Source organism: Haemaphysalis longicornis, unplaced genomic scaffold, assembly GCF_048455015.1.
Source record: "Haemaphysalis longicornis isolate Haplotype H1 unplaced genomic scaffold, Haemaphysalis longicornis Haplotype H1 scaffold_2, whole genome shotgun sequence".
In the NCBI taxonomy this organism is placed as follows: Eukaryota; Metazoa; Arthropoda; class Arachnida; order Ixodida; family Ixodidae; genus Haemaphysalis; species Haemaphysalis longicornis.
In genome coordinates, this window is record NW_027526295.1 from 152872471 (window position 1) to 153160828 (window position 288358).

The window sequence follows — 288358 nt, forward strand, 5'->3', positions numbered from 1 at the left end:
CTTCCCTACCACCTCAACACCCTTCAAAAAGGGTGTTCCTAATTTCAACACCCTTTTTCCCAGAAGGGTGTGAAGCTACAAATTAGGGTGTTCGAAACTAAGAAAAAGGGCGTAAAGAAAAAAAAGGGTGTAAGAAAAGACCGCCAACGAAGAAAAAAGGTGGAGAGACCTCCAATTTTGGAGGCATTTTGTACCTGTTTACACGGGTGGACTGAATATTCTCTACAAGCGGGCGGGGGGGTTGTACCTCACGATGTTTACAGCAATATGAATTGGCATAATTTATTACCAGTGAAGCTCTTTAATCTTCAGAAGGTAGTTTCGGTGGCATTAGCAAAAAAATACAAAGAAAAAGAACTGGGGCACCTGTAAAGGGTGCACCACCGCAGATAGGGTATTATAGCAGTGAAGTCGGCTTTCGAGCTTGTTAGAGTGCGAGCACAAGGGGCGTATGCGTATCCGCACCTCTTACTGTACCATTTCAAAGGTACTAGTCTTTTTTGGGTTCTAAAAGGTAAAAAAATTCGCGCAGCTTGCAATAGTGGTGCAAGGCTGGAGAAACAGCAACGCTGCGGGCCGACCTACCTTGTTTCCCTCTTGGATCTCCTGGAAATGGGGAGGGGGGGAAGGGGGGCACACTGAAACAGCCTTGTGAAATCTGGTTAAATTTGGCCTCATCCCTGAGCGGTCATCCTGGCTTAGCAAGAACATTGTAAAGTTTAGCAAACATAACAAAACTTAGCAACACCGGAAGAAACTAGGTCGACCCCCAGCTCCTCTGTTCTTTTTTTTTTGGCAACTGAACACCTATTTCACACCGTTTCAACAACCTACAGAAAGCCAAGCGTGTTGCAGTTGGTAAACATCCTTTTCGCCACACGACTACGGTCTTCTTAATTTTGAAGGTTCAAATTGGTGTTTCACGTGCCAAAGCTAAACTTGGGGCATGAGGTGCACCGCATATGGAAACGAGCGATCATTGCATACGAGCAATTATTTTTTTTTGCATTTGGAAATTTCTTGCGAATAGAGGAGTATATGAGGGGATGTCTTCTTCTTTACAGTGCTGTTATGCATCCGAACATGGGCTTATTCAATGAACAGCTGAACACCTTTTCCACACCCTTTCAACACCCTAAGAAAAACCAAGGGTGTTCAAGTTGATCAACACCCTTTTTTTCAAACAAAAAGGGCGTAGAGCTAGGAAAAGGGTGTTGAGACTCAAGAAAAAGGGTGTAAAGGCCTCCCAACACCCTTTTTCCACCTATGCTACACCCTTTTTCGCTAAAAGGGTGTTAAAAAGTTTAGTGTGTGTGACCGAGTCGTCCGCTCTCGACGGGCATGCCTAGGGAATAATGCCGCGGGCAGCGGTGTGAGTCGCATCTTTTCTTGGGAAGCAGGCAAACTCAGGAATTCACACTGTTTGGTAATGTACTTATATTCCAAGAAAATTTGGGCTACAGTATGCGTTTTCCGTGGCAAAGCGCTGAAGCAAAGCATCATTCGGTTTTGTTTTGTTTACGCCGAAGCAATCCCCCCTGCGCTCACAGATGCGACGAAGAGCAGAAACATCCGGGGTAATTTTTCTTTTTGGCGTTTTTTTTTTTGACGTCACGGGCTTTCGTGACGTCGAATCTCCACCGATGGACTGAGGGCCTGGAATATGAGCTTCTCGTGTGGGAGTGATTCGAACGGGGGAACATCTAAGAGTAGTGCGTCGAAACGAAACAAAAACGGGAACCAAAAAACAACACCACCAAAAAATCCCCCAATATTCAGCCCACATTGTGGGGCTAAGTCAACAGTGCAACACCACATGTGGGAGCTGCCCCTCTGACCCCCCCACCACAACTTTCCCTGACTACTGGACGGAAGCCGTGGTGGCGGCCCCTTAGGCTAGAGGTGCCAATAAAAGTTTTCATCTCTGCAAGGACTCCACAGTCGTGCAGGACATTCGACACCTCCTGTGGGACTGTGGGGGCCTTCGTGAACTCCGAGCCCGACACGCCCAACAGGAGCCATCATACGAAGAGTGGACTACACCCATGGATCCTAGTCATGCCAAGGAGACATTGCTTTCCCTTTGGGAGTTCTCCAAAGAGTCAGGCGCAGCCCCAAGAATTTAGGGCCTAGAGGAGCCCTGCACCTCCTTCCAAACACCCCCCCCTTCTAAGGCCACGGGCCACCCATTTTCTTAATAAAAATTTATACGTATACATACTGTGATGATGTCAGGGTTCGGGTGTTTTTACCAATGAGGCGACGCACACGTGACAAGCAATGAACGAGTGGCAACACGGTTCTCGAGAAACCAGACACATTTATAAACGGGCTCAAAAACTCAAGACGCAGAGAACGCAGCAAAGGGAGCGACAATATACGCACACTCTCCAAAAAAAGCTTAATGGAGTGGTCCTGGTACTAAGAGCAATAGTTCTAGTACCCGCTAAAAGTCGCTATTAGGAACAAAAAAGAACTAGCTCACAGTTCTTCAGGCGCGTCGTATAGGCGCATCCATTGTAGGAACGTAAACTTGCCCGACGGCTTCGCGTTCTGGAGTGTCCAGTGGCCGTGGCGTAGCGTTCGGGTCTTTTTGACGCCGCTGCCTTGCCTGGCAGGAGCGGTAGGTCCACCATGGACTGTAGTGGCCCCGATGACTCGGTGCGAGTCGAGGCTCCCCGGCGCAAGGCACGGGTGCCTCGATCTGTGGTTAGAGCAGGTGGTCCACCCGACAACGTGGCGGCCCCGTAGGAGGGAACGATGCCCAGGCTACCCGGCGCAAAGCTCGGGTGCCTGGAGATAGACGAGTGTCCGGCCCTATATACAGCGCGGGCCTCGCTGTGCCGGCAGAGTTGGCGAGGTCCCAGCGCTGCTGCATGGTCGTCGCCCTCGGGTGAATGTCGCCTCCCTCACCACTTACAGGGAGGTTACAGATTACTACCGCCTCTCCCGCAACACGCTGCCCCCGACTCACCCATCCCTAACCCCCCTCGGAGGAACGGCTGTGGCACCTCCTCCAAACGGAATCGCTCCCCAACCGAGCCCTCCTTCATCACATTTACCCATCCGCCTACCCGTCTCCGCTCTGCCCACAGTGTGGCGCTAAATCCACAGTGCAACACCCCATGTGGGCCTGCCCCTATGACCCCCAGCCCACCATAACTTCCCCTGACCACTGGACGGAGGCCCTGGGCCGCTCGGACGAAGATTCCCAGCGCCCACTGGTCACCCGAGCACAAGCCGTGGTGGCGGCCCTTCGAGCAGCCATGGCGGCCCCTTAGGCCGGTGGTGTCAATAAAAGTTTATATATATATATATATATATATATATATATATATATATATATATATATATATAGTGCCATCCCTACTATAATAAATTTATTCATTCATTTATTCATATATATATCTCTCTCTATCGCCTGTCTGGGGGCACCCAAACTCCAGCCGGTCTTGCGTTCCTTGTTCTAACGTCTTCCCCGGCTTGCACGCACTTCTGGCACACTCTGCCCTTCTGGCACATACCCGCGTGCAGGTGATTGTCCTAGTTTTTCCCTAGCCTTCGCCTCCTTCTTCTCCCTCTTCTTTACTCTTCACAGGTACCTGGCGTCTTAATACACATACATACATACATACATACATACACCCGGCGTCAAAATAAGCCGGGGCACGCGAGCGCGTGGCAAAATGCATCGCCGCGGCATCTGACGTTACACATCTGGTGTCGAGACACCGATGTGCGCGTGCGCGTCCAACCACGCTCGCTAGCCTGTCTTTTCATTCGTTTCAAACGGCAACGCTTGTCACTATCAGCGCTTGGCGCCAGGGGCCACTTTCTTTGGGCAACCCCTCTTGCTCGCACACGCTTCAGCGGCCGAGGGCGATGGTGAAGATGGGTTGCTCGCTCTGCGCTGCTCTGACAAAGGATACATGGAAACGGGACTGCTATCTTAGTTTTAAATACTGCATTCTTTTTTACAGGAAAGATGTCTATGGCTAGGATCCAGCAGATCGTCTCCGGTAATAGAGCAATGTAGACAAGAATGTAGACAAGATGTAGGCAAGAACTGCGTCTTCGGCCGGGTTCAAGTGGTGTCGCAATTGTTGTAATATCTTTAAGTAATGACGTCATTTGACGTCTCAGCCAACCAAACTGTGTGAAACGCCGTTTTTTTACATCCATAGCGCACGATACGGCTGTTACGTATTTAGTCTGAACATAGCATTAAGCGAACGCATATCATTGTCGCGTTTTCTCCAAGCGTCGAGCGCCTCGTGCGGGCACAGCATACTGCCCCTTCCCTTCCCTTCCCCCACCGCACACTTTCGCTGGCTCGCACAACCACGGCGAACCTACTCCCCTCCCAATTTCGCGACAGTCTCTCCCTTTGCTTTCCTTCACTCGTCGGTCTTCCCATCGTTCGCTCGGTCACGACGACGCCGACGCGGCTGAGCCCAGAGAAGGGCGCCAAAGGGCTGTTCCCTAAAATGTCTTCCCAGCAATTCATGTGTGTTAGGAGGTGAAGCAGACATTAAGGGGATCGTTGTAAGCTTGATCTTTGTAAGATGGCTTTACCACATCGACTGTTGAACAGTGAATCAAGTCAATCTTCGGAGGGAATACCATCACAGAAAGTGGCTCTAACGCTTGTTTCATTGAAACTATTCCGAAACAAATTATATGACAATTAGCCGCTAAGACCAATCTAACACAAAGCCAGGTTTTATATTTTTCAAAATTGCATAGTTCACAGTGAAATTGTAACTATTGTGTAATTCTCGTCCGTTGACAGTACATATGGGATTCTACGGGAGGTAAACGGACAGACCCATGTTTGTCCACCGGAAGAAAACGCTAGTTAATCAAAAGTTAATTCCGTCAATTAACCAGGAACTATGCTGAATCTCAAATTGCAAACAAACGTGTTTTGATTTGTGCACCCCTTGAACCCAGTCAAAGCTCACGTTGAGGCTCGGCACCGCAGCTTTCATGGTCATTCTTCTTCACAGAGTGGAATGGCACTGAATTTTTTGTTAATTTTTTGTCAAACCCACGACCACGCCGAACTCTTCTACTGTTTCCCCTTCTTTAACTGTTTCAGAACGTGTGCAAGGTGAAGCCTCATCACACCTTCATAAAATATATTATTTCTCGCTTCAGTTCGTATTCTGTTTGTGTGCTCATTATTAGTTAACAACCAATTGCATTTTTTACGAAAAAAATATTAAAACTCGTTCCACCGATTGTGATTGATATCTACTGAAACAGCGCGGAGCCGCAGTTACGACCGTTTTCTCCAATACATGGCAATCTCTCTCCGTAGATTGCGTTATAATGACAACAAACTAATTCTCCAACGTTTACAACTTGACTACCTAATTACGACAAGTAAAAGAAACTCGGCACAGCAGTATAATCGTCCTATCAGCATAGTTTCATAGAACTTGTTTTTGGATACATTTAATAAGACATGAGTTAAAGCCGTTTTCTTTAATCATACTCCCTCCGTAGATTTCCATGCTTCGCTGCGCAACAGGCAGTGTCGGAAGGCCAGCTTACAAAGACCAAGCTTCCGCCGGTCTTCATAAAGTCGGCTTTACCTGTAAACACAAACGCTTTGCTGGGAACTCCGGAGGGAGCGTAAAACGATACAAGGACAGGCTGTAGTCAAGCCCAGCCCAAGAACAGCGTCGCTGTTAGAAATATCGAAACGGGAGAGCATATGTGGGACACGATTTTGTCACCGCGAGACGGGCAAGATTAGTTATCTGTCATAGCAGGGCAGGGCGAGCAACGCATCTTCCCTCTCACCCTCGGCCGCTGAAGCGTGTACGAGCAAAACATGCTGAGCAAAGAAAGTGACCCCTGGCGCCAAGCTCGGAATGTGATCAGCGCTACCGTTTGAAGCGAAGTAAAAGACAGGCTAGCGAGCGCGGTTGGACGCGCACGCGCGCATCGATGTCTCGACACCAGAAGTGCAACGTCAGATGTCGCGGCAATGCATTTTGCCACGCGCTCGCGTGCCCCGGCTTATTTTGACGCCGGGTGTACAGAGATCTCTCTTCCCGCGTGATCACCACGTGCATCTGGCGCGAGGCAGACATCGCGGCCTCATGTATTTATTAAGTTAGTTGTAGTTGTTTGCTTATTAATTTTATTATTAAAATCAGGGTGTCGAACCGGAACCGAACCGAACCGAAATCCGGAACTGAACCGGTATTTTTGCCGGAACTGTACCCGAACCAGAACCGTTATTTTTTGAGCACGCTGAACCCGAACCGGAACTGAACCGAAAAAAGAAATAACGGTTACCAGTTCATGCCGAAACTGTTCGACCCTCCGTTGTTGATATTGCAGAGTCAATGAAATTCAGGCCTTTTTTTCTTTCACGTACAATCAACTTCGTACCCGCTCGCGCACTTTCCCCTCCAGACAATTCAGCACTATCACGCTCTATGTAACAAAAGGGGAAATGAATGAGCACCAATGTAGAAATGGTCTGTTGCTGCTGGAAGCGCTAGCGTAGTGCAAGCCGAAACGAAATGTCATTCTCGGCAGCTTGCAGGGGATATAAAACGACTTCGCCCTTCCCTAGCTGCGACGTTATTGGAGCAATCAGGCTGCAGGAGTGCTCCACTGCGCAACAGCGAAAGCCCACACCTGATGTGTGCAAACTTTTTGCATTTCGTAATTTGTTTAAAAGGTCCGACACCTGCAAATCGTTAATACTTGACAAGTGTGACCGCACGAGCTGCTCAGTGGCTGAGCCGTTTGCTGCTGGTGCAATTTTGTCTCTTTCAGATCTGCTTTTTTTCGAAGGTGAACTTGTACTGACTGCCCAACTCGCTACATTACTTCTACTGCTACTCGTTCCGCAGGGGAGTACTGCTGTGGACGAAGAAAGAGCGTCTACCCAAAAAAGTCCCATCTCATGCTCCGCGCGTCAAATTTCCCTTTCATTTTGTAACAGCATAATCTGTTATAAGATTCTGCAATGTAGCACACAGAACGATGGCCGGGAGTCAGGCGGTACGATGACATACTGATTGTAATGCACACATCCGGTATAGCTATCGCAAAAGGAATTGCAGTGGTCAGAGCAATAATGCAGTGACTGAGCGTTAACTAAAGCTTACTTTTAACAAAAGTGTGGCTAACAAATTCGATAAGGTGACATCTAACAAATTATTCAAGGTGACCAAATAATCTAATTCATTGGTAGTATTTATGTGCCTGTTGTAGGACTTTTCTGTTTTGTTACAAATATAAAAAATATGCGCCATTGATATTAAGCGCTTGTATTTGAACGCGCCAGTACGCAGGCCTATATTAAGGCTTCGAGGTTAGCGGGATGCGCGATTCCATAGCGACTATTGCGATTTCAACAAAAAGAAAAGGGCACAAAATATATCCCACCGTCATATCTCTTGGCGGTGGCTTTATGAATAGTCACTAGGACAACATGAAGTCTGGGCGAGAAAGTAGGTGGTGAATGGTCGCCACTTCATTTGTTTTTCTATATCTCGTAATTGTTTAAAGTTTGTTTTGCAATTGCGCCACTGCCCTTGGGGAGCAGCAGCATTTTGAATTTTGTTTGTATTTCGATTTGACTGTCGTTTTAGACTACTGAGCGTTTTTTTTTTTTAAATTTCAGGGATAATACCACTCAACCGGTTCGGTACGTGATTTTGTCGAACCAGAACTGAACCGGAACGAAATGATTTCCCCTGAACCAGAACCGTAACCGAACCGGTATTTTTTCGGTTCGACACACTGATTAGCCCTAAGACGTCGTAGTAGGGTGGTGTGATAAATGAATAAACACGAATATTGTGAAACACGACATAACCATAAAGAAGGCAAAAAAAAAAGCATGTTTGCCGTGCACTGCAGCTACGCAATTAGCAGCGAAAACAGCTACAAGTCATGTTGCACTTGTAGAAAAGTGGTGCCAAAGCACAGCGGAAAACGTTTCATAAGGGGCGGAATGAACAGCGCCGGGAAAGGCATTCCTATCTTTAACAGTCTTTCGAAAAACACACTTAGTATGTAAGCTGAAGGTACTGATGTGGTCCTATTCTACCTCCTATCATACAATCTATTTTAAGATTAAACACAGGAGTTTTGTAGTGTTTCATGAGACAGAGAGATTCAAAATTGTAGCAGTAATATCACAAATATATGATTTAATAACAAAGGGCACAGCCGGATTTAGAATTGCCTCAAATTTATTCATAAGAATTTTTGTCGGCGGGTACCAGACCAAGGCGGCATACTCAAGAATGGAGAGTACGCTCTCATCACGCTGGTTTTGTGGAAGCTTGGAGAGTTTAGACCTAAAATTGTATACTTCACCCCAATGGGGCACCCCAGAACAAATAGCGCTCGAGGAGTTTTCACTTACGACAGCGCCTCAAAACTTTTCCATCAGACCTGGGCGTCAGGGCAGCCGGCATGTAGTTTCTGGGTACCAAGGTGGAAACTTGGAGCGATCTTTTGCAGCTGGGCCATCAAAAGGGCACGACAAGGACTAGGAAACTCTTTAGAACTGAATGACTTTCTTGGACTGTGGCAGAATCACGCTGACGCGGCGCAATAGGGACAAAGGTTCCTAATTTTTTTTATCTGACTCGGGATTGGTTGAGGTTCTACAACCTTGAGATCCTCAGATTTTTCTGCTTGAGCTGCAAATTTTTTCTACGCTCGTTATTGATCTTATTGTCTTCAATTATTCATTGTTGCTGAGTAATTTCTACCCTTTCCTTTATTTTTTCGGCCTCACTATGTTCACCCCCATCTGTAGTAGCGAGCCCAGCCGTTTGTGAGGCTAGCCTCTTCAGTATTCATTAAAGCTTTCTCTCTCTCTCTCTCTCTCTCTCTCTCTCTCTCTCTCTCTCTCTCTCTAGGTGTCCTCGAATATTTTTGTGTGCAGTTGAGCTATTTAGCGGATATTTGTACAAAAATATCATAAGCGTCACTTATTTTTTAATACTATTTCATAATTATCAATGCTTTTTAACATAATTTCATAAATTTCGGTTTTTCTTGCGTGCAAACGCGAACGTTATGAACCCGTTACGGACCATTTTTTTTTCGTTCCGGAGCTGAACCGGACCGAAACGTTTATTTATGAAACGAAACAGAAACCGGAACAAGAAACATTTTTTTCCAACACCTTGTTTGGGAGATTATTGGGGACCTGACATCACGCCACGTCATCTTGACTTGCATCCCGTCGTGGCAGGAATTAGTCGGAGTTCCGTAAAAGCATGGACATACTCATAACCTCAAGCCGTGCCAGTTGCGCCTCGGCGCCCGAATCACGGCGTTGTCATCTGCTGGAGTCCGGGTGCTGAGTGTGGCTACAGCTTCCCTGCCCCAAATCGCCGTTTTTGATGCAATACTTCAATGAAAATTCATTTTTTCACGTTTTTTTGTGTGTGTTTTAGGACGCTTATGAGTCTGTAAATTACCGTTGAGCTGTGTACCACGAGAAGTTAGTTTTGAACATGTCAGGGTAACGTAGTCATGGAAAAATCAAATGCGCACACGAAAATATGAACAAGATTACGGAAAAAAAACTGTATGTGAAGGCACGCTATTGGTGTATTTGGGAAGAACCTATATTCTTCATTTCCTTGGCGGCAAGACGTGGAGAACGCCCATGAAATCAATGTTGAAGCTGTACAATGCACTATTCTTGGGCTCCCTAAGGTACAGCTGCTGCCTGTAATTTCAGGTAAATGCCGCACAAATATTCAGGAACTGCAAGGAATGGAAGCGCAGGCCCTCCTAACAATTGGCCTACCACGGTGCACGTCAACAGCTCCAACCATTGCTGTGGCCCGTGATCACCCTTTGCCCACCTACGTGACAATTGATACACTCAGGGCGCATTTTAGGCACTTAACCAGACTGCCTGATCATCACCTTGCGAGTATGCCATCGGAACGCCCCCATGCATCTTTCGCAATGGTTGTAGCTGCCCACATCACTAGCATGTCATCCAACTATACGCCTGTGACGAGGCCGCTGCTCCCACTTTGGTGCACGATGCACCCACGAGCATGCCTTAGTATTCCAGGCTTAACGAAGAAGCGAGATTGTCCAACGCTAGCACTACAGCAGCTAACTCTCATCTATCTACACGAGCGATAGTGACCGCACCCATATTTACACCGATGGCTCGGTAACAACCTCTGGTTCTGCCGGCGCCGTGGTTATACCACGATTGTCGATGACCCCAGAATTCAAGATAGGCCATCCAACAACTTACACGGCTACAGAACTTACCGCCATCCGTTGCGCCCTTCACACCATTCAGCAAGCCTCATGCCGAAGGTCCATGGGCGATCTTCTGTGACTCCAAGCCTGCGCTTCAATCGCTCCAGTTAGCCCTGTGCCGTGGACCTCATGAACAGCTGCTGGCCGAGATAAGACTACTGTATGACCATGCTGCTCAAGCGGGTCATGACATTGCCTACCAGTGGCTTCCCAGTCCCTGCGGCATTGTGGGCAATGAAAGTGCAGACGCTGCCGCATGCTTGGCACAGCAAAAGACGGAGACCATATCTATTCCATTATCCAGGACGGACGCCGCTAGGACTCTCCGCAAATTTGCCCGGGAGACCACGATAGCCAAATGAGGGCTACCCGAGAGTTCACGAGCTCTCGTATTCATGCCCTGGACCGCATCTCCACCGTCCTCTTCGGTTAGGCCTCCCACGGACTGATGCAACCGTTCTTTGCCGTCTCTGGCTTGGAGTCACCTTCACAAATGCTTGCTCCCATTTGATTGGAATGGCAGACAGTGAGGCGTGTGAAGTCTGTGACACACCGGAGACCATATGCCATGTTCTATGCGAATGTCCACGTTTTTTACCGGCAAGAAGGCAACTCTCCTCAGCTTCACGGAAGCTCTATTCTCGGCGGTCGTTCTCCGAGGAGAAAATCCTGGGCCACTGGCCTTCACCGTCATCTACGCACAAGGCGACAAAAGCCCTCTTGTGCTTCCTAAAAGCAACGAACTTGCAAAGAAGACCCTAGTACAAAAGACAACTCTCTATGAAGTCAATGAACTCTATCGTCTATAGTGTAGTAACGCTGGCCATACCTCTTATCGCTCTGTCCTTACTTTCTCTTCTTTTACTGTTTTCATCTTTTTTTCCCATTGTTCCCCTTCCCCACATGTAGGATAGCAAACTAGGCCACAGCCTGGCCGAAATTCCATTCTTTCCTTTACCTTTATTCCTTCCTTCCTTCCACATTTTCCAACATTAATTTTTTTAATTGAGCCACGCGTCATTTTGACTTGCTTGGAAAGAAATCGCGCTATTTATGTGTTCTAGTTCATATTTGCGTTTTTGCGTTTCATTTGTTCATGACTGTGCGTTGTTTTGACGAGCTTATTGTGAAGAACAATGCCCAAACGCAGCCTAATAGGCGTTGCAACGGCGTCAGCTTTTATTTAAGTGCGCAAGCACTAGTCCACCTCAAGGTGCGCGCACGCGCCTGCGCATCTGGAAGAAATCTGGTTCAAATAAACCCATTCCGCATTTCCTTTTTTTTTTGCGATGCTATACACGGCCGGGCATCGGTTTCTATGCATGACATTCGTCATAGGCCACGCAGGTGCAACTACGTCACGATTGAAGTGGATGCCAAATGCATATCATGCTCATCTCAGAATTCCGTCCTCTGATGACTAAAGGTGCGCCCAGAGCGTGCGTCATTGGGAACGCGGCTGCGCAGCCAATGGGGAGGAGGAGCACGTGAGGGCACGTGAAGCTAACAGGTGAACTTCAATAACGGAGAACAGTGATCTTTGGGAAATAGTGGCATGTGGTGTGGCCGGTATATGCCTGTCGAAGTAATTCGCATAAAGTACATCTACGTCGATTAATTAAATCTCCGATTTCTGCAGCAGCTAAGCGCGGTCTACCACGCAAATGCACCAACAATGCCGACGCACAGAAGGCGAAGAATGAAGCGGGGAGAGCGGAGAAATAAAGCAAGAACACGAAGGAAGAGACACAAACGCGACGAAACAGTAAAGTAGTCTTTGATACGTAAAGCCATAATGCTGTCGCACATAAGCACGTAAGTGTCCCGAAGATTTTGTTTTGCAATTGGCTTTCGTGAACCGGTTCGGTAGGTTACATTGTCGAACCGGAACTGAACCGGAACGAAGTGAATCCACTTCTACGAGAACCAGAGTCTAGCCGGTATCTTTTTTTTTTAATTCGTTATCCTGGGAAGTTATTTGTATTTTTTTTCTCAGTGTAGGAATACTTTAGAAAGGAGCAACCTCATACCATTCTTTCGTTTAGTTAGTTTTCTTAGTAGTGCATGCTTAGTTGGAGTTGCCCCTTGAGGTCAGCTCTGGTCCTCTTTAAGTCTGCGCTAAATATATGCCTGGACAAGATCCACAGGGCACACACAGAGTTCATGGTGCCTCGTACATACAGGAACGCTATACGTCTTCCTGATCGCGGTCAACGCGCGGGCTTGCCAGCAAGAGTAATCAGACGCCTGCGTGGGAACATTTCCGCATTTTGCATTTGCTTTCAAGAAAAAAAGAAAAAAAAAAGGCCTAGCGCGATATGCACTTCACTGAGAGTGGTGAACGAACGATAACGAAGGCACCACTCGCAGTGTCAGCCGTAATTCTTGAGCTCCTTCTTCTTCAGTTTCTTCTCCGAGACCACAACATATTCCGTGGTCAAGGCGCAGCGACCGCAAAGGAAACCGGTTCGCCAAACGTTCGACGTCTCACGGCCGCCAATACATCCGCCTGAGGCTCGCGATCTACAGAGAACTATAGGGGAGGTAGCAGTGGATGCAGCCAGCGCATAATCTCAATCCAACGTACTTTTATGTTTCCCCAGAAATTTATTATGGGGGCGACCTTTGCCTCGTTTCGCACCGGTTCGCTCTTTTGTTCAATCGGTGAAGTAACCCCCCGTGCATCATTGCTGAATGCACGCTGTGCGATTAATATTTAAGAGGTTGTGAAACAGGTGCGAATGACACCTATCGCGAACGGCTTCGGTATCGGACAAAGGGGTCACAGAAAACGTGTCTGCGCAGTCTTACACTGCATCTCTGGGAACGTCTCAGTCCACAGTCGTCGAAGTAGGAACAAAGGCAATGATACCCCCCCCCCTCCTTTCGTCTTTTCAACTATGTAAAACTTCCCACAAACCATAATTGGGAACCTGGAAAGCAACAAAAAAATTACACCATCTTCCCGTGGGGAACCCTGATGAGGATGCGAAGCATCGTGGCGGTTCCGTGTGGTTCCATTGTGTTGCCGTTATGTTGAGTGATCTGGTTTTTACTAGCGCCAGAGGGAATTCCGCGTCCGGGTCCACACCGGTGGCAAAGGCACGCAAGTGCTGTTTTGTTACAGTGAGTAGGCGGTGGTTCTCGAGGCGCCGAAACTCGTCCATCATGTTCTTGTCGATGTTGTCTCTGTGGTAGAATCGGTAGTCTCCGTCAGCTTTGGTGAGGTAAAGGTTGTTGACATTGGTGCACCGGCTGAAAGCAATGTACACGCCCTCCTTTTCGCAGCTTTGTCTTCTCGTTCTTCTTCTTCCTCGGCGGTTCCCCTACGGGAAGATGACGACGGTGGTTGAACGCGAACCTATCTCGTGATGGATTCTTTGGTTGGCCAATCCCTAGGGGCATCCTGCCACAATCAGCATCAGAGGTGCTGCGGACGGGGCTGGTTGAGCTGCAAGGCGCGTGGCGCTTCCCGCCACAGCTTTCCCACGGGAAATTCAGCATCCCCCTCTAAAGTTTTCAGTTCGTCGTTTCCGTTTACGTTCAGCTTCGCGTGCCTTCGTTGTATCAGTAGCTTCTTGACGTAGTTTGAATGAGTCAAGGATATAAGGCGCGTTCGTAGCACTTGCTCCTGTCCCGGATTTGTAGCGTAGTTTTTTTTCTTTATTGCCTGCTTTGGCACATACAGAACACAGACATTCATTCACAGACAGCCGTCAACCTGACTTTGGTTGACGTCATGTGTTTAAAAGTCCCTTAGGTGTACCAACGATTCCATGTCTGCAAGACATTCGGGCGGATTCGACACATATTTTTGATTTTCCACGTATTCACTCATTGCCTCTCTAAAATACTGTCTCGCGCTTCGCGCATCGATGTCAGAGTACCTTGCGGCCATTCTTGCTTTCCAAATAGAGCTCAATCCAACAAGCATGATCAGGTCGTAAGGCATACCATCCTCGCTTTCAACAGGCAAGTACCGTATGCCTTGGGCATCCACAGGCAGATCCTTTTTCAGAGTTCGTTGGAGCACATCCCACAGGAACACAGCATACCAACAATCTGTAGTGGCAAGAGCACCGCGTACCTCCCGTTGCGGCCAGAGAGTCGTGGGATCGAAACCGGGCGCCGCTAACTATTTCTTTTTTTTTATATAGTGTAGTATCGCGGAGCTGTGGGTGTAAGGAGGAGAGTTGCGCATGCACAGTGAGCGTGTGGACGGCGCCGCCATCAACGACGGAGGACCAGGCGAGCCTAAAAAATGCTCCGCATTAAAAAAAAAAAAAAAACGGAACCATAGCTGCATTTCTGTATCTGACCGCTGCGAAAAAAGCCCGTGTATCCAACAAAACGGAACGAGTGTGGATTTTCTGCAGCTCCCCATGTAGACTTCTGGTGTCAACATAAGTGTGCACGCATCAGAAAACACATGGAACATTCTACGTATATGCAAACTTCCATAGTACAGATAGTCACGCCGGCAAAATATAAAGATAGCGCTAAAACAAAAACAAAAAGAACGTAATAGTTAACGTTACGTAGCGGCACAAGATTAAATACATGGACTCACACCATCCACAATTCGGAGACTCGCATATGCAGCTTTATTGAAATGACTCTCAAATACCTCAGACATATGGTGCTGTATAATTTGTAGTTTGAGTTTCTGCCACAGTAGGTTCAAGGAAACGAGTTAAAGTGGATTGTTGCGCGAAATATTTTTGCTAACACGGATAAGACGCACCAGAACATGCAACTATACGTACGCTGGCATGTATACAGTTACATGAACAACCAAGTACAGCTTTGAAACCATCTCCATTATTCTAAACTGCTTTTTTCATCGGCACTTCGAATGCGAGGGGAACCATTCGTGTAAAATCGTAGCTGCCGTTGTGCGCTCTACCAAGCCCAGGTCCATGGATATGTCGAATAAGAGAAGGCTAAAAAACAAATTAAGTAAACGTATAGATGCTTTCGTGAAATTCGTCACGCGCATCTACGTCCAAAAAAGTTCGCATGTTAAGTACGCGTTTATCAACACATGAACGCATTAAAAAAAATATCAAGCGACATTTTTCAAACCCATCCAACGAACACTCATCGTAGTTTCAGCAGCTTCTCTTAAAGTTTTGCTGAGTAGTTGTATTTTCAAAAATCTGCCTCTAGAAACCTGAATCTTCGGCTCTTGAAGCCGTATATCCCGGGTGTCGCAATGTATGCACACAAACATTTCACCGCAATTCCGCACATACAACGGACATCAAATTCGCTTCGTGGAACCTAAACGGCACAGGGCAGTTTACACGGAAGACTTTCGCTTCTACAAGCACCGTGAAGTCGCGTCGCCGGTCTTCTTCCCACTAAGCTGTCCGCCAACTGCTGGATTATGCCCGTTTTGCCCTGACCGGGATTTAAAACTGAATATATGAAATGCACTAATGAGTTGCCAGCGCCTTTGGGACGTTGTGCCGTCAAATCATGCTCTTCGGGGGCCCTCAGCCCCACAGAACAGTTTCTCCATTGGTGGATCATTCGCGCCTTCTCTCTCACACACATATCACACATATTCACTTCAAGGAGGCGATGCGCACACTAGCGCGCACTCCTCTCTTTCTCCTCGTAAGTGGGCTCGCGCGTTTCCGTCTTTTTAATTTAAAGCAAAGCTTTCTACCTCTACCAGCCAACGGTTTCATCATGCCGTGCGCCACAAGAAACTCCCAACGTGGCTGGGGAGGGGGAGGGCGCTTTTCGGAGGTTTCCATAAGCAGCCGGGAAAGGAGGAAAATACTCTCAAACCAGTTCTCTCGGCGGCCGAACAGTGTTGCCTGTGCGCGCTGGGCTGTTAACATCGCTCGGCGCTGTATGCTCCGCTGCGTATACAAGGGGTATTTCGCACCGCGTGCTTAGTTTTTGCGGAACTTTCAACTGTTTTAGCCAATGCTGCGATGCCGTTCAAGGCGCAAACGTCACTTGGTCAGCACTGCGCGGTGGTGGGTTATTGAACAACCAGAGAAAGCGAGAAACAGTCGCTGACAGCACGCATGTGCACGACACTGCCTGGAGAAAATGCAGTGCGGTTGCGGCGTGTTTTTGCTGCATCGCTTCCCAACACACACCGAGTTGAGATATTGGTGCATGCCGCTGATAAACCGCAACGACTTTGTACCAACGACCAACTCCAGGGTTTGTTGGGTGCACTTGGACGGCAAGCAGACGGAGCAAAATCCATTTATCACACGCAAAGCTGCGACAGGGAACGGAACCCCCTGAAATGTTAGAAGCAACTTTATCGTTTACCATACAGCATTGATTGATTGGTTGATTGATTAATTGATTCATTATGGTGTTTAACACCCCGACGCTTCTGGGTGATGAGGCGCGCCGTAGTGGAGGGCTCCGGGTTAATTTTGACCACCTGAGGATCTTTCACGAGCGCCGATACAATACAACATTACAATAACTTCTGGTTCCTTGTAGTCAATTTAAAATACCATATATTGTTTAGTCATTACAGCCGATTGGCATTAAACAATACCCTTTTCATCGAATCTAACCTTTAAAATCACGGCGTTTTGTTTACTTTTTTTCAGGCCAACGCATTACACTGCCAAACGATATGAAAGGATAACTTTCTCCTTCGCACACTGCTGGTCGATAGCAGGATAAGCAGGCAGCCCAATGTGGAAACGAAGCTCGAGATACGCGTGAACGCTGCATTTGGAAAATAGCTCAACCTGTTCACAACGCGGTCAAAGTAAAAGCTTCTAATCCTTTTGCGTTGTCACGGAATCTAATTACAATTACAAAACAGTTACTGCTGGTCGCGTAAAGCATTTGTGGTGCAAGCAGCGGTTTCACAAAGGTGGGCTCCGAGCGACAGGCCACATGCGCTGCGCAGAGTTAGGTCAATCATATTCACGATCATGATCAACCAGAATTAACTCGCCCGAACGTCGACCCTTCTGCTCAACCTTCGAATAGTAATTTGTCTGGTTGTGCAGTCGCGTTATTTTTCCGCCCAGGTAATTTCGTTTCGTCAGTAACCGTCTTAAGTAAGATTATATTACATTGTAATGTCAACAAGGTAGCAATCGCCTCGTCGAAAGTCCATCGCGAGCACGGATCACCGTGACCCACATATGCTGTGCGCGCTTCGCATTCGACGTCCGCGCTTCCGTAAACATGACTAATCGGTGAACATAACGAGCACGGTGGCATTGAAAACACGTATTTACTCCCCGATATCGATTTCTATGTCAGTCGGTGCCATACCGATACGTTTGCATCACGGAACTGCGGAGCACCACCGGCACCACCACTACACTGCTACTGCTGCTCGCAACAGCCGGGAGCGGCATTTTCCGCTCTGGCAGCAAATGAAGACCTAAAATCCGTCCGCAGATGATGAAAACAAAACAGAACACACACACACAAGCACTGCAACCGCTAACTTAACGCCAAACCACTACGGTTCACTTGGTAATGCACGGGTACCGAGCAGACGCACGGAAAGAACGGAGCACTTAACAGCCCAGCGCGGAAGTTTCGGCGGTCGCTTCATAGACGGCGCTAGCGTCTGGTCAGAAAAAGCAAATGGCGGCGCCCATCTCTAGCAAGGAAAATGGTGTATAGGATAAAGAGGAGCGCCGACTTCACTCTCTCCGACGGGTCCTTAATCATGGCCTCGGAGATCACACCGCGCGCGTTTTGAGTGCGCGGGGTGATGGCGCTATTACCAAGTGCAGATGGCGCTAACCCAGCTTTCGCCGCGCGCCGGAACCTGCTCACTCCGGCGGGCGCGACGGCGGGACCCCTTCCATCGGCTTATTCGTCTGCTTTACCGACGGTTGTTCTGGGCCTGTTTTGGCGCAGCTTCACGTTCATTGCGCGCTTCCTTCGCACGGCTTGATTAAACTGTTTGAAAGCACCTCCTGGGTAACCCGGACCCGATGGAATTAGGTGGTCGTAGGGCAAAGATACGTTAAAGGAGTACTGACGGCAAATTTTGATACCTAAAACATGATATTGTCGCGAAGCCCCCGTTCCGTTTGCTTTTTTCAATTTTTTAGCATCCCGCTTCGGCCACCGAGGCCCAGCTTTTCTAAGAAACGCAGGCGGAGTGTGTGTGTCGGCCCGTCGGCCGACCGGGAGACGACGGCTGTTGGGGGAAGCGAACCCTCGCCTCGGCTTGTGTTACCGCGGCCGCGGCGTTCCATTCCCCCTGTGGCGTGTGCGCTGCTCGCCTTCGGGCTCCGTGTTCTTCGGACGACCTTCCCTTTTCCCCTGTTTACTTTAGTGTGTTTTGTCTAACTACTTGCTCTACGCCCGTAATTCTCCAGGCGCGCGTTTTCGAGTCGAAACCTTGTGTCTGTGTTGTTGGTCCTTTTCACTTTGCCGGGAACATGTCTGATTGGAGCTTAGAAGCGTCTTCCTGATTGGCTGCGGGTGTGCCTAAGACTTGCTCCCGATAGTCCTCACACGCTAGGATGCGCTTTTTCCCCCAATGCGTCCCCCCAAAGCAAATATAACGCGGCCCCTCTGGCGGGAGAGGGCGAGCAACACCAGGAGAGCCGCTTGCTGCCGATCGTCGGGGCCAGACGCCGGGAGCCCTTCGCCCGCCAACCATGTTTCGTTAAGTACTCTGAATCTTTTGACTGCCTTTTTCATCTATGTAATAAGTGTAATTGTTTCAAGTTTGTATGTGCTAAATGTCATCAATGTCATCCGTAAAGTAAACAAGTTAACCTTAAAACTTCTTCGACGTCTCGACTTCTTCCTTCCGATCTTCATGCTACTGTAGCGGCAGTATTTAACCAAAATACTACGTTACAAAAGTGGTGATAGGTGCGGGGTACCGAAGACCCCCTCTACCATCATGGGCTCCCCCCACTCATCGATCATCGTCCTGCTCTTCATCTTCGAGTTGTTCTTCTTGACCGGGCAAGAATCTTCAGTTTTCTCGCCATCCGTCCGGTCACCGTCATGGGCGGCAAAGGCAAGCGAAGACATCGTCAAGAGTGAGAATGACTTTTCGACTTCGCGGCCGTCACCGCGCTATCAGCCCGAGGCAAGCCGGGCCCGTCGTGCTCGGCACCCGCTCCTTCGAAGAAGAGCCCCCGGGCCAGACGCCGACCGACCGTCCCCGCGACGGCCCATCTCCATCACGGCGGCGAGCTTCCAGCGCATGCAGTAAGGTGAGAGATTTTCGCCTCTCGGCGCCCCGCATGGCTGTGGGCCTGTAGGCTTTTCTTCTCCGTGTATCCGGGGCGCCCACTGATTGGTTGTCTTTGGTTCATTTCCTTTGCCAGCACCAGCCTGCTTATTGTAACTAGCCGCTGTTAGTGCTGAGGCAAAAATTTATGAGCGTGCAGCCGCTTTATCGTGGGGTATGTGGGCTCTTCGCGCGGGAGTTGGACAGCTTTGTAGTCAGAATCTTAACGGCACAGGCGTTCGGTTCTCCCGGCGAAGGAGCCCCGAAGAAGACCCCCACGCGCCTTTGAAAAGGCTGATTTTTGCGCAGATCTCGCTATATTAGAGACTGCTGATATCCGTTTCCTCGGCTCCTTTCCACCGAAGTTAGGTTTTGTCTTGAAGCAAATACGGCAGCCACTTCGGGGTTGGGGGTCTGAGGGAAACGAGGAGTTGAGATGTTTACGCTGCACGCCGCTGCTCGAAGTACAAACAAAGACACCAGCAGGGGTGCCCGGGATGCCGCGGACGGGGAGAGCTCGCGGGTATGCAGCTCTGCGAATGCGTCGGGTGGGCGAAGGTTTCTCACCACCATACCTCGGCAAAGTTGGCGCGGCTCACTCAAACTCACTCACAATTTTTTTTTTTCGAATCACCACTCACTCAAACTCAGACTCAATGCTGAGCAGCACATCTGCGCTCACTCAAACTCAAACTCACATTGAGCTCAAAACTCAGAACTCACTCGGACTCAAAACTCGAAATGTACTCAGAACTCAAAATGTACTCAAACTCAAAATGTAATCAAAACTCAAAATGTACTCAAACTCAAAATGTACTCAAACTCAATTTGGACTCAAAACTCAAAATGTACTCAAAACTCAAAATGGACTCAAAACTCAAAATGTACTCAAACTCAAAATGGACTCAAAACTCAAAATGGACTCAAAACTCAAAATGTACTCAAACTCAAAGTGAACTCAAACTCAAAATGGACTCAAAACTCAAAATGTACTCAAACTCAAAATGAACTCAAAACTCAAAATGTACTCAAAACTCAAAATGAACTCAAACTCAAAATGGACTCAAAACTCAAAATGTACTCAAACTCAAAATGTACTCAAACCTCAAAATGTACTCAAAACTCAAAATGTACTCAAACTCAAAATGTACTCAAAACTCAAAATGTACTCAAAACTCAAAATGAACTCAGAACTCAAAATGGGCTGAGAACTCAAAATGAATTCAGAACTCACATGGCCTCACAGAGATTGAGACAGGCAGAGAGTGAGAGTGAGAGTTTGAGAGTGTGAGATTGAGAGTGTGAGAGTGAGAGTGAGAGTGAGAGTGTGAGTGTGAGTGAGAGTGAGAGTGAGAGTGAGAGTGAGAGTGAGAGTGTGAGTGAGAGTGAGAGTGAGAGTGAGAGTGAGAGTGTGAGTGAGAGTGAGAGTGAGAGTGTGACTGAGTGAGAGTGAGAGTGAGAGTGTGAGTGTGAGTGTGAGTGAGAGTGAGAGTGAGAGTGCGAGTGAGAGTGAGAGTGCGAGTGCGAGTGCGAGTGCGAGCGAGAGCGAGAGTGCGAGTGCGAGTGAGAGAGTGAGAGTGAGAGAGTGTGAGTGTGAGTGAGAGTGTGAGTGAGAGTGAGAGTGAGAGTGAGAGTGTGAGTGTGAGTGTGAGTGAGAGTGTGAGTGTGAGTGAGAGTGAGAGTGAGAGTGAGAGTGTGTACCTTTTGCTGTATACCTTTTGCGATATCCTCATAATTATAACCAGAAAGCATTTTCATATTTGTGCCACGTGACCCCCTTGACGAGACCTTTAATTTGATACCCCACACACCCTAGCAGGGTCATATGGAATTCATACCAGTCAAACTAACCATGACTCATGACTGTAACCAGGACGCATTATTTAGGTGTCCGACATGATTCCCCTAACTGGAACCTTCAATTTGACGCCCCACATGCTTCAGCGGCCTCACCTTGAATTTAACCCCATCTATGACTCATAATGACCATCTCATGATTCGAACTACGAAGCCTTTTTTTTATTTGTACCACGTGATTCCCCTCTCAGAGACCGTAAATTTGATACCCTACACTCCCTAGCAGGGTCACTTCGAATTTTACCCCAATATAAGACTCGCCATGACAATCTAATGGTTATAACCAGAAAGCATTTTTGTATTTCTCCCACGTGATTCGGCTCATCAAGACCATTGATTTGATACCCATCACATCCTAGCGGAATCAATTTGAACGTTAAACCAATCAATGACCAACCATGACTATCTCATGATATAGCCCTACCACATTTTTCCCCCACGTGATTTTCCTTATCGGAACCTTCAATTTTATACCCCGGACACCCAGTGGCATCATTGTGAATTTTAACCTAATTTACGACCCATTTTGACTATGTCATGATAATAATCAGGAAGCACGTGATTACCCTCATCGAGACCTTTAATTTGATACGCCCTAGCGTCATGAACCTGAATTTTAACCGAATCTTTGATTTACCATGACTGCGTCATGATATATCCATATCTCATGTTCGTCCCGAATGATTCCCCACATCGAGACCTTGAATTTGACTCCCCACATGCCCTCGTAGCGTCATTTTGAATTTTAACCCAATCTATGACTCATTATGACTGCCTGATGACTACAATCAGGAAGCATTTTTTTTATTTACCCCGCGTGATTCCGTTAATCCGTACCTTTCATTTGATACCTTACACGCCTTAGCCTCATCAGTTTCACTTTTCACCCAATCTAATGTGGTCATTATTCTGTCTTAAGGGGCGCTACCCAGTCAATTCAGCTAATTCATTTGAAACAGTAGAAAGGACAGCCCGCGCCCCCATTTCCCCCTGGCTCTCACCTCTTCCTTTGTGACCCCTAGTATATCAAGCCGTTAACAGTAGCAGGTGAACAACCAGCACGCCAGCGCCGCCGTATGCTTTCCCACCACCCTTTCCCACGCTCTTAGTGGATCCGTCAGGAGGAAAAGTTAAGACAACCCTTTTTTATGACCTCACCAGTCAATTATCACTCACGCGCCCAGCCGCGAAAATTAGGTATACAGCAAGTGCTTATGGCCATAAAAATTCAACAAGAAACTAAAAAAAATCAGACACCACCTCCCTCCCAACCGATCATGCAGATCGCGATTGGTGCCATACCCGCAGGTAACTTGAATTCCGAGCCCACAGTGACGCATGAAACTTAACAGCCAACCATAGCTGCCTGCTAGGCTACTCATATGTACTCAAACTCAGAACTCAAAATGTACTCAAAACTCAATATGTAATCAAACTCAAAATGTGCTCAAACTCAAAATGTACTCAGAACTCAAAATGGACTCAGAACTCAAAATGGACTCAAACTCAAAATGGACTCAAACTCAAAATGTACTCAGAACTCAAAATGAGCTCAAACTCAAATTGTACTCAGAACTCAAAATGAACTCAAACTCAAAATGGACTCAAACTCAAAATGTACTCAGAACTCAAAATGGACTCAAACTCAAAGTGTACTCAGAACTCAAAATGGACTCAAACTCAAAATGTACTCAGAACTCAAAATGGACTCAAACTCAAATTGTACTCAGAACTCAAAATGGACTCAAACTCAAAATGTACTCAGAACTCAAAATGGACTCAAACTCAAAATGTACTCAGAACTCAAAATGGACTCAAACTCAAAATGTACTCAGAACTCAAAATGGACTCAAACTCAATCGGACTCAAACTCAGTCGTGATCACTCGGCTCAAACTCACTCAAGCTCAAACTCACCATGCCACACTAGCCTCGCGCTCACTCAAACTCAAACTCACGCGTGAGTTTGAGTCCAAATGAGTCTGAGTGAGTGGACTCATGAGTGAGTTTGCCGACCTCTGCTCACCACTGCTGATATTCGGCAGTCTCTGTTCTTATTTTGTTAGCATGTAGGGTCGCCGATACGTATACTTTTAAAGTCTTGTGTGCAAATATTTCATCATGTTTTATCTTTATCATTCCTACCGCTCGTGTTCATGTAAAGTATGCATGAATGTTTGCTCGGTTTATTTTTGTTTGTTTGCTAGTTTTCACCGGCGAGAAGCGAGTGAAATGTTCTTAAAAACTTCGCCAGGTGCCAACCTTTATTTTGTGTCATACTTCGTATGCGTGACCGGCAAGTTTTGACATTTGTAGCTTTTATGTTGAGATGGTTGGCAGTTTTTCTCGGAAGTCATTTTTTTAGCCCATTTTGTTGTGTTGGTGTCTAGTAGTTTTCTTGCAACTCGTTTTCGTAGCCGTTCCTTTGTGTTGTTTGCTAAGGTTTGAACAAGCGTTTCCATTTACTTTGAGTGCGTATTTCTCATATAGGAGGAATAGGGCTGTTTGAGAAAGAGCAGAGTCGAATCCAGAAATGTTGTGTCGAGTAAAGTGCCCAACAGTGGCTGAAGTGCGCAGATTTCCACTTGTGCGTGAGTTCCATACAGCGAGCCCTTGTATATAATTTTTTTTCTGTTTCATAGTGCCTTCTTATGAAAGGTTTGTAATTCTATCCCGTAGGGCACTGAGTACTTCGTGGCGATCGCTGAGTGGCGACCGCTGAGACTGCGTTTCTGTTTTCTTATTCGCTGATTACTTTTCGTTGGCCAGCGAGTTACTTTGGGTCATGTTTATGCGATCTGTTATCAAGGACAGATTATTGCTTTCGCGCCATAATCCCCAGAACTGAGTATGCGGACCGGCTAACGGAGCTGGTTTTTCGATCTTTTAGTGTATGAGTTTTAGAGTGTGCGTGCTATTTCTATGTTATTCACGGTGGATGTGTTGTTATTTTCTTAGTGTTGCACGCAAATGAAATGTTTTCGTCTGTACTGGACAAGAGACTGTGCGCGTGTGAAGTGAAGAGCGGAACTCCACTAAGTGATCGCGTGTGCAATGACTGATTCAGCGGAGACAGTTTGTCGACTCCTGTGTTTGAGTCTGTGTTTCTTCTTCTTGAGTTCGTATGCCATGTCATTTGAGTATCACCGTCAGTTTGTGAAAATGTGTTTTTATGGTTTAGACTTTGTGCAAGAGTGAGGGCACTCTTTTTTCCGGAGGGGAAGGTGTCGCGAAGCCCCCGTTCCGTTTGCTTTTTTCAATTTTTTAGCATCCCGCTTCGGCCACCGAGGCCCAGCTTTTCTAAGAAACGCAGGCGGAGTGTGTGTGTCGGCCCGTCGGCCGACCGGGAGACGACGGCTGTTGGGGGAAGCGAACCCTCGCCTCGGCTTGTGTTACCGCGGCCGCGGCGTTCCATTCCCCCTGTGGCGTGTGCGCTGCTCGCCTTCGGGCTCCGTGTTCTTCGGACGACCTTCCCTTTTCCCCTGTTTACTTTAGTGTGTTTTGTCTAACTACTTGCTCTACGCCCGTAATTCTCCAGGCGCGCGTTTTCGAGTCGAAACCTTGTGTCTGTGTTTTTGGTCCTTTTCACTTTGCCGGGAACATGTCTGATTGGAGCTTAGAAGCGTCTTCCTGATTGGCTGCGGGTGTGCCTAAGACTTGCTCCCGATAGTCCGCACACGCTAGGATGCGCTTTTTCCCCCAATGCGTCCCCCCAAAGCAAATATAACGCGGCCCCTCTGGCGGGAGAGGGCGAGCAACACCAGGAGAGCCGCTTGCTGCCGATCGTCGGGGCCAGACGCCGGGAGCCCTTCGCCCGCCAACCATGTTTCGTTAAGTACTCTGAATCTTTTGACTGCCTTTTTCATCTATGTAATAAGTGTAATTGTTTCAAGTTTGTATGTGCTAAATGTCATCAATGTCATCCGTAAAGTAAACAAGTTAACCTTAAAACTTCTTCGACGTCTCGACTTCTTCCTTCCGATCTTCATGCTACAGTAGCGGCAGTATTTAACCAAAATACTACGTTACAATATAATTGGCTTCAGTAGTTTGTACAGATGCCTCACAGAAATTTTTGCAGCGTTCCGAGGCCGGAATCACATCTAAAATCGATTTTGATTGTCCAGGCCGCGAGCTTCCACAAATCGGCAGCACTAGCGCAATCGCTTTCGGCGTGACGAAACATTGGCCTGCGTGTCTGGCCGGTTCAGGGTGACGTCATATAGTCGTTTTCAGAACCGGAAACGATATCCTGCGCTGCTGTTGTCGGTGGTATTCGTTTGGGCAGGAGACGTGGGCGTAGCTGTGTGAGCAATGCTTGTAAACGTTGCGTGTTCGACGTCTTTGCTCTTCAGTTCGTTGCCGGCGCATGGTGTTCGGCACTGGTGCCGAAAACTGCGCGATGTCAACGGGCACCGCGGCGACGCGGCGGGGCGCGTCGCCGAGCTCGCTCAAGTTGTGCTATGGCAAGCTCGCGGTATGCGAAGTACTGCTCGTGGAAGCCTGTCCGAGCAAATCGACGACGACGCCAAGATGCATTATTTTCCACGCGACGACATGCAGCGCTAAAGGTTGACTGAGTTCGTGCGCGCCGGCGGCCGCAAGAACTGTCGCCCAAGCCAGCGGGCTCGGGGTTGCACGGGTCATCTTGGGTGTTGGGAACTTATAGCATCCTCGATTAACCGCACCGGTGCACACCGGGGCACACCGGTGCGCCTTTTCATCCTCGATAAACCGCACCGGTGTGCACCGTCCGTCCTCGATAAACCGGGGTGCACCGTCGCGGGGCAATTTTTGGTTGCACCGCCGCGCACCGAGAGAGTCGACGGTGCGCCGGCGTGCAGTCCCGAGATGCATAGCGGACGATGCCGGCGAAGGAGCTTCCTTCGCCGTCTGCTGCAGCGACGGCGCATCTGTTCTGTGGCATCGCCGCACTCGTGTCAAGGCGGACGGAGCTGTGTATTGTTGCTGACAAGGATGGCGTGCTTGTGAATTCATCGGGCAACGATGCGACAGTCTCCTAACGGGCGGTAACAACGGCCAGTGATTGTAAATGAGGACGCGAACTTTGTGTACTTCAAAGACGGCTGCATGCATTGCCAGAAAGTTGGGGATTGACATTCGTTTCGTTCGATCGAATCATCATGAACTGTTACCGGAGTGCCTAGACGATGAAGACCAACTTGTTTTGCTGTAACGGAAGGGCGGAACAAAACAGGCACTCGCATTATGGCTCAAACGAAGATTAGAAGCAGCTTGTATGTAGCTGTTTAGTGGAAGCGGTGGCGGTACGTTGTTCCGCATGTGTGACGGATTTAAGTTGTGCGTACATATAATCATTGGCCTTCAATAAATACCACTTTCAAATAGCGCTGTGTCTCATTACAGTGCTGTATTGTTACTTGTGAACGTTTTTATGAGTTGATTTCTTAGATTAAGAGATGGCGCCTGGGTAGAACCGCCCCGTTTGTCCTCGATCAACGCTCCGTGCCGGTACGCACCGTCGTGGGGCACTGTGCACCGCGCCGGTTTTGGGGGCAACACCGGTGCGTGTTTATCGAGGACGCTATTAGTATCGTGGCGACTATTTGATCGCTGGTATCTGTACAACTGCGAATGACCATCCCTTACACAACTTTTCACTACACTATCATCCCCTTTTTCGCATATGAAGCTTTATTTTGGCAATAATTTCCGTTCCAGCGATCGGCGACCAAGACATCTGCCGCGGCCTGTTTTGATTCTAGCGCGCAGGTGGCGCCATCTTTCGGCCGCTCGCCGCACCGTGGTGCCGGCAGTGCTGGGTCGGAGCGCCGAACCTCCGCTACCGGTCAGCGTAGGCTTACCATCGCGGCAAATATCTGAACGCCACTTTTAAATTGAGCGCTGATAACAACTCCTAGCACAATTTTCAACACACTAAAATCTACTTTCTCGCATGTGGAGCTCCTTTTTCGTGATCAGATTGATTAGAAGAGTGGCGACAAGCTTTTGCTATCACGGTCTGCGCCGGTTCGAGCCGCAGTGATACTAAAAAACGGACGACGGCGAAGACATCGCCAGCCTAATCGCCTGGCCAAATAGTTGTTCTGTCTGTCGGGTGGCAGTGACTCATCCGAGTCTGACGATTCAGACGACATGTCGACTTCGCGGACGAGTCGCAGACCATGTGAAATCGTAGCAGACGATGCGGCGAACGCATGGAGGAAAGAAAAACGTCCCTGACGTCATGGGTGAGACCGTGACGTAAGGCTGGCCCACTTGCAGGCTGGCCTTCGAACGGCCATTTTCCCGCGCGGCGACCAAATTTGAAATTGGTTGCAATAAACGTGCTATAATTAATTCTGTGTTGGCGGCTGACGGCTCTCGGGTCGATTTTCGTAATTACTGGGCCAATAGGTATTCTTTACAGCATAAAAACTGAAAGCGAGAAATTTCGTGTGAGTACTCCTTTAAGGATTGGTTAGCAGGGCTGGATCAAAACAAAATGCAGAGACCACATACAGACATCTGACCTCTAGAGAAGCGCTGCCTTTTGCGCACTGCTTGCCATGAATGGCACTCCGCTTTCTAAATTGGTGAATACCAATCGGTTGGGTTTTAACGGGTATTACAAAAGGCGAAAGGAGCAACTGGTTCTGATAAATAGCGATTATGAAAGTTCCCTCAGCTTCATCGCAATCGGCATAAATGGAGATCATTAAGCTCACATGCCGAATTGTTTCGGTGTCTGCGTTTGTGTCGCGCGGTGGTGTAGCTCCGAGCCAGCACATCGGGATGGCTAGGTTCCGCTGTCTCACCCTTTGAAAGACGCTCCTCTCCGTTTTCTTTGAGCCGGCGCACGGCCGGGATAGAGCGGTGGCATCCGCCGCTCTAGCCCGGCCGTGGCCGACGCTGTTGCGTTCGGGACGCCGTTCCACGAATCCCAGGTAACGGCTGATAGAATCTATGGTTTCACTCGTTGTAGAGCCACGTGTGTGAATTCAAGTGACGTCACATGGGCAAATTGTTGTGGGTGTTGTTTACAGCTTTGCTTTCCAACCACCTTCACAGCACGGATTGGAGCCAATTTTGTTATCTTTCATTTGGGCGTCGCCGCTCATAGAGTTTCTTAGTAAGTATACTAGAGAGGAAACTGCGCCTCGTAAGCCATGTCGTCGTGGGGGTTCATGGGAAGACTCCCTTTTTGGCTTGGGCTTGGCATGACAATTGGATTCTTAAGCGGTACGATTTGCTTTCTTCACTATGCATTAACCCGTTTACGAGCTACACGGAAGCCGAAATCCTCCTGTTCCTGTGGTAGCCGTGTTCAGTGAAACAGCAGGCAATGCGTGATCGCACCTGACGTTGCTCATGCCGCAGTCGAATGACATATGACTGAGCGGGTTATATGCCGCCGCGAAATTTGTAGCCGACGAAAAAAAGAAACAAAACGTACTTCGACGAAGACAAGATACGGCAGATACGGGAGCTTGTATGCATCCTATCTTGTTATCGTCCACGACTGTTTGACGCCACGTTTTCTTTTTTATTGTTAAACTAGCTGGCGGTCGCGGTGCACCGGTTTACCACAAAGGCAACGTTTCCATAGGCACGCTCAAAAAACTTTCGAAACTCTTCAAATAACTTGTTACTTTAAATAATATGGTAAAATTAATAAAATCACAGTCTCTAATGAGCTACCCCCCAAATATTAACATTGTTCGTAACTACAACCGTGGCCTGCGGAATAGCAGGCACAACCGTTCCGGCTAAAATACGCTTTACTTCTTTTTTCCTTAGTTTTAAAACAGCCCGTTTTTATTTTCCACTTAATTTCACACTATTCTTCGCGTTTTTGTGGCACTTTGTTTAAATTTGCGGTCACTAAAACGTTTCAATCCAAGCCAATGATGAAGCTAAGGCGAGCGCGATGTATAATGGCGGTCCATGACGACACAGACGACCTTGATGTGAGCCGCATAGATGCTAGCGCCAGATTCCTCCCTAGTGTATACTGTAAGAAACTCTATGGCGCCGCTGGTGTTCGGCTGAAGCCGTTGCGAAATGAGTGTCCACGCTGCGCGGATACAGTTCGGCGTTTGTATGCAACTTCTTTTGCTGTGATGGATCGCCTTCCTGACACCTTGCGAAACATTTTCTGTTTATTCAAGTACTGTTCAAGTTTGGTTGTTCGTATCGCGCTGCAACAGAATAGTGGCCATTCGTTCTTTCTCTTGCTGAGAATCGTACCGCACTGAATGCCATGCTACGGGACGTCGTCTGCTCGCGGAAATCAGAAGTTATGAATTCGTTGTCCGCACGATGGCGCTGAACGCAGCACATCAGTGGCGCCAACATTCCGGCGCACGAGGCCCATATACTTCAGTCGTCTTAATTTTTTTCTTATGTGCCTGCTAAGCAGAAGACCATGCACACCATGCGCTCGTGATATGTGCGTATTTCAGTGTTTTGCATGGGCGTAGTAAAACCTAGTGGGTAGTAGAACCGCGCAGACGAAGCTGCTATTACGTCGTATCGTGGGGTAAACAAGCGAACATTTTAGCATTATATAAAAGGAAGATAATATAAGCCCACGCGTATTCACACGTGCATGTAGCCTTCACTGGGGTGGCGATATTGAAGCACACATGAAAATACATATATTACTTTACAGGTGCGCTTTTGGTTTGTGTTAGTTAATTTAGGAGAAGTCTCCTGCCTTAAATTACGTTATGTTGATTTGACTGCCGGTATAATATTTTCACGTGCCTCGATTCTTATTCCCAAAACAAAAACGGGGGTTACCAAATGCATTCAAGAGCTGGAATTTGAACTACCAGACCCAACGTTATTACTAAAACATCTTGGTTCAACATAATTATTTATAGTATTCAGCCATTAATCAACAAACGCATCACCACCTTTGCTTCTCGGCTTCGCTTGCAAGAGTTTACATTCGTTCCTTTATCGAAAATAAAAACGCGCGGATTGTACAGCCTCTGCTGCTTGTGTGTTTAAAGCAGTATAATTGAGCCAAGCCAAGATCGGTTGACGCGTTATGCAGCAATGAATGTAAATAGTATCAGAAAAAAGTGCACGCTTATACGAAAAGCCTACAAAAGCGGCGCCCTGCCAGCAAAGTTCTATCAATTATGGCAGCCTTAATTCAGTAGGGAATAATTTAAGCACCACGCACGCATGGGTGGATCCAAAAGACTTGCGTTTTCTGCGGCAGCTGACACCCATGAGGTGTATAACTTTTTTCATTTATCCGCAGCTTATACAGCTTCAAAAAAGTTGAGAGAAAATGTTAACGCGTGCTTAGCCTATTTTTTCCGGTTACTTATACGGCATAGTCGATTGCTATATTTGGGGCTGCTATTTTCGATTGCTATATTTGCGGCTGCTATTTTCCTTTCGCTTCTGCGAGGCCGCACGGTTGACGCCGGCCGCCGCCGGGGCGACCGGTCCGCCGATCACCGTATCCCGGCTTCGGACAAATTCCGCGCGGCCTCACCCGCGTCTCTGGAAAGACTGATAATGTTGCAAAAAAAAAAAAAAAAATGAATCAGTTTATCAGCGTTCCTTGTAAACTTGAGGTTGGGTTCGCACATTATTTGCAAATGAAGGGATAACGGTGACCTCCTCTCAAAGTATGAATATAATGAGTTGTTCCTCAGCGCGGAATAATTAGTCTGTCCGCGTTCCGGAACAGCGCCGATGTAAGCCTGCTAGGGCCTAGGTTTATGGGGACTGCAATAATTATAGCCATTGAGTACTTCACAATTCCAGCCCAAATAGGCAGAATATGAGGTCGAAGCTTTCTTTTCGCGAAATATGATGTTTAAATATGGCCCTGTGTCTAAAAGTTTCGATATTGTTGCTCCGATCAATTCCAGAGTTGTTTGCTAGTTGCGATGTATCAGCTGCCCCAAGAGGACATCCCACACATCCGGGCATTCTGCATCCGGCTTCAGGGGATCGCCCTATGACTGGACTCTTCTTGAGATAGCCAGAATCTACTGTACGCTCTCATAAGCTGCTTCTCGTCGTTTTACTTCCAGGCCCATTTTCGAAGGGCATGCTAGTTGATGTAGGTCGTGTCCGGTGAAACGAGGTCGGTTTTGATATTTCCATCAAGATTTACAACTACAGCACATTAAAAGGTCCTGAACACCAAGAAAAAACAAAGACACAGAAATGTAAACATGGAGGTGGAGAGCTCTAATGAACTACATGATTCCGGCCAGAGACTCAAGACAATGGAGCTGCAGGCGGGCGCGAGCGAGTGCCCTCTGCGCAAAGGTCACGCGGCCGAGTTTCTGACCGGAAGTCTTCCGAGGCCGCACCAGCCTCGCAAGAAGGCATCTTGGCTGTATTACAGGCACGTACACGCACACGGGCAGGGCGTGTACGCAACTCTTCTTGCATATATCTTCTTCCGAGACGGCAAGGCTCCTCAGACAAGGCAGCACTCGCCCAAAAAGGCTCTCTAGATTACTCCTGCCTCTCGTGGATGACGACTGCCGTCGCTCCCACGAACGTATACGCATGCTTGCCATTGGCGTATACCACTACTTGCGGCTTGCGAGCGCTAAATGCTGATTCCTACGGCGGCACACCCTCGAGGCCACGCAAATCCCGGCGAGATGGCACCGCGGGCGAAGAATAACAAAGGGGAAGAGCGGCGTTCGCGCGTAGGATGACCTGTCTGCACACCTTTTTATTACGGCGAACACCTGCGGCGAGGTCAGGAGCCGTTCCATTCGTGGACCGGTGTCCTTCCAGGAGGAGCAACGTTTCGACGAGTGCGCATGCGGCAGAGGAACAAACAACCGGACCTGGGCTGCTGCTGCTGCTGCTGCTGCTGCTGCTGCTGGAGCACTTCAAGAACCACCATTCCCATTACGTGCGTTGCATGTCTTCTCTATGATTACGATTGTGCCAGCTTGGTTATTGCGTAACGTGCAGTGCTCGCGCTCTTGGGGCATTTCTCCCCCTACCTTCCCCAGTGTTTCTCTGAGTGCTGCTTTACTTTCTCTGTGCCAAAACCGTCGAAGTACTGCTCTTGGAGATGACGTCACTGGGGAGTGATAGCGTATCGGATAATTAGACTCTGTACCGCACCCGGTAGTGAGGCGGCACGACTGCGCGCACACAGAAGGGACGAAACCAGATCTGCGCCGACCATGTGCCTAGAGCCTTACCATGGGCCGGCTTTCCTGTCAGCTTAAACAGTGGGGCCATAGGGGAAAACGAAGTCTATGCGATGGTGTTAAACTTGCTAAATTAACTTGTTAGTTTTAAGTCTGTTGGTACACCGGCAGATGTTCGAGTTAGGCGTGTTTCTAACTACTATATGAAGATTGTGAATACTCTGAATAAGCTGGGATCCTAAGGGGAACGATTCCGAGTTACCGGAGCGCTTGAACACAGATTCATCACAGCGTTGTTTGTGATGACAGCCTCGGCCTTTGTTACGGGCGCTTTTGACAGCTTGTTGGTTTTGGAGGCGTCATGAACCGCGCACCATGGAGTTGAGATTGTGGAAGCAAGTGCTAATCACTGAACGAGTAGTTTACTCATGGACCACTGAGCGACTAAGCAACACGTGTGCGTGCACTAAAACGTAAATAAAAGACGTTGAAGTGGTGAGTGACCTGTAGTCCACTCCGACAATCGTGGGCACTATCGTGAGCTTTACACTTGTACGTCAGCATCACACAAAATTGCTTGCAACAGACATTAGCTAAACGAGAACGGACGCGGATATCACACTTTGCTCATCATTCCTACCGTTCAGTCGTAGCTATCATTGCACTATCAGTGCAATACAGCTACCAGTGCGTTAGCCAAAATTGCGCTAGGACTACCTAGAAAGGTAATCAACTGAAGAGGACAGCAGGTGGCCGTTAACAACAGAGTAAGCGAGCTAAGCGAAATATACCGCTTCTAACAGATACCAGTTTTCTAGGTCAATCTGAAACAGCGTATGGCTTTATTATAGGTACGTGGACAATTTCCGGGAGTTAACTCCATCGAAATGGAACGGTTCCTAAGGAGTGTACTTAATAAGTAACCTTACTCTGTTAAGAGGGACTCACCGGATCACATGCACTCATATGGTACTTTCTAATTCATGACACGTAAGCTTAAAAAGCATCGTGTACCGATACGAAGTGTTTTACAAATTCATAAATTGTTCCCAACGGCTTACCTTGCCTCCTCTAGAAATATATCCCTTTTTTACTGAGAAAAAATAAACAAGAAACGCATTTCGGTTTATCCAGTTTTCACTATGTGGGGGCTATAGTTGTCTAGCAAGCAAGATATTTGTTTTCGTATTTCAGTACAGACGGGACATATCTCTGAAATAAGCAAACTAGGACGTCGTGAAAATTGATATCTGTTTGTAAAGCCTTTCGTGCACGATGGTTTCTAATTCCGTGGGTCATGAAGTAGCTGGTCTCATATGAATGTTAACAGGTGCCACAGTCTCCCTTAGCTTTGCAAGGGCCGAAGTAACGGCATAAAGGTACCTTGGTTCGCCCTCGAATATGCACAGCGCTCCCCAACCAAATTTGGTCACCAGACTGGCAGACCACCTCTCTATGGCGGCGGTCGCATCGGCGCGCATCAATTCAGTGCTCGACATCGCGCAAGATCTCCAGGGGCTTCGGCGCGGCGAATGAATTCTTCAGCGCCTGAAGTGGGCACTGCAGTTCCACTGGTCGGAAGCATGACCCCAATCATTGTCGTGACCTAGAACCACTATATGAGGTAACTAGATGAGTGTAGCTCATTTAGTGGCTCTACCGTGACCCCTGTACCGTGACGAAGAGAGGTGAATACCGTTGTGTCCTAATCGTAGTACCTTACGTTATATATTTACGGATATAGTGGAAGGTAATACGTCGTTCCAGTCCTTGTGGTCGTCGTTTACATACATGAAAATAAATTATATCCGTAATGGTTCTGACCAGTCGCTCCGTTAGACCGTTAGTTTGGGGATGGTACGCAGTAATGTGGCGGTGTTCGGGGAAGTTTAAAACCATGATTTGTACAGTAAGCCCTGGTGTAAATGCGGCACCCCTGTCGCAACTGAATTATCGATACGGAATAGGAAGCCCACACTGCCGATATGCCATGTTCCAGCAAATTTCCTACACACTGGACCTTCCACCGCTAGATCGTCACAACTCCGCGGTATACGAACATTCGAGGGAAAAAAAAGAGAGATTATGACAGGTCATAATCTCCTGGCCGCTCACGTCTCCACAAATGATTGGACTAACCAGAACGTTTTTTTTAAATACTAACGCTTTTATTCTTTCTCCGACTCCCTTTCATGGGCACGCATAGCTTGCTGAGGCGCCAAATCTACGCGATACCGTTCCTGACCAAGCCATAGGTTACTATGAGAGGCAGGACCATGATCCTGCTCCAAATGGTGGATTCCCACGAGAGAACGGGTCAGGCGATGCACGCTGAAATGTGGGTGCTCATTAGGCTCCCAGCTTGTGCATGGTTAGTAGAGCTGGTGCTGGCAGCCCTCGAATGGTCAAGTATGTGTTCGGTTCCTTGCCATTATAAAAGGTCGCACGCTTTGTCGTAACGTGGGTGGCACGCACAAACGCTCTTATGTCCTCGCGTGGCCAGTACAGGCGAGTACCGCGATGTCCATGGACACGGCAGAGACAGGACAGTTTCTGCGGGATGTCAGGACTTCCTGCTGTGCCGTCCCGTTCCGCCCTGTACGCCCTCCCTCCGTCGTACCAGCCGACAACATTGCTTTTACTTCTTTCCCGGAAGTGTAGAGCGGCTCACTTCAGGCGCCCAATACCTTGCACGCGCCGCGAGAGTAACCAACTCGACAAGAACCGGAGGATATCCTGTCACGTTTGTTTATTCTTGCAGAGTCGTAGTGGAACTCCGTCTGCGTTCAGGGCGGGTAAACAACAAAACAGCACCAGAGCCGCGCTCGTCGGATAACAATCAACGTGTGTGCCATGTGTGATGCCGCCGCTGTGAGAGTGACTTAACCATTCATCCCCGACTCACGACTCTCTTCCGCGGCACCTCCCTTCCGCCACAGAACGGGAGGAGGGTCACTCTAGCAGTGATTTTTACTCTCTCTCTTCTTTTTGTAACGGCTAGTGCCGGCCGAGTAATACTTCCTCGTGCTGCAGAGCGCCGCCGCCACCACGGGGGGCGAACAATGAATCCTCGTTCATCGACGCAGCGCCAGACGCACGCATCATTGCGGTCCGGTCGCCGTCGTTGCCACAGGTCCGCACGACCGATGCTTGGCCGCGCACGCTTATGCTGCTGCCTCCGCTTCTTGCACGGCTCGGCGACTATCGGCCGCACAACCAGCCTGACCGGCAGCAGCCGTCTTCAAGGCCTCGCTCTCTATCCGCCCTCCATCTGCGAAAGAGAAGCGAAAAAAATGAGAAAAGAGAAAGGCGCGGGTACGTAACGAGGGGAAAGAAAGCAAAGAAAACCAGCAGATTTCCGAGTGCCGCAAAGAAAGGGGAAGTAAGCGCCAGAAAGCCGGTCTCTCCTGCCCTGGACGACTTTCTTTCGACGGCCGTAATTACCGTTTCGGTTGTGCAGTGCGGCTGGCAGCTGTAGCGCCGGTGCTGCTGGCCGTGTCGGTGGTGGTGGTGGTGGTGGCGGCGGTACGTACAGTGCCAGCGTCACCGGGTATCCCAGTTTGTCGGGCGCATTCTGGCCGAGCAGGTTTCACGCCGTCTCAGCGCAGCGGCCGCCGCCAGGAACCGACAGGGCTTGAGCCGCGCCGCGGCCAGGCCGGGCCGACCGGAACACCGACCGCCCCGTCAACTTAGTCCAGTTGTGTGTGTGTAATACTGTCCCGTGTACTGCTTGTCGCGTCTTCTTCGGGCGATCCCGCTGCATCGGCCTCCACCGCTGAGCGAAGAAGAGTCCTTGTCGGAACAAGTGTATAGCTCCGCCAGTGCGTTCTGTGGCCTCCGGATTCCTCAACGAAGGCCGCGCGGTGGGAGTCCCGATGTGCCTGCGGCGCCGCTGTCTTACGGAAGCGTGGTAGTGGTCGAGTTTTGTGACGCGTCCGATGATGGCACTTCTGATGGATTAGCCCCGTTGAGTGGCGTGCTACGACGGGGAGGATGCGAGAATACGTAAGCTATATGATTCCCTCCATCTCTTATATTGCGACTTTGGCTCGTGGCGTTGATCTCAAAATGTCGAGTGTGTTGAGAGGCGGAAGAAGCGTGATGAGCGAGTACTCGCACAGAATTTTATTTCAAAAGCAATGCCGGAAGCGTTGTCAAATATGTGTGTTGTGGGCGTGCACATGGGCGTGTTCGTCTGCGCCTTCGTCTGTTCCCGCTCCCCCCCCCCCCCCCCCCCTTTTTTTTTTCTTCAATGATCCAACTCTTTCCTATTTCCACGCTTTTGCGTCGGTTTAATCCCGATTGTCTTTCACTCCACAAACCGCATGTGATCCTGCCAGCAGTGCTAGGTCACGTTGCAGAGAAGGAGGCAGAGGCCCGGCAAGTCTAAGGATTTTGACTTTACAGTAAATGGTTTAGCTACTCACTTGCCTGCTTTGGGATATCGTTTTTTACCCTATGAGGATATAAATAAGATAAGATAAGATTAAGTTAACTCCGCCATGTACAGCAATATAATCGTGGGCAAGCCTAAGCCTTCAGTAGGCTTGTGTGGCGACGTCCTGCAGCAGCGACAGTTCACAAACTAATTGCGTACAACGGGCAGTTACAACACGTAAGAGAAAATACAAAACAAGAACACCGAAGGAATGCTTAGAGGAAATACAAATACAAAATATAGGGAAAACAACAAACAAGAAACAAAGGTGCGACAAAATGAGACATTGCTGAGCACTTCAGCTCAGCCGTCCTTAAAAGAAATTGTGGCCGCTCTCAGCTTACTTCGCAAAGTTATCAAAAACAGATCATCTGGAAGCTCATTAAAATATGCCGGTACCTACCGTGATCGTGTGGATCTCCCGTTGTGTGTTTGAATTCTTAATACCACATAACGAGACACATGTCGTAGAGGTAAATATTTCCTGTTACAATCCTTGTAATCACTTTCATAAAAACACTTTAAAATGACACGTTATTCGAATACGTTGTCTTAACTAAGCGATCCTGCTGATTTATAGACACTCATTGATTCATCTCGAGCGACGTTTAGCCTCACTTCGTGCAATATTGTTCAGAATGTTATTAACCCTGCTTTTCCATGTTGAAGAACAATTGAAAAAAAAAAAAAAAAAAACAGCACACGCCATAAAGGAAGAGTACTGCAATACCATAACTTATCATTATTCTCTCACTTAATTGCCCTTTTAACACTAGTTCAGCCACTCACACTCAGTCTTCTTTAAACTACCCTCCTTACCATGCTGCTGGTCCTACTCCGAATCGAACTTTCAGACATAATTCTAGTCGAAGCCCTTTCACACTCCTCACTGAACTTCCCGTCACACTACCCTTCGCCTCCTCCCCCCCTCCCCTCCACCTTCGGAGTTGGCCCCGTATAAGCAGTTTGATGACTTCTTTCGGAGTTCTAGTTGGCACACATTTGAAGAAACCTAGTAGTTATTGCTTTTTCAGTATAAGTTTGCTGTTATAATGCGCTCTCAGTTAACGTACTGCTAGCGCGTTTTTTTTTTTTTGCGTTCCCGTAAAGTACGTGACCTCAGTAGCTTCTAATAGTTTTTCTCGGAAACCTAACCCCTCTAATGTTATTCTAGTAAAAGAAAATTAGCAATAGCGCTGCGAGCACTTCGTTACTTCGTTAACATTGGATATATCTGAAGTGGCCTTTATCCAATGTCAGTGTACCATAATTTGAGGTGATCACACTCCCTCAATGAATAGACTCTAAGCGCACAAAACGTGTTTTTGAGGCGTTGTCGCGAAAATTATGAGGGGAGGTATTCGGGAGGTTGGGGCTGATGAGACCACGAGGCCATTCTATTTTTAATTTGGCAATGTAGCATGTGTCGTACACACTTTAGGGCCGTAATAATCTCACTTAGATTTAAACAACGCAAAAATGAAAGTCTTTCCTGTGCTTTGTCGACTTCTTTTGTTTATTAAAGTTACATAACCACAAGAATGTCACTGCTTGCCCGAATCACCTGTCATCGGGTGTCTACGTCGCAAGATCCTTCGATAACGGCTTGTTATTTTGTGCAGTAAGTGGATTAACAGCATCATTTGATTCCTTATGGCCCGCATCACACGCCAGTACGTTTATCAGCTAAAACAACTATATTAGCATGACCGTAGTTCCAAAGTATGTAACTTCTCAGCAGTAAACAGATAGAAACTCTGAAATTTCACTGGAGTTGGGCGCTATAGCGCCCAATTCAAGTGAAATAGCGGTTCGCTGAGGACTACCGGCTATGGAACCTATTTCCAAAACACAGACTCGTGACGTAACCAATGTCGCCTAACAGGACGTGTTCCGTGAGAAGAAGAGGAAACACACATCTTCTGAACACTTGTTACAATTCCGTCTCCCATCTTCTGCGGAGGCATGCGAGGCGCACCCGCCGCGGTGGCGCAGTGGCTATTAGGCGTTGAGATGGTGAACCCCAGGACGTGGGTTTGATCCCAGCCGCAATGGCCACTTTTTAGACGGAACCGAAAGCCGAAAATGCTCGTGTGTCGAGATTTAAGTGCGCGTTAAAACCATCAGGTGGTCAAAATTAGTCTGTAGACCTCCATTATACGGCGTGCCTCATTGCCCAGGTATAGCTTCGGCCCATAATTTGACCCTCTAAACGGTCATCTGCTTCACTTTGTTCTTGCCATCTAGGTGGGGCCCTCTGTTTTGTACAATAATGAACAAATTGATCGGGCACATGAAAATATAAATATAACACAACGACTCTGTGGCAATTTCTGTCGGAGTATTCGCGCGACTCAGTTCCAATAATGGGTGCGGTGATATATCACTGCTGAGGTAAACCCAAACAACGCCATGGTTACTCACACGAACCAGGACCTTGAACTCTGGGTATCCTTGGGGAATTTCGACGAAAACGTCCAGTCGTTTCATGTGCTTATGGGCGCATGCATGGGGGTTGGCGCAGCTGTTCACCACAACGACGTGGCGCCGTATTTGACCGCACACTACGCGCATGCGCATTGGTCTGAGCGCAACCCTCCTTTGCGTGGCTGTTCCCTTGAGGGGAGAGAGACGGATATTGGGGAATCGCGTTGTGTATGCGGTAGCTGTACACGCAGAGCACGCGCTCGTTCCACTGCACTCGCTGTCGTGATGGCCCGTCTGTATCGGCCTTTGCCAGGATGAATGGCGTCTTTATGTGCACGACGCGTGCTCGTTCGTGGCACTCGCTGTATTAACAGTCCGTATACCTACATCGACGGACGTATACGATGTATGCTGTGGTTGTAATTACAGTGACGGCGCATTTGCACAATTGTGCCGTAGGAGCCATAAGGTGCGCGCGACGCCACCAGCACACATGTTGAGAGATCGCGGTGGTGGCTTCCGTCGCCAAACATATGCGCCAAAGTGCGTTAATGTTTGCCTGGCATGGCAGCCTTGTGGTCCATATCTCTGCCCATTTCTCAGCGACGCTACTGCTTTTGAGCGCAGTTTTCAACGAAGCACGCAAATCATGTTGTGCTAGCGTTTTACTTTTCGATGATATCTGCATATGCTGAAGAGGCTTTGCGCCCTGATACACTCTCTTCTTTCTACAAGCATTCTAACCGTTTACAATTTCTCAAAATTCCGACATGTCCGACATTCAAAAAAAAGTTAGCTTCATTACAGCAAGGGTTCACACCCTCGCACGTTTGTCTTTAACAGACCGCACGAAAAGCAAAAAGATAACAAACGAAGGAGTGCAACTAAGGTTTTCCGGAAAAGTCACAAGCGCACCAAATGCGAACGTGAAGCGGGGAAAATATTCGCTAGTCCACAGTAAAAAATTAGTTGTCAGGGAGTGAGTGAGAGATCTACATTATTTTCTCCGAGCGGTCAAGGAGGAAATTTAAGCCCAGACCAGGAAAACTATAGAGCATACTATGCGGAAAGTTCTTGATATCAAGGAGCCGGCGCGTTTTAAGAAACGTTATATAGGAAGCTGTGCATGGAGCTTCCTTTGCCACACTCCTTGGTTATGCCAGTTAAACACGGTAAGGCGCACAGTTCACCGCGTTTCCTTTATGCTATTTATACCCCTGAAGATGGAGTACCTATTTAGTGTCACTTCTACGACAGAAATAGCACGTCTTAACGGCATGGCAGCGGGATTTTAAGAACACGAGCACCAACGCTGGACGACGAGATTACCCTTGCAGGACAATAGGAGCAGTCCCCATGTAAACCAACATCATGAACCTAAAGCTTCGTGATGATTAGAAACTCGAGCAGCCGATTTAATTACATTTAAGATTTGAGTGCAACGGAATCATACGACAATTAGAATGTATATTCGAAGTGTATTCGAAGCTTAGGAATGCAATTAAAGGCACATACCGGTAATAAAACAACTATAATAAATAATTAAGACAAAAAGAGACGTGTAGGTAAAAGAGTCGTTCCAGATAGGAAACCTTCATTTCGCGTAAGCGTACTTCTCTCATTTCACCCGCCGCGGTGGCTCAGTGGCTAAGGCGTTGCGCTGCTGAGCACGAGATCACGGGTTCAATTCCCGGCCACTTTTCTGATGGAGGCGAAAAGCAAAAACGCCCGTGTGTTCGAGGTTTCCGCGCACGTTAAAGATCCGCAGGTGGTCAAAATTAATCCGGAGCCCTAAACTATGGCGCGCCTCATCACCCGCGTTGCGTCGGCGTGTTAAACCCTACAATGAATTAATCAATCTCTCATTTCTGCCGTTATATTGTTTCCAATAGGTGGCCACGCGAGCCTAAGAATTTACCAGTACTGTCACCTACCACGGTCAAACACTCGTACTTTACCGATCATTCTGTACATCTCACAGCTTCCTAGTAGCTCCTTTGATTGATTGATTGTAGGGTTTAACGCGCCGACGCAACGCAGGCGATGAGGCGCGCCGTAGTGGAGGGCTCCGGATTAATTTTGACCACCTGGGGATCTTTAACGTGCGCCGAAATCTCGCACACACGGGCGTTTTTGCTTTTCGCCACCATCAGAAAAGCGGCCGCCGCAGCCGGGAATCGAACCCGCGACCCTAGTAGCTCCTTTAAAAAATTACTGGTGGATTAACCTGTTAAAATACACTAAGTGCCCTTGCCTGAGAGGAACCGGGGGATCGAGACGGATGACAGAGAGCGTGTAAAAATTAGCTGTTTGAAAGGGCTTATCAGTGAAGGCGTAGCCTGTGTGTGAACTGAATCCCTTAACTCCGACTCGTTCTCAAGGTCTTGCTTAAGACGCGCATCATACTTGCGCCGGACGCTTCAGTTACTTGCTGCACCTGTCTCAGTTGCGAAATACACCAGGCCGGCTGATCCGGTAGGCCTCTACCCCTTAGTCCCGGCTGGTCTCCATATCGCTCGAGGACGATCGGTCTTCCCGAGTATGTAGGCGAGGGTCGACTGGGTCATCCTCTTCGAGGCACTGCGAGCGCACTGCATTACACTGAGCGCTAATGTCGTTCTCTTAAGCATGCGAAGTGCGCGCGATGGCTATCTACCACGTGCGCCGCGATGTGCGCGCTTGTCGCCAAGTAGCGCCAGGAGCATAGCGGTCCACTGCACGCGATCCCCTTCCGTTAACAAGACATACAACGCAAAATTCCAACGTGTGGCGTGCGGTTCGTGGGACTTTGCCAAATAGGCGGTTCTCCAATGATACGTTTTATCTTTCAACGGCAGGTTGTGAACGTGTAAGCTTGAATGATGAGCATTGGTTAATCTCGTAAGCGCAGTGGGGCCTCAATGTTAATAATGGCTACAAAAGTTGTGCGGTCCTATCTCACACACAAAAAGTTAAGTGCAAAAGCAGCATGGGGTCTTACCATGCTGATATCCCGCGTTACAACAGTAATGTGCACGCGGATGTTCACACTGCGTGGGCTGGGTAACTCACGAGCCTTTAACCAAACGCATTGTAGATGAACGAATAATAAGAAGTTGACTATTCATTAATTAATAGTTCGTGTGCCACTTTACTTCGCCAAACGAAGGAAGCCCTCACGAAAATCATCCAAGCCATTTGCGAACAGACAATCCTCTTTAGGCATTTCGTAAAGTGCATCCACTCCTCGTGCTAATAAACACAACAAATCTTGCAAGATAGCGTTTATGATAAGTTGCTTCATAGGAAGACTATAAATCCCCATTTCCGATATTCTAGATCTAGGCCTTTTTTTTTGTTTTGGCTTGCGTCACGGGGTACCGCAACTGGGAGGTTCCCAGAAAATTTTCAAGCTCTTCAATTCTTCGTCTTGTATTATTTACGACTTGGTGTGCCTCGCTATAGGTTGTATTCACTGGCGTAGCACGCATGCGGGCAACCATGTGTGTGCGCCGTAAGTGGTTACGTCGGGCTCTGCAAGATGGCGGTACTTGTCCGTGCTTGATGTTCCAAACTGCCCCCCACCGAACGCAGATGCCTTGACTCCAATGTGAGTGCGGTCAATAAGATCTGTTGACACCCCCCTTGGCAATCGGGTTGAAACTGGGAAGACGACGCATGCCGGTGTCTTTTTTTTGTGCGAGGTGCGGGTGCAGTGGCACAAACCGCGCCATGACTGTGCCGAAGAGGCAGGGACATGGCCGTTGCTAGTGTTACCAAGCGAAGAAATTGACAGCTAAACGTTTTAGTGGGCACCATCAATAGCCTTGCACTAAACTAAGATAATAATTTCTCATTACAGGATAATGTACAGACATACCCGAAATTTTAACAGGCGAGATGTATACGAAAGGGAACCGGGACACGGGCAGGATTTCCCTCGGCTCCTCCTAAATGTACAAATACGCAGAAACACTTGAAAATGGGTGATAGCACTGATAGGGGACTGGGTCTATCTTTAAGTTTCTTACAGGCTTTCGAACACCCGAAGACCCAGCGGTACTACTTTGTTGTTTCCTACAATAAGAGTTCAATCATCTCGGGATACCTTAGCTAGCAAAATGGTGCACACTGAGCTAATGCGCATGCGCAATATGTTCCTATTTGCGCACACAAAATCTTTTTTCTTTGGCCAAGGGGGTCATAGGTTGAACTTCTTTGTATCACATCCTGAGCTTCTTCGGTGATTACGTAACATACGATAACATTTTAATAACTTCAAGTTCGGCTTGTTGGTATATGTTTATCATGGGAAAAGCGCTACTGAAACGAATACCACAAAAGTACAGCACAAAGAGATACCAATTGAAAATTTAATTAAGAAAACGTACTTGTATATACGTGAAACAAATGGTGGTATCACAAATCCAGCTTCGCTATCTAACAAAAGAATTAAATGTGTAACATCAAGGGCAGAAAACTGCATATAATCACAAGGCACGCGTCATAGATACAAAAAAAAAAAATCTAACCGCATTTAAAAAGGCAAGCTCAGTTTCTGATAGCATAACCTGCAGATGGCTGAGACAGCTATTCCCCTTTTTATAAAGCGGAAAACTATATAATGTCAAGCGCTGACAGCTTCGCCTGCTTTTGAACAGTAACCGTGTCACCAAGCTTAGGTCGGCATGTGCCCTATTTGCAGTGGATTGCTAATGCGAGCACGGTGGCCTTTTAGGAGACTCAATGTTTGGGATGGCGGAAATTTAGGCATCTGCCCGTCTGGCTAACGTATTTCTTTTTGCACGTATATGGCCGCTGCGCATTTTGTTGTTACGGGCAAATTGTTACGCGTCGAAGGGTTTTTACGATTTCAATTTTCTGCGTTTGTTACTAACTTGATGCTTTTAACATTAACACTTCCCCTCCCCTCTTTCCCTCCGTTCCGCGCCGAACTTAGGCCCATGAAAGCTGTTGCAGATGCCTACGCCTGGTGAACATCAAGGAAAGAAACCCTGACATAAGTTACAACACGGAACCACCGGCCCGTCAGTTTCCCTATAAATATCGTGAATATTTCCCCTTTCTGAGAGGCCATTTATATAGTCTTTGCATCGTATGCATGTAGTTACTCATTGCTGTTCCCGTTTTAGCAAACTTCCTTATGAAAACAAACAAACAAAAAAACAGTAGAAAACTCCCAGACAAAGCCGGGAAAAAGAATTGAGAAATTTTTGCATTGAAGAAAAAGCACATAATTTCGATCGGATGTTTAACGACCGAGAATCGCTATGTCTATAAAGTACCGCAAAGTCATGGCAAACAGGGTGCTCTGAGATTGATTAGAGAACGTAGAAGATGAAGCATTCCGTGGGTTTGATCACCATCTTAATGTATGTACCCCCATTAGATGCTGTAACATATATACGGGGCATCTGGAGGCTGTTACGATTGAGTCCGCCGCTGGGCTTCGTTTCAATACTCCTCGGCTGTCCGGCGAAGCCTTCACTATGTGCGCCTTTTAGGCAGGCCCTCCCTGTCGGTGACTCACGCTTTCACGCCTCGACAAGCCCTGCAGGATCTCTGGCGCCTATCTATCGAAGCGATCAACATTTGACGGCATGCCGGCGCAACAAGCCCAGACCTGCCCCAAGGACACAGAAGCCCCGCGTCCGCTGGAGAGACCTCCCCTCCCTCCCCTCTCCCGGACTCAGCGTGCGCCGCTACTACCGACTGCTCACGAACTCTGGAAAGAGTGTTGTGTGTGTCTGTGACGTTCGTGGCATGTGCACAATCTAGAGGCTGCCGGAACGACTACCCCGCTGACTGGAGACACTGTACCATCGACTGCGCCTTAATGCAGCGTTTACAAATTCGTTCCTTCATCGTATAGGCCAGACTTCCAACCCATACTGTGACAACTGTGGCTCACCCGAAACCATCGAACATATACTACTAGAGTGCTCTGCTTATGCTGAATCAAGGGCCCGTTTACAGCAAAGAATTGAATGTCTCCAACCTGGACCAATAACACTAAGCTTGATGCTTGGACCATTCCACTCACCATCCTCCCAGCGCAAAGCCCTGTCTGCATTATTTGAGTACCTCGAGGACATTGGCGTCGCTACAACACTGTAGCCATCTCCATAGCGTGTGCAGTCAAGTTTTTTACTCAGCGCCCTTAAACAGGACTCTATTCATTTTTAATTTTTATTCTTTCTTTTTATTCTTATCTTTTGTCTCCTACTCTTCTTCTTCCCCCTTCTTCCTTTGTTTCCTTCTCCCCCCTTCCCCGCAGAGTAGCATGTCAGCGAATTCATGCTGGCAAACCTCTCTGCTTTCTCTGTAATAAAGAGTCTCTCTCTCTCTCTCTAGAGGGAACGTTGTTTTGAACGTTGGCGTTTTCGGGTATAAATAGACCTCGCCCAAGCGCTATAACCCATTCCTGTTTGAGCAGTGAATCGTTGCTGTCACTCTGCTCGAGTCCTATACTGTTACCTCGCCCGTCGGGGCGTTGTTCTTTGGATTCGGCTCACCTCTCGCTATGAAGTAAACAGTTTCGTTAGCCTACGGCTTCTGGACGTCTTCACGGCTGCAACAGCGGCTGGCCGCTCGCTTCACACCACGCTACCAAACGTATGTCGGAGGCGACGGAGCTCGGCTCTGGTCGGCCTTCCCGGTCACAACAAGGCCAAACGAAAGTTGTTTGTTTGGTCCAGAATCAGAGAGAGAGAGAGAGAGAGAGAGAGAGAGAGAGAGAGAGAGAGAGAGAGAGAGAGAGAGAGAGAGAGAGAGAGAGAGAGAAACTCTTTATTAAAGAGGAAAATGCAGAGAGGTTTGCCGACATCAGTTCGCCGGCATGCTACTCTGCGGGAAAAGGAGGAGAGGGAAAAAGGTAGTAGGTGTAGTGAAGAAAAGGAGAGTAGTAGTAGTGAAAAAAAAAAATATGATCCTTCTTCATGCGCAGACTCGTTCCCTGCAAAGCCGGAGTGGGCGGGGGTCCAAATTAAGTTGATCTTGCCTGTCCGGTTTTCGAGGTGGAGACCAGAAATGAGGCTAAAACGGAAGACTAGGCGAGTTGGTACATGTTCATAATAACAGCGCTACCGACACAGACAGAAAGAAGAGGGCACAAACACGGCGCTGACTAACAACTGAGATTTATTGCTAGGCCAGTGGTATTTATACACACATGGGCAAAAACAACAAAAAGGAAATAAGAGAAGGAAACACTAAATTAATTGTCTTGTTTCCAAGCTGATTACAAAATATACTTGTGTTTTGTGTTCATCGTACTTCTTGCCCCGTAGGTAGATTAACTTGCGAATATACGTAAAGTCAGCATGATGCCACGCTCACGCTCTCATATGGTCACGTGTTAATTTAGTGTTTCCTTCTTTTATTTCCTTTTTGTTGTTTTTGCCCATGTGTGTATAAATACCACTGGCCTAAGCAATAAATCTCAGTTGTTAGCCAGCGCCGTGTTTGTGCCCTCTTCTTTCTGTCTGTGTCGGTAGCGCTGTTATTATGAACCGAAATGAGGATTGCGAACGCCTCCCTTGATATGTGTCCTCGTGAGAAATTTAGAATTGCTGATTTGGAGTCGCTGATGATTGTATTGATTTTTGGGGATGCAACCATGGCTAAAGCAATGGCTGCTTCTTCTCCAACCAACGAGTCTCTCGCTCGGATAGAGCAGGAGGCTATGGTGTTACCCTGATTGTTGACTACCGCTATGGCCATTGCCTCGTGACCAGCGTAATCAGCCGCGTCCGCATAGACAACGTTCTCGACTTTCGCAAAGCGTCTTTGCAGGGCACGGGCTCTGGCCTCTCGCCGCTCCTTGTTATGTGTAGGATGCATATTACGCGGGAGCGGAGAGACCTGAATATTTTCCTGTATTGTTGACGGGATCGCGAAACTAGTAGGCGCACTGTGGGGGTGAGCTATACCCAGCGAGTCGAGTATGTGGCGCCCCGTTGTGCTGTAGGTCAGCCGTACGAGTTGCCCTAGCCGTTGAGCCTCGATGAGTTCGTCCAGACTATTTGTCAGGCCCAGGGCCTCAAATTGCTCGGTGGACGTGTTTAGTGGGAGACCGATGGCCCGCTTGTAGGCTCTGCGGAGGAGAGAGTCTATTTTAATTGCCTCTGCCCGCTGTAGCCGGAGGTACGGAGTGGCGTACGTCACCCGACTTATTACAAAGGCCTGTACAAGGCGTAGGAGGTTGGCTTCTTTCATTCCGTGGTTGCGACCAGCTATCCTGGATTGTTTGGTTGTTTGGTGCACAACTTTTTCGAGCGCTAGCAAGGATTCGGAATTGTGTCCATTCGCTTGTATTCGCAGCCCAAGAACGCGAATACTTGAGACGATGGGAATGCGGCTTTACCGACCGAGCGGACGGCCCTTCCGATGCGGAACTCGTCCCAATGTCAGGCAGGGACAGGCTGTTGTCTTACAGTGATATCATCGGTCATTACCGTTTAGGCCGGGCCCGCTTCCCACCCGCGCACCCATCCCTCAGTAAACGGCATTCGGTGGTCTGGCGATTGCTACAGACCCACTCGTACCCAAATCCCCTAGTGTATAGCTATTGCTACCCAGGGCGCTATTCCCCCCAGTGTCATAGATGTCAGGAACGGGCGGACCTGGCGCACATGCTATGGCAGTGTCTGCAGGCGGTCACAAATGGCCGCACAATCACTAACAGTTAGCAGTGCGAGACCGTTCTGCTCAGCTCCAGCCCGGAAGATCAACTCTGGGCCGTCCAGCTGGCTGAGGACGCTGCCAGAGCCCAAGGGCTCACGGCCGACGACTGAGCTACACAGCTGGCAAATTAAATAAAGTTTACTCTCTCTCTCTCTCTCTCTGATCCTTCTTCAGGGTATTGATTTCAAAGGCTCTTGAGATGGAGGAACGACTACAATTTCGTGGACACACCAATGTCCTGGAGGAATTCGAATAGCGGAGATATAACAATGTAAAATTGGGGTGACTGAACAAACTGCAACAGAAATCTGATACTTTGGAACGGCTTGCAGGTTCCTTGATCTCAATGATGAGGATGTCGTCGCCAACTTCGCTACGCCATCAACAGCCACGACAACCAAAGTGCGCTAAACAAATAGGGTTTCGGGTGGCAGAGCAAAAAAGACAATTTTTTTTTCTTCGCTGGTTCGATTCCCGGCCGCGGCGGCCGCTTTTCTGATGGAGGCGAAAAGCAGAAACGCCCACGTGTACGAGATTTCGGCGCACGTTAAAGATCCCCAGGTGGTCAAAATTATTCCGGAGCCCTCCACGTATACGGCGCGCCTCATCGCCTGCGTCACGTCGGCGCGTTAAACCCTACAATCAATCAATCAATCAATCAATCAATCAATCAATCAATCAATCAATCAATCAATCAATCAATCAATCAATCAATCAATCAATCAATCAATCAATCAATCAATCAATCAATCAATCAATCAATCAATCAATCAATCAATCAATCAATTTTTTATTTTCTGCGCTGAAATGTCACCTAATAATCCTCTGCTAAACAATATATAACCAGAGGCCTTAGGTATTGTGGCAGTTTGGGCTGAACCCGCCGAAGCAGCTCAGTGGCTAAGGCGTTGTGCTGCTGAGCCCAAAAACGCCCGATTCGATGGTGGCAGCGGCGGGCGTTTTAGTGACGGAGGAGAAAAACAAAAACGCCCATGTGTCGACATTTCGGTGCATGTTGAGGATCCTCAGGTGGTCTAAATTAATTAGGACCCCTCAACTACGGCACGCCTCTTGGCCCAGATGTAACTTCGGCCGGTAGCTAAGCCCCAAAAATGTAAATTTGAATTAGGGCTGAGCAAACAAGACTGAGCAAAAAGTGTTGTACCTGCCATGTGCACCCATCGCGATGGCACAGAGGCTATGACGTTGCACTGCTGCACTAATGAGGCCGCAGGTTTGATTCGCGAAAGCAGAGGCTCCTATCAAGTAAAGGGAAAATGTAGTAAAACTGAAAATTAAAAGAGATGAACTTTGGAAAGGATTAAGATTAAATAATTTCGAAATCAGTGAAATTCCAAAAATATCAGCATACAAATACACCAGATTTTAAATTTTAATGTAGCCTTTGGAGGGTTCTTCAGGGGATGCGAAACATGTATTAATCGTCGCGTAAAGACACGAGCCATGGGATCGTTAGTATCGTTCGATAAAACAAGGACGTGGGATGCGACTAGCAGTAGTTTATTTTCACGAGCTCCAACTCATGTTGGAACTTCCTTTGATGAACAATGGGATGAGGACACGTGGGAAAGTAGAATGATGTCAAACGAGCCCCCGCCCCTAGCCACGTTAAAACACATGTCCTAGACCACGTGTAAATGCGTTGAACCTTAAACTCGATATCTTAAACTAGGAAAAGAAAGAAAACCATAATGTCAAGCATGCTGTATTCTGAAACGCCAGCAGCGTTTACCCGCTGTACGCTTTATAGTTAGGGTCTGTCAACGTATCAGCAACGTGAAGGACACGTTCATATTACAACAGACTCTCAGATTGGGCACAATTTCTTACGCCTCATTCCCTCGTCCTACAAACATCAAGCTGCCGTTACTGGAATATTCTGCGGGCATGCTAGCTCCTATTTGCTCAATCCTGTCTCTGTGACTTGACGCATTGAAGTGAAATAAGCACAGAAAAAAAGCAAGGTTAACTCCTTTTTTATAAGAATTAATGAGAACCTAAGAATATGATAACAAGTCTATTTATAAATACGAAAACACACCCTGCATACCACGTTTTACGTTAGGGAAGGTGAATCCCCGTTCATGAGCGGGAAAGTGTTGAAACTTGGGCTGGCTGATACCCAACCAAAGTGATGAAAACGGCGCGACGGTCAGGACACAAGAAAGAAGAGACAGAGCAAGTGTTTGTGTCTTCTTTCCATCCCTTCCCTTACTTCTTAATAAAGACTGTTCCTTCCTTCCCTCTTTCTTGCGTCCCCTCCGTTGCACTGTTCTCATCCCTTCGAGCTTGAGGGTTCGTGATTCCGTTCATCATTCTACACCTTCACGCTACCGACGAGGTGGTCCTGATGATTGCTATTGTGATGCGTTGTAACATTCGGCATACGTCACATTGTACGATGAAATCCTCCTCCTCCTCAGGAACGTGTACAGTAGCGGTGTAAGCGACGTTCGCGGGGAACTTCCGGCTCGGCCTACCGTCTTAACAGTATCCAATACATTTTAAAACCCTTAGCTTCTACTCTACCACGCAGCGTATACTCTCCGTAGTAGAGTAGAAACTAAGGCTGCTTAGGCTAAGTCCTTCCACCACAACTTTGACTGGCAGTTCGAATACGAACAGCCGATCAAAGCTGTGGTGGAGGGACTTCGGGACGTGCTACTTATGCGCACATAAATTTTTCGCTTGGACCATGGATACGTCACCTTCTGCTACAAAGACATGTACCACGAGTGGTTTGAACCCACTGGGTTAAGGCGACGCGACGCGGAGCAGACACTGCGCTCATTTATCGTCTTCGTTCTTCATCATGACGGACAGAACCACATTGCCCCTGAAACGCGCCCTTCCCCGCAACGCGTACCAAGAAAACTCCGGGAGACTCGTTTACGCCTCGCGCTAGAGAGCTTCGCGCTTCAAGGACAACAAACTTTTACAGCAAATCTCTATAGCTGTACCCCTCAGCCAGCGGTTTCATCTCCGTTGGCTAAGATTCCCGTATACGTTTATGCACTGCATGCTTCACCCCTCCCCAGGTTTCACGTTAGTGAAGATGGCCCGAGATTTTGGTTCCCTTCAAACCCTCATCAAGCCCCAAATATGGTTTGCTCCTTCGCCAAAATGATGTGGACGCTTCGCTCACATGAAAGGACGGACATCCATACAGGACACGATATTCGTCACACGCAAATGAGCGCAGTCGTTGGATGACTACACCAAATAGATGACTACACCAGCTTGTTGTCCCAAAAATAGCCCCTTACCACACCTTTTCATCCTCGAGGGCAGGTCGGGGAGCTGGTTGATCATAGACGCATAATACGGCGCATAGAAGGAGGGCGAAAAAAAAACAAAACAAAAACAAAGACACGCACCACGTCTATCAACTTTTTTTCGTCCTCGTCCTCTGCGTCGTATTATGCTACCATTCTCTCCCCCACACGCTCGCACGCGTGCACTGAAGAAGTGCCCAACGTATTTGTAGTACCTCTACTTGCTCTCTTCCGTGGTTTAACCAAATTGTGCTTGCTGGTACACTCCCCGAAGTCAATTTTACGCCGGACAAGGAAGGCGACCACAATAACAACAACAAAAAAAGAAATTGTTATTTCCGGTACCAAAAATGTACACAGAAAATTTGTTTTATTTCTTAAGTACACTTCTGCGCACGTTATGGACTGCCTCCATCGGAGTTCTCAGTCCTGTGCGTTGGGTGCCCGCAGTGTAGCGTATCCCATTTCCTGCACACCATTTCCATTGTTCGAAAGCGAGACACGAGTCAGTTACTCCCTGTATTCCTTCAGGTATACACACAAGACCTCGCTCGGAGCGCCGATGCATGCACAACCGGCGCCCGTGTTTAAAGCAGCGACTACCGTAACTTTGCCGGGGCCTGCGGACACGAAGGCACTCTTCAAAAAGCCGCTCTAACGCAGAAAAATTTCGTATTCCTGTTTCTTCCAACTGAACACCCCGTGCTGATCGCAGCGATCTTGATAACCCGATCCCGCAACGGTTAGCGTGCGCCACGAAGCGGCGGTGCGTCCAGCCGTGCCCGCTGCCCGCTTTCCTATGCGGTGCGCACGCGAACGCACGCGCACGGCACAACTCTCCTCCTTGCGAACCCAGATAAGGCCGGAAAAGCGAGCCGACATCCTTGGCAAGCGGAACGAGGAATTAAAGAGACGGCGAGAGGAACGCCGCTAAAAGAGAAGAAAGGAAACCGGACGGCCGAGCGAGCGAGCTGCTTGCATGCAGCCTTTGTAATATCGCGGCGGCTTCGTTAGAGCGAATGCAGGTTGCGCCCGGGGACGACGTAACGAGACGATGCCCTAATTGCTAATCGATTCAGGCGTAACGACGGAGCACAGTTGACATCCAAGGTTGGCCGGAGGGCGTGAGATAAGTTGATGCGCACAGCCTTGTTCTCCCCGTCTCTCTCTTACTCCGATCTCTTTTATTGAGTTGCACCTGTAAAGTGGGCGCTGACAGCAGCGTTATACGGTGAGGGTGGCTTGGACGCTTAGCAGACCTTTGTTCTGACGCTGCCCCGTCCCGCTGTTGGGTTTTGATGTAGAGTTCGCTGTATTTGCTGGCAGTGTAGAGGGAGGTCATGCCGCGCCTAAAGGGAAAGTAGCAATTTCTGACATGGAAACTAGTGCCTTTACTTTCTTAACGGCTTCCACACGCAATCATAAAACAGGAACAGGCTCTGATTGGCGGTGCCGCGAATCGGCACGTCTGCAGGGAAAGCAGGTTTGCCGACGGTCACGTTATGCCACGTTAAACGCAGATCAGTGAAAACGAAGAAAAGTTGAAAAAAGTCAGGGACACTCGTCTCTCATTATATGATCGGACATCCCAGATATAAGGTCGACAGGCATAAGTTTTGGAAAGGAATTGTCTTTTTTGTGGTGTGTACTTGAGGAACTCAAGGATTGGATATTTTTGGAATGATTTATTTGAAGACACTTTGAAGACTTTTGGGCCCTAAGCTATAGAAGTGCGTTCTTGACTTGACTTCCCTTCCCATTTCTAGAGATGGTCGGAAATAATTCACTTCTTGCCGCCGTTTTATGGGCGTTTGTCACTTTCGGGTAAATTCAGACCAAGGTTTTCAGCGATTGCCGTTGGTCCCCTTCGCTATGTTTTCGGACTCGCTTGCGTCACGGTCTTAGCACCTTCCCGAAGCAGATTAGATCGAACATCAGGGTCCACACGAGTGAGCCTTTTTTTGTCAGCCTCCTCTGCAGGAACATCCTGTTGCAAGGCTCCTGTTGCAGTTTTTAACTATGGTACCCTCGTCTATATCATATTATTAGTGCACCGCTGTTTTGTAATAATTAATAAACTTCAACTGAAACTTCAACTGAAAAATTGGCAACGAATCAGTTGCTTTGCTCAGCTTCTTCAGCAACATGAGTCGAATTTCACTTCACCACTCAGGAAGAATGGTACTATCCAGCGGGATTAGGAAAAACGAAAACAGCGCTAATACCCTGAACACCCGTCATAACAAAATGTCCTTGTGAGGGAAGGATCGCCGTCATGGCGTTACCTCCCGGTGGCTCGTGAGGAACTTGTATACACCGGGGACTAGAGATCAACCAAACTTGCTTTTGCTTGACGGTATATGTATACAGGGTAGTCGCTCGTCGTGAATCACTTCTTTGACCAAGGCTGCGCGGAAGAGTTCGGAGATTTTGTTCGGATGGGTTCTCCACTCAATTGTTAGCTGACGGATATAACTGAGGGAACGTGCGTTTTCTGATGAGGGGTCGCGCGGGGAGGATGTTCTCACTATCTTCTGTATATATATACCGTCATGCGAGTGTCAGTCTCGCACCAAGTAAGTTGCTTCCTGTAGAATGGCTCCAGCGAGCTTGGCCGGGTTCAGTTTTGTTAGAGCAAAACCTTATCTGGGTCTAATCACGAGCTTGCAGTCGTCCCCCGACAATAAGGAGGGTTTAATCCCGGGCCTAGTTGAGGACAGAAGCGGCTCAGGCATTGCGATAAGCCGCTGAGGAACGGCTGGTGCGAAGCGAACGACATGGCATTGAGGTCATGGATGCATGTGTCATGTTGATGCTGCGGGCTGACATTGCACACACCGATCTGCGCGAGAGGCGTTGCAACCTTTAGGAGTATAATGGCAAAGGCTGATTGGGGAGCATAAGACACACCACAATTTTCAAACGTCAGTTAGAAATACGTAAAAGTGACTTATGGGAGAATGTTTACGAGCAACAAAGTTCCACATGGCATCAGTTGGTAAATTGGCGTCAAACGAAATGAACCAAAAGCACGCATTCAGCCAGGGTAGGAATAACGAAAACAGGGAATACACCTCCTTGGCCACAAACGAAAACAAAATAAGTACAGGCGAATAAACCAGACTTAAGCAAGATTTAGTCAACGACAAACGCAGATACTCAGCGTTCGATTAAAGTTGTTCTAAAATCTTTCGATTCGCTTAGAAGTCGGTTTCTTATATAGGCAAAGCAGTCACAAATTAGTTAAAAAATTAACTAAGACGTTTAGTAGAATTATTGCACTTTGCTAAACTGCATTTTAATGGCAGGGCTTTTTAAGCTTGAGCATGGTGCGGTGGCGTTATAAAAATACCAAGACAAAAACGGCACCACCTGTGAACGGTACACCATCGCATATAGGTTATTATAAAAGTGAAGTCGGCTTTCACCCTGCTCTATAGTGTTAGCACAAGGCCTTCACCCGGCTCTAGTGTGAGCGCAAGGTGCATATGCGTATGCGCAACCCTCACTATACCATTTTAAAGGTGACAGTCTTCCTTGGGCTACTAAAAAGCCAAAGAACAATTGGCGCAGCTAGCACTAGTGGTACAACACTAGAGAAACAGCGGAACCTGGTGTCGACCTAGCTTCTTACCCCTTGGGATCCGCTGTCAGTGTGGGGGACCGAAGGGAACGGCCTTGTAAAATCCGGCTAAGCTTGGCCTGTCTCCTCAACACTTAGCCAAGTATAGCAAAAGCATCGCAAAATTTAACAAAACTTAGCAAAGCCTAGCAAAACTTGCCAGAACCGGAAGAAGCTATAGGTCGACACCCATCTCCGCTGTTCCTCCAGCGTTCCACCACTAGCGCAAGCTGCGCCAAATTTTTTATTGTGTTTCGGGCAGTAGGAATGTCCATTTTTCCTTTGCTATGTTCTTTTTCCATCTGGCGTAATGTATGGAGTCTATGGAGCGCGTAATGTATGGAGCGCGTGTGCGGCGCCACGCCTATTGAAAGAAAGGCACGAGCTGCCGCTTGCGGCTATTGTGCCTGGCGGAACATTGGACCTGTGAGCAGAATAATACCCAGTTATGCTTGCAGCTGAGCGCTGAAGCGGGTGCCGTAAATCTTCCATGAGATTGAACTTCAGCCAATATGCACGCAATGCCCCTATAGCATTGGGTGGGAAATGCCTACCAGGAATCCTCAAATCCCTCCTCATTTGTATTAGAGCAACCTTGCTGCATCGTTGTGGCGTAGTTTTATCTTGTGTTATACTTTGTAATTGATGCACTCGCGTAAATAACCACTGGAAATATCTGCAAAAGAAAAAAAGTTGTTTCAGATTGTGCGCATTTATTATAAATTTTCCGAAGGGATTTATTATGCCAACGTGGACTTGCCGTAAGTAGTTCTCTCTTTGTTTATAAATACAAAAAAAAAACATGGACGCCATGGTGAGACTGGCCGTGAGTTGTGGGAATAAGTTATCTTACGCTGCCCACAACCTTAACCGTGTAATTCCTGTCTCATATAACGAAGGCGTGGCAACCCTGGCGCAGAATTTGGGAAAGTTTGAGTGGTTTATTTTCCCTTCGGCTTCATATCAGAGAAAAACGTTACCTGCGTTTTTTTTCTTTTGGCAGTTTCACAGCGAATACAAATGTGATGAGGTTCGTGGGCATGGCATGGATAATTGCGTGCGGTTAATGAGGTGCGGTACGGTGTAGAGCTTTATTCATGAATTGTTCCACGTTATTCCGCTGTTGAATAAACTTACGGCTTTAAGCATCGAATGCTTGCTGGGTGGGGTTCGCCCACTAATGCGTTGCAGTAAAGATGACATAAAATGGCCCTCGATATTAGATCCTTACGCTGACGTCATACGCCGCCCGGTGTTTCCCGCGACGTCACTGTGCACGGCCCGGAAGCTAAGCAAAACCAGTTCCAAGGCTACCGAGGCAGGTACGTGCACCACGAGAGCTCTGTAACTCGCGCGACTTTCTCCGCGGGGAAGTACGTCTTCTCCTCAACCTCACGTCATTCGGGCAACAACGTCAGGGAAGCTGCGAGCAGCCTGTCCGACAAGCCAGCGCTGAAAGAATGCCTAACTCTCGGAGTGACAGTTCTGCAGCGTGACCACCATTGCAGATGCCTGAAGACGTCGCTGATATGGTGGTCTCCGTAATAATACACCCGGAACTAAGCACGCAAAATACGGAGAACTGAATTAATGGGAAGGGTGTGCGCACGGAGGAAAGTACGCTTAACGTCGCGCGCTTACGGCCAATCATTTTGCATCGACGAGAGGGGTCAAAGTTTGTTCAACCCACTCATTTGTTAACACCGTAATCTCCGACCTGACCTCAGCTTCCTTTTTTTTTGTTTAATTCATGGAGAAGAAGCAAGGTAGCACATCAATTTCCTTATCATTGTCCAACCGCTCCCCTTTGTCTACCGGCCGGCTGGAGAGACCGACGGAATTCCGGGGCGGAGCGCGAGCTGCAGCCGCCGTGAGGCGAATATTAACCGCTGTGACGAGGTGAATGCATCCGGCATGCTTCCAAATGAGTGCGTTCATACCCAGTTTTAATAAGCCGCTCTTCGCAGTACCAGCAGATGACCTGCGTAGCCGTGGGCGGTCGGCCTTCTTTGCGTTGACGCTCGCGCAGAGACATGCCTCTGTTATTTGCTCGAATTGGTTAGAGAAATTTTCGTTCGAGTCAACCGCTGTTCTCGAATACCAAATGCACAGTCGGCGAGTGCATGGTGATGAGCTTTAACGGATGTCCATAGGAAGACAATGGCAGCGCATACATCAGAACGCTACAAGGAGAGCACATGCTCACATACACACACACAAAAAGAAATAAAATGGACGGAACGAGCAAAGGAATTCGCGCCACCTAGAGGCGTGGAGCATGAATAAATGTTCCGGCCCGCATTTCCATATATGCGCGGACGAAGAAAGCGATATGACGGAGCCGAGAAACTAGAAACGTTTTTAGGGACGTAATGCACAATCATACGCGCATATAAACTCCCACCACTTTCGTCAGTGGCACGTTTCGTGTACACCTGTGATGAATGATGGAGGCTAATCTCAATCACTTTGGTCAAGGAGTGATCGAAGCGTTTTGTCTGTTACAGTTTCTGTCTTCGATTGTGTGTGCATTTCTTTTTGTGAGCGCCTGCAATCTTTATTGCAATTACTCTTTATTATCCTATAGGTGTTCACAAATATGCATTTCTCTTTGTGAGCGCCTGCAATCTTTATTGAAATTACTCTTTATTATCCTATAGGTGTTCACAAATATTTAGGAGCCCTATATTAGCTGTACTATTATGAGCAATATGAAAGGGAACACAGGAGTGCGTGGAAAACACCCTCAGACCCAGCTATTAGTGAAACTCAGCGGCCGCCGTTGGAAACAAAGTGGAAAGAGGGACGCTGTTCTAACAACTGTTCCCATTCCCGCTCTGCGTCTTATCGGCTGTCGGACGGTAACATATTATCGGCGAAATGACGTAAACTGCTGCTTTGTAGGAATGCCAGAGTGGTGGGAGTGCCAACAGTTAATGGAAGAGCGCCCTCCTTTCCCCCTTGGTTTTTCACAGCGCCATCCGATTATCGCTCCGAGTCTGTTTCGAGGCTGTTTGCCACGCGTTCCTGTGTTCCCTTTTATATTGCTCATAATAGTACATTTAGAAACTCGTTTTGTCTCCTTGGTTCTTTGTGCAAGGTCGCAGGTTGTACAGATTATTTTCACCTTGAGTGGGTAACTGGTTGTACACTGTTTGCACCTGTATATTCTCGCTGTAAATTCCTTGTATGTAGTTTCCGTGGCTTTGTCGACCTGCTCAGGGAGCGTTTCCCCCAGGAAATCCAAGTCAGTTCTGGGAAAGTAAAACGCATAGTATCCAGGAACACTGCCATCATCAGCATCATCTTCATTTACGTGCCACCGGCTGTCACCCTGACATCCCGTGCGTCGCGCGACCGTCATCTCTCGTGCCAAGTCACCAGGAACAACTTCGTCGGACTCTCTGCTGGTTGCTCCTTTCGCAAAGCCGGAAGAAATGGGCTGTGCTTCCCCGTGCCTTTGCTTTTCAAGTGGTGGAACATTAGGAGCCGATTCTTTTGGCCAGGCTTTTTCACCAACGTCGCAAAATATGTTGCATCATGTCTTGCCTGTCAGCGTCGCAAACGCGCGAGCTCAGCCCCTGCAGGGATGCAGCCTCTGCCTTGCCCTCCCGCTCCATTCGAAGTCATTCGGCATCGACCTATATATACCTTTGCCTTCAACTTCGATTGGTCATCGCTGGATTGTGACTGCTGTAGATCATTTAACTCGATTCGCAGAGACTGCTCTTCTGCGTACCGGCTCCGCTTCCGAAGTCGCAGATTTTTTTCTGCAAGCCATATTTTTACGTCCCGGACCACCTCGCAGTCTTTTAAGTGACCGAGGATGCACACTCCTCTCAGCAGTCATTGGAGAAGTTCTTCGGGCTGCCCGTACCATCCCCAAGACCAAGTCAAGTTATCATCCTCAGACAAATGGCCTGACAGAACGCTTTTATCGTACTCCGTCTGATATGATTTCTTTCTACATCAACCCCGACCACAGAAATTGGGCCGCCATTGTTCCCTTTGTAACATACGCCTACAACACTGCTGTTCAAAGTACCACTGGAGTTTCACCGTTTTAGGGGCGAAGCTCCTCTTGCTCGGGCCCTGTCCCGTCCCTCGTAGCTGCTGTATACGGCACGGCACATTAATGATGATTGTGGCAGGATCCCTCTAGGGATAGGCCAACCAAAGATTGGCTGAAGAGGTCAAAACGTTCAACGCGTTCGTTGCTACCCAACAAGGAGAAGAGGAAGAAGAAGAGGTTGTCGTTCGTCGCCTGCGAGCTCAAGACACGTACCGGGGGTACACGACACAAGACGCTCTGCAGAAGGCGATGGACAAGGTGGCTAAAATTCCGGCTTTCACACACCGTATTCGCCAACTTACCCATGGAGATTCTCATCGTCCAAAACAATCCCTACATAACCACCACAACATGGACGTCGTCGACGAGTCGAGTCTTCAAATGATGTGCGGGTGAATGTTTCACGCTTTTACCGATAATTATTGGAGCTTCGCCCCTCTCATCATCATTCACTTCGTGGAGATGGCGGAATTTTTTTCCTTGTGCATGGCCGGCATCCCCCATATGTTCTGGACACATCTTTCTTGTCCTGCCCAGTTTCTCCAACAGTTAACATGGCAGATCAATTTATTCCTCGTATCACGCACTGCTGGAACCTCGCGCGATTGAACACTGAGTCCACGTTAAAGATCCCCAGGTGGTCAAAATTAATCAGGAGCCCTCCACTACGGCGCGCCTCATCGCCTGCGTTGCGTCGGCGCGTTAAACCCTACAATCAATCAACACTGAGTCCTGCCAGGATGACCGGAAGTCGTGCTACGACACAGAACGCCGGGACGTCACCTTTTGCTTTCCAAAGTGTTGCTTTTATATGTGTTACTTTCCACATATCTGTGTGAAAAGTCTATGCCCCGCTTCATTTGCCCGTACACAGTACTTCAGCGTACCTCTACACTGAACTACTTAGTTACTCCTACGTGTGGTGTCACTGGCCGTCGGTGCCGTGGCGTTGAGACTGTGCATGTTTCGCGTCTAGAACGCTTTCTTCGCCGATCGCATTACCTCTGACTTACGGCCAGGTTGGCCAGTTCGACCGCCGGGGAAGTTAATGTAAGCGATGTTTTCATTCCGATCGCTACAGTGGTCGTTCCCCCCATTCATAGTATCCAGAAACACTGCCGTCATCAGCATCATCTTCTTTGACGCGCCACCGGCTGTCACCCTGACATCCCGTGCCTCGCGCGACCGTCATCTTCGTCAAACTCTCTGCTGGTTATTCCTTTCGCAATGCCGGAAAGCCGGAAGAAACGGTCTGCCCGGGACTTGTCAAATACTGCATCATGCACACGCTCTGTGTTCAGTGAGGATACGGCCTCTTTCGGCGACGGGCCTCTGACGACGCGCCCTGTCACATTGCTTGAACACAGTGGCCCCATCATCACTGTATACTGAACTTCTGAACTTCATTCGTAAAGTGAAGCTTTTCGTGTTGAAGTGATCACCATGGCTCATCACCATCTGATCATACACCTTCATCCATGCGCTGCGACAAGATGAACTCACAAAACAGTACTAAACTTGGTAAAAGGTGTTAGGAATCACCCTCGCATGCTTGCGTAATATTTGACCTATTTGTTTGGAGCCATTCTTCCGCTTACACCAAGTATGTGTCCCGTGCAGACACGCCTGCACCAGCCATCGGGCTGGCCTTGCAACGTGCGCCGGCGGCCGGGAGCCAGTGGAAGAGCGGCACGGACGGCGTTGAGGCCGAATCTTAGCCATGCGCTTCGGCAAGGGCAGGCTGTTGTTCGGCCGCAGAAGTTCGGCGCCCGGCACTCCAGCGGCTGCCAGGAGGCACTCTAGGAACAAGGCCAGCACCGCGCAGACCAACAAGTGAGTGGACACAATTAAATACAAAGCAGGGGTCGGCATGGCCCCGCACCGTAAATTCCTCGCGATGGGCCCATGGGGGTATACGGAGTCCAGAAGGCAGCCTGAGCCCCAACCTATTACTTCAGGCCGCCTTCATAGCATCTCCGGTGTCTTCCAATACGTACAAGGAAACCCTGAGGCGAATAATAAACGAAATAAATATATAAGGACACATTTGCGCTCATACCATAAGTATACCGCTACCTTCTAAATATTTCGAGTCTATTTCGGGTAATTCGGCTCTGTCACTTTGGACAGGGCCGCTGAATGGAAGAGAGTGGCCGTGGTCTAGGTATCAACGACTACATGTAGTCTTACAAACTAGGCTCCTGACATTGATGATAGTGTTAACACCATGGCTGTCCGAACAAGGCTATCCGAAAGTGAAATCGCTCAGCTACCAATTGTGCTATCGCCGGTATAGCTTTAAACGAGCAGAACGACTAGCTTTGTACTCCATCGTCTGGAAACGGTGAACAAAAAATTTGGCACATTCATGCGAAGATTTGCTGTCTGCGTGAAGGATACAAACAACCAACTTCATAGTTGTGTTTTTTCACAGTCAATTTTCGAGGGCACAGTCTTTATACAATAGCAGTCCCGTATTGGAAATGCGGGATCGTTGTTAGATTTTAGAAGGCTTAAAATAGCAGCTGAATTCTTCCTCTCTGTTGAAAGAATTGTTTGTCAGGACATCAGTGCGCGCGTACTCGGGAGCCCACTTTACGTCACCAAATAAATCTTGACTCGGCCCCTTTCTAAATTAACGCGTCAGAGTGTTTTTTTTTTCTTTGTTGAATAGTTTAAAGTACAATTACAAGTTAATTATTTGTTCCTTGAATTCCTCGCTTTTTAGCGTGTTAGAAAACTTGGGCCATCGTTAAAACTGAACAGAGAAATTAACCATACTTTCACCGTCTTCCGTTCCCCTTCAACGCCCCGAAATGGTAGGAAGGTGCAGTGTGCTCAGACGTACGAGTGGGCACTCTGAGTTCCATTCATCGCTTGTGGTACCCATTTGGCTACGTCCGAAAGCTCCTTCAAATCAGATATGTTACTGAAAACGCAGTGATGTTTGTATTATTTATTACTTGTTTATACTAGCCGTCGCGCCTAAGTAGTCATGATGCTGAACCCAGGGATGCAGCTTCTGCACCCCCCCCCCTCCCCCGATGGAGGGGAGAAGTTAAAAAACGCCCCTGCTTAGATATCTTGGCGTTCTCGAGTGATTTAAATTATTCCGCTGCCCACTAGACGGCGGGTCTCATAGCCCAGATGTAAAACATTTCCTAGACGCGTAAAACCGCCGAAATGGTTTCGTTATTTTACCTTTTGCAATAATTTTCTCAATTTTGTTTTTTTTTTTTCATGCAAAACTGGAAAATAAACATGACGAAAAAAATCACACATCTCCACGCCGTGAACGGTGCCGAGGGTGCGAAGCACTGGGACGCAAGTTGTGTATTGCCTGTGTGATGAGCGTCATCGTCCATGTGTGCTGATGCACTCTGAGATTTAAAGGGACACTGAAGTGATTTGTAAACAATGCGGGATTACGAGCGCAAACTGTAGTCCGGAGTCCCTGGGCCCTGTTTCGACCACTCTGTGCGCGTTCACGCGAATTTATTTAGTAGAAAAATCAATTCGAAAATGCTGTTCTCCTCTCTTTACGCTCGCCCATTTTCTGTGGCGTTTTCGTGTGACGTCAGCAGGAGAGGAGCTGACAATTGGCTGCGCTACTGCACGGCTCGCCGACCTTCCGCGACCGAGTCAGTCGGCCCACCGTTTAGTCCGTCGGCCGCCGACGGGTCGTCGCAATTCGTTCGATCAGTTGAAACTAAGCCACAACACGTTTGAGAATGGAAGAATGGGCCTTTCTTTACTTCGTTAGTTTGTACACTGTATCTAGCTCCAAGTCAAGGTCGCTTCACACAAGCGCTGCACAAGCGCACATGCGACGCTTCGCTGACTGGTACGCCAGTAGGAAAATATAAGGCCTCTTGAAGGGGGAGAAGAGTGAGCGAAGTCAATATAGGTACTAAGGAAATAAAATCAACTGATATTTTTACCGTACAGCGTAAAACTAGGGTGCGGCAAGCACTTTTTTGCGCTGGGCGAACAAGCAGAGAGGTCAGGAGCACGACTACGCATCTGCGAACGCTTTCCCGTCTATGAAATGCAATTGCTAGACGTGAGCTATTGTGGAAACTCGGGGGACGCTTACTGCACGAGCGCAATACAACAAATAGTCACCTAAGCTGCTTTAAATACTAAAACTAAATAAAAATGTAAACTGGTTATACATTATATACCTAATATTTTCCGTTGCCGCAAGCGGCCCTCTGGCCTTTCAATGTTTGCCAGGGCCTCAGTGTGTAACGTGTTTTTTATGAGCAAACTCTGGTACGTTCTTCAGGTACTTCACTGTTCGCGTAAGAACGTACAGGCTCTGCATCGTGTGTTTGCAGTGTTTATATGGGGGTCCACGTGGGAGCAAACGAGCCGGACGAACTTGTTTCGGCGGGTGCGCGTCGGGGGTCTTTCTCTATGGCATTTGTTTTTGCGACAAATTGTCAATCGGTTTTTGTTTCTGCGTGACGTGCATGATCCTTTCTTGCGCACTGTGTGTCAGATGAGGCTAGCTAGGGCGCTACCTGATTTTGTTGTTTCTTCTGCGTTTTTTACTTCTGGTGCACCCAGAGGATATTTTCGGGAGGTGCCCCGCACGGGGCACCTTGAGCAATCTTGGTGACGGTACTGGCGATACCGCGGACCCCGAGCCCCCAAACATACACACAGAACACAAATAAGCCGGAATGGGAGTAAATGGCTTGTGTCATAACTCAGTACCAATTCGGAGTTTTCAAAACTCCTTCCAATGGGAGTTTCGCATTACTCCCATTATTTCGGCAGTTTTTTCAGTAGCATATGGGAGTTTCATTTTACTGCCACTACAATGGGAGTTTCCAGGGGTACCATTGGGAGTGTATTGTTTCCTCCAACTGGGGGTTTTCAGGGGGCGCATTGGGAGCAGTGTTGACCTGCATTCGAGGGTTTTTTTTAGTGTGTGTGTTTTTGTGCGCTTCACATATATGCGCTGCAGTGGAATTTATTACTGCATTTTGGGAGTTCTTAATAAGGGCACAGGCCGCATTTTTATTTTTCGTTGGGGATCACGTAATTTCTAGTCTTTTTCCGCTTCAAACGTTGAATGGCAAAACGTGACAAGTTTGTTTTCTGTACAGTCAATTTATTGCATAAAAATTACATGAATACGATATACGTGTGAACACGTTAATAAGACAATAAAAACACTGAATCAACAAAACACCTACATTGAAAACCCCAGGTATCTTGGTAAGAACTTTATCTACTACAACACTCCTCAACGAAAAAAATTTAAGCCATTTGCAAACAATGAGGTCAGCATGTCGTCGGTGCGCCGTTTGCTTCCACCAGCCTCTCAAATGCTGACGTTGCCGCATCCCCTGGCACGTTCTTCTGGAAGCCACAGCAGCACATTCATTAGAGGGATAGCAAAACGCTTTAAATCTGCGGTAACAAATAAATAAGCATATTGGGCATCTGACCTGAAAAGAAAAAAAAAAAAAGAAACGGCACTGTAAAGACGCTGAACATGTCACTCTTGTGTCCAACTTTCCGTAATGTCTGAATGTTTGTTTAAAGCTACGCAAAATTGCACTTCTGTCCGAGACACCTGCGCTCACTAGTTCGTCAAAACGAAGTGTTCTGCTGTTCAAAAAGGTGCGCAACCCTTGTGGCGACCAACTTCTCAAAATGCTTCCTTTCCCTCTTTTCCTTGCGTGTAGTGTTCTGGGAACGAGCTTCAGGTTTTACCCCCCCCCCCCCCCCCCCGCCCCCGCACTGCCCCTCTCTCCCCTCACCGAAAGTTAAGAAAAAATTTCGGTCGGTGTGACGCCTGCGCCTGCACCCCTTCAAAAGAAAAAAAAAAATAATAAGCAGTCGTCTGTCGACTCTACAGAATGCTCCCTCGAATGGCGTTTGCTGGTTATAGTTACACGCGCCTATCGTACGGAGAGCTCCCACGGGGCCCGACCTTCTCCCTTTCCAGTGAAAGCAACTAATCGCCGGCGGCACGCGGCAGTCACCCTCCTCGTAGCAGGCGCGGCTGGCACTACACCTACTTCTCAAGAAAAGCGGCTGCCCTGCGACATTTGACCGGCCAACTTCACCCTCGCCTGCCAGTAAGCCACAGACACAGCCTAACAAAAACACCTAACAGCCGTCCAGAGTTCGGACAGTTTTCATTCTGCTTGCGAGTGTGAATGAGGGAGTGTTCTGCTCGAGACCCGCGCAAATACGCATTGCTTTCACACCGTTCGGCCTGCCCAATGACGTTCCGGGCATGGTGCCGGCTTTCACGCACAACGCTCACCTCCAGTGGCGGAGAATCGCCCGTGCAGTGGCGCGGGAAACACGTTGAGTTTATTTGACGCTAGAAGGGGCACAAGTCTCCCAAAATGTTGCGTACAATAAAATGCTCTGCATTTAAAAAACGTGAAAATCTTACCTTCAACCACCTCGCAGAGGCACAACCGCATTGTTTTTAACGAGCCACTCTCAGCGATCACTGCATTTAGGCCTCGCGTCGGCTCGCTGAGGGTCGGTGACACGGAGGCGACGTTGCAGTCCGTCGCACGTCACTCCAGGCTGGTTCCACAATGTTCGCAACGAGCTTCGGTTGTTGAGAAGCACTTCACATCCGTTCGTCCGGCCGCAAGTTCACACTGGCAATAAATTTTCGGGGACGCTGGAGCTCACACGACACCAACTGGCAGCCATTTTGTAAGGACGCGTAGAGGAGGAAGGGGTGAAGGAGGAGGAGAAGGAAATGGAGGTGGCGTGGGAGTTTTTAATACTCCCATTAGGACAAACGCAGTAATCACAGCCAGATACTGCGTTTTGTGAAGAGGTACAACCGTGGTTAATGCGCCTATTTACGACGGCTTGTGGCCCCCGGTGTAAACTGGCAGTTTTTCCACCATCATACTACCACACGTGGGAGCAGGCCGCCTGTCGTGAGGAGTTTAAAAGACGTATACCAGCCAAGAAACTCCCATTCAGGCTAACTTGTGTTTTGTGTGTAAGCTGGATCCAACCGTGGCGATGTGTTTATAGGTGGAGGGTTAGAAACCACGAACGGTGGCCGTCGGAGCCCAGGTCAAGCTCCGGCGGATGGGGTCCCTGTCTGTTTACCAGGCAGGGAACTCCGGGACCTCTCAAGCTATTAGGGTAAGGTTTGAGACGAAAGTACCCCCGTCCCCTACTTTTTTCCAATGCTATATGGATAATTCAAACCCCCCCCCCCAAACGTGACCGGCCCCCGAAAAGGGGCCGCACCGAAGTTTCCTTTCCATCCCTTCCAACAATCCACATTCCGAAACCTGACAACTATCCTCGATTCTTGGTTATCGAGGCAGTTGACAAAACAAACCCTGTTTCTTCCATGTCCGTATTCTTGATCACTAAGTTCCTGGAAGGCATCCTCGGAAAATCGTTCGATGCTAAGAAACTCCGTACCGGTGAAGTTCTAGTCAATGTCAAGACGCAGCAACAAGCCACTAACCTCCTGTCGCAAACCTGCATGGCAGATCTGGCCATCAGAGTCACTCCCCATCGTAGCCTCAACAGCTCTCAGGGTGTGATTTCGGAGACTGATTTGTTGAATCAGACCGAAGCTGATCTGTTAGAAGGCCTGAAAGATCAGGGTGTAACTGCAGTGAGGCGTATAACCATCAGACGAGACAAGAAGGAAATCCCCACAAAACATATAATCCTGACTTTCAACCGCTCCACACTTCCTGAATCCATTAAGGCAGGCTTTATCTCGTGCTCCATTCGAGCGTACATCCCGAATCCGCGTCGCTGCTACAAGTGCCAGCGGTTCGGGCATGGTACCAACTCGTGCCGGGGCCAGCCAACCTGCGCTAAATGTGCCCAACACCATCTCACTGATGACTGTTCATCCAATCAACTGCTCTGTGCCAATTGTCAAGGACCTCATGCTGCATATTCGCGAACCTGCGAGCGGTTCAAGCTTGAGAAAAAAATAATAAACATCAAGGTCACGGAAAACATCACCTTCCCAGAGGCGCGAAAGAGGTTCGCCTCTTTCCCCCTGGGGAGGTACGCCGACGCAGCTCGCCGGGGGGCGGAGCGGCGTCTGGTTTCGGCGGGGACCCAGTACCGCGAGTCGGACTTGGTCCCGCCCCCGCCCCCCCCTGGGTTGCCTCTGGCAGCCCAGCCCGCCTCCACACCGCTCGCTGAGCCAGCAGCGGTTGTGGTGGCAACCTCTTCCGTCGGGACCAGTGCCGCTCCCGTCCGTGCCTCCCCATCGTCCAGTGCGTTGGAGGGTGCCATGGACACCACGGGCCCCGGACCGGCTCCCACCACCACCGCACCGCCCGTGCCACTTCTGGTGCCCCCGACACCAGCGGCGGTGGCGGGTCAAACGAAGGGCCCCCGAAGGGGGGCCAAGTCCGGGGGCCCGGTTCGACGGGCACACCCAGGACATCGGACGACGAGATGGACGTCGTGCCGTTCTTGCCTGCAACGCAGCGCAAGGAGCGCCCTCCGTCGTCCAAGCCTACAGATAGGCCACCCAAAAAGCCCAATCCAAGAGTCACAGCCCCGAAAGACGACACATAAACATACACACTCCAGTAGCTCTCACACTAAATAATGGGAAAAGAAAATATTGTTCAATGGAACTGCAGAGGCCTTATGAATAATCTTGACGACGTGTATGAGATTCTGCATACCAATCAGCCAAGTGTAATGTGTGTTCAGGAAACACATTTGAATTCTAAACACACAAATTTCTTGAATAGTTACCTGGTATACAGGAAAGACAGGGATGGCTGCACACACTCTTCTGGCGGTGTGGCCATAATCGTCCGGAAATCCTTAGCATGCCACCCTGTCACCTTGAACACTATCCTTGAGGCTGTGGCAATTCGAACAATAATATTTAATAGGTTGATAACGGTATGCTCCATATACATTCCTCCTGATGTTTCACTTTTAAGCTCTGACTTCGAGGCGCTGGTTGACCAGCTGCCCGAACCATACATCCTGACAGGCGACCTTAATGCTCACAACACTCTTTGGGGCTCTTCTCGCACGGATGCCCGAGGTCGCCTTATAGAGAAATTCCTTACATCTTCAGGAGCATGCCTTTTCAACAATAAACAGCCTACATATCATAACATAGGACACAACTCATACTCATGTCTTGACTTGGCTATTGGCTCCGCAGTTCTTCTCTTTCCTCTTCTCGAGTGGGGTGTGGGAACTGACCCATACGGTAGTGACCACTTCCCCACCTCACTTACATACATAGGTAAAGGCCCATGCAGTCCATCTTCCCATAATAGGTTCAATGAAGCACGAGCTAACTGGAATACATTTACAGAGACATCCAAACTACACCACACATCCATAGGACACCTACACGTAGATGAAGCCGCACAACTCCTCACGGCGCACATCCTCGACGCCGCCGAAAGGTCCATTCCCCACGCCTCTGGTGCCCCGCGCAACCAGCGGAGGCCGTGGTGGAATGAGGACTGTAGGCGGGCGCGAGAGGCCCAGAACAAGGCGTGGGGTATCCTCCGTCGGTACCCCACGTCGGGAAACCTCCTCTTGTTCAAACGGGCCAAGGCGTTAGGAAAACGTGTGCGCCGTGAGGCAAAACGAGAGAGTTGGCGCTCATTCGTAACATCCATAAACTCTTACACTGACTCTCGCAAAGTCTGGACACGAATACGCAAACCAAAAGGACAACAAACACACAGCCTGCCTCTGGTCAGCACTACAGGGGACACACTCGAAGACCAGGCTGACACACTCGCACAACACTTCCAACACGTGTCCAGTTCAGCACACTACACAAACACTTTCCTGAAACATAAAGCCTGTTGTGAAAAGAAGTCCCTACGCGACAGCAAGAAATCACAGACTTCTTACAACTCCCTGTTTTCACTACATGAGCTGAGGGCTGCTCTAAGCACGTGTAAACCCTCAGCTCCAGGCCCAGACAACATCACATACACAATGATACAACACCTGCACGCAGACACACTTCTAACACTCTTACACCTCTATAACAAGATTTGGCTTTTGGGGCACATTCCAAACTCTTGGAAGGAGGCTATAGTTGTAGCTTTCCTGAAGGAGGGAAAGGACCCGTCGTCCCCCTCAAGCTACCGTCCTATAGCCCTGACGAGCTGCCTGTGCAAGCTCTTCGAGAAGATGGTAAATCGCAGGCTCGTGTACTTCCTCCAGTACAACGGTCTTCTCGAGAGCTGCCAGGCAGGCTTTAGGGTGGGGCGATCGACGAACGATCAACTGGTAGCTCTTGACTCGTATATCAAGGATGCCTTCGCGCATAAGCAGTATTGTTTAACCGTCTTTTTCGACCTTGAAAAGGCAAACGACACCGCTTGGCGTTATGGGATCCTTAGGGACCTCAAGTCATTCGGTGTATCGGGTAACATGTTAAACACTCTTGTTAGTTACTTGTCAGACAGAACGTTTCGAGTAAGAGTTGGTTGTGCACTCTCAAACGTTTACGTGCAAGAAAATGGCGTGCCACAGGGTGGCGTGTTGAGCTGCACTCTCTTCATAGTAAAAATGAACTCTCTTGGTAAGGCACTGCCACCTACAATCTCTTATTCCATGTATGTAGATGACGTGCAGATATCCTATAAATCATGCAATCTGTCAATCTGCGAACGTCAAGTCCAGCTTGGTGTAAAGAAACTTGCCAGCTGGGCAGACAAGAATGGTTTTAAATTAAATCCTGTAAAAAGCTCCTGCGTTGTGTTCTCCAGGAAGCGCGGGGTCCATATGGACCCAGACATTACTCTTAATGGCGTGTCGCTTCCTGTGAACAAGGAGCACAAGTTATTAGGTGTTGTGTTTGACCAGAAACTCACATTCATTCCACACATCAAGGAACTTAAACATAAATGTTTGAAAACAATGAATATACTTAAGGTTCTCTCCCATCAATCGTATGGTTCCGACAAAGAACTCCTACTACGGCTCTATACTGCTTTGGTTGGGTCTCGTTTAGACTATGGCAGTGTGGTATATGGGTCGGCGACTAAAACAGCATTGCGAATGCTTGACCCAGTGCTACACTTGGGGCTTCGTCTCGCCTCGGGTGCTTTTCGCACTAGCCCTGTCGAGAGTTTGTATGTCGAGTGTGATAAGTGGAGCCTTGAGAACCAACGAACGTACATGGACTTGCTATATGCTTTTAAAATTTCATCACTGAATAATCATCCTTTTTATACTGTCTTTAACGATACATCAACATCTCTGCTCTTTGCAAATCGCCCATCCATTCCTCTGCCCTTTTCACTTAAAGTGAGAGAGCGAGCCTCGGATTTCAGTGCTTCGTTTTTAGATGTGTACAGGTCATCCTTTTCTAACAGTTTACCGCCTTGGCAAGTTCGCCCTGTGTCGTGCGACCTTTCTTTTATGAGACTTGACAAAAATCGTGTACCACGAGCTGCAATACTGCAGCACTTTCTGTCTTTGCAGTTTAAATACACATGTGCAGAATTTTATAGTGACGCTTCTAAAACCTCCAGTATGGTGTCGTGCGCTGCTCATGGTCCTAATTTCAATGCAGCCAGAACCATGAACATGCACACATCAATTTTTTCAGCAGAAGCGTATGGAATTTTACTGATTGTACGACACATCCTTGAAAATAACATTCCCAATTCCATCATATATACAGATTCTTTGAGTGTTGTTCGCGCACTGTCATCGCACAAGCCCCCCAGAAACCACATAGTTAATCTTGTATTCTGCACTATCATGTCCGTATATGCACAAAAGCATGAGCTGGTCCTCTGCTGGGTCCCAGGACACGCAGGGATCGCTGGAAACGAGTTGGCAGACGAGAGGGCTGGTGCTGCTGCACTCAGGAACACTGTGGACATTACAACGGTACCCTACACAGACCTCAAGCCACACATAAGACACCACCTGCGCAGAACATGGCAAACACACTGGAATGAACAGACAGACAACAAACTACATGTAATAAAGCCGCACTTGGGACGGTACACATCTGACTCACACAACAGACACGGAAGTCGCCTTGGGTAGGCTGCGGATAGGGCACACCCATGCGACGCACTCGTATCTGCTGACGGGATCTTCTAGACCCCAGTGCAGCAGCTGCGGAGAGGCCCTATCCGTAGTGCACATACTAATCACATGCAAGGCACTTCACACAACACGTCACAAACACTTCAGAGAACTCTACAGACAACATATCCCACTACATCCATCGCTGTTTCTAGGTGACGATGCCATGTTTTCCGTGAAACGTGTGTTTGAGTACTTGTCAGACGTGAAGTTTTTAAACCTCATCCCCTATCACGCATAATCATATCTGGCCCTATACACCAGCCATCACCATTGCCGTTAATTGATTTTATTGTTATTTTGGCTTCAGTAGCTACTATTTTATTTTAGATACTTTTGTTTGGCGCTCTTTGCCCCAGCTGGCCTTGCGCCAAAAAACTCTAACCATCATCATCATTTTCGGGAGGTGGTACTGGCAACAAAGTTTTTACGGGCCCGCTTCACGCTTGAATACTTATCAAACGTGACGCGCAAAAGACTGTATCATGACCTTGCGGATATTGTTTTCTCTGAGCCGATGTACAGATCCATGTACCGTGCAGGGCCTGGGCAGGACGTACTTAAACGAGTAAAGAGAATGGCAGTGCCGCCATGGGTTAAAACGTTCTTTTTTAAACTTCACGTGGGCGTCCTTCCAGTAAAAACCTGGCAAAAAGAGAAAGGTCTATACATTCCATGGGGGGTAGACTGTTACCCATGCAAAAAACCCGAGACGGTTGAACATGTTTTCTTGGAGTGTTGTAATGGGGTCTTCTTTTGGGATGTGCTTCAGCGCACATTAAAGAAGGACTTCCCCCTGGATGCCTAAGGGATCAGGTTTCTACCCATTCAAAGCGAGGATGGGGTACCATATGACCTCGTCATGGTTCTGGCCCTGCACGGCATTTGGAAATCGCGCATGGCCATCCGCCATCGCGACATCGATGCCAAACGGTCCAAAGAGTACTTTTCTGAGTCTGTTCGTCTGATTATTGAAGTGTGGAGGGCTCAGCCCGAGCCTCCGGAATGGTTGCCCGTGTTTGAAACTTTAACAAACATGAAACAATTTTAGCCATTACTCTGTTAGTCAAGTGCTGGCTAGCGTCTTTAAGAGTGTAGTGTTTTGTTTGTGTGTCAAAGCATGGCAATAAAGAAAAAAAAAAGCCCTCTGTGGCCTAGTCATCTGGTGCGCTAGTTATGTCACCGCAAATGTTTTGCCAGTCACAAGTTCGAATCGCCGCGGGTACATGCGTTTTTTTTTTATGAGTTAACTTTTTCGTTTTTCGCCGATGTTTTCTATACTGAGTTCACCTTTTTTTGGGCCGCAACGTTCATTGCTCCACGAACTAGTCAACAGAGTGACAGAACTCGCGCAGGCTGGCACTCATAGGCGTGCGCACAGGGGGGGCGGCCGCCCCCCCTAATCATCTGAAGGGGGGCGCCAAATTTGCCCCATACCTTGCCGATGTAACACATGAAAGTAAAAATTTCTGCTCAGAAATATTTTGTGTGTTGCAATTTCATCGCATTGAAATAAAAATTTTACGAGCATACCTCTTTGCACTGCGTTCGGACCGCTAGGCCTTCAGTGGGAAAAGGTCGGGAGTTGATGTAAGGGAAGGGGGGGGGGGGGGCGCGCTAAGACTTTGCCCCCCCTAATGGAGAACTCTGCGCACGCCTATGCTGGCACTGCCGCGCTAGCGAGTTCTCGTTGGCGTGCTGTTGCCATAAGCACCGACTGCTTGCGGGCAGTGGGCACAGGCCAGAATCAACAGACCCTTGGCCTGGTGCGAACACGCTTTTTACGATACAGGCATGAGCGAGGCAAGCTCCAAATATGGGGGAAAAGCGCATGCATTTGAGCGTCTGCGGGGACGCAGAGGGCGTTCATGCACTGCGTAGGCCTCAGATAGTGAATGCTACGATTCCAAGCCGTCCTGGGAGGCTTATCTTATGCATTTTACAGCCGACGACATGGCAGAAGCGCGGTACTACGATAACTGGGATATTGCGAATGCCCATCCAACGACACCATGGAATGTCAAACATGTTGTTTTACAGACCGAAACCGAAACCGAAACTTGTTTGATTTCTAACCTTGGACATCGTCCAATCACGGCGCCCCCTCCTCTTAACGTCACAGCTTAGTTTGTGCGGCCGCCGCAAACCGCGCATGGTAGTTTTTCTTCTTTCGCGCTTTGTAAAATAATTACCGATTTGTCAACCGGATAAACGTTGAAAAGTGTGCTAATTTGAGCCAGTCTACACAGTGCAAGCAAAAACGGGAGCTTGACAAATTCACTTCAGTGTCCCTTGGATCGTTGCAAATACATTTCTGTTACTTAGTTCGGCTCCACGTCGGGGACAATAATTTATGTGCTATATGTGTACAGTCATGGACAAATGAAAAGAGGCAAAATATGAAGAATATGGTTTGTGAAACCTACATAATGACGCGGTTGTGGTACATTTCAAATGCCACACTTCCAAACTTTGTAACTTCCAAACTTCCAAACTTTGTAAAGTTGGCCCTGCGAGAAATCGACTTGCATAAAAAGAAATTGCATTATTTGTGTGTTCCTATTCGTATTTTCGCGTTTGCATTACGTTTGTTTACGACTACATGTACACTGACCGTCGTTAACAAATAAGTTTACTGTGCAGTTTCGAATGGCAATCTAATTTTCGAAAAAACTGCTTGGCGGATTATAGATCAGTAGGTAGCTATGATGAATGGGGCCAGTATTCACTTCAATAGACCTAACACTTCCAGTACAACTACAATGAGAACAAAGGAAGTAAGCGTAGTTGTTTGAATGAGTTCAAAGGGCAGAAATACTTTTATTGGTGCTGATACAAATGTAGCATAATTAAGCCGATAAAGTTGCTGTTTTGTTTGCTTATAAGACATTTTTGTTGTCGTTCGTCTATTAATTTTATCGACATTCCTACACAACTGAGCCTTTACGCAGCTCCATGGATGAAACGTTTAAGAGACTGCTGCTCTATACAGCCGGTATTTTCGAGGCTCTGCTGCCAACGAGCTGGTGCTAGACACGTGCGCCTGTTACAAGGTCGGTCTGAATGAAGGCGGCAGCGCGAGGCCTTGGAGCCGGCGGCCGGAAGGTTGTTGCTTCCGTGAGGCAGATGGCGCTATAGTAGTCGACTGCCGGCGCAGCGTGCTTCTAATATTAAAGACGATAGTCTTTCTTGAGCTACTTAAAGCTAAAAATTTTGGTCTCTCTGTCTGTCTAGCCCTCGTTTCAGCCACCCGGCCAAAGCCTAATAGAATTCTTGAACTAGAATACAGCCGAAACATTCCTAAACCACTGAATCTGAAACACTTGAACTAGAATACAGCCGAAACATTCCTAAACCACTGAATCTGAAACACACTTTACGCTTCTCAACATTTTTCAGCAAAAAGAAAACATTACGTATATTTGAGACAAGACAGCATACGTGGTATTTACAGTGGTCTTTCTTTTAATAATGTAGTCAAGGCTGTCTAATTTTTGAGGTCACAAATAAAAAATACGCGTTGAAAAAAGCATATTTTGACCAAAGAATACAAAAAGCTCTCGCGCGCATGCCTAGACCGCGGGGCGGAATTCCAAGAAGTCAAAACGTAACGAAAGCTTCCAGTGTGTAACGAGGCGGTCCTGGCAAGCACATCTCTACAGGACCAACTCAACCTGCTGGACAGAGAGAAGACAGGCGCACTCGCCACTGCAGCCCTTGACCTAGGGTTCCACCCAAGAATTCCACTCCTTTCTATCCCCTACCCCATTCCCTCCTACCTCTTTTTCTCAATAAAGATTGTTCACTCAGTCAGTGAGCGAGAAATTTGAACCGACTTGGGCAAACCTCCACCGTGTTTATCATGGGAGGAGAGAGACGGGAGACTAAGAGCCTGAGGGTTGGTCGGGAAAGAGATGATAGGCTGAACATTTGAACAAGAGCGCTAAAAAAATGAGCAGTGGCTAACTAGGCTATGCCAGGATATACGCAGCGTGAGCTAAGGTTCTTAACTTTCCGGGTTGTGTAGTATTAGCTTGATTATGATGCTTACTGCTGCTTCAGTGACACACACGAGGTATACGCATTATGTGACACAGGTGTATTTATCAAGCGGCTCCGGCGCAGCATCATCAATAACCCCAGAGCTAAGCTAGTTCTACAGGCGCACGCCGGTCTTGTTGCGACGCACGAGCCATCGGTTGCACACCGGGCCACCCCTCGCATGATCATCAAGTGGACCGGGCCGCCGCGTGCGCTACAGAGGTCGGCGACGCTGGGGTGTGTGAGAGACGCTGGGCAGCGAGCAACGTTCTGTGCGCCGTGTGACGTCACTGCTCCTCGCGCATGCGCAGCACGGCTCTCCAGGAGCCACGCGAAACGGCTCAACCTCGGCCAGTGTAGCTCACGCTGCATAAGTATGTACAAACAAGCCCCCGATATTACGCTTTTTCAGAAGATAGGCATTTACGTGGCAGGGGTGGTGGAAGACTATCGTCTTTCGACGACATTTGCAGCGAGGCAAGCAGACACTAGGCCAATTTTTCAGAGGATGGATTTTGAATTTCGCAAGCTTGCATGACTGAATCAACCATAAAAATAATTAATATTTTCCGCGCTTTGATAGGTGAAATTAAAGTATACGGCAATTTCAACATTCCAATTTCTCACAGTGTGGAAGCTCTTCAAAAACTGCAATCACAACGCTTTTTTTTTTGGGGGGGGGGGGGGGGTAAATGCACTTAGTTTCATTGTACTTGCACATCAGGAGCTTTGAAGTACTTTTCTCTCTGGTAAATGTTTTTTTTTTGTAATTTACAGGTTGGGGGGGGGGGGGGGGAAGGGGAAGTCCTAGGTGAAAAGTGTAAACGGGGTAAAATAAAATAGATTCTCCTTTCGTATGAGGCCCCGCTGGGCTCGACGTAAAGTTGCGTTTGCACATCCGTCACTGGTGGTACAGTACAGAGGTCCGTTCCTGGTACGCACTCCAGCCTGAGAACCCAGAGACCCGGGCAATCCCAGAGAAGAAGTAGCTTCAGGCAGCGATTAGATCCACGGCCAGAATGTGCGGGGGCGTTGTTGGTTGGCCGTATTGAAATTTCCAGCTTGCCTTTACTGCAAGAGATATTGCCTGGCTGTGCGAATGTGCTGCACGACGACCTGAGCACACGAATCGAAGCAACGGTTCGGACACAGATACGCGCGTGTACCACCGCTCTTTCTTTTTGGCATTCCGTAGCGTGCTGTAGTGTCCACTGGAAACCTGACGGTAGGCTCTTCACATTCACTCCTCACTATACCCTCCAACACTCTGCCAGCACTGCGAAGAACGGGCCACATTACATCCCCATATGTGGGCCTGAAAATCTCACCGACCAGTGGGAAGCTGCGCTGGGTTGCGCAAACCTGGATCAACAAAGGGAGCTCGCGAGTCGTACGTCGGGCAGCCGAATTCTTATGAATTGACTGATATGGGTGGTCTTAGTCATGTGCTCAAGCTCTTTAACAGCCATAAGGGAGTCTGTTTAAATGCATATCTGCCGTACGCCAAGTATATCTATAAACGGTGCCGTACACGGGATTGCTTTTCGCATTGCCGCACAACAAAATAGATAGCCTGAAAGTGCCATAAGTGTACTCACTTGGATGTAAAGAAGTATAAGGGATTCTACATTTACCTTAGGTTGATGATGTAAAAAGCTTTATATTTAAAGTTCAGGTTGGTGTACAGGTTAATTGATAGTTTGTATTGATTAAAAGTTAAACTCGATTAAAGTTAAACGTTTTTTTGTTATATATTTGAATTCCTCAAATACATTAGTCATGTCTCTGCCCAGTTATATATATCCTACAGCTACGGTTTGACCCAATTCGGAAAAAGTTATTCTGCTGCCAACAATTCCAGGGATGAAGATAAAAGGGCTGACGTCACGGTGTATGTTAACCGCGTCATTGCCTTCTAGTGTAGACAGAAGAAGACGGACAGGCTTCGCTTTTCGCCTTGAAATGTGGCACATATCCGCGTAAGCGCAAAGGGCAAGGCACTTAACACGACACGCCGCCTCACCCGCGGCAACGTTCGTCTCGCGCGTGCGTTCTTTACCTCTCGGGCCTTCGTCGCTGACATTCGTCTCGCCGATTTTGACGCGTGTGTTTCTCAAGTGGCGCTGAAGGCGGTGCTGTGTTTCCCGTCGGCGATGAATGCCAGCGGCGTCCAAGATTCCTAGATTCACTCGCAAATTGCCAGCGCACCCCGCAGTGCCATTTCTCCATGTCCTCTCCGTTGTATATACGCTAATGCGCGCGGGCACGCGTCGGCGCTATCAACCGCCCCCGGCGATTGCGTCGTTTACCCGCTATTTAGATATCCCCGCTAGAGCCGGTGCACGCCCAGGGCGAAAAAAAAAAAAAAAAAAGACAGTGATGAGCGAACGAAGCAAGTACGCTCTTTCGTCGACGTCTCTCAAACCGAAACCTGGAGGCTCAGTGCCTGACTGAGTCAGTTGCCGAACGAGGCACCTGGCGTCAGGCGTACCTGTCCACGGACGGGGGTACGCCCGTCACTTCTCGAAGCCGCCATCTACGCGCCGCAACCTCGGGGAGCGTCAGCCTCCCAAAGCGGAGGGCCACGCGCGTGATCGAGCGCAGGTTTTGCCGCGAAAAAAAGCGCGCGGAAAATGCACGTGGGCTCCGTACGTGGACGACGTCACTTTCAAATTTCGAGACCCCTGCTCTGCGTCAGTCACTTTAATGCGTAGGTCTGCGTAACTTTTGAATGAACAGCCTTTTTTATCGAGTTTCCTACATTCAGGACCGTGTAGCGACCTGCATCTGCACGAAAATGCATGATTGGTGGAAGTACCACATTTAATCGTTATAGTAGAGTACATGGAGCGTTGAACGAAATTTTGAAAAACAATAAAATGCGAATTATAGAAAAAAATTCATAAAAATGATTTAACAAAATAAAAAAATATGCATCCTATACATCTACAAAAAACTAAGGCTAAAAAAAGGAAAGGTCAGACAGACGGGTAAAAAATAGCGAGAACGCGCCAACCATGTAACGTTCTGAATTTGCACAAAAACGCGTAATTTGCGGCAGTATCCCATTTAATCGTTGTGCTACGCATTATTCAAAAATACTTTCAATTTTTTCTTATTTTTTTCTCACTCTTCGCTTTATTATTCGTCACGAATAAGATACAAAAAAGAAAACAAGAACGTGGTAAACAACATGGCACTGGCGACGGGCAGCAGGCAAGGAAAAGTGCAGTGGTGTCCGGTAGCGCTTCGGGCGCAGGTGTCAATGGTCAGGTGGGGGAAGAGAGGAGATGAATGATATGGAAACTAGTTTTCCGGTGTACCGCTCATGTCATTCCCTCATAATGCAGTGACGGAGAAACTCTATAGACAGCTTAGGTCACGCGCGTCCTGTGTTAATTACCGCCCCAGTGTTACCGGATACAGTAAAAAAACTAAAAACTAAATAATAAGAAGCTGACAGGCCCTTGCAGCTGCCTAAACTATTGGTGTGTGCATAATGCGGCATAATAATTCGTAGGTAGAGTAAAAAGTTTATTATAAGGAATGCGATGTGACAGAAAGGTACGATCTCTCCTAAATAATTTACAGCCTCTCTAAGAAACGTATTAAATAGGCTCGAATTTGAGAAGCTGGGGTCACGAGCGAATAGCGAATAATTTAGCCTATTGAGGCTTCGGTTAGATCTTATATTGCGCAGTGAACACGAGGAGATCAATGACAGGACAAAAATGATTTAGGACTCGCATAGAGAAAGCTCAGTCGCAGGGTTAAATAAGAACTTTTAAAGCAAAGCTAAGCATACAATCAATGACGTGGATATTCATCCTATTCAATGATCAAGTGGTGGATGTTAATACTAAACTGGCGTCAGAAATAAGCGGATAATTTGTATCCCGCGAGGCACCGAGGCAAGGGGACCCGCGTATCGCTGGATATTAGGTCACTTTCTAGGCCCCCCAAGAACAGTTTAGCGATTCTGTGAGTAAAGCTACAGCTCTCGACGCCTTTTCCCATGTAGCAATAAGACATACCCGGGCATCCCGCAGCCAACCAGCTGAAAAACAAAGCGTGAAAACCCTGACTGCAATCGTCGGGTTGCCAGGACACAGAACGCTTGGCATTGTTCCTTCCTTCGTAGGCGGCGAGCACGGAGGCGACGACCACGCTGTTATCCAGCTCGTTTATTCTCCTCTCAGCGGCGTCCCTATTCTCGCACCAGTCAGCCTAAATTGAACACTCTCCTGCTCACTAGGCCTAACGTACACATAACGGAGAACAGATGTTTTGAAAGAGTGACTATCATAGAGGTGATCACAGTACATGTTTAGAGAAAGTAAATGAAACGATTCCAACGCGAATGCAACGACTCGTAAGCTACGGAGAAAGACAAGGGGTGTGGCGACAAGCGTCCTTAGCAAAGTAGTGTTCCTCTCGCTATAGCGTATTGCGTCACGCACAATGCGGTGCATACGCGCCACAGTTCCACGGGCGACGCTGTGCGACGCGTCGTGTGGGCTTTGGACGATGACCCCAGCGCAAGCGCACTGACCTTCCGCCTTTAGCCGCCTCCTCCGGCTGCCCTCAGTAGGTCTGCGGGACGCCGCAGAGCTCCATCCATCCAACTCGTCCGACGTCATGGACGCGCTTGTAGACGAGAATTGTGATGACTGCCTGGCGGCACGAGGCGGTCAGCTCTCGCCAGAGCTCTGTGGCGTCTTCCTGGTGTCATACAATCTCCGAACGGCAGCGTGGCTGTTAGAATACTTCTCCGTGGCGGGGCGGGCGGGTTTCCAAGCCGGGTGGGTATAGTTGAATGTACGATGAGGGTAGCGGGACGTTTATATCACGCAGGATGCAGGTCGCGTGTGCTTTAACCCGAGGCAACCAACTTTCCGGAAGCGATATTTGCGGTGCAATGACAGAAGGAAACGACAACAAAAACTTGACAAGCCGTCGTCATTTCCACTGTTTGCCCTGGCTTATTAATTTGATTATTTGGCGATGGTTTTGTTGCCGATTCCATCACTTGTAAGTTCCTGGAACGCGGGGAAACAACTCGTTGAAAATTGCGGAGGAAAAAATGGCCGCGTATCTGCTTTCTCCGCTGCAAACGTCATTGAAAGACGTTGGGTAGTCCCCTGCCGCCCGAGCGAAGGGGATTACCCGAGTAGCGAAGCCGAGTATAAAGGGGCTCGGTGTATATCATTCCCTGGGGTACACGGGTTTTATGCAGGTATATAATGTAATACGTCTACAACATTATAATTTTCTAGTCACTTGAAGTCAAGTCAAGTCAAGTTTATTTACCAGGCACACACAAGTACAACTCTGTATGCTCTTCTGGGCTAAAAGAGGCGTTGTACATGGCAGTAGGCAATGCAGAAATTCAAACAAGTAACAGTATTGAAAGAAAAGAACTGGACGCAAACAAATTACTGTACGCTACGTCTCACTATAAAAGTAATAAAAGAACACAAGGACAGACTCACTGGTCATACAAATTACAACCCCCCCCCCCCAATTCCCCCTAAAGATGTCTTCCCAGCAGACCAAGCGTGTATAGTAGAGAAGCTGACTTTGAAGGAGCTCCGTATATAGCTTTTGATAATGATACGTTGGTTTTATAGATGTCCGTTTCCCAGAATTTGTCGGAGCGACGCTGGCGTTGCAACCACCCCAAACGGAGGAATCCCGTACGCGTAAGCACACAAAAGAATGGAGGGAAATCCAGTCGCGGTAGCAGTTCGAATCGTGGAGGATGAGACATAGTACCCCAACTTGGCGGGTTCGGATCCCACCGGATGGCAAAATTTTCTCTTCTTTTTAGGGCGAAGCCCCTTGCGGGCTGGGGCTGTTGGCGTCTCCTGCCGCCGCCGTCGTCGTCGTAATCGTCGTTCGTCTCATGTAGTCACGGTACTAAAAGACCGGGAAACTCGCTTACGCGTCGCGCTAGAATGTAACGAGGGCTTAAAAAAACCCGGGACACTCGTTTACGCCTCGCGCTGGAGCACTTCGTTACGCGCACTAAAAACACACACTCGTTTACGCCTCACGCTAGAGAGCTTCGTGCTTCAAAGACAAGAGACTTTTACAGCAGAGCTGTATACCTCTACCTTCAACGGTTTAATCTGTGTTGGCGTTTTTACACTGCATGCTTCGCCCCTCCAGAGGTTTCGCGTTAGTGGAGATGGCCCGGGATTTTTAAGCGCAGAGCACTACACGGGCTCGCCTTGTCGTCGAAGCTCTCTCGCTGGACCCAAGTAGAGCCACACGGCGTTCTGTCGTCGCGGCGTCACACAGAGGCTTCGAGAGCTAAGCGGTTTATATAGTTATAAGCGTTCGAAACTCGTTAGCCGCTGGCGCTTGTCATGCATCTCCCCGTTGTTTAGCGCAAAAAAAAAAAAAAAAAATCTGAACGTACATTTGAGGCAAAATATACGTTATTAACCGCCAGCGCCCGCGTTCATTTAGTTAGGAACGCTGGTTGGGTTGGTTTTTACTAAGAGAAAAAAAGACGCAGTGCAGCGCTGGCACGTGCTGGAGGGAAAGCAAGCTCAAAAAGAACAGAACTCCCGCTGGCGCAGTTCCAGGCATAATGCGCGCGAGCACTGCGAAGGCGGGAAATTTAAATGCGTTGGACAAACCTCCGTTGAACTCATCAGGAGAGGAATGAGACAGGGCGGGGAAGAGCGTGATGGGTAGTAAGGGTGAGCGGATAACGGCGCCACAGCCCATTATGGCGAATCACTGCTCTGCACTTCCGAGAGCTTTCACATTGAGTGGAACGGCGTTAATTTCTTTTGTTACAACCACCCGTGCTTTCTACTTCCACGCAAAAAGGGCACCAACTAGTTATTTATTTCTAAAGTGTTTAACTTGAGAAATTTCGCTGAATACGTTCGTCGTATAGTAAGTGAGTATAAGTAAGTATAGTAGACAGTAGTAGTATACATAAGTAAGTATAGTAGACCGAGAGTGCGTCAGGTGTGTTTCCAGCGAACTTGAGTGGTCGCATGTGGCGTATTCTTGCACCCGACGTGGCAAAATAATAACAGGCGTACGGGAAGCCCACAGGCGAAAGGGTGTACACATGTTGCAGGAACAAAAAAAAAATGGGATCAGCATAGCGAATAGCGGTGATGGTGGGAGGCGCCATCCTCGAGCCGCGAATGCGTCGTCGAGCCACGACGCAGTCGTCTGAGTGCTGCTTCTGTGCAAGCACGACCCTGGCCGCCGTAACGCACTGCTACTCCTTTGTGCAGGCGCAACAGCGGCGGCGAGGTCGACGCACACAGAGCACTGATGACTTCGGATGCGTGACTGTCCCGAAGTCGGGGTGAACACGCACTGTGCGCGCAGTGTGCGTAGCTTGCACGGCTTCTGCTAGCACGAACGGCCTGTCCGTATTTCCCGCCTTTCCGATGATCGCCTCGCGGGGGGAAAACAATGCCGACTATTACGCTCAGTTACTCTCGTACCCGCATCGCCGCGCAGGCGTGGCTGCACGCACGAGAGTCACGAACCAGTGCCACTGGCAGAGATCAGGGGTAAGCTCTGTGTGGCTCAAGATTACGACGGGACAGGCTATCAGTGTGACGGTTCGATGACCTGATGAACTTGACTGCCGTACAAGGGGCAACCTGTTTGCGAGGCGTAGAAAAAAAAGATGAGTAAGGGCAATGACCGGTCTTTGATTGTTTACCTGTGGTCGGCTATTGTCGCAGTTGACAACGAGCGCTTATACGTCCACATAATCGCCACTATGTTCGGGCTGCCTCTTGTCTCTGAAGTACAATGCTGGGTCGTCCATCGATGCTGCATCGGGTAGGGACTGGAATGCTTTAGTAGACCAGCGACGCCTTTGTTATTTTTTACGCATAGTTAGGGCTCATGGCCATGCAGAAAGAAAGATCACACTGCTACTATCACTGTTCGTCAAGGGCGTTTTTAATATTCTCCGCAAGCATTTGATTGTCGGCGTCGCGAAGAAAAAAATGGTCTTCGGCCGCTGTCCGCTTTGTCAGGAATACACTTTCAATTTGCATGACGTCAGTGTTTTGCAATTCGCTCGGCGGAGAGTTTGTGCCACCATGCGGTTAAATTTGGAAAATGTGCCCGAAATAATGTCTGGCTCAAGGAAACGCATGAAAACAGACAAACAAAAAGAACTGAATTCAGGTACTGCATGCATTGCTTTCACAATGCAAATACCGTATTTTGCCACGTATAACCCACCCCTGCATATATTCAGAACCCCCCCTTTCAGCCCGTCGGAAAATAAAAAAAATCCTCGCGTATTGCCCGCACATTTGATACAGAAAAGGTTGCACCAAAGCTCCTGCTCAAGCAACACATCACATGCTATGCAGACAGAAAAAGCGTATATTTAGCAAGTAGAATACACTGACTGCAAGGCGGAAGTCACAATTTACTAATAAAATTCAGTTTAAGTTAGAGTGCGCTCGTCCTTGTTTTTCTCCTCGTCCTTGTATATTTTTGCGCAATCGCTACCATGGAAGGCTTAGTCCGTGTTATAGCGTAGAGCTTCACGGTACAGCGCGTATTGCCGTGAAGCTGCACTAAATAAAAGACCCCGAGCATTATCCGCACCACTGAAATTTTCGTATTTTCGGTGCGGGTTATACGAGCGAAAATACGGTAGGTGCTCAACAGAACTAAGAAAGTAAGCAAATTGAAGAACAGCTACTTCAAGACAAATTGGCTTTATTGCACTCAGAAAAAAAAAACATGAACAAATTCTCTTAGAATATGATATTTTGCTCGGTGCCGCAAGTGTTGTTTTGCTCGATATTTTTCATGATGTTTTGCATGATGATGTTTCGCTTGGTGCCACCTCGATACCGGGGAGAGAGAGGCCGTGAAGCTGACATTGCTCATCGAGACCTCGTTAAATCTTCCTCCCTATGAATTGGGTACATTGACAGAGTTGTCTTCTTTTTTAGTATGATGAACACGATCTGTAGGATAAAAGTACGCTCGTCGTAAGAGAATTGTTTTTGTGTGAAATTTATAGATTTCTGCGTGCGCCTGACAAATCGTAACCTACAAACAAATTCAACCCGACATATCCAGCGCCAAAGGGTAAATCAATACCTTCAATTCCAAAATAGCCTCATGATGTGAGCGGTTGTTCACTCGATACAATTATAGAATAATCTTCCGAGCTTGCCAGCCCATATATCTCGTCTCCAAACCACCGCTTATACTGCGCATCAAAGATATTTCACTAAATTGCTCACATCCCGTCGGGTATTTGGCGGCGCTGACGTCAAACCGGGAAAAACTGCCGCCACTAAACGCCCTTTTAGCGCCCTTCGAGCGCGGTAAAGTACGGGGGATTTGAATGATAGCGCAGGCAACCATAACCATCCTGTGCTAGACACTGCTGGAGCGTCTTCTCACGTGATGGCAAGGCGCGGCAAGGCCTCGGTCATTATCATGAGAAAAGGCCACTAAGCAAATCTTTCCGTAATTGGTACCTGCCACTTTAGCCAACGGTTGAACAAAGCGCGCAGGTACATTCGTGCGCGCCTTGCACGCACTCGCGTGCCAACTTTTTGACGGCACGGAAGTTCCTTTGCGGATTCAGTATTGACAGGCATGGCTGCCCGAGGGATAACGTCCTCCGTCTGTGCAAGAAACGACTGCCAGTTGGCGCTAAGATCCGACGATTTCACAGCAGAATGGCGCGAGGCACGATGACGCTTTTTGAAGCATTGAATTGGTCACACTGTGATGAACCCGCGTGTCCCGCAATTCTTCTGCCACATTACACTTTTTTGAATTTGTGTAATTTCTGCGTGCTTATTACAGCGAAGCTGTATATGTCTTGGTTTCCACATATGGAGTCCGCGGACAATTCGGGTAGAACGAAAATTTTCCGTGTCCAGAGCTAGTGTTTTGTGTTGCCTTTTTTAAGGGCTCCCGGAGTGACATTTTGGCGGTTGTGTTTCTGTACAGACACAAACACCTTGAAGGGCTTTCGGCGCGACCTTTTGGAACGTGTCTTTCACGTCTAAGCACGCGCACTTCCGCGGCTGGCGGTTATGCATGCTGGGGGGGGGGGGGGGGGGGGGGGGGGGGTAGATTTAATAAGGAGTTGTTTAGTAAGGCAGAAAACGCCAGAAACGTAAGAACAGAGGGAGACGCCCAGTATGCTTTTGGGTTCTGCGGTTTTTGACGGCACAAAAGTGGTGAAAGGTGAAAGCTCATTGCGGAAGCATCTATAGATGATTCCTTGTTTCTTTACGATAATGTCCCGCCCCAGTGTTCAAATTCACACATTTTTTTAATAAAACTAAGTTGGAAGTTAGCGCTTGTGCCCATCACCTCCATGTGTCCTCTGTCGTTTTTTTTTTTTTTTTTGCGCTACACGAAGTCATGGTTCTATAGATGGTTTCCTCAAATAAGCAGTTCCTAAATGGTTGACAACGTGAAATAAACGTAAATCAGAGCTTTCCGTGAGCTCATCGTATCTAAAAAACTCAGACTACAACTTTTTGTAAACTGCGAGGCGGGCTGCTTCCGTCATTATTCAGTCAGCCACTATGGTTTCAGTTCCGTTTTCGAAAAGAATTGGTGCGCAATTAGCGAAGTCAGTAACCTTCGACGGTGAGCGCCCCAGCTTCTGCAAGCAATATACCCGACAGGAGACTGCGAAAGTCCCTTCGTTAGAAGCGGAAAAAGGAAACAGAATGCATTGCCGGTGCTTAAGCGACCCGCCTGACCTTCTAAATCTCCTGTTATCCGCGAACGGAGGAGGGGGAGTAACACTTTTTTTTAAATGTTGCTGTCGGTAAAGCGCCCCCGGTCAGAACGCAATAGCCAGTGAAATGAACTTACAGCGAGTGGTTAGCTGACCGATCCGCCCTTGTGCTTTTCCGTTCGCCTCGAGCCGCCGTTGATAACCCGTAAAGCGTGCGTCGCTCTGCCCTTGTTATGTTTGAGCCAGGGGGAGCGCGGGAAACGATTACTACGAGTCGACACGGCTGCCGCGAAGAGTGTTTATTTTACGCTAGGTTCGCGCCGCGAGAGTGAAGATAATATGAAATGGCTGTGATGGCCGAACGACGTGAATTGAAGGCGCCCACCTGAACGGCGCCAGCTGGGAGCCCAGGACACCGCGCTTGATCTTCGAGACGGCGCTTGTTGCTTCAAAAACACCTTCGCTGCTCCATGCTCGCAGCCAGCCTGATGGGGTCTGGGACGCCGGAACACCGGTCGCATATTCCGTCTCATTAAGCGTTTCTCATTCCGTCTGGGGAAAATGATAAAAGTCCAAGCCAGCCTCCTTGTCCGAAGAAACGTTGCCGTAGTAGGCCATGACTTGGCGACGTAAAAGCTACCGATGCCAGCCTTTACGCTGAAGACCGCACCGGGGTTCTCTCCTATTTTGTGACGCAGTGGCTACGCCCAAAAAATGAAAGGGGAGAGGTGAGAGAAATTCCAGCTTTATTTACTTATTTCTCAGCAAATAAAGCGTCGTTGCTCGCCGAACAAAAGCCGAGAGAGCTATGAAACGCATGATCTTTCATTTAAAACAAAATTTCATTCAGCCTTCAGTATCCCTTTAAGGGAGCCAAGGAGCTTTCCATGCGAGATACGGACAATGGAAATAAAATATGTGTCTGCGTGACGTGTGCGTGCGTGCGTGTGTTTGTGTGCGTGTGTGTGCGCGTGCGCACAAACAGGCGTGCGTGCGTCCGCGCATAACACGTACGCGCAGATCCACACAAAAGCACACGCAACCCGCAAAGATTTCATAGTGCACTTTCTTATCACAGCGTGCACATTGGCCTGCTAGCTCAGTCGGTTAGAGTATCGGGCTAATAACGCGGATGTCGTAGATTCGATCCCTACGCAGGCCAGTTTCTTGTCCTTGGGCTACTTAAAACCGAAAATTGGCCTGCCTGTCTGTCTGTATGTCTGTCTGTCGCTCGGTCCAGCAACCTGGCTAAATGTCCAAAAATTATAGGACGGGAAGTTTATAGAAGCAAAACATTTCCAAACCACTAGCTGTGTTGCGGTGCGTCATACTTGTCGACATTGCAAAGAAACACTAAAACATTAAGCATATTTGAGGCGAAACACCAATACATAACTGGTGCTAGAAGTATTCTTTTAATTAAAAAGAGTTGTGTGCTTTATTTTGGCGATAGCTAATAAAAATACACTGAAAACAATGTTGTGACAAAAAAAAAAAAAAAGAGGAACACGGAAAGGGCGCGCTGTATAAGCAAGGCCTCGGGCCCGCATTCCGATTCCAACAGCAACGAAAGAGTCCATAGACGGCGCGCGAGCAGTGGAACGCGGGAAAATGAAATTGACTTGAGGAAACCTCCACAGGGTTTATCGTCGGTGGAGCAACACGGGAGGGGTAGAGCGTGAGAGGTGGGCGGGGGAGAGAACAGGCTCATTTACGTGACCGAGGCGGCAGACGACTCTCGTTTTTCGATGACATTTGCAGCGAAGTGAGCAGGTACGCGGCCATTTTTTTTTTTCAGGATTGTTGCCCCTGAGTGAAGAGCGTAAACGAATGTTTGACTCTTTGAAGGAGAATAACGACAAGATACAACTTTATTAAATAAAATAAACAAGCCTTTTCTAATCCACTTAGTTCCGATTCAAGGGCAAAGGTCGTTTTTAACAGAAAAAACATAATAAATATAGAAAAACATTTTTTCGCCAGAGAGACGTGTTTGGGGACGACAAACTATGAGTAATCACTAAGACATAGCTATCATTGTGTTAACTTGCGTTAGCATTCAAGTTGCACTATCAAACAGTACTAGAGGCCCCACTACAATTTCCCAGTCATGTTTCTTGGCGGTGGCTTTGGTGGGTGGCGGCCAATCACACAAACAAAATTCAGTGACGTCATAAAGACGTCACCAGAAAGCGGTTGGAGAGTCGCCACTGCTTCTTCTATTTTCCTTACTATCTCAACGACGTGTTCGAGGTTTGCGATAAAATTGCATTATTGTTATCGAAGCAAAGCAGCCTGTTCAACCAGACTTGTACGTTGTCTTCGTGTCGTGTACTTTGCTTTCTTGTACTTTGTCTTGGTATAAGAATCGAACGAGTGGTGCACGACAGCGCTATCCGAGTCAGTATGCCTGCACTATATCCGGTTTCGGTACTGTTAGGACCTCATACGGAATATATCTATATGTAGAAAAGGACATGGAAAGAGAAATTAAGGAGACAATGGACATATGCCACATAAATGCCATGAAAATGACACTTTTCTTCAAAACAAGTTTCCTTGGCCCTGGTGCAGACAACGCCCGACTACTGCGGAAGCAGACGCGCAGCAACTGTGTTACTCGCGTGCACTCGAGCGTAAAATTCTGCCTTTGAATTTCTCCTGTACAGCTGAACATCAGAACAATGCCTGTTTTGTCGGTAGGAGGCATAATTTCCGGCTGCGCAAGATGTGTGACCAAGACCATGGTGGGCGCTCTTGTTCCCTACTGAGTAACGGTTAAAAAAAAGCGTTACCATCCCCTCCTAAAGACGGTTGAAAGAAGGGCGGTGGCCTTCTCACGTCAAAACTACGTCGAAAGTGCACCAGAACCTTTCTAAAAAATGCGTCCAACCTTCGACGAAAGCGCGTCCAATCGATCTTCAATACTTCAAAGACGCAAATCGAAAAAAGCGAACGAACCCATGCGACGATTTTTCTTTGCGCACTAAGTAAACGCTTCTACGAACGACTAAATGCATACCAATATGTGGTTTATGAGGTAAAGCTACACTATTGTACTCTTTCTTCATTCTCGGTGCGTGTTCCTTTTTCGCGATTTTCAAGTGACCGTTTTGGTACGATGAAAGCCCGGTTTCACGCGCGCGTTGCATGTCCAGAGATTTCATCAGAGCTTTTCGGCAGACCATCCAGTCCACGGGGAAATGCATTAGTTTTGCGGCAGGACGCCATCGGTACCACTAAGAAAGCTTCCGCTTTAAAATCTAACGCACCGCATTCCAGGAAAGTGCTTGAACCGTGTATCAGCTCCACGTACTCCGCAGGCACCGTTCGACGTCCGCATAGCGTGCCAGAAAATAACGGGCCACAGATGTACAACCAATGTAACATGCCAGCGTACGTACAAGTGAATGCGATTGCGTCGATCGGCGGCATGACGAACGCTTCTAAATACGGCGCATCGGGCGGACCAGGCAAGGAACGGCGCGGATCTTCTGCTGCGCTGGCAGATTAGCCGCGAACGCCTCATGCAGCAGGAAGCGAGCCGTGCCGCGGACCTCCGCCGCATAGCGTCGGCCTTAATTACCGCAAGGTCGGCGCTTCGGCACGGAGGCAGCAGCAAACCACCGCACCGAGGGGACTGTTTGCCGCGGCGTGCGTTCGCAAGGCCGCCGCCAATGTGCGCATCTTCCGCCATCGCCGGGAATCCGAGCCCCGTCCAGCGCCTTGGATCATCGTCCTCCCCCAAGACTGAGAGATCGTACGTCATTTTCTTACCTTCTCGTTCTGTTAGTACACCTCCCTCCCCTTCGTTTACATTTTCGGAAAAAGGCGCAAACAATCGTCATTAGCAGAAAATGCACAGACTTTCCCGATTGGCTCATCTCCGCTTATCCGTCGCCTTCGTCGACCCTTTGTGTTCTCTGCCGTCACGCCGAAGCTGGCGAATCCAGTAAAGGTCATCTGACTTTCTTTTTTTTCTTTTTGATTAGTCGTCTTCTCGACCTCCACCGTGTTGCTAGCGCGTGTACGCTCGGTGTAATTACGGAAACGCTGTCTTAACAATAACACCAGAAAAAGAAGCGTATATATCTAATCCGCGCAGTTTCGTGAGTCAGGCGCGATTCTACGGCCGATTCGTCTTCGAACCTGCCAAAGCGAGAAGGGAAGCGTATGTGTGTAGGTTAGGTTTCGAACTGAAGGATATACACCTATCCGCTTACTGCTCGATGTGATGGAAAGGATTACGTTCCGGGATCACCGTCGGTCTTCAAAGCGAAAGGTCACAATGTGTCCGTACACTTGATTTCCCCCGTGTCTTATGTAATGGCGTGAACGATAGCAGCCAGTCAAACTCAATGCATCTAAGTTAGCCGTATCGGTTTAGGCGAACTGTTTGGCGTAACTAAAGTCTAGTGGGCTGGCCTGATGCATAATAGCTCTTGAAGGTTGGTTTGCTGTGCGTAGAGTTAGTTGACATGATGGATGGCTCGTGTCATTTCATTTTAAAATGCGATGTACCATGCATTCCTTCCTACTCCTGATACATTGTCTAAGGACGACACAATCACGAAATAACAACAATATGTTCTGTACCTTCAGCAGCGTGTAAATGGCTAAGTCGTGCTGCTGAGCAAGCGGTCACGATTCGGGTCCCGTATACGGGGTGGATCTTTTTCTCATGAAGGCGAAGAACGCAAACATTCACGTGTTCTAGCTTTCGGCACTCGTTCACGATCCGCCTAGGCTGTCGGAATTAATCCATCGGTGTAACTAAGGTGCTCCGCAAAGCCCTGATGTAGCTTGGGGGAGGGGAGAGTAAGATACAGATGCGATTTGCCATGTCTACACACAAAACTTTTTTACACCCTTTTGGACAGAAAAGGGTGTAAAAATTTTGTCCCATGGCTAACACCCTTAAAAGGTGTTTTGGCAAAAAAGGGTGTACGGATGAAAAAAGGGTGTTGAGCTCAACACCCTTAAAAAGGGATGTTGGGGATGCTCAACACCCTAAAAAAAGGGTGTTGAGCATCCTCACACCCTTTTTTAAGGTAATGGCATGCGCACTGGCAATGAGAATCGGCAGAGCGCGCAGCATTAAGTACAAAAAGTCAATACGCACAAGTTACAGTTGGAACACAAACGAATTCAGCAAAAAAAAGACCAACGGGATGCAACCGGTATACAGGGAGCGCATACTTACTTAGAAATACATGTGCTGTTCTTGCTTTTATACCCAGGAGAGGAAAGCCCCCCCCCCCGATCTAGTCGGTGGGCTTGTCGCATAAAAACATATATTTTAGCGCTAATGTTGGGAGTAAGGATTTTACTATAAGAATATACAAATCAAAACGCGGATTTGCAAAAAAACTTTTTAATCACAGGGTAGTTTTTTGTGTTCCATAATTTATATAATTTTATTAAATACGAAACAAATCTTCCCTGCCAACTCAACACCCTTCAAAAAGAGTGTTCATTATTTCAACACCCTTTTTCCCAGAAGGGTGTAAAGCTACAAATTAGGGTGTTCGAAACAAAGAAAAAGGGCGTAAAGAAAAAGGGTGTAAGAAAAAGGGTGTAAGAAAAGACCGCCAACTAAGAAAAAAGGGGAAGAGACCTCCAACTTTTGGAGGCATTTTGTACCTGTTTACACGGGTGGGCTGAACATTTTCTACACGCGGGGGTGTTTTGTATCTCACTATGGTTAAAGCAACATGAATTGGCGTAATTTATTACCAGTGAAGCTCTTTAAGCTTGAGCTAGTTTCGGTGGCGTTAGCAAAAAAATACAAGGAAAAAAAATGCGGCACCTGTAAAGGGTGCACCACCGCAGATAGGGTAAGATAACAGTGAAGTCGGCTGTCGAGCTTGTTAGAGTGGGAGCACAAAGGGTTTATGCGTATGCGCACCTCTTACTTAACCATTTCAAAGGTACAAGTCTTTTCTGGATTCTAAAAGGCAAAAAAGTTGGCGCAGCTTTCAATAGTGGTGCAAGGCTGGAGAAACAGCATAGCTGGGGGTCGACCTAGCTTGTTTCCCCCTTGGATCCCCTGGCAATGGGACACACACACACACACACACACACACACACACACACACACACACACACACACACACACACACACACACACACACACACACACACACACACACACACACACACACACACACACACACACACACACACACACACACACACACACACACACACACACACACACACACACTGGAACAGCCTTGTAAAATGCGGTTAAACTTGGCCTCACCCCTCAGCGGTCATCCTAGCTTAGCAAGAACATTGCAAAACTTAGCAACACCGCAAGAAACTAGGTAGAGCCCCAGCTACACTGTTCTTTTTTGCAACTGAACACCTATTTCACACCGTTTCAACAACCTACAGAAAGCCATGCGTGTTGCAGTCGGTAAACACCCTTTTCACCACACGACTATAGTCCTTTTAATTTTGAAGGTTCAAATTGGCGTTTCACGGGCCAAAGCTAAACTTGGGGCATGCGGTGCATCGCATTGCATACGAGCATTTCTTTTTTTGCGTTTCGAAGTTTCTTGCGAGTAGAGGAGTATATGAGGGGATGTCTTCTTCTTTACAGTGCTATTATGCATCCAAGCATGGCCTTATTCAATTAACAGCTGAACACCTTTTCCACACCCTTTCAACACCCTAAGAAAAACCTAGGGTGTTGAAGTTGATCAACACCCTTTTTTCCAACAAAAAGGTGTAGAGCTAGGAAAAGGGTCTTGAGATTCAAGAAAAAGGGTGTAAAGGCCTCCTAACACCCTTTTTCCACTTATGCTACACTCTTTTTGGCTAAAAGAGTGTAAAAAAGTTTATTGTATATGCTTAAAAAGAAAGTACAAAGGAAAGTAAAACAGTTGCAGTACGAGCCTCAGGCGTGTGTATGAAAGCAAGCGAGCTTGACCAGCTAAAACTATACATAGTTTTAGCTGGTTAAGCTTGCTTAACTATAGTTAAAGACAGCGAGGACATCTAAGCACTCCTAGTGGATGCGAAAGGATGTGGCGTAAATGCGGAACGGCTGTGCCGCTGTGGGCTGTGGGCGCCGTGCATAGCGCCCTGGATATCTGGTGACTCCTGCGTCGCTAGGTGAAGCAACAGCGTAGGTGCAAAGTTCGAAGCAGAGTGTAGCTAAATTACGTATCCTCCTTTAACCATTATCATCGTTTTCCCTCCAGGCCTTCTTTCCTCCTCCGTCTGTATGTCTTCAAGCAGTGGCGAATTGCCCTTCTTAGCCCAATACGTTGGCTTAAACTTTGGTTAGCTTTAACCTTAAGTTTTACGACTGGCCAAGCAACGTCAGACTTATTGTACGTAAACTTTCGGGTACCGCTTGAAGACGTTAGAGCTCAAAGCGTAACACTAGGCTAACGTGAGGGCAGCACACACCCGTAGTTCCGGCGCAGCAGAGGGAGGGGGAGATGCGGACACGCTATACGGCCCCGTGCCCCTTTTCGCACGGCCAAGAAAAAACGCACACGGAGTAAATACGTTATTTGCTACTCGCCCAATAGGTGCTTCTGCAAATAGCGTACTCACATTACTGCTATGAGCCTCAACCAAGGCCTCAACGCATGTCTGTAAAGCACAATGCATGCACTTCATTGGATAAAACCAGCGCGAACTAAGACGAAGACGAAGGAAGGGCAACACAAGGACAGATTCGTCTGAGTTCGCGCTGGTTTTATCCAAGAATGTCTTTCCAACTAGCCCAGCTTGCAACCCTCTTGCATGCACTTCAATCAGCTATATGGAGCTGTAGTGGCGTAGCTGAAGAATGAGAACTCGTTTCGCATTTCGGGTGTTCTCCTGGGTTCAAGTTTGTTCCAGATCCAAATTTACCTTTTTTTCTTTACTTGATTATTTTACTTTATTTTCTTTGCACGTGGGCCATTTTTTCTGCCACTCCTCGGTTGCGGCATCATCAACGGACGATTTTCCGGCCTATCGAGTCAACCAACGCTTTAGCACTAAAAGAGGCCAGTCGCACGCCTCACGGGCGGTGGAAATTAATTCTGCCACGCTCCTTCGGACACGCCGATACTCGCCCAGGAGTCCGCTCCGGAGTGTCTATCATCACCGCTAGACGAAGACACCTCGGATTACAACGCGCCTGGTACACACACACCTATCTGAATACACACGCGCATGCCGGCGTCTGTCATCATCGCCAGGGATGCGTACGAGGGCGCGAATACATGCGCACACCTCGGCCATCGAGGTAGATGCCGACAGCGTAAAGCCGATTCATGGTCACTGCTTCTTCAGGCACGCATCCAAGATGAGCCATGCCTGAGCGAACACGCACATGTGCAAGACTACACCGCATCCGGAGGAATCTGGTGAACAGTATACGAGTTAACGTAATGACGGCAACTCGCGTTCCGATGCGGCGTCACTAGCTGTGTACATGCGCTTCATCGGCGGCCGTGTATTATACCACGCGTGACCTCGTTAGCAGGGCCGATATACCACCTCCTCGGCAAGCGGTAGACGGGGTCGCGGCTGCACTAACGACGCTGAACAACCTTTGCACAAATGGTTTTGCGGAAGTCCTCGCGTAAGAGGAGCGAAAAAGGACGCGTCCTTCCGTGTTTCCGTAAATTGATTTTTTTTTAATTTTAGTTTCCTGCTTCATAGCTGATGGAGTAGGCAATAAGCCAGCCCTGAACCATACTTGTAAACGTTTGCTTCAAGGCGCCTCCTTGTGGGTACACTCAGGTGTGGCGGTTATAACACACTGTAAAGGTGACTAAAACGACATCGTCAACGATAATTATTTTAGTCATTGGTAGAAACGAAATAACGAATGATTGCGTTATTGTACACAATATTCAGCTTCTGTTCGCCTCCTATAGGCCATTACTGGCGCTGCAGTTACAAAATATGTCCAAGAATGATACGTAGTTTTTAATGACAATCAATGCATGAATAACCAGAAATTAAAAATACAGTAGAATCTGGATAAACGGCAATCGCTGAAACGGAATTGCCGCTTAAACGGAGCAGTAGCCTGTAAGTTGGTTGGTTTTGTATTAAGATAACGTAAAAAAAAAAAACTTTCGGTAATCGGAACTAAAATTTCCGCGTCACCGTGTAAACGGAACCGAAAATAGAACTTCTTGTGAGACCCGTTGCCATGAGCATCAGCTGCTGAAGATCCAGATCCTGAATATGCAGTTGCAAGGGCTAAAACAAAAAGAAATTGATGCATTTTATACAAGTGCACAGACACTAATTGTTTCCAAGTAAACTTTGTGAATGCTGTTCCTAAATTTCTCTTGTAGTTTTCTTGCTTTCTGAAAAACTATCTGCTACATTCACCTTCTAATGCTTAGAGTTCCATGAAATAATTATTGCACATCTCTGGCAGTAAACGGAACTCCTGTTAAATTGAACTAATTTTCTCGGTCCGTTGACGTTCCGTTTATCGAGAGTCTACTTTAGGTTTAAGTTAAATCGAAGAAATTCATTATAACAAGGTTTCACATATGACATGTCGGCGTAGCTATTCGCGAGGCCAGTGGAACACCGGACGCCTTTTGTTTTTCCGAGCTTTGGGAGAAAACAAGACCTTCATGCTACCCCCGCGTATAGTTAAGTAAAATACCACATCATTATAACGGCACAATGCAAGGACAAATGGGAGTGTGTGAAATTAACTTGAGAATTCCTTTAAACTCTAGAGAATTAACCTGACGCCGCTCTCGGCCTTGGCGTGGCCTGTTAAGAAGCGAACGCAGGAAACAAGGGCTCAGAATGAGCGGACAGTTTTAATGCAAGTAGCGTTGGCGTCAGACACAGTAACAACAGAAACAGTGCGTCGGACACTCTTCTCGAGTCCTCTAAGTGGGACGGCGCGTGCAGGAGGATCTGGGGCCGAGTTGAGGGCTTCTCAGAAAATATGACAGAAGGGAGGGCCCTTTAAAACGTTTACCTGATTGACAAGCTTGATGAGAAGCCCGCTCTCCGCTTGAAGGAAGACAATTGTCTGGTGAGATCACAGCAACCTAATTACCATTCGATCGTACGTGCGTGCGTGCGGCTCTTGTTTATGCTTGTGAGAAGAATTAAAAATATGTTGCTGTAACTCCCTGGTGGGAATTTTATTGGATAAACGCGTAAGCCGCGCTCAAATACGCCTTGCACTTGTAAAGTCGGTGCCACTAACATGCACAAATGTTTTGCTCAGAGATTGTTATCAAAGTAGGCAAGCCCTATGGTCTTTCTTATAGATATCTCCATAAGACTCCATATATCTGTAAGAAGCGCTATAAACCAAGACTTTTAACGTTGTCTTCGCGACAACACAGAAGTGCATTGCTGATAAGACATTTTTCAGGAGTCTGTTATCAAGGTATGGTGGTCCCAGGGCCTTTCTTTAACAAATACCTCCGTATGACCCCGAAACAGTATACAACGGGGCCCTTTAAAGTCGCCTTCGATGTTGTACACAAATGCCTTGCCGAGAATACTTTTTTAGGGTCAATATCAGCGGTATTGAATGAAAATATGAAGTTCTCAGCGCCTTTACTAACACCAATTTTTGATGCAGCCAAAGTGTGACGCACCAAGCGTTACCAGACGTACAGACGGTTTTCCTCGTTGAGTCATTGCTTACACATTAAAGATAGGATTGATGGGCCGCCTTTGCGATAGCACTGCAATTCCGGTTTTGTAACAGGTTGTCGTTGACGCATTAAGTTCACTTCCCCCATCTTCTCATTCCACCTTTCTCCCATACCTCAGATGATTCCTCAAAACCCTCCACAATCATCGCCACGTCGTCCTCCCCCTCCCAACTACACCCCGACATCGCCGGGTTTTTTAAAGACGATAGTCTTTATTGGGCTACTTAAACGCGGAAATTTTGGTCTTTCCGTATGCCTGTTTGTATGCCGAAAAGAGAATTTATGAAAACTATTTACAGCTAGGACCCGCTGTAGTTAGCTACGACACGGGTCGACAGGGAACAGGATATACAAAGTGTGTTACAGAGGAAACGAAGTCACTTGACCATCACACAAGTTCACAAAAAACAAGGTCCGCCGCACCGAAGGCTCTTTCACTAATGTCCACGGCACAAGGTCCAGACACCAGAGTTCACGCATGGGAGTCAACATAAAAGCCACAACAGTTCACACACATCAGTTCTACTCTGTATTATTTCCGCACATAGAGGCATGCTCAGCCAGGCTGCCTGAACTGTGCCTTGGCCTCTGAACATACGACTCCCTTCCAGCACGCAAGTGTTACACCTTATTATAAAGGCACTATACGCCATTGCATGGTGTTATTGGCGACCTTGATGAAGCGAGTCGACCAACGCAGGAGGAAAGAGTCTTCTCCAAGCGCCACCAGCTCATGCTGCAGGTGCTGTACGGCCATTTCACGAACGCGCCAAAACAGGAGCTACATGGCACGCTGCGGTCGTGCCTGCAAGGCGGCTACACCTCGCTGGCGCCAAACAACAAAGGCACCCACACACAGCAGAAAACTGACGAACGGGTATCTCTATTTCGTGTAGGCTCCGAGCCTAAGCTCAAACATTCTGCTGAGTAAAACCGAGAATGTGACGGCCACACGACACTCAAAAAGAGCATGCTCTAGAGTCTCAGTGCATCCTAATTGCGGGCACCGGGCAGAGTGAACCACATCAAATGCTGCAAGGCGGTCACACGTCCGCAGGGCTCTCCAGCCACGCAGCCACCCGAAATCGCAAACGTCTGCAGGAAGCACCGCTGACTTTAACTGTTGCCAGCGGGCCCCGCGAGTATTCTTTTTTCCGGTCATCCAACTGCCCAATAGCCGATTCCTCGCATATCTCAGTTGCTGATAAGGCTGTAATATCTAAATCTGGGTTGCCCGACTGAAAGCCTTCAAGCGTTTTAGCAACGTACTACCTGTCGATTCAGCCACCCGGCTAAAATGAAACTGAATCTCGCAATAGTCTTATATACCCACAGCTAAATCTGAACGTCTAAATCGGATGTCAATGTTCGTACTTTTCGAAATTGTCGAACAAGAACGTAACATTACGCAGATGTGAAGCAGAAAATCGATACATAAGCAATATTTGCAGTGTTTATTTTAAAAATCATGGATGCTCGGTTTTTGCGATATCAATTGAAATACTTGATGAGGCAAATACACCAACCAAGGGCGTTTATTCAAAGCGGTCCCAACGTTTCGGAGCCAACTCGGCTCCTTCATCAGGGGTGACTGTGTACGACAAGAAGCAGCGGTTATTCAGGTGTCTTCTTTTTTCTTTTTCTTTTTCTATTTTCTTACTGGAATCTTGCCCTTGCGCGTCGGAGGCCGTGGGCGTAGATGGTGGGAAGGGCTCCGAGGGATCTATTCAGGCTCCGAAACGTTGGGACCGCTTTGGATAAACGCCCTTGGTTGGTGTATTTGCCTCATCAAGTTTTACCCAACCAGACAGAGTTCTGTCGAAGGTGTTCACATTCAAATGAAATACTACATCAACTGCAGATAACCGTCGCCTGCGGCTGCCCGCGCCACTATAGCTCCTGGCGGAATTTCAAGAAATCAAACGGCAACAGTAACGAAAGGTTCCACTAGATAGGTTTCACGTTCCGGTGGGAAAGTACGTGGAGCAGGGCATTGGAGTATGGTGCCTCGAATCACGCCCGTCTCCGCCGTACGGCAGCGCTGGCATCGAGGCACCCGGCCTGGAACAGTAGAACGCCGTAAATTTAAATTGACTTGAGCAAACCTCTAGCGTGTTATTTTGGGAGGAACGAGACGGGGAGGAACAGCATGAGAGGTGAGCGGGAAAGAGTAGGGAGGCGTTTACATGGCAGGGGCGCCAGTCGACTATCGTATTTCGTCGACATTTGCAACAAAAGGAGCAGATACGGGGCCATTTTTTTCTTCTTTGAAATGACCCTGCTACTGCTCTTATATTGTGCGAAATATATTTAACAGCGATTTTGGCTGCACTACGACCCTCGCAAAGCGTGTCCGGGCCAAATGCGTGCCAACGGGAACCGTGTTCCTAGACTGGTTGTTGCTGTGGTGACTTTCATCAGTGACCGCACAAGGTTGCTATCTGCCTCCGCGTAGCTGAAGAACGACGAAAGCCATCGACGTCTCAATGGGGAAGCTGCATGCGGGCGCACTTGGGTTTTTGAAATCAGTCTACAACGATGCAACCACTTACTCCTGGGAAATGCTTAGCCGTGTAGTCCTAGCCCGTCCGTGGCAGCGGCACATATCGTTTTTCTCCGCACGAGATATTTTTACCGGACGTGAGCTTTTTGCGCCTGATTTATAGGGAAACTCAAATGACTCGCCATTACGAGTGTATGTCGGGCCGAAAAGCTAGGCTAACGAAACTGTAAATTGTATGTTGTGCCAGTGAGACAGAAAGCTCGACCGGTATGGATTCTTGTACAGGTTCGGAATGCTGGATTCCGGAAAGCGATCGTAATACATGATGTATGAATAAATTAAACACGATACTGGCGTAGTAATGTAATTCGGAAAGGCATTCAAATCATATCCCAAGTTTTTGCGTGATGATGGCGGTGCTGAAATAAAACGGCGCCCTGTTATTCATTACTTCCATTGTGCCTCCGACAGGCTCAGAAGTTTAAGAGAATGGTGTACAGAATAAGATTGGCCATTTCACCTTGAAAAATGGCCTTCTTTGTATCGTCCAGTTCGGCAGATCGTCCAGTACGAGTAGTCGCTTCATACGTTAACGACAGCTGTTGCAACGTATTCCAGCACACTTTGTGTAGGAGGCCAGAGAACCAGACAGACCTTTGAAACCAGGATTAGCCAAAGAACCCTCCCCATAAAAGGTTCAATTAGAAGCCAGCCGCTCATGGTCTGTGCAGCTCCTTTTCTTGTCTGTGCTTTTCAGGCTACTTTAACGTGGATTTTTGGAAGCCTGCGCTCAATGTGGCAAACACAAATACATTTTCTGTTGTAGTCGAGGCTTACCAGTTCAGAGTGTTTGCAAACCACAATTACACAGCATCTTTGAAAGGAGACTTTGCTGCCTACTTCTACAAAGATGCGTATAAGCGGAGCATGCATTTTTATTTCAGCCCAAAGACACACATATGATCTCAATAACGGCAGATTAGGCTCCGAGCTCTGGAGCAAACGGCTCGCAGTTCACATTCCTGAAAATTCATTCACTCGCTAATGGAGTCATTCGTTGCAAGAACATGCAGTTTACGCTAAAGCGTCGACGAAATAGCTACTGAAGCTACCTATTTTCTTCACGGCATGATCCGTTCCTCTGCAGCTTCCTCTACAAATTGCGCAGCTTCCTAGCGCAGTTTAGCGCACTGGCACGCGTTCCGTGCGCCTTGTTTGGCGCGTCCTGCCTGTTTTGCAAGCTGTCTTCCCCGTCGGAACTGTCGGAGCCAGCAACTAACGAGCGGTCATCAGTGGCTGCAACGAAAGCGCGCCCTTAAACAGACCCCCTTTCCTTCAGCTTAAAATAAAAAGAAAGAAGAAGAAGATGAACGCTAGTTAACTCATCCGAGCACAGACCTTCCAACGAACCGCAACCAGCTAATCACCCAACCTTGCAACAAATTGTCGCAATCCGCTCGTACCCCGCCATCCTTTGCCTTGCCGCTGTTAAGACTGTTTGCTACCTGCAAATGAGCTACTGCAGGGTGCTGGCTACTCGTGTCTTTAGCGCCTTGGCGCCGACTAGAAATAGGAAGCGGCAGCCGCCAAGGGTGAAGAAAAACACCTCCGCTGACTCACCTGCAGAGTGGACGCATGGGGCGCCTCACTCAATGCGATCTTGCCGTTGTCTTTCCCCGGCGTTTCGAAACAATCCACCGGACCGTGCGTGTCCGCGCACTGGTGGAAAACAAAGAGCGGGAACATTATAGGCGTCGAATGAAGGTCTCGGACGAATCTAACGCCGACGTCAGGCGGCCTCGACTAACTTCCACTTGAATCGTATACTGACCTTTAGAAAGTTGGGCCTTCACAGACCGAACAGATCGTGCGCGCTGCCCTCAAAGCCTCATCGCATCGCATCGCATCGCTGCGCTCAAGGCTTTGCGGATGTTGCTCCCTGTAACGGCGCCATAATGATCTCCACTTTAGACGCCGGAGTGCGGCGGCAAGGCTTAGGTAATCACCCAACCTCTAGCACGATTTTGCTCGTGACGCGCGGACCTGACTCAACGAAAAATCTGGCTTCGAGCTCTGAAGTGGACCTCGTGAGTGTACGCACGCTCGTACGTACGCTATCGCACCCTCATTCGTATCATCATTGCCGCCATTACGAAGAAGAGCTCCCAGGAAATTCTCCTCCTTAGAGGTTGGGCGATATCTGCTGGGTTCCAAATGCACCCCAGTTTCCTTTTCTGTTTTGAAGTTCCACGACGATGCGAAGTATTTTTTTTTTGCACAATAATGTAAGCTAAGCTCTCCAAACTCTGACAAAGTTATTGTCGTTGCACAAAGTAATTTATTTTTTACGCAATACATCGTAATTGTTTCCATAGCGCCAAGCATGGTCGCTCGGTGCGAGACAATCAGTAGAAGCACTTAATCTGGTGTCGCAAGTGGATGGGTTAAAGGTGACGCTGAAGAGAGTTGGTCAAGCCGTTGTTTACAGAGCCAGAAAGAAGATGGCGCTAGTTGGTACTGAATTAAGCCGTGCGCTACTGTATTCCCAATAGTGGTGCAATGTTTGCTTAAACTCATGTGACATCTATTTTCATACACATAAGAGAAGTCTAGCCCTTTGTTCGTCCCCTGGAATGCTCTCCCACCGAGGGAGTGACCTGTGAACCGACAGGCATAATTGCGTACAAAAATCGCCTTAAAACAGTCTACTACCCCCATTCGCGCATGCGTCTTCCACTTTCACGTCAGACGTCCGAACATTGTGCGGAAGAGAGTGTGTGTGGCCGAGTATGACACGCCTATCACCGTTGCCCCGGTAGTTAATATTTTCTTCGCACCGCCCCAATCTAGGTCGCGCAAGCTCTCCTGGAACGGCACTGGACCGTGTCGGTAGAGGAGAGTACAGGCGCGGAAGAGTGCAGCCGCGGCACGCATCGTACAGCGGTCGCCTTCAAACACGGCCAACCTGCAAAGCCAAGCGCAACGGATCGCGCACACGGGCCTCCGAGCACGCACGCAGAAGACTTGGTGGCGCGGGCGTGCCTCGGCGCTCGGGCCTTACGCCGCGGAGAGGAGCCTTGACCGACCACGACGGCGACACTCTTGACGCGGATGACGAAAAGTCCCGAACGCAAACAGCACTCGCCCCCGTCTGTATGCGTGTTTGCGTCTCGCTCCGGCAACTCCAACGGCAGTGCGGCGGCGACGACGCAGAAGACACACACAGGCACCCAAAGGAAGAACGGTACTCGCAAATGAGCGCCACATGCGTAAATACTGCCGCTCGGAGCAAACAACAAAAGTACGCACACATACACGCACACGCACACACAAACACACACAAACGCGACACGAAAGTGACGAGAGGACGAAAGGTGAAAGTGAAGCGGTGAAAAAGGAACGACGGGAAAAAGAAAAGAAAACGCCCAGTCTCCGCGTCGCTTCGTCACGCCAGAAGCTGCGTCGTGACGCAATGGCACACGATAGCAGCATCCGCGCGGATCAGCCCTGAAAAAAGGAAGGAGGAGAAGGCAAAAGCCTCTCGCTTTCTACGCAGGATCCGTTGCGGCTACCTTCCGCGCCAGCGACGCCCGGCCGTTTCAAGGTCTCGCAGACACCGTCTCGCCTCCTGTTCCTCTTAATCCCCCTCTCCTCGCCAGAGATGAGCGCTTTCTATATATACATGCTTCAATCTGCGTCTGTGCGCGCGGGGTTTCTTATTTTTCGTTTTCGCGGATCTCCCTCCGACCCCTCACTCGCCCGACCGCCCAGACAAAGGGTTTAGCCAGGAGAAAGATCGAAAGGGGGGACGGAAGAGAGGGAACCGCAAACTGCGAGCAGGGCGAGACGAAAGCGAGACCAAACGTACAAACACAGCAACGCGCGGAAAGAGAGAAAGCGACGGCGACGTTTGAGGGAAAGGCTCGCGTTCGAAATACAACAGGGCCGATGGCAGCGGAAAAATGCATACGCCATAACCCGAGCCGTCCGTCTCTCCACAGGCCCACTCATCTCGGCTCGTGGATAGCGGGAGACGTCTCTCGATTCCACGCTCATCTCCGGATGCGGCAACGCCGGCCACCGCATCAGTGAGAGAATTGCGGGAATTCGTGCCGCGTCCTCACACACTGCGTGATTGGTCTGTTTTCCGGGCCAAAACGTGGATACCGTTTCGTGTGAACGAGTAGTTCAGACAGGCGCGCAGGAGGAGCGTACTATTCGCCACGGGCAATGCCGGCTGTTGGCAGCGCCAGCGCGGTGCGGCAGCCGTGAATGGACGCAGTCCGGTTAGTGCTTCTTCGACGACGCCTTCTTGCTGTGGGATAGTGTGCAATAGCGGAGAGCTTTGCAGCGCGTGGTGGCGCAGCGATAAATTTGAGAGCAAGCCGTCTTCGAAAGTGTGGTCGAGCAGCGGCACGGCGCGAGGAGACATCATGAACGCTCACAGCTTGCTCCTGGAGACTCGCCAGGTGTTTCGGTGAGTGAACTGAAACAAATTGGACTTTTCATTAAGGTTTTCCGTGTCTGTTTTGCTGACAGTCGATTTGTCATCGTCGCTTCATTCGTATGCGGACGGTCGCGCGCGATGGAATCGTAAGATATGTTTTTTCTTTTGTTTCGATTGGTTTGGTATCCCTCTAGTTCACTTCGTAATTTTATTGTACGCTGTTTTACACTCCTTCATTCTTGGGCGTGTGGGAGGTTTCCGCAAAATGCATTCGTGTTTAACTGTGTCGGGAGCGAAAACGCGGCGGAAGTACTACTGAACTCGGCTTGTTCGTTCACAAAGGTGATGGAACGGGCTCGTTATAGGGTGGACCGGTGCCGAGAGTGTATATACTTAGAGCCCGGACAAACTCATGAGTGTTCTAGTCTGCTCAAGTCACTAAAGGAAACTTCGTTCAGGTTACCGGTGAAAGATAAACGCTTCCTTCCTTGCCTTCGATCGGGTGAGGTTTTCTCTGTCATGAATAGACAGCTCTTCACCTTCGCCGGAGTAACAGTAGAAGATTTGAAAGCTCTGAATGGTGGCGTGAGCACGCTCAGCTCGGCATTATATTGTAGGAGCCTAATAATAGTCAAAGTAAATTGCGAGAAAATTGACGTAAAAGCGCCGAAGAAGTCGGCTCAGGAGAGCATTCCAGTATGCAGTATAGCCCATTTATAACGAACTCGGTTTGAACGAGATCCCAGCTATAACGAACACATCTTCGTTACCAGTTACCATTTTATACATAGATTTAATTTATGACCAGATGTAGCGAAAAACGGATATAACGAACTAATTTCCGTTTCCCTATGTGTTCGTTATGAGAGGACTAGACTGTAAAATCTTAATCGGATGATAATTTGGCGTGAACGCCAGCAGTCAAATTATCTTTAATAATGAGCTTTCAGAATAGTTCGGGCTGTTAGTAACTGGTCCGGTATGTTTTCGTTCATGCGCTTTCGCGTTCCTTTGTCAACTTAGCATCACACAAGTAAAAATCAGGACAACCAAAATTTATCGCGTATGGAAATTCAGAGGAAACCAAATAGTTAGGGAAGTGGGAAGGGTTGGGTTTTGAAGGGTGAGGCACGAGTATATCGATAAAAAGGAATAGTTCAGCCACTGTTATAACGTCGCTAACGATTACAGAGATCATTGGCGTTTTCACCTGACTTTGTTTTGATTTGTTTTTTGTTGTAATGACTCTTGCGTCTCGTTTTTTATGTCTGTTATTTTAAGTGCAGTCGCTGGTGTACCAGCCCCACCAAATGTTTTGTGACCACGTGCTGCAAAGTAGGTCTACACGTTCTTAAAATCCAGAACAGTCACAAAACTAATCGCAGAAGGTGCTTCACAGTAAACAGAAAGTATAGTAAACTAACTGAAGATCCGTTGGTAGATACTTAAGAATGCGAGATCATCTCACCTGTATTCCTCGCGAACTCGAGGCTTGGCCCGAGGGGAACGCCTTGCACTGGCTGCACACAATGCGTACAAGCGGTGGCGGTGCTAACAAAAGTAACGGCACTTCAAGTCCAAGCTACGCTTCGACTTGATGTCTATGTCGTAACGTCGGCAGAGTTGCGAAGTTAGCTCTCTACTTTCTCGAAGGCAGCTCTCTCTACGTGATCTTTCCACTCTCTCGTTCCGGGCTATTTCGTCGCTCGTTGACCGATCGACGCAGCTCTGTTGACGGAGCAACGAGGAAATTCGCCCACATGCCCCATCCATTGTTCACGTAATAAAACAACGCTTCGTGACTCCGGCCTATAAGAAAGGCGTTATTTTCTTTTTCTAGCCAAGAATATGCCCAGAATTTGAAAATATGGAGAATGTAAGCCGAGCACTAGCAGTTGTAGTTGCAAAGAAAAGAAGTTACGAAAGCGAGAAGGAAAGATGGTCAGAAAAAAAGGGACGCCAGTTCCGGAATTTCGATGGAGGGATGGAGTGCACGCCTCATATATGGTCGTTGCTTTTTTCCTCACCTACTTGAGCATCGAAAAACTGAAGGACGCTCTGTTGTGCATTCATATCAATGCACTGTGCACTGAATGCACAGTGCACTGAATGCACTGTGGTGTGTTCAGCTTCTTTGGTCGTTTGTTCTCTACGTTCCCCAAGGAGGTTGCATACAACCTCCTTGGCGTTCCCGAACTTCTCCCGTCAAAAAGAGAAGGTACTTACCTATGCGACATCAAGTTGAAAACACTTCTCTCCAAAATATGCATTTTGGCAGTTGCTGAAGGTTGTATTCGTGTCCATATCAGCTCTAAAATTACCGCCTCCCCAAACACTGCATTACAAGATGCAGTGTTGCAGAGTTGCCAAACGAGACAAGTTGGCGTTGACGCCACATGGCTTGGCAACCGTTCTCTTTGAAAATGATGATTTGCCCATACTGGAAGGGGCGTCGTCCTGAAAGATAGTACGCTGTATAAACTTCAACGAACAGCGAGAATTGAAAAAAGAAAAAGTGTTACCGATGAATTTCCGAGTTTTTGAAAGGGAAGTTCAGCCAGTCATCTGTACTTAAGCAAAACTGGTAAAATGCGAATTCCAGAGTACATAAGCCGACCGATTTTTCGGACCTGGAGGGGAACGAAAAATAGTCCTAATAAAAGAGCAGTTAGAAAAATCCGCGAGTAGCAAAAACGAACTTTATTTCAATTAAATGTGACTAAAGAAGTCTCGAATTGTTCCTTGCCTAAAATGTCTCCTTTGTGTGCTAACAGGAGCACTGAAGGGCCGCAACACAATCCTTGTGATAATACGCACAGTGCACAGGCGATGGGGTGAACGCCGTGAACCACAATAACCGCAATGGCTACCGATCAAGTAAAAAAATAAAAAAAAAACGTGCACGACGCGTGAGGCAAGACAAACCTGATGATTGTGTTGCTTTTAGTCAGCGTTACTTGGTGCCTAAAAAAAGTGGTGTAAAAAAAAAACAACAAAAAAACTGGTACGTATCACCTGTTTACGGCATTAGATATTGCTTCCGCCGTAGAGTATACATGCAAACTTATGGCCTCCAAGATCAGAGTTTGTTACCCTGGTGGGAGTCAGGCCAATCCCCATCCATGGAAAGCAAGCTAGGGGGTCAATGAGTCAGAATGGCGACGTCCTGTAGTCGCACTGTGGCTCTGTCGGGTAAAATTTTGTCCGAAAAATCGAACTTTTGGATTATTTTGTGCGAAATAGCCGTTGTTCATATACATGACTAATATGGGACAACTCGCGGTACCTCGGGAAAGTCCAGATTATCCAGCTAGAATTTTGGAGTCCAAAAAACGGTAAGCTGCTTTAGGTACACGCTAAGGCGATCCCACGGTTCAGCTTCGCCTCAGTGCATTCGAGTGACGAATCCATGCCGCCAACAAAACCAATCCGGCGAGTGGAAGCAACGTGCATACCATTTTATCTAAAAATGGGAACTACGCTATGAACTAAACTGGGGAAAAAAAAATCAGGGGAAAAATAATTTCTTACCAATGATCACATAATGCAAGTGCTGAATTCACCCATCACTCAAAGGTTACGAAAATGGCGATTTGAAAGCTGACATGCTTTCTTCGTCATTTAACTTCAGCGAAGACAGAAGAACAAGGGAATAGCGAAAGTGGGCCACCCGTCAAGTGCAACAGAAGAAAGGCTTTTGACACGCGCTTTCCGTTTCTGACACGTATACTAACGACGTAACAAAGCACTCGTCAATCCCTGCCGTCGTTTGACTGCAATGCGAGTCTCGTCACGCCGGCGATTCTCCCGGTGTCAAAAATCGCGGGTCACCTTGGCGCTTTTCCCAGCGACGGATCCCACTGCGGTAATGAGGAGATGTCTATCGCGTTCATACGCGGAAATGGCGATTAATCACGCGACGCAGGCGCGCATAAAACCGCAAGGACATTTGCTCGCCGACACCGACTCCTGCAGTTGCTCAGATTAGGCTGATGAGCGGGACGTCCTTGCGTCGCCAGTTGCCGGCAGTTCGTAGTCCTGTGTGTCGGCACGATGATTTTTGAATCGAATCTTTAAGCTGTATCGTTTTCACCTTATCTCTTAAGTGAATGTTTATTATAATAAATGATAACTGTGCCAAGCTTGAAGCGCGATTAAACTTTGGCACGCAACAGTTCTTCGGTGGAATTTTAAGGACAAGGTGCTGATTTTGTTATCCATGTCAGTTAGAGCGTAAAGTTAGTAAAAAAAATAGCTAAGTAAGAGCTGTCCCCGGCATGTCTACGTCTCCGGTGTTCTGGTAGACGAGCGCATAAGAAATGGTTAATTTGCGCGAAGAGCGACAGCAGTGCTGCCTGATTATATGCGGGACAAAGCTCATTTCGAAGAGCCTTTTTTTGAAGGCACTTAAAAAAAAAAGTGAAGGCCGCCTTTTATTCAAAAGCAATTTGCAAGCAATTAAAAATATCCCTCTGAGCTGTTTCTACCTTTTCATTGATGCACTGCGTCCTTGGAGGTTCTTTCACCGCGCCTGATGGAAGGGCTATGGACGACCTATTTTGCGTCGTGGTTTTGGCGTACACAGAAAATAATGGTCTTCAATAGGACCGTCGCTTCGATTAATCGGGAGAACGATGTTCTGCTTGTTAACCGCAGAATGATTTCGGCATAATATTCCCTTCTCCTATGGTCAGATGGTATTAGCGCTTACGATGATGATACTGATCACTGTGGCGGTAATGGTTATGGTGAACACTTGAACGCCCAATGGTGGCTCATGGTGTGGAAGCAGGTGCAAAGAGGTCACTACCTAAGTGAATTCACACCAGGAATATTTATACTTTAACGTCCTTGCCGAACTGTCATTTGACGAAAGCAGACCGGAACACAAATTTAGAAATTCCCTCTTCTCTGTTGTGGGAGCACCGGCGGAAGAAAATGTTTTGTAAGCAGGCGCCTACTCTAGAAATCCTGAGCCTCCCGTCTTGTGCACGCAGTGAATAAAACGGCGTCATAAATAGTTTTGGCCCTATCCAACTAGCGTTTGCGAGTGGCGGTGCTAATTTTCGGTCGATTTCGATAATGAAATTTGAGCATTGTCTCTTATCACGCTGCGGCGAAGTATGTTGTGTTGATTTTTTTTCTTCGCGTGTCTTGTTATCGGTGTCGGACGGACAAAATCCGTTTATCCTACTTCTGGTGGAGCATCTTCTTGTTGCTGAAGCCGTGGGGCGCACCCGGATATTTGGTTTGCGAGGCAATACTTGTATCGTGTTCCCCTCCTGCCTAGATGCTTCAAGCATGGTCAGAGCGGTTCTGGGTGTGAGTGCATGCTTCTAAAAAATTACGGAGGAACTTCCGTAGAATAGTTGAACCTCCCTGTTTTTGTACTGTTGAACATACTGGTGAACGTTGGGATCACGCCCGTCACCACTTGACCAACCACCTGCACCGCTCCCCCCTCCACCGAAGCTCGGTCCGCTCATTAGTCATTGCTAGGAGTCTCTTAATTGTTCGTCACCTTTTGGCACCTACAGCTCTCAAGGCGGCTCGTGTTGCACCTGCGGTAGCGGCCTACCCTCCTTTGGCGCTTCTGTTTCCCTTTCCCAGCGCGTGCTGCGTCGCCCTTTCTCAGAGCCATTCTCTGACCGTTCTCCAGCACTGCAGGTTCCTTTTCATGGCGCGCGATTCCCGACTCACGATACTTTATCTTTTTAAAAAATATTTTCTGTTCCTGACAACACACGTGCTTCGAACGTAGATTTAAGACTCTCTTCTAAAAATGCGATGTGACACTGAATTTGCAATACCGGCTGCCAAACTCTGCGGGATTCGATTCGCAGACAGCGGACTGCTAACGGCATCTGGTTGCCTGTTTCGGCACTGTCGGCTCTTTTCCCGGTTTATTTTGAAGAGCGGTGCGCATTGAAACGTACGCCGGGGGTTAAGGAAGGGGTTATAAAAATCATGCTGTCTGCTTGACCGGCCCTTTAGCACGAAAAAAAAAAAAAAGGCAAGGATAGCTGTCAAACACGCATTGTGAACTCCGGAAGGAGCTATAGCTAGAGTTCACATCCGAAGTACTTTTACTCACGGATCATCACATCTCCGAGTGAATTTTTGCACTGTGAATGGCGTGTTTTTCGATTGAAATGGTTGTGTAAAACTTTCATTTTGTTAGCATTCAGTTTGTAATACAATTTCATGAGAAAGTTTGTGCTGTCGGGTCTCCGGGTTTGCAAACAACATCAAAGAGTCTGCGACAAGATGCTGCTACAGAATTTACTTCTGGTTTTTATTTATCCCAGCCATTTCTTCCTTCGGTAAGTTGCCCGTATTTATGCCCGAGCGCGCGGTGAAGCACTGTGAGTTTCCGATCGGACGGCACGCGGCGTGAAGGTGCGCTCGTCTTCCGTATATGGTGGGCTGTGTAAAGCGCATACACTCCGAACGTTTGTACGGTAAACTTGTTGATACGGCATTCCAGTGCGTAATTCCAAAAGGACTTCAATACTGCCTGAATGTGCGCCCCTATATCTGAATAGTTATACGCCTGCTTCCACTGTTTTTTTTTCAGACCCAGAATTGGACTAGGCGTTCATCCTTATTAGTTCGCGGTTCAACGAACTAATAAGGATGAACGTGGTTCAACGAACTAATAAAGATGATGTGCAACGCAATCCCTGCGAAAAATGTTTGTCCGTCGTTTTTTGTATGAGGTTTAACGCGCCGAAGCTACACCTGCGCAACGGCGCCGTAGGTACGGGATTCGAAATAATTTTGACCACCTAGGGATCTTTAATGTGCGCCGATATCTCGACACACTGGCTTTTTCACTTTTCACCTCCATCTTTAAAGGGACAGACAACCGATTTTTGTCGCGTATATGTTCTCTAGCTCATATGAAAACCAGCGTTTTATTAGTCCGGTAACCACAAGCAATTTTTAAACAAACTGGCGGAAATAATTTTAATTTGGCAGCAAACTTCCTGAAATCGGAAGGGTGGCGGTTCGTAGTGTCGAAACTTGACACTACCATATGTGTCCCTGTCACGTGACCTGCAAACCTAGCAGCTACTGTAACTGCTGAAACGTTAATTTACGTATTGAAAACCTTTTAACACAAGTATTTGTACAAGCTTAAATAGTATATGTATTTCTAAACATTACTTTGAAAATTCTAAAGACACGCCGCCCGCCGCCGCTAGGTTGCTCTCAGTGTGGCTAACTGAGCCACAATGCCCAGAATCAACGGCAGCGTTCAGTAAACAGACCCAGTGAAGGAGCTTTGACGATTCTGTCTGAGTCAGGGGCGTTTGTTCTGCCAAAATATTTGATTTCAGACTCCAAATACGCCAACGGCAGCTTACAAAAAAAAAAAAAAAAAAAAAAACACGTCGCGCCCAGGGAGAATCGAACTTCCCGCCTCCAAAACGTGAAGCCAGATACTACCTATCGTCTATCCCAGCAGATGGCGCATTCGTGCAAAATAGACCCTTGCATTAAAAAAACACATAAAGGAACAGGAAAGCCTGCGATTCAAACTTTTTTAACTGGGAACAAGTTTTTAAATATCGTTTTTTATTTCGCATACAGACAAAGGTATGTTGCCGAGCTACTCTATGTCATGGTTGCCAGCATTAGTTTTGGAAGGGACACATACGGCTCGTAGACCAAACAATTCGATTTAAAAAGTTCTAGAGCGTTATCAGCAAAACCGTTTCTCGTCAAGGTGCTTGAAGTGATGCCCTTTCATTTGGGATAGAGAATATATACTCGACAAAAATCGGTTGTCTGTCCCTTTAAAGCAGCCACCACGGCCGGGATTGAACCCGCGTACTTCAGCGCCTCATCCACTGAGCCTCCGCGGCGGGTGTTTATCCGTCGTATTTCGTGACCGCTCACGTAGGCGTGATTGGCGACCTCACACGTAGCAACCGCTGTATATGTGCCACTTGTGAGGTCTGTGCAGGGTCAACCACAGAATGGATGATTGCATCACTGGCTTCCAAATAACTAAAACAAATTGAACAACAACAACAACAACAACAACAACAACAAAAGGAAGGAACACACTCATCCAACTCATCCCTTCGACTGTTTTTTCAACGCCTGAGGACCGCCCGCGCTCAGAGAAGTTGAACAGCAACAATGGCTTACCTGTTGAAAGTGGCCTGACAGTAGTCGTAATGCGGAAGCAAAGCAAACAAAACGTAAACAAAAGCCAATCGCAAATGATCAGACGTTTGTATACCCCGAGGCCTCGCATCCGCCAATTTCATATCGTGTGACAGCTGCCAATGCTTCTTCTGCCGTGCCGGTGACGACAGAAGGTCAAGCGGCCACAGAAGCTCCGGGGGGCAGATCACCTCGCTTTTTGTCACGCCCTCAGAGGGTCACAGCCGGAATTGACTTGAGGGGAAGGGGGGGGCGCTACGAGGTTAGTGCACGCTTCTTCTGCCACCGCCCACTGCGCACGATCTCTGCCGTTGAGCGAAGACCGGGTGATCAAGGGAACTCAGCGAGCTGCTGCTGCCTGCGGAGTTCGCGCGGAAGCGCTTCGGCTTAGGTGACGAAGGTTAGCGCTGTTACGGCACGTCGCTACTGCGGCTGTGGCCGCACGAAGGGAAGAAAATGAAGAAAGCTATGCAGTAAAAGCCTGTTAATTCGAACCGCACGGAAGAGCAAACTCAGAATTAATGAAAGTCGGAACTAACGAAAGTGAAGAACAACAACAGCCCACTGCGATTGGGAAATGGTTGGGCAATAAGCTACACTATATTTGCGATATTTGCGAAGTCTTCGAGATCCGACGCCACGTAGAACGGAGAGGGGACAACAGCCGCTAATTTCTGGCCTCCACGCTGGTTTGGTTTTGCCGGATTTTACCTAAAGTTCTAAACACAAATCTTCCCTTCCTTTCAGACTCTGCGTAGGGTCGTGTGTATAGGCAGCGGGGGCGTTTTCATAGAGTCGTGTGCCAGGCGCCAAGCAGCGGGTACGGTGGCACGTAGGTCGAAATATTCACAGGAGATTTCTGGCGTTCGAATGAACGTGCTTTGATACACATAGACTTCTATGTAGCTTGGCCGGACCGAATCGTACAGATCGAGTTATCAGCAAATTCGAATAATTAAAGTTCGAATTGATGACCTTTTACTGCAGTTCATTTCACAAGCTGCGAGCACCACTGCGAGCACCACTACCCGACTGTCAACAATCGGCCCAATGAGCGCACCTAACTCGCCGTGCCATTTCATGGTGGAAGCGGGAGAACAGAACTGCCTTTCAAAAATAAAATAAAATGAAATGCTCCAATGCCTATTGCCCCTCTTCCTCTCCTGGTCAACGTAAAATGCCACGGTGAGTTGGATGGCTCATTGGGCCGATTATTTACAGGTGGGTAGCATCCAGTGCGCTGCGTGAAATTGCTACTGCAGCTGTTGGGATGCAACGGAGCTTAAACCTAACGTTACGCTTTGAGGTACTACGACGTCAACCGATAACTGTAGCTCGAAGTACATCCAGTACAACGAGTACATTGCTAGACTAACAGCAGCGGCTGTTGGGTGTGCGCCGTGTGAGTTCTTTCGCTGTCCGGTACATCCATGCCGACATGTAATTAGATGGCTGTCATGATAAAATGATGCACTATCGTGAAAAGGTCATCATGATGGTTCCGATGGCAATGCGTCAAGTACGTATAGGAATATTTGTGCTTGGAGCCATGGGCATACATGATTTTATATACTAAAGATGCCAGACAATATTTTGCAGAGTATCTCTAGCATACATTCGGCAGCTTGCGCGTATCTTCTTGCGCGTACAAAGACCATAATGGAAGACGAAGTCTTCAGTGGACACCGTCATATAGCTACACGCTTTAAAGGAATAGGAACCGGGGCGTTACCGAAATGGGCAACCTACCGACAAGGAATCCGTACTACCAATTATGCTTGTCATAGTGGCGCCACAAGGTTTGGAGACTATACAGAAATCGTCCCAGGCAACCTGATTGGCCAGGGACGCTAAACAAGCACCAAGGCACAATGGGTCCCGCAATTTGTCACGCGGACGGGCGTGTCTCCCAGCGTCGACGACGATTGCCACTCAAGTCGCCGCACGCCTTGCGAACACCATAGCAGGCGACGAATACGAGAAAAGGTGGACCTTGAAGTCGGCGCACGCAACACCGTGTCGCTTCGCGCCTATCCCAAGAGTGGCAGCAACCATTACTGCCCTGCGCGACAGCATCCACAGCGAAATGACACGCTTCGCAAGCAGCAACAGCTTTTTCATTGCTGCTTTTGTTTTTCGAGCCGAGGGAAACACCCCTTCAGCTGCATGCGGAAGACGAGCGTATGTTTTTCCCGGCGGTGTTGCTAAACACCGCAGAGTATCTCCGCTACCCAGGCGGAATATTTTTTCGCGACAAGAAAGCGCCCTCGGAGTCTTCCCCTTCCCTGATTAGAAACAAGACGCCGTGTACGTCCGTTCGCGCATGCATAGGTGCTTACTCGCACGAGGCCCAGCGAGGGGCCTCTTCGGCGCGGTATAGCGGTCAGGGCTATGTCAACGCGGAGTTACGCTGCGGGACGAACTGGGGTTGCGAAAGAAGGGGGGGGTCTCTCGAAGAGGCAGCGCCCGTGCGTCTCTGGCCCCGAGGGGCCTTCTTCTTTGCCGGCAGCTTTTTGGCCGCGCTTACTGATGAGCGCAGGGAGAACATTGGCACGGAGCGGGAGAATGACAGAGTGACTCCGCGAGGGCCAAATGATGCGTGGCCTGTGACTGCGGCCAATGAGTCAGAGCCTTCTTCGCGCGGATGAGGCTCCTTCGTGCGGAGCGTTGATTGACGCCGTCGCTTCTGACTTTTTATTTTTTTTGTTAGGTGTTGTTCGCGGAAATGGGCCCTGTTCTTTCTTAAAGTGCGAGTTAGAGCGTACAGCGTTGTTCTGTTCACAAGGACAGCTTGAAGAAAGGGGAATATAAGCGTCTAAAACTCAGCGCGTGAATGAGTGAGTGAGCGAGTTGTACGGACACGTGAACTTTCGAGGACGTGGGACAGAAAAATAATTTCGTTGTAAGCGATACCTTGTTATAAGTAGGGCTGTTCGTTTCGGGTAAAACCCGATTTTACCCCATTTTGGCATCCCGAACACATTTCAGGAGAACCGGGTTGAACCCGGTTTCTGCACGAATAGGCCTTTTCAAAGTAGCGATGTGCATAATCAGGCGCTCACGTTCTGGCGTTCTCAACCAGCACTTGCTGGAAGCAAGCCCCACAAACACAGCTTTTGAACTCATTGAGTATTGGCATGACTTACCACCCACTACTGCAGACTGACAAATGCGGCACTGACATTGTTGTCCCCTAGCTAATAGGAACTGTGACTGTGATGTCGAGAGAACTTTTTCGCCTGGCTTCAACGATTGGATAGTTATCGAATGGAGACCGGCATGTTCCGCATGAAGATAATAATGCATGTAAGCAAGGATGTGTAAAAAATCGGTGGCCAGCTAGTTTTTCGTGAACAAAATGTTTTATTTGTTGGAGGTTATCAATGCTCTTTACTGTCATCATGGCTGCTTCATTTCCGAAGAAACTCCAAATTTCGGAGCGTGTTTGCTAGAAAACTTTGATCTCCCCCGACTACAAGCTTGAAACAAACGCTAGTTTTAACGGAAAACTCCAAATTTCGGAGAGTATTTGCTAGAAAACCTTGACGTCCTCCCGATTGAAAGCTTGAAACAAACACACATATCAGCTCGTGAAAGTTGAGAAGATCCTTAAACTTTCTTATACTGAGTGTATTACTTAGTGCATCTCTGGATTTAACCCGAAAAAACCCTAACATCGGAAAGGATTTACAAAAGCACCCGATTTCTACCCGATGATCAGTTAGAAAAATAGCACCCGATTTTTACCACCTGATGGTGAAAAAATATAAAACCCGAAAACGAACAAGTTATAAGTGAGAAGGATTTCCTCTATGTGTACTGTAGTGGGGACCACGGCCACTTCGAGTAAAGCCATATTTCGAATAAAGCAATTTCATTACCTGTGCACTCATTAAATATCATAAATAATTATAAACATGAATGACGCAAAATCTTCCCCTGATTATCACCACGTCATAATGGAGGCTAAGTGTTCAGGTTTCACTCCTCGCGTGTCAGTTAAGGTAGCTTTCGTAATGTTGAAAGGGGTGGCGATGCCAGGGCTCAGTGTACGCGACTGTAGGAAGTTTCTAGCCCCTCCGGGAGGATTGGTTTCACCGGTTGTAAGTGTACGCGGAAGAGAAAGAATAAGAAGCAGTAGCAATTGTGCTGACCAAACCACCATGTTTGCACGCCCGAGGGCGTAGCTCGGGGTCGTCCGTCGAATTTTTGGACCGCTGCCCGCAGCAGGATGAGAATCACTGCACGCCGTGTTTTCCCGATGCGCACGCACGTCAGAAAGACTGCCATCAGCACTTCCTGGCCACAGCGCGTCTCCGTCAGCGCGTGACTCCGCGCACGCGGTCACGCAAATTTCGGCTTTCACGCGCCTATTTCATGCCGCGGCGCTATTGCACGCGGCTTCAGTGACCGCGGCGCCTTCACGGAAGTCAGTCCGCCCCTTCGCCCCGGCGTTTCTCGTGTCCGTCTCCCCGATTTCTTCTCGGCCAGCGAATTCTGTTTCCTTGCGGAAAACGAAAATCCCTGTCTTTACAAAGGAAAGCTCTTTCATTCTAAAAAAGGAGGGCGCTTCCATGAATAATATCGCCTTCGATGTCACGCATTCAGCCTTTTGATTTCATTTCCATCCGTCTTTCTCTTTCTCTCTCACACACACAAACACATACATACATACATACATACATACATACATACATACATACATACATACATACATACATACATACATACATACATACATACATACATACATACGTTCATACGTTCATACATAGATACATACATACGTTCGTACATAGATACATACATACGTGCATACATACATACATACATACATACATACATACATACATAGATACATACATACATACGTTCGTACATAGATACATACACACGTGCATACATACATACATACATACATACATACATACATACATACATACATACATACATACATACATACATAAAACGACAAATGACTGACTGGCTGACTGACTGATTAACTGAGTTATTCATCATAGCCCAAGCACTGGCCCAGTTACTTAATTTTTGGAGAACATATTCTTTCTCAGCCGTGGATGCTCATTAGGGCGGGATTTTTCGAAATTTCACTTAAGGACATGGGTGGACCTAAGGCCTAAACACTTTTTCCCAGATCTCTTTATATGCTTTAGGCGCTCAAAAATAGGGACCTGATTGTTGTGTCTCATACAAAATGTCGCAAAATACAGCTCATAATTTTTTTTAGAAATTTCGCGCCTAACGAGACTAATTGTGTAACATTAAATTGAAGGGTGCGGCTAAAGCTCCTACAATACCTTCTATGCCAGTAAAATTACCAAATTTATTTTTGCGCTCAAAAATTATTCACGCAAATGCCTGATACGATTTTGGAATTTCCAGAGATTCCACCATGAGATACAGGAGTAACGGCTGGTTAAGAGGGGTTATTAGAACTCCAACGATATCTCCCAGATTCGAAAGCGCACTGCAGGAAAGCCAACTTTACACAGTTGGAGGGAACATTAGGATGACGACGACGACGACGATGACGACGACGATGATGATGATGATGACCGTGGAAAAAAAAAAGGGGCTTCCGGTGGTGGGAATCGAACCTGGGTCCCTCGAGTTGTGAATCCGACATCGATCCGATTGCGCCATTTGGGCATTTCTTCCTTTTATTGGCGCCATTCAGGCTTGGCCGAAGCAGTCGTTTAATGCTTGCCGGCTCTTCATTTATACAACACCACACACTACACCTTAGGCCATTCTCTCTCCAAACAAAGTTCAAATTCCGCCCGTCTAACGACGACGATGGTCTGTAACAACGACGATTACTTCGTAGGGGGCGCCCAACTTTCTCTTGAGGTATTCGTTTGCTGTCGCTGGGTTTGCACTTTGGCTCGCAGGCAGTTTGGACTTCGATCGTTGCCGTTTGGACTTAAACTCTCAGGCGGTATGCACTTCTACCGTTGACGCTTTGACTTTCATTTCAGCGCCTTGACCTTGTCACTTCGCCATTTGATTTTCGCACGCCAGAAAGCTTCGCGTTTCAGCAATCGTAGTCGTTAGACGGAATGGATTTGAAACTTTTGCGATAGTTTCGATAAAACGAGAGTTACAGCCATTTTCTGTAACCACATTCCTGCCGCAGATGGCGACGCATTGACCACAGGCGGGAATTCTGTAACGTTTACAATTTCACTCTGAACCAACTAATCATGACAGGTAGATTAAACCCGGCGTAATGCTTAAGTCGTCTTAGCGGGTAATTTTTATACAATGCGTTGGGGAATATTACGAATAAAACAAGAGTTACAGGTGTTTCCTGTAACCAGTTTCTCTCCGTAGATGGCCATTTATTGACAGCAAACGGGAATTATGCCACGTTGACAACTCCACTGTAAAATAACTAATCGTGACGAGTAGATAAAACCAGACGTGATAATAGAGTCGTCTTAGCGGTGAATCGTCACGTAGTTTTTGTTGGGGAAGCTTTGATTAAACAAGAGATGCACCCTCTTTCTGCTGAGCATTCACGATAAATTTGGCTTTGCCGCAAGGCACAGCCGTCTTTCGGTGTGATTTCAGTACTAATAGTGGCGGTGGTTCGAAGGAAAGGAAAACGAAAGGAAGCGCACTGGGGATATTATTAAACTCGGCAGAGAGCTCATTTGCAATAAGCCTAGTACAGGGCAAGGGGAGGAGAGAAGAATTAAATGATATAGAAGAGTGTGAAAAAGAGAAGAAAGAATGAAAACATGGGGGTAAGTCAGGCTAGCCCATCAATAAGGCTGTAGCCCGGACTGACGGTATGTATAATTTCAGGATAATTATTTCCAAGACGAGTACATTCCATTGAGAACTACAGAGCTTTCACGTGAAAGTTGGCTTTGCCGTCAAACTTGTCGACACACTTTTCGTCGACGCACGCAGCTTTAGCCAAAACATAGCCTATGACAGCTCCGCTGTAAAAAAAGCGCCAGAATTTCAGTTAGTGGCGATATTGGTTTCATCTGGGCGTGGTAAAATCATGCCAGGCCGGCCTGACTTGCGTCGCGTATTTCACAACTTTGTTTCCTCCACGCAGTTCACTTATATACCACCCTCCTTGATGAGAACCGCTCGAGAAGTATTTTTTAAAATAAAAACACTTTGAACAACTGTAACAATAGCGGCACGAACAATTTCACTAGTGTAAGCATTTACTTTCTTTGAGTTTATCATGCTCATCATCCACGATGTCACAACAAAAATAAAATAATCTCAGCACAGATGTATTTGACATTACAATACCAACAAGCTGGGAACATAAGTTCGTGCGGCTCGTCGAAAGATCAAAAGGAACAATAACAACCATACAAGTGGTTGTTCTTTTCGATGAACCAAATAACAACCATGGAATGGAATTGCAGTAAAAGGAAGGGTTCAAGGCAACGTACAAACACTTTAAATAAGCTGTATATTTTTCCATTTTAGGCAAACTTGGATAGCACACGAGCTTTCTGGCCGCAGGCGTCACATTTACGCATTGCTCACCAGGGCTTTCTGACCCGTCTCATTTTCTGTCGTTAGGCATCAACGCAATAAACTAGCGCTCTGTGGAAAAGCGAAATTTACGAAGTCAGCTTGACGTTTGTACACTGAGCCGGCTTAAAGTCGGTGTCACGGCGGGAAGCCTTTTTTACGTGGTTATATAACCTGTCTGGTATGAAAATATAAACGCTCTTGCGGCTTTTATTAAATCGGACGATCCCTAACGCATAACTTGAGCGCCCCTGTTTAGGTGTCTTAATCCTGTGAAATAATGGAGTAAATTTAAGAGAGGAGGTTGGGGAAGAGGAGGAGTAAATACGTTTATTGAGCATTCAAATCGGCCCAGTGGGCGGCCCAGGGGAGCAGTCCCTTTTTCACTGGTGGATCCCATATACAGTCCGCGCCGCCTGTGCTCTGCCCACCAGCTCCAGCTGGGTAGGCAGAGAGGGGCTGGACAGTGCCATCTCCCATTGCTCTTGTTGGTTAGTTGATGGCAAGAGAGGAGGGTGCTCAGGGCTAAATTTGCGCACCCTGATTATGTGACTAGTGCACCCACTTCTGAAAAAATTTACACTCAGCATCGTAGCGATTCGTGTTTACGTATGAGCCGTATGGTAGTTTGTTGTTCCCTGGATAGGTCAGGGTGGGGCGGTGGTAAGATATGCGTCTGAAGGCGATAATGTTGAGCTAAAGATATACGTGTATGTGCAGTTACAAATGCCACCCTTTTAGATCGCGACTTTTAAGTTCCTGTTCACGCAGTTGAGCGGCGACGGTGTCGCCGTCGGTGGAAACCCAGTGTTAAAGTTAAAGAGGAAGAAGAGGTCGCTTGGCAGCTGCCTCCTACTATCACCATCATTGTAAGATACACTATCAAAGACATCACTTACGTCCCGCGACCCGCGCCTCGGTTTCTCAAACACCCAGTGCACAACTTTTGGGCACTGGGGTGAAAGGTTCAGCGGAAGCATGAAAAGGGAATCTGAGGAAGAGAGTAGTGTACTATAACAACAACACTAAAACGTTGCACCACTCCGTTGCACCACTCCTATAAGCGTTGCACCACTCCGCATGATCCGAAGTCTGTCTGCGGACGGCTAAGAGGTGGCGCCAGTGTAACGCGACTCTGCTGGTTTCCCACTGGCGCCGTCGTCCGCAGAAAAGATGTGGTGTTGCGGTTCGAGGAAAAGGGAAAGGAAAAAGAAGTGTAAAAATGAAGGTGCCAATTGCGCTCACTCATCATCCATCTGCTCTGTCGTTTTTTTTGATACATAGTAAAGAAATAGTAGCCTGTAACTGCATAGATGAATCTCTCTCTCAAATAATTTTCCATTTTATATAAAAAAATTAGAACACCTTAACGACTGTGCTCGAACATCGTATTAGGGGATGTCGTAATAGTTGGCGATTCTTTGAGGCGAAGCCGCCACTATCCAGTTTATGAAAAATTTTGCGTACGTGGACTGAGGCGCGTTGACAAGAACTTTTTTAACCTTGTGGCAAAGCCAACTTTTTGGTGAATGATGTGCAGCTTTCAAACTAATGTAGGTGTCTCGAAAAAAAATCATACTGAAATTGGCCGCTGGGACGGCTCTGTCATTACGGCGAGTTTAATTTACTTGTAGTAATAGTCAGTTCACGCGGAAGTTGGAAATGTTGCAAAATTCCCGTCTGCTGTCAATACATGGCCGTTTGCTCAGGGAGTATGGTTAGCGCAAACGGCTGTAACTCTTGTTTAATCGAAGCTATCCCGACAAAAATTATATAATAAGTTGTCTCTAACACGTCTGCAACTTCACGCAGAGTTTTATTTACTTTTAACATCTACGAAGTTCCCAGCGAAGTTGTAAACGTTACAAAATTACCATCTGCTGTCGATACACGGGTTACGGCGGGGAAGCGGACAGCCCCATGCTTGCCCGCTAGAATAAAACTCTAGTCCTTCCAAGTTTTATTCAGCATTTGCTAGTAAGTACGCCCAACGGCCATTTAAAAACAAACGAGTTTTGTTTCCTGTACTCCTCGCACTGCGCCCAGCTTCGCTGGTCATCCTTCTTCACAGAGGGGAAGGGCACTGAATTGTTTTGTATTGTAGGGGCAAAGACCGAGGGAGTGCGTTTCGCGGTAGTCGCTGCAGACAGACCTGAGCTGGGCGGCTGGTTGACTGCGCCAGTGGACGCCGCGCTACCTTATTGTCATATCAGCTGTGTTTCCTCGGTGGCTACTCCTTACGCTTTCGCGTTCGCTGAGCCGCAAAGAAACATGGTCATTAAATAATCAATCAATCAATCAATCAATCAATCAATCAATCAATCAATCAATCAATCAATCAATCAATCAATCAATCAATCAATCAATCAATCAATCAATCAATCAATCAATCAATCAATCAATCAATCAATCAATCAATCATCCTTTTATGTGCCAATAGATCGTTCACTCGGTTGCACCATTAACCAGATGAATGCCAGAGAGGCTTGGGCGTCAACTCTGGAACGTCTCTATAGGCTGACTGCTTTCGTCGTTGTTTGCTTCTTTTCCTGGCTGCCGTCAGGAGAAACTGTTGTTCTTGGCGCCTCTTGGACGCACTCCGGAAGCATAACTACATGCATTTGAATGCGATTTAACATTTGACACGCTGACTAATGGGAGTCGCTTGTGGGGACAGCTAAAAATACCTCTGTCTTTCCTCTCGCTTGTGCAGATGACTCGCGAAATTAGCATTGCTGCAGCATCCCGCTTCCTGTGTTCTTTCTTCACCACCGTGATTCAAGCAACGTTCCGGCTTTCCTCTAGAGCGTACAGACAGAAGCTGGCGAAGAGTCGTGTGCCAGGCATGGCAAGTGGTCTTTGTCAACACTCCAACTGAGCCAACAGAAAACGAGGGGTGACAAACAGTCAGGCACGCGCAAGACTTCGCTTCCTCGCTGGGCCGCCCTTTTTTACGCATTTTTCACCGCGCCCTCACCGCTACTCAACACACAGACGCCGTGGACGAAAGCGAAAGCGCAAACACTTCGTCTTGACAAAAGGTGCGTTGCTTCGAAGTCCTCTTGCGGGTCCACACGCCCACGCTCCGCTGCTGCTGGGTGCGACAGCGTGCGTGGTTACTGCTCCAGCAGCGATAGCCGTCGTCGCGGCAGTTTAGTTGAGTGTACGGCCTGAATAGTGGCGGCACCTCCCTTTAACGCCACGAGGAGCGGACGGCTCGGGCGCACGGGAAGTTATGTGTACCCGTGTGGCAGAGCGGCATCCTTTGGCACAGGGCACGTCCTTTGTACTCACGGGGGATCCTCCCATGGAGGAGAGACGGAAAAGCGCAAGAAAAAAAAAGCATACATTTGAAGTGACACTACCGCGGCAACAATGCCTTTCAATTGCACTCGTCGTTGTTACTAGATGGTCGTGCAAGTGTACCTTCCTCGGTTAAAGATAATTGAAAAGTGGTTAGCATGGCATGAACAGCTAGTGGTAGACCTGGGAGAAAAATTGATGGGACAAACGGAGGGGGTTGGGGGGGGGGGGGCAGTAGTTCGCAGACATTATTATCTCTGGGGTGTTCGGGTGGGAGGCAAGCGTGCGATGACAAGCGTGGCTCGTATGCCGCAGTCGAATACAGTTCCGGCACACCCGCACATCCTGGCGCGCCCGGAATACTTCTCAGTGGCGTGCATTGTACATTTGATAAGGCTTGCATATGGACATTGGCGAAACGTCAGTACGGGTGACGCTTTCAATGGTCATTACTGGCACAAATGTAGGCGGGCGGAATGCGTTAAGACTATTTAGTTTGCTTCAGCAAACCGGGATAACTCAGCGTCTCGTCGGTGCGCATGTAGTCTCCATAAAAAGTTGCGAAAATCGTCACTGATTTATATAGGGAGACAACGTAGGAGAGAAAAAAAAAAAACACATGATCGCCTGCACGCTTCTAAAAACGGTGACCAACTTAATGATGCAGCCTCGGGCTCACGTAATGAATGACATAATCACCGCAGTGGTCTCCCGAGACCGTTTATTCTCAATGGTCTCGGGTAGATCGCTGCGGCGATTCAAAGGCCCCTCAGCGTCTATATGAAACAGAGCTATAAAGCCGGCAATGTAGTAACTAACGGCAACACGAAAACCCAACCCAATGATTTTGTGGAACGCTCACCCACAATGATTTCCCCAAACTCGTGTAAGGTGGCCAGAAAAAAAAAAAATTTCCCCGCATTTCTCCGAGGGGAAGAATGTGAAAGTGCGAATGCACGAGTTGAATTTGCGCGGTTCGGTAATGTTCGCGAAAGAGAGATCACACACACACACACAACTACAAAGAAAGAAAGATGCATTTATTCACAGACACCTATTTGTGTTGTCGTTGTACTTGATTGCTAGAGCGGATCTCAGCTTTGAAATTTCGTGTCAGTACTCCTTTAAGCGGGTGCATTAGCCCTTCTCACGCCCGATTCCTGGCCAATCCCCCACGTGGGTATGTGCCATGTCAGCGGCCAGGCAGCGCGCGCCCATCTCCCCCCGTTGCCAAGGAAGACGAGGAGCGCGCGCACCCGCAGCTGTTGCTATGTGGACGGACGGCGGTCACCGGAATTCAGGGTCGCTTATAAAGTGCATTCGCACTTAAAAAATGTCAGTATAAAGTGGGTCGTACTACTTCGTACAACAGGTTTGAGAGAAGGTTTAGGAATGGTTGCACTGTGTGACTTTCACGCTATTTCTGCTCAAAACAACCGGAGGAATCGGCATCGAGAACCATCCCGCCGCGGCTGGAAGAAGCCGCGAAGAGCTACGACCGCGAACATCAATTCTGGGCCGTCCAGCAGGTCCTGAGGGATCTCGAAAGGCACGAGACTCGCGAGCCGTCAACGGCGAGCGGGTGGCTCGGACCGAATAACGGCTAACCCCTAGGACGACGCCGGGCCCGCGTCACGGCGCACAAGAACGCCGATTTGCAGGCACAAATAAATTTACTCCAATCCAATCCAATCACGCTATTTAACGTCCCGTCTCAGATGGCGTGAATTGCAAATTGTCATAGACCGTTAGGTTCTCGATCTGGGGGTCGGCACCCAGATAGGAAGCAGTTTCATTGCACAGATAAATAGTAACTCGCGTTTTGTTCCCATTGTTTTATAGTCAAATGTCGTTCCAACTTCCAAGCGAAGCTTTCTCAGAGCCTGTTGCTCTCCTTAATTATTAGTTGTATCTTACTGTGCTCTCTAAGTATTTCCATTTGGAACACAAGGACAAACCGAGGCAAACTACATGTGCCACCAGTCTCACATTATTTAGTGCACATTCAAATTACTGCGTGATATTACAACTGAAAATTAAGTGATGAAGAGGTCCGGTGATCCATCTTCCCCGTGTTGTTGTGAGCATCACCATCACTGCCAAACTGATAGTGCGCCGTTCATGCATGCATAGCGATAAGTGGAACAATCGTGAATAAAGGTGATCAACTTGGTAAGCGCGAAAGATTACGCAAGGTTAAACCTCCAACTAGGAAAACGACGGATCGCCATAGCATGTGTGAGACAATGCATCTCATTCTAAACTGGCAACATCCGGAGGCGGAAATCGTTTGTCGCATGAAGCCAGCATACGCTTCACCTTCCTGACTGCAACATAAACAAAAATGGCGTTGATTTGAAGAAAAAAAAAAAAATACTACATTGGTGGATTTTGTTAGTTTTGCTTAGTTGCAAGATCTCAGGACGTTTGAGATTTCGCTGTCTCTTTTTTGCTCATCTGTGGAATAGATGCTGTCAGCATCTCTTTTTTTTTTTTTTTCGGGGTGTACATAGATCGCTGTTCCTGAATGCACACAGAACGCTCTGTAGTCATTAGCGTTCAACGACACACCCATTAGACTTCTCTGCCCCGTTTCCTTTGTTTGTCTACTACCGTTGTCGGGGCTCGGCGTGCGCGCCTCCGCAATCGTCAACGGTGGCTCCCCTGCCGCCGCACACAATGCGACGCAAGAACGAGCCGAATAATAAGAACGACGACGACTCCGCTCTCTTGTGTACACGCACGATCAGCGCGGGCGCGACCACCGCCCGAGCGAAAAAGTAACAAGTGTGCACTCTTAATCTGGTTCCATATAAGTTCCAGTTAACAAGGGTGATCCATATATTTTATGTGGATCCAAACGAAAGAATAACTGGAACGAAGCATATAGGTGGATCTTATCTGGAACCGTCAGCTTGTTTTCTTTATGTTCGTGGTTTTTATCTGGAACCGAAGAAATGGGGTCATGCGATGTCGGCGGTTCCAGTTACTGTTCCACTTATGTCCCAGTAAACGGTTGGGGAGAGTGCGTTTGTATATTTTTTGCTCGTGTCTTGTTCCACATAAATCGTGCATGGCAGTGAAGTATGCTCTCTTTCATGCATCAACTGGAACAATGAACCATATATATTAGGTGCTTCTTGACCCAAGATGCACGTGCGCGTTTAATATACACGCGAACACCGCACATAAAATTTAATGAACTTCGCCGACATCTATGAAACTGCCTTGCAGCAGTTAACGTTCATAATACGGCTAAGCTGTAGTTTTAGTGATGTCCTTTGACAGAAAACGAAATCCCACTTTTTTGTCAACGCCGTACAAAGCATTAAAAATGTCGAGAGGAGGATATCTTAGGCAAAAGAAGAAATTGCAGGAACACATTTCCAGGTGTTCTGCGGCACCCAAACCACTTTCGTGAACATCGTATTTTTCTAATTTGGGGCGTCAAGTATACAAAATCACCAGTGACTTCAATTTGAGGACTAAACGTCTTCCCTTTCCCCGTCTGCCATTCGGGCAAAGCCATAGCTGCTATAGCGCTGAAGAATTCGTGGTGCTTTTGTGAACATCTTCATTACGAAATACTTATTGAGGCCATTACATTGTATGCATTTGGTTTACAAAGTTTCGCAGAAACGGCAGTTTTTGTTCAACACTCAGTCATCCTCTCGCTGTGGTGTAGTACGCGCTCAATGGTACTTAGTCCACGTTACTTATGTTGTGATGGGGTACATGCATAATGGTAACCGACTGCGTCACATTTTACACCGCACACATCATGCTACGCATGCAATTATATGCTAAGAAGTTTTTTTTTTGTATTTTGTCTCGTCCCGGCTATTAATTGTCACAAGCAAAAACGAAAGCCTCTTTGCAGGAGGAGAACGACACAGAACCCGGAGAACTAAATCTACCCCGCGGCATCTGCCTTACATTCTGTATATTTATACTGAAATGTCATTCTTATTTCAAATTATGCATTGCAGTATCGCGAGAATTCGCAGTGTTACCCTAATGTTGTTACTTGCCATAGTAATTCAAGTTCACCGAATGACCTGCCTTCTCCTCCTGATCCCCCCGTTGCTCTTTTCCTGCACTATTGGTGTTCATGAAGAGAAACTGCTGGAAAACGGGAAGGTGTATTATTACTCGCTTATTAGCGAGTAATCACACTGGATTCACTATACGGAAGTAGTTTTCTATAACGTGGATATCAAAGAGCGTCGCAGTATATATTTTTGGTATTGGAAAGACTTGTTGTCAAGAGAACGCAATCAATAAAGAAGCGTCGTTTTGTTTTCACTGCAAAGAACGAAATAAAGCTGTCATCGAAGTTTATGCACACATACCGCACGCGCTCACGGCGCCCGGCGAGAAACAACTTTAGCCCAACTAACGTGTTAAATTGGCTAATATCTGAGTTCTTTGTTCCAGCCTCAGAGCCGCGTAGACGTCCGCTTAGAGGCCTACTCCCATTTTCCGAAGCAAATATAAGCGATCACGGGTGCCGAGCTTGTGATCTCTTCCGCGGACTGGTCACTGGCCACGGCGTGCATCACCCAAAGGCACGGAGGAAGAAAAAGTTGGCCGAAACCATTACGAAACGACCGCCACTTCAGTGCGGCATGCCGTGCGCATGCGTTGACAGCCGCAAGGCAGCGCCGCTTGCGTTGATGCATGGTATAGTGGGACGGCAACGGGTACAACGACGATGAGGGAAAAACGGGACTGCGTGAACACTTTTAACGACAGCAGCGCCCCTACGTCTCAACGTTTCTGCAAGCTAGTTTTTGTTCGTCCGCATGCAGCGCCACCAGTGGCCTTCTATAGCGGTGTTCTTTATTGCTCGCGTTATACGCCTGATGTACTAAATGAACTGTCGGTCAGACTGGCGGGAACGGTTACCAGTTTGGTTGTGGCGTGAAACTGCGGATTTCTTCATGTCCTCCGGCTGTATTTACTGTTCGACGAAGTGAAGTTTTGCCGGGAGGCGCAAAAAAGGTCAGTGCTGCTTATTTATGTTCTGGTAACGGTTGTTGTTCATTGACTTGTTCATCACTGCGTCCGATAAACGTGCCGCTCCGCTGCCTGTTCGATGCGAGAAACGTTTGACTGCATACGTTAACTAGTGCTATTTAGAAAGTTGCTGGTGCGCGCATTTCTCGAGTCTGCATGTCCCCTTATGGTGTGGTGTTGCTTAGTTGTATATTGACGGTTGCTGTACCTGTCAGCAGTGCTGAATCTTCTCGAGTTAGTCGCACGCTATTGTCTCGCGCGCACAGACTGCACGGCTTGTTTGTCGGAGCGTCTGTCTTTAGCCTTATCGGTATTTTCAAACTTCCGTGTTAATTGCGTTGTGTTGGTCTTCTGAGAGCCATACATTTACTGTGCTAATCACGCTATTCCGCCTAATGTTGATGTGCGTTCAAGACGTTGGCGGCAGCACTGCTTACGTTTATCTGTGCTGTGTGTGTAGTTGTTCCCCGTTTCTTCCAATGCCTTCGATGAATTCAGATGGTCTATTTACACTAGTCAACTTTAGTTGGCTCCCTGACGTGTAGTGAAATGCAAGGGAAAGTGGTTGTCTGAGCAGCAGCGTAATAACAAAACGTTCCTTTTGTGGAGGGGAAGTCAGGTGGAAACACGCAGAAAGTGTGGAGCCGTTTCTATGCTGTCAATGTCAGTGGTAACCTGAGACCTCTGAATAATTACCCACAAAGCTCACGTGTGGACTATTAGAAGTTTTAACGTCACAAAGTAAGTTTCAAAATAATTCATTCCTGCAATTTTATGCTATCAATGTCAGTGGCAGCTAGAGAGTTGGAATAATTTTCGAAACGCTCAGGTGCAAAGTTGTTGAATCATGATGTGCACCAAACATTAATCCATTTTTGTTCTCCTTTGAACGTAGAAATTATACTGCAAAAGCAGATTGCTACATTCTGTATTCATACTCTATGACCTGTTCAGAAAGAGTCTGTGGCTGACTGTGGAGACATTTGGCCCTCCACTTATAGGTTGTGACAAATGTTTTTGTTTCTCTGCAAAAAAAAAATGAAAACAAATTATTTCCATTCTTTACATGCTCCTTCGAAGTCATGGCTGTGGCATTTACTGGCTGAAGACATCTTCGGCATGCTGAAGGGTCGTCGGGGAGAGTGCGGCGGATTATGAATGCCCTGTGGAGCTCATAAGCCACAAAAGAGTACCTTTTGAGTCGTGCATATTGTGCAGATATTCACCAGTTCGCATAGACTGGTACATTTTTATATCTCAAATTGTTTAGCAAGAAAAGATTACCAGGGCTTCCGCTGTAAAAAAGACATTCGACTTTCGTGGAACGAATCAGACATTGTTCAATATTTTCTCGTGCTCCCTGGGTAAAGCAAGGCACAAATTTATTCTCTGATATTTTTGTACTGTTTATTTTCTAGGCAATAGGGTGAAGATAGACCTAAAACAGCTGGTCAAGGAATGCATATGGCCATTTTAATTGTATTTGGACGCCTTCTTGGAAGTGTATCATCAGAAGGCAACAAATTAAAGCTCTTGCACGGGATGAAATCATTGCATTCTACAAGTAAGTACGCACTGCCATTTTTGGGTCTGTCATGGCGTGTTTTTAGGTAGTTTCTTTGTAACTAATGGTTTGAAACTTGAACTTCTTTTCAGTGACAGCTTGGCCTGTGGCTCAAGGTGACAGTAGGAGCTTTTCGGAACCCGTTAGCGAAACTTTCCTGGAAGTGCACTTTGAGACGTCCCTGGCAGAAACACCCGGGTCATAATTTTGGTCGGGTAAGCTGGAATTTTGTTTTTGCGGGACTCAATTAAATCTCACTGTTAACAAGTTATCGTGAACGCCAATATTGGCCATTGTGTTCACATTCCGCCTATTACGGATGCTCCAACAGTGGCCAAAAAAAAACTCTATTTTGTATTTAAGTTTTGTAAATATTTAGCTTTTACAACTTGAGAGTTGTTGCTGTGATTTGCCAGCACCACGGACACGCCCAACGTGGTTGCTGCTACAACAATACGGTGGTAACTGACGATTTCAATTTCCCGCTTTTAATACGCCCGTAGCACCAATAATACTCCCAAATACAGCCGTAGCATGAGTAATGCTTGCATTGGATTTTGACAGGTGGTTAAATAAGGGGTAATTTTTTAAGGCAATTGTTTAGAGCACAGAAAGTGTCGTCTGCAAGAAAATGTGCTATAGTTGTGATTTATGAGAAAATTGTGCAACAGCCTAGTTCAGCATGAGTCAGCTCAACTTCTGCCTCATACCACTACGCACCATGGAGGTAAGACATATCGAGAGGGAAATATTTTAGGTGGAACTAACCAAAATTTCTGCCACAGTGCGATATTTATGATTTCCTATGACTGGCCATTTATTTCTTTGCGGTAGAAACATCGTTTAGCTGTAAGTTATATTAAGCCAGCATGACTACAGCATTCTAGGGAGCACATTATACAGTACAGAGAACATTTTTTGCAGAGAGAAGGTGTGTAAAATATAATGCCGAAAGGTGATTATAGTAATTATTATTTGATTTATTTAATAAACGAAACCTCTCAAGGATAAAAAAACCTTATATTCAGGATACCGAGGCAGCAAGGTGGGATACTTTCCAGAATCAGGGCAATTTCATTGATTGTCTGTGGTGATATTGTTTAGCGCACTTTCACCTTTAGCAGCACTCCCAGAAAAAAACGCAAGAAATCACTGATTTTAAATCAATTACTGTGTTATGAAAGGGCCTAAGCAACTCACTCATTTAAAGCAACCATGTAACAAAATATTCTTGTTTCCTTGAAGGTACATGAGGTGAGCAGTAAGTCTTCTCGAGGCCCGGTTATTCTGAGAGAAGGGACTGGCGGCATCAATATTGCCCGCAAGAAACACATCACGGATTCGCCGCCTGCATTGTCACTTCAGGATGTGGTCATCCTCTTCGCCGCATATGTCATCTTTTTCATCATGTTCTTATGGTTGTGTGCCTTTGAAGAGTTCTTGGGACTTTTGCAGGGAGTTCTTGGAAAGCATGAGAAATTCGACAGTGGCCTGGTGTCATTTAAGTTGGAGTCTTTGTTGAAATACTTGAAGTGTTCAGCTCTACTTGGGATTTTAAATTATTGGTAGAGGTTAAAGTATCTCTTGAGAGGCATGAAGGAGGTCAGATGAAAGGCATGAAGGGGGTGAAATCAGATGAAGAGGTTTAAGTTACTGGCACATGCAAGTTTCATGTCAACTGAACACTGAAGTCGTGCCTTATTTTTCATCATTGACACAATGCGCAGGCTGTCTTTGAATCTATAGTGGGTGTTAATGTAGTTCATGGCACCGCATTGTAACGTCCTATTATTCAATTGTAGCGCATGAGATTTTTTTTCGTGGCAGTGCTGCTGCTGATGCAAAAGTGACAGTGCTTATTTACGCAGATAGCTTGCGCCTTCATTGATAAATTTTAGTACTGTAAGTGAGCTGACACCCATGCCGTAGAAGAATTTAAAATGTGCTTATTTGGCTTCAACAAGTCTTCTCCTTTGAAAAAAGTTGCATTTATTGCTTGGCGGAAGCAGGGATTTGGTCACAATTACACTGACAGCAAGACGGGAGGGTTTTTATAGCACGCAACTGTGAATTTTACCTAAGGTAAAACGTTGAGGCTAGAAAAAATGCTTTCAAGTCTGCTTTGTAAAACTGGTTGGTCCCTGTATGATTCAACGCTGGCTTGTTTGCTTATTAAGAATGTCTGACTTGTTCCTGCTTGAATTGATGACGTATATAATTAGTCTGCTTGTTAAATTTTATTAAGTGTAACATGCTTCCAGCTACCTGGTTTGCAAAATTATATAATATTCACGCTGGCTTTCACGAGATTTTCGGGGATGAATTATTTTGAACTACAAATTGTTTGGTCAAGTAACGTGCCTTAAGTCAAAGGCCTTTTCAGGACGCTCATAAAGGCTATTTTGCCTACAAATAGCTTGATGTTACACTTACGTCTGGTGTCCGGAAACTACTATCTTTAATAATCATGTTTTAATTGTGGCATACTGCCGCATGTGACCTCTCGTGTCAAAATGTTTTATCGTTAATCTTGGCTCGAGCGTTGTTTTCCTAAACTCTTGCACTGCACTGTTGTAGGTTTCTGATAATACAACCGTGTATGGCTTGTTTTTAGGCCTTTCCCTACAATTTAATAGCAAACTGCATTTTCCCAAACAGTTATGCGTAAACACAGTATGGCAAGCGCAATGAGTAATTCCGCCTTTGAATTACCTTGGTTTATCTGATAAGACAGCATATTTGATGCTCACTGTTGTATAATGTCTGTGTCAGTGCCGTTGTAGACGCACACGTCTATTTATTTATGAAGCAGTCGACCCTTATACCGTCTTTATTAACCATGTTTTTGAGTAAAAGTGAATATGTGAAAATGCCACCTGGAGCCTAGTGTTATCGTTATGGTATTTATTCCTTGTACGTTGGTCATTTTCTGTGCAATTTAAAATAGACAGCTATTAAAATCTGAAATGTATGAATACTAACACCCAATAAAGTTGTATAGTATGTTGAAAAGCAGTGTATGAGTCATAATAGTTTGTTTCGTGCGTATTTTAATGCAAGTATATTGTTTCTTTTATATGCAGCTGAAACCCAGCACAGGATTCTGCGGGTGAAGCCAAAGAGGGTGTGCCGCTCTAGGTGCCTCAGACCAACTTTTATATAGAACTGTGCTCCGATAGGCAACTGTTGGGAACTGTCAGGGACCACACTGCTGCGGTGGTTTCTGCTTTCCAATTGTTGGTATCACTGCGGGTCATATATCAAGGCTGTGTTAAAATGGTGCTTGCGGTTTCCTGCTGATACCAATGCATCCGCCAGCCTGGCATATGACCTCGGTGTATACCGACAGGAAAGCAGAAATATTGGAAAAGTGGAGTCCCAGGACAGCTTCCCAATGCCTATAGGAACACCGTTTTATATAAACAGCTGGTCTGAAGGTACCTGGAACGGCGCACCGGATAAATTCCATAATCATTTTACATGGATCAATGTTCCAGTAACTTAAACTACCCTTTTATTTGGAACAGTGATCCGCATACTTTTATTTGGAACACCGATCCACATAATTTAGTCGCAAAAATATGTAGTGCACTGTTCCACTTAATTTTCAGGATATGTGGAACACGGTTCCAATTATATAACTGGAACTTTTTTGCAAAAAAGTTCCAGTTACTAAGTGGATCTTACGTGGAACCAGATTATGAGTGTGGGAGTCGTCGGGCCGGCGAAAGAAAACCGGATTGTCGTCGTCGGCGGCGGCGGTGCTCTCGCTCTCGCCAAGGGTGTTTCGGCCGCGTCGTGATGTACACGCGCGTGCGCGCGTCGACCGAAGAGTGGGAAGAACTCCGCGTCGGTCCCCGGCGTGGCGCCTTGGTTGCCGATTCGCGACAGACGCCGCACACCGGGACTGCGGTCTTCCAGTTCGACGAGGCCGAGGCCGAGACGCACGACCCCCAGGCTGGAGTGAAAGTGTCGAAGGAAGGCGTACGGTGCGATCGTCCGACCCGCCCTTGCCAAGAACCGTCGGAACTGTCACGGCGGAGTCGTACGCGGCGCATCGTCATCGACATGACGGCGTCCTTGTCGCCTTTCGCGCGTTGCGCGTGCAGCGTGTGTTTGCGCGCCGGAGAGTCCGTGGCGCAGCAGCGCCCGAGGGGGAAGAATTCTCGCTGGATACTCGCCCTTGTTTGCTCAACGACTTACCAGACGGGCTGTCTGCGTAACTGACGCGATCGAACATTACCACATAACGCGATCGGTGACTGGCCGTAAGGTTTCAGTAGAAGGAGGCATCGTCGTGCGCCTCCTTCAATAGACGGAGGCGTCGTCGTTCACGCGAAGGATGTGGCCACCGCAGCGAGTCGCCTTCCGAGTGTGAGGAAGCTTTTGCCAAGGTGCTCTTGAAAGTGACGGCTGCGACCGCGGTCACTCTGCAATGATGCTGGATCGTAAGGACGGCTCGAGGCCTCTCGAGTCGAACAGCAAGAAGAAGCCACAACTGTCGTCGTCGTCTCCGCCGTCGTGGTCGAGGAGAAACGGTGTCAGGAAGGCCGCTGCGGCGATCTTCAGGTCCCTCAGCTTCTCGATCAGGCCCCGCGATAACGACGTCAATGCACCGGTAAACATCAGCGGCACCTCCGAGCGGACCGAGCGCGTCAAGTCGAGGTAAAGTGCCGTTCGTTTATATGCATCGACCTCTGCGCGTGTGGAGATTGTTGCGTTGTGACTCCGTTCCGAGACGTGCCGCAGGTCAGTGGCTACTGACTTGTCACGTGTCAATGCGCCTGTCTTGCCCTTGTACCCCTGACATGTGCGGTGTTTGTCAGCTGCGGGTCGATTTGTGTGCGTCAGAAGAGACACCGGTCAGTGTGCTCTTAGCTTGAAGTTTGTATTGTGCCAGTTGGACGTGTATGATCAGGTGGGCAGTGCTAATCGCAGCTGCTCCAATATCGCTTAGAAATAGGGTTAAGAAATTAGGCGACCATCTTACGACCAATGTATAAACGACTAACGAAGCTTTGTGTAGTGTTTACTGAGGTAATTTCGAAACGATATATTTTGATATTAACTTTATAATTTCTAATTATTATGTTTACAGGGACCAGGCAGCCAAAATTCAAATTCGGCTCCTTCAGAAGGCTGCTTCACCTCAATAAGATAGATACAGATTTTAGCGCGAGCTGCAATCAATTAAGCTAGATATTCAAGAAAGCGGGCGAAGCCCTCGCAATTCACCAGCCACTTTCTCGTCCAGCTCTTATGACGTCACATGGATTGTTTGTGCAATTGGAGGCTGCCCACCAAATCCACCACCAAGAAACATGAGTGGGAATGCGTGCTGCCTCTATCTCCGTCTGATTGGGATACTTCATTGCTATAATGGAGTTAACGCACTCTGTGTTTAGTATTTTCATTTTACGCCACTACCGACGTTGTGTAGCGGAACATTGGGAATTCTTCATATTTTTTTCGTGTTCTTGATGAAACCTCGTCAAAAAAAAAAAAAAAAAAGGACGATCTGCTCAAAGCTACACTATGCGTGGCGCGAACCATCCGCCCAGTCGCAAGATAAGTACATCTTTGTCGTCTTCACGCTACGGGCAAATAGGCACAGTTTTATATATAGGTTATTACATGAGCCATCGACTTCAGTTGCTCATGTCTTATTATACTATCAACTGCAGTTTGATTTACAAATGTGAATCGCGTCAGTTGTGTTGGACTTCGGAGCTCGTGCTTAATCAGTTGGCTCTTTGCCATACAATTTGTTTTACGTATATGATTACTGGCTCTGTCACTTACCGTAAAAAGTGAAGTCACAGACGTTTACCAGTCACGATTACGTAGAACTAGGGTTGCCTATACGCCTTAGTTCTAACTGCAGAAAAAGAAAGCCTTATGAAATATGCCGCCTCTGAATGCACTAGATAAGTATAGTTAGGCCCCTTTCTAATACTTGGACAAGTCGTGGGTGCATTGGGTATGTGTAGGAAAGGTAGGCGTTTGTTTGTCAAGAGGTCAGAAATCGTTATGGTGTCCTGCAATTACTTCATGAATTGAGTACTTCACATAGTTCTTGCTAGCTATACGCCCTGATTAAATCAGTGCTGAGCGCGTTTCGAGGTTTACAGTTTTGTCGTGCTCCTATCTTGTTGGACTTTAAACGTGGTTATTTATTGTTGAAAAGGAAGTAAGGCCAGTATATTTCCTGAGAAATTTCTTTGACTGCTGGAATGTCCGCATGGGAAGTAAATCTCTCAAAATCCCGTGAAAAAGGGCGACCAAATATTTCTTTTTACTCTGCTCTGATAGGTCACAGTAGCTACACGCGGGCTTTGGTCTACCTTCATTCGTGACGTAATACTTTTTAAAACAGCAGTAATAGCTGTTAAGATTAAGGTACCTACACCTAGCTGGCCAATTGGTACAATCGCCGAGCGTGCGTAGGGATGACAACTCGAATGATGCATAGTGTATGAGTTGCCACTAATGGCATCGCACGTCTGACTTGCCTGGCTCGATCCAGCCCCCACCCCCACCAATTTTACATGCTTCTTTAAACAACGGCTTCGATTTCGCCGACTCTTACAATTCTTGTTTTTGTATGAGGATCCTGTCGTTCAGTCCGCATCCAGCTACATTTTCTTTTTTTTCAAATTTCCAGCCGTTTTAACTTAAGCCACCATCTCGTCCTCATCAGCTGAATACGCTGCCAAATAATACGCCTCCAGAATATAAGTTGGACGATTTCAAAGCAGGCATGGGTGAGAGAGAAAAATCCAGTTCTCCGACCTCGGCTAGCTTCCCAAAAACCTAGGAGCGCCCATTCACCCACCCCACATATTTTCGACCCGCCGAACTTTTGGGCGGAAAGGAGATGAAGTGCGCACATAGCAATACACGTCTACGCCTCCAGCAGACACCGACTCTGCGCAGTTCGACCCACGAAGATTCCTCGCGAGCGTCGCAGCTTCCAATGGCACTCATCCCATCCCCAGTCGTACGCTCACACGAAGCACGCAGTGGAGCGAACGCCTGCGCGCACTGGGTTAGGCCCACTCGGGACGCGCTTGCTTCTGGTCGTGTGGGCGGAGCCGCACCACGCGCCAAGTCACGTACCCGGCGACGTATTTCGGAATTCTTATGTTTCATCCTGTCGGGCCATTCTTTCGTAACATACGGTGAATACCTCGCTGTTTGAAAAACAATGCATCGTCATCGTCAACACGAACCGCTGCTCACTTGTAAAAGGAGCGGGATAGTAGAAGGAATCCGAGTGACTCAGGGACTCTGGGAGTGGGACTGCGTGAAGTCTTTCCTAAAGGGCGACAGAAATGGGTCGTGAATGCACTTTTCACCTCTTGTTTTATCCAATGTTCTTCAAAATTCACCCCAAGGCGATCGTATTTATTTACTACCGATGCAAAAAATAACAGTATGTTGGCTATTATTGAGCTGTTATAATATGCGAAGCTAATCTTCGCGAGCCCCGGCACGTTTATTGGAGTCGATTTTTCTGGAGGTAACTTTTTTGCGTTGCTTTTTTTGAAGTCCGTTAGTATAATCGCGAGGATATTGCAGTCCGAAACAATTTTTTAGTTTGATTTCAGCTGGCCATTTTAAGTTTAGCTATTTATGCTCTTTTTATTCTTTTCACATTTTGACAAAAAATCAAGAAATGAAGTTACAGGACCGTGAGTGTGCGCATGCGCGTGCGTACGTGCCTGTCAGTTCTCAAAATTTCTCTAAATAGTCGGTGCATTTCTTCAGTGAATGGAGTGCAATCAATGAAAATTAAACCGCTGAGGACATAACTTTAGTAACATCACAAATCTCTATGCGTATCTTTCGGTAAAAACCACAGATATAGTGAAACAAAATGATTGCTCTTCCGCTGACAAGCTCACACATATTTGCGCTGTCGCTGAGAATTTTGGTTTTCTTGATATTTCGCATATCTGTAAAACTTTTGACTACTGCTGGTATGGGATTTACTTATATCTTCAACCTATAGCCCTAAGAGGGGAACGGGTTGCTGGAGCAGTTCTATCCGCAAACTAGATTATTAAACATCGACGCAGAAGAGGCATTTTTTATTAACACTGGATGCACTGGGGCAAGCAGTGCAGCAGATGTTCAGTTTTTTGCTGACAGCTGCAGTAGCACTCTGCCCTGGTTTGCACGACACTGCACTAACCTGTACCAGTTCAGCTAAAAAAAATCACGCATCTCCACGAAGTGAATCATGACGGGTGGGCGAAGCACTGGGGATCGTTCTTCCCGTAAATCACCCGTGGCATTGCCCACTCGCGCATGTAAATGAGTGACAACGCGTATGTGCAGTATATACAATTCCCATCCACTCCAATCCGATGCAATTCAATTTAATCCAATCCAATCCAATCCAGTGCTCCTCGCGCATGCGCAACACTGTGTACGCGGACTCCAAGGGACAAGCCATGGACAAAGCGAGGTCCTAAGGTGCTTCGCCCCTAAAATTGCCTCTAGAGAGCACAGCATGCAGGTTGCACCAACGTTCCTGGACGAGGACTGTAGTTAGCTTTGTAGAACTACCAACAATTGTATGAATAGATGAATATCTTAAAACCATCGATAGTTCCCAAAACCTATCGACAGTATGCATAGTCATTTTATGTATAGTTTATCAGTACTGTATTCCAGTCAGCCGGATCTAACGAATAATTCCGTTATCATCCAAAATACTTATCGAACGTATCTCCGGTTCAGTAAGGCTATGTTCAAACTATCGACGTAACAGCCATATCGTGAGCTATGGACGTAGAAAAGCGGTGTGTCACGCCATTCGGTTGGCTGAGACGTGAAATGACGTCATTCTTTAGATATTACGACATTTGCGGCAGCAGTCCGAACCTGGCCTAAGTTTACGTTAATACTACCGACGCAAAAGCCATATCGTGATCTATGGACGTAAAAAAAAAAGAAGCAGCGTGTCACGTAGTTCGGTTGGCTAGGACATATCATTCTTTAAGTTATTAGGACTGTTGTGGCCACAGTCTAAACCCGGCCTAACAATGTGTTAGGCTATGTTGATACTACCGACGCAAAAGCCATATCGTGAACAACGGACGTAAAAAAACGGCATGTCAGGCAGTTTGGTTGGCTGAGACGTGGAACGACGTCATTATTTAAAGTTATTACGACAGTTGCGGCAACAGTCTGAACCCAGCCTTAGTCTATAGGTTTGCAGAAATACGCGTACATTATGTATGCCTTTTAGCCCGAGCATCATGAAAAGGTAGGCAGTGCGCCTGTGAAAGTTTCAAGTGTTTTTAGACCCGGCTGCGCCGCTTTTTAGTGTTCTTTATCTAGAACCTTGAATGCAAGACCAATTCACTGTCGAAATCGCGAGCAAAACAACCGCATCAGGTTCTTTCGACACTCACTTTGGCAAGGCGAAACTTTTCCCTCTAGGGCGAATCTTTATTTTGTTGCTCACTTCGTCAACTTTGGCTCGACGAGAGTTGGCGCAATTGAGATGGGGTGCCCTAAAGCTTTGTCTGCAAGATGGCCAGCTTCGTACGGCGTGCTCCTCCACGCCACTGACATTCAAGGGGCGTGGCTAAGGCAAACCGCACTGAGTGATCACGCGTGGAATGGCGATGGACCTCTTTTACGTATTCCGGCTTCGCTGCCGAAGCCGCAGACAAACGTGTTATTTTCGGTGATCGAACGGCAGCGGGACGCGCATCAATGATGACTCTTGCGGAGCTTCCTCCTTGTGACCACGCGCGCGCAAAAATAAACCCGGAGGAAAAACGCGCCCCTTCGGCCAGTTTACGACGCCGGGGTGTGCCATGTACACGAGGTGAAAGTGGTCCGACGTCCATCGTTTACGTAATTGCAGATGCAACCGTAAAACAATTACGCAACCTGCGTTGCCCCGGAGCGAAAGAAGAGAAGCCGAAAGGAAAGCCGTAACGAGTACCATCGCGCGCGTCCTGGTGGTGGTGCCAAGACTCCCACGTGGGCGTGTGGGGATGTATTGCGCGCCCCTTCCGTCGTGCTTTGCGACGCCGTCAAGATATTCCGCTTGTTATGAATATAGCTGTCGCTACATGCGCGTTTGCCTCCTTGCTTGAGGCTTTGTATTTCTGCGCATGCGGCCCGGGCTGCTAATGTTATTGGAACTCTAAATTAGGCGCTATTCACTTATTCGTTAGTTGGGAGTATTTTAGAGTACTGAGGGAACACGCATTGAGTCATCGAAAAAAAAGAAAAAAAGGAAAGCGTGAATCAGCGCAGCGAAAACTTGTAGTAGTGTTGTCACAAAGCGCAATGCGGGAAAAAAACCCGAATGTGCCGGAGGTGAGCGGTGGAACACGAAATCCTTCGTATCATATCGGTCACCAGCGAAAAGGCTTTCAAGAAAGAAAAAAAAAAAAAAGACCACGAGATATGAATTTCCGGGGAAAGTTTTCTCGAGCTGTTAACACGCGTACTCAAACAGTGTGGTTTTTTTATGATAGCATTTGCCGCGCAATATGCACGCCGTGTAGCTTCATATTCATCAAGAAATAAAATGCTCCGAGTAACGAGCGCAGGACGCGGTAGACGCAGTCTATATACGCCGTATCGAGTCTGTTAATTTCGAGGGACGGAACATACGGCAGCTACTAACTCAAACAAACTAGACAGCATATTGATATCTGCTTGACGGTTCAGTGTTAAGTCCAGCTTTGAGCGCCAAAATTCATAAGGTTGGCGCTGCTTTCGGGGAAATCATTTCTGAGAGGAACACCCGGCAGAAATAGCAGAATTATTGCAGAGAAATATTGCGTAGTTAGACGGGAATAATTCATTGGGTACGAGAACCTGGGAATTAAGGTTCTCTAGATCCTGGTTTAGAGTTCAGGGTTGGGGTTTCAATAAGTTTTTTATTGAAATCACAGGATTAATTGATTTACAGGAATAATACATTATTCCTTTCCGCAATGCAAGCTTTAAACGTGTGGATTGTTCAGTTTTATTCGCTCCGGTTCAAGTTGATGGGAGTTTATTTTAACGAGCTTTCTGGATCACAATTAAATGTCTGCCGCGTATAAAGGCAGATCAAGCGTTAATTAAAAAAGAAGGCGGGTGTATAGAGCCCTCCGTTCGTTACCTATGCATGGCACGCTGGAACAGGTTGCTCGCTGGTTGGTTAGCAGAGACGGTAATGTCGAGAACTTTCCTTTTTGTAGATGCTTTTTTGGTAGTGCGGAGCGGGGCGGTGATACCGTTACACGTTATCGTTCCCAGAATTTAAATATGTTCGAAATGCGCCTAAAGCATCCGGGGTTGTATCAAAGACAAACGCCTAGGTACTTACGCCCTAGCCTTAAGATTCGGATCTGGTGCATCGGATGTCTGCCCCCGGATGACCGGATTGTTATCAACGGCCAAGCATTCGTTTGGGATATGGAAAAGAAAGAAGTTGTGCCAGCGCGCAAATAATGGCAAGTTGTCAAAAGGGGTGCCCGTCGCGATTTTGTTGCAATTGTAATTGTAGGAGCCTAATAAATAAGGTCGAAGAATTTGCAGTTTTAATTGACTCTTTCAAAGCTGACATCGTAATGGGCACAGAGTCTTGGTTGAACCTGTCTATTTGCGATAATGAAGTCTTTTTACCGATGATTTTATAGCTCATCCGAACGACAGGCCCAGCTTAGGCGGGGAAGTCTTTGTACTCATTCACTCTTCACTTCATTCATCGGCGCTTGATATTGGGCACGAGAAACTGGAATCAGTTTGGTGCTCCATTAGATCAGAAGATGATTCTTCTTTTGCCGTCGGGGCGTTTTATCGACCACCTGCCTCCGGTATTAGTTCATTGCAATTACTGCATGCAACTATTTCCGAGATTTCCGGAAAAATCTTTCTTCTTGCTGGATACTTTAACCTACCACACCTGCTTTAGAGAATACAGGTACAGCTAATTAAGGACATTTAGGTTATTAGACAACAAGCAAGTTTTCATTGACTATATTAGGTTACTCATTTGTCTGCATGATGTGTTGTTATTCTGCCGTAAGTTCAATCCCATTCCGGGTGGGTGGCCTGCGTAAAACGGTCAAGGATGTGGGTAGCATGAATGCCATTGTATGGTTCGTGGACGTTTTAGTTTTTACAGCGATATGAAATAAGCGCACAGAAGGTAAACACACTGCAGATGATGGAAGAACGCATTAGGAAAAGCGTTTTTGCATGGCTACCTCTGCATGTTTTTCAAAGGAAAGTCAAAGGGCCAATATTGTACTCACGTCGCCTTCGATATTTCTTTTCGTCGCAGGATCCCGCAGCCCAAACTGGTCCACTTCCCGAGTAAAATGGAAGTGAGGACTGCTCCCACAACACCCGCTTGCAGCCCCGCGGTGGGTTCCGTGGCTGACTATCGGAGCCACTTCAACAGCCCGTCCACGTCGGCTGTAGGAGGGCCAGCCGGTTCCGTTTCGTCCACACCGTCAACATCCATCATGCACCCCGCCTCCCACCACTCCAGCTCGCACGGCTCTTCATCCTCATCCAGTTCCACAGAGTCCATCCCCTCGTGTCCTCAAGTCTCCATGGCACAAGTCAACCTACACTCGTCCTCGTCCTCCAACGGCTCACACCATTCGGCAGCAAGTTCAAACATCAACGTGAACGGGTACGGATCCGCAAGCCAGTCCGTCACGGACACCAACGGATCGTGCTCCCCGCACACGAACGGCAACGGTGGCAGTGAAGCGCAACGACAGGCGTCCATAACGATCCTCAGTTCAAAGGGAACCGACAGCCTGAAAGAGATGGTCCAATGCCCCATCTGCCTGGACCGCCTCCACAGGCCCAAGATGCTTCCGTGCCAGCACGCCTTCTGTTTCCTCTGCCTGCAGAACAGCGTGATGTCGGCTGACGCGAGCCGGCTGCGCTGCGCCAAGTGCCGCGCCGAGGTGCCGCTGCCAAAGGAAGGCATCTCGGGTTTCCCTTCCAGCATCCACCTCCAGAACATCCTGGACCTGCTCGAGTCGGACTACGCTTCGATGGACGAGCTGCTCCAGTGCTGCGCCTGCCAGACGGTCAGCGCGAGCAGCGTGTTCTGCGAGCACTGCAAGCTCTCGTACTGTTCCCTCTGCATGGCGAGGCACGTGGAAGAGTTGGCGAAGCAGCTGGGACACATAGCCGACCAGCTGGATGCCACCGTCGACAAGATTACTCAGCGATATAAGAAGTTCGAGGTTTGGGTTCCGTTCTGATTTCATCGTGGTTGTCCTGCATGCATGCGGGTGTTTGTTTATCAGAGTAGTTACCGCAAGCATTTTATTCACCCGTTTAAGACTGGCTCACGAGTGGTGCGTATGGCAAACTGATGTAGGTGTGCACGATCTCACTGTACACATCACGTCCGTATTTTGGAAAACTATTGTTTATGACTCAACCTTTTTGTATTTGACTTTAAAAGTGTATTTAAACGGGGAAATGGGGTATAAGAAAAAAATAGGAAAGGTGCAAGTAACGTGCCGCGCGGTATGTAACGGCTTCGATCATGTGCTTTGATTAATTGCAAACTGTTGAGAAGTCTCGTCCAAGCTAATCACGACAGTTTTGTTGATACACGTTTAACTTTCAATATGTTTACTGCAACTGCTGGTGTGGAATTTAAACCTCATGGTAGAACAAGCATTTATTAGAATTGTTAAAAAAGTTGCCAACTACACTCGGGATAAGCGCTGGCTGAACAAAATCTTCCACTTATCTGTTCCTTTCTTTATTATTTCTTCCGAGCTGTACGAGCCCGTAGAGGCGCTGCACAGCATGCGTTCATTCAATGGTTAAATACAGAAGGAAGGGCAAAAGCACTCAACACACGAGTATTGCTGTGTGAAGGCTTCTTTTAGCACCTGTGGCATTTACACGAAGCCATTGACTATTCTACCCTGATTAAGACATCATGCAGACTGTTTCGGCTGCATACGTTCATTTCTTCAATGAGCTATTCGACCTTTCAGTTTGCTATTGCTTTCAGATGGATGTGTGGGAATACATTGTTAGATAGTTCACTGCCGCTATCTACGCACACGTTTTTGGTGTTTCCTAATCTCCGCTGTAGAAAACTGCGCAAGGTATTAATAAAAATTAAAAAAAAAAGCGACGCTAGTTTGACACAGACTCTTTTACCATAAAAAGTCAGTTCGTGCTATCTGCAGCCTGTCGCTACAGCTTTTCTGTGGTGTATTGTGTGTTCTCGTCTTTGCTATCTTTCGCTACTACATACACCACGAATTGTTTTTGCTTTCCAACTGACATTCACTGTTTTTCGCCCCCGCCCAAAGGCGGCTTTTCTGCACATCTGACCCGGCGATTGCAGTAGGGTGGCTTTCTCGCACAGCTTAAGCGACGGGTGGCTGAGCTTGTCGTGTGCTGGAGAGGGAAAAGGAGGATTGGTTGGTTTGCGTCGGAAAGGTTATGGAGCGAATGGTGCTACGGCGGTTACAGGGAAAGGAGGAGACACAACAGAGAAGGCAGGTCGCATTACGGCTGCATACACAATTACAAACACAGTGCGAGCTCGTTTGAAACGGAACATTATAGATGCATACTCGCGTTACGTCAAACGCAGAAACAAAACATACGTACTCAACAAGAAATAGGCAAGCAACACTGTAAGCTCTAAAAATACACACTCTTCCGACTGTGACGCGTTTTTTTTTTTTGTCTGTCAGTTTAAAGTCATCCACAAACAAGGCCCAGCAGCAGTACTTTTCGACGACATTTTCTATGTTCCGGTTGCGTTAGGAGACTGGCAGCTCGCGCGTCCCCTGAATCGCCTTGTGTTGATGCGCGCAGTCAAGCCAGAGCGAGGTGCAGGCGAGGCTTCGACAGGAGGCCGAACGACGAGTCCGGAAGGTCCGCGACTCCGAGGTCCAGCTCCTGCAGCGCGTGGAGGCAGCCAAGGCGGCCGAAGAGTCGGGACTCCACGAGGTGGCACAGAAGGTGCGAGGCGCTGCCGTTGGGGCGCGACTGTTCGCCGCCAAGGGGTTCGACCACCTGCAGGACCCCAGCGAAAAGGTGAATTCCGAGATGCGCCACTTGAACGAGGCGGCTGTTCTCGAGACATTCTATACTTTTCCTGGGCATACAGGAAAGGAGGAGGTATCGTGCCCCCGTTGCAGGTGACTTCGTCCATTGCTCTGAAATCGTTCACGCGTATATATAATGTATCAGGGGGTCGCTGACATCACTTTACTACCGAGCGTGTGGCGTTAGGTCAGTTGACAATACAGTAAAGAAACTAACAATTCAACTAGTGTTTAATAATTATTGAACATCTTGAAACCACCACAGGGACGACATTGACACGAGAAAGGTACACGGCATCGCTGAAGTGTGTCCCGCCTTCTTCTTCCGTTTCGTTTTTGGTCTGGGTTACAAGATGCGTCGGAAAAGGCTGTTTGTTAGGAAACGATGTGGCACATGCGCACCGTGGCTGCATCACTGAGTAGCTGCTGCGGAGGAAGCGGAGCACTGGCCGGGCGTTGTGTTTCCTACCGGCGCTTTCTTTCCTTGCATGAGGCGGCGAGCAGGAAATGTAGTGTCATGAGAGGGCACGTTTAAAAAACCGAGCTAGAGTAATCTGCAGCCCTTCACTATTGCGCACCTCGTCGCAGAGGTGTTTCTAGGATGCCTGAATACCATAATTTCGAATTCTTCGACCTTTACGGGAGGTGTAACAAAAATTATTTTATTTATAGTCAGTGTAACGTACCGAAACCGGAACCGGACAGAAAACCGGCACCGAACCAGAATTTTCGCCCGGAACCGGAACCAAACCGAAAACTGGAACAGAACCAGAATTTTTGCCCGGAACCGAAACCGAACCGAAAACCGACACCCAACCCGAATTTCTGCCCGGAGCCGGAACCTAACCGAACCGAACCGAACCGAACCCGCATTTTTTTCCGCCATTTTAGAACTGAACCCTATCCGGAACGAACCGAGGGAACCGTTCCCAACTGGTTCCGGTAGATTCCCAGGGAAAGGATACGCTTGCAAAAAATTATGCATGTCGTGTCCAAGCAATATAATATATGAGTGCCGCATGCAGTTCAGCGTGTGGCTGCTTAAGAGATAGTACATCACACCAACTAAACTTAAAAAAGAGAAAATAATAGTTACTCCTCTGCACGCGTCGCATGCTACGCAATGCGGGCGTGCTATAATCGTGTCTGATTGGTACTGCAAAGAACAAGACTTCACTCTAGTAGAGTCAGCTCAAAAATAAAGACAAAACTTCCTCCCGTGATTCGACGAGGTCATCGGGACAGGCTTGAGGACCGGACACACTTTGGCCTAATTACCTGTAAGTCTGAACTGATCAACCAGTATGTTCTAAATGGGGGCAATTGCGGACATGCAATATAGTGCGGATAAAAATGGCATGCGTCAGCTCATTAAATTACCCCTAGACGATTTCGCCGAGAGGCATCTGCAGCTCTAATTGCAGGATAAGTAACGCTAGTTTCGAAGCACCACCGTGACATTGGCAAGACATTGTACATTTAATAAAGATTTTAGGTATACTCAGTTTTTAACTTCTGAAGTAAACGCTGGTCGATACCGCGACGAACAGATAGATGTTGCACGTCCATTCGATCCTTAAAAAATATCCGATAGTATAAGCGATACTAGAGACATGTTGTAAATTTGTGTTGGTAAATGTATACGTTGTGATTAACGCAGCTCGCACAAGACGTGTTAGGAAAACGATGTTACCCTTGGTTCGTTAAATTTGAAAACGAACGCTGGAACCCGTTAGCGAAAAATTAGTCCTAGCGCGAGCAGTGGCAAAAAATGTTTTTTTTTTTACATCTTCGATTTTCTTGTCAGAATTTGCGGCAATTAAAACTTGCGTGCACCATTTCTAATGTCACAACCAGATTCGGGTCTTCATGAAGTTGCACCGCGACGCCGGCGACGCCCTGTCCGAGGTCACCTCCGTGGGCAATACGCAAGTAAGCTTCGATCCTGAGGCGTTCAGCGTCACTATCGAATGCCGGGCCGACGCTGCAGTTGTCGAGGACGAAGGTGACCCTCCAGGCTCACCACCCAGCGCCAGCCCGGACGTCACCCAATCCTCTTCCTCGCCGTCCAGTGGCGCCATTACATCGGGGCCGGCAGCAACCGAAACACCGAACCAAAGCAAGGGCGACCTGCAGAAGGCAACCGCCGACGCCCAGTCGCGGCTGTACCGCTCAAAGTCGTTCATCGCGCGTACCAGGCTCGGCAGCGGGCTCGTGCAGCGGCCCTCGGGCGTCGCAGTGTCCCCGTGGTCCTCGGAGATCTTCGTCGTGTCCATGGACAACCACAAGGTGCTCACCTTTGACTCCGGCACGGGCAAGTTCCTGCGCTCGTTCGGCAGCCGCGGCCAGCTGGAGGGCGAGTTCCTGTGCCCCTTCGGCATCGCGCTGTCGCCGGTCGACCAGGAGATCCTCATCACTGACAAGTGGAAGCACTGCATACACGTGTTCGACAGGGACGGCAACTTCCGCCGCCAGATTGGCATGAAGGGCCGCTCGGCGGGACACTTCCGCAGTCCCGAGTCCATATGCATCGACAACGCCGGCCGCATATACGTCTGCGACACGTGCAACCACAGAATACAGGTATGTGGTTGCTGCCTGGGCTGGCTATGACACCAAGAAACGTCATAGCCAGCCCTTCTGTGTGCGTGTACACGGGGGCTCACTCACACCCACACAGACTTCACACAGACACACATAAAAACCACAAATAGTTTACTCGTGCAGCTAGCTTAAAATGGTCTCTTCAGTATTGTGGGAAACATTCATTACAGCTTGATCGCTTAAGTTTGCGGTTCAGTACATAACGATAGCTTCAAGTTCTACGTTCGACAGTTATGTGGCAGCATGATCCCTTAGCCCTAAAAATTTGGGCACACTCGAACCCGGAAAGCTTTCTCGCATTCTCGAAGGCGTCACACGAAATGTTTTGTCTAGTTCATTGATTTGCGATTTTTCAACAATGTCATCAAAGCCAAGCGTTTCTATGGATATTGCCCACGACTGGCTGCCCGCACCGCCTCTTTTCCGCTGGGGCTACCCCAAGCGCCCCACTATGGCATGAGAAAGCCGCTCTTGATTGGTCCGTACAGCTGCTCCAGCGCGTGAAACCTCGCCGTGGCGCCATCGCTGCTGGGACGCTGGAAAGAGTGCTATATGCCAATAAAGCGCGCTAACTAGATTTATCTACTTTTTTGGCAGTTTTGTTAGTTATTACGCCCTAGAATTCAGCGTGTACTCTCTTGCTGTAGTGCTAGAAGCACCACCAATAAATTTTCTTTCGAGAAATTTGGTGTATTCTGGAATACGGTATCACGAACACCTCCCACTCGAGCGTGTTAGATAATCCAAACATATTTTATAACGTTAATGTAGCGCGTTTCTTTTTGTCCAGGCATTTTTTTAGTTTGCATACTTGTTCAAGTGAGATTAACATGAACTGGGTGAGAAACCAACTCGGTGAATGCTGCTTACACTGCATTTTTATTCGATTATATAGGGTGTAATCCGCCAGTGTGGTCACCGGTATGGTTTTCAAGCCAAAACGCACCATGAAGTGTGATCTCCGTGCAAAGTCTGCACGCAAATACGCACGTTATACCCTTCGGCGCTAATGATTACAGGGTACTGGAAATTACACGTCACTTGACTTAAAAGCCACCATTTAGCTCCTACCCTGTGTTTTTCACAGCCATTAGGCTGAGATGCCATTTGAGCCCAATTTATACTGTTAGCTACCTTCGAGGCTTTCAACTGCCTTTGAAACAGTCATACCATCGTGCGGGCTGTTGTAACTCGACAACTACAAAAAAGTTCTAGGGATAAATATAAATTTCAGAGACTAAGGGCTTTAAGACATTTTAGAAGGGAAGAAAGAGAAAAGTAAGAGCCATGAAACAATGAAAAACAGCACAACGAAGGGCCACATGGGGTCACAGACCAAAAAGGTATATTTTTAATTATAGCCGACTCCTCGCAAATAATTAGCATTTAGCTTACAAACGCACGCATATTTTCATTGATAATTCTTTTTATTTAGAGAAATGTTTCTCAGGCGAAATTTTACCGTGTACTTTAAAGTACTCGCTAAGTTACGGGAACGAAACTTGGAAGCAGACGCCGAAACATGGGCGGGTGGACACTGAAACTTTCAAGTATGGTTGGAACTTAATTTGTGTAGTTGTTCAGAACCCCTTGCAGTTTGAATGACAGCAAATTTCGGATGCCGTCCGACTCACATGTCATTCGAAACGTCCGTGTATTAAGGATATTAATTGGGCTGTGGTAAAGTGCTTAGAAATGTGATAAAAACGCCGCTACATCCTCATTTGACTTCCCAGCTTTGAAGTCTCATCTTTCTACAAAAGTTTACAACGGAATGCTGGCAAACGATGTGTCAAAAGCAAAAAAAAAAAAAAAAGCGGGTTTCGCAGTGAGCACAAACTTCGTTGACCTGAAACCATTATACAGAATATTTGTTTTGTTATATTCGTTTTGCAGCCAAGTCAAAACGTTAGAAATGAGCTGATAGCGTACCTAGAGTTAACACCTGAAGATGAGTAATCATTATTTGTGTTACCTGTATAAATTTTAGACATGGAGGCCCGGGGGATCGACAACATTTTATGTTACGTTCAGGAAGCATTCCTTACATAGAAACAAGCGACGTTTTTCTCTAGTTCGCAAAAACATAGACACGCGAAATGGACAATGGGAAGGATTCCTTCCAGAAATCGACTCGGTTAGGTTAATGAATCGGAAAGCAGTATGGTAATCAGCGACTTCTATCGTTATGTAAGGGAACGAAAGAAATGCCTGAACTATCCTGGTGTGCATATTCGCCTGTTTTTAAAGCACTTTTCTGTTGACTAGTAATGCCCTAGCTTGACCAACGCGTGGTGTTATGTGTTATCTTCGCAGGTTCTCGATCACGACGGCATCTTCGTGCGCGAGATCGGCACGCACGCGCAGCCGGAAAACGCCTTCAACCGCTCTCGGAGCATGTTCCAGGAGCCCACGGGTGTGGCAGTTAGCGCGGACGGACAGCGCGTAGTGGTGTGCGACTTCGGCAGCCACCGGGTGCACGTCTTTTCGAGCGTCGGCGAGCACATCTGCACTTTCGGACAGAAGGGCGCGCTCAAGGGACACTTCATGCATCCGGAGTGCGTGGCCGTCGACGCCCGCGGGTTCATCCTAGTCGGGGACAGCGGCAACGGCCGCGTTCAAATCTGCCGGCCCGACGGACGCCACGTCAGGACATTCGGCAACAAGGGCTCAAGCAGCGGCCAGTTCAGCTGGATCTCGGGCATTGCGGTCACCGCTCAGAACGAGGTGGTTGTGTGCGACTTCAAGAACCACTCCGTGCAAGTCTTTTGAACTGTGCCGTATACGACGTGTTACCCGTTAACGGCTATCCTGATGTTCCTCTAATGACTGGCGTGCGCTTATGTACTGTGCATCCTTTGCCTCTGCTGTTTTTCGGTCATGGTCGCGAAGATTGACTGGCGTTGAGGTGGCATCTGTGGCATTATGCGTGTGCAGCCTTCAGGCGAGAAGATCGGGTGGAACGACCAATTTGCGCACAGGTATATCGTGTTATAAAACGAGTTGTCTGGGAAATGACTGCAGTCGCTCGCGGCGTATTGTCTTTGGGAAACTTCGCTTCGAGGTGTATGTATAGGCGGGACTTTGCCATTGTGTCTGCGCGCAGCGGTGTTTCTTCTGTACTTCGAGTCATACGCTCTTTGAATTACTACTTGGAAGATATCGCGGCAACATACTTGTGGATATCAACGCTGTCGTAAACGCCCTGAAACCGCCGGATTCGAGTAGCAAGGCAACGTCCACGAAGTGTTCTTCTTCGTTTGTTTCAAACTAGTTATGTGCGGTGTGAAATTCTATTCTCCGGTGGACGAGCCATGACAAGTCTCTGTGCATTGCACAAGCGCAGCGCCGCATTTCGGGCATGGAGCAATACTATGTTCTCACCAAGCAACACGCGCTGTTGGCCCTTCTTCCCGACGGTCCTTATGTTATGCGTACTGCGACCCGCCAGTCTAACTCGGGGTCTGAGGAACTGCCTCGTTGAAGGCGTGGTTGTCTAAAGAGGAACAGCATGCTTGTATTAGCAGCCCTATGCCTGAGCCCTTTTGACACCGTGCACCATGATTCCTGAGCACTGATTATTTTTAAAACGAAGCTTTATATGGCTGGGTAGAAGGAAAATCTGATGGTCTTGGGTATGCAGAAAACTCCTCCGGCGGAACCACAGGCGCATGCGCGAAAAAAAAAAATCAGGTTGGGCAGATCGGCTGGGTTTATCGCAGCGGACCCCTCGCGTAGCGAGCTAATGGGTGAATCACAGTTAAAGCGATAATGGTGGTACGGGCGGCGGAGCATTGTCAACGTGGCGATGGCAAAGAGCTGCCGCTCGTTACTTCTAGATGGGTTGGCCACGGGTCATATGCAAAACACCGGCTGAACGTTATGGCTATGCTGATTAACAACCATCTCTGCATAGTGTATGGGCACATTTTTTTGCTTGTATGGTTAGCATCATCTTCGGAGTGCCTAGGTCTCCTTAAAAACTGGTTGGCCATTGAATAAGCTGAAAAATTGCCAAATTAAAAAAACGGCCTTTTCAGACAGAGACTGGCACACTGTGGGTGCGTTCTGTAGGGAACTAATGTCTTCAAATTTTCTTGTTTGCTCAAGAGTTAGCTTTCCCCATACAAGTTGCATTACAACAGCAAGCGTGAAACCTGTCGCCGGTCCTTCAGAGGTGTCATCGAATGAGAGCAGCCTGGGTGGTAATCGCGAGATTTAGAGTTTAGACACTCTAAACCGGGTGGTTTTAGCTTACGGGTGCGTTATGAAGTCTTTCTAGCATGCTTTTATTTCCCGCAGTACTGCCAATATCAGCCACCAGAAATCTGTCTGAGTTTACAGAACGTGAAGACACAAGCCACTTAAGTTAGTTTGCCGCACGTCGGTTTCGTTTTGTGGCATTGTGAGCAGGACAAACTGTTCCCGTATCACGGTGCCAGATTATTAAGGCCCAACTCGCTGCTTGAACCCAGGAGCGTATGGGTCACGTCCTCACCAATGAATGAAAGAGCAGCTGAAACAGCGCTAGCCTACAATTCTTGCCAGGACATCTTCAGGGCATACAGGGCATCTGACAAGGGCATTAAACCTATCTTGTGGTCTTGGGAATTAAAGAAGAGGCATCAAAAAAATGCATAAACTATTAGAGCCGCCGTGGAAGAAGTGTAAGGGCCACATAATCAGAAGCATCGCGCGAGGACTTCAGCATGAACGCGCTGCGGCTGGGAGAAGAAAGCGACGCGAATGCAGGCCAACAGAAGTAGGCAGAGGTTTTCTGTGCGTTATGTGACAACGTCCTGCGACTGGCCATGAACCGAATGTTTCCGAAAAAAAAAAAGAGATGGCATTTTGTCGCTCAGCAGCTTTGTCCCGAAGGCACCTGACGATATACGCAAAGCAATATCTAGGGGTGGTTGTTGGTGACTACTTCAACGAGAGTAAAGTGAATGTCGAATAGAGGTCTAAAAGCAGTATTTTTCGAATAGTCCACTCGATGGACATTCAGTATGCTGCCTGTGTTCTCGCAACAATCTTTATTTTAATTCAAAAACATTACAAACGCTGAGCAATAGACGATCTTTCTTTGTACAGTAGGCTGTACAAAACTGCACAAACATGTGGAAGGGATATCACCATAGCATTGGTACGTTGTACGTGAACCAGTCACGCAGCAGAGCACTTAGTCATGATGATATAGAAATCTCGCCATTCTTTACGGTTAATGCATGCAGGCTTAACTTCAAAGTTTTGATGCCAGACTAGGCGCTGAACGTTGAAATTAGAGTTTCATCAGAAATAAAGCAAAGAAGTCGTGCTAAAAGAACAACAGAAGCTGGTTTATCAAGGCAGTCCAAACATTGAGCCTGAGCGCTTGACAATGCCAGAACATTGACTTCTGTCTAGGTGCAAAGTCGTATACACTGCCATATATAGAGCGGGCTGTGGAAGGTCTAACTTCGCCAAGTAACTGTGTGAAGGTGAGCATTTTCTTCTGGAGGTGTTCCACGCGTCCAAAAGAACGCTACCGTTGATAAAAAAACTAAAAGGCTGTCTGCCACAGGTCTACATCCGTTGAACCGTTTAAAGCCTATATAGTCCTTTAAGGAATGCCGCCTGCAAACATGTCGTTCTAACATTTTCAAGGCTGTTACGGTAGGCAGAGCAGTTCGCGTAGCACTGCGATGGAAAATGAAAGGTGAACTGAAATATATGCACCGCCTGCTTTTCGCACCTTGTATGCGAATAATTTCTAGGTTAATTATTGCGATAATCGTCGTCGCGCTAAACGCGTGCCACTAAAATCTGGGAAAAGGAAAGAACTTGCTTCAGATAGAGAGAGGGATAGAGAGAGAGAGAAAACATCTGTATTTGCCCTTCTGTGAAAGCATCTGACTCTCTAGGATGGGCTCCTGTTACCAGTCGTCCCCAAGCACCACTACCCTAGTATGTTGGAGAAATGCCTCCCATTCTCTCCTTCTGTCAGTCTAAATAAGGAGCTAAACGTTACTGCTAGCTTTTAATGCTGTATCGAGCGTGCACAAAGACTGCTGGCAAGCTTACAGGTATAAAACTGCGGCTGCTGTGTAACTGGGAAGAAGGTACGAAACAAAGACATTCTTGCTATGGTTAGGCGCACGGTAGTGAACCGTGCGGTGCGTGTCTGGCCTGTGGGGTTGTTGAGTTATAGGGTGGTTGTTAAAACCACAGCTTTGTGTACTTTGCGGAAAAATAAAGCTCTGTTGATGTTTTCAACGTCCCTGGTTTTTGCACGTTGTGATTTATCTCGTAAAAATGCCCCTTTATGACACCCGCGAAATGGCTACCAGAGCTGCAGCTGTACAGGAACATAATGACAGCTTTGCAGTAACTGCTTTAAGAGCACTTTTGCTGAAAAAGTTTTGTGACACCAAAGTGTCAACGGAGCGCACCGCTAGCACACACCTTCGCATGCAAAACACACGCGACACGCCGATTATACATATGTTCTTTCAAATATGCAGACATTACACTTAAAAAACAGATGTTTTGAGTGCCCAAAGTGCCCAAAATCTGCCTTAAAGCACTGCCTTGGTGGATGCACCTTAATGGCAGCACACTTTGAGAGATCGCTTCCCGAAGTCAGTCAGAAAGAATGAAAGTATTGTTCGTCGTTGGGCATAGTATAACTGAAGGGCCTTGTTCTTGTATACTTGTAACACTTTTCTGTAGTGACGTTCGTGAGAAAAACTTAGCAATGCTGTCCACGCGGAGCTTGTCTTGCAGACCAAATTCATTGTAAACACAAATGAATTACTTAAAAACAAGTAAAGAATGGGCTCAAGGCCGCAGCGTTGATGGAGGAGATTGTTACATTCATAAACCTGCCGGATATGGATCTGTCCTACATCGATTAACATTTGAATATTCCGGGAATGCATAATGTATATGGGCATTGTCGTTATTTGTGCGCATTACAGCATGGTGTCATTAGGCGTAGAGTTACAAGAAGGCGACGTTCATTTTTGAGAATGCGCTGTCTACAGTGCCAAAGACTGTTTCCGACGCTGCCTGAAACATCTAGATCAGATTTGTGCAGTTATTGACTCAACTAAGCTTTAATATCGCGTTATTAATGACATTTTTTTAGATTCACACCACACCAACCCTCTACAGGGTTCACTAATGGTCGCTTGCTTGTTTGTGCTCCTTGCTTACGGGCGTATGGAGGCCTCACCTTCTCGTTGGTCGTCAATTTCGACTTGAAGTTCCAAAGACGTCCTCAACATTTTTCAAAAGAAGATTTCTGTGCCTCACTGATGGCGTCGATGTCCTAGCAAAACGCACGGCAGAAAAGGTTTCACAAAACGATGATGATGATAAGCGAACACACTTCAAGCGCCTAAAAAAACCGCTTCCCGTGGTCGGAATCGAACGTGGGTCTCTCGCGTTCTGAAGCCGACGCCTATCCGATTGCGCCATTCCGACTTTTTTTCTGTTCTGCATGGAAAACTGCACTTCATACAGCCTACAAAAGTTATGAGTCATCCAAGAAGATGCACATCACTGCAGCTAAAATAAGCCATCCATCAAAACTCCGGCAACAGACGCACACGTCCAAAAGATGCAGCCATTCTGGTGGGTCACTTTGCGCCGCATAAATGCTCCGCACCAACGCAGCTTGCTTCCGAAAAATGGTCTTCGTTGGGCGAGGGGGTTCCGCGTGCCTGCCCATCATGGGGAACTTCCACAAGCTATACAATCTCATCCCAGCAAATATATCATAGGGCACTCCAGTGACATCTCGAAAAGGCAAGAACCGAATTGTTTAAGAGGTAATGCCCATGTCCTTTTTAAGAGTTAGTTGCAACACATCCCATAAAACACCACATCCCGGCACAAAACAAAACAATGATCAATGGTTTTAGGTTGATTGCATAAACGGCAATTGTCATACCAATGAATAGACATTCCTTCCTCGCGCAACCATGTTTTCACTGGGAGTGTTGATGTATGCAGCTTAAAGAAAAACGTTTTTGCATTTGGAGGAAGACACATACGTGTGACACGCTTCAAAACACTGTCCTTATGGTGGTCAATCTAAGGCTGGCGATAGACCGGCACTGGGAACAGACTCTCTAATAAAGTGTTCGTCAAAGCCTTCCTGGAAAGGGTAAAGGGATATTCCAGGGAAAACCTCGTCCGACACGGTCGAAGGTGTTTGTATTTTGGACTTTGCCTCAGGTTGCATGGAAGAAAGCCTCTCGTTAAACCATCTTTCTTTTAAGAAAGCGGCTTTGCTGTTCTGACATTAAATAGCTCATTTGTTGTTCTCCATGCAGCTCTTGCATCGTCCATCACCTATGTTGCACTGAAGCTCTTTTGAACAGTTTCTATGTAGCATTTGTTTCGTATAAGCATATAGTCGCGCTGTTAGAGGTGTATTTGACAGGAAATTGAATACAGAACGCATCTACCAGCGAAGTCTGTTTACAAAATTTTTCGCTGAAATATACACGAAAACTAGGGAGGGCAGGGTAAAGACAAATTACTTTTCAGACAGTCTTAATCAGCCGTCCTTGAAATTCGTTGTGGTGAAGCGGCAATTATTATGGCACAGTTCTTGCATGGTGAAAAAGACGTTGGCTGCAGTGGGGACGCTGCTGCTACTGGACTGAAATAAGATATGCCTACATCTTTTGAATGTTAACAGAGGATGCTTTTTTTATGCTTGGACATTCAAGAGCTTGAATGACTGTTTGGAACCATTGCGTATACCTTCAGACTTTCTGCTAGAAACACTGAAAGTAAAAGAGGTTAAGCAAACAAACAACAAACAGGCTCAATGTCCTTTATTTCGAAGACGAAAATGAAACACCGCGTGTGTGCAAGTAGAACAAACGTTTCTACAATGGTGCCAGATTCAACATTGGACCCTCCACCGATGAATTTGATTAAACCAACAAAGTATGAAGCTGGGCCTTGGGTAATACTATCGAAGAAAAGGTAACACGGCGCGAACACGAGGACAAAGATAACAAGGTGTAAACTTGGGCATGTTGGCGCATTTTTGTGAACCAAAGGCAAAAAAAAAAAACAGTATTCGCGTTCGCGTTTTACTCACAATGTTTAACCGAACCTACTTGGAGGCACATAATATTCCTAGGACAATTTTAGATGCGACTGCATCTCATTCACTCGCCTTGTCCCTCCATACGGCGTCGTTGTCCGTCCACACCCCTCCCCCATTCTCCTCGCCGCGCGAGCTGCGCTCTCCGCCGCTCACCCCCTCTCCTCTCTGATAGCGAACACTCTCTCGCGAGGGGCATTGGATTGGATTCGATTGAATTGGCTTGGCTTGGCTTGGATTGGATTTGGATTGTATTGGATTAAAGTGGATTGTGTTGGATTGTGTTGCGTCATAGCCGCGCCATGTTGCGTCATAGCCACGGCAGGGGGTTCACGGCGCGTTTCACGCGATGGGAGAATCAACCTAACGGAAAGAACAACGGAACCCCCTATGCGTCGCATCTACACAGGGGTTCCCGCGAGGGGAGGTGGGAGTAATTTTTAACAACAATTTTTCTTCTGTATTGCGACAAAATTAAATTAACCTGATGCAATCCTGGTGAAGCATTTTCGCTTTCTCTGTGTGTGGAGGGTGTGTCCTGTGTTCTATATCGCTGCTTTTGAACTCCATTGTTGCCCTTGAACAAGAAGTTTTTTACAGACTATTGCTAGGTCGTTATGACACTGAATAAGTCATCACAATCTTTGCAGTGTTATGAGAACTAGCATATCTCGCCGAAGGCTAGACAAACCGTTCATGTTCTACTCTGTTTTGCAACTATACAAGCTTCAGCCAGACCGCTGATGTTTCATTCAATAAAAATTTTAATTGGTGCCCTTCGAAGTCTGTTACACTCAATATTTGCTGTTGAAAGCAGCAAGCAAGATGCCAGGTCTTGGATTTTTTATTTACATGTTACGACTACACAAACTAAGTGATCAAATAACGCTCTTTCTGTACATTATGCCAAAAGGAATCGTTCTCATCACCAAGCTATCACAAATGCTTTTTTGTTCATTAAACCTGCGATTCTAATGACCGGGGCACTCTCAGGCCAGAAGTATAGGAAATACCAGGCATGCTCAACTCTTAAAAAAAAAACAAAAAAAAAACATGTTGGCAAACCTCGGCAGGTGCCTTGTTGGGTAAAAAAGATTCGGATGTGTAGTGTGTTCATTGACATCAATTTAGATTTCTCTACTGCAAATTCCCTGCACGATTCAGTTTTGAGCAAATTTGTTTCACTTTTCTTTCACGTATATTTCTATTACGCAGGCTTAAACTGTGCTTGCTTGTTTTTGTCAACGGATGCCGCAAAATAAACCTGCAAGGCTGTTGTTTGCTAAGTACGCTGGCTTTGAAAATAGTTTCTGCTTGCTGGCTGTAAGGAAGCAACAAAGAATAATTTACGACTGGCTTGCACTGTTTCGCAGGACATGTGTAACAGTTGTTGCCATGGTTTAAAGATCGATTTTTCCTATGTGCAGGCTAAAGGTAGCGTGAAAAATGAGAAAAAGGTGCGAAAGATGAGGCTAGGAGAGAGAAAAAAAAAAGACTTACAGGAATCCCTTAGAGGAGGAATACCTCTAAACTGAACTTGCTACCTTGATATTGCACTTCACTAAAGGCAGGTTCATTTTGTAAGCAAACATTAATTTAGGCACCCGTCTGCAGGCCGACATTAGAGTTAGTGAATGACTGGATAAATTGATGTCCCGGACTATGTACTTTGAGTCACATCACTAAAAATAGACCTCTTGCGCGCTTTACTCAGCTGTCAGCCAGCCAGTGTCCGCAAAATATGTCCGATGTAAGCGTGCGCTATTGGGGCTCTAACAAAGTGGTGTAAAATAGCGTTGCCAACAGAAAAACAAAGCCGAAAGGGAGCTCGAAACACGACTGCGTGCTATACAAATGTCATAACTTTCAGGCTGCCATGCCATTTCAGGCGAAGGGACCCTAAAAGAAACGCGGCTCTTTTTCTTTTCAGCTATTCTGTTCAGCACACTGTCGCAACAAGTCGTAGTCGGAGTAAATTGAGAGGTCACTGAACCTTTTATTTTCGACCTGCGTTGGTTTGCACACACTAGCAGTCCAACCAGACTTCCTGACATTGGTTGTTACAGAGGAGCTGTTATTGGCCAACGTACGTCGCCGTGTTTTCGGTGCGTAGACCGAGAAAACCCGTTCCCCTCCTCCTCACTTCCGCACACCCGCTACCTTCGACCACCTGTTCTCCTCCAGCGCTTCATATTTTGATATAAGATGGCATATAATGGCCATAAAATGTATTCCCAGCAATTAGTTTGTGTTTAAAAGTGAAGCCGACGTTAAGAAGGTCGGTGTAGCTTGGTTTGTGTAAGCTGGCTTTCGCACATTGTTTCTTGCACAGCGAAGCCTATTTCCAAAACCACGGGAATGGGCGAACCACGGTCTGAAGGAGACCACCGACGACGATCGGGCCGCAGTCGCGAACGGTAAGCCCGTCTGGATTACGAACACCACTAGACGGAAAGCGCAATGTGTTGGTGAACGCTTCCGAAGCGCGACGGCGCGCATTAAGAGGGAGCTTGTGGTTAACCAATAATTCACAAACAGCTTCGCTGCTCATCAACCTTCACAGAGTGGAACGGCACAGAATTCTTTAGGCAATGTTGGATCGCCAATGCCACTGGTGTTCATACAGAGGATCACAGGTGCCAACGAGGGTTGTACGTACTTTGTTGGCTTTCAGGACTGTCAACAAATCGCACTGTTTCGTATGCTGACTGCAGACTAACAATGACACGCTAATACAATGATTACTTTCGCTCATTGAGCAGCAAGTAATAAAAGAAATAAACTCAACAACCGTATTCACAAACAAAGGTAAATATCCGTAATAAGTTCCCGGCGAAGGCAAGCCCCAATTAAAGGCCACGCAACAACTTATGTAACAAAAACCTCGTCACCATCCACGCTTTTTTTTTCCCGTTCGTCCAAATCACGTTACTTATGCCTGTGCCGCAAGGACGTGACACAAGTGGCTACAACGCTATGAGTCGGCAACAAAATGTTTTGTTCATAGACTGACTAAAACGACTAGAAAGATTTCAAGGTTGCTGCAGTAAAAAAACGCTTATGACACCCACGACAAGTAAAAAAACTAATTACGCGCACCGGTAAATAAAATGGCCCCACAAAAAGTACAACAATATGCGCAACAACTAATTGCCGATGTATATATGTCCCGCAGATCTTTTCCATCGCCAACGTGACGAAGTTTATGCATTCCAATCTCACTATTTGCAAAACAATTATTGATAGCTATACCTTGCTCCCACGAAAAGAAAATGTTTAGGTTGTCTTAGTAGCATCCGCAAGACATGGAAACAAATTTATTTGGAGACTTACACAAGATTCTTCCCATCTGCTCCCATAAAACATTGTCATGCTGGAAATATTGAACCATTTAGGCTCGCACGATGTACCTGTTTATTGATTATCACGCATTTTTCTGCTGCCAATAGCACCAGCCTGTCTCTGTTTGGCCACAAGACCGATGTTTATGATGACATCACGAAACCTTGTGTTTTAAATCGTGCAAGATAAACGGTCTCGTGTTATGAGTGCTTGATCAGGCTGGGGCCGTTGCAGTGAGCCATGCGAATATCTACATGTGCGCGATAGATCCAACACTCTGGACTCCGTTAATCGCGAAACACTACAAGGTTAAAGGTCGGGGCGAAGTCGAACGGGCTTCACCTAAAGTTATCGGTGTGCACTGACGTCCATCCTAAGAAGAGAGGTTTGTCGACGGGAGGAGCGTTGATGAGTCCTTTGTCTGCTGCGGGCAGCTCACTTAAAGCGGGCGGGTTCACTGTCGTGGGGCACATGAGCGCATGTCTCCCCTTGCAGCGGCGGCGACGGCCCGGGGGTTGTACTGTCTCGTCCTCGTCGTCCTCCAAGTCGGTGGCCGGGGCAGCAGCATGCAGTCAGCGAGGCGCGGACACACGGCGGCTAAACCGCAAGATGGCACGATCATCACTGGGTTCCGTTGTGGCAGCCGATGGTGTCTGCGGTCAGGGTGAGCGTGGTGAGGACGCTCCGACGGTTCGGGTTCACGCCCAGGTTCTCCCAGTTGATCCAGGACAGGCGCGCTGTCAGATCTGCGGGGGCCACGAAAGCAGGGCGGCCATCACGCATGCGTTGCGCTCCTCTCACTCGAGTGTACACGTCACAAGCACACATGTGAAGTACGGCAAGTGCACATGAAATCTGTCCGAGAATAATTCTACACATTAACTCGCAAAAACTAGCACACTATAAACACTCTTGCACCAGGTAGGTGACTGTGACGAGCTGAGCATATATTGTGTTTGATTCGACTGGTCTGCTCGTTCCACTGCCTGTGCGGCGACAAAATGCAGTATTTCGCACCTACAGCATTGCTTGCTGAAGCTGAAGAGCAGCGATGCGTGGTGACGTCACCGGAATTGGGTGTAACATCATAACCGCAAGGGGAACCATTTTCGGTAACAATGTCCCTCACGACCTGACATCTGGTTGTGAAGTGACTTCGTCTGCCGTTAAACGCTATCATCCGTGACACTCGCACATAACGGACATCTTTCGTGGTAGAGGGCTGGCAGCTCTGTGCGGCGCTTTGAGGTGCCCCTTTTACCTTCACAACTGTATGAGGTCACGTTGATTATAGAAGCGAGGACAAGGCAATGTTACATCATCAGTGGCATCAACAGACGCTGTTGCTAACTGTGTGCGATGACGGAGGTGATGGCGACACTTGTGGTGGTTGAATTTTGAATCGTTTAGAATGTCGTTGCCTGTAAAGTGGAGGACTTCGGTGCAATCATGTTTGCGTTAGTTTTATCTCCGCTTTTGGCTGCTTTAACAAAGCAAAAAAAAAAAGCAAAAAGAGACAACGAACTTTCATTTTCTATAGCCTGCCATTCCTGTATAACAAGCAAGGCAATTTTGTTAAAGCACAATTCATGTTTCTCATCGCACGCGAAAATCGAACGCGAAATGTGACCGTTGTCGTTGTCGGCGTCGACACCAATGGCATCGAAAGTCACGTGACTAAGTGCCGGGAACTGCGCAGCGCAGGAGCACGACGGTGCTCTGGCGTCATTGCTCGGCTTTCGCTTTTCCACACAGCAGTCTTCCGTGTCTCTGCCAATTTTGTGAAGTTTGTATTAAATTAGGGAAGTTAATTAGAGAATTGAAAAAGCGTGGGGTTCCCCGTGAACGTTCCGCCCACGCTTCATTGATGTCATTGCGACCCCCTCATTGCGAACGGGCTGACGCAGCTAAAGCAACTGCAAATTTACGTTTACTACGTGCGTTCAAAGTGAAGTAATTTTGATTGAACCTTACTAACCTATTTATTTTCTAAGAGTAATGCAATAAACAGATAGCAACAAATTTGAGGCGGAGCCAAGAACATTGTGAAGACAATACACCGAGCAAGCAAGACAGAAAACGCGCCTCCCGAAAGTGATGGTTAGAAACAAGAATAAAAATAACATTTGTAGAAGGGTGATCAATTACCTCACAGCTACACAACTGGCAGAAATAAGACCTTAATGCTTGAATTATAAGCAGGGGCCAAGGAAAGTGGCTATATATGCGTGACGTGCAGCGGCCGCGGCACACTATTTTGAAGTTTAAGTTCCTTCAGATCATTGATATTGCGTTTACGTTGACATTAGGATAGCTAGACATCGACATACAGTCCATGCATCGTGGGTTGACGGAGAGCTCGATTGCTGGGAGAGACAGCGCGGGACCGTCAGTGCCTGCGGACGGGACGGACGAAGTGCAAGGGCGGCGTACCTGAGGTGTTCCACTCGGCGGCATGCTCGCCCTTGAGCTCTCCCCGGAGGCACTTCTCGATGTGCGTCAGTGGGTCGTACTGGGAGACGAGCACCTCGCGCAGCAGCGCGATGTACGCGATGGCGAGCCGCAGCGTGTCGATCTTGGACAGGCGCTTCTCGAACGGGAACGTGGGCACGTGGCAGCGAAGCTCCTCGAACGCCGTGTTGATGCTCATCATGCGCTTCCGCTCCCGGATGTTGGCCGCCCGGCGCTGAACCTTGTACGGACCCGCGAAAGGCACCACCCCGCCCCCCGGGCCGCCGACGACCGAAGGGCACGCGCCAGACGCCAGAGGTCCCCCGCCGCCGACGACCAGAGGTCCGCCGCCGCCGCTGCCGGGGCCGTACTCGTAGCAGAAGCCGTCCGAAGGGCCGCCAGCGCCTCCTGCACGCGGAAAGCCTTGCTAATGATCACCGCACTACTCGCATTCCGTGTTTCTGGACAAATGGAGGGAGAAGCACATCTTATGACGTCAGAGCAGGCGGCTTACGTAATTACGAAGTTATAGCGCATGTTGCTGCTCCGTGCAGAACTACTGAGTTTATCAATCTAGGTGTAGAACAGCACTAAGACGGGAAACCGCCAAGAAGTAACAGATGCAGACCCTAACAACCGTCTCAGACTATTTTACTGTTCACTTTGTCATGGCTGTTTCACTCGACCATGTACCAACTGACCCAACCTAAAGCTCTCTTACTTTGTTGTCGTCTGTTACTCGATAAATTATCGCAGCCATGTTCATTTTCTCGGGACACTTGTCATAGTAGCATGTCCTATTAGCACTTATGCGCGATCAGGCGTTCCCAGTGCCCTCGCTTAAAGACTTCACGAACGCCACTTAGCATGCTAGGCCATTCAGGAGACGACGGGAAGCTTAATGTAGTAAACTTAGCGCAATTTTTACTAATTTTTTGCTTAGTTTCTCGGTAACCCGAAGCTGTAGAAGCGCACTCATGTCATCGGTGTTCATTACCGGTTAGAGAGCATGCGATTTTCTCACTTGACATTACGAAGCTTTGCTATTAAAGGGAGGACGGGAAAGAGGGAGGGTGAAAGGAAAGAACCAGAGAACGGTGGGCCGTCTGGCCTTAGAAGCGCATGGTAAAAGAACTAACGAAGTAGTGCAGGGAGATATGGGCTCGGCTCGTTTGAAGTTAGAGAGGGTCAGAGTAAAATATGTATTGACGGGAGGTTGAGAGCAATTGGTCAACGTAGGTGGACAGCTAAAGTTTTTAGGTACCTATATATGAAAATAGTGGACACGCCGGGGCTAAGGAAGGCTAGGAGGCTAATGATGAAATACGGAAATAACAGTGGAGCATCAAAAACAGCCAAGGTAACCAAAAAAGAAGCCAGGCTTATTGAAGCAAATAAATGAAAAAAAGGAAGTTAAAACGTCGTGAGAGATGTACAGGGCAGAGAAATTGGACATCAGAAAGAAAATTTTCTTCGATAATTCCAAAAGCAGTGATTTGCTTTTTGAGGCTAGAAAAGTTTGCTTGATAATTAAGAGCTCTGTGTGAAAGTATACACAAAAAGTAAAGCCGCTCCACTAAATGTGAAAGCTGTCGGTAGTGCAGAGGAACGATTCGCCAGAATGGGCTGTGGCGCCGTTATCGGCTCACTACAACCGCCCCTCGGGCCTCACGCTCTTCGCCTCCCTGTCTGACTATTGCCTTGGTGAATTGAACGGAGGTTTCTCCAGTGCAATTCAAATTTCCCGTCTTCGCAGTGCTAGCGCGCTCTAGGGAACAGCACGAGCGGCAGTTCTGTTCTTTTTGTGCACGCTTTCATGTCGCACGTGCCGGTGCAGTAAGCGCCGGCACGTGCGACATGAAAGCAAATAAGACGTCGAAATACGACGTCGGAGGTGGTTGTGCCATTTCAAGCGTCGTTGTCGGGTTCAAACACCAGAAACGTCGCTGTCAGAAGCAGTGACGTCATCGGAAGTGCTTTCGTCGTCTTCCTCAAGCGTTTTGATTGATTGTAGGGTTTAACGCGCCGACGCAACGCAGGGATGAGGCACGCCGTAGTGGAGGGCTCCGGATCAATTTTGACCACCTGGAGATCTTTAACGTGCGCCGAAATCTCGTACACACGGGCGTTTTTGCTTTTCGCCTCCATCACAAAAGTCCTCAAGCGTGATGACAATTGGCTCAATGTGGTCTCTTACATAGATCGCTTGCTGAAAGATATTTCAGTAAAATATGCTGTTGGGCTAGTTGGTTCATTGCTTAAGGAAAATCGAGCGCTGTCTCGTCGTTTTTCGTTTTTTCTGTCCTCGTTTGTAGCGCTCGATTTTCATTAAACGCTTGCTGAAACTTTGCCTCGAGTGTTTCGACATGCCTCACAGCTTCTTTCCAGTGTTCAGCTGTGACTCCTGCAACCTTATCCTTCAACAGTGGTTCCACATGTGTAATGCTGAACGTCGTGTTGGCTGCTGCCACAGCGGTCTTCATTTGCGCCCATATCAGTTCAATTGCATTGAATTGGCAGTGGTACGGCGGCAGCCTCAGCGCTATAAATCCTGTCCTCTGTGCAGCCGTGCCGACTAGGTAGCTGATGAAGCGCGGTTTCACTAGAGCTACTATCTCCAGCAGCTGCTTCGTAGTCAGTCCAGCGCTGTACTGGATGCTTTTGCTGTCCAACCACTCTGTGATCGTCCCCTTGAGGAAATTAGTCGTTCTTCGGCACTGCCTCGCACCGGCGTGAGTGGTCAAAGGCCTTATCCATGACGACGCTACACTTGGGAGCTTTTGCAGCTCACCGTCGACGAGTTCTCGAAGCGGAAGCTCTCTATTTTTTGTGGTAGTCCCCAGTCTTCTTGCCACGGAACACAATGAGACAGTCATCAATGAAGCCCTCTTTGCTGCCTATATGCGTAACGATGACCCGCTGACTTTTACCTGAAGGCTGCTTCAGTCCCGTCGTCAGGCCGCGCCTGAAGGAGTCTGCACTGGATTTCACAGTGGTGTCAGTTCGCACAGTCGACGTGGTGTCATGCCGTCACCTGCAGGTGTCGTCCAAGTAGAAATTCTGCAGATTTTCCGCTCGGTACCGCTGAATGTCACGCAGGTACTCGTGCCGCCATGCAAGGATTTCTTCGCGATCAAGCAGGAGAGAGTTCGGGCTTCCTTTCTCGCTGTTGAACCCGTTCTCTCGCAGCAAACGACGTCCACGCCTAAGACGGGTCTTCTGTACGCTCCGAGAACTCCTTTGTGATCTTTTCCACCGTCGGTATCTCATTGCGGCAAAAAAAAGTCACGCACGCAAGACCTCAGCGCTTTCAACTTGAAGATGCCGTAGAGAGCACTGCGTGGCTTTTCTCCGGAATTCCGCAGGCGGTTCCGAGACGGAGTTGACAGCCCTTCAACAGTGGCTTGCGCCTTTTTTTCTGACCGCAAACACAGGCAGCGAGCCAATCCCGAGCATATCCACGACAAATGCGGCATTTTCTTCCATGGTGCATTTCGGCCCCCTGACACGCCAGAACTCATATATCAGTGGAAGATCGATTTACGCGCAGTGCTGTTGAACGCATTGCTGCTCTTGTTCTTCTTGCTTAGGGTCCTCGGTGTAGCTGTTGAAGCTCCCCCAGACTCACCAGGCAAGGAAGAATCACGTGTCGAAGTCACCGCGTGGGGATCCATCACGGAAGAAAATCCACACAACGCACTCAGAGAGCCCATGAAAGCAGAAAGGACGCGCGGTGCAAGGCGTTGGGGGCGCACGAAACGTACGCGAATGCGCCAAAACCTGACGGGAGGAGCTATTGCGCGCTTAGAGGGACCGTGAAGACAAAATGCAGGTTTGGTTCATTCAAAAGACTGCCTCGTTAGAATCATGCTGACACCACTTTTAACGTAAACTTCGCTCAAATAAGCTGTATAATTAGGAAAAAGGGAATGGCCATGCGACCCACTGGCTCATTTCCCGCAACAGAACCTATGATGTCATACCAAACAGCTCCGCGACTGGCAGAGGGCGGTAAAAGCAAACGCAAATTATACAGAACTTATAAGCTTGCCGAACGAGCTATTTGCGCTTAAATTTAGGGCATGTTCATTTTATATCAGTAAGAATGGTGGGAAAAACAGTGGAAGTTACGAAAGCACACGTAAACATTGAAGTTCCGATGTGTACTCCTGTTGGTACTACGCGCACTACACTTCTTTTAGCTGCACAGCATTGCGGGGCTTTGGGGTTGTCTCAGACGACACTGGCCGATTGACACAAGCGACGGTGTCTTACGTGACCCCATTTGTCGAGCGAGCACCCTGTTTCCCGAAACGATTATTATCTCCATGAACAAAAACAAGCCAGTTTTAAATAAGGTCACAAACAAACCAAATACAGAACTGCTTGCCGCGATGTGGTGTCGCCATCTAGGTTGACTAACAGTAAGCAAGTCGCCGCTCCACACCAAGTTTAGCTGAAAGACCTGTTCTTATGATGTCATTGCAAACGTCGTTCAAACACACGTTTTGGCGCGAGAATCAAAATCTTAGCTTAGATTGATTAACTTCGCAGTGAATAAAGCATCGTTTCCTTCCGGACATGTGCGCTGGGGGCCCTATAGAACACGAAATCTTTCGAATAACACAAACTTGAATTTTATCTTCATGGCCCCTTTAAGTTACTTGGCACGTTTTTAAAGAAAAACTGTTAAAAAACAACGCATTTTGCGGCAGTGTCAACTGAAAAAATTAAAGCAATTATATACATTCTTCCAAAAGCTAAACCAGCAGGTAATTTCTTTTTTTTTTCTGCCGCATCGCCTTTTCAAACTGATTTTTTTAGTTCCCCATGCGTGCCTTTTGATCAAACAGTTCGTCATACCTTTAAAGGAAATGGATATGGATTTAGTTCCCTCCTTTGTACTGATTATTTACAGCCAAAAGAGGGCTATCATTACGGAACTACATTTTAAATCGCGGAGGCCCTCAAGGCGACCGCACCACGCCAGTGGGAGGAGCATTCCCTTGATGTAGGAAACGCCGCTGCCGAGTTAAGCTGTCACCAAGGGCGTGATATATATGTGCCGGCGAGAAATTAAACCCGGCGTGTGCACACCCTGGCGTGGAGCAGGGCATTTCTATGAACTGGCGTTGGTCTCTACCTTGCACACTGACCACCTCGTAACGGGTAATCGTTGCAGTTGCGAAAAAAAGGCCCAATAATATTTCGGCGTCGCAACTATACGCCACAGTGACAGTAATTTAGACGAGGTTCTGGAAAGTGTTCGGAAGGCCGCAAAGCTGCTAAAGTTAACAAAGCAAAATTGCCTGTGATCGGAGCAAAGGAAATTAGAGTTAGCGCTGAATCCTTCAAGAGGGCTACTGCGAAAGGTTTTAAAATTTACTAATGCTAAGGCTACATGACTGGGTCAACCTGTTTTCAAGCTCAAGCAAGCACTGTGACTATTTTGCGTTCGTCCAACTGGGCAGAATGATGTGCTTCTCGGTGGTTCGAACCAATAGCACGATCACAGGAATTATAGCGACTGATTTCACAGAAAGTCTGTAAATGTCATTTGTAACAATTTTTCACAGCCTGATTACAAATATCGGGAATTTAAACATGTAATCGCCCGTGAGGTGTGCGACACCAACCCCTCCCAAGAAATTGCAGGCAAGCTTACTACTACTACTACAGAAATGCGACAACACCCGCGCTGACAGAGGAAAATACGACCGATGTCGCATTTTTGTTGTTCAGTGTATACAGTATTTGTAGGCCAACTCGTTAAGATGGTGATATGCCCACACCAGCTCAGGTTCTATGACCCTAAAAATGAAGTTGCTATCTAGAAACTGGTGACGATTTCTTATTGCTGACAGACAGCTATATGTGCAACACCGATAAGAGTGGTGGAAATGGTAGGTTGTAACGTAAACTCCTGAAATAAGTGCCCGTGGTCGATCGGAAATGCGCCGTAGAAGGTGGGGGCAGTCATGTGACTTGACCGTCAAGTGCACAGTCACGGTGTATTGGATGGCGACCAATTAAAGCTTGGCGCGATGTCACGGCGACGGTTTTATGGCGCAAAACTCCCTTCTAACGCCCGCGTAGGCGTTCTTCGCACTGTGACCCGTTGATTACAACTGTAGTTTCCCCACTTCCATCAAAACAAACGATGTACTGCTTCGAACCGAATGTCGCAATACGCCCGAGATGGGACAAACTGGTATGAAAACGGAATTAGGTCGTGAATCGTCTTCTTTGCGCAGAAACAAAACTGCGTTTGAGGTTTTTTTCTGTATTTCATGGCAACATTGGAATTGTTCGGCTCTATTGCAATAAGCCCAATTGCATATCCAGTCGAAACGACCACCTACCCAAAGTGAGTAGTAGTAGTAAAGTAGTAAAGCTTTTATTGAAAACGGGAGACCGCTGGTCTAAACAGGGGAATGGAAAGGGGAGAGGGTAGTAAAAGCACTGGGACTAGTAGTACAGTTCTTGGCTTGCACTGCGTAGCTTCGTGTTCACGCTTATGGGGGTTCAGTTCTTTTCAGGTTCACGCTTGAAATGAGTCCATCCCAACTGGTAGGCCAGGCAAAATAGTCCATCGTGAGTAGGACCGGTGAGGTCTCCGCTCAGACAACTCGTGCCAGACCGCTCTTTAGAGAATAAAGTGCTATTTGCTGGATTAATTTTTGTCAAGTTGTTGGGGATCAGGGTGCAGTTGTGGTGCCGTGAATGTTCGGTGTTTGGCACAAGTAGGACATGACCACACGAGATGAGTGAGGTCTGCTGAGGTACTTGTGTGACAGTATGGGCATCTTGGGGGTAAATGGGGGGTGTACCATTTGCAATTCTTTTATTGTTTTTCGGTGATGACCATTAGATATTATAACCCCCCTGCTGTGACGCCTTTTTGGCAAAGCGGGGCACTCAGTGAACAAAAAATAAACTGAGAATGCTTGCTCTACGATCATGAGATGCAGCAAACAGTGGGCGACTTGAATAGCACGACAAACGCCGGACGGCAAGCTGAAGCTTTCCGCGTATCAACGGCTCCAAGGAGTGACCCGCGCATATAGTTAACTAGACAAAAAAGGGACTGTGATTTTATGTTTGACTGTATTGCAATTAAAATTCATGACATTATCATATGTTGTTTGCATAATGTAACAGACCAAGCGTGTATCGTCCGCAGACTTTCAAGCAATGGTTCTCGTTCCTGTGATCGGTAGCATGCTGCATGCAGAAGTTGGGAAGGAATGAAAGCCATTATCGAGGTGGACCTATAGAGAGATGCAGGAGATTGCAGTGATCCTGTACATGCATCGAATGGTGCACTTTCTGAAAAATCTTGCAAATACGAAGACTGTAATAGCCACTTCCTCTGCGTCCGAAAAGCTCAACAAACCGTCTAAGATATGAGCATGTCATGAGCCGTAGCACTTCGTTGTTTGAAGAAATGCAGGATCCTTTTGTGGCTTGCGAAGAAAGGAGTCGTGTGTGAAATTATTTTGTCATGTGGCGAAAAGCACATTAGTCAAACGGATATATATGCCCGACTGACCGGCTACGTACTGGACACAAACAAGATGCTAATAACTATAACTATTTTTGTAAATAGCTGTGGCTATTTACAAAAACGACTGCGTGTCGTTATTCACGCAATGCTCTGTTTTGGCTGGTCATAAAGACAAAAATGCAAGAGAAATTATCGAATCTTACAGGATTATAAACAGAGTGAACGCGCGTTTACTGAAAAAAAAAAAAAAAAAAGCCGCAAGCCCTCTCGCTACGTCCTGATGCCTCGTGTTCACAAAGAACACTACCTGAGGACACTTGCGCAGTATACGACGGCCAGACTATAAATTTTCAGTCTGTCCAATCGGCGGTCTGCCTCACAGAAAGCACATGCTTGACACTCTACTGACCTTCATTAGGGAAATACTCATTAAAAAGTACTTTTTATTGACTTTGTTTCACACCATAACCTCCGCCATGCATTCGTACCCATTCTATTCCACAATTTCCTGACACAATTAAGAAAGCCACTAGTATTGCGTGTACTAGCAGTGCTTCTGGTGGTGTGCCATGAAAGAGACTGCTTTTTTAATAACAGAAGCCTGTGCCTGTGCCAGCAAAAATTGCGACGATCACACCTTGCATATGTTTGTCTTCCTCTCGACTGAATAAACAGCTTGAATGTAAGACACTGTGTCGTCGTCTCCACTGCCACGTCATCGTCTCTTGGTGCGGCAAGCTTTCCCAAGAAACTCGACTGCGACGATACGGTATTTAAATCAGTGGTCACGATTGAACAATTTGAATCCGTGTGGAGTGGGGAGTGCCTGGCTCCCTGCCTGCCTACCTACCTAACTTAACCTAACCTAACCTAACGTAACCCTGCCTGCCTGCCTGCCTGCCTGCCTGCCTGCCTAATTAACCTAGCCTAACCTAACCTAACCTAACCTAACCTAACCTAACCTAACCGAACATAATCTAACCTAACCTAACCTAACACCCCCAGAAACACCTCCAGAGTTGTTGCTTTCGCAACAACTCTGGAGGTGTTTCCTGCTTGCTGATTGCGGAGACACCCGCCTCTTTGTTTCCGGAGCTATAATGGCCTTTTGCCCTCTCACGGTTAGTACTTTGGCCACTATTTTCACCTCTCTCGCTTCCGTCATCTGATGAGGATTCCGCTTTCAATTATGGTATTTCACGATTACACTGCCATCATTGCGGTCTAATGTTGACGTATGCCAGGACGATATGTTGTATTTGCGCCAAACATTGGCGACGAATATTTCAAGCTCGTAACAAATTCCGAGAATTACCCGCTCTCCAAATGCGGAACCGATTTCAAATGTGGGCTGCCCGCCCTTTCGCAAAATCAAAAATTCTTTGTATAAATATAACTTGTATTTTGTCATCACGGCTCCATTGGGTATCAATAAGCCCACTCACCTTCGACAAACGGAACTCTCTCCTAGCCGTACGTTGTTTGTTTCTTGCCTTCCTTAAGGAAAGAAATGGCGATTTCAGGAAGACTTTGCACGGCCACGTGCAATAAAGTCGTGGGACCTTCTGCACTTTCACATGTAATAACTTTTACACGATAATTTGAAGTGAAATGTGCGCCTGGCACCTCTGATTTCCGACGTAAAATTTGAGTCTGCCTGCAGCGCTATTGACGAAAGCAAGCTTGGTGGCGAGTATGTTGCTGAAAGTGCCCAAATAGGACTTCAGTTCTGGGGAGATTTAAGGTGATGACAGGGACAATGTAAGGCGAATAGACAAGATACTGAAGGCTAGAAGTCGCGTATCGGCATAGGTGGCTTCGACCGGCAGATGGCCGGAGTGCCGGAATAGGCATCAAATATGTAAGAGATCAAAAATATCGGCCGAATCGGAATTGAGTGTAGCCTATTTCTGATTAGGTTATTATGTTATATGTCTGTAATAACAGACAGGTCTGGTGCCAGCTATTTTCATGATGCTGGGTATATGACTCCTTCTTCAGTCATTCCTCCGAATTCGGCGCGGCTGGGAAGAGTTGCATCGTATCCGCTTTTTATTATCTAAAGGGCCAAGTAAGATGAACTTTGTCACTTTATAGAGGTTTCTTAGCGGACAAATGCGGCATAGCTGAAATTTTCTTTTATGTACATTAAAACGTGATTTGCAGGCGTTGTACGCAGCCCTAGTCCTCTCCTTAAAGCCCGTACATTTTCAGGGGCGGAGCATGCTGTTTTACAAACGCTTTTGCAACTCCGCTGTGAACTAGCTATGGATATCATTGCCACCAGAAAATATCGATTATGCTCGTAGCTTCGCGGCAAAACGGCCGGCCGAAAGCAGTGACAAGGCGCACACTGACGGAAACGTTCCTCCAGCTATAAAGCACAGTTGCACATTCCTACGCAAATGTAGGAATATAACTTCGGTGCAAGATTCTCCTCAACACAAGCGCTTATACCTCATCAGTGAAGTACTGGTTCCACCAGTACCGTAGCCAGAATTTTTTTTTCGGAGGGGGTTATGGGCCATTGGAGGCGAGGATTTTTGCCGAAAGGAACACTAAGCTCGCTTACGCGCCTCCTGAAAAGAAATTCGGAGCGGGTTTGAACCCCCGCTGGCTATATCGCTGGGTTCCACCATGGGCTTGGCCAGGTGGCAACGATTGCTCGAATGGCGGGTGATGAATAAAGGCGTTTGATTGTTCGATTCGCCCGGAATACTATTAGCAATTTTGTGAAAGCAGAAGCCGTCGGCAACGTAGATACTGGCATGCGGGACACACTGACGTGTAGGAAACTGACATGCAGGAAAGTTGACATACGGGATGCAAGTTTTGCTGCGTGTTAGTGAGCACAGGCGAGACATGTAGGGAGGCGAAACGACTCAGCGGAAGAGCAAATGCATTGAAACTTTGTGATGTTGTTGGACCATCCATCTAAACACCGAGAATAAACCTTGTAGATGAATGCGGGAGGTTGCAGGTGTGTACATAATCTCAACCTACTGTATTCCCTCCAGATGTTCATGGCGGCCCGCCAAACAAAGGTGGAAAAGATTAAAAGGTTAAGAAACAAAGTAAACCTACACCAATGAAAATAGAAGCAATGATTTCATAACTAAGTATAGCGGAGTAGCAGCAGTGCAAGCCAGTTGCTAGCAGAGTTATCAACAAGAAAATCATAATCTTAATGTGCTTTTGGCCCCCTAATACCTGAAATTTCCACGCACAAAAAAAAAAAAAAGGAATGCGCGAAAACTGCAGAGATAATAGGCTGCTAACGCACAGGGAATACAGACAGCGGGTGCTGAAGCCGAATGACATAGTTGCGACCCTGCCATAAGCGTAAACTACGCGATAGTTTCTAATGCGGCTGGAATTTCGACAAAATGCATGAATCAATTTCTATCCACGTTTTCCTCTTCTGCTTGAATGAAGCCCCCTTTGCTCCATCGTTGCGCATTGTAACACCCTGCACCCAATGTATTTCAGCCACCCACCGGTTGCGCTACAGCTAGCAATAAAGCTCGAGCAAAAGCAAACCCTGATACAGTGTGAAGCCTGCAATGGCCCCGCTATGATTCAAGCACAGCGTATTCCACTCATTGAAGATCGACTGTATAAGTAAGAAAAATAATTGCAGGTTCAAGGCCGAACAAGCTGTCTTATGTTTGCGTGCTATTAGTCAAATCTAGCGCCACCTAAAATGATGGGGATGCTGGTACATTGTATGACATATGAAGATGGTGTTTGCTGCTGTCGCGACGTTCATGCCAGTGCACTACAATAGATTAGTCCCTCCGGTAGACTTACAGTAACCAAACGAAATACACTTTTTTTGAAGATCCTATAAACAGATTTCAAGGGCAGAATGAATCGCAGGACAGAAGAGTACACAGCGAACGTATTACACCAAAATCTCGGCTCAAGTCCTAAAAGAAAGGAAACTTCGCCCTTGGTCAAGCAGAGATCGATGTGTGCTTCTCTATATATAGAATAGTGCAAGTGGTGGTGTGCGAGACTAACCGGCGAGGCAGGCTGGGTAGGGCAGGGCCTGCGGCAAGGGTCCGGCCCTGGCCGCGAACTCGCACGCCGGCCTCTGGAGCTCCGCCGAAGAAGGCGACCCCGGCGAGTCCCTGCCTACGTGCGCGTCTTCCAGGCGCATGGGCACCGACGTCGAGCCCCCAGCACCGGCCGCCGCTGCCGCCGAAGACGCCGATGCGGTGGCTGTTCCGGCGGACGAGGCCACGCAGGGGTAACCGGCCAGTTCCTCGTAGGCCGGGAACTCAGCCGCCGCGGCGCCGAAGTCCTCGGCGAAGTGCTGCTGTCCGGGCCTGCCGCTGCTGTGGTGGCGGAAGTGGTGCGGGGGCGCCGGCGGGGGGGCTATCTGCAGCTGCTGCGACGGCGCCTGGGACTGCGACGACATGGTCCCGCGCTGTCCACGATCCCCTTTTTATACGCCCGGCGTCAGGGGCAGCAGCGGCCGCGGCGTCAGCCGGCGCTGAAGAGACCGCACCGCGGCGAGGGAAGAAGAAGCCGGCCGCATAGAAAGAAGCAGCATCCGCCGCTGCTGCAAGCGACAAGTCCAATTTCTGAACGCGAGCGCACGCGCTCAACGCGCGCCCGGGAGCACAAGGCCGCCCTCCCGAAAAACCGGCGCGCGTGCGTGCGTGAGGGGGTAGGGGACGCCTCCCTCTCTCCCGCCTCTTCCCGACCACGTCCCGAACAGCAGCGCGCACTTTCCGGGGCAGCGGCGACTGCTTTCCTACTCGTTTGGTTGTTCCTCGGGCCTTGTTCTTCTGCTTCTTCCCTTCTTGCCGGAAATAATAGGAGTCAAACGAAGCTCGGCACACCGGCGGCGCGAAAGTAGTGGAAACGGGAAAAGTAGAGGTCCGCCGGAGGGGCCGATCGCCGCTCAGGGCTCTGTCGCCGTAGAATCGTGTCCTGGCACCGGCATGCGGTTATTGAAAAGTCTGTTTCTGGCAGATCCTGCGACCGGCTTTGAATTTCTCCTCGAGCTCTCCTCTCCGGCTTTTTGGGAACCCTTCGCTTATCCTCTTCTCGTCTTGCGCAGTTTTCCTCCTCCTTCCCAGTTCTCTTCCTCCTCCTTTAAAGATGCTCCCTACTACTTGCCTTTTTTACGGCCTACCTTATCCTTTGCCTTTCGGTCCAGAAGTTTTCTTTTGTCCTGTTCTGAAATGGCCCCCGATGACGATGAAGATGGCAACCGCGGCGACCGTATGCTGGCTACGCAACAACTAAAGACGTTCGAGCAGCAAAAAATATTTGACAAAAAAGATAGTTCGCCGCCGCAGGGGACCGTAAAGCTTGTGAGAAAAGGAAAGCAAGGATGAAGGGACTGGAGCAAACGCTAAACGACAGCTACGCAAATTGATTGGTCGCCTGCTCGTGAAGGGAAAAAAATACCGCGCATGACATGCAGAAACGAGAAATTAAAATGGAAGGGCTCGCTGGGGGAGGGAGAAAAAAATTATCAACAAATAAAAAACTCTGCAATTCACGCAGAAACGAACGATAGAGAACAAGAAAGAGAGTGAAGCAAGAATGGAAGAGCTGCTCCAACGATGATGGAAAGAGAGAAAAGGGCTCGGCCCGCCTCCGGCAACGAAGAAGGCGCGACGATGTCTGGACTCGGAACAGTCTGCAGTGCTCGGCAGCGGTGACCAGGAGTCGGTAGCCGGGTCTTCGCTCTGTCCTGGGAACGATGGCGGAAAGACTGAACTGGAACTCAATGCCGCAGAACCACGCGCGACTAAGGGCAGACAATCGGAGTTCTGTTGCCGGCTTCTGAAAAATCTTTCGGGCCGCACCGACGGAGTTCTCGCGTGGCCGCGGGTTTTCCTTCTGGCAGTCGCAGGAGGTGCCTTCGGCAACGGGTAGCGACACTGTCCCGCGGTGGGCAACACCCCGTGCTGCGGTTGCACCTTGGGCCGTTCCGCTACACGCGCAGGGATACAAGCTCGATCCCGGCGGGCTCTGCTTGTCCCCGGGGGAAGCGAGGGAGAGGAGATCGCGTTGGAAGGGAAGAAAAAGGAGGGAGGGAGAGGGAAGTCGGCTGGTCCTCGTTCCCGATCACCGAGAGGAGCTCCTGCTGCTGACAGGCACCGCGCTCACGCTGGCTCGAGCGCGCAACTAACAGAGCCGTCGCGAGGGCGGTTCGTTTTGACAGTCAATTTGCTCCCTCCAACCTTCTTTTCTCCTCTCCCCCTCTACATATGCGCCACCAGCCAGAAAATTATCAAGCACAGGACGTCTGCGCTACTGCGGGCGCCAAACTCAGCTGTTCTCTTAGGCGAAGAAAAAGGAGAAGGATTTCACGTTGAGAAAGCCACTCCGCCCCCACGCGCTCTTGTCGCGCTCTTGCATTGGTTATGTTGAGCCAGTTTTGGCACACTCGCTCGGTTGCTGGGCTCCTCAAAAGCGACTCTGTTTTAGGCAACGCCTTTGTTTTCTTTTTGTACTTCTTTTGCGTGCTTTCTTGCACCTCCCGCTGGCCTCCGGCATCCAGTTCGAACGTTCCCGGGCTCCCTCTCCGGCCCGTTTTGCTGGCTCATGCAAGGGAGTGCAGTGGGAGACGGGGAAAAAAGGGATCGATGAAACATACATCAGTTGGGCCGGGTTGGCGGAAAAGGGAGATTGCGGCCTGGAAGCTCCGCCCACACACCGCACCAAGAGGGCCAATGGGAGCGTCGATCGCTCGAGAGAAGCGGAGGAGAAAAAGTGGAAGGGGAAAACGGCAGGGGAAATTATCCCGCATCTCGGCGGGTTCGTTAACCACGGCGAGTGGGGCGGAAGGTGCTTTTGACGCTTATTTCTTGGTGTTGGCTATTTCTTTGCGTTATTCCTCGCTGTAGGATTGAAAAGCAGGCGTACACCGTAAATACACTCTTAATCTGTTTCCACGTAAGATCCACTTAGTAACTGGAACTTTTTTGCAAAAAAGTTCCAGTTATATATTTGGAACCGTGTTCCACATATCCTGAAAATTAAGTGGAACAGTTCCCCACATATTTTTGCAACTAAATTATGTGGATCGGTGTTCCAAATAAAAGTATGCGGATCACTGTTCCAAATAAAAGGGTAGTTTAAGTTACTGGAACATTGATCCATGTAAAATGATTATGGAATTTATCCGGTGCGCCGTTCCAGGTACCTTCAGGCCAGCTGTTTATATAAAACGGTGTTCCTATAGGCATTGGGAAGCTGTCTATGGGACTCCACTTTTCCAATATTTCTGCTTTCCTGTCGGTATACACCGAGGTCATATGCCAGGCTGGCGGATGCATTGGTATCAGCAGGAGACCGCAAGCACCATTTTAACACAGCCTTGATAAATGACCCGCAGTGATACCAACAATTTGAAAGCAGAAACCATCGCAGCAGTGTGGTCCCTGACAGTTCCCAACAGTTGCCTATCGGAGCACAGTTCTATATAAAAGTTGGTCTGAGGCACCTAGAGCGGCACACAGTCTTTGGCTTCACCCGCAGAATCCTCTTCTGACTTTCAGCTGCATGTAAAAGAAACAATATACTTGCATTAAAATAAGCACGAAACCAACTATTATGACTCATACACTGCTTTTCAATATACTATACAACTTTATTGGGTGTTAGTATGGATACATTTCAGATTTTAATAGCTGTCTATTTTAAATTGCACAGAAAATGACCAACGTACAAGGAATAAATACCATAACGATAACACTAGGCTCCAAGTGGCATTTTCACATATTCACCTTTACTCAAAAACATGGTTAATAAAGACGGTATTAGGGGCAACTGCTTCACAAATAAATATGCGTGTGCGTCTACCGCGGCACTGACACAGACATTATACAACAGTGAGCATCAAATATGCTGTCTTATCAGATAAACCAAGGTAATTCAAAGGCGTAATGACTCATTGCGCTTGCCATACTATGTTTACGCATAACTGTTTGGGAAAATGCAGTTTGCTATTAAATTGTAGGGAAAGGCCTAAAAACAAGCCATACACGGTTGTATTATCACAAACCTACAACAGTGCAGTGCAAGAGTTTAGGAAAACAACGCTCGAGCCAAGATTAACGATAAAACATTTTGACACGAGAGGTCACATGTAGCAGTATGCCACCATTAAAACATGATTATTAAAGATAGTAGTTTCCTGACACCAGACGTAAGTGTAACATCAAGCTATTTGTAGGCAAAATAGACTGTATGAGCGTCCTGAAAAGGCCTGACTTAAGGCACGTTACTTGCCCAAACAATTTGTAGTTGTTTAAAATAATTCATCCCAAGAAATCTCACAAAAGCCAGCGTGAATCTTATATAATTTTGCAAACCAGGTAGCTAGAAGCATGTTACACATATTAAAATTTAACAAGCAGACTAATCATATACGTCATCAATTCAAGCGGGAACAAGTCAGACATCCTTAAGAAGCAAACAAGCCAGCCTTTAATCATACAGGTGACCAGTTTTACAAAGCAGACTTGAAAGCATTTTTTCCAGCCTCAACATTTTACCTTAGGTGAAATTCACAGTTGCGTGCTATAATAACCCTCCCGTCTTGCTATCAGTGTAATTGTGACCAAAGCCCTGCTTCTGCCAAGCAAGAAATGCAGCTTTGTTCAAAGAAGAAAACTTCTTCAAGCCAAATACGCACATTTTCAATTCTTCTAGGTCATGGGTGTCAGCTCATATCCGGTACTAAAATTTATCAATGAAGGCGAAAGCCATCTGCGTAAATAATCACTGTCACTTTTGCATCAGCAGCAGCACTGCCATGAAAAAAAAATATCATGAGCTACACTTGAATAATAAGGACGTTACAATGCGGTGCCATGAACTACATTACCACCCACTATAGATTCAAAGGCAGCCTGCGCATTGTGCCAATGATGAAAAATAAGGCATGACTTCAGTGTTCAGTTGACATGAAACTTGCATGTGCCAGTAACTTAAACCTCTTCATCTGATTTCACCCCCTTCATGCCTTTCATCTGACCTCCTTCATGCCTTTTAAGAGATACTTTAACCCCTACCAATAATTTAAAATCCCAAGTAGAGCTGAACACTTCAAGTATTTCAACAGAGACTTCAACTTAAATGACACCAGGCCACTGTCAAACTTATCATGCTTTCCAAGAACTCCCTGCAAAAGTCCCAAGAACTCTTCAAAGGCACACAACCATATGAACATGATGACACGATGAAAAAGATGACATATGCGGCGAAGAGGATGACCACATCCTGACGTGACAATGCAGGCGGCGAATCCGTGATGTGTTTCTTGCGGGCAATATTGATGCCGCCAGTCCCTTCTCTCAGAATAACTGGGCCTCGAGAAGACTTAGTGCTCACCTCATGTACCTTCAAGGAAACAAGAAAATTTTGTGACATGGTTGGTTTAAATGAGTGAGTTGCTTAGTCCCTTTCATAACACAGTAATTATTTTAAAATCAGTGATTTCTTGAGTTTTTTTCTGGGAGTGCTGCTAAAGGTGAAAGTGCGCTAAACAATATCACCACAGACAATCAATGAAATTGCCCTGATTCTGGAAAGTATCCCACTTTGCTGCATCGGTATCCTTAATGTAACGTTTTTTATCCTTGAGAGGTTTCGTTTATTAATCAAATAATAATTACTATAATCACCTTTCGGCATTATATTTTACACACCTTCTCTCTGCAAAAAATGTTCTCTGTACTGTATAATGTGCTCCCTAGAATGCTGTAGTGAGGCTGGCTTAATATAACTTACAGCTAAACGATGTTTCTACCACAAAGAAATAACTGGCCAGTCACAAGAAAATCATAAATATCGCACTGTGGCCGAAATTTTTTGTGGCATTATTTCCACCTAAAATATTTCCCTATCGATGTGTATTCCTCCATGGTGCGTAGTGGTATGAGCCAGAAGTTGAGCTCACTAACGCTGAACTAGGCTGTTGCACAATGTTCTTATAAATCACAACTATAGCACATTTTATTGCAGACATCACTTCCTGCACTCTAAAGAATTCCCTTTAAAAAAAATTACCCCTTATTTAACCACCTATCAAAATCCAATGCAAGCATTACTCATGCTACGCCTGTATTTGGGAGTATTATTGGTGCTACGGGCGTATTAAAAGCGGGAAATTTAAATCGTCAGTTGCCACCGTATTGTTGTAGCAGCAACCACGTTGGGCGTGTCCGTGGTGCTGGCAAATCACAACAACTCTCAAGGTGTAAAAGCTAAATATTTACAATACTAAAATACAAAATAGTGGTTTTTTTGGCCACTGTTGGAGCATCCGTAACAGGCGGAATGTGAACACAATGGCCAATATTGGCGTTCACTATAACTTTTTAACACTGAGATTTTATTAGGACGAACAGACCCAGAAATTGAGTCTCGCAAAAACAAAATGCCAGCTTACCCAACCAAAATTAAGACCCGGGTGTTTCTGCCAGGGCAGTCTCGAAGTGCACTTCCAGGAAAGTTTCGCTAACGTGTTCCGAAAAGCTCCTACTGTCACCTTGAGCCACAGGCCAAGCTGTCACTGAAAAGAAGTTTCAAACCATTAGTTATAAAGAAACTACCAAAAAACGCGCCATGAAAGACCCAAAAATGGCAGTGCGTACTTACTTGTAGAATGCAATGATTTCATCCCGTGCAAGAGCTTTAATGTGTTGCCTTCTGATGATACACGTCCAAGAAGGGGTCCAAATACAATTAAAATGGCCATATGCATTCCATGTACCACTGTTTTAGGTCTACTTTCGCGCTATTGCCTAGAAAATAAACAGTACAAAAATATAGGAGAATAAATTTATGCCTCGCTTTACCCAGGGTGCACGATAAAATATTGAACAATGTCTGATTCGTTCCACGAAAGTAGAATGCCTTTTTTACAGCGGAAGCCCTGGTAATCTTTTCTTGCTAAACAAAAATATAAAAATATTTGAACATATTTTAAGCTCACCTGTCCTTGGTCTATGAGAACTGGTGAATATCTGCACAATATGCACGACTCAAAAAGCACTCTTTTGTGGCTTATGAGCTCCACAGGGCATTCATAATCCGCCACACTCTCCCCGACGACCCTTCAGCATGCCAAAGATGTCTTCAGCCAGTGAATGCCACAGCCATGACTTCGCAGGAGCATGTAAAGAAAGGAAATAATTGGTTTTCATTTTTTTTTTTTGCAGAGGAACAAAACATTTGTCACAACCTATCAGCGGAGGGCCAAATGTCTCCACAGTCAGCCATATACTCTTTCTGAACAGGTCATGGAGTATGAATACAGAATGTAGCAATCTGCTTTTGCAGTATAATTTCTACGTTCAAAGTAGAACAGAAATGGATTATAATGTTTGGTGCACATCATGATGCAACAACTTTGCGCCCGGGCGTTTTGAAAATTATTCCAACTCTCGAGCTGCCACTGAGATTGATAGCATAAAATGGCAGGAATGTATTATTTTTAAACTTATTTTGTGACGTTAAAACTTCTAAAAGTCCACACGTGAGTTTTATGGGTAATTATTCTGAGGTCTCAGGTTACCACTGACATTGACAGCATAGAAACGGCACCACACTTTCTGCGTGTTTCCACCTGCCTTCCCCTCCACGAAAGGAACGTTTTGTTACTACGCTACTGCTCAGACAACCACTTTCCCTTGCATTTCACTACACGTCAGGGAGCCAACTTAAGTTGACTAGTGTAAATCGAACATCTGAATTCATCGAAGGCATTGGAAGAAACCGGGAATAACTACACACACAGCACAGAAAAACGTACGCAGTGCTGCCGCTAACGCCTTTAACGCACATTAGGGAGTTTTAGTATAGCGTTTTAGCTGTAGCGTTAACGTTTTGCGGGCCGCAATCGCGAACGGATAGCGCCTCGTTATGCTACGGTTAGCGTGCCCGCTAACGCTATGGGCGCGCTAAAGTGGTGCTTTCCGCTATACTAAAACTCTCTATTAACATTAGGCGGAATAGCGTGATTAGCACAATAAATTTATGGCTCTCAGAAGACCAACACAACGCAATTAACACGGAAGTTTGAAAATACCGATAAGTCTAAAGACAGACGCTCCGACAAACATGTTGTGAAGTGTGTGCGCGTGAGACAATAGCGTGCGACTAACCCGAGAAGATTCAGTACCGCTGACAGGTACAGCAACCGTCAATATACAACTAAGCAACACCACACCATAAGCGGACATGCAGACTCGAGAAATGCGCGCACCAGCCACTTTCTAAATAGCACTAGCTAATGTACGCAGCCATAAATGTCAAGCCGACTCCGACCCACATACACACAAGCTTAAGTGAATAATTCGGCCGCAAACGTTTCTCGCATCGAAGAGGAAGCGGAGCGGCACGTTTATCGGACGCAGTGATGAACAAGTCAAAGAACAACCGTTACCAGAACATAAATAAGCAGCACTGACCTTTTTTGCGCCTCCCGGCAAAACTTCACTTCGTCGAAGAGTAAATACAGCCCGAGGACATGAAGAAATCCGCAGTTTGACGCCACAACCAAACCACCAAACTGGTAACCGTTCCCGCCAGTCTGACCGACAGTTCATTTGCTGTTCTCGATTCGACAGTTCTCGATTGCTCGCATAACGCGAGCAATCGAGAAAACCGCTATAGAAGGCCACTGGTGGCGCTGCATGCGGATGAACAAAAACTAGCTTCCGTAAACGTTGAAGGGACACTGAAGTGATATGTAAACATTGCGGGATTACTAGCGCAAATTGTAGTCCGGAGTCCCCAGGCCATGTTTCGACCACTCTAGGCGCGTTTACACGATTTTATTTAGTAGAAAAACTAATTCGAAAACGCTGTCCTCCTCTCTTTATGCTCGCCCATTTTCTGTGGCGTTTTCGTGTGACGTCAGGAGGGGATGAGCTGGCAATTGGCTGCGCCACGGCTGCGCTACTGCACGGCTCCCCGGCCGACAGAGTCAGTCGGCCCAGCGTTTCGTCCGCCGGCCGCCGGCGGGTCGTCGCAATCAAGGAGGTTAAAAAAAAATTACTTGGTCGCAATTCGTTCGCTTAGTTGAAACGAAGCCAGGACACGTTTGTGAATGGAAGAATGTGCCTTTCTTTACTTGGTTTGTTTGTACACTGTATCTAGCTCCAAGTCAAGGTCGCTTCACACAAGCGCTGCACATGCGACGCTTCGCTGACTGGTACGCCAGTAGGAAAATATAGGGCCTCTTGAAGGCGGGAGAAGAGTCAGCGAAGTCAATACAGGTACTAAGCAAATAAAATCAACTGATATTTTTACCGTACAGCGTAAAACCAGGGCGCGGGAAGCACTTTTTTGCGCTGGGCGAACAAGCACAGCGGTCAGCAGCACGACTACGCATCTGCGAACGCTTTTCCGTCTACGAAATGTAATTGCTAGACGTGAGCTACTGTGGAAACTCGGGCGACGCTTACTGCACGATCGCAGTACAACAAATAGTCACCTAAGCGGCTTGAAATGCCAAAATTAAATAAAAGTGTAAACCGGTTGTACAATATATACCATATATTAGCAAACCATTCGCATCCGCTCCGTGGCCTAGCGGTCTGGGGCGCTGGGATTTCAGCGCAAATGTTTTGCGAGTCACGGGTTCGAATCCCCGCGGGTACGTGCTTTTTTTTGTAAGTTAACTTTTTTGTTTTCCGCCGATGTTTTCTATATTGAGTTCACCTTTTTTTGGGCCGCAACGTTCATGGCTACACGAACTAGTTCACAAAACGCGCGCAGGCTGGCACTGGCGCGCTAGCGAGTTCTCGTTGGCGTGCTGTTGCCATAAGCACCGACTGCTTGCAGGCAGTGGGCACAGGCCAGAATGAACAGACCCTTGGCCTGGTGCGAACACGCTTTTTACGATACAGGCATGAGGGAGGCAAGCTCCAAATATGGGGGAAAAGCGCATGACATTTGGGCGTCTGCGGGTACGCGGAGGGCGTTCATGCAGTGCGTAGGTCTCGGCTAGTGAATGCTACGACTACAAGCCGTCCTGGGAGGCTTATCTTGTGCATTTTACAGCCGACAACATGGCAGAAGCGCGGTACGATGATTACTGAGATAATGAGAATGCCCATCCAACAAAGCCATTGGTTATGTTTTACAGAACCGAAACCGAAACCGAAACTTGTGTGATTGCTAACCTTGGGCATCGTCCAATCACGGCGCCCCTCCTCTCAACGTCACAGCCTTAGTTGGTGCGGCCGCCGCAAACCGCGCATGGTAGTTTTTCTTCTTTCGCGCTTTGTAAAATAATTACCGATTTGTCAACCGGATAAACGATGAAAAGTGTGCTAATTTGAGCCAGTCTACGCAGTGCAAGCAAAAACGTGAGCTTGACAAATTCACTTCAGTGTCCCTTTAAATGACCTTATGTTGAGCAAAGTCAGAGTGAGCTCGTCGTTTTGGTCGACGTTTCCGTACGCCACTCTGCAAGCGCGACTCATCGTCTCTAGCGGATGCTTTTCACGTTGAGCATCGCGAAGCGCGACCCCTTCATCGGCCTTGCGAACTATTCGCGGCCGGGCCATGTGGAGTCAATGATTACCTACAGCAGCTTCTAGATGCTCCCTTTTTTCTATTCACGCCCTCGCACTCTATGAAAATTCTGTACACCACGTTCTTTTTACATTAAGCTAACCGATAAATGTGTCGGTACTGCGCAGTCATTGACATCAGCTTTACCGGCAAGTTTTCGTACTACCTCAGAACATGCACTTCCCATTTTCGTTGTTGGCTGAAAAGAATCATTTATATAATCAGTGGTTTAATATTGCCCTCTGTAGTGTTTATGATAGGTCACGTGTATAAGAGATGACCGAGATCATAAAATGTCCTTATATCTTCTACGTTATCCCGTTGTAGACTCAAGTTATGTTTTAGCCTCCCACTTCTCTCTCTCTCTCTCTCTCTCTCTCTCTCTCCCTATACCTTACGAAATTAACCATGGTATTCTGAGTCCCTCCTCCACTCGAGCCTCTAGTGGAGGAGATCCTTGAAATCGATTTGCCCATGCATAGGCATTGCGGAATCCTCCCCTCAGCCGAGTGGAGGGAGCAAATGGAGGGGAGGAAGGACTCAGAATAAGGGCCTAAGCCAGCAACAGCGTGAGTGGGTTCCCTTCTTCCTGTAGTGGGATACATATTGACTAAGTCTTTTATTCACAAAATGAAAACACAAAAATTCGACAACGCTAATTTAAGGCGGGAAATTGCTATTCCACTCTTGACAGGTTTTGAAAAATCAGGCAGTGGTATTGGAAGAAGCTCTCTCGCATGAGATGGAAAGAACCATGAAGTGTGGTGTCGCTCAAAAAGCTTTACCAGACTTGTGCAACCAAGACCGGACTGGCCAGCAAAGCTACACTGGCGTTTGCTTAGCACGGTCCATGAACCTTTTGACTCGCTTCAATTCCTCAAGCTGTGCCACAGTGAGGGAGAGAGAGAGAAATCATTTTATTTTCCAAGCAAGTTGGCTAGGAACGCGTGGTGGCTGCCATCCGAAGGCTGGCGGCGACGGTGGCGGCTCGGTCAACCAGAAGTAGCTGCATCCCCGCTTGCGAGCTGCCCAGCGCGTCCTACCACTAATCGACGCTGAAGAAAGAGTGGGGGGAAGGGGAGGGGGGAAGGGGGGAGGGGGGGATGGGTTAAGAGGACAGGCCCACATGGCGTGGGTGGGTTAGTGTGTCCAGGGAGTCACAGAGGGGACAGTTGGGTGAAGGGAACTTAGAGGGATAGATCTTGTGGAGAAGGGAACGACTGGCGGGGGAGTTGGTCTGAAGGAGTCGCCATAGGCTCTCCTGAGCGTTGGTGAGGGATGTGTGAGCAGGGGGATAGCGGTGGCGGAATAGGCGGTAATGCTTCGTGACTTCTTAGTAGGATAGTGCCAAGCTAGCGACTGAGGCAAACATTGCCCATCAATATTGGTACAATACCAGGCTGATGATTCGCAGGGTATTCAGTCCGCTCTTTCGTTACCCTGCATACCGGCATGGAAAGGTACACAGTCGAGCCTGACTGTTCCTTTTATTACTGATATGATAGGGCTGCTGCGTACTCTACTTTAGGGCGCATTAGTGTAATACAGTCAAACCCGGTTATTGCGAACTGCAATATGCTCCACGATTAGTTCAATATATCCAATAGTTCGAAATAGCCGAACCCGCCTATAACGAGTTTTTCGTTATGAGTTCGCAGTACGCGGGACCCCCACCCACACCCCCTCATCCTGCCACCCCCGCATGCAGAAAACAACATAATAAAGTATACCATTACCATACACAAAACTATGTAATTATTGCAAGCAATAAAGCCACTTTCCGCTGTAACTACCTACTTTCCGAAAAAGCGGCGATTCTTGTTTTGAATTTCGTTTTGGCGGCGTCAACTAGCGCAGCATTCCCTACATAATACATCATTTGCATCAGTTGCAGTCCGTGTCCTTCAATATCGAAGCAATATTGGTGGAGCACATTGACTGCCGAAAGCGCTTCTTTAAGCATCGGGCAGCTTTCACACGCGACATCCTCCGCCCCTTCGGTGCTTCCAGCAGCGCCAGCAGCCATGACATCGGCGATGGGGGTCCGAGGAGCTCACAGTGAAAGCAACGTCGTCGTCGACACTCAGGCAATCCTCGAAGGGAGCTCCTATCAGCCCAACATCGGGAACGTTGGCGATCTCGTCTCACAGTTCATCGATGCTTCCATCTTGGTCCGGGCTCGCTGACTGGGAGGGTTTAATCATGAGACAGGCGCGTCGGAAACAGTTACGGAAAGTGCCGGGAGTCACGTCGCTTCATGGGAGGCTCAACATCTTCATCGCAGCCAATGAACATCTCAATGGCCGCTCTGAGACCATGCGTTTTGGCGGCAATTCTGGGCGCGCCGAGTTCGATATATCAGATGTGAACTTCGTTATAAGGAATATGTTTCGCATGTATTTTCGTAACTGATTTTTCTTTGTTCGATATATAGCACTATTCACTCTATCCGGGTTCATTATAATCGGGTTTGACTGTTATATGCCAACTTTCGTAAACGCGCGGGAGCACGTCTGAGGTTACGTTTGAGGAAACCAAGCGAACGGTTAGCAGATGCGAGGATATGGTTAATGTGATTATTCCATGTCAAGTTGCTGATTAGATGTACGCCAAAGTATTTGTAGGTTTAAGTTCTGTCCACGAGGCTGTCGTTTAATATGTAAGATGCTGAATTTTGGGAGGCGTGGTTAGTAGAGGGCACTACTTTTGTTTTATAAAGGTTCAGAGGCATTAGCCAGGTTGAGCGCCATGTGTTTATAGCGTTTAGGTCAGATTGAAGAATGTCGTTGTCATGGTTAGATTGAATTTTACGGTATAATACGTAGTCCTCCACAAACAGTCTGATGTTAGATTTTACGCAGTCTGTTAGATCATTAATATAAACTATAAAAAGCAAGCGCCCGAGTACACTTCCCTGAGGGACACAAGATGTTACGGGGACTAGGGATGAGTCGTGATTGTTAACTGATGTAAATTGCATCCTGTTAGAAAGAAAGTCTTTTATCCATGCTATAACAGTAGGGTCGATGTTCAGTAGCGTAAGCTTGTGAATAAGGCGATGGTGAGGGACCCGATCAAATGCTTTTGAAAAGTCTAGGAAAATTGCGTCGACTTTAATTCCAGCGTCTATTGATGAATGTAATTTGTGAATGAAGCCAGCTAGTTGGGTGTCACATGAAAAGCCTTTACGGAAACCGTGCTGATGCCGAAAAATAAGGTTATGTTTTTCGAGTTAGTTAATGATCTGGGAGTGTATAATATGCTCGATAAGTTTGCATATGGTACTGGTTAATGAAATGGGGCGATAGTTCAGGGGCGAGGTACGATCACCAGATTTGAAAAACGGAACAAGCTTCGCCACCTTCCAGTCATGGGGTATAACGCCGGTTGATAGAGACTGCAGGAAAATGGCGGATAATACTGGGAAGATGCTTTGTGCTATATGTTTTAGAATAGTTTTATTTAAACCAGTGTTGTCAGCCGAAGAAGAAATCTGGAGATTAGCCAGAAGAGAATATATGCCAGCCTCGGTTATTGTTATTTCTGGCATAAACGAATCAGTGCGACTGCGTATGGTTGCCTGTGGGTGGAAACATTCAAGTGTAAATACCAAGGAAAATGTTTTGTTCAGTAGTTCCGAACAGTCACTGCAAGTTATTATTACGTCGTTCTGATCAGTAAAGACGATGTGATGTGAGGATTCAGTTCAGTTCAGTTCAGTTTATTCACTAAAAGGGCTCCAGATGAATATACATGGATTCCTTGGCTAAAAGTTGTAATTAACAACTTGACTAGGGCCCAGGCGATTGATGCTTGGGATTGATTACACGCCAGAAACGCCGAGGATTATTTGTTAGCACGGATAAATCACGTTAGAAAAACTGTAAGGGCGTGGTTTTGAGAAATTTTGGTATTCTCTGTTGGTATCCTTTTGTGAGGATGAAGGGTGGATGTCGCGTCAGTTTGCAGAAACCACAGGGGAAACAAGCTTCGCACAATTGACTTCGGTATCCCATATGTAAAGATCCTCATTAATTTTTAGCTTGTTAAAGACTGGTTAACGCGTCCTTTCTCTTTATAGTCTTTGAGAACTGCCATAATTTTCTTCATTTTTCACGAACTGTCTCAGAGTAATCTCGTGAAATTCCAAGGTTTGTATCTTTAAACTGGGGGTCATTACTTAGTATTGTGTCAATTTCTTTTTCGTGGAAAAAACACGATAATGAAAATCGACCAAGGCGATGAGCACGGGCAATTGATGCTGCTGTTACTCCCAGCTGGTCTTCGCAGAATTGTTTTTTCATATTTGCTCAGACTTTTCCCACCCTTCTGACTCACCCGTGTCTTGGATACCGTAAAAAAGAAGATTAGAGCACCTGGAGCGATTTTCTAAGTAGTCTATCTTGTCCTGCAATAAAGCAATGTCACGCTGGCTGCTCCTGGAAGGGTGAGTCGAAGCTGCTGATGCATACTTGGATTCTAAATCTCTGAATTTTTGTTAGACTGGCATCCGTACTCGATAGTGATCCCTGGGCGGACAAACGATTTTAATTTACCTTCTATTTCGTGTACGCCTTTTGTCACAGCGATGCTAAGTCCTTTTTAAGTTCAATGTGAGTGCATATCACTTTGTTAACCGATTCCAGCATGTTAATATTACTTGCTTCCAAACGTTGCATGGCAGTGAACACCATATCAAGTTTTTCCTCCTCTTGTGCTTTGGTCATGGGACCCAGATTGTATTCGATGTCGCCCCCAAGACACAAAAGGCGCCAAAAATATAGTGCTCTGTGTGCCAACCTCTTTAAGCGGTTGGAAAAAAATCCACTTGTGGTACAAATTGGCGCTTCAAAGATTCCGTTTATGCTTTATGCTGCCACTCGACGGTGGTTGCAGCCCTTACACTCGCCGTTGTAGGAGGGAGAATGCAACTATAGACGACCATCGATAGAGCTTATAACGTGAATTACTCAAATTGTTTTGCTCAAATTTTTTTTAGAAAAAAAAAGACATTGACACTCATAGGCGCTGCTATGTATTCTTAAAGGTTTTCAGCTGGCCGCTATAGCCATGGCCAAATATGGGAGACGCCGTTTCTTTTCTTTTTCTTTTTTTCCCTGGAGGGCACCTTCGCTCCAGCCCTGGCGGGGGTGACCAGAGACGTGAGATGTAAGAAATGGCGCTAGATATATTAGCGTGATGCTGCAGCGATAGCAAAGTGCAACGTCACCGTGCATGAATGTGAGGCATGTTCTGCATTCTTCATTCTGAAGAGCGCGGTACCCGTAACCAAGGATAACTGCGCAGCTCTGGTGTCTTGCCAAGAAAAAATTAAAATAAGTGGATTTCGTGCCAAAGATTAGTTCACATGCGTGTCGATATTATGTGCTCGTATGCGTAGTTTGGTGTTGTGGGAAACTTTCAAAGACCGTTAGAAAGGGCAGTAGATGGTCCGTGTTTCATAACGAACGTTATAGCAGGCTGCAGTGATGGGAACGTAAAATGTTCCGTGAGGCTACGCGGGGACTCCACTTCCATAATCCGGCAATGCGTACATGTTTCTTTTTTTTTTCAAAGACGGCAGGCAAAGGCTTGAGGATAAGTCGTGTTACAGTTACAGTATTAATCTCAGCTGACACCAAAATATGGTTGAGCCGCACATGTATAAAATTATTCCAAATGCGACCGCGTTCTGATTGTATACAGTTCCCAGATATATTGACAAAAATCAGTAATAAAGCGCAAGTTTTTTAGAATTGCTGTTTACCCGCACGTGCGCATAGGACGTATGCAAATTAACCTTCCGCTGCGAGCTGGTAGCCTTTACGCCTGGCATGCAGCAGCGTCGGGGAGCATATTTTAAGGTGCAAAGTCCGTGCCAATTACAGCGTTTTCCCATTGTGCCGGTGGATACCGAGATGCTAACGATCTCCCGTTACCCTAAAAACCTCCTGTATAAAGAACTTGAATAAAAAAAAAACGTTCAGGTTCTTTTTTTAATCCTCTACCCTCAACGCCTCTTTCCTGTTCCTCTCCCCACTTCTAGTTCTGCCTCGCAATCATATGCTTGGGCTTGCGTTTTGGGCTTGGGTCATAATCGTTTCTCTGTTTCACGCAGGCTTCGACGTCTCGCGAATGTGACACAAGAACTCCCCGCGGGGTTCTTTTTGTTTTGTTGTTCCTTTATTCCGACAAGAGACAGCTAGAAGGCACAAGCTCAGCGACAAAAAAATTAAGAAAAACATTGAGCAGGAAAGCTGAGCCAAGGACTGACGGAACCACAACCCTGCGCCGATTAGGGAAGCTGGTAGGCCTCGTGCGTGTAGGGAAAGAGTGAGCGAACCTGGACGGCGCCAGCAGCGCTGCCGCAGGCGCGCACCACGTGCAAAAACCAGCTTGAAAAGATGGGCACGTGCCGATGGTCGCGTGCCCAACACCGGGCGCGTGACGGGGCGGGGATGCAAAGCGGGCGGCGACAGCGCTGTCGACGGTGGCGCCGCTAGGCGGCGACCCGGTGGTCTGCAGCCTGGTGGAGGCAGTCCTCGGGTCCGAGCCACGGATTTGGCAAATTGGAGTTATTGTTGAGAGAGCACTGAGCAGCGTGCTTTCACTACCCGATCTTCCTCTCGCGGAACTCCGGCGCGCGGGAGAAACGAAAAAAAAAAGGAAACAAGGAAACGGGACTTTCCCCTCCTCTCGAGGGCAATGGGGCGTTTCTGTTTGGGTCGATGAGGGAGCGGCCGCTTTTGACTGCTGGGGAGTGGTGCGAAGCGAAGAGGGATAACCACCACGCGGCGGACGAAATTGTGTCGCACGAGGTCGCGAATCGGTGGTAAGGTAATCGCTGTGACAATACGGTGCCGAGGGGAACGGCGCGGTTCTCGAGGGGGGATTTGGAGGGAGCGCTGTTGGTGCTCGTTCGTAGGGAGCTGCGGGCAATGTCGTGCGGTCGTCGCGAGCGACGCGGCTGTGGTTTTGAGTGACGTAATGAACGCTAGTTGATCCGCAGTGGAATAGTCCCGGTGGGAACCGTAATCGGCGTGAAACCGATATGTGACCGCCCCACTCCCGTTCTGTGTGCGCCATTCGGGTGTGCCTCGCTCAGGCAGCACGCGAGAAAAGCCATAATCGGCAGCCCTGAAGCGCGCACCTCAGGAAGATTTGCGGACTCGTGAAAGCGGCTGTGCCGCGTGCCGCAGAGCTCTCGACGCCTAGCGATGCAAGTTGAAATCCGCGTTTCTTTTTTATTCGGACGACGATTGGGTCGGTGTTGCGAACTTGTTGCACTTTTGCACTTAGTTTTATCGAGGAACTAAAGGTGGAATCGGAGTGGCACTGTCACTGAAGGGCTTAATTGTGGCACCTCATTTGCTATAGGTGCAACCAAGCGTGCAGCTTTGCTCTTTAATTAAACATGTCATTAAGGATTAACCAAACTTAGCGCGCAATCTGCGGCATCCTTTTTTTTTCATTTTTGCCTTTTTTTGAGTATCTGCTTCCGTGGAAGCCCGATATCAAATTAACTTTCGCGAGGCAGCACCCGTGAAAAATTTGAAGCCAAAGGTCGTCACCCGTTAAAGCACCTAGGCAGTTATATTTCTCCATAGCCAACAGCCTCCGAGTGTTTAGTCGAACTGCCGAGTAAGTTGAAGTAGGCGTGAAAGCTTGCAAATGGTGTAAGCGAAAGAGGAGTTTTAGAGGTTGCTGTGGAGTCTGAAGCTTGGAAATGTTAAATTTCTAGACATAGGGAAAAGAACCATAACAAAAGTACCCACGAAATTTCGAAATTACAAACACACCCAATAAAGACGAAGATAAAACAAAATTAAGTAAAAGCTAGTCAGTGATTTAGCATTTGTCCCTTTAATCAGGTATGCAAACTCATGACGTCTTACTTTTACTTCAAAGCAAAAACTATAACAGCAAAAACAACGACAGTAACGACAAGAACAAGCAGCAATTCAGCTCAAAAGAGAGCGAGGGAGATGGAATGAGAAATATATAGAGATAAAAGTTGCACCTCACCCTGCTTCATATGATTTTTCAGGGGATTAACAATTTGCATAATAAATACATATCTAGTAACTTTATATCATATACATAACTGTAACTGTAATTTGGTACTATTAATTGAAAATACATACTTCATACTGTCAAGAACAAAGAAAATAAAATAATTCAAAAAATATTATACGCGTGTTCCGAGCATTGTGGCAGAATTGCTACCACTGCTTGCAATCTTCTGTTTGATCTACATAAAAAGAAATTAGCACTTTCAGAAATATGGAAATGTAGAACAAATATAAACATGTAAGCTTAACAAACATGGGAGCAAGAAACATAGAAGTAAATAAATGGCACGAAACACACAACTTATGGGTGGGCGTTTTATTTTATTGTCTATTTTTATACTTTTTATTCTTTTTCATTTTTGCACACATCCGATGGTTAGGGACAAATCTTAACACCCCTGTCTTTTATTCCAGTATATTGCATAGTAGCAGCTTGTCAACCGTCGCATACTGCGGATAATTGCACCAAAATCAGTCACACAAAAAAATGCGTCAAAATGTCCAGTTGTGTGGACAAAAGCGAGAGGATTATATTTTGATCAGGGCAACAATGGTGTCCCTGGGAACAAATTGTACATTTATACAGAAAGCCCCTTCTACAAGACGCGAATTTTACCGCGAATTTGCTGCTGCGGCACCACTGGTGCGGCAAAACCTATTTTTGTAGCTGTGGCTATAGATCGTTTTGCCTTACGAACAGCGCCGCAGCAGCAAATTCACGGGCAAATTTGCAAAATGTAGAGTGGTGGTGCGGGTGGTTTGGGAGGTGGGCGGGGGGGGGGGAGACGAAGTCCGAAGTCCTTAGTGCACTGCTTTCGGATGGCGGCCTTAGTTGCATGCATGTACTGAAGCAGCCAAGAGTGCGGTTCCGTCCTCGAATCTCCCCTACAATTTGTTCTGAGCAGTGACTCTGTCGCGTCGCAGAGCACGCGCTCGAAGAACACCCCGTGGATGAAAGCCTTGCATAGGAGTTAAGCATGCCAGGAGGGAAACGGACCACCTAGTGAGAGTAGGTGCACTTTCCGGAAATGATTCCTGGTATTCTAGACAAAATAATGGGATGGTTTCCGGGGCAGGTGGTTGCCTTGATCGCCGTGCATTACAGCGCGAGAAAAGTTCGGGGGGGGGGGGGGGGGCAGGGGGGGCAGGGGGTGGCGGCTGAAGCCTCATAAGCCCACGCCCTTGACCAGCATAGATGTGGAAGACATTATTGGCCTACACATGCCGCGCTTTTTAATGTGGAGGCATTAGTTAACCCTTAAGGTCGAAAACTTGCCGTTCCGGACACGCATGCAACACCAAAAATGGCCGGATCAATGAATGAGTAAAATCTTCAATGAGAACTAATAGTACACAAGATGGCCAAAGGCTTTTCAAAGACTACGAAAGGAAGCGGCAATTCAGTTGAAAAGAACGTTGCGCAAATTCCTGACTCTAGCTGAATTAAGGTGGACCTATAGTGAATGCACTTAGCACAGGCGCAGTTGGTCGCAGTTAGCACAGAACTGGGATAATTGGAGATCTATGGGAGACGCCCTTGCCCTGCAGGGGGCGTAGATAGGCTGATGATGATGATCGTGAATGCGTTGGGGCCTCCGTCTTGGAAACGTGTGTTGGAGACATCTCAGACATGCACTGAGGTTCACGGGAGTTATTTGAGCGTTCTAATTACAAAGGTAGCAATTAGGCGACTAGGAGTGTACCTGCCGGCGAAATGTCATCTTTGCTTGGCGGTGACAACACAGGTACCCGTAAAGAGTCGTAGTAAACGAGGAGACTAAAGAAAACGCCAAGCGAAAAGGATATCTGGGTTTCGAAAAAAGAGAGTTTCACATATTTATTCAAGCTAATGCTTCTCCGGTAGGTCGCCATAACTAAGAGGGAAGGTTAATTATTGGGTAATTAGGTATTTATTCGCAGTCTACGTAATTTAATTCATTTAAAGAAGTGTTTTCTCCTGCTAAAAATAAAATAAACTTGTAAACTTAGCAAAGGTGCACTTGACGCGTTTGCACTGGCTGGTGACGCCTCTTGGGTCCATGCCATACAGTTCAAGGAAATCAATCAATCAATCAATCAATCAATCAATCAATCAATCAATCAATCAATCAATCAATCAATCAATCAATCAATCAATCAATCATGTTTTTTTACGTTCCCAGGAACAGCCAAAGGCCTGAGTGCTGGCGCACGGATAGTTGCATAAAAACAAAACGCAAGAAACATATTGCAAGAACAAACAAGCGACAAGACACAGAAATTGAAGTAGTGAAAATGACATAAATAAAACACAGGCGGAGCCTGGGTACAGGTAAAAAAGAAAAAAAAAGAAGATGCCTTTGTGGCTCTGCTTGTTGTAAAGACCACACAACGAGCAGAGCAACAAAGTTTGACAGTAAAACAACAACAACAACAACAACAATCAATCAATCAATCAATCAATCAATCAACCTTTATTTTTGGTGCCCAGGAACAACCCTAGGGTCTTGGTACTGGTACACCATATACAAGCATTCATAAAAACAAACTAAAATCAAGACAACACAACAAAGAAAACCATATACATGAAAGAAACAATAAGGTAAAAATAGTTACAGAGATCCCAGAAAGCAAAACAGCAAAAAAAAAGGAAGCCTAGTGTTAGAAGCCATGACACCCGGCCAGCAAAAACGTTGAAGGCACGTGAAAAATTGAAAATACACAAGCAAATACTCAATGAACATGACGGAGATAGATTATACACATAAAACAAAGGTTTTGTAACAAAATGTTAGGAAGTTTCAAAATGGAAAAACGAAGTTCAGCGTTACAAGCACTGACACTTAAACCGACAGAAATTCAAGCAACACAAAATCAGGAAAAGTGAAAAACAAACAAGCAAGATGATGATTTGCATAAAATAAATACGGAACAGAAATACGCCACATAAATGACATAAAGGCACTTCAGCTACAACAGTTTTCAATTCATTAGAGAACAAAGACAAAGAGCTCTGGAATATATCAAGACGATCGGAATATTCATTATATGCACATTGTATTCTGCAGATGCACGAGCGTCGTCTACTTAAAGCATCTGTTCTGAACGTTCGAAATCTTCGGAAAAGTTTGTTCGGCAAGTTGACATTGATAAGTGCAACCAAGTCATCACACAAAATATCACCATGAAGAAGTTTATAAAGAAAGATATTGTCAGCTCTCATTCGTCGACACCAAAGGGAAGGAATACTTTTGAGACAAGACATGCTGCCATTTGCGTCTTCTTGTACATGACGGAAACGGTGCCTAAAGATAGAAAGGAACTTATTTTGAACCCTTTCGATGCGGCCACTATTGGAATTGCAAGTTCCATTCCAAACAACAGAACCGTATTCGAGAAGAGGTAAGCAGAGAGCTGAATACAACTTTAAGAAAGGAAGAGGACTTTTAAACTCTCTAGAATACCTGCAAACAGCACCCAGACATCGAAGATAGCGTCCGGTAATTTGTGTAACGTGGGAAGAGAAAGTCAGAGAAGAATCAAATAGTACTCCCAAGTCCCGAATTTCGGTCACCCTCGGCAGTGCAGTGCTTGTTATTTTATAGGAGTATTCCAGCTGTTGAGTTTTCCTACTATAGGAAACAACTTTAGTTTTTGAGGGGTTCAAAATTAAGTCATTTTTGGTGCACCAACGATGAAATGACACGATATCAGCCTGAAGAGAATCACAGTCCTGAACATTACACACTTCTCTGAAGATTTTCATATCATCAGCATACAACAAAAAAGATGAATTTTGAATGGCAGAAGCAACATCGTTAATGAAAATGGAAAAAAGAAGGGGGCCCAGAACGGAGCCCTGGGGTACGCCACTTGTTGCTTTGTATCTAAATGATGTTTGACCGTTAACACTTACATAGCAATATCGCTGCTGGAGATAGCAACGTATAAGACCCACTAAAGAAGCGTGAACATCTAACAGAATGAGCTTGGCAAGCAATAACGAGTGGTTGACTACATCAAAGGCCTTGCTCATGTCACAGTAGACCACATCAAGCTGGCTTCTACCAACGACTGCTGGGACAGCCTGCTCCATGAAGCATGCGAGGTTTGTGGAAGTTGAGCGACCACGCATGAAGCCATGTTGATTAGGAATGAGGACGTATTTAAGTGAGAAAGACAAGACCGAATGAAGAGATAAATCGAATATTTTAGAGGCAGAACAGAGGAGCGACACTGGCCTATAGTTCATGGGGTCAGTTTTTGGGCCTGACTTGAAAACAGGGAATACACGAGAAATTTTCCATGAGCGAGGGTACGTGCCAGACCGGAGACAGTTATTAAATATTGAGGTGAACACAGGAACGAATATATTTGCATACGTTTTTAGAATTGCAGCAGGAATACCATCTGGCCCAGAAGACAACGAGGGCTTTAGCCGCTTGATGCTGGTCCGCACGATGTTCTCATCCAATTGGAATAATAATAATAATAATAATAATAATAATAATAATAATAATAATAATAATAATAATAATAATAATAATAATAATATAATAATAATCAATCAATCAATCAATCAATCAATCATGTTTATTTACGTGCCCAGGAACAGCCAGAGGCCTGGGTGCTGGCGCACGGATAGTTACATGAAAACAAAATACAAGAAACATATTGAAAGAAACAAACAAGCGACAACACACACACAAATTGAAGTAGCGAAAATTACAGAAATAAAGCACAGGCGGAGCCTGGGTACAGGTAAAAAAGAAAAAGAAGATGCCTTTGTGGCTCAGCTTATTGTAATGAATACACAACAAGCAGAGAACAAAGTTTAACAGTAAGACGACAAGAACAATGACAAAGTATAGAGACAAATGATAAGACAACCATGATAAGTAAACAGTTTCAAAAACAGGCAACTATATTGGTTAAACAGAACCACAGAGAAACCAAATTTCAGCAATAAAAAAAAGAGAAACGAACGACAGAGATATCATAGATGTTTAACATACTGTGTTCAACAAAGCAGTACGGTAAATTGTAGAGGAGCTTTGAAAGATGTCAAGGCGTTCAGAGAAGCGGTTGTAGCAATTCTGTATTCTGCGCACAGGAGAATGATTGAGTTGCGCGCAGCGGTCAAGAAAGGGCGATGCGACCTGGTGGGCCTCTGTGGAACACTAAACTCTAAACAGTTCAGCAGGTCTGCGCAAGAAAGGTCACCATGAACAATTTTGTGAAGAAATGTAAGGTCTGCACGCATACGTCTGCAGGTCAACGAAGGAATGGAAGGAACTATGGGTAAGTCAGAAGCAGGACCCGAACTGTGATTGTGATGACGGTGCTTAAATATGGATAAAAACTTCTTCTGCACACGTTCTATTAATTCACTACTAGATTTGGGGATGCCGTTCCAGGCAACAGAAGCATATTCTAACTGGGGGATACATATTGCATTGTATAGCATTAGAAATGGATCTGGAGAAGATAATTCCTTTGTAATCCGACACACATTTCCAAGACTTCGGAGCGCTCGCCGGGTGATGAGCCTAATATGAGAAGAAAAAGAGAGGGTACTGTCGAAAAGAACCCCGAGGTCCCTAATCTCCTCAACCCTTTGCAACGGAGCTCCCGCTATACTGTAGGAAAACAGTAGACGATGGGTTTTCCGGCTGTACGTGACAACCTTTGTTTTAGCTGGATTTAAAATTAGACAGTTTTTGCTGCACCAGACCGATAATTCCGACACATCCCTCTGCAAGGCACAGCAGTCCTGAAAACTGCTAATGTGCCTAAATAGTTTGACATCATCAGCATAGAGAAGAAATGAAGATTTTGTTAACACAGTTGACACATCATTGATAAAGATAGAAAACAATAGTGGACCCAGCACAGAACCCTGAGGTACACCACTCGTTGCAGTGTAAACACTAGACCTTTTGAAGTTTACATCTACGTAAAAGGACCGGTCAAGGAGATAGTTGGACAACAAGGCAACAAGACTTGCATCAACACCGGACATAGTAAGCTTGTTAATTAATAATTTATGGTTCACTACATCAAACGCCTTACTGAGGTCAAAATAAATTACATCCAACTGGCCGTTTTCACAAACTGCAGCCGAAGCCTGAGTCATGAAGCTTGCAAGATTTGTAACCGTCGATCGACCCGAGAAAAAGCCGTGCTGATTTGGTATCAGAACGTTCTTGACGCAGGCAGCAAGAACGTTGTACAGAGCTGACTCAAAGAGTTTTGAGGCGACACAAAGGAGTGAGATTGGGCGATAGTTGGTAACGGCTGACTTATCACCAGACTTAAATATTGGAAAAAATCGAGCAATCTTCCATGCACGAGGAAATTTGCCGAAAAGCAAACAGTTATTATAAATGGAAGTTAAGACAGGCACAAAAATGTTGCCGTAAGCCTTCATGAGGGCTGCTGGAATTCCGTCTGCACCACAGGAAAATGACGGTTTCATCCGTTTAAGGCTATCATTGACAAGTTTTTCATCGAACATAAGTGTACTAAAATTAGACATATTATTAAACGATAGGCGTTCGTCGGGACCATCTGGCAGTTGAAAGACAGAATGAAAGTACTGAGCAAAGCTCGTGGCGACATCCTCAACCTGTTCCCCATCGGAATTAATCAGACTAATGTGTTCTTTAGACGCCTTAGAACGGCCGCGTACATACCTCCAGAAGTCAGCCGGTTTCTGAGACGCAGAAGCCTCTAACGACTCTATATAGAGCTGGTGGTCACGCCGGTAGAGGCTTTTACAAAGTGAGCGATACCGACTAAAATCCGCTTTCCACTTGTCAAGCCCAGACCGCTTGGCCTTTTTGTGGGCACTGTCCTTAAGTTTAAGCGAACTTCGAAGTTCCTTAGAGAACCAGTGGGGAAATTTGGAATGAACAGGCTTATAAAAAGGGATGTACTTTTCCATGCCACTCCTGACAATTTCGGTAAAACGTCGAACCTGTTCGTCAACATCATTGACATCAAAAACACTAGACCATTCAGCAGATGAATAAAAGTGATAGAGCCCAACATAATCTCCACGCTTGAAAGCATATCGCGGGACTGCACAATCGTCAACACCACCATAGCAATGCTGGGCAGCGACAGAGATAGAGACAATAAGAGGGGGGTGAAACTTGTCGGGGCGTACAAGAGATATTTCGGAGGCACACACTTGTACGTTTTTCAAGTTCGAGAAGCACACATCTAGGACATTACCACAGAAGTTTTCTATGTGGCAGAACTGCTGCAAGGAGGTGAACGATTGAAAATCTAATAACATGGTGCATTTCTGCGCTGCATAATGGTTTTTATGCTGAAATGAAAGACTGTTCCAGTGAATACCTGGGGTGTTGAAGTCCCCAAGTATAATTAGCTTATGGTTGGAGTGTGAATTGGAAACATTTTCAATAGATGTGAGCTTGAGATTATATTCAGCAGGTAAGATATCCGGGGTTATATATAATGCACCGATGAGCAGCTTCTCGCCCCTCTTGAGGCCTACCTCAAGCCAGACTGATTCCTCAGTCTCGAGGTCTGCACGCCGCACGCATTGCACTGAGCGATCGATGGCAATGAGAACACCGCCACCCTTTTGCTTAGGCCCAGTTAACTTTCTGTCACTTCTAAAAATTTCATAGGTCGGAGGAAAATAGTCGGAAGATGAGATATCATCGCAAAGCCAAGTTTCAGTAATAACAATAGTAGAAAATTTGGAGCACACAACATTTCTAAGAAATTCGGAGGACTTAGTACGTAGACCCCGAGCATTTTGATAATAGATGTCGAGAGTGTCGTTCTTACTGGTCATTCTCAGAAGTTTCACAGCTGTGCACCATGCCAGGGTGGAGCTTGCCTTGGAACGGCTTGAAGAGGCAGCCCTTTGGCCACATAGACGGGTCGCACAGGCGCCTGAAACACTCTGCGTCAACAGTTACACAAAAAGAAGAATAGGAGTCATGCTTGGTTTTAAGGCGTTTGCACGACAATGGCGTGACTTGCACATTCCACAAGTGGGCCAACAGTTGCCCAGATGTCGTGTTAGCCGACAACTTCGAAACAAAGATGGCCCTGGAGCTCGGCGGTCGGCGCACCACAACCAACTCAGAAGCTTCCGATGCACCAACGCGAGGAGGGCTTCTTTTCTTCACTAAGTTCACCGGCGGGTCATTACTCGCAGTGTCGGACTGTAGAGGCGGAGGCAAGGGGCAGTCCGATGGGGAACTCAAATCACTCAACACCGCACCTGGTTGACCGCTGGAGCGTTCTAAGAATGCCGAAGCTTTCGTCGAGGACAGGAGGGGGCTGCCTTCGCCTGCTGCACCGGCGGCAGCTGCGGCGAACGACGACCTCATGGGGAGACCGGAGTGGGGTGACGTCACCGGTAGCATGGAACGGCTAGCAGGCTTCGGGGAAGGCGGCGGACGGGCGAGCTCCCCTCGCAGGCAGCGAACCTCCTCACGCAGGGACGCGACGATTGCAGCCTGATGGGCAAGCCCAGCCACATTATCCCGCCGCAGAAGCCGGTTCTCCTCCCGCAGCTCGGTGACAACATCCCCAAGAAAAGAGAGGCTGTCGCAGGCTTCGGACAGGAGATTCTTCAAAGCAGCTACCTCTGCGCGTAGGTCCGCCGAAGGGTTGAAGCATGCTCCTACAGGGGACGCCACTCGTTTGGCCGGGATGTTCGCTGGCTCACCGTCTTCGCTGGTTTGGTCACCGGGGTCGCTAGGCCTAGCGGGTGACGCCGCGGCCACACACAGATTACAGACGAACGGCTGCTCACCGGAGGTCAAACGCTGCAGTTCCTCGTCCGGAAGAACAATGCACTTTCCGTGCGCACGGCGTTTACACGCAGAACATCGAAAAAACTCCTGCCTGCCGAAGAAAGCGAGGCAGCAGAGGAGGCACTTGTCCTTACTGGGCGCCATCACGCGGCGGAAAAAAAAATAATAATCAATCAATCAATCAATGTTTATTATAGTGCCCAGGAACAGCAGAGGCCTTCGTGCTGGAGCACTCAGAGGGGAAAATGCAGCACTGTAGTACATCAACAATTTGCTAATAAACACTCAGCGAGCAAAAAAAAAAAAAAAAGACAGAAAGACTTACAAAAAACGGCAAAGAAGATTAGCAATAAAATAGTGCAATCAAACCGACTTTACACAATCAAGTCATGCTGGCGCACAGAAAAGGTATAAGACAGCAATGAAATGCATCAACAGCTGGCAAAAGAACAGTGAGCGAGCAAAAAATATGAAGAAACTACAACTTCAAAGAAGAATAAAAATACCATAGTGTAATTTTAGGCAACATTACACAATCAATCGAAACTGTAATGTCTGGTCAATTGCAAGAAGACATCTTACAATAAGCGTAACTATACGGAAGGGTGAGTGAAAAGAAGAAAGTTTTTACAAGATTCGGGAAGCGTACATTTTCAGTTTCAAATGGACGCATGAAGTGAATATGGCAACTTTGAATGATAAAAGCGACAGAAAAAGAAAAATTCTACGATAATTACAGTCGCAGTATCAGCACAATACACGAATAACAGGAACAAGAACAAGCTCGGTGAAGTCAATGCACACGTCAGGACGATAAGTGAAGAAAAAGAGCACTGCCAAGATGAACCTAGTGTGTCAGAGCTGACAACCCGGCCAAAACTCCCGAAGAGGACGCTGAAAGATATCGAGCTTCTCGGAGTGAACATTATGCAGATGCTGCATCCTTTGAAGAGGAGAATGTGTGCTGAGAGCTCCAGCTGCTTTAAAAGGGTGGGCGAGCCTTGTAGCTTTTTGTGGAACGCGAAAACTGATTGATTCAAGTAGTTCCGGGCATAAAATAATACCATGGAGAAATTTGTACATGAAAAGAAGGTCTGAGTGGGTCCGCCGGGAACTTAGAGAAACAGTTATAGGGATAGGCTCCGAAGGAAAACGATGCCTAAATATTGATGAAAATTTGGTTTGTACACGCTCTATACGTTGACAGTTGGAACTACAGGTTCCATTCCAAACGACAGAAGCATATTCTAGTTGCGGAATACAAAGCGTTCTGAATAGTTTTAGGAATGAAGAAGGAAACCGGAATTCTCGAGAAAACCTGCAAACAGCCCCAAGACAGCGTAGCGCCCGCCTAGTAAGTTGGGTGACATGAGGTGAGGAAGTTAAGGCACTGTCGAAAAGCACGCCGAGGTCTCTGATCTCTTCAACTCTAGACAAGTAACCGCCGTTAATACTGTAGCAAAATAAAGTGCGGTTCGTTTTCCTGCTATAAGACATGACCTTTGTTTTTGTAGAGTTAAGATTTAATATATTGTCTGAGCACCACTTGGAAAATCAGGATATATCTTGCTCCAGGGCAATGCAGTCATTAATGGACTCAATCCATCTGAATATTTTAATGTCGTCAGCGTAAAGAAGGAAAGAAGACATCTTAATTGCGGCTGACACATCATTAACAAAAATGGAGAACAAGAGAGGCCCCAGCACGGAGCCTTGTAATAATAATAATCAATCAATCAATCAATCAATCAATCAATCAATCATGTTTATTTACGTGCCCAGGAACAGCCAGAGGCCTGAGTGCTGGCGCACGGATAGTTATATGAAAACAAAATACAAGAAACATATTGCAAGAAACAAACAAGCGACAAGACACACACATATTGAAGTAGCGAAAATTACAAAAATAAAGCACAGGCGGAGCCTGGGTACAGGTAAAAAGAAAAAAGAAGATGCCTTTGTGGCTCAGCTTATTGTAATGAATACACAACAAGCAGAGAACAAAGTTTGACAGTAAGACGACAAAAACAATGACAAGAGTATAGAGACAAATGATAAGACAAGCATGATAAGTAAACAGTTTCAAAAACAGGCAACTATATTGGTTAAACAGAACCGCAGAGAAACCAAATTTCAGCAATAAAAAAAAAGAAAAACGAACGACAGAGATATCATAGATGTTTAACATACTGTGTTCAACAGCGCAGTACGGTAAATTGTAAAGGAGCTTTGAAAGATGTCAAGGTGTTCAGAGAAGCGGTTGTAGCAATTCTGTATTCTGCGCACTGGAGAATGATTGGAGTTGCGCGCAGCGGTCAAGAAAGGGCGATGCGACCTGGTGGGCCTCTGTGGAACACTAAACTCTAAACAGTTAAGCAGGTCCGCGCAAGAAAGGTCACCATGAACAACTTTGTGAAGAAATGTAAGGTCTGCACGCATACGTCTGCAGGTCAACGAAGGAATGGAAGGAACTATGGGTAAGTCAGAATCAGGACCCGGACTGTGATTGTGATGACGGTGCTTAAATATGGATAAAAACTTCTTCTGCACACGTTCTATTAATTCACTACTACTAATAATAATCAATCAATCAATCAATCAATCAATCAATCAATCAACCTTTATTTTCGGTGCCCAGGAACAACCCTAGGGTCTTGGTACTGGTACACCATACAAAAAAAAAACACTACAATTAAGACAAGACAACATACACAAACTATATGTATGGCATAAAAAATAAAGTAAAAATAGTTACAGAAATCTTAGAAAGCAAAAAAGGAAAAAAAAGAACAGAAAGTCAAAAAAGAAAAGGCAGGCTTAGCGTTGCAAGCCATGCCACTCGGCCAGCGAAACGTTCAGTAGATGTGAAAAATAGGAACTATACAAGCAAATATTGAATCAACATGACATAGATTATACGTATATAGCCAAGGTTTTCTAACAACATATTAGGAAGTTCCAAAAAAAAAAAAAGGGGGAAAAGCTTCAGCATTACCAACACTGACACTAAAAACGTACAAATATTCAAGCAACACAAAACAAGAAAAAGTGAAAAGCAAGCAAGAACAGTTTGCACATAATACATAGGGTACATAAATTTGGAATGACATAAAGGACTTAAGCTACAACAGTTTTCAACTCATTAGAGAACAAAGTAAAGGAGCTCTGGAATATATCAAGCCGAACGGAATATTCATTATATGCACATTGTATTCGGCAGATGGACGAGCGTCGGCTATTTAAAGCAACTGGTCTGAAAGCTGGAAATTTTCTGAAAAGTTTATTTGGCAAATTGACATTGATAGGTGTAACCAAATCGTCACAGAAAATATTACCATGAAGAAGTTTATAGAGAAAGATAATATCAGCTCGCATTCGTCGACACCGAAGGGAAGGAATGCTTTTCAGAAGAGACATGATGCCGTTTGCGTCGTCTTGCCCATGACGGAAGCGGTGCTTAAAGATAGAAAGGAACTTATTTTGAACCCTTTCGATACGGTCACTATTGGACTTGCAAGTTCCATTCCAGACAACAGACCCGTATTCAAGAAGAGGTAAGCAGAGAGCCGAATACAACTTTAAGAAAGGAAGCGGACCTTTAAACTCTCTAGAATACCTGCAAACAGCACCCAGACAACGAAGAGACCGACGGGTAATTTGTGCAATGTGGGAAGAGAAAGTCAGAGGCGAATCAAACAGTACTCCCAAGTCCCGAATTTCGGTCACCCTCGGCAGTGTGGTGCCTGCAATTTCATAGGGGTATTGCAGTTGTTGAGTTTTTCTACTATAGGAGACAACTTTAGTTTTTGAAGGGTTCAAAATAAGGTCGTTTTTGGTGCACCAACGATGGAATGACACAATATCAACCTGAAGAGAATTACAGTCCTGAACACTACGCACTTCTCTAAAGATTTTTATATCATCAGCGTACAACAAAAAAGAAGAATTTTGAATGGCAGAAGCAACATCGTTAATGAAAATGGAAAAAAGAAGGGGACCCAGGACGGAGCCTTGGGGTACACCACTGGTTGCTTTGTACCTAAATGATGTTTGACCGTTAACACTTACATAGCAATATCGCTCCTTGAGATAACAACGTATAAGACCCACCAAAGAAGCGTGTACATCTAACAGAGTGAGCTTTGCAAGCAATAACGAGTGGTTGACAACATCAAAGGCTTTGCTCATGTCACAGTAGACCACATCCAGTTGGCTTCTACCAACGATTGCTGGGACAGCCTTCTCCATGAAGCATACAAGGTTCGTGGAAGTTGAACGACCACGCATAAATCCATGTTGATTAGGAATGAGGACATGTTTAAATGAGAAAGACAAGACCGTATGAAGAGATAACTCGAAAATTTTAGAGGCAGAACAAAGCAGCGAGACAGGCCTATAGTTTATAGCATCAGTTTTTAGGCCTGACTTGAAAACAGGGAATACGCGAGAGATTTTCCATGAGCGAGGAAACGTTCCCGACCGGAGACAGTTATTAATTATTGAAGTGAACACAGGAACGAATATATTTGCATATGTTTTTAGGATTGCAGCAGGAATACCATCTGGCCCACAAGAAAGCGAGGGCTTGAGCCGCTTGATGCTGGTCCGAATGATGTTCTCGTCCAGTTGTAAACAACCGGAGTTCTCACCCTGGTGACAAGGGGCGCTGCTGTTGTCACTACCACCGCTAATCCCAAAAAAAGAAGAAAATTGACGAGCAAAGCAGTCGGCCACCTTGACAACCTCATCGCCGTTGGAGTCTATAAGACGAATAGAATCTTTAGTTGTACTAGATCTAGAATGAATGTATTTCCAGAAGGCTCCCGGTTGGTGAGTTGCTTTAGTTTCTACCGACGCCAGGTACGAAGTATGATCACGTTTGTGCAATATTTTACATAGGGCACGTAGGCGCCGGAATTCCTGACCAAACTGGTTGGCACCAGAGCGCTTCATCTTTCTGTGCGCACGTTCCTTGAGTTTCAGGGCATCCCGCAATTCAGAAGAAAACCAGTGTGGAAACTTGAACCTCCTCGGTAAATATTGCGGGATGTATTCCTTCATACCCGAAAGCACAATCTCTGTGAAACGGTCGACTTGTTCATTGACATCAGTGTGGTCAATGACGGTCGACCAAGGGGCAGCGGAAAAATAGCCATACAGCCCAGCATAATCTCCCCTGGCGAAAGCGTAATGAGGTTGCGTGTTGTTGGAATTTACGGAACGGTGGAGCAATGAAGGGAGGCAACAGGAAATAGAAAGAGGAGGATGAAATCTGTCCGGTATTACTAAAGAACAATCAGAGTGCAACACACTAACGCCATCAAAGTTCGAAAAGCACAGGTCCAGAATATTTCCACTGCAATTTTTTATGCGATTACACTGTGCCATAGAAGTGAAAGCCAAAAAATCTAGCAACCTATTACCCTTCTGTTCAATGTGGTGGTTGTAGTGGGAACAAGTTAGCTGGCTCCACTCCACGCCAGGAGCATTAAAATCTCCAAGCAGGAGGACTTTGCGGTTGCCATGAGTGATAAGCACCTGTTCAATGGAGGGGATTAACTTATTGAACGCCTCAGGAGCTACATCAGGAGGAATGTAAAAAACACCAACTAGAAGTTTTTCAGTTTTAGAGAAATGAATTTCGACCCATAAAGACTCATCTGCGTTATCAATATCGCTACGTAGCGCACACGGGAGAGATTTGTCAACGGCGAGAAGGACCCCGCCCCCTTTTTGTTTGCATCCCGTTAAAGCACGATCATTACGATATACATGGTAATTTTGAGGAAAATAATCACTGGATAGGATATCAGGGCACAACCAAGTTTCAGATATAGCTATTAACGGAAAGCAAGAAGCCAGAACGTTACCAAAAAATTCAGCCGCCTTAGTTCGAAGACCTCGCACATTCTGATAAAAAACATCTAAACTGGTCATGGTTGTTTTTCTTACGTGATGCGCTCAGAGCTGTGAAGCATGCCTTCGCGAAACATGCCTCGAAACTCCTTAAAGAGGCAGTCTTTCGGCCAAACAGCGGGGTCATTTAGGCGCTCGAAACACTCTTCATTCAAGGAAATATAAAAGGATGCATAGGTGTCGAATTTAGTCTTCAGTCGTCGGCAGCTCAAGGGCGAGACACCTAAAGTTGACAGATGAGCAACAATAATCAATCAATCAATCAATCATGTTTATTTACGTGCCCAGGAACAGCCAGAGGCCTGAGTGCTGGCGCACGGATAGTTACATGAAAACAAAATACAAGAAACATATTGCAAGAAACAAACAAGCGACAAGACACACACATATTGAAGTAGCGAAAATTACAAAAATAAAGCACAGGTGGAGCCTGGGTACAGGTAAAAAAGAAAAAAGAAGATGCCTTTGTGGCTCAGCTTATTGTAATGAATACACAACAAGCAGAGAACAAAGTTTGACACTAAGACGACAAAAACAATGACAAGAGTATAGAGACAAATAATAATCAATCAATGAATCAATCAATCATGTTTATTTACGTGCCCAGGAACAGCCAGAGGCCTGAGTGCTGGGGCACGGATAGTTACATGAAAACAAAATGCAAGAAACATATTGCAAGAAACAAACAAGCGACAAGACACACACAAATCGAAGTAGCGAAAATTACAGAAATAAAGCACAGGCGGAGCCTGGGTACAGGTAAAAAAGAAAAAAGAAGATGCCTTTGTGGCTGAGCTTATTGTAATGAATACACAACAAGCAGAGAACAAAGTTTGACAGTAAGACGACAAAGACAATGACAAGAGTACAGAGACAAATGATAAGACAAGCATGATAAGTAAACAGTTTCAAAAACAGGCAACTATATTGGTTAAACACAACAGCAGAGAAACCAAATTTCAGCAATATAAAAAAAAGAAAAACGAACGACAGAGATATCATAGATGTTTAACATACTTTGTTCAACAGCGCAGTACGGTAAATTGTAAAGGAGCTTTGAAAGATGTCAAGGCGTTAAGATAAGCGGTTGTAGCAATTCTGTATTCTGCGCACAGGAGAATGATTGAGTTGCGCGCAGCGGTCAAGAAAGGGCGATGCGACCTGGTGGGCCTCTGTGGAACACTAAACTCTAAACAGTTAAGCAGGTCCGCGCAAGAAAGGTCACCATGAACAATTTTGTGAAGAAATGTAAGGTCTGCACGCATACGTCTGCAGGTCAACGAAGGGATGGAAGTAACTATGGGTAAGTCAGAATCAGGATGAAAACTGTGATTGTGATGACGGTGCTTAAATATGGATAAAAACGTCTTCTGCACACGTTCTATTAATTCACTACTAGATTTGGAGATGCCGTTCCAGGCAACAGAAGCATATTCTAACTGGGGGATACATATTGCATTGTATAGCATTAGAAATGGATCTGGAGAAGAGAATTCCTTTGTAATCCGACACACATTTCCTAGACTTCGGAGCGCTCGGCGGGTGATGAGCCTAATATGAGAAGAAAAAGAGAGGGTACTGTCGAAAAGAACCCCGAGGTCCCTAATCTCCTCAACCCTTTGCAAAGGAGCTCCCTCTATACTGTAGGAAAACAGTAGACGATGGGTTTTCCGGCTGTACGTGACAACCTTTGTTTTAGCTGGATTTAAAATTAGACAGTTTTTGCTGCACCAGACCGATAATTCCGACACATCCCTCTGCAAGGCACAGCAGTCCTGAAAACTGCTAATGTGCCTAAATAGGTTGACATCATCAGCATAGAGAAGAAATGAAGATTTTGTTAACACTGTTGACACATCATTGATAAAGATAGAAAACAATAGTGGACCCAGCACAGAACCCTGAGGTACACCACTCGTTGCAGTGTAAACACTAGACCTTTTGAAGTTTACATCTACGTAAAAGGACCGGTCATGGAGATAGTTGGACAACAAGGCAACAAGGCTTGCATCAACACCGGACATAGTAAGCTTGTTAATTAATAATTTATGGTTCACTACACCAAACGCCTTACTGAGGTCAAAATAGATAACGTCCATCTGGCCGTTTTCACAAACTGCAGCCGAAGCCTGAGTCATGAAGCTTGCAAGATTTGTAACCGTCGATCGACCCGAGAAAAAGCCGTGCTGATTTGTTATCAGAACGTTCTTGACGCAGGCAGCAAGAACGTTGTGCAGAGCTGACTCAAAGAGTTTTGAGGCGACACAAAGGAGTGAGATTGGGCGATAGTTGGTAACGGCTGACTTATCACCAGACTTAAATATTGGAAAAATTCGAGCAATGTTCCATGCTCGAGGAAATTTGCCGAAAAGTAAACAGTTATTATAAATGGCAGTTAAGACAGGCACAAAAATGTTGCCGTAAGCCTTCATGAGGGCTGCTGGAATTCCATCTGCACCACAGGAAAATGACGGTTTCATCCGTTTAAGGCTATCATTGACAAGTTTTTCATCGAACATAAGTGTACTAAAATTAGACATATTATTAAACGATAGGCGTTCGTCGTGACCATCTGGCAGTTGAAAGACAGAATGAAAGTTCTGAGCAAAGCTCGTGGCGACATCCTCAACCTGTTCCCCATCGGAATTAAGCAGGCTAATGTGTTCTTTAGACGCCTTAGAACGGCCGCGTACATACCTCCAGAAGTCAGCCGGTTTCTGAGACGCAGAAGCCTCTAACGACTCTATATAGAGCTGGTGGTCACGCCGGTAGAGGCTTTTACAAAGTGAGCGACCCCGACTAAACTCCGCTTTCCACTTGTCAAGCCCAGAACGCTTGGCCTTTTTGTGGGCGCTGTCCTTAAGTTTAAGCGAACTTCGAAGTTCTTTGGAGAACCAATGGGGAAATTTGGAATGAACAGGCTTATAACAAGGGATGTACTTTTCCATGCCACTCCTGATAATTTCGGTAAAACGTCGAACCTGTTCGTCAACATCATTGACATCCAAAACACTAGACCATTCAGCAGATGAATAAAAGTGATAGAGCCCAACATAATCTCGACGCTTGAAAGCATATCGCGGGACTGCACAATCGTCAACACCACCATAGCAATAATAATAATAATAATCAATCAATCAATCAATCAATCATGTTTATTTACGTGCCCAGGAACAGCCAGAAGCCTGAATGCTGGCGCACGGATAGTTACATGAAAACAAAATACAAGAAACATATTGGAAGAAACAAACATGATAATAATAATTATAATAATCAATCAATCAATCAATCAATCAATCAATCAATCAATCAATCAATCAATCATGTTTATTTACGTGCCCAGGAACAGCCAGAGGCCTGAGTGTTGGCGCACGGGTAGTTACATGAAAACAAAATACAAGAAACATAAAGCAAGAAACAAACAAGCGACAAGACACACACAAATTGAAGTAGTGAAAATGACAGAAATAAAGCAAAGGCGGAGCCTGGGTGCAGGTAAAAAATAAAAAAAGAAGATGCCTATGTTGCTCTGCCTGTCGTAAACGCCACACGACAGGCAGAGCAACAAAGTTTGACGGTAATACAACAAAAACAACGGCAAGAGTGTAGAGACAAATGATAAGACGAACAAATGACAGTAAACAGTTTCCAAAATAGGCAACTTTCAGTTGGATAGACACAACCGCAGAGAAACTAAATTCCAGAAAAAAAGAACGACAGACATATCATAGGTGTTTAACATACTGTATTCGACAGCGCTGTACGGTAAATTGTAAAGGATTTCTGAAAGATGTCAAGGCGTTCAAAGAAGCAGTTGTAACAATTCTGTATTCTGCGCACAGGAGAATGATTGGAGTTGCGCGCAGCAGTCAAGAACGGGCGATGCGACCTGGTGGGCCTTTGTGGTACACTAAACTCTAAACAGTTAAGCAGGTCTGCGCAAGAAAGGTCACCATGAACAATTTTGTGAAGAAATGTAAGGTCTGCACGCATACGTCTGCAGTTCAAGGAATGGATGGAAGGGACTATGGGTAAGTCAGAATCAGAATGAAAACTATGATTGTGATGACGGTGCTTAAATATGGATAAAAACTTCTTCTGTACACGTTCTATTAATTCACTACTAGATTTGGAGATGCCGTTCCAGGCAAAAGAAGCATATTCTAACTGTGGTATACATATTGCATTGTATAGCATTAGAAATGGATCTGGAGAAGAGAATTCCTTTGTAATCCGACACACATTTCCAAGACTTCGGAGTGCTCGCCGGGTGATGAGCCTAATATGAGGAGAAAAAGAGAGGGTACTGTCGAAAAGCACCCCTAGATCCCTAATCTCCACAACCCTTTGCAGAGGAGCGCCCTCAATACTGTAGGAAAACAGAAGATGGTGGGTTTTCCGGCAGTAGGTGACAACCTTTGTTTTAGTGGGGTTTAAAATTAGGCAGTTTTTCCTGCACCAGACTGATAATTCCGACACATCCCTCTGCAAGGCACAGCAGTCCTGAACACCGCTAATGTGCCTAAATAGTTTGACATCATCAGCATAGAGAAGAAAAGAAGAGTTTGTTAACACTGTTGACACATCATTGATAAAGACCGAAAACAATAATGGACCCAGCACGGAACCCAGGGGCACACCACTTGTTGCAGGGTAAACACTAGACTTTTTGTAGTTAACATCTACATAAAAGGACCGGTCAAGGAGATAGTTGGACAACAAGGCAACAAGGCTTGCGCCTACACCGGACTTAGCAAGCTTGTTAATTAATAACTGATGGTTCACCACATCAAACGCCTAACTGAGGTCAAAATAAATAACGTCCAACTGGCCGTTTTCACAAACTGCAGCCGAAGCCTGTGTCATCAAGCTTGCAAGATTTGTGAACGTCGATCGACCAGAGAAAAAGCCGTGCTGATTTGGTATCACAACGTTCTTGACGCAGGCAGCAAGAACTATGTGCAGAGCTGACTCAAAGAGTTTTGAGGCAACACAAAGGAGTGAGATCGGGCGATAGTTAGAAACGGCTGACTTATCACCAAACTTAAATGTTGGAAAAATTCGAGCGATCTTCCTGGCACGAGGAAATTTACCTAAAAGTAAGCAGTTATTATAAATGGAAGTTAAGGCAGGCACAAAAATGTTGCCGTAAGCTTTCATGAGGGCTGCTGGAATTCCATCTGCACCACAGGAAAATGATGGTTTCATCCGTTGAAGGCTATCATTGACAGTTTTTTCATCGAACATAAGTGTGTTAAAATTAAACGATTATTAAATTAAAACGAGTTATTAAACGATAGGCGTTCGTCGTTGCCATCTGGCAGTTGAAAGACAGAATGAAAGTACTGAGCAAAGCTGGTGGCAACATCCTCAACCTCTTCACCATCGGAATTAAGCAGGCTAACGTGTTCTTTAGACGCCTTAGAACGGCCGCGTACATACCTCCAGAATTCAGCAAGTTTCTGAGACGCAGCAGCCTCTAACGATTCTATATAGAGCTGGTGGTCACGCCGGTAGAGGATTTTACAAAGTGAGCGATACCGACTAAACTCCGCTGTCCACTTGTCAAGCCCAGAACGCTTGGCCTTTTTGTGGGCGCTGTCCTTAAGTTTAAGCGAACTTCGAAGTTCTTTAGAAAACCAGTGGGGAAATTTGGAAGGAACAGGCTTATAACAAGGGATCTACTTTTCCATGCCACTTCTGACGATTTCGGTAAAACGTCGAACCTGTTCGTCAACATCATTGACATCCAAAACACTAGACCATTCAGCAGATGAATAAAAGTGATACAGCCCAGCATAATCTCCACGCTTGAAAGCATATCGCGGGACTGCACAATTGTCAACACCGCCAGAGTGTTGCTGGGTCGCGACCGAGACAGAGACAATAAGAGGGGGGTGAAACTTGTCGGGGTGCACAAGGGATATTTCGGAGGCACACACTTGTACGTTTTTTAAGTTTGAGAAGCACACATCTAGAATATTACCACAGGAGTTTTCTATGCGGCAAAACTGCTGCATGGAGGTGAACGATTGAAAATCTAATAGCATGCTGCATTTCTGCGCTGCATAATGGTTTTTGTGCTCAAAGGAAAGACTGTTCCAGCGAAGACCTGGGGTGTTGAAGTCCCCAAGTATAATGAGCTTATGGTTGGAGTGTGCATTTGAGACATTTTCTATGGATGTGAGTGTTCGATTAATAATAATAATTTTAATAATAATTAATAATATAATTAATTATTAATAATTATTAATTGTTGTTAATTAATAATTAATATAATAATAATCCCCATTATTATTATATAATGGTGATTATTATTATTATAACAATAATAATAATAATCACCACCATCATCTCCATCAGCAGAAGCAGCAGCAGCAACGACAACAACAATAATAACGTAGGAGGTCGGTCATAGAAAAAGGTAGTTCTATTGCGTTTTGTTTGGTACCTTAATTTTCCCCGAAATGTTTTCTCTTTTTCATTTTCAGTTTTGTCTGTGCAGAAGACCCAGTCGTCATGTGCGGCAGCGGCGGCTGATTAGGAAACCAGATTTTATGAACCCATTGGCTCCCCACTAACTGACGCATTAGCTGCCAGCATGTGCTCTCGGTAATAAAGAAACTAGACGAAATTCACTCCCGCCGAATCCGGGAACGTATGGTAATGATTAATAAAACACGAAAAATAATGACTACTTGTCTTCATGATTGCGCAATGTTTTGTTGCGTTCAAAACAAACACCAAAAGTAACACCGTCCTTCTTCCGAACTTCGTTGTGTTTGGATGGCTCTGCCTGGCACGATATTACATTCGGTCTCCATTTTCGAGGCATTCTTGAAGGTTGTGTTTCCGACATTAGAACAAGCAGAAAATCCACTTTTCCTGACAGAGTCTTCATTTTTTTTTTCAAATTCAATGTATTTATTTTGGACATATAAATACATGCATGTAGTTATGTCCACGAAACGTGGCAAAAGCAGACTCGTACGTCTCCTGACGAGGCCACCGCTCCGGGAGTACACATAGGAAAGCAGTGGATGTAATAAAAGGAAACAGAGCAGCGCGAAAACTCTGCTCTAGAACAGAAAAACTAACACTTCGAATATACGATAAGGATGAGATTTGGTCACATGTGCAATAAAAAATTAATACATGTCTAAAGAATAGATTGCTGCAATTGTATTTTTATACAAGAAGAACAGTTACCATATGTGATGCATACTACAATAAATTGGTATTGCATGCATTGTTCAGCACGCAGGAAGTCAGTTAAGACCGGAAGTATCGATCAGAAGGAGTTTTATTTTCCTTTTGTATTGCCAGATAGCCTTAGAGTTATGAGCGTCATCAATTACGGAAGGATGGTGTTACAGAGAGATACACTTTGATTATGTATAGTTTGGCTACCATAGTTTGTCCAGGGCCTAGGACCGAGTAGGTAGTCCGTGCTTATCAGCGGCATTTTATTTGATTATCAGCGGTATTCGATTTGACAGCCTCGTTGCATATCAGTGGTGTTTGATTTTAATGCAGCTAATTTGATTTGCGGAAATAACGAAGGAATCAGAGGTAAACAGGAAAAACGTAATTTTCGTTTCACTTTTCAACGTTCTCCAAAAAGCGTGACTGGCTTTAATTCTTCTATGCTACGAACTCCGTTCCCGTCGAGACTATCGCAAAGTTGTAACTTTCTAGCGCCACCATTCCCACGTCATAAAGTTACGTATACGACGACACGCATTGTTATTTCGCGTACGCTCTTTCGCGCGGCGGTTCGTATACGTACAGCACCGCACAGGCGCCCCAGCGGTATCGCGTTGCTGACTGCCGTATCGGATGTGCGCTCCCAGGGGGAAACGGACCTGAATGGGGAGGCGACGGCGGCCACTCACGGGAAGCTCCACACTTCGTTAGCCAGAGGGCGCGCAGGGCGAGCGCGACTGTTGCTTTTTCGAGCACGTGGGAAGAATGCGTTGCCGCATTTGGCGCGCCTCACTGACGACCGCCCGGCGTGAAATTGGGAAGCTCTTCCCGCACGCGGCGGCGTAGGCCGCCAGGCGTACGGCGCAGATTGCACAGCCCAGTTTGGACACTGGTTCTACGCTGCCGCAGTTGCCGACGCAGGGTAGGAAAAGTTAGGCGGCTGGGTTGTTGTCATCTCTCATCGTTCCCTTGCCTCCCTCCACCTTCAACCACTCCCTGTGGTAAACGGCTGATGGGAGGAAAAAGGAAAATAAACGTGCGTATGTGCGTACTGCTTGTCTGTCTGTCTGTCTGTCTGTCTGTCTGTCTGTCTGTCTGTCTGTCTGTCTGTCTGTCTGTCTGTCTGTCTGTCTGTCTGTCTGCGGACGTCCAAAAATTGTGCGTTCGTATGTGTCTGCATGTGCTTTTGCGAATGGCCTGCGGAAGAGCGCAAGTAAGGGGGGGGGGGGGGGGCGCAGTTCCTAGGACGTTGTGCTGATGAGCCCAAGCAAGGATGGCGTTCTATCTCGGCCACGGCTTGAGTCTGTCTCGTGAAGGTGGAAAAGAAGAAGTGCCCTTGTTTGGACTTATCGGTGCACTCTAAAGATCTCCATTGATCTAAATTTATCCGTGGGCCTCCACTACTGCGCGCCTCATCGCTCAAATGCAACTTCTGCGCGTTGAACCTCAAATGTGTATTCCTTGGAATACAAGTTAAAACCTAACGTTTACTCCAAAAGGGATTGCGCCTGTGGAGGAGATGTAACGGTGAAGAAGGGCGGGATTTAATTATGTCAGGTGTTCGTCCTCGTCCTTGAAGGTTTCCATAGGACCGTGCGCTACACTGCTGACATGAAGCAAGAAGAAACTGGTACGGAGCTCCAACACTTCTAGGGAAGCTTTCAGTTTTGAACAGTGGAAAGGGGTTGTAAAACGTTTACTTCTTTTGTGTGTTTTGTTTCATAGAGGTGCAGAGTAATAGTATGGAACGGAGGATGGGAGGATGGGAAGGTCCATCGCGGAGTCGAGGCGGAGGGGCCACGCGAGGGGGTCTAAACAACGCGGGGTCTCGCAGCGGATGGGAAAGACAGTAACCCTCGCGCGACTAATGGCTCGGACGTTAATTCGTCCCGGATCGGTTAGCTTTGAAGTATGACAAATAGTCGTACAGGACACTCGGTGGGTGCGCGGGGCACTCAATGCGACGCGGCGCACTGTGACGAAGCGTGGGAAAGAGCCAAGTCGCAACGCCGAGAAACCGATTGCTTCCTTGGCCACGCACCCGTGTCTAAATCGAGCGTGGAGCCCGTGAGAATGCGGGGAAAGCGTTCGGAAAGCGCCCCGCACTCATGCCCCGTGGCATCGGCGCAATTGGGCCGGAGTCGATTTAGTTCGCTAGGCTTCGCGGAGAATTCACAGACGAGACGTAATTTCCACCAGAAGTTGGATTCCGCAAACTTCGAATGCATGCAAACCCGTGCCAGCGGAAATCTTAGGGTGCATCAGTTGCACTGAACGATGATTTCTCAATACGCATAAACCAAACAGCATCACTTATTCGCTAGCGCGCCAATGCCCGACAAAAAATGCTCAATTCCCGGTCACGGCGGCCGGGAATTCAGCCCGCGTCTTTGTGGTCTGCAGCACAATGCCTTAGCCACTGAGCCACCGCGGCTGCTAAAAACAGAAAAAAAAATCATAATCAGTCAATCCTCTGGGTATTCCACGCCATGGTTTCGAGCTTTAATGTTTCAGCGTGTAAATAATGGTCCCGATAATTGTATTGACAATTGTGTTGGCGCTCTTTGGCCTTCGTTGCCCTTGCGCCAGAAAACAAACAAACGTCATCATGACATTTTATTTCGTGGTTTGAAGAACCAGAAGCCGGGAAGGATAGAAAATAGTGAATAATTCGTAGGTGTCAACTGCAAAACGTTTTCTTTAACCATCCTCAAATCGTTCTAATCAACTTCAGGCGACTGCAACGTATATAGCCGTGTTTTGCTGATTTTATTAAGATTGCATTTGAGAACTTAAGAAAAGTCATATGAGAACCTCTCCGTTAGAGCACTAGCATTCTGGCTGTATGTGCCAAGCTGACGCAAGGTCCTTCATGGTTTTCCTGCTTGACTCATTTACTGTAGTGAGTCTTCACTGCAACATACCAGAGCCACGTAGAAAAGCCAGTTTTATGACGAATAAGTTAGCGAATAGTTCGATTAACTGTTTCACTTCGGGCCCCTTTAAAGTCGACTTCAGAATTTTGAACAAACGGAAAACCCGCGTAAAAGGCGCGTTGCGCAAGCAGCGCGAAACAGTGCGCTGCGTGTGTCTATAGTCCTCCTTGGTCCCAGCTTAAAGGGACACTGAAGTGATTTGTAAACATTGCGGGATTACGAGCGCAAATTGTAGTCCGGAGGCCCTAGGCCCTGTTTAGACCACTCTGAGCGCGTTTACGCGAATTTCTTTAGTAGAAAAATCAATTCGAAAATGCTGTCCTCCTCTCTGCACCCTCGCCCATTTTCTGTGGCGTTTTCGTGTGACGTCAGGTGGAGATAATCTGGCAATTGGCTGCGCTACTGCATGGCTCGCCGGCCTTCCGACAGAGTCAGTCGGCCCAGCGTTTCGTCCACCGGCTGCCGACGGGTCGTCGCAATTCGTTCACTCAGTTGAAACGAAGCCAGGAAACGTTTGTGAATAGAAGAATGTGCCTTTCTTTACTTTGTTAGTTTGTACACTCTATCTAGCTCCAAGTCAAGGTCGCTTCACACAAACACTGCACAAGCGCACATGCGACGCTTCGCTGACTGGTACGCCAGTACGAAAATATAAGGCCACTTCAAGGCGGGAGAAGAGATAGCGAAGTCCTTATAGGTACTAAGGAAATAAAATCAACTTACAATTTTACCGCACAGCGTAAAACTAGTGTGCAGGAAGCACTTTTTTGCGCTCGGCGAACAAGCACAGCGGTCAGCAGCACGACTACGCATCTGCGAGAGCTTTTCTGTGTAAGAAAGGCAATTGCTATAGACGTGAGATATTGTAGAAACTTGGGGGACGCTTACTGCACGAGCGCAAAACAACAAATAGTCACCTAAGCTGCTTGAAATGCTAAAACTAAATAAAAGTGTAAAATGGTAATACATTATCTTATAGTTGCAAGGTCATCAGAGTTCGCTCGTGGCCGAGTGTTCTGGAGCGCTAGATGTGTAATTGGAACTGTTTTGCAAGTCACCAGTTCGAATCCCCGGGGGTACATTCTTTTATTTTTATAAGTTGACTTTTTGGTTTTCGGCCGATGTTTTCTGGGCTGATGTCACCTTTTTTTGGGCCGCAACGTTCATTGCTCCACGAACTAGTTCAGAGAACGCGCGCAGGCTGGCACTGGCGCGCTAGCGAGTTCTCGTTGGCGTGCTGTTGCCATAAGCACCGACTGGTTGCGGGCAGTGGGCACAGGCCAGAATCAACAGACCCTTGGCCTGGTGGGAACACGCTTTTTACGATACAGGCATGAGTGAGGCAAGCTCTAAATATGGGGGAAAAGCGCACGGCATTCGAGCGTCTGCGGGGACGCGGAGGGCGTTCATCCACTGCGTAGGCCTCGGCTAGTGATTGCTACGATTCCAAGCCGTCCTGGGAGGCTTATCTTATGCATTTTACAGCCGACAACATGACAGAAGCGCGGTAAGACGATTACTGAGATATCGAGAATGCCCATCCAATGATGCCGTCGGATGTAAAGCATGTTGTTTTACAGAACCGAAACCGAAACTTGTTTGAATGCTAACCAATCACGGTGCGTCTCCTCCCGTCGTCACAGCCTTTAGTTGGTGCGGCCGCCGCAAACCGCGCATGGTAGTTTTTCTTCTTTCGCGCTTTGTAAAATAATTACCGACTTGTAAACCGGATAAACGATGAAAAGTGTGCTAATTTGAGCCAGTCTACGCAGTGGAAGCAAAAACGGGAGCTTGACAAATTCACTTCCGTGTCCCTTTAAGAGCTGTTTTTTTTTCGTTTAAGCAATACGCACGCACCACCTGGCCGGCGTTTCCTCCCTTTTACAGTTCGTTTTGTACAAAAGTGTCGGAGAGAAGACATTTTTCAAGAGCAGTGTAAAGTCAAATTAAAATATGAAGGCTCTAGGGACTTTTTTTAAATCCCTCCACTCGGCCCCACCTCTATGGAGTGCATCGCGTTACGTTACGGACGCACAGTTTTATCTGTAGGAAGCAGCCCTCTGATGATTACGTATTAAAGAAATGAAATTATGTCGTATGGGATGGTTTCGGCTATAGTTACCAACACCCCACCGCTGGATTCCAAATCGTCTGACATGTTTAAAAAAGGACTTCTTCTCGAAAGCGGCACACCTGCGACCTTCTTTTAGGAATGTGCTCTCAGTGCGTTTGAATAAAGGTATCCGGCAGAACAAGCCGATTTTGAAACGAAGGTGAAGAAATACTTTTCCTGCTTCGCTCGCGGCTTTCGATGTCGAGGACACAAAAGGAATGTACCTTTTTTTTTTCAGTAGCGTAGCCCTCTTGCGGCGACCGCCCGGACCGCACTTGGGGGATTATAGAAGAACATGCCGCCTTCTTTTTCGCCTGCCCTGCACAGTTGAGGCGCAACGCATGGCGCAACGCATGGTTTTGGTGGCAGAGAAACACTTCGATGGCAGCCGTAGCGAATACCGGTCGGCAGCTTTCAGGGCTAAGAAGACGGAGCAGCACTTAGCTGGCTTGGCGTTCGCAACTGGCTAATCCAATATGGCGTCGTGTTGTTCGCATTTTAGTCCCCAATAATGGCGGGTCGGTCGCTGGGAGCGAGAGTAGCGCATGCGTAGAGCGCTACTGGAAAAATCTGCATTGGATTGATGTTGAACTGCCGTGGGATGCGCCGCTGAGGATTTGGAGGCTGCTGAGTGAAGTTCTGTAGGGATCGAACTTTTTAGCGAATAGTATAACTTTAAAGCAAGGGTTGCGATGTCCAATGGTGATGGAAGTGATGATATAACCTGCATGTTCCTGTATGCGCGTCCGTAACCGACACAGCTCTGTTCATAGGGTGACCGCATAAAGTAGCATATAAGAAGGCGACCCGCCACGACATTCCAATGTCACTGGCTGAAGAGTGTACAGTCAGAAACAAATGAAAGTCTAACTTTAAAAAGGCAACAAAATAATGATGCGGTCCGGTGCAGGTACCAGCGGGAACGCTTCCACTTTGCAAAGATAATGATCCAAGCAACATCGTTGACTCGCATAAAAAGGAGCAGCTGCATTCCTGCGTTCCATTTCACCGTTTCATATTTCTGTTTTCAAGTTTCATTTCATGCTGACTGTGTGTTACGGCAAAGGGGGCTGACTCAAACTCAAATAACGGAAAGCGACGACATAAGTTATATTGTGCCCGGAAGTGGCGTCAATTCCGGCTATGACCTTACGATGTTGCTACCTAGACAGGTCCCAAAGTTGGTCAAATGCTCTTGCATTTAAAAGAGGTAACAAAAATAAATAACTTTGTACAGTAAGTGAACAGTTCACTGGAGGCAGCCCAATAAGCAAGCCCACCCGAAACTCTGGCCGGCGATTGGCTGCGTGCTTTGCTACGAACAAACAAATCCGGCTCCCGAAATGTAACCTGTGCTTTGTGCTCGGGCATGAAATGAATATTCAGGAAACAAAAATGGCGCCGTGAGAGACGAGGTGTATGGGGGCACACACCCGGACAGCTTCAACCACGCGGTGACTGCATCACGAAACCGGTAACGAGTTTTCTCGCGCTCTGCGGTTCGAGCACGTGACAGCTCACGTGAACCCCGCCGCGCCGCGTCCCTTCAATGCGGTCGACTCAATGGGCCGCACGCGGCCGACACAGGACGGAAACAATACGCTCCGAAAACGCCCGACCGACCCCCCTCTTTGCGAGAACAGAAGCGGGGTGTATTGGTCTCGGAGCGCTGGCCTTAGGTTGCAACCACGGCCCACGGACCGCCGACGACAGGATATAGGAGCGCGAACCGCGAGCCGACGACAACAATTTCCGCTTGCATAGCTTCCCCTCCTTCATCCATTCACGCTGTTACAGTTACAGTTCCTTTCCACACTGAGGTTATGCGCGTCATTGTGTCATTTGCGTTCAAAGAGCGGCGTACGGTTACGTGACGAAGGGGAAATAGTGAGGACGCTCGGTCTGCTTCTTTTTTTTTTCTCTGGGGGTTTAAATGGTCATCTTGTTTGTGGGAAAGGGCGGAATGTGGGGGTTGCGTAAGCGTTAAGCGTGTATTCGGTTTCCATAGTTTGGTATCCTGGTTGGTAAACCCGTATATGCTTTCAGCAGCTAGACGTGCTTTCGAATTGTCGGCAAGTTATACATATGTGAAGGATCGCGCACTGCACCGTTTACGCGTGTTTCACGGAGCACAGTTTCTAAAGCGCTGTCCCACGGCCCTCCGTCTCTGCTTTCAATGCATGGTGCTAGAGTGTTATTCAACGGCATTGGAATTTTTAGACCACTCAAAAAGGCACCGCAACAAGTTTTTTTCAACAACTTTTAAGGCTTGGTTGATACGAATCAGGGCGTCTGCAACAACGGTGTACAGGTCTCTTCCTTTAGCTCCGTGACATGAAGAATGGCGGTTCAAGTCAGACTGTGGCCATTATTAAGCTAAGCTTATTTCTACGAGCACAAATTAACAGAGGAAATGCATTATAGCGTCCCTCTGACCTTCAATCTCAGCCAAGGTTAAGCAGGTGCCTCATGTGGTTTCGCGGAGCCGACGGCGCCGCCGACCACAGTTCGGCCACCGACCGAACCAGTTCGCGGCGCCAATAGAAGCGCCACCGACTGCGCTTCGGTCCAAACCCTTCGGTCCAAACGCTTCGGTCCAAACCAAACCCTTCTCTTGCCTTTGCGAGAGCAGCACGCCTCATTTGCCGCCGCAGAGAAATACTTCGAAAAGTTTTTTGTGAGTGGGCGAATTCAGAACGGCATGCAACTGAAGCTTCGCTTCACGTCAGTCCTCACGTATACATATGCTTGGATTCATCTTTTTTTTCTTTATAGCTTTAATTTTAGTTTTGATGGCCTAAGTTGGTTTCCCGTGTTTCAAATATTTCCTTTCTGCTCATTATGTTAGGTTACGCTATGTTAGGGGACGAAGAGCGAAATAGTGCCAGACGCGGAGTTTTCTTGATAATCACCGCTGGCCGTCACTTTAGTGGAGTGCTTATAGTACCGTCGGGCGGCACTCTAGACACAGCGTTCACGAAAACGGTGAAAAGAGTAGAAAATACTGCTTCTGCGGGAATAACCTGAGTTTATTAGACTGTTTTATTTGAAAAGTACATGGTGGTAGTAAACGAACTTTTCCCCACTATCACCATGCAGAAGACTTCACGCGAAAATGAAAAGAAATATTAAAACTGAAGATTCGCGATAATTGAACAGTAAAACGTAAAGAATTACAACTGCAGTTACTCCATTATAAAACGCACTGACCGTTGCACCCGAAAGTACTGCGTTACTTTGGCGGAGTTATTTATTACATTATTCTAAACGAATAATGCAGGATAAGCGACCGAGTTATTTCAAGCTTTGTCCGAGATTTTGGAAAACACGCCAGTTACGCCGTGAACAGATGGAAATGTAAATGCTCCTGAAAACTGAAGTAAAAAAGAAAACACTAATATTTGCCAGAACAAAATTTTTAAAACTATTTTGGTTGGCCGCATACTGGCGGTCAACGGCTGTTAAAATTGGTGTTGGCAGATATCGCGAACTTCAGAAATTTCGTCTCAGCTGACAATGTAAACACTGAAATATAATGTTTCTCAGCTCACTCAACCTTCTGTTCATAGATAGTTACCATTAACACTTTTTTTGTGTGTCGCTAGTCTTCCGTTTCTCGTTGTGTAGCACACTCGCAGCCTTATTTTATTTTTCGCAAAAAAACGCCAGTTTTAATCTGCCTTTTTCAATGCATTGTTTGTTTTGTTGCAGTTTTACCAGAGATCGAATGCAGAGAGCCGATAAGTAAAACAAAAGTTGACTTCAGTTCTTCTGTAAGTAAAGATTTCATTCATTCATTCATTCATTCATTCATTCATTCATTCATTCATTCATTCATTCGAGTTCCAACGAGGGAGTCTAACTGCCCCCACCGGCCGATTATGGGGCTTGCGATGACACGTTCACACACGCACTTGCTTTCGGTTTATTACTTACCATGCGTTGTCACGCCGCAGAGGTTGACGTGCATGGTTTCGTCGGGATGAATGTGCATTAGATCAATAAAGCCCCTGCAATTGTTCCGCGCAGTTTCTTTTCGGTGTGTAAACAAAATGCCTCATACAGACGATGAAATTGGAAGATACAGTCATTTTTTTATATTTCAGCGGAGTCCACATAAAGAGTGTAGTAATAAAAAAGTGAATCTCGCTCTGTAGAAAATATATTCCACTAAGGCAATTATTTAACCACTGAAGTGGAAAAGAATTACTGACACCCCGCGTACAGTAACGAGGACTACGCAGCCATTTTCGCACAGGTTGATAAGCTGACACCGGTAATCTGCGATGTATGTATGTATGTATGTATGTATGTATGTATGTATGTATGTATGTATGTATGTATGTATGTATGTATGTATGTATGTATGTATGTATGTATGTATGTATGCATGTATGTATGCATGCATGCATGCATGCATGTATGTATGTATGTATGTATGTATGTATGTATGTATGTATGTATGTATGTATGTATGTATGTATGTATGTATGTATGTATGTATGTATGTATGTATGTATGTATGTATGTATGTATGTATGTATGTATGTATGTATGTATGTATGTATGTATGCATGCGTGCTGCATGCTTCTGTATCCTTAATGACGATATACAAAAATAGATATTGCAGCAGCCCCTTCCAGGTGAGCACCTCACTGGCATCCAGGCAAAAAATCTCTTGAGCATCTTAGGCCAGATGCCTCGGAAGGTAGCCATGTTGTCCTTCAAACAATCAAATAACGACGCTCAAGTAACGGTGGGATTTACAATTCCTGTACGATAAACATTAGGGCAAACAGGCGACGCACCAGTTCCCATCATCTCGAAGGTGTTTGCTCCTACCCAGGAAACGCGGGCGCTTAGAAACAGGCTCTTCGCCAGTGTCGCGGGAGGTGGGCCGGCGAGCCATTTATCGCACTGCCAGTACCAGCTGTCGGCCAATGGCGTCTCGAGAAACGGGGCTGTCACAAACACGGCCCCACGACACACAGCGTTGCGGAGGCCATTACAACGACCGCGGTCGATAGATGCGGCGGCGTCGGATGAACACGCCTTCAATCGATAGACGCTTCCGGGTGTGCCATGGTAGCGGTTATGGAGCACTTCAACCGCTAAAACGACCTACGAACATTAATGCACCATACGAAAATCGTGGAATGGACGGTGAAAAGCTGTGTGCGTCTTTGATAAAGTTAGCAGCGGAACGCAGATTGAGAGATACTGCGGGAAAGTGTTTACAAGCAAGTAGTTCGCATTTCTTTCGCACAATCTGCCGCTTGACTATTTGCATACATATTTCAGGTAATTACAGAAACTCTCTGGTATCCTGTATTCAATCAATTCTTTAGAAAATTTTTAGATGGATTTTAGGCCCACCTTTAGCAGACAACAAGCTAAGGGCGTGTATATGTAGCTTTCCTCAACTACATTGCTTTTCTCCTACAATATTTTAAAGTGACTGAAAATGAGCCCCTCCCACCAAGCTCCTGGCCCTTCCCCGTGTACCTGCATGCGTTACTCGCTGTCTTGTTTACTTAACGTAAACTTACGTTCTGTGTTTTCTTTCGGTCGTGCTGTTTTTAGCGTGCTGATAAAAAGAACAGAAGCTTAGGATGAAGCAGAAATGGACCCCGAAAAAGGACGGGTTGAAAAGACACGGATCTCTTTCCGCTGAATTGAAATGGGAAATTGCAAGGGGTGGGCCAAAAAATCCCAGGGCCGGATGTGCGAACTCCAATGTACTTACACGATTTCTCAGAGTAAGATGTTCGCTTTTAAAGTAAAAAGGCTGCTACCCATATCACTCTGTTTGCGGCCAGGGAAAAAAGAGCTGCGCTGCTGAAGCGAAGATCTAAAAAGAGATGTGAGGTCGGCTGGTACGTATGACGTGGAAAGGCAAGATGGCAGTGCGTCTGGAACTGAGCTTACAGACCAAAAACGAGAACGAGCATGTCTTATTTCTGGTAGACTCCTGCAAAAGCCACTTGCCCAGCCGAAAATAAGAATGCAGCAACGTGATGCTGCTAGGGAAAGTAGGCACTAACGGTCAATTTTAGCCGGACGAGCTGATGGTGCTTCTGGACTGCCTTAAGATCTAATATCCGGCAGAAACAATCAGGAATGAAGGCATGCAAGAGCTGCTTACCGTGCAGCAACCATAAATGAAAAAAAAAAATCAGGAAAACCACCATGACACTTTCCGCCAACTCAGGCTGGCGACAAAGTACCAGAGGTGTGGACTCAAAATTCGCGCGAAAAGTGGAGAGAGAACAGGTATGAAGGCACCTGTGAAAAAAGAAGCTGGTACAACTTTAGCGTTTGGTAATATCATTTGATGATTCTGTAGTTCACATTAATACTTCCAGTTAATTGGTATTTGTTGTAATCAGTGACTGATATTGTGTGCCTAAACGTAGCGATGGCACTTCATGTTCGCGAGGAAGTTCTTCCTCTAACAAAACTCGAAGGGTGATCGCCCTACTCAAATCCATGTCTTCAAAAAAAAACTCTTGTGGGTCCTCGACATTGGAGTTAATACAAAGAGCACACGTAAATAAACATGTCAGCCCTCTCCCTTGGCAGAAAGCAATAAAAAAATTGTTTACTGCGATATAGCGTTGGCGTCGCTGTCTTCACGTTTGTTTCGTCACCTTGTGGCACGAACTTACTTCGTCAGGCAGACTGGCGGTGGCGTCACTTTAGGCCAGAGGTTCTGCAGAATCACATTTCTCCGCGGAAGTGACCGCGACGACGAAGTAAGTTCGTGCCCCAAGGTGAAGAAACAAAGGTGAAGGAAGCGATGCCAACGGGACATCACAGTAAACAATGTTTTGATTGTTTTCCCCAGGGAAGAGGGCCGAGATGTTTATTTACTTGTGCGCTTGTATTAACTCCAATGTCGAGGACCCACAAGAGTTTTTTTGGAGACATGGACTCGAGTAGGGCGATCACACTTAGAGTTCGTTAGAGGAAGAACTTCATCGAGAACACGAAGTGCTATCGCTACGTTTAGGCACACAATATCAGTTACTGATTACAAAGAACACCAATTAACGCACCAATAACCGCACGAAAGCGGAATAGTGGGAAATAACCCTTGCCCGTCAGCACTCGCCCAGCAGGCAGCAAGAGCAGACATAAATAATATATCCGACTCATAAAAAGTACGCCGAAATTATGCGCAAGAGCGCATCTCCCCGGCCGTCAATCATATCATTCCCCGAAACTAACACATCCCACCAGCACGTCTGATATCGATACCTGGGAATGCGTCTCTCCCTGACAGTGATCGCGTTCATGCGATAGCTTGACGCTTCATCCCTAGGACATCAGCGGGAGGCCAACACAGCCCAGACAAGAAAGCTTCCCATTCATATGGAGACACACGCTACAACACGACATGCTTTCCCGCAGGACACTGCCTCCACCACACGCGCAACTCATCCGTCAAGAATTCTAGCGAGCACGCACTGCAGGCAAAATACAGATAGGCATCCTGCAGGTGTTGCTTCATGTTTAAAAATTGGAAGAACCGCTGCTTCTGTTATGCATACAGTGCAAAAAGGTTCGCTTCCTTACACACTAACACACGCAGAGCTGGTGAAGCGCAGAAATGCGAAAGCAGCCTTGAGAGAGAGAGAGAGAGAAACAACATTTATTCAGGCCTGCGTAAACCCGGTGGGTTACCTACTGGCGCTACTCGCCGGACCCCGTGGAAGGGGTGGTGGAAAGTCGCACTTTCGGCCGCTGGCGTTCGATGGCCGCGAGCGCGAGCTCGGCAGCCATCTTTTGGAGTTCGTAGTTGACGCTGGTGACCGCGTCCCTCACGCTTGGTGGGAGCGGATCATCGTCCTCCTCCGTTGTTGTTGTCGGTGGTTGATTGAGGCAACCCCACAGCATGTGCTGCATGGTCGCACGAGCGCTCCCGCACAGCGCACACTCGTCCGTTGGGTATAGTTCGGGGCACACGTGCTTGGCGACCACGGGCGTCCATATCGCCCGCGTTTGGAGCTGTCGCACGAGCACCCCTTCCCTCCTGGTGAGTTTACGGTGTGGCGGCGGGAAGGCGCGCCTCGTCTCTCTGTACCACGCAAGCACATCCTTGTAGGAGCTGACCGGGGTTGCCTCCTCTTCTTCCCTGTAGTAGTCTTCCGCGTTCGATGGAGTAGGAGGAGGAGGCAGACTCGCCTCGGCCGCAGCCGCCGCCCGAGCCGCCGCCGCACCCTCCGCAGGCGCAGCAGCAGCAGCCGCGGCAGCGGCCGCACCAGCGACGGCGGCGCCATCGTGTCTCGTTAGCACGCGCGCCGCTCGGTCCGCCTCCTCGTTGCGGTTGGTCCCGGTCCCCACCGGTCCCACGTGTGCCGGGAACCACTTGAGGACCACCGGTAGCGTTACAGGGCCCCGCACACCCTGTTCGCGCACTCCGACACCGAGTTCCGAGCGTAGCTCAGTATCGCGTTTCGCGAGTCACTGATCACTGTCGCGCACCGTGGGTCCACCAGGGCCAGCGCGATCGCCGGCTCCTCCGCTTGCGTTGAGTCCCGGGCCCTGACGCTGCCCGCCGAGCACAGCTTCCCGGAGGTCGCTGCAATTACGGCCACGGCGTACGTGCCCCGGCGGCCTGGGTATTCCGCCGCGTCCACGTAGAAGGCGTTGGTGTCCGCCGCGTGCACGTCCGTCAGGGCTTTCGCTCTGGCCGCTCGCCGCTCTCGGTTCTCTTCTGGGTCCATGTGCTTCGGCAGCGGCGGCACGTGCATGAGGGCGAGCAGCCCGCGCGGCAGCGACCGCGCCGGCTTCGGCATCGGCGGCCGGCTTGCCGGCCACCCCCCGCCTCCACCACCGCGACCACCGCCACCGCCCCCGCCGCCGCACCCGCCGCTCTCGCTTTCGCCTTCTCGCGTTAATTCCGACCAATAGCCTACCCTACGTAGAATAGCCCTACCAGTTCTCGTCTCCGTAAGCCTCGCGATCTGCGCGGTGCCCTGGGCCTCGGCTATCTCGCTGAGGGTGTTGTGCACCCCCAGTTCGAGAAGCCTTTCTGTGTTGGTATGTGCGTATAGGCCCAGGGCCGTCTTATAAGCTTTGCGTAGCAGAGCGTCCACTTTCCCTCGCTCCGCCACCGTCCAATTGTGGAATGCAGCTACATATGCAACGTGGCTGACGGCGAACGACTGGACCAGCCTGAGGAGATTCGCCTCTCTCATGCCTCCGTGTCTGGACGCCACTCTTTTGATCAACCTCAAGGCCATTGCGACTTTTGATTCCAACTTGGCAACGGTGAAGCCGTTGTGTCCGTGGGCGTCGATGTGTAGTCCGAGGACTCGCAGCGTCTTCACCCTCGGAATGGCCGTCCCGTCCCGCGTCTTCAGGTGGATGTTATTGTTTCTTTCTTCTTCTCCTCTCTTGTGGCTTCCTCTTCTCTTTGGTGTTAGTACCAGCAGCTCCGACTTGGTCGGGGAGCACGTCAGACCCGTGTCTTTTAGGTGATCTTCGACTGCGTCGATGGCCTCTTGCAGGGACGCCTCGATCTCGCCGTCACTGCCGCCGGACACCCACAGCGTGATGTCGTCCGCGTATATGGTGTGTCCGACTTTCGGGACGCCCTGGAGGCGCTGGGCGACCCCGATCATTACGATGTTAAACAGCGTCGGCGAGATCACTGCGCCCTGTGGCGTCCCCGTGCTCCCCAGGCTCTTCTTTGGGAGCTCCATGTCACCGGCAACGATCCTCGCGGTGCGGCCCGAGAGGAAGTCGCGAATGTACGCGAACGACCTCTCCCCCATGTTGAGGCGCGAGACCTGGTCCAGGATGGCTGAGTGTCGGACGTTGTCAAACGCCCCTTTCAGATCTAGGCCGAGCACCGCCCGGTTGTCCATGGAGCCGGCCGGCCGGTCGATGACTTCGTTCTTGAGCAGCAACATTGCGTCCTGGGTGCTTAACTTGGCCCTGAAGCCCAGCATGGTGTCCGGGTACAGGCCTTCCTCTTCGAGGTATGTCTGCCACCTGTTGAGCAGGACGTGCTCCAGCACCTTCCCCACGCAGGACGTCAGGGATATCGGCTGGAGGTTGTCTATGCTCGGTTCCTTTCCCGGCTTCGGGATCAGGACCGTCTTTGCCTCCTTCCAGCTGGCCGGGAGCTTGCCGGTTCGCCAGCACTGGTTGTAGTACCCCGTCAGCGATTTTATCGCCGCATCGCTCAGGTTGCGTAGCGCTTTGTTGGTAACCCCGTCCGGCCCTGGGGCGGACTTGCTGTTTATCGTTTGGATGACTGCCCGCACCTCCCATTCCTCGATGTCGGCGTCGAGCTTGGCATTGGCCTCGCCCGCGTAACTCGGGAGGGGGGTCGGCGGGGTGGACGGGAGGTACTGGTCGTTTATGCGCCGGCGGACCTCGGCCTCGCCGAGCTCCCTTTTCGCTTTGTGCAGCGTCCGTGCGAGGGTGTGATGTTGGGCCCCTTTCGTTTTGCCTTCGTCAAGGAGGTGCCGGAGCAGGTGCCAGGTCCTGCTCTTATGGATCTGGCCGTCCGCTTCCTGACAGACCGCCTGCCACTGCTGTCGGCAGAGCACCGCGCTGTGCTTCTCGATTTCGATGTTTAACAGTGCTATTCTTTTGCGGAGCCTTCTGTTGTGGCGTTGCCTCCGCCATCGAGCCTTCAGCGAGTTCCTCGCCTCCAGCAAGTGCGCGAGGCGGCTGTCCAGCTGCGGGGTCTCTTCGTCGACCTCGATTTCCTTGGTGGCTGTTTTCGCGGCCGCGTTCAAGGCTCGCGTCCACTTCTCGATGTCTCCATCCTCCTCTTCCTGGGCCTGTCCGATGATCAGGGCGTCCAGCTCCGTTCTGTATTTATTCCAGTCTGTGATGGCCTGCTTGCGGGTGACCGGGGGTCGGCCGTGCAGCGGCACCGCAATTTCCAGGACGCAGTGGTCGCTGCCCAGCGTCTCGCCCGTGTTCCGCCAGCTTACTCCCGCGGTGGCTTTGCTGCAGAAAGCGAGGTCCGGATTCGTATCGCGCTGCACCGACGTGCCGTGTCGCGTGTAGATGTTCGTGTCGTTGAGCAGGTGGAGTTCCGCCTCGAGAGCCTCGTCGTGCAGATTTCGCCCCTTGGCCGTGGTCTTCTGGTACCCCCACGCCGTGTGCGGCGCGTTAAAGTCTCCGCACACGAGCGCGGTGTCGTCCCCGGCAAGCTGATTCGTTCTTTGCATGAGTGATCTGAACTTTTGTTGGGATTGCTTGGGGTTACTGTAGATGTTGATTAAATACGTGCTTTCTTTCTTCTTTCGGCCCGTCACGACTTCGATTGCCAAGTGTTCAATGGTACTGTTCTGCAGTAAGCCGTGTTCTATGTACGTGATTCCTTTCCTCACCAGGGTACACACTCCCTGCCCCGCGCCTTTCCCGGCCTTTCTTGCGCTGGGCGGGCTGGCATAGGAGCGGTACCCCGGCAAGCCTGGGGAGGGATCTTCCATGTGCGTTTCCTGTATTAATATGACGTCTGGTCTCTTGCCGACACTCTTGATGTATTGTTGTAATGTTGCCTTTTTTCCTCGCAGGCCATTCGCGTTCCACTGCCAAACCACAAGCTCGCGCGCTAGCGTTGTTCCGGCCATGTTGGGCGAGTGACGTTGGCCACCTGCTGTTGCTGCGGCGGCTGTGGTTGTGGCTGTAGTGGTTGCTGTGACGACTGCGGCGGCTGCTGTTGTTGTTGGTGGTGGGTGATGTCAGGGATTCTCGCTAGTAGTTGTAGTAACAGGCTTTCCACATTCGCTATGCGGGTACTCATGTCCGCTGTCACGGCTTCTACTTTAGCTATGCGGGTGCTCATGTCCGCTGTCGCGGCTTCCACCTTTGCCAGCCTCTGGTTGATGGCTTCCAGCTCTTTTTCCTCGTGGTCGACGCGCTCCTCCACCCGCTGTTGGCGGCATTCGAGCGCTTCTAGCATAATAACCCGCCTCTTGGTTCTGGGGCTGAAGTCTTCCATCTCCTCCTCTTCCTCTTCTTCTTCTTCTTCTGTAGTTGTAAAATCGTTTCTCCTCTTCGTAGCTGCCATTACTTCTTCTTCCTCTCTTTCTTCTTCCTTCTCCTCTGTGGACCCCGCCGTCTGCAGGCCAGCCGCGTACTCCGGCTCCGACTCTTCCTGCAGCTGCATTCGTTCTTCTCGCGCGTGCGCTCGCCTGGGCGCCTGTCTTCGCGCGACCTGCGGTGGTTGAGTTCGCAACTGCAGCGATGGCTGTTGTTTCAGCTGACATTGTTGCTGTTGTTGTAGCTGATTGAGGATCATGTCCATTTTGGCACTGAGTTCCTGTATTTGCCTGTCTTTTTGCGCTAGCTGCGCCTTGAGACGTGCAACCTCGTTCGTCTCCGCCATTGGTTGATGTTGTTGTTGCAGTTGCCTTTGCTGTGGCCTCGGCTGCGGCGGTGGTACCGCCGCCGCCTCTCCTGCCACTGTCCTGGCCCACGTGATTCCCTCTTGCAGCTGTCCGCCACCGCCGCTGCTGCTCCCTCCGCGGTTTCCCGCGTTGCCGGTTGACCTTTCCGCCGCCCGAGCGCTGCCATCTGTTGCGTTTGTCGTTGCCGTTGCGGCTGCCGTGACCTCTCGAGCGGGCTTCGCTCCAGCTGGCCCCACTGATCTCCACTTAGTTAGTTGCTGGATGGCGCTTCGCCGCTGTCGCGGCCGGGCGCGCGCACGGCCACCGGAAGTTCAACGGCTCGTCCCGGAAGTCGGGCGTCTGCTATGCTTTTCAACCGCTGATAAGCGTCCCGATTGGCGGATTTTGGCATTTTGTTCTCACTTTATTGCATTTTGGCTATACACATTGCATTCAGATCGCAACATATGCTATACCGAAATATGCGACGTTAATATGAAGCAGAATTTAATTGCAAAGGAGAACGAAAATGTCACTTGGGTCTTGGTTTGAGAGACGACGCAGCTCTAACGGGATTTATGCTAGAAATTTATGCTAGGGATTTATGCTAGAAAGAAAACAACGTGGGCACGGCGACAGGCTGTAGCCGAGTTCGTGCGCCCGTTCTGTCAAAACAGTTGTCAGTAAAGTGGTCACTGCAGAGCCTGCTGCCTGGGGATGGAGAGCTAGTTACACGGGCACAGTTAACCACGGTTAAGCAAACCGCGGTTAGACAAAACCGCAGTTAGCTGCGTTACACGACAGACGAAACTGCGGTTACGTCGCTAACCATGGTTAGCGCAAACTGAGCTTGGCACCTCAGTTCGGTTACGCTAACCGCACCTACTGCAGCCGCAGAGCTCAAAATCGCACAATTCAGTTCGGACGCAAGTGGCGGCGCATCAGCGGATGCGAAAAAAAAATCAACTGGCGTTCGGAAGAGACAAAGGTTCTCAAATAGCGGGCACCCAAAAGCTGTCCCCAAGACGCGCTTACGTTCTTTGCATCGCTCTCGCAATCAGCGTGACTGCCCGTCAGCAGCGGCTCGTTTCCCGATCCGCCCGATCAACTACGACAAACGCCGTGCTAAATTTGTAAATTCCGCGCGTCGTCCGCCAGAAATGGATATAGCAGGCAATCTTGAAGCGTTTTCAGCACACGGAAACGATCGGCGCGCGCGTCGGCCGTGCCTGTAAACACGCCGGCGCGCCTGCCCGCACGGCACTGCTTGCGGCCCGAACCGTCCCAGACCACGGCAGCAACAGCTTATCGCATCGCCGCTCTTCGAAATCAATCTGATCGCGGAAAAGAACTTCCGCATTCGAGAAAATGGATGTTAGTGCGGTGAAAAATTGTGCTATGAATTGTAATTCGCAGTTGTAGAGATAGCGGTGGTCAAATATCTACCGCGATGCTAAGATGAAAGTTCCCAACACCGAACAGACCTATAGCAAACCAAGCCGGTTGCGAGCTGTTGGGGAAGCCCCTCTTCTCGCCACGCACGAGTGCGTTGCGTTTGTGTCAGAAGCGAATGCTTTAACGATATTTCTTTTTGTCTACACTGCTTCTCTTTTTTTTTTTTATCGTGAAGTTAAAAGTGTGGTAATTTATTTTTGTTGCGCTCATAATCAAGTGACTGCGGTTACCAAACTTGCAATTTCGCGTGCAACATCCAAAACCGCAGTTGGCGATAACCGCGGTTAAAGTTTAGTAACCATGGTTAAACTTAACTGCGGTTACTTTCGCCATGTAACTAGGGTATAAGTTTGCCACCCAACGCAGGTATAAATCCTGCTTAGAGAGAGGGAATCTGCGTAACAAGAGCCCCAGCTTAAAAACGACACTGATATGACATTTGCGTTTCGCTGCGTATCACGCACGTCGTTCAGAATATTGTAATACTTCCAAGTAGAACGTCTTCCCAGACGACTTCTCTGGTCTGCTTGTGCAGTTTACGGCGCAACAAGCAGGCATTTTTGGCGGAATGCGTGCGAAACCAGCCCATGCGTAGCATGCGCTATGCTGGAACGGCCCGACTTCCGGGACGAGCGCTCGAACTTCCGGCGGCCGTGCGCCGGAGAGCTCGAAGCGCCATCCAGCAACTCTGGTGGAGATCAGTGGCTGGCCCAGCCGCCGCCTCTCTGCCGTTATTGACGTCAGCCGCATTCCTTCGTGGAATCGACTGCCTTGGCTGCTGCATTTTCGCGCCTTTTTCGGGTGCGTGCTGCTGCTGCTGCTGCTGCAGCTGCGGGAAGTCAGCTAGGCCTAACTTCGGCGCGTGTTGCTGCCGCTGCTGCCTTTGTACCTCCTCTGCACGCCGGCGCTCCCACCTTCGTTGCTTCACCAAATGGGGGGTCTTATATCGGTTCTTGCAACCCGCCTCCCCGGTGGGGTGAGCCCCGCCGCAGAGCTTGCAGCGGGGGTTGCATTCCCGCTCGTGCGCGGGGCCCGGGTTGGACGCCCCGCACGCAAAGCATATCTTAGTGTTTGGGTAAGGGCACACGTCCGCGCGGTGCCCCAACCTGCCGCAGCACCGGCACACTTCGTAGTGCTGCCTGTATAGACTGCACTTGGTGATTGCCACTCCGAACTTTATTGTATTTGGTACCTTGGTGCCCTCGAAGGCTACGATCACCGTGGTGGTATTGCCTATTCTGTGCGCTTCGAGCGCCGTTGGATTCTCCTCGCTGACTATAATTTCCTGCAGGTCCTGCTCCGTATACACGGTCGGAATGCCCCTGATGACTCCTTTCACGGTGCCCTCGGGTGCCGGTGCGTACGCGAATACTTCGTGCATCCTGCCCGCTATCCTGAGCGAGCTGATGCTCGAGTACTTCTGAGCTCTCTGCTCGTTCGGGGTGCTAATGACTATAATATTCTGCGAGTCGTTGGTGCAGATCGCGTCCTCCCTAGACTCTTGCAACGTGGTACCCACCATCTCGAAGATGGCCTCCATGAGTAGCGGTGCCGCCGTGCGAGCTACGTTAAGCCCGCCACGTGGCCGGAGTATTACCCTAAAATCACCCTTCGGTAGCTCGCGCGGCATGCGCGCTGCCTTCGTTAGCCTGGCCGCGACCTGCCTAACGAACTTTGCCTGATTCTTAACGGGGGCTGCGGCGGGCGCGGGAACGGACGCGACCGCGGCCGCGGAAGCAGCAGAAGAAGTGGGGACCGACTTACCGCCGGCCGCTTCCTCCCCGGTCGTCCGCCGCCGCATCCTTCGCCTCGCTTCCTGCCATCTGCCTTCTCCGCCCTCCTTCGGTGTTGGATCCTCGCCGGCAACTATGACCGACATCCTCCCTTGCGTGTAGTTGACTTGCATCGTTGGCGCTCGCCGGTGGTTGCTGTCCCTCTCGAACTCGGGAACCTGGGTGGTTGTAGTAGCGGTGGTGGTGATGGTAGTAATAGTAGCATTGGCGTCCTCGATGTCGGTGTCCATGGAGGTGGACATCTCTCCTTCCAGGATGGTCTCCGTCTTCGCCGCAGCGGCCGTCAGGGAGGCGCCAGAAAGAAGATCGGTTTGCGCCAGTGGAAGGGGTGCGCTAGCGGCCACAGCCGCATCACACACACTGTCCAGCATGGGGCACGTGCCGTCGGGCGCGAGGCTCGTGCCGTCGAGCATGGGGCCACCTCAGCGCTCTGCTCACGTGCTGCAAGCAGCCGGCGAAGCTCCTAGGCCTAACCCACCGAGTGGGCTAGAACTTGCCCGGTAAAGCGTCTACTCACGTGAAATGTCCGGGATTCGGTGTCGATGTGTGCACTAGACAACCGCGCACTCAGAAATCACGCGTACATGAGCCTGAGATGAAAAAGACCACTGAAAAGTCAAATTCACCGGAGACCGATGTGAGCGCATCTTCACTTTCCTCGCCCCCTGGCGGGAAAAAACCAAAGCAGCCTTGAGGAATTCTCTTAGGCGCTCCTGCTGAAACGAGGTCCAGATTCAGCATTCAAGTGTGGCGACTGGTGGCCCGTGGTTGCCCCAATAAAGCCTAGCACAGCGTGGCCGAGAGCCTTTGAGCAGAGTCAAGCTCAAGGAAGGAAAAACCCCTAAAAAAAGGCTCCAAGCGCTCAGTAATTTCGTACATCTAAGGAGTCTCGTACAATCTGAACACAGTAGCGGGCATGTGACGCAATCATAGTCCTTGCATTGAAGAGGTCGTTCAGAAAATTCTGCTGTGTGAATGATCTGATCGCTTTTGGAGAACGCTAATTCACCTGCGTTAATTCGCGAGCAGCGACCTGGCTATACATTTCAAGACATGCCACTGTTCCTCCCACCTGGAAAAGTGCACAATTCTGAAACGTTACAGGGGCACCAGGCCGAGTGAAATATTTGAAGGATATGCCATTCGCTAGGAAAGCGCTTCTTCCATCAGCCGCTCATCATTAACATTTTTTGGCGGGGAAATGATACTTGGATACCTGAAATAAGCCTACTGTTTGTTGATAACTATCGCCTATGCATCCCCATAGTTTCAAAGAAAAAGAAGGGAAAGGAAGAAAAAACACCTTTTGGGGCATGCAGGCTTGCCAGTTCAGCCCATTGTCGCCCGGCACTTATCACCCCACTTTAGCATTGTTTAGCTCCTCTTTTAGATGCGACGGCATCTCATTCACTCGCCGTATCCCTCCATACGGCGTTGTCGTTGTCCGTCCACACCCCTCCCCCATTCTCCTCGCCGCGCGAGCTGCGCTCTCCGCCGCTCACCCCCTCTCCTCTCCGATAGCGAACACTCTCTCGCGAGGGGCATTGGATTGGATTCGATTGGATTGGCTTGGTTTGGCTTGGTTTGGCTTGGCTTGGCTTGGCTTGGCTTGGAGTGGATTGGATTGAATTGGATTAAAGTGGATTGTGTTGGATTGTGTTGCGTCATAGCCGCGCCACGTTGCGTCATAGCCGCGGCAGGGGGCTCACGGCACGTTTCACGCAATGGGAGAATCAACCTAACGGAAACAACAACGGAACCCCCTATGCGTCGCATCTACACAGGGGTTCCCGCGAGGGGAGGTGGGAGTAATTTTTGTCCTCGTCCTTTAACCCTTACTCGTTATGAAGTACGAATCAACTACCCCAAAATCATACCTTGTTCTATTTTTTTTCCTTTTGCCGCTGCCGGATCAGATTGCCTTGGAGAGAGTTCTACATTTGTCCAATAGGAGTAGCCTTAATGTACCCCCACCAGAAAGGACATTACTAATGTCGTTACGCGGTGGAGGCTTATTTAGACAGAATTCCTTATAATTTCAAAAATATGGTAGGAAAAGTAACAATGTTTTTGTATATCACTTGACATCTACTAGACCCCTGAAAGGGCTTGAATTGCTTTTCACATCTAAATGGTTTATTAGTACCAATGCCTAAAAATGAAGTATACTAGAATTGCTTTCTGAATAAATCTAACAACAGCAGGAACATACTTGGGTGATTTCGACTACATCCGTGGCTAGTTCTACAGGGTTTGCTGTTACGAAAGCATGCATTGCTTTTTCTTTCGTGGGACCCATCGAATTGCATGCATGTATGCTTGTATTGTGTTTCCGGATCTAATGAGTACAAGCCAAGCTGAAGAAAATTGCTGGTTAGAACTGGTGAGGTTAAAGATTACAGGTGTCGTAATTTTTATACTTACTTTCTGGCATCTATATCTCTGAATTCAAAGCGGATATTAAAATTTTAAGTAGTTGTCGTTCTGTCTGTCTGATAACTGTCATTATTCAATACTTGTACACTTTCTAAGTGACACGGTGCATAATGTTCTACCCAGGCATCCCGCTAGCATGGGGCAACATGGATGCAGACAAGAAACAAGAACGCTGGCATTCATGAGAACAAGCCATACTTCTAGTGCCTGCCACATGAAGCTGACATCACTGCTCCCAAATGAATAGCTTGTTGAAGATTACATTTTTTGAAACAGCTTCCCCCTTTTCTTACTGCTTTGATTGATTGATTGATTGATTGATTGATTGATTGATTGAAGCTTTATTCATTTTTTGCAGAACCTGTATAGCTAATTTTATACTAAAAGTAAATCTTGGTTTTAAAAATATCACAGCATGGTTTTATTCTTTGAAATCGCAATCGTTTTGCTGTACACAGGACATAAAACAAATATTTATTGAGGTGAAATCAAAGCTTGCATCAGACATCTCAATTCTTGTGAATTTATGCGAATACCTTTTGTCTATGTTGTGCTAACATCCTTTTCCGTTGTGCTGCCCGCTTCATTCTTTCTCTGTTCAGGCAGGCCGGCTTTAGATTTTGGCGCCAGCTGTCAACAACTGACATGCCCAGTGGTTGCTTCCAGTACACTCGACGACGACCAGCCCCTCTTCTCTGATATCTTTTAGGCTCTGTGCCAGTTCAAGAAAAGATTTATTCGGAGAACAGTGGGCTGTCGAAGCGAGTGTTTCAGAAGCTGTTGCTTGATCTGTGAATTGTTACGACAGCTCGTAGCAATATCGGAGGCTGGCCTGTGGGAACAGCGAGGGCTTATAGCCGGTGCCACTGAGGAAGTCTTGAAAAACGTAGATAAGAGGTTTTCTCAAAAATTTCGTGAAATATCTTCAAACGGTCTTGGAGCTGCTTGACAAGAAGTTATTTAGATGTGAGAAAAGTTTATGACCCATTTGGCAAGTTGTGTAGCCGTCTTGCAAGCACCCAATGCTATAAGCGTCGCGTATGTACAGCTGCAAGACTTCTTCAGGACAGCTTGCATAAACAACTTTTTGGCTGAGACATCTCTAAAAAGTTCGAATCATCTTGTGTAGACGACTTTCAGATTTCCAATAGCCCGTTTTGCGTTTCCTGGGTAAGCACTTTGCCACAAGTACTCAGTTTTTTCGCTACTACTCTTTATTGCAGCGGCCATTTTCTGTACCTGACTGGCAAATAGGCCCTGAGGTGCGAGTAATGAAGCTGACTACTATTTACTGAACACTATAATGTCGGTGTTCTGCTGGCGGTCGTGCAACCAAGGGGAGCCACTGGCAATGAAAGGGGAAAATAAACATGAACGTCAGGATCGCATACGTAGTAGCCAGTAGAAGTGCCCAGTCGGAAGGTCCTGGCCACCTACACTACGCGTACTAGCCATGAATATATTTTGACTTTTAGCAGCAGAGCTCTTCAAGCTTGGGCTTTGTCCAGTGGCATTCGCAAAAAAATACCAAGAAAAAATACCAAGCGCACGTGAGCGTGTGCCTCGTGAGGAGTGCCCGGCGTCATCCAGCTCGACCTTCAAGAACACTGTGCCCATCGTTCGAGGCATGATCTTACGCGTGCTGTTCTCCTCGACAGTTCACGTGCGTTCGCGCCTGAAATTGGGAGCTCGCGCTACAGAAGGCGAGTTCGCGAAGCCGGTTGCCGCGGGTTCTAGCGCGTGCTAGCGCAGTCAACTTTGGGAGAGATGTCAAAGCCTGCGGACAAAACTATTCGGGCCTGTCAGTCATGGAGAACTGTCAGCGGGAAGTTCGACAATACGTGTGAAGTGTAACAGCCGGGTGTCCGATGAAGGGAGAGGGGCCACTAGCTCTGCTGTTTTTCCAGCCTTGGACCATTAGTGCTAGCTGCGCCAATTTGTTTTAGTGATAAATGATGAGAACCGCTGTATTTGATGTAATTCACGAGACGTGCGCATTAGGGTCAGCTGCCTGTTCTGTCTCCTTAAAAGAAGACGCGACACCTCCCTGCGCAGCTTCGAATGTCCCCCTTGGAAGACGATGTGGTTCAGAGTGTTGTGTAGGGCTGCCAACTTCCGAATCGCTGAGAGCGTCGCAATCCGCTCTACAGCAGGCTCTGGTCAACACAGTCGTCTGAGATTACTAACCTGTAAGGTTACATTACTGCTCAGCCTAAGCCGGAAAGTACTAAAGCTGCTGACACACACACACACACACACACACACACACACACACACACACACACACACACACACACACACACAGACGCACGCACGCACACGCACACACACAGAGAGAGAGAGAGAGAGAGAGAGAGAGAGAGAGAGAGAGAGAGAGAGAGAGAGAGAGAGACAGAGAGAGAGGATGCAGCCACAGCATTTCAGAACAGATCATGACGTCCAGCAGAACAAGCAAATTGGATTTGTTTTACGGATGTGGTAGAACTAAATGTTGTCCAGTATAAATTTGGAGGCAATCGGGACATATCTGGGTTGAAGTTTGAGGAATGTTTAAGGTAATCGGTAAATAAGTGTTCAGAAAAAAACAAAGTGCATGTTTCGAGGATTAATACAAACCACGTACAATGTTAGTCCCCTGTCCCAAAAGACCCAGATGGGCACACAGTTCATATTAACAGTGGAGATGTTTCAGCTTGAGTTCCAGCCGCCCGCGGCGTCACTAAAAAATGCGGAGCGAAGGGAAGAGGAGGAAAATGCTAGGTCAAGAAGTGTGAGAGCCAATGGCGAAGAGGCAAGGAGCCGACGAGCAGGTGAGATGTGCACGTAGCGGCGCAGATCTTCGACTTGAGAGGCGCGCGTCGGGATTGGCTGCGCTGAGCGATGACGTAAGCTATGCATGTGTTCTCCCATTTTAGAGAGAGACGGCGTGCGCTCGGCGAAATCAGTGTCCGATATATCTACGAAGTTGGCCCTATACAAAAGCCAAGTTAAAGCTAGGAAGACGACCAGCTCCAGCTTGCTCAGTCTTCGCATGTGCGTAATGTGCACATGTGCATAATTATATCACTGTTCTACAGGCAAAGTTTAATGCGCGTGGCTCCATGATATGCCATTTGAAAAATATGACCGCGTATCTGCTCCTTTCGTTGCAAATGTCGACGAAAGACGATAGTCGACTGGGGCCGCCCCTGCCATGTAAACGCCTCCCTTCGCTTTCCCGCTAAACTCTCATGCTGTTCCTCTTCCCTTCTCGTTACTGCCAAGACAACACGCAGAGGTCTGCTCAGGTCAATTTAAATTTACCGCGTTCTGCTGCTCCAGGCCGGGTGCCTCCAATCACGAAAGCCTCCACCGTACGGCTGCGCTGCCATCTAGGCACCCTACTACAATGTTTATAGAACCACGTTGCCCTGCTCCAGTGCCGCTGTCGCCTATGTAATGCCCCCCCCCCCTCTTTTTTTTTCTTCTCTCTTTCTCTCTCACTCTTTTCTTCCTGTCTTTCTCTTTCACACCTTTTCTATTCCACCCCTAGCCCCCTCCCAAGTCTTTTATCCCCTCTTCCCCTCCCCACCGCACTGGGTTGTATGCAGATGAGCTCCCTACTGAGCTCAATAATATCCCCAGTGCACTTTCCTTTCCTTTCTTCCACCAAATCACTTCTCTCTCTCTCTCTGCTCCACGTGCATTCCCAGCTGAACGTGGAACCTATCTAGTGGAACCTTTCATTGCTGTTGCCGTTTTACTTTTTGAAAGTGTGGCAGAAGCTACAGTGGCGCGGGCAACAGCAGGCGACGATTTTCTGCAGTTGATGTAATATTTCATTTGATATCGCAAAAATCAAGCATCTATGATTTTTTATTAAAGGAACACTGCGAAAGCACTTACGTATTGATTTTCTGCCTCACATTTGCGTAGTGTCTTGTTCTTGCTCAACAATGTTGACAACTATGGACACTACCACCGGACTTAGACGTTTAGATTTGGCTGTAGGTATATAAGACTATTTCGCAGATTCTGTTTCACTTCGGCGGTGTGGCTAACCGAGCCAGACAGACAGACACACAGACAGAGTTTCTGCGTTTAAGTAGCCCAAGAAAGACTATTGTCTTTAAAAGTTAATGCAAGCAGTCGAGACCATTATCTGCATGTCTTATGGGGCAGGTAGATTGTGTACCCTTTGTTGCGAAGAACGTTTTGTGATACGAAGTTTTGGTGTTTCTATGTTAAGTGTGTGAGTTGGGGCCGTTTGCTTGAGACCGGAATCAGAAAGGGCTAGTCGAAGTAACAGCTTCTCTAAAAATCCCGTTGTGTTTCTTTAGGGTCGCACAAGGAGGAGGAAGAACCTTTTTTATTGAACAATAGGTGTGGGCTAATGGGAGCTTCCTACGTCCAGGATGCCGCGGAACTTTGCTGACTCCAGGGCTCGTTGCAAAAGGGCTCGTCACTCCGGTGCCGATGTGGGCAGCGCAGCCTCCCACTGCTCAGGGGTGGGGAGATGAGGGGACTGGGCGGCGGTGGCATACGTAGACTAGAGTCATATTCAACGGAAATCAAAACAACGCTGTCAAATGGGACAAGGAAAGACACCACACGGCTAGACTAAAGTGGTATATACTGAGGGGATTATGGGAGGTGGATGCATTGGGAGATACGAGATAGGTCGCAGAGGTCCCGTGCGTTTTTTTTTAAATTGAAATTAAGCAAAAAGGCAATTCTGAGGTTCACCGTACATCAAGATATGAAAATTTACTGGTGGAAAGCTTCACGTGCGGACTTGACATGGGCGCCTTTTTGCGGCATGCAAGGCCAGTCGCGACCAGCGGTCTAACTGGCGGCGTATATCTTAGAGAAGTCGGCATCCCTGCTGGGCCACCGGAAGAGCGTCTTGATGGTAGTGGAGACCTCGAGGCCGATCTTCTTCTCGAAGTAGGCCTCCTCGTTGTCGCGCATGTGCACGAGGATGGTGAGCGTGGGAGCGTCACGCGCCAGCGAGCCCAGGATAAGTTCAGCGATCTCCTCGGAATCGGCGCAGATGCCGCGGACCACGTGGTTACCGTAGATGCTGGTCGTCATGAAGCCGTAGCCAAGAACCGACTTCGATCCTCGGCACGCCACGGCAGTTTCGACGTCAGGCTCCTGCGGGAAGATCGCGCGTGCTGGGGCCAACTTTTGCATGGGACAGACCTATCGTTGTCAGCTGCCTTCTCTAGCCTTAACCCGGCAAATAATCTACGCACCGCGACGTACCGCTGGGTAGGGACGAATCATTCGTACGAAAACTGTCTCGTGAGTATGGTGTGGAATTCTTAAATGTAAATGGTCATTCAGGTACATGCGCAGGTGACATGACCTCCAATCTTTCCGGAAAGACTGACACGGTCCTTGCGGGCGCCCGTGGGGCGCATGAACAGCCGTTAAAAAGCGTCCCCCACGGCGAACGCAGTCGGTTATTCCAGGTAAAGAAGGCATGACATATGCTTGGCGCTCTTCTTATGCTGAGTACTGTGTGCTGCTACTGTGCACGCGCTTATAATTCGAAATGGGTGGCATTGGTGAACACGCACCTTTGATCCAGTGTCGCAAATAACAACACTCCGTGATGGCTCTCCCTTCAAGAAGGTGGTAATAGGTCGGAATTTCTCAGACGTGGCGACATAATGCGAACACTCGCCCTGCTGCAGGCGCTCCGACTTACAGAAACAGCGAAGGGAACCGTATCCGGGTTCGCGATTGCTGCGAACGAATTTCGACCCTATTACGTTGCGTGTAGAAGCAGCATAATACAGCATGTTTTTACAGCCTTCTTGCCCGCCTTAAGGAGTTTCGTGAGCCCGAGTTAGAAAAAGAGTTTAAAAACTGGCTTATTATTATGCATTTTTTAAATTTACACATCAAAACATGATTGTGAACAATTTTTGTTTTGGCATTCTGTTTTTGTGAAAGAAAACACTTTGTATATGTCATGAGGGGCACCTGGCCGACATTTTCTATAACCTACGTGCTGGCCACTGTCGCAGGTGTTAGCATAAGTGGCAGCAAAATACCTACAATTGAGCGCCTCGGTCTGCTTTTGGGTGGAACGTTTCCTGCAGGACGCCAAATTTTATTGATGCTGACTAACATTTTTACGCAATTTTCGGCTTCACGCAGATTTTAGAACTCTTTATTTTGTCCTGCATAACGCCCCGAATTTGTAAAGAACATTGGCAAGCGCGGAAGAATACGTAGTTGTGCAAGTTGCTACCCATCAACACAGTACAGCGCGAATGATGACGAGGACTTAAAAGCAAAACGGGACAAGCGCTAACTATCAAACTGTTTATTTGACGAATAATTCACTTAGTCTTCCTCAAAATGTTCTAGGCCATGGCAAGACTTCATACGCCCCAAGGAATTCAAAATACACGCTTACCTTTCTGGGGAACCAAATCGTTTTATGTAAGCTAGCCTGTGAACGAACCTTTATTTCTTACTGCCGTAACATTATTTTGTCAAAATTGAACGTTACGCCTGCACATTGAGTTCTTTGTGGCCCAGGAACTTGCAACGTGGCTTAGAAAATTCCGACAAAAATGGTACGTATATCTTGACAATATGCGCAGTCTTCGTTACCATCACGTCGTAATGTGTTTCATAGACAGCGGAAGCAGCACCTCACTCGCGCCACATTTCAGCATCTTGCTCTCCAGCGCACGCCCCCGCAGGGAAACAGAATTCTTCTTTTCAGGGATATCACGCGTACACGTAACCCTTACAAGAACAGAAAAAAAGAGTGTGCATGCACATTCCATCGATCAATTCAATCAGTATTACTTTACCACGTTTATCACGAAATGGTATGTACGCCCATGGCTACAGCGAAAATTCTGTCCGTTCGAACGAATACACGGCTGGACGTATAAGGTCACCAACCGTGACTTTCTTGCGCTCAATATATCTATCATCTTTGGTGCCAATGTGGCTGCACACCAAAGCAGAGGAACTGCTGGCGATTTATGGGGCCTCACATTTTTCTTGTGCATATCGCTCATTCCTCCGTTATGTAAGTCCATTAGTATAAGGTGTTCTGATCAGTCATTACATTCAGTGTTTTAATTAATTCCTTCAAAACATCAACCTGCCGTACACATGTTTTTATTCCATACCAAATTTGACCAGTTACTTCCTTTTGTTGGGCTTACGTTGGGTTCTGTGCCAATGCATGATGGAGCAGCAAGACTCTCGGTCGAGTTTTGCTGCTGCTTAGAGGACTCAATGCCCTACGCCAGCTAACCAGTAAAACCCACCATAAGATCAACAAACGTGTCAATTTTTTGAAATCAAACTTAGCTTGACTCGTGGCTTAACTTCAGATTCTTTCCTTAAAATTCAAGTTTTGGGGGTATGACAGGCCGAAGCGCGCCGTAGTGGAGGGCTCCGGATTAAACCTGACCGCCTGGTCATCTTTAACGTACGTGTGCCGAAATCTCGACGCACGGCGTTTTTGCCTTTCGACTGCATCAAAAAAGCAGCCACCGCGGCCGGGATCGACCACGCAGACGAACGCCTCAGCTAGTGACCTACCGCGGCGGGTTCCGTTAGTTCAGGTTTAACCATATTAAGGCGTTCGAATAGCACACACCAAAGTGAAAGAAAGAAGGTTGCAGCGCATATACCTTCAGCGCGAGCTCGAGCAGTTTCTGTCGGCAGCTGCCGTGGACTCGCTCGTCGTAACGCACCACCAGTGGCATGAGCTTCTCGCTGACAGGGACCACCTCAATTTCAGGCAGCGTCCGCACTAGATTGGCCAGCTTCGGAACGCCAGGACCCAGGGACTTGATCTCGCGGGTGTACAGCTGAAGGTTGTTGCCCTCCCTGCGAGGTTGGTGAACCAATTGCCAAGTTGATCTCACGGGCGTACAGCTAAAGGTTTTCACCCTCCTGGCGAGGTAGAGCACTACAAAGCAGCTTGGTGAACTAACTGCCAAGTTCTATCATTGGATGTCCTTATAGTCGGTTCTGCTACGTAACGTTGTGAAAAGTTTACGTGGCTGAGTAGCCTGCGGTGATTCATGCCCTCAGAGTCAACAACTCAGACAAAATAGAAAACCGACTAACCTTCTGTCGAAACGCCAACGACGGGGAAACTCGAAGCTTTCCACAATCAAGTCCAACACCAAACGAACCAACCCAGAAGCTAATGGTCGACAGCATGACGTAAAACTGTGCGCTCTTTATGAGAAGACATGTTTCTTATCGGGACGGCTTACTGCATTGCGATTGTGCGCTCCAGTGCGCTAGTGATGCGGCCATTCCATGGTTTTCTTATAGCGCCCAACCATCATGGTGGTTAGACGGAGGGGTGCATTTTCTGTCTAGTATTGCACGTGCATGCACCACCCTCCAAATCCAAACTGATTCGACCGTTCAGGAATGGCGCAATACGATAGACATTGTCTTCATAACGCGAGGGACCTAGTTCGATTCATAGGAAGCGTTTTAATGTTTCGTCGCTTCCCCCCCAGCCATCATCATTGTAAACAAAAGTTGGATTTCCTGCAGCGCGTTTTGGGTGGAGTATACGGACGATATCTGTGAGAGGCTGAAAGCTTCGCTTTAATACATTTCTGGGGGCTCTTAGGTCTGCTTACGCGCTTTTGAATGCGAACGCATTAAGAGTTCAGCTGTAAGGCTTCATTAGGGCGACGTCGCGTGTGTGTCATATTTCCATGAGGCTATCCCCCACCCCCTTTTCCTCTCGCCCCGCTTAGTAGCTTCACAGTATTTAGTTCCGAGTGGTGCACAGTCTGGAAACAAGTGAAGATAAAAAAATAAAAGGGAAGGAAGACACGCAAACATAACGCAGCAATTTTCTGAACTGTATATGCTATAAGAACACGCAATCGTTTTGTTTTCCTGTCCCTGTTCTTTTAGGGCGAAAAGTGCCAGTGAGAAAAACCGGTGCTGTTGTCCGATACAGAAAGTGGCCGCTAATGTCAACAGTAAACAAAAATCACACTAGTTTACATGGGAGTTGCGCCAGATCCAGTCCCTAGAATCTGAGCCGAGTGAGTTACCACCACGCTACTTTAGCACGTTTCCAGCGGTGGAACAAAAGTTACCATGGTGCGTGCGGCGCTGGCGTCATATCGAGTTACAGATGAACGTGACGGAGCGTATGTAGAACAGGCGCACCCTAGTCGCGGAGAACTCTGGTTCAGGGGAAGCTGTAGCGCAAAGTGTCGTCAGTCTGCCTGCCCAAGGAATGTGCCCCCGAAGACGAAGAAACGGAAGAGATGGAAACAAGATTTAGCAGCGAAGGTCCATTTGATGAGCATCGCCAGGCGAAGTCGTAATGCTGTGGCCTTAAAAGCATTAAACTGACTTGAGTGCCGCAAGGAATTTTTTTTTTTGTTAAATGACCGCGCACGGCACGTGGATATTCCCAGCCGTTTATAGTGGACAACGCAGTATTTTTCGTCTCATGAGGCCATTAGAGTTTATGGCCTCAGAAAAGGCAACCTCGAGCCAGTACCACCAATGTCGTGGCGTTGTGGGTTCAAAACTACTTGAGCAGGTAAATTTTCTTCACGGCATGTGCGCTTTGTACGGCTTTACTAAATTGTGAATGTATCATATTCAGGCCATCCACAGAAGCGTCTCCCCACCTCCCCTCGTCTAAGGTCGGAGGCGCTTAGAGTTCTTCAAGATTAGTGCGAAGGAGAATTAATAATGGTTATGTTTAAAAGCTACTTAAAACTGATAGTATTGATTGTGCTTCACACTTCAAGATTGGTGCGAAGGAGAATTAATAATGGTTATGTTTAGAAGCTGCTTAAAATTATTAGCATTGATTGTAATTTCTTTGTATGCTCAATTTATTATAACCTTACAGCTTCATGCTGATCTATAATAGAGGGAAATCTCGCGCTAGTGTATAGGCGAGCCGCACTTCAGCGAGTGTGCCGTCATGTAAACGCCAGGGGGCCCTATTCTCGACTTCAGAAATTCCCCGTGAACTGTGAATTCGCCGGAGGTATTTTCTGATTGGCTTTCAATTTTGGTCACGTGCTTCCAGCTTTCAAAGCGGCTGTGTGTGCTTTCGTCATTTTGACGTTTCACGACGTTTACTAGCCCCAGTTTTAATGTTTCCCTTGTTTCCATCTACTGAAAGCGTATAATACTTGACCGGCAATGCAAAACGAGCCGAAATGTAGCAGACATGACAACGTAGGCCTGTCCTTTCTACTCAACAACAATACGACGTATAAGTCACGCCCTCCCTGTGATTGGCCGAGAAGACGAGACGTAACATAAACAGTTGGCGGGAAGGTTTACGTCACACACCGGCAACGTCAGCCTGCGTTTAAGTGAGGGGACTTCGCGTAGCAGCTCGCAAATGGCGGCTGCAGCAGCCGTGAATTAGGGCAAAAAAATTCGCTGACCTTCGGCGCCGTGAAATCCCCGCGAATTTGCAGAAGGCGCAGTCTCGCACGAAGAGTGGTTTAAAACTGTTTTGTCGCGAAAGAAATAATAGTTAATAGTTTTGCTCATTTCAAGTAAGCGATAACGGAACGTAAAAATAACGTGCCGTGTTTTGTTTTTATGTTTGGCAATAAAATAGTAATTTTATTTGACTGCCGTAACAGAAACGTCAGAGGGCAGTATCAGCCTTTCCATTACAAAGAACCCAAGGCATGGCATTTGTCCACACTCCTCCTAGTAAGCTCGTGTGTCACATGATCGGATTCAAGAGAAAAATAACGAAGAAAACTGACTTTTATTCATTACTGCTCTGATTGAGTTCGAGCTTGACGAATAGTGAATCGGCGGTATCGGTATGCTCCGCCTTTATCAGGCGTAATGTTTCGCTGTCCTTACCGCGTCATACAACCGATGGTCACGGCAATCTATTTATGTGGTCGCGCCATAAACTTGTAATATAGCAGCAGACGACAGCGTGGCGGCGGTGACCGCAGGGAAGGTTATAACGCAGCAAAACTTGCATTGAAGCAAAGAGCTTAACTATGTCACTAGAAGCGATTGAAAGAAAAAATAGATACAGCAAAAAAGATTGTGTGATGTTGGTTAGCTTAGCTGCAGTGAACTAGAGTAGTTCCCTAGAGCTTAACAAACGCCTTTCGCCCAGTTTTGGAGCTTTTAGATCAACCTTGCTTGATCGCTTTGAGGAGTTGACGCCTATTTTAACCTTAAAAGATGTGGTTTTCTTGCCAGCCACAGCTGCAGTCGTAATTTTTACAAGACATGCCAAGCGTTTTTATATCGTTTATGCGCAGTATTTGCTAGCTTGGTTGTGGTCTTTACAACCTAAGCGCCAAATTACACTACACGTAACCACAGCTACACGTGGACACTCACGGCAGCTGATTGCGTACGTTTTTGCTTCTAAAAAAAAAACATGGCCAATTCACGGTGAATTTATGAAGTCGAGAATAGGGCCCCAGCTGCCCACGGCAACACGCCATTGCCGCGGCAGATGTTCCTGTAGTGTATATTAATATAAAGCTCTATGGTTTCAAGCACAATGAGTTGGTTGTTTTCGTCGAGTGCGCATGCATGCGGAGCTGGTTGGCGCCATGGCAGGAGCATACTTGAACATGGGCACTTGGGCGGGCAGGCAGTGCAGGTAGAGGTTGTGCGTGCCCACGTGGTCCAAGGCGATCTTCAGCAGCTCCTTGCCCATGCCCTGGTGCCGGCACTTGTTCACGACGCCCAGAAGCGCCAGCTGCGCCAGGTCCGTGCCCACGAACGGTATGGCGCACACGCCGTACAGCTCCCCTGCATTTACAACGCGTGTTCCAACAAACACATCCTAGATGAGTACAAAGCCTATTAGCAGTTTCATCCCTCGCCGGCTACACTGCTGATGCGCGCGTGGCAAATCTTGAGAGACAAGAACTATTTCGCGTAAGCCGAGGTATAAAGTGCGTCTAGGCTACTTGCGTAAGCGATAAAAGTGTTGGCGAAAATAGTGCGGCTTTCTTATCGGGGTAGCGTTGGTTCTAGAAGACCGCTGGAAGAACGAAGTGTGGTGCTCAATTTCGAGTACAAAGCATGGCTCATCGGCAATTTCGTTTTTGGTTTTCATCTAGCAGAAACAAGTACCGTCCGAGTTGTTTATATTAAACGGATAATCTCACAATTGGAAAACTAAAAAGTAGAGGTCATGATCAGGTTTTTTGGATGCGCTGTTCCATCCTTGGCGTGTTTGGGTTCGAAAGTTCACTCTTCCCCGTGTCAAAAATCTTGCGATAGACAATGGCACGGGCACGCGTGAAAACGAGGTTTTAATACCTGCGCCGTACACACTGCTGCCGAAAAAAACTATACCGGTACAATGCCAAAACAGTTAACAAAGATACGTTACTAGTTTTTCCTCTCAGAAAGGAACGGAGTGGTTACTTCGTTCTAAAAAAAGAGACCGAATCCAAGTAAAAGGAAGAACCAGTGTTTGCAAGCTTTCAGTGACATAAAATTATAATAAACGTTCGAAAAAGCAGAAGTATGCCGTACTATTAGGAGCTTGTTATTTACAAGTATAGAACTTCTACAAATCCACAAAATGGTGGCATCATAACCGGGCTGCTGTCACTCTCTGCAGCTCCTTATGGCCAACGTTTCAGGTAACTGCTGCAGCTAGGAATTAGACGGAGAAACGAACACCGTGTACTCAAGTAAGCTCCTAAATATGTATTACAAGGGCATACGTGTCTAGAAAATAAGAAATTTGCCACTTTAGACGAGAACTGGGATTCCGCACGAAGTACATTGAGAACTGTCACCCGTTTCCTTAAATTAGGGTGCACTGTCGGAAGATATGGGGAGTCGACTCAAGAGAGCCAACAAACCCCACCGAATCCACAGGGCACAGGTGACAAAGGGGGTGGCCGTCTGATGTGCGGCTTTCGCCGACTAGAGCGGCAAGAATGAACAAGAGCCTTGAACGAAAAACAGCACAAAGACTTATATTGAGACAGGCAAGTTACAAATACAAGCACGAGGTAGCAGATCGATAATTACAGGCAACTTAGATGGAATTCAAATACAAGAAACAGTCCAATCCGACAAAATGATACAAACAGGAGCGTTAACAAATGAATATTACGAATCGGAGCAGTTAACTAAAAAGAAACGAACAGTTCGATGCATATGAGAGACAGAGTCCCAGCATATTCACCGACCGGGCCGGACGATGCACCGCTGTCGGAGGCGAGTCGGCTACCTGGGAAGCGTGGCTTCGCTGTAGGCCAGGCCGTCCGAGACGATCACGGTCATTCGAGGCCCGGGAGCACGTTGGAGTCCTCCAGGGCGCGGGTCGCCGATGGTGTGATGTACAAACTGGCAGGTGCAGTTGTCAATCACGACGTCCAAACGTAGCTGGTTTGCTTAGGCGCGGCTTCTCTTTTTATAGGCGCGCCGGTGCGGAGAGGGAGAGCACAACACACAACGCGCCCGCCGCCGTGAGCGAATAACTTCCCTCTTCTCCATTCTAGAATGATCGACGCTCTTTAGAACTGGCAAGGCCACCCGTGCCTCCTCGAAAGTACTGGAAGCTTCGACGAAACCCGAGCGGCGGAGGTTTTATTTTTGTTGTTTTCTTGCCGGCGAGCCGGCGGGTGATCATGTTACCGTCTCTTCGTTCGAGAAACTTCCAGCCTTGTCTCGGGCGAATAGAACCGAATGGAATGAATCGATCGACTGTAAGAAGAATTAGGCGCTGTACAATAAAATGAAAAATTTATAAGGTACTTTTAGACGTCGTACGCTCGAGTTTGTGACAAGAACTTACTGAGCGACTGTGTTGACGGGATGTACGATACCCGCTAATTGCATATTTGGGGTTTCGCAATACCGAATTTATCGATCTATACAGGCAATCATTAACAGAACTACAAATCTAGGCACAAACAATGCAGGCTCAGTGGTGGTCTAGTATGAATGGGAACAGTTTTACAATCGTTTAGTTTTAAAGATTCCTATTCTTAATTTAATCGGCGTATATACTCACAGCCGCATGCTGACTACACATGGATGCCCGTAACTTGTGTCCACAAATGTTATCTCCACCAATACGATCATCAGTGAAGTAGTGAAGTAAGGACTACGGTTCGCGTACCGTCATCAGTGATTGCTCCGTAGACGCTTCCGGGGTCTGTTTTCCACAGGGTTTCCAGCTGGTGAGTTCCGATTACGAAGCCAATCTCGAGGCGCAGTTCCTTCGTCAGCGGCAATTCTTCCCAAAGGAGCGGCCGAATCGTGTACTGTTTGATGTCCGTGTTCGACATTGCTTTATCCTGCCTGGCTGGAAAAGAAGCCGTATGCCAAAAAGTGAGCGAGTCAGCTCAGAATGCTGTGCGTTCAAATCAGAAGCCTAAGTAAGGAACGAGTTATAAAATACAAAACACAATTAAGGGATTTTTGACGTCAAGTAGGGCACGGAGAAGTCACACAGTCGCCGCGAAACACTCCACAAAGAAGTCGCGTAAGCTCCTAATGTACTTAAACTCACCTGTATGTGTTGTAAAATTACGGTGATACCGCCTGGTCTTCAGAAAAGCGAGGTGATCTTCTTCCTCGTCTTCCTCCAGAGAGTCTTTGGTGTTTGTTCTGCTAACTCGCCACAAAATTCCTTTGGCGCAATTATTCTGGAATAAAAAAAAACGAAAATGAACATTGCAAGTTAATTTAGTGAAAAAAAGAGCCAGTCGTGCGAATGCGCCAACTTGGAAGTGGATGTTTTTTCAAACAACTTTGCTGCCCAGAAAGGGGGGATCTTTTTAAACAAAGAAGACGAATAATAAATACACCATCGTCATCATCATCTTCTTCTTCTTCATCATCATCGTGACTGCCCATTCTCATCGTGTAATTGACCCCCGATTCGTCCGGAGTGACCCATGTTAGAACATGTGCCAAGTACATGTAAAATATTTTGCGCAGCAAGCTGTTAACGGGGAGTTCCCTGTTATCGTGCCGTCCGTCGCCTGTCAGTCGCGAAATTTCATCCCCGTAATTGTCCACATGGCCTATATCGACTTGGGATTGGCCAAGACGCTGAATCATTATTGTGCTCGGATCCCCTCTGTCGACGTAGTGGTGTTGGTGGTGCCAAAAGATGTGGCTCATACCCACTCAGGGGGATTGGCCAGGAAAGAAGCGCTCACAGAGAGAAATTATAAAGTAATTAAAGAAACGACGTGGGATTTGTAAGCTATCTAAACGCGCCTTCGTCATTCTCGTCATCATCGTCGTCTTATCCCTACATGCGAGCGACGAAGAAGCTAAATGGCCTTTTGATGTATAAATGGCCTAAATGTATACGCTAACTGATATCACAGCACCGTGCGCGGACGCTTTGGAAATGTCGCGCAGCCCATTTTTTTTAAAGGGCGAGTTTTGCGCTAGTAGCTAAAGCAAATGTACGGCAGCTGTACAACAGTCAGGCACCAGCTTATAGGCCCGTGAAGTGCAGTCTTCAAGTAAACACGTGGCGCCACAGGAAAGAGGGGGCGGATTTTTCTCACCAACGAAAATGTAGTAGTAGGTATTTCAAATCAGTTCTCCTTACGAAGGTTTCAAAATCTAGGCGGAAGGAAGCCCACGCGCGTTTATTGTGTTGATGTAGCTGCTACGAAAGTTATATTTGTTTTATCTGATTTGCCAGAATATATCTAAAAATGCTTCCAAATACCGTCGATTCGTTCTCTATAATAAAAGCCGACGCCAGTACAAGGACTGGCTGCTTACGATGCCTCTCGGCAGTAGCCATGAACTAACGTGAGAAAAAATAAGAAGCACAGGAGCGTAGGTGAATTTGTGTATTTGCTCCTTACGCGGCATTAGACCGCTGCAGAAAGTATACGGCGCATGGAACACATAACAAAAGCGTTATTATTTGTGTATTTCCCAAATACATACGCCGTCGATGTAGCCACGAGTAAGGAAGAATATAAATCAAATTAACACAGAGCATCCCGTCGTCCAAATATGTGCTACCATTGTATGTAGCGACAGCGGTAAAACAATATAAAAATGTTTTAGAGCAATAGCCAAAGCCAATACAGCGTGCCGGTATGTATAGCCGTAACAAAAAACATTAATGAAAACCTAAACTGGAAGCAAAGGAAAAGTATAGCCAGGCTTCTAATAAAAAATCAGGGAAAAGGCAAAAAAGGAATAATACCAAACATACATTTGTACAAACACTATAGACAACAATTGACTGCCAATTGAACAGCCCACTTTCCAATAAAAATGAACTATAAAAATAGATACAAAGCAACATGACTATTATGTCACACCACAGATAAACAGGCATCACTTATTTTAACTAAAAAAAATTTCTGTCAAAACTTGTTTAAATAATAGGGAAGGGGGTGACGTACCCTTTATGTGCCCTAGAGCTCGTTGCATTTCCCAGGCTTTGAAATCGCAGAAGTTACGCGAGTATTCTTTTGTATTTAGCCTCTAAATCTGCTCCGGAAAATTGTTACTCTTTGTGAGGCCACTTTTATTTCGTTATAGTAACGTGAGTTTGTAATAATCATGAATGGAACGAGGTTCATATGTCTCAAAATACGGTAACTGTGGCTATTGCATGCTGCGTTTACAACTATTCGGGCTGCTTTTCTTGTAACATATGAAGCTTAGTGATGTTTGATTGGTGGTTTTACCCCATACAAGATGGCAACAGCGAACGTATGACAGAAATAGCGAATTATAAATAAGAAATTTGACACTCTTCGGTAAACAAATTCTTAGTATAGAAAGAACACCGGTGAGTCTGAAAACCTTAATAATAGCAGTGTACGCGCAAATTCCATGACATATATATTGATCAAAAATTACACCAAGGCATTTAAAAACAGGCACGAGCTCAATGTCCCTATTGTCTACCCGCAGAGCAAAGGGAATTTCAACTCTATACCTGTGTCTGCCCCTCTCGGTTCTCCGCCAGCAGTTCGGCTGGCTCCTTGTCAGTGCTATCAATCCACGACGTCAGTGCAATGAAGCGACGCGACGCGTTTCAGGCAGTGGCGACGTCAGACAATTGTATACCTGCATTCCTAGCCGATAAAGCCGCCAGGACGCGCATGCCCGCGTTCGCAGGGAATGAGGGAATGAGGACGTCAATCCAGCGCATGCCGCGTTCGCAGCGAATGCGGATTTGTTTTTGCCGCCGGTGCCATATTTCGTTCCATGAGCTGCTACTCTTTCGCATAGCAAAACATGAACGGAAATTTCATTCCGAAGGCATTATATGTAAGGTTGTTCGTTTTCTGGTTTTATATATATTTTTTAAATCTGGGGGTAGAAATCAGGTGCTATTTTTTAAGCTGATATTCGATGAGAAATCGAATTTTTTGTAAAACTATTCCGAAGTTCGGGATCGTTGGGGTCAAATCTACAGATGTACTAAGTAATACACTCAATTGATTTTATCAGTAGGCATCACGAGCTCCTTGAAAATTGGTGTTTGTTTCAAGCTGGTGATCGGGGGGGGGGGGGGGGGGGGAGGGGGGGGATATCAGGATTTCCTAGCAAATACTCCCCGAAATGAGGCGTTTGTTTGGAAATGGATCAGTAATGACGACAGTAAAGAGCATTGATAACTTCCAATAAACGAAGCATTTTACTGGCAAAAAGCTGGTCATCCATTTTTTACACGTCCTTGTTTACGTAGATTCTCGTCTGCACGCGCAACATATCGGTCTCCATTCGAGACCAGTGCGATCATTGAACGTATCTCAGCTGGGAGAAAGTTCTGTTGACATCACAGCTTCCCTTCGCTAGGCACAACGATGTCAGTGCAGCATTTACCAGCCTAGATTAGCGAGCGGCAGAGTCACGCCAATACTCAACGAGCTCGAAAGCTGTGTTTGTGGGGCTTGCTTCCAGCAAATGCTGCTTCAGAACGGCGGACCGTCAGCGCATGATTGTGGAGATTGCTACTTTGAAAAAGTCCATTCGGGAAGAAATCGGGTTGAACCCGATTCTCCTGAAGGGTTTTCGGAGTGTAAAAAACGCCTAAAAACATTTTTTACCCGAAAACGAACAACCGTAATTATATGGCCCGGGCTGCGAAAATCCGGCTCCGGCGATGGGACTACAATAGTGCGAAAAATCAATTCTCCGACCGAAATGAAAAAAAAAAAAAAAACATCCATTCGTAAGCTTTGAACGATCGATTGGATACTACCCTGCATTTATCTCGATCGGTACATAGAATATCACACATAAAGTGAAAAAATAAGGATGACCTCATTGATTTCCCAACTGATTTTTTGATAGTTCAGATTCCTCATACACATGTTATTTTTAACACCAAACATAGGTCAGCTATACGTTTCGTATATTTCTGAATATTAGAACCATACGATATTGAACGCGCGCAGAGTAACGTGCAGATTTTTTTGTCGTTTTCAGTCCCTGATGCAGTAATTTATAGCTTATATGCATCACTATAAACACTTAGTTTGACGACTGAGGGCGTTCACATAAATCATGCCGTGGACTCATCGAGTTTAACGTCCTACACATTTTTTTCTTTGAATTGTTAACGAACGGACTTCAAGGAATTGTTAACGGACCGAAAACCGGGACACGAGTGCTGCTATAAGAAATGGAACCGATTAGTACACTAAAACATTGCGTGCGGCTCCTCGAAAAGTAGCTCTTGTGCAAATAAAAAAAAATGACACGGTGTGCAACGCACCTGTTCGGCTGTTTTGACAAATGGTACGCACTGTGCCGTCTCTGCAATTAACCCCAGGTGACACGACGTTGTTTGCAGCAAAAATAAAGCGCGTGAAGCAACCAGCTCCGCGCACGGTATCATTGCAGAATCGACGTTATTGTGAGAATAGGCCGAACAATGGCAACAGATTTGTAGGTCGGCTGCGTCGGCAGTGCCCAGTGCACTTTACCCACTTCGCTTGTTGCATCGTCCGCCGCCAAAGCGCCTGTTTCCAGCTATCGCCAGGGTGACCGCAGAGTTCAAAGTTTTCCGAATCGTTCTGTAGCGAGGAACACGAAAGAAGGAGCGATTTGCAAGCACTGCGCGAAGATACCGTATCACCACCCACAAGCATGATATTGGCGGCATGCAGCTCGCTTCAAGTTTACAGCAGAGAAAATAAATCGTGCGGTTTGGTTCAGTTCGACTACAGGAGCCAACCGTGGTGCTATTTTACCATTATAATTGCGGTTAAACTCACTCACTTCCTTTCAATGTGAATAAAATGCGGCAGCGCGTCCGCTAGTCAACGCAAACAAATATACGCAGGTCGTCTGCCATCGTACCATCAACGGTGGCACGAGAGGGCGCTGCATGTCACGAAAGACCGGCGCAGGAGGCCTCTCGCTGGTAAACATACGGGTCACGCCACATATGTTATGAACCTCAGTGAAAACATGTAATGATACTTTTTAACCGTATAAACCAGCCGTTAGATCGATTCACTTCTCTACAGTAGGGGCGCAGCAGCGAGTACCACCCGACAGAGATACCCGCCAGCGCATACAAAGCGCCTACATCGGTTCTCATTGAGATGGCGAAAAAAGGAGGAGAGAAGGCGGACGAGGAGGAACTCGTTTCATTGCTGGTTGCTCACTCGAGGCACTCGTCACCCTCATCTACCGTAGCGCATTAGCCGAACAGGCATTCTATCAGTAGCTTTGTCTGCAATGATGCTGTTTTGGGCCAGCCTGACCGGGGGGCGTGGTGGCGCGTACACCACAGTGGAAAATAAACAGAGCCTCTTTAAGGCCACTCCTAACGATTTCATTCCCTGCACATGACGTCCAATGTCGTTATACTTACATTTCTTCAAGCTGCTCCAAAATTTCACATCCATTTACATCAGATCGAGAAAGGGCGGAATAACTGCGTTATAAATCCAACTCTGCAATACTTCTTCCCTTTCGCACGGCAACACTGCAGCAACGCCATCTCGTTGTGCACTGCGGAAAGAAAGAGAGAGAGCCCACTGCCGGCTGTCCGGTGAACCAGAACGACGCGCGGCCAGCTGCTTGTGCAGCGCACGGAGGCAGTGGCTTCAATCGATTGCTGAAAGCGTTGTTCCTGGTTCCACGCTCGTTGGCCCTCACGTACGAACGAAAGTGCCGAGGTACTTCAGTGCGTCGCGGATAGGTGGTGCTAGTAGGCTGCAGAGCGGACGAAAAGGCTTTGGCGTTTGGCTCCAACCGCGGCCATTGCTCCAACAGGTGCTATGTGGTTGCTTTGGATGGAGTGAGAGAGAGAGAGAAAGAGAGAGAGGTTGGGAGGAGGGTGGAGAAGGAGAAATGGCGGGAGAAGAGGATGGGGCTCAGATGAAAGTTTTCATGAAATTTTGAGGGGCGATAAAAAAAGCGGGTTTTACTTTTTTTTTTCCAGAAAAACATGAAAAGTTAAACAAGGATGATTCCGCACAGGTCTTTATAAAAACGCGACATACTTTTTAAGGCGAAAGCCTTAGATGTCTCATCAAACGCGAAAAATGGTCGTCGTTGCTGGCGACTACACGAATGAAACCAAATTACGGCCGCTGTAAAAAAGAACCGAAGTGAATAAAATAAACACAGAGACTTATTTAGGTTAGAATAGGATTTAAACCCGGTTCGCTAAAGCCGCAGCCAAGGGCGTTAACTACAGCGCAAAATGTGTACCGTGCCAGGATGGAACAAGAATTATCCGGTAGCGTGGCGCATCACAGGTGAACCTGACGGCACCGCAAACACGATGCACCAGTGGGGGAGTCTTCGATAATCGCTGGTTCTCGTCTCTAAGTGCCCGATGAATTTTTCCGTGAACACTCAAAACAATATAACTGTTACATGCTGCACCACAAAGGCCTCAGCAGAGCTTCCGCTTTCAAAATCTGTGCACGATGTCACGTCAATAATATCGATTTCAGAAAGCGCTTCCCTCACTGCAGATTGGCCCCACTACAATGAATTTCCCCGGAGAAGCATTATTTGGTTTTTGTTTTACATGTTATCCTGACTACAAAGAAAATCCCGTTTTTGCCAAAGTTTATTTTTTTTTCAACCACTCCCACCTCTAGATGGGAGGAGGAGACAGGCAAGTGAAATTCGCAGTGGGCGCATTTTCATTATTAGCAGTGAGCGGGGCGCCGTCGTCATTATAATATTTATGACTTCGGGAAGCGCAAAAAAATGGACAAAGACACAGGGAAGCGACGGGCACATGCGTTTGTGCCCGTCGCCTCCCTGCGTCCTTGTCCATTTTTTTGCACTACACGAGTATTATTTCTACCAACAAGCCTAAACCCATACTCTGCTATAATATTGACTTCGACAAACTAAAGTGAGGTTAAAAAGCTTGTCCTTGGCTTGGGTGTGAGAACAGGCATGTTGCTGCAAACACCTACCGTAAGGCAACAGTACCGCCAAGGATAAAAAACGCTGGCAAACGGAGTATGCGCCCACAAAAATATGCTAACAAATTTTTTCTGCGACGTGTTTGCAGCCAGTTGGAACAGCTCAATAGATTCCCTTCGGTATTGCTAACAGTTCTATCGTTTTCAATTAAACGAACGGCTAACGCAGGCAGCCTTTTGAGTACCGCGATAGTAATGGAATCACCGGAGCCGACGTCTGGCAATAGGGTAACGGACGTCCCTACCACCGGTGCTTACGTTAACTGAACCACCAACAAGGTGACAAAACAGGGTTAACAAATGGAATACAGTTGACGCCTTTCCTCCCCTCTTCTGAATCCTGCTACGCACTGACCACTTTCACCGAGGCTTCATAGCAACGAACGACACCGCGGAATTTTTTAAATGCCACTACTACTGCCGGCGCAAGAAAGAGCGCAATATTAGCTACAGGTCTCTGACGGCGGTCGTTCAGTGTTGCATGGCAATGAAAGTACCAAAAACTCACTAGATGGCGCAGCATTGGCCCATCAGGCCTATCGAGTGCTGGATACTTGTTTCAAGTTATCACCCAGGAGAAAGTGAAAAGTGTGAGAAATACACAAAAAATTACAGCCCTGCTATACCGTGAAGAGGCGCCCTGGTGGGATTTGCTATGTTGTGGTTTAGCTCTATTGGGGGATTTGATATGTTGAATTATAAGGACAGTGGCGCAATCTCCACGTCACGGACCAGGGACACGCACGATTGGTAGGTAGAGACAATGACGGCGCCAGTGCGCCGCACAGGTGGCCACCGAAAAGCGCGCGGCATTGCGCAATATATGGCGGTGGGGTGAAAGAATGCGCGCGTGGCAAGAAGCATGCATGACTCGGGAGAGAGGTGACGGTGGTAGAGCGGGATATAAATTGGGGCTGTAACCATATTCCCTCTATAGGTGCTCATGCTTCCCTATGTAACAAAGAATGTGGAAAGCCAGATTACAATAATGTAGCAGCCACCGATCGTTCTAAAGTGGGCTTCAGATCTAAACATGATTGCATTGCTCAGAAGACAGCCTTTCGCGCGCAATGTACGCCGTCTCCTATCAATATATGGAGGACCTAGAGGTTTACTATTCATGAATTTTCTTCATAAGCTGAAAATTGTTGGTCCACGCCCGGTCAGTCACCAGAGACGATCTCCTGGGTCCTAGCCGCAGTCGGCTTCGCTGTAGAACACATTGCCCGCTTCAACTTTTCGAGGATTGTATACTGTTGAGCATGGTGTTACTTCCCGTCGACTATCGTGAAGCCTTTGGTCAACTTAGCTTGTGTATTGAGTTCCATTAGAGTAGGAAATGAAGGATACACCCGCACGGCTCTTCAGACGTGTTTATTCAGCCCAAGGGGGAGTATACCTCCGTGCAAGACATGAAGGGGACAGCTCGCAGGCCTCTTCCGAAAAAGCCAACCATCCAAATGAAATCAAATGAAATCAACTTTCATCCAAATGAAATCAACTTTCACATTGCATACGCAAGAAGGAATTATCAATGTGAATGGGGTAATAAGAGAAGACAGTAGCTGTAACTTCCTGCAACTGAGGCCGCAACTAATTGCATTGCAACCAATGACACCTACGGCAGTGGACAATGTAAAGTGATTTACACCTTTAAGTGTGTAAACCACTGCTTATAACTAGCACCCTTACACTCTAGCAAAAACACAAGACACCCTTTCAAAAGGGTGTTTTTATTTGTTTCTTGATAAAGTGTAAGGGTGTTATATACAGAAATGGTGTCAATTATTTTACAGTGGATGGATTCAGTGGTTCTCTGTGACCGAGCAAACTCTACAATGGAACTAAAATAACAAGCCTTTCTTCTATGAAGAGGGTAATGACATGGACACCAATCTGCGTAGACATGTTGTGATATCTGAAGGCGCTATGGAGCCCACCCATACTAAATTTCACGCATTGCATAAAAAATAGGGCAAAAAACTTCGCCGGAGCCCCAACGATGAAGTGCGAATCAGGTGTTTTACCCGCCAGGGGCAACACGGGCAATAAGGAAGCGTGTAGACTCCCAAAAAAGGTCCTCTTTCCCACCTCTTGGAGTCTGCGGTGCTTCACTTCCAGCACGAACCACAAATAAAAGGAAAACGAGTGACGCAGAAATAAACCAGTAAGAAAGAGCTCAGAAATACTATTCTCCCACTGCAGCGTACAAGATCCATCTTGAAGCCTCGAGTACTCCTTACGGAAAGCCCGCACATGCTACGTCATGACGATGCGGCAGCACGTTGGACGCACTACGCGCAACACAACAGAAAAGTTTGGGCCCGACCACCTATTCATTCGCCAGTCTCACATAGAAGAACCTACTAAAAATGCGTGCTTATTGGTACAGCGGGAACGTCGAAAACAGCGCTAGGGCGGGAAGGGAAGGTAACACTTGTCTCGTCCAACCTTACGTCGCGTTCTCGCATTTTTTTTTTAATTAACAGCCAACCATCAGTCACCTAACCTGGTCGCATCTGGCGCTGGCAGGCGTTCATGATAAACACAAGCACTCGGGAGTCCGAATCCCTAATGACTGAATTTATTCATGTATCATCTAGAGACACGCTTCTTACAATGTCGGCCGTCCGTCATCCCCATGAAATAAATTTACCAGCTTTCTTATTTGCCGATGCAACCACGGACTTTATAGTAATCTACGGGACTCGTCGCGGGCGCAGGTCAGATGTAGTCACCGAGGGAGTAGATCTTGTTGTACGCGTAGGGCAGGGCGGAGCGGGAGAAGAGCAGGCAGGAGACCTTGTCCCCCTGCAGCCGCAGGTCCTCGGCGAAGCTGTAGTTCTTGCCCTCGGCGCCGCTCGTGTTCAGGTACGGCACCACGAGCACGACTCCCTTGTTTTTGGCCGGCGAGAAGCTCTGCTGCGCGTGCAGGAGCAGCAGCTTGGCCACGTGCTTGTCGACGGCCACGAGGTGCGTGGCCAGCGCGGGGCCGTCGCGCAGCTGCTGCATGAGCAGGAAGCCGCACACGTCCCCGTTCTCCATGGCCACCTGGCTGTAGCTGCCCGGGTCCGACGTCATCACCTGAAAGATGGCACGCACCGTGAGGGCAGCCCCGACCCGGCGATGCTTTCACGGCAACGTCTTCCCGAACGTAAAGGGCAAGTGGGAAGTCTCTTGAGGAAAGGGATGACGATTTACCTTCTACTGTCACTGTCTCTCATTTGGAAAGGCTCCATGAATCGCGATACCATTTCTAAGCGGACAATTCCGCGATACCAGCCCCCCTCCCTCTCGTCATTCTCCTGTTAGTTGCGTCCTACGAAGAGGGAGGACACCGTCATTCCGCTGCTCGAGTTAGTCAGGGGCAGGTAGGGATGGCGATGCCGACGGTAATGCACAGAAGTAATTACGGGCGAACGTACGAGGGGAGAAGTTTCATTCATCGTTTGGTATTTTAGCACTTTGTTGGGCGCTCCGGAGTGTTTGGGAAATACAACGCCAGAAGCTGCTACCCTTAGAGTTGCGACGCGTGGCTCCCATGTCTCTGTAACCTGGTAGAACTAGAGCTCAAACGCTGTGTTGCGCACAAAAGAAAGCCTTCGCTTTGAATAGTAATTATGCGAAAATTACTCGAGTTATACACAAGAACGTTTGAGGAATTAGTCGTGACTGTAAGGTCAGCCAGTCGATACTCTTGAGATCACATGTTGAGTTGGTGGCAATGAAACGTGAAACAACGAGGCCAGGAATCCTTCTTTAGCAACATCGACCTAACTACTTTGGCGTTCCTGCCTGACTGGACATATCATTGGGTTGTTTTGAAGAAATAATAATGTTTTTCAATTGGTCTCCTGCTTTACTCTCTTCCTCATGCTTTTTTAGTACTCCTACGGAATGGCATTGATTAATATGGGCCTGCTGCCTTTCAAAATTTACTGGTTTGTGTATTGACCACTTCATAGAATCAATAAAGGTTTAATGATTGCCCGACTCTGCTTCGCCAACGTGTCTGTGAGTTTGTCTTGGCATAACTTTCCCCTTCTTTATCCTTTTGTCCATGATCTACTATTAACTTCTATTCTGTCACTTCAGCATCAAACCTGTCCAAAACCATCATTTTGGTATTTTCTGTTTTTTTTTTTGCTCACTTTTTAGCAGCGGAGTGTTTGCTGGCCGTAATGTGTGCGGCGTCATGGGGAAACCCCCGGTCATAGTTACTACCGCCCTTTACCTCTTGCGTGTGCACGCTCCTTACGAGGAGCGCCCGGCGTCGTCCAGGTTTCCGCGTGCAGCTCGCAAAAAATACGAGGAAAACAGTTCACGTGCGTCTGCACCTCATTGGGGGAGTACAAGACAGCTCGCGCTACAGACGCCCAGTTCGTGAAGCCGGTTGCCGCCGGTTCTAGCGCGTGCTGACGCGTTCCACTTTGGGAGAAATGTGAAAACCTGTGGACAAAACGATCCGGGCCTGCCAGTCACGCATGAGGAGGAAGACGACATAGATGGATGTGACGATGACTACTACTACCACCATAAAAAGCGAGGACGGAACCTGCAAATAAACAATTTCAAACCTAATGCAATGCGTGATGGTGGGTCCTTCAGTGCTTACATAGAAAGAAATCCACCAGCTCCACCATGGTACAAGCCTTGCGCGACTTTGTGCAAGCTTTGCCAATCTTTGTTATTGCTTTGGCTCCCCAAGTTCACTCAACACTAACCAGACCAAACGACTGCCCTAAAGTTCTTTTCAGCACCTGTCCTGGTGGCTAAGTGGATAAGGCGTAGTGCTGCTGAGCACAAGGACGCTGGTTCTGCCCGGCAACGATCGCTGCTTCTTAGATAGAAGAGACGAGTGAAAACGCCCGTGTGTCGATATTTCTGCGCACGTAAACATTCCCAGGTGGCCAAAATTAACCCGCAGCCCACTCAAAAGTCAAAGTCTTGCGTCAGTGTGGTTAAAATACGTTTTGGTAGAGCACCTTGAGAGGAGCATGCTTAGGAGCACTACTCACGGACAAGTACTGCTCGCGGGCTCCGGTCATGATGCGCTCGTCGAAGTGGGCCACCTGCTTGAAGTTTTCGGGAGTGATTGCATGTAGCGTGACGCCCGGTATGCGGTACACAAGCCGGTTCGGCTCCATCACCTTGGGCACGGTCTTGACGAGCATGAAGGGCGAGCGGACGGGCAGCACGTCGGAGATCTTGCAGGCGCACTGCATTTCGTTCGTGATGCGCGCGAACACGTTCAGCTGGGCGTTCTTCTCGACCGTGTCCTTGACCAGCTGGAAGATGTCCCACCAGCCCTCAGCTTTGCTCATGCTTAGCAGGCCCAGGTAGACGGTCTCCTCGCTCAGGTTGATGGTCGCCAGGCTGGCCGCGACGTTGTCTGTACACATCAATATCGAGAACGAGCTCGAATTAAGGGTAACTCACCCGACCACATTCCTATGGAACTTGCTAATTCATAACCCATCGGCTTAAAAATCACCGTGTACCAATAAGAAAGATTTTACAAATTCATGAAGTGTACTTATTGGCCTAGTTTGCTTCATCTAGAGATATATCACTTCTTCACTGAGATAAAAAATGAACAATAAACACATTTTGGTGCCCCCACTTTTTACTAGATGGCGCTAGCTGGCTAACGAGCACGTTTTTCTTTTATTATGTCTATACAGAAGGGACATATCTCTAAAATAAGCAGACTAGGTCGTTGTGAGTATTGATATGCATTTTTCAAGCTTTGGTATTGGTGCACGATGGTGTTTAAGCCCGCGGGTCGGGAAGTATCAAATCCCTCTTAAGTGAACCTGAAAAAGGGCTTCGTTGGAAAAAAAATAAAAGCTAGTTAGTTCCGCGGACATTACAGCAAGTCTTTTTTTATGTGTGTGGTTGGTGTGGCCCATGCCGTTGTCGTGGAAGTAGACAGTGCCACCGTGTCAGTTGTGCATACCCTGTACGAGCCTCGAGTGGTCCGGGGTCACTTTCTAGTATCGCAAAAACGATGGCGCACACCGTGGTTAAAAGGAATGTTAACAGATTCGTATTACTCGTATTTTCAAAGCAAGTTGCTTCTGGGGCTCTAGACAGCTCTAGACAGCCTAAAACACCAACTAGCCCACTCCCAAGCCTTGCTGAATCTAGACAGCCACCATTTTCATAGAGCCTACTGTGTGCACGCAGTTTTATGTCTGGCTTTCCCGCATTGCTCAAGTGTGTCGCAGACAAGCCGACTGATAGCTCTGTATGTGCAGAACCGGAGTATTTGCATGCCATCCTGCGAAGTCAACTTTGCGGATTACCTTCCGGGTTTGTCACGAAGCAAATTTCTCGGGAGACTGAATCCTTCTTATGTGCGTAGAAGGCGAAATGTCGGAGTGGCATTGTAACGGGTACCTTTTATATATATTCCCACACAGCAGCCACCCATAATTAATATTATACTACCTTAGTCCCACTGTAATACACCTTATACTATCTTAATTTTAATTTTCCGTAATGTATCACAATAGACCTTAATAAGCCCTAATTAATATTAACCCACCTTCTAAACCACTCTTACCCATAATTAAAATTATGTCAACATTCAATCAAAGTTTCAATTTTCAATAAAGTTTCAAGTTTCAACATTCAATCAACATTCAATCAAAAAAGTCAACATTCAATCCTAATTTAGTTTACTATTCTCACTATTTTGTAATTTTATGAATAAAGATCACGGCTATGTGCGAAAACCTTCAATACGGGTGCGCGATGCATGGGAGCACACCAAAAAGCACCGCATCAGAGCCGGTTAGGTTTCCATTACTGATTTTTAATGTTGCTTCCAATTGCTTAGTTTCTTCAAGCGCTCATTGAAACTATATTCCTCAACGGCGAAGTACGTACAACTGCTTTGACTCTGATGAGCCGGAATCGGGGTGAACTTTATCGCTTGTTACACGTCACTCTTTCTTACACATGCTAGTCAGTACATACGTACGACCATTTCAATGCCGTACCGACCACCTTGCATGCTAAGCAGACGGTCGCACCGGTATCATTTTCATGGTGTACTGCAAACACACAACTGCTGTCCATTCGGCCATGTGGAAAGAGAGAGAAATCGCGCTCAAAAAATCAAAACACAATTAAAGAAAGCCCACACCAGGCTGAGACTTGGAGTTGCAGCGAAGCTGTATTTAGTCCTCATCGAGTGTAGTTGAGTACTCTTCATCTCTGTTAAAGACCTCAATCGACTCTTCCTCGTCTTTCATTGTCAGCCACAGCCGAGAGTGCAAGCCGTTTGACTCTCGGGTACTAATTCACAGTCGTAGCCACGTGCAATAATAATAATAATAATAATAAAAAAAACCGGTGGTAGCCAAGTGGGCAAGACGACTACCTCTAACTCCATTAATCTACCAGACACAGGTTAGAATCCTGCCGACGCCGCTGATTTGTCTTTATACTGTAATACTGAGTTTTGTGAAACGCCGGAATCAATGAATGGCGTCACTGTTAATTTTTTTCATGCCTTGTGACTGCGCGAGTCCGTACCTTCGTCGTCCATGGACACCTCGAACTTGGCCGCAATCTTTCTGAAGAGTTCCAGGTAATTCACAGGCAGCAGGCCCTCGGAGCAACATACTCGCTCCGCTACCTTGAGCTGGACCTCCGACGAGCGACGTGTTGGCGTAATCGATGTGTGGCTTTCACTCGCCGCCAAAGACATTGCGACGCCCGAGAACGCTTCAGCAGGTTCCCTTTACAGGGAGGCTGCCCCTGTTGCTGCTGCTGATGATGATGGTGTCGTTGCGATTATTCTTCTTTCTCTCCTTTACGGTACTGGCGCGCACCCACGGAGGGGAACTGGAAAGGCCTTGCGAGTGCGTTATTTGGGCAAAAGGGCACATAAGTAAGAAAAGGAAAAAAAAAAAATAGTGCCCTTTCCCTCTGGGAAGGAGGATGGCCTGCGAAGCTGTACGCAGTCCAAGCAGGTCACGAAACAAGACACGTTTATTTGTAATTTCCGATTGAGATGCATACTTCCCATCCAATTAGCTGAATGAAACTTGGAAAGACCCGAGCTTCGGACAAACATGGAGCTGTCTGCTTCCCTCCCGCGTCGTTGGCATCTTACTGTCTGTGTAACGCACCGACCGAATACTCTACCACCGAAGACACTGGACAGGTCGCATTGGGCCGTTCGACGTTATCTTTTAAACCACCTACCAACACATCGGAGATATCATCAGTAAAAGCACAAAAGCTACAGCTGCGCGTGCCCCGGCCCCTCCCGCCAATTTCCTGCACGAGCAACTCATGCACGCATAAACCGGCAACCGGCTATGTGCGCGTGCTTAGAAGAGAAATACAGCATCGAAAATGTCGGTGTGGAAGCCTTTTGAGGTGAACAAGTAATACTGGCGCGAAATCAAGCGACTTCCGTTGTTTTCGCACCTATTCACGCTTCTGTTCTGGTGGCGGATGCTCCTGCTGTTCCCGCCGTTGTTCCTCCGAGCGAATGACATGCGTCCGCCCCATAACAAGTTAAAACCTGGAATTACTCGAGCTTCATTCTTGCGGACAAACATGTGGCGGTCCGTTTCCCTCCCCCGTCGTAGGCGTCTTACTGTCTATGTAAAACACCAACCCTGACCCAAACCGGTCGATTACGGAGTTACCTGACAGGGCATATTAAGCCATGAGACTCCCACGTTTAAATTTTCCGCCATCACAAAGGGCATGTCATCGGTAGCGGCATGAATCCCAGCTGTACGTGCACGCCCCCCTCCTTTCACACCAAACGCGTGCACGTATAAGCGGGCAACCGGTGATGGGCGCATACTTAGGCGTGAAATACACCGGCGAAAATTCGCTCCAAAAGCCTTTGAAGCTGAAAGGGAATCATGGGCTCACGCCGGCGTTTTAACCGGGCAAGTTGCCCTTCAACCGGGAGGGATTCACAGCTACTCGTCAAGGTGGAATTAGAGGCGGTAGTGGCGGCGGCTTTCGGTCATTTTTGCCTCCCTTCCCGCTTCTGTTGGTTCTCCGCAACCACCTGATAACGGTGCTACCGCCGTCTTCAGCTGATTGCACAACTTGTGAAAGAGGCATCAGTCAATGGTGGCAAGGGGAATAGCAGTTGTGTAGGCGGTGGTGAAGGGGAGCCCCAAAGCGGCTTCAGCGGAGTGATAACGGGGGGCGGGGGTTAGACATATACTCCTTCGCAATAAAATGAAAGGCCGGCAGAAGACCAACTCAATACAAATGGCAGAAGTTTTAGCAATAGCTCCCGCTCCATGTAAACTACCGCAACATGTAAGTGAAATTATCATATTATCTGATTCCATGTCAGCTATTTCGGCACTCACTCCCTCTTCAGACTCTATAATTTTCGTACCGCGCACTGCTTTATTTTCTTCCAAGGCACGTAAAGGAGGCATGTTTGGTGTGGGCCCCTGGGCGTACGGGCACCACGGATAGCGAGAGAGCGGGCAGTCCAGCTAGTATCGCTGTCAGAGTACCCGTTCAGTTAGGCATCCAAAACCTGGCCCTTTTTGCATCTTTACGAGCAAAAATACTTTGGCATCAAGGCGGTACTCGTCGAGATGCACTCTTATCAAATGAAGTGTGCACACATTTAAAGTTCGGGTGGATTGTTCGCCTTCGTGGTTCGGGGCATTGAGAGATGAACTTTACCGAGCTGCGTTGCAGAATCGTGAGGCTGAATTTATATCCGTTTAGAATAGGGCTTTACCTTATATAACTATGTGTAGAGTGACAGGTATCGGAATCAATAGGACATTTATTTTCAACTGCCACCGCTCCTCGCCAGCCAGACGGGTGCTATACCTCCACCTTGCACGGCCGTCCAAAGCAAGATCTCGGCAAGCGGCTCACGTCCACCTCCCTATATATGCACCGACAAACTGCCCTACCTCTGTGGGTGAGCTTTGAGTACGTACAGGCGCCGTCCGAAATAAATGGAACACGCTCTCGTTAATTTACAGGGACTTCTTCCGTAAGCTGCCTGGCTGCGTTGGTGTTCGTTTAACGAAGTCCTCCCTAACAGCAAAACCTTCCTGTAAATTGGTAATGGCTGTCATAAAGCCAACAAGACAAGCCTTTTGGGATATCCACAAGTTCTTGTACCAATTATTTATGACGACACCTGTACATACCTTGCCGAGTGGCGTTGTGTGCGACCCCCGCCTGTGCGGGAGGTGACCTCCAGCGTGCCGAAATTGCCCAGTACCACGGTCGTAGTAAAAAAACCGACAGGTATTCGTACACGATCGTGAGGGGTCGCACTCCTTTGGCCGTACGCGCCCACCACCATCCTGCCATCTTCGGACCCTTACCGCGGGCCCAGAAATGCTCCCGAGACGATGCGATGGCCATCCAGTGCGAGGACTCGGCCCGTGCGCCAAGGCGCCCGCCGCACTACCATCCCGCATATACTGCTTCGACATATACTGCTTCGCGGTAAAGAAATTCTGCAGAAATTCAGAGAATTATCTACTAATGCGTAGCATTCTTGTGCCACTTCTCTTGAGTGTGAGCTTTTACGGTCAAAGTTTTTGCTTTTCTAAATCCTGTCCGACTAATTATCTCCATTTACGCTATTATAGCAACTCCAAGTGGATCATTCCCGACAGCTGCATTATTGTGGAAATGCATGGCGTAACACGGTTCGCCAGTTTCCCAAATTATTTATATATTTTCAATTTTCTTAGTTTTTAAAAATTTCGTTCGATCAAGCATCTCAATTTACGTTATTGTAACGATTACACGTGGAACTTTCGCGATTTCTGCATTATTGTGGAAATGCCGAGCGTTATACGTCTTTACATTTTCCGTAATGATTTTATATTTTTCTTGTTTTTTTACTTTTTCAAAATTTAGTTGGACCAATGATCTCCATTTACGCTATTACAAGGATTACATGTGGAACTTTCGCGAAATCTGCATTATTGTGGAAATGCAGGACATTACAGGTTTCTCCATTTCCCGCAATTTTTTGCATCTTTTTATTTTTTAATTTTTCAAAATTTCGTGCGACCAGTTATCTCTATTTACGCTGTTAAAGCGACTGCAGGTGGAACTTCTGCTATATCTGCATTTACGTGGAAATGCAGGGTGTTCCAGGATCCTGACTGTGGGGGTACTCGGCAAAGAATGCTATGCATTAAAACTGCATCGCTTATAAAGGGTGCGCCACCGCAGATAGGGTATCAACTTCAAGAGTGAGGCCGCGGCTTTCGCACGTGTTCGAGTGGGAGCACAAGGGGAATATGCGCATGCGCACCTCTAACTATATACCATTGTACAGGTGATAGCCTTTCTTGGGCTACTAAAAGGAAAAAAAAAATTGGCCGCGTATCTGCTACTTGCGTTGCAAATGTCGTCAAAAGACGATAGTCTTTATCGGCTTTTGCGAAGTAAATACCTCCCTTCGCTTTCCCGCTCACCTCTCATGTTGTTCCTTTTGTGTCGCGCTCCTCCCAAGGTAAAGACGCCAAAGGTTTGCTTAAATCATTTTAAATTTCCCGCGTTCCACTGCTCCAAATCGGGTGTCTCGATGCGAACGCTGCCATACGGCGAAGACGCGCGTTAATCGAGGCGCCCTACTTCAACGTTTATAGAACCACGTTTCCCTACTCCACGTGCGTTGCAAGCAGAACGTGGAACCTATATAGCGGAACCTTGCGTAACTGTTGCCGGTTGATTTCTTATAATGGCGCCAGAAGCTATAGTGGCGCGGGCGACAGCAGGCGACGATGCAGTGAATTCTTTTTCTGCAGTTTATGAAGTATTTAATTTCGCAGAAGTCAAGCATGTTTGACTTTTTTATAAAGGAACACTGCAAATATCACTTCTGTATTGATTTGTTCTCTCATATTTGCGCAATGTCTTGTTCTTCTTCAACAATGTTGACAAGTATGAACCTTACACCGGACTAAACGGGTAGATCTAGCTGTGACTATATAAGACTATTGCGCAGGCATTGTTTTGCTTTGGCCGGTTGGCTGAATCGAGTCACAGACAGACAGACGGACAGACAGACATACAGACAGACCAAAATGTCTGGGTTTATGTAGCCCAAGAAAGACTATCGTCTTTAAAAAAAAAATTTGGCGCAGCTTGCACTAGTGGTGCAAGGTTGGAGAAACAGCGGAGCTGGGGGTCGACCTGGCCTCTTCCACCCTGGGATCCACTTTCAGTGTGGGAGACCGATTGGAACGGCCTTGTAAATCCCGGCTAAACTTGGCCTCACCCCTCAACACTCAGCCTACCCTAACAAGAGCATCGCAAAACCTAACGGGGGGTGCGCTCTGTTATGCCCATTAAATGTTGTACAGGAAAGCTGTTAGTCTCTCGTTGGTCGTGATTTTTTGTGTGGGAATGGGAGAGGCCTTCGTCCTGCAGTGGACCTCAATAGGCGGTTGCTAATGGTGAAAATCATTCAGTTCATTGAAAATCATTCAGTTCATTGAAAATCAACGGCCATCGCGTACCTCCGTTGGGGCTTTGCGCCTGCATTCATTTGCCCATTTTTTTTTTTTTTTTTTCAAATGTACATTCTGCAATACCCTCACATATGCAGACCTCAACCATCTCCTTCGGGATTGCTCCTTCTTCTCGCAACATCGCTCAGACATCATTACATCTTTCCACGCGCCCACAAGCACCCCAGAAGACTATCATACTATGGAGAAACCTCTACTGCACAAAATAGGGCTGTTTGCTATCCAAAGTGGCCTAGCACGGGCAGTGTTGCTGGGGTCGCCTCTGGTCCCTGCAAGCTGCCACGTCCCTGTAAAAGACGCTGCATTCCCCTCCCCTTACTCCCCCTTCCTCTTCCCTAAACCGGCCTCTGGCCCTCCTTACCAATAAAGGTGCTACTACTACTACAGGCGGAGCGTGTTAACGGTCAAGCTGACACACCTAACGCACGTCTGGTGCCAGTTATTGCTGCCATAATTTTTGTTCAGATGACGTTGTAACAAGCAACACAGTAATTTGCCAGCGTACCATTACAGTTCACGCGTTTTATAACAAAGTATGCATTAAAGTGTATGCACTTATGGAAAGGTAATTGGACATTGCGAAATTTCGTTTACGCCAGGATAAAATGTAAAGCACTGGAAAAAATGAGCGCAGACATCGAGAGAGATCTTGCGAGAGAGAAAGATAGATGGACAGAGAGTGACGTAGGAGGAGAGAGAGAGAGAGAGAAAGTGAGAACGGGCGAGTAAGGGAGCAGGTCCAAAGCTCCCGACACCTTTGACAAATTGACACGTAAGTCGATGTAATCCCGGTGGCATAATGAGAGCGCCCGCTGAAGGATGGAGACTCAGCCGTCTTTCAGCCTTCATGCACTCACAGCGTTGCGCAATGAAAAACTTCATCAAAGATATCTGAGCGGAGCTAGAGAGAAAGAAGGGAGTCCGCGGGAGCTTTTACTTGTATATTTCGCAATTTCCCTGTTCTCGACCGCACTGCGCAACCGTCGAATGCAGGGCTTTCCCAAGCGGCGGCGGTCTCTCCGGCTGCCATAAAGAATGAGGTATACAAAAGTAAATGAAACGAAGCAAACGTCATCAGAAAAATAAGATGGAGAAGCTATTCACCTGCTTTTACTCCTCGCTGATGCGGCAAACCTGGAGAAAAAACTAATATAAGCTTAGTATGGGTGGTGAACTACAAAAACTAATATGCACTGAGCCCAGGCAATGAACTAATACACCTTATACGCAGAACTAATAAACGCTTAGACGTGCCATATACAAAACAAGGTGATGAAACTTTCCCCCTCCAGTTTTCCTGCAGACGCGCTTTCTAGCCGACCTGTTCCCACGCCGCCTCCTACGTAAGGTAAGGCATGAAAAATGGATCATTATTAAGAGCCCCATCATGAACCGGAATTCCACTCTTCTGCGCAATCCGCCGCAGAAAGGAGTGTCATCACCAGCAGGCCCGTCTAGCCAATCGCCCAAAGACAGCAACGCATGGGCCCTGCAGGCCCTGTTGCTATATGGATGGCGCCGGTCTGGAGCGCGCGTTCTCTTTGAACGCCGCGCCATTGCTTAACGACTCTTAATTTATGAAAAAAATATAGCAGGTCCCGTTCGGGGCCGTAATATATGCGCTCCCCCTTTCCACTCCCTCTCTATCTGGGTCCAAGAACCGGCACGGTACTCTCTGCAGGCATGGGAAGCCCGCTGTTATTAAACTGCGCCGCCGAAGGAAATCGATGTCGCGGTATTTGAAGACCAGGCCACAGGCGGCTGAGGCATTGGAGGAAGATCTTGTAGCATGGTTGGCACAGAACAGCACCGAATGCTGTGTAAGTAAAGTAGCGGTAGAAGCACGTACATACGGCAGCAAATCACGAATGAGAGCTCAGACCAAGAGTTACCACGAAATGGCGCGCACTTTAAAAGCAGTAACAAATGAAAACTTCCGTTACATGGTGTCCTGTTGGGCGAGTTGGTGGTTCTTTTTGAAATAGGTAAAGCGCGGGCAGAAACAAGGACACAGAAAAACGACGGGACGAGCGCTGTACAAGCCTTCCCCTTCAGCGCTCGTCCTGTGGTTTTTCTTTGTCCTTGTTACTGTTCGCGCTGTAGCTATTTTAAAATAAAAACTTCCGTGCTCCTTATAAAAGAAACAATGCGTATGGCCGCGGGGATTAATTATGTGGCTGTAAGTTGGGATCTAACAAATTAACTTGAAAAGGAAGTGTTCCCGACTGAAAGACTGACGGGAAAGACAGATGTTGAGAGCTGTGCTTATACGCCTTGAGCTTCGCGATCGCTGCGCCGCCTGCCGCCGCTTCTCCGCGGCGTTGACCGGATGTGCGCTGCGTGGCTGATAGGGGCTCGTGCAGTGTTTTGGTTCTGTTTCGCTTCTTTTCGCCTTTCTGCGCCCTAAAAAAACCTTGTTATGATGACGTCTATAAGCAAAGAGTACGTCTATAGGTCCCTTAAAAAGCAGCTGCGTCTTCGTAGAGCACGCAATTGCCTGCAAGAGCCACCCGCGGAGACGCGGTTCTGCGCGCATCGTCGCCGCTCTTCCGGGAGTCGGAGACAGCATATGACCCCTGTCACCTCCAAATACGTCAGGCACAAATGAATTCTACTGTCACCTCGTTTAGACCTGATACTGGCACAGGGAGAGGTTGACTTCATTTTTCAGCGTAGACAACGAATGCGGCTTCGTTTCGAGTATATACTTCGCAGAAAAATATGTTTCGGGGACGTGATCAACCGATCCCGGACAATAACTAATGCCTATTGTAAGAATATAAACCATGCGAAAATGTTAAGTATATTCCAAGCCTGTACGTCGTTAAATATGTGCCCATACACGCCTTATAGCAAGAACCAAGGCACTCTAATATGAAACCACGCAAAAATACATGCTGTGCAAGTGCGGAAGAAACCTAATAGCTCTAACTGAAAGAAGAAAAAAAAAAACACACTGCAGCTTCTTATATGCTAAAGACGTCCGTCGAAACTAAAGCCAGGTAGGGCTCACCAGACCAACTATACGCGAAATGCACTGCTATTTCGCCAGACATAGGGGGGGGGGTAGGGGAGGGGGACGCTGTGTACAAATGCAGAGCGGAATCAAGCAATTAACGTTTTAGTAATCACACACACAAATCTAGCGTTCACTGGCGTTTTGTTTTTCGACTTCAATGCACAGCTGATCGTTCGGCGGACGCATTTTTAGAAGTATACAGGGTATACGCAGCTCACAAGCGATGAAAGGTGTCGTTAGAAGAGTGTGGTATGTGATAACGCCCTCTGATTTCAGTTTATCCTTTATTCTGCAGGCTCCCTGTGCCATGTGACGATATTTCGAAGAAGCGTTTAGTCGCGGACGCCGATTATATTCTAAGCCCGTCTGCGCGCTGCTCGCAGAGGGTATACAGTCGAGTCCACTTATAACAATATTGAGGTGCCATGAAAATATCATTGTTATAACCGATTATTGTGATAAGCGGGTTATGCCGAAAATAACAAAGAAAACGTGACAAACAAGAGCATTTAATGAGGGGAACATGATAAACAAGAGCACTTAATGAGGGGGAGTTGCTTAAACTTTTCACTTTTTAGCAGGTAGAAAACCGTAAGCAGTCAGCTTCGACTGCTTACTGGCCATCTTATTGACATCTTTTTGCAAAGCGTCCAACTGCTGCGCGTGGCCGAGCGGAAGGTTTTTAGCGCGCAGGGAGTCGATCATTTGCAATGCTTCCTGATGCGACACAACCTGCATGGGTTCCGGTTCCTCCTCGTCGTCACTGCTGTCGTCTTCCGCGCCGGTGACCGCAGCGCCCATCCAGTCCTCCTTCCATCCGGTCCTCCTCCTCCTCCGCGTCACCGCGGCAGGCGAAAGCAGCGGTGGCATGCGAGCCTCTTCGGCGCGCACTCGCCGCGTGCGAGGCCAAGTGCGCTATCGCCTGGCCGCCGCGCGTATGCTCTCATGCCCTTTTGCGTAATAGGCGGGGTTGGGGTGGCATTGTCGCAGCGTTTTAAATGTAGAGCATTTCTTAGCCTCGCCTCTTCCTGCGTCGGACGGCGTCCACAGCTCCGCGTCCGCAGCAGGTGCGCTTCTCCTCCTTCCCTCCTCTCTCTCAACAGCAGCTGGGCATGCGTCGTAGTCAGCCCGTTCGCTCCGTCGCGGTCTCGGCGTAACAGGTGCGTGATAGCAGCGCGGTGGGGCGTGGAATGGCGCGCGCTGCTTGCGCATGCACGCTCTCCCCCCCGTACTGCTCTCCCTCTACTGCGCGCGCTGCAAATATAAAGCGGCTAGCGGTCGCTCGTGCTTCAGTCACTGCGTTGCTCCTTCCTTCCTTGGTTGACGCTCGCTCCACCCTAACGCGACTTTACTCTCCTCTCTCTACCCCAAACCAACACCAACGCAACTACGACCCAACTACCCACCCTAACGCGACTTTACGCGGCGTTAACGACCCCCAATGCTCTGCATTTACTCGTGTTCCCCTCGCGGGAAGGCGCGGGAATTTTTTAGCGCAATCATTTTATTTAACAATGGAGTACCAACGTGCCCAGGACGATACCCTTATTAATTTCATGTCTAACGTTCGCCAGCAACAGCGAAGAAAGCGAGTTATATCCCCGGAATGGCAGCAAAGTGGCCATTGGCAACAAGGTTGCCAGGTCGCTATTGGCAACCGGTAACAAGGCTAGGCAAAATAAAATACCAACATACAGTCGAAGCACAACAAAAATAACTGTAACGCAGATGCTGGGTACGTTAACATACTCTAAACGTAGTTATATTGTGTAGCAACAAAATAAAATATAATTCGGTATTTCATATACGTGTCGCAGTGCACCTGGACTACCAGCCGCGGGCTATAGTGGAGAGCTACGGATCAATAAGACCGTCTGGGAAGGTTTACCGAGCAATCTTGACCCAACACCTGAGATGACGGCTGTCGTGGAGCTTGTGTCAGCGTTCGCAGGCATTGGTGCATTGATATCGGCTACTTACCGGGGAGCCCCACTCGCAATATCGAGGCAGGCCGGCCTCTGTGCTCTTTAGAGGCGCAAGTTGACGTGCACCATCCAACAAGAGCGCGAACATGCCCGAGGAAGCTACACCGAAGCTAAATCTGGGCTATGAGGCGCGCCGTAGCAGATCCAAGGCTACGGAATAATTTGGACCACCTGCGTTTTTTGGTTCGCTTCTCTCAGTTTCACCATCGCCGCCGGCGCTGGGCCACCGAACAACGGAGGAGGCGTCGTTCTGCAGTTGCAATTTCGCTCGTGGGTGTTGAAATCTCCGTGTTTCACGTTTACCATTTTTATTGCAAAATGTGATGTAAGTGCAGGTAAAGCGAGAAAACTGAACGTGCGTTCGTCCGTCATGAATTTACCCTTCCGCAACATTAAGCCGCTCCATATACGGCCCGCCTCCCAACTTCTATTTCGACGCCAGCGGGGAGACGGGTGACCTTCCACTGTCACTCGAACGTGTAATCTTGAACCCGCTTGTTATCCAGCGGCCTAACGTAAGTAAGGAGGCGGTCATTCCTCCGTTAGATGAAAAGCGCTCGGATGATGACGACGACTTCGATGTATGTTGCGCACGAACAAATATTTCCTTGAATCCAAGTATACAGCATATCATCATGCTCGACAACAGCTCATAAGTGTAGGGTAATAAATCTTGGGGGACTTAACACCTCATTGCCATGAATGCTTTTGGCCTTAACCAGCACACTATACAAGGCCACGCGATCTCACTCGTTGGTATACCGTGCCTCCGATCTGAGCCTGCGTGATTGCGGTTATGTAAAGCGTTGTACAGTAACTTTTTTAGCCTTAAAAGGGGTTATGTACAGAATGCACGAGTTACCATTACCTTTGATCCGAGAGTACCGTAATTGTGTGCTTCTCTCGCCAATCGCGACATTTGGAAGGCCATCAGACATGTGGCTTCGGGGGTTAATTCTGCTTGCTGGCAGAGTTACGGAGACTAGTCCACGAACGAGAGCTTTTAACCGCGGAGCTGTTTAGCAATTCGTCGATTCCGGCATTTTACCAAACTCAGTATAAGTGTATAAAGAAAAGGAACCCACCGTCACCGGCAGGATTCGGACCTGTCTGATAGATCAACGGAGTTAGAGCCAGTCGTCTTACCCCCTTGGCTACGACCGTTTTTTAGGGGCGAAGCTCCTAAAGCCATGGGTCCGTCCATCCCTTGTGTCTCGTGGTACGTGACCGCCGCATGCTTTCGGAGATGTCGCAAAGTGGGCCGCGTTGCACGCGCAAGAACCGGCTGCAACCGGCAGCGCAAACTCGGCACCGGGAGCGCGAGCTTGTCTGTGTTCGCCAACGGAGGCGCGAGCGCACGTGCACTGCGAGGGGGAGATCACGCAAGAGATCACGCCACGAACGCAGGCAGTCGTTCTCGGAGATCGAACGAGACGCAAGGACCTTTGCTCGTTTCCTCTCGTCTTGTTCGGGCACAAGTTCGCCCTAAATAAAAGTTTTCTTCAAATACGCACTCAGATGTATCCATATGAACCCTACCACGATCCGAGGAACGTGTATAGACTTAGTGTTTGCAAACTTCCCATTGCAGCCAGTACAAGAACCTCTCTCGCTCCATTTCACAGATCATAAAGCCGTCGTAATGAAGGGACCTCGCAATCCAGTCATGACAACGACGAAATGAAAAGAACAAACGAAGAAACGAAACAACAAACGAACAAGAACAAAATAAAAGAACAAAATAAAAGTTGATTGTACGATGTACGCACACAGTCTTACGTCTTTCTTAATGATGTAATGGGCGAACTTTCACGGGAGAGTTACGGTTACCGATGATCTCCCCCTCTCGAGCTTCGCCCCACTTATCATTCATTCCGTGGATATGGCGTGATTTTTTTTTCTTTATTGCACTCTGCTACTACCGTGAGTTAGTACCTGAGAGTCAAACGGCGTACTCGGCGGTCACGGGGGGGGGGGGGGGGGGGAGGAATCACGACACCTGCTCGACACAGAACACGTGATAGGGTACACGTTGCGACTGCGGGCGCCTATAGTTTAAGTGCGTGTGCTTTGTTTGTTCGTTCAGCTTCTTCGATTTGCTGCTTCTTCGCCGTTATAGCTACAGAGATGGAGTAAAAGTCGTCGTGGCAGCGAATAACAAGAAAATCGGCTGCAATCGTGGACTTAAACAGACGTGATGGTCGTGAAGGCTGTGACAGCTTCGCAGCCTGCAACACTTAAACGTTAGCGTGAACTTCCTTCATTTTCTTTATTTGTACTTGCTATGCACCGAAAACATAATAATATCTATTCATTCTACTATTATGCGTCAGGAAGAGGCCCTGGATGTACCCTAAATAAGATAAAAGAGATAGCACTGCACTGCAGGACCATTAGGCGCACTACGTATTGCGCCGTCCCGTGCAAAGTGAGGTGGCGCAATCGTGCGCTTGGCGACGACGGGAGCCACATTCACAAGGTTCCAAACGAGAAGACCCTCGCGTAGTCGACGAGCAGCTCTTGACGGGTGAAGCGGCACACGTAGGCCTCCCGAACTTGGAATCCCGCGCGGATGGCGAAGCACTGGCCTCGGCGGTCGGGCGGTGCGGGCGAGGTGAGCGTCAGGCTCACCGACAGGTCGCCCTGCTGTATCAGCGCCCGCAGCAGGCTGGCAGCGGTGACCGCGTCGTCGGCGAGCAGCACGGACACGTCCCTCGTGTCGTTGCTCATCTCCTGGACCACGGCGTAACCGATAATCTGCGCGCATGGTCCGGGTTGTAAAAGCGATGCTATTAGTGTCCCCAGCCTCCATTTCTTTCTGTGCACGTTGTCTGCTCTGCATATAATTCGTGATTCACTGTGTGCAGGGTGTCGCTTGACGGTACTATAAGTACTCCACTAAAGTGACGTCCAGCGTGAAAGCAACGAAAACTAACGTCAGGAATCACAACTATTGAAACCAACTATAAAAAGAACGAACTGGAAAAACCAGGAATCGAACAACCACCCCTCGCATTACGGAGCTAAGACAGAACCTCTACACTATTATCACCGCGTTCTGCTCCGCGCCAGCCTATCTTTGGCCTAAGATTAATAATGCAGTGAAATGGTAATCTAGCCGTGCTTTTAGCGCAAGGCCGACGGCACTCAGATACTGCGTCCATGACTTCTATGCATCCTGTTCCACTACCTTGATCCTAGGGTGGGCTGTAGATGGTAACTAAACGCGGTGTCACACAGCTGAGCCTGCTGCTGCGAGCGCACGCAACCTAGAAACACAGCACAATATCTTCAAGCCACCATAACGGTCGAAGGGATAAAGTACAGCGTATGGCTAAAATTGTGGCCCTGCCCACACCGCTTACGGTAACAGTCAAAGAGGCTGTCAGTGGATGCGTAAATAATATATTGCTGCACCAATGAAGTGAACAGTAGCCTAGCCGGCGCACGACGCACTGTCCACAACCGTGCCAAGGAAAAACGCCCCCGTCAAAGATACGGGCAAAGCGCCACTTTTTTTAAAAAGGCCACGCAGACAAAACACAGGTTTGTTTTATTCGAAAAATTTGGTGCTTCATAGTGCCCCAGCACTTTTACGGCAGCAACTGATGCTTTAGTCACAGGGAAATTAAGTTAAAATTTTTATTCTCCCGCCAAATTCTGTGTTTCGTGACGTCTGCTATGACGTCATATGTACGAGTCTTCAAGCGAACTTCTAGAGAGTTGTTAAGATTGCAGCGGGCTGCGGGGAGCTGTTTACCGTCATTCTTCCTAGATGGCGTCACCATAATGCTCTGCACCGCTCTTCGCCTTTGCTTTGTTTTTGACTGGACTTGAACGTGGCTTGTTTTTGTTACGGTAGGTAGTAATCGTTTAGTGAAACATGGGGTATGTTCGGCAAATAGGCCTGGGTCATGTAAGACAATGTAGTTTAGGCCGATCGGCCAGTGTGATTCTGAGACAATCCCAAAGCGCCGCACTGCTGTGCAGCTATAACAAGCACACTGCGCGCAGTAACAGCAGCAGTACGCACTGGTACTTCTATGTTTCCGTGTACTTTCGTAATTTGCATTGTTTCAGCCTACTATTCTTACTGCAGTAAAATGAGTATGCATTACACTACGGCTAAACTCACTCGCTCTGCAAGCTTATAAGCTCTGCCTAACTTGCTTTTGCTTTTCCCGGCCTCAGCCAATCGATAAGCTGCGCATATGACGTCATGTGTGTGCGGAAATGTGAGCTAGTGAGTCGGATGGGCATTCCCTTTTTTCCTAATTATGTAAGTTATTTGAGCGAAGTTTACGTCAAAGGTGGTGGCAGTGTGATTCTAACGAGGGAATCTTTCGAATGACCCAAACTTGTATTTTGTCTGCATGGCCCCTTTAAAACGTCTATAACTTAAAGTGGCTTTAATTTCTCGAAATGTCACGAAACATTAATGAACCTTCCTTTTTGCGCAACTGACGTTTTTTGATTGTGGGGCATCCGATCTGAATGGTGCCAAACATGACACCAAAACATAGGGCGATTTCCGCTTGTCTGTATATAAGAATAAGGAAACGCTGTCTGAAGACATGCTCTCAAATAAAACCGTGGGCAATGGCGCATAATAACGTTATCATATACGACGTTTATCTGCTAGACCCGTTTGCGTAGCGTATTTCAATTTTTGGTCAATAGAAGGGCTAGCAGGCCGCAGAAGGTGCTTTTATTCGGATGTAAAAGAACCAGGTTAATGCTGTTGGTGATACCGCTGTTAGGAAAGTGCCGCATAGAATACTACTTTTTCCCGGAATATAAAATCAAACAAGCGTACCAGTTGGAAACACGTTTATTTCATTTGTAATAAGGTAGCTAGTCACGCCTGGCACTATCGCTTAGACAGCGGCGAATTAAGTTTTATCTGAGAAGGTTTGAGAAATGTTATTCACAACAAAGATATCCACAAATATTTGTTTTAAGATTTTTTAATGCGGCTTTACAGAATTTGTGGCGGTACAAAACATATGATGTGATGCCTCTACATTTGCTATTAGAACGTTTGGGCGCAGATCATTGCCACTTTTCAATTTTCCCTGCCATTGGCACTCGAATAAAACGATTTCCGGCAGTTGCATTGGAAAAGTTTTGTATGTTTCTGGATTATATAACACGCCAACTCAATATGCACGAAGGGACATGTGCGCAATAAAAGTCTGTTTTCGTTTCAATTGAGTGAATACAACCTCGAATGCTAATTGAAGAGTCGAATCATAAAAATACTGAGGGTCGAATCATTTATGTGGTGACGTATTACTCTGCAAAGCTGTTTCGGTTTCATTGGGCTGCACACATTCATGAAACATAACCTGACTGGCCGGGGCGCCGTCCAAAGAAGTGCACAAAACTAAGCCGGCGGCTTGTCTGCCGGCGGTGCTCACGTAATTGAGCTTTCCCACGCCAAGAATAGCGGAGGTTACAAGAAGCCCAACCGGGGCTCTTTCGAACATCGTTGCTGGTGCTGCCGTGCTTCTGTATGGCTATTGACGGAGCACCCCAATAGTGATAACCTACGAGGCTTCCTTGGCATGTTTATAGCGCTTTACTTTACAACTTCATGCGCGGAACTCGCTGTTTGCGCGCGCTTCTCCGAAATTTTTTTATACTTTTCCCAACGTCAATGACAGGCCGCCTGATGACATAGCAAGTTTGCAGCGGCCACCAAATATCAGCCACCATTTGTCCGGAGTTGTGCCCTGAGTGCAAACCGCGTAAGTCATTAGCGGCGACTCAGATAGCACCGAGCCCCCAAAAGTCATGGTGGCGCCTCCAAGCCCATGCGCAGATGAAACACTTGGAAAATGATTATTGGTGGCGGGACGGGCTGTCACGCTCGACGCCACACTCTCTCGCCCTTACCACGGGTTTCCGATGCTGCTGCATCGCGCAATCTCCTCCTCTAAGCGGCTCTAATACAACGCCGAGCTACAACGCCACTCCCTCTCCACCTTCTACTTGCCTCAGCTGCTGCGGCGCCGCGGCCTATCTGCTCGCGGACGCCTCCTGTTTGCGGCCTTTTCCGGCTCAGGTAACCCTTAGGGGATGGATTTGGGGGGTGGCTACAGGGGCTAGAGGTAGACAGCTTCGCTGTAAAAAAAAACGGCCCAGCTTGCACTAGTGGTGCAAGGCTGGAGAAACAGTAGAGCTGGCGGCCCCTTTCCCTTCGTCGGAGACGCCCCCATATGGATTTCCGAACTTGCCGCTGAGAGATCTACATGATTGGCAGTCCTGGATCGTTTTGTCTGGTCTGTTCCACATCTCTCCCAGTGTGGACCGCGTTTGCACGCTCTAGAACAGCGGCAACCGGCGTCGCGAGCTCGGCGTATGCAGCGCGAAGTCAGCGTCTGTTCTGCACACTTCAGGCACAAACGCACGTCAACTGACGAGAAGAAGAGCACGCGAGAGATCACGCCACGAACGCTGGGCATAGTGTTCTCGAAAGCCGATTTGCCCGGCGCGGGGGGCTCCTTATGAGGCGCACGCTCGCGTGCGCTCTGTATTTTTTCTTGGTATTTTTTTCTGGTAAGCCTATACAGTGGAACTAAAAGCTTGAACAGCTCTGCTGTTAAAATTCAGCAACCTATTCCCCTATCGTTCAGCATGCCCTTCTGGCGGAAGCCCATGCACCGCCTTCTGTGAATTCTCAGCGCCCGATAAAAAATGTAGACACGAATCGCACTATCATGACTATGGGCAGAACACTGATACAAATGACTGGAATGGAAGGCCGCTCGGTGTAAACCGAGAGGCCGTGCTCGTGCCAGCATTTAAAACCGCTGTCACCACTTCGATATTCGCGAGTCCTCTTCGGCACCTCATAGCGCACCTCGAACTCTTCGTTGAGGGCGAACACGCATGCGCTTTGCGATGCCTGCACGAGACGCGTGACTAGCTCGGCCCGGTCGCAGTGGAACACGTCACGGTCGTAGCGAAGCACGCCGTCCAGGTCCTCGCTCTTGATTGGCTCCACGGTCACACCGTCAGGCTCGGCCGGCATCCGCTCGAGGCAAAGGGGCGCTGCCCATGTGCTCAGCAGAACAGTGGGCGACCTGTATACGAGAGCGGGTCGTAGGTGGATAAGTACAAATTGGTTTTAACTTTATGCCCCAAGGCAATACTTGCATGGTAAGAAGATGCCCCGCAGTGGCCATTTGGAACACCTAACGGGCCCTCAGCTGTGGAGGACACGAAGGTTTGATAACGTAAAAACAGCGCATCGACGGGAAAGGACGAGAGAACTGAGGATGCAGTGTTTCGAGGTATAAACTAATGTTCCAACCTGGGTTGGATTGAACTGGTCCGATGTTTACACATCTAGCGGTGAAGCAATTTTGAACGCACCTATTTGGAAAATTTGGATGTGCAATACAGTTTGGTAAAGAAGTCGTGAAAAACATGCATATATGTGCAATTGCATATCACTCTTAGGTGCTGCTTTAGTGGCACACAGCACGCGATCTTGGCGCCGGCGGTGCGAGGACTGTACGAGGGCTGCGCGTTTCGCAGCAGTCGCCACACAAGGTGTCAGAGTATGTCACCCCCTGACATATCTTCACTGTAAACACCTCATCCGCTAGCTTTCCTCCGAACGCTTCTACGGTCCCACCTTCCTGCATTTTTTTTGTAGCACTGTTTCCGCTGTCACCGCACATTCATCGCCCCTGCGCTGTTCGTTCACTTGTTACGATTGAATACACAGACGACTCCACATAGCCCAGAAATGGGGTCCTGAAAGGAGCGCTCCGAAAAGAAGTCCGTTGAAGGCGGTGTTTTGGCTCATGTCTTTCACTTCAACCAGAAATACAGCCGGCATGGTTGTCAAGTGAATCGGAAAATTGTTGCATGGCAGCGCAAATGACGCTAGCGAGAAATCGTAAACTAAAACATTCCGTGTGTGAAGCCCGGAGGCGCCATTCTCTACTACCGTGGAAGCTGTGCGGATGGCAAGAGTACTTCCTAGTTCGATTACTACTTAATCAAGAAAACGATTAAAATATAAAACTGATGCATATCAACGCTTTAAGCTTACTGATCCCTACCAAGCCCCCAATTAATTGAGAACATGTGCGGTGACTTATCCGCTAATAATGCAGTTTTGCGTATCCGAGCTTCAAGAGCGCCCGAACAATTCGTTCCACTGAATGTCCGAAATGTTAGCGAGACCTGCGCCATGATTTAAAATGAAGTTTGTCCCGTGTTTTTGAAATTCGTACGTTCCAAACATTTATAGGGGCCCTGCAACAATTAGGGGGTCACACAGCACCACAGAAAAAAAAAATTGCTGCTCTATGCCCATCACATAAGTTAGAAACCTGCTCAAAAGATTTTTGTCTGTTTCCGAGTTTTGGCATTCTTCGACCACTGGAATTACGTCATTACAGCAGGGTAGCGGCTATTGGCTGGCTTTTCTCCAGTTGACGCAATCAACGCATTTGATAGCCACTTTAAAAAGAAAATCACAAAAGCAAAGTAGAAACGGAAGGCATGTCTGCTGCGACGAGCAAATCACGCACGGTGCCGCTCCGTGCTGGCGATAACTATAGCTTTCACAGTGCTTCCAGACGTGAAGGAAAGAGGGAACGCATGTATCGGAAGTGTTGCAGAACGAGAAACCTGTGGACGTGCACCCTGAAATAAAACAAAAATGCTCGTAGTTCTGCTAACCATAATGCACCTTCGTGCGCCGTTAATTCAAGCACTGCGGCCAGGTATATGAGCTATCATGGCCCACAGTTTACAATTGGCGGTGAGTGCGTCCACGGGCGGCGCTGCGAAGTGCGCCCTCCTGAAGCCGACTTAGGATTCTCGCATTTGTCGTCAGCTGCACTCGGGCTCGCTCTCCCTGCTGTTTCATTGCGTTCGGTTGACGTCTCATGCTTGTCCGCACCAGGTTTTTCGTATGCGTAGCTTTTTATGATAATAATAGACTTAAACTCACATGCACTAGCTCAAGGTGTGAGTTAAAGTTTAGTTTTGGATACCGCTATACGGAAGAAACATTGGCGGCGTCGCCCCATTCCTTGCGAAGCTGGTCCTGTGCGGCACGTGCGCGAAGAGTCAGAGCTAGGCGTCAGATTATGTATTACCTATTCTTTCGAACAAGAGAACAGCCAGTTGCTAGTAACTGACAACAGCGAAAATGCAAGACCAAAACAAATTCCAGGCCTTCGGGGCTGTCGGCTTTGACAGAACGTATTACGATTCCCGGTAATCATATGTAAGGTCAAACAGTTTTGCAAAATTTGCCAAACGCTCGAAAGTATTGCATCACATCACTTTACGTTGTCATAGCATGAAAGTATGCCGACATGAACTATGGGATGCAAAAACTGTAGGTTTAGATCAAATAACCAACTGTGTGTATAGGCGCGTGCTGGTTTTATACCAGGCTTTTAACCAGTATGGAGGTTTATTCAGCAAAACAAGTCCCGTCTACGGTTAAGATACAGTAACACTACGTTTGTTCAAACTTGGAGGGATAGTTCGGTACATTTGCGACAGCCATATCTTCGTAATATTTAGATATGCGTTATAGACAAGCTGCTCTCAAGAGGAGGAGGAGAAGGAGGATAAAACTTTATTTAACAATAGAATCGAGCTCCTTAGTGGGCTGGGTCCTCAGTACAGGACAAGAGAGTAAGAGTAATTTTCCTCAATTCATAGAACGCCATCCTGAGTAGACCAGGATTTGTTCTTACGAGCACTAAGACGCGGGTTCGATTCCCAGCCGTGGTGGCCGCTTTTCTGATGGAGGCGAAAAGCAAAAATGCCCGTGTGTGCGAGATTTTGGCGCACGTTAAAGATCTCCAGGTGGTCAAAATTAATCCGGAGCCCTCCACTACGACGCGCCTCATCGCGTGCGTTGTGTCGGCGCGTTAAACCCTACAATCAATTGATCGATTTGTTCTTTAGGCCTGGAAGGGTTGAAAACAATAAAGAGCTGCTTGGAAATATTCATCGGTTTCGATTCTTGTAATATATACACGTATACTATCTATTGCGTTCGTTAGCCAGTATATCAAGCCTTCAACGCCATAATCATGTCCCAATAATTCGGGTTGAGAGTCAGTTCGTTATGATAACGTGGTTAAGATAGAAATTCGGAGCGCCAAATCCGCCTTTGACCACTCTGGACAACGTTGTCTGGGACACGATCGCGGTGGCTTAGCACAAACCATCTTATTGCATTTGCACCAGAATAAACAACGCACACTGCGGATATGCAAGTTCTTGCACGCAGCCATAAGGAAAGCCAATTTGTCAACACGAGAATGTATGCCATACAACCTGAAGAAAATATCCACACGATGTTTTTGAGCCTCCCAAACATCCCCAAGCTTCTCGATAAGACTTTCGTTACGGTGCAGAAAAAAAAATGCGTTGGGCACGGAAGCCCACAACAACGAAAAAAATGGACAGCCGTCTTATTTCCTGCTGTGCGATCCGCGTGTAGAGACCCGTTGCTTGGCACGTCGCATTACAGACTGTTGAGTCTTTATAAGAGCATCTCACAAATATTTTAGGTAAGCCTAGGCATTTCGAATACTTATAGAGAAGATGTGAGCACTAAACCTCGCAAATAAGATAGAAAGGACGAGTTACAAACTTCTGAGAGATCCTCTGAAGAACGTTGTTCTCTCTCTTCTCGTGTGTTGCAAACTTTTTGGTGATACAGTTTGAAATTATTTAGTTATGTCAGAAGCTGGCAAAAATAACTGAATTACTAGAAATACGCTTTGTAATGCACTAAAGCACCAAACCGGGCGATTTCTAGGCACTGCTGCCCTTCAGAAGCCGAGAGTAGCAGACGACAGCGGCGCGAGTCTCTAAGCCGACGTCAGTGTCAGGGGGAGCCACTCAAACATCTTACCGCCAATAGGACTGGAAAGCTGTGTCAGCGTTGTAACGATGTACAATGCGAGAACAACCTCGCCATTCAAATCTGCTCCCTTGGCCGCACTAGCGAAGCAGACGCATACGGTAACTCGTTGGAGCGTTGACAGGGCTGACGAGGTGAAAATACGTCTTCGTGAAACCCATGAAAACCTCCCGCGGTGTCTCAGTGGCTGAGGCGTTGTGCGGCTGAGCTCAAGGTAGCGGGTTCGATCCCGGCCATGGTGGCTGCTTTTCAGGCGGAGGCTAAAAGCCAAAACGCCCGTTAAAGAACCCCAGGTGGTCGAAATTAATCTGGAGCCCTCCACTACGGCGCGCCTCGCAGTCAAGGTAGTCGGCGTGTCAAGCGTCATGCATGAAACTCAAATGTTTTAGACAAAACAGCATAGCGTTAGGTGACGCATGCAGCCGATGGCTTAGCGGGAGAGCCGCAAGTTATAAGCTGCGCATCGTGCGCGACTTAGACTCCCCCTCACCTGTACGGAAAGGGTGGCATTTCCCTCACGAAGTCCGGCTCGATGGGCTCCGGGATGCGCACCATGAGGTTTTCGGAGAGCTTGTCGACCAGCGCAGCCAGCAACTCGCGGCCGATGCCCTGGCCGTGGTGGTCTCGATGCACCGTCAGCTGCTCCATGATCATAAGGTTGCTGGCGAAACGACGCCACGAGATGCTGCCCAGCACTTGTTCTGCAGCCGCGTGCGGAGGTTCGCAGTCCAACGGGACGTCAAGATATTGGCGACGTGTCATGGGGGAGCTTCCGGAATCTCCCTTCCTCTCTTCCCAACCCCTCCCCTAAGATTATCGGCACAAAATATGAAGCAGAGGTCACTGTCCAAGTCAGAAAATAACGCGACGTTTCGGAGCGCTGGCGACGGCTCCCTTGTGACAACGAAAAACAGGCGAAAGATTCTTGGCAAGAATAATGCTTATTTGTCTTTCCATATTTTTAGTGTGGTGGTTTAGACAACTAATGCGGTATTGTTGAAAAAGGTCTTTTGATCCAACTAATTCATTTTGGAAATTGTTTCTGTAGGCCTCGATTGACAGGTTAGATCCATTCCCGTTGTGACATAAAGGACAAATAAGCCGACAAACGTGCGTACGAGATCCATGACCTGTAGCTTATGAGACGTTGAAGTTCGTTTTGATTATGAATGCTAGATACAATGTTAGGTATAATAGAGGCTCATGCAAAGCACAGCCACGTAGGTTTCAGGAGCGCAAATTGACAGTCAAAAATACCGCATTGTAAGCCTGATCATGTCTTTTGTACAGATGCAAAGGTTGAGCGCTGCAGCATGTGGCAGTACGAAGTGACGCCGATGAAACTAACATTGTTAATTGGGTCGAATATAAAGTTACACATCTGCACGCAGGGAAACAAGTTATTCCATTGCAAGTCTCCTCATTGTTATCTCCCTTCTTTCCCCAGCGATCGTTAACAGCGTATATTTGCGCCGTGCCCTACTTCAACAAGAGGCAACAGATTCGGGGGTAACCTCGCAATGTGCGGTTGCCAAGGCTTTCACACAACTCTCTCAGAGGCAGCTGCACGCAACCAATAGAGAAGCTTAACCAAACTTTATACCAGAAGATCAAAGGAAAAAAGAAGACTTGATGCCTTCAGTTCTTTATTTATTATTATCTGACAAGTGTCGGCACGGCATATTGCGACTACAGTCA

General features: G+C 47.5%; 4 protein-coding genes, 1 long non-coding RNA gene and 1 other non-coding gene across 9 annotated transcripts; 2 read left to right on the forward strand and 4 right to left on the reverse strand.

Annotated features, from left to right (window-relative positions):
• Positions 1–36306: 36306 nt before the first annotated feature.
• Positions 36307–153030, forward strand: LOC144169343 (uncharacterized). 4 transcript variants are annotated; one of them, XM_077698443.1, is made up of 6 exons: positions 36307–36497; positions 60653–60865; positions 141405–142329; positions 143939–144160; positions 146029–146754; positions 149092–153030. In XM_077698443.1, the coding sequence occupies exons 2-6, from the start codon at positions 60753–60755 to the stop codon at positions 149545–149547; spliced, it is 2442 nt and encodes an 813-aa protein (XP_077554569.1). In that variant the 5' UTR covers positions 36307–36497; positions 60653–60752; the 3' UTR covers positions 149548–153030. The 4 variants fall into 4 exon arrangements, with proteins under 4 accessions (XP_077554569.1, XP_077554570.1, XP_077554571.1 ...); XM_077698444.1 differs by lacking the exons at positions 36307–36497; positions 60653–60865 and adding an exon at positions 89547–89646; XM_077698445.1 differs by lacking the exons at positions 36307–36497; positions 60653–60865 and adding an exon at positions 103028–103530.
• On the forward strand, positions 86975–87048 carry Trnai-aau (transfer RNA isoleucine (anticodon AAU)). Its single transcript has one exon. It is a non-coding gene; the product is annotated as a tRNA-Ile (tRNA).
• A 3876-nt stretch (positions 153031–156906) lies between the features above and the next one.
• LOC144169346 (uncharacterized) lies at positions 156907–174425 on the reverse strand. The gene is made up of 3 exons (XM_077698446.1): positions 173208–174425; positions 161660–162085; positions 156907–159972 (listed from the first exon to the last, which is right to left on the reverse strand). Exons 1-3 carry the CDS (start codon positions 173605–173607, stop codon positions 159848–159850), a joined length of 951 nt encoding a protein of 316 aa, XP_077554572.1. The 5' UTR covers positions 173608–174425; the 3' UTR covers positions 156907–159847.
• A 1686-nt stretch (positions 174426–176111) lies between these two features.
• Positions 176112–179942, reverse strand: LOC144167454 (uncharacterized). The gene is made up of 3 exons (XR_013322002.1): positions 179817–179942; positions 179608–179730; positions 176112–178556 (listed from the first exon to the last, which is right to left on the reverse strand). It is a non-coding gene; the product is annotated as an uncharacterized LOC144167454 (long non-coding RNA).
• Positions 179943–241146: 61204 nt separating this feature from the next.
• LOC144169347 (uncharacterized) lies at positions 241147–253760 on the reverse strand. Its single transcript, XM_077698447.1, has 6 exons — positions 253744–253760; positions 251326–251461; positions 250933–251118; positions 248408–248594; positions 244472–244670; positions 241147–241952 (listed from the first exon to the last, which is right to left on the reverse strand). The coding sequence occupies exons 3-6, from the start codon at positions 251099–251101 to the stop codon at positions 241641–241643; spliced, it is 867 nt and encodes a 288-aa protein (XP_077554573.1). The 5' UTR covers positions 251102–251118; positions 251326–251461; positions 253744–253760; the 3' UTR covers positions 241147–241640.
• Positions 253761–260941: 7181 nt separating this feature from the next.
• On the reverse strand, positions 260942–265937 carry LOC144168362 (uncharacterized). The gene is made up of 3 exons (XM_077697365.1): positions 265763–265937; positions 263236–263609; positions 260942–261301 (listed from the first exon to the last, which is right to left on the reverse strand). Exons 1-3 carry the CDS (start codon positions 265935–265937, stop codon positions 260942–260944), a joined length of 909 nt encoding a protein of 302 aa, XP_077553491.1.
• Positions 265938–288358: the final 22421 nt, after the last annotated feature.

Bases quoted from the DNA above. Each gene is read 5' to 3' on its own strand.
- LOC144169343 (XM_077698442.1), top strand. From the start codon at position 133,530: ATGATGCTGGATCGTAAGGACGGCTCGAGGCCTCTCGAGTCGAACAGC. The intron at 133,760-141,404 runs GTAAAGTGCCGT...TTTTCGTCGCAG, and splicing joins ACCGAGCGCGTCAAGTCGAG to GATCCCGCAGCCCAAACTGG. The intron at 144,161-146,028 runs GTGAATTCCGAG...TGTCACAACCAG, and splicing joins TGCAGGACCCCAGCGAAAAG to ATTCGGGTCTTCATGAAGTT.
- LOC144169347 (XM_077698447.1), bottom strand. From the start codon at position 251,101: ATGTCGAACACGGACATCAAACAGTACACGATTCGGCCGCTCCTTTGG. The intron at 248,595-250,932 runs GTACGCGAACCG...TTGTAAATGCAG, and splicing joins CGGAGCAATCACTGATGACG to GGGAGCTGTACGGCGTGTGC. The intron at 244,671-248,407 runs GTATGCTCCTGC...CCAACCTCGCAG, and splicing joins GCCCAAGTGCCCATGTTCAA to GGAGGGCAACAACCTTCAGC.
- LOC144169346 (XM_077698446.1), bottom strand. From the start codon at position 173,607: ATGTCGTCGCAGTCCCAGGCGCCGTCGCAGCAGCTGCAGATAGCCCCC. The intron at 162,086-173,207 runs GTTAGTCTCGCA...TTCCGCGTGCAG, and splicing joins CTACCCAGCCTGCCTCGCCG to GAGGCGCTGGCGGCCCTTCG. The intron at 159,973-161,659 runs GTACGCCGCCCT...TGGCCCCCGCAG, and splicing joins CGCCGAGTGGAACACCTCAG to ATCTGACAGCGCGCCTGTCC.
- LOC144168362 (XM_077697365.1), bottom strand. From the start codon at position 265,937: ATGTCTTTGGCGGCGAGTGAAAGCCACACATCGATTACGCCAACACGT. The intron at 263,610-265,762 runs GTACGGACTCGC...TGATGTGTACAG, and splicing joins GGTGTCCATGGACGACGAAG to ACAACGTCGCGGCCAGCCTG. The intron at 261,302-263,235 runs GTGAGTAGTGCT...GCCATCTTTCAG, and splicing joins CCCGCGAGCAGTACTTGTCC to GTGATGACGTCGGACCCGGG.